Source organism: Sebastes fasciatus, chromosome 7, assembly GCF_043250625.1.
Source record: "Sebastes fasciatus isolate fSebFas1 chromosome 7, fSebFas1.pri, whole genome shotgun sequence".
In the NCBI taxonomy this organism is placed as follows: Eukaryota; Metazoa; Chordata; class Actinopteri; order Perciformes; family Sebastidae; genus Sebastes; species Sebastes fasciatus.
The window spans coordinates 5092882-5351533 of record NC_133801.1 but is presented as its reverse complement, the minus strand read 5'-3'; the positions used below and the strand labels follow the sequence as shown (position 1 = coordinate 5351533).

The following is a 258652-nucleotide window of genomic DNA, read 5'->3' as shown; positions in this document are numbered from 1 at the left end:
CAGAGTTTGCGAGTGATTGACAGCCGGCTCTCATAGAGAGCAGCTGGACAGCAGATCCCAGATCAGCTCTTACTGCTTGTTTTCCTCCGGTCTGTGAAATCTTGCAGCGCGAAAGTTAGAGAACACATCGCATTTGGCTGAGAAATTGGTTTTTGGTGGTGATCCAGATTTTTGTAGATGGAGCAGTCAGATAAAGGTCGTAATTCTGCTGCTCCACTGTGTTGTATTCATGTGTTTTTTTCTGTCAGAAACAGATGATAAACAAACGTAAACGATGACAGCAAGGAGGTCACATGTTAAGTGTTAAGCTGAGCACTTTTACCGTACTGTACTTTCACCTTTAATTGTTTGGTGTCACAGTCGTAAATCCGCCGCTCTTTGGGCAGATACTCTGTGTATAAAATAAAGTTTATAAAGTGACATGTCTTTGAAGGATTATTTCCTGGCAAGAGTCTTCTGTTTCTTAATGTGAATGTCTGGAATTAACAGAGGGGAAACAAAATGCAGCACTGATATGAAACCACACCAACTTTAAGGAGGATAAATGGAGTTTGACAAAATCAAATCAGGGCCTGATGTTTACTGATGGATTATCTCGTACTATGGAAGCTGATTTTCATGCTGTACAAGCAGACACTTGCTTCTTCTTGGAGAAATGTTGAGAAGGATATGAACAACATTCAGTTTTTAATATGATTAGACTATTTGTAGGGTGAAAATGATCAATGATCTTGTTTTGATGCATACTGCATATTGAGTACATGTGTAATATCGCCTCTAAGCCGTCGAGCAGATGAGCCACCTCACGCAGGGAGAGAGACAGAGAGACAGTGATCTCCAGGAAAGCATCGTGCTCCATTGAGCTGCGGGGAAATGCTTCAACAGACCTTAATGGTCTTTTTAGTAAACAGTCGGCACAATGAGTCCCCTGTTCCTCCTACAGAATTCCTGCCTTCAACTCCAACAGTTGTAATATTAAAATCAGTAGAATCTGCTTTTCTCTTCTTCTCTATGTCTGCACTCTTTCCCTCATTTCTCCTCCCTCGCTCTCTTTCTACTGTAAAGAGTCAGTTTGTCCTCTTTTTTTCCTTTTATTTCATTGTTCCTTCTCCTTTTCTGTCCATCTCCCTCTTCCCTGCCATTCCTGTTTTTTTGTAATTCGTGCGATTACAATTTTTCAGCTTGTAACTTGCTTCGTTGGCTGCAAAAAGCCATAGTATATAAAAAATAGGGCTGTCAATCGATTTAAATATTTAATCACGATTAATCGCATGATTGTCCATATTTAATGATCATTAATCACATTTTGTTATGTTTTCAAAATGTACCATAAAGGGAGATTTGTCAAGTTATACTCTTATCAACATGGGTGGGTGTTATGCTCAAATCATAACATGGCAACAACAGCTGTCAGTGTGTCAGTGTGCTGACTTGACTATGACTTGCCCCAAACTGCATGTGATTATCATAAAGTGGGCATGTCTGTAAAGGGGAGACTCGTGGGTACCCATAGAACCCATTTACATTCACATATCTTGAGGTCAGAGGTCAAGGGACCCCTTTGAAAATGGCCATGCCAGTTTTCCTCGCCACAATGTATTGTAAGTTTGGAGCGTTATTTAACCTCCTTCCCGACAAGGTAGTGTGACATGATTGGTACCGATGGATTCCTTCTAGTTTCATATGATATGAGTATATTCACTAGCTTTCCTTTTTCCTTCCACTTCTTTAACTTTAAAACTGACCTAAAAATCGCAGGTTGCGTTGAATGCGTTAAAGAAATTGGTGGCGCCAAAACAAATTTGCGTTAACTCGTTATTATCACGTTAACTTTGACAGCCCTAATAAAAAAGCCATAACTGACCAAAAATATATAAAAAGTTCAAATTAATCTATGACTAATGACTTATAAATGCAGAATTTACACGCAATACTGACTTTCTATCTTGTTTTGTTCCTGTATTTTATTGCATCATTTATAATAAGATTATAAGTAAACCATCCTCTCCTCTTCTTCACCTCCTCCATCCCTTGAACTGAACTATTTTTGACGTCTTTGGAAGATAATCTGGGCTTTTTTGCTCCGACCTTGAAGGCAGAAGGATGACTGTGGTTTGCTAAGAGCCTCAGCTTTACTTACCTACTGGTTCCTTTTACCACTCCCCAACCAATCACATCACACACACACACCAGTCGACCCTGATAGATCTCTCTCTCATCCTTCCTCCTCGTTCACCGTCTCCCTCAGAAGTCAGACGGTGGTATGACCTTTAAAAGAATGCGTTCACCCTTGGGTGAAGTTTGGGAGACAAACACACATTTGACTTTTCAACACTGGACACTGTATCATCAGTCTCTCTGAGCAACACGCAGCGCTGAACTCCGATTGGAGTATAACTTGATATTATTCATGGACAGTTTGTTTGGTTGATAAGCGCACAAATGTGAGTAAAGACTAAATCAGACATTTAATTAACAACTTTGGCAATGCCGGTCGGTCCACCCTGAAATATGTCAACAACCGCTGGATAGATTGCCACATAATTTGCTACAGATATCTGTGGTGGTCAGAGGATGAATCCTTAGGACTTAAGTCATCCCATGACTTAGCAGGTCAAAGTTTTCAGTTATCCTGTGAAATATCTCGAATCTAATGGATGGATTAGAAAAATTGTATTAGGAAAGGGAAATTCAAGGACAGGAGATGCGACAAGACCAACTGGAAAGAGAAAAGAGAAGACCAGAGAGTGAACTTTTAAAGGACAGAAAAAAGCGAGCTGAGCATAAAGTAGGAGAGCAGAGGAGGAAGGAGAGGAAGAGGACGAGAGGAGAGGAGGGCAGTAGATGAGAGAAGGATGATGGAGGGAGAGGGAAGGGAGGAGACAGGAGGATAAAATAAGGAGCATCAGAGGAGGCTAAATGTGAAAGAGAGAGCAGTGATGATGTGTAATTGCTCTCCAGAGGAGTTCTGATAAGCAGCACTTAAGAGCCTCTGTGGTTAAGTAATCACTGTGATTAAAGGCCAGGACGGCTACAACGCTAACAGCTAGCCTGACTGGAGACTCGACACCCACTGGTGCACTACATTATCACATTATACAGAAACATAACATAACATAACACAGCATAACATAATATAGTATAGCATAACATAACACTGTTGTCGTGCAAAAACTACAGGCTCTGGTCATTTGAAATGTTCGACAATGTTTGAAAAGAGTTTGACGTCCACCAGGCGCAGTTTGGATGTTATTTCTAAGGATTGAGGGACTGGTAGTGTTTTTGTGTGTTTTTCTGAATTGTTTGACTTCATTGATGTAATATAATATATATAATATATAGATATATAGATATAGCTGGCAGTTGACAGTAGTGTCATCATGTGTGTCTTTATGCAAACTTTGCAACCTCTGTTGTGGTGAACAGTAAAATTACAAATTGTCCTGTCATTTTGTTTCATGCTTCATACAAGCTGCAGTTTATATTTATATACCAAGTGATTTGTTTTGTAATTTAAGGTGCTAAATTCCAAATTCAGAGCATATGTGTGATTGAGTTGCCTCCACATGGCTAGCAGCTAACGGTGCTAACAGCACGCAGAGCAAACAAAGGCAACAGTGGTAACCGTCGTATGAGAGCAGTGCAGAGAGGCGACGATTAGCCAGCCAGTAGGGCACACACACTGGGAGTCATGCATGCGTGGCTGGCTCGTCTACATAAACAAAGCACAGAGAAGCTCGGATTACAACACACACAGAGGGAGAGCGACTTCATTCTCTGCTCAGGTAGACATTACTCCTCTATATCTTTACATAGCAAATAGTTGTTTGTTTGTGGAGTGATTCAGGCACTCGTCTTCTCTGGTTTCTTTTTCTATTTCTTCAGTTTCACTCTTACCTCCCGTTCACACGCACACAGCTGCTAGAAACAGCTGCTGCTGCGCTCTCCCTCTTTCTCTTTACAAGCACGAAAAGAAAGCAGGCTAAGAAACCGCGTTCTATCGATCTTCTCTGCTCCGTTTCAGTACTACGGACAGCGCCACACCGACACACGCACCCTCTACACACAACGAACAGCGCTGTCCGTGGTTCTGAAACAACGTCGATGATGCGTAACAATGCGTGCGATAAATGTCAATTTGCATGCAGCAGTCAGTGGGAGCGGGTGACGGTGACCAATATCGTTTAAATATTATTTTTTTCAATTATTCATTAAAATATTATTACATCAGACTACAAAAAAATACCTGGGCCTTAAAATCGGTCTCTTTAATTGTAAGCCGCTCGACAGTTGCCGATCATATGATGTTCTCATAAAGTACAATCTCCCTAAAACAAAACACACACACACACACATTGGGGGTGATGGATGGTCAAATAGATTATTTTTGTCCAGTTTGGAGTGAGTAACGTCAGCCCGCAGGCTCACGGCTCGCCTAATTGGATAATTGTTCTGGAGACACTGAGAGGTGTCACGATTCTGGTCTCTTAATTAGAGGGATGACTCATAAACAAGTGAAGGTGACAGTGGTTTGAGTCACACCCACCCATCCACACACACACACACACACACACACACACACACACACACACACACACACACACACACACACACATCCAGAACAGTCCGGTGGTGGGTGTAGCTTGCTACACGTTTAATTGGAGGTCTCTGAGCAGAGTGATGTTTTTGTGCCGGTGTGTTTAATCGTGGGCGACTCGGTTTCTGTTTTCGAGCATCGAGAGCTCATTTGCATCAGCAACGATGCCTCACGCCAACCTGTGCTTTGTTCGTCGTCATGACGACAAGACAATTGTATGCCTTCCTGAAAATCAGTTCAACTACGGTTACCTGGTTAACCATGAACTTATGTTTGACTTTGAATCTCTGCTGTGTTTTTACCTCACTGTCCTCATTCTACTGTTAACCACCTGTTCTCTTTTATTCTTGAAAGAGCTTTTTCTGACATCACTGAGGTGACATTTTACTGCTCCATCACTTCATTCATTAAGTGACTCATGATAAGGACATGATTAGCTGCTTCTGATTGGTCAACATGAAAGGATCAAGAACTACAAGTATTAAATTAGCAACATTAGCTAATTAGATTTCCAGGTCAGGAACTAGACTTAATGTAGGTGATTAACAAGCTGTGTGTGTCTCTGAGTGTCAGACTAATTCAGAAATTAATTAAATAAAATGTCATTCATCCAAATATAATCCTTTGTTGCTCTGACTGATCCTCTCTTTTAGCTAATACCTCAAGTTTGAAACTTAGACTCAGTGTCATTGTTGAGGGCATATTATTGGTGAATCTAATCTTGAAGGCCTGGTGAAATAGTCTTTATTTTCCTCTGGTGTCACAAGTGATACCAACTGAAGCTTGTTTCCCTGCTGTGTCCTTTCAGTAACTTAAAAGACGAGCCAGCGTTTCATGTCCAAACCTTTGTCCTATCACAGTTCGATGTGGGTTTTTCAGACCGACTTTGAGAACTTTTGCTGCAACGCAACGTCACCGGCAAGGTGCAGCGATGTCCTATCAAATACATGCAAGCGCACATTCCTGGTCGATTACTTTGTAGCATGAAACGTTAACCCTGCGATCGTCGTGATGAAAGTTGTGCAAAAAATACCGGACTTTTGCCAAGGAGACCGGAGTTCATGCTTTGTGTGAAACCAGAAGTCAACATTGATTTATTTGTCACATAACTGACGTACCTAAGTTACGCCTAAGTTCTGGAGTTATTTTAAGCTGGACCACGATCTTTTCCTAAACCTAACTAAGTAGTTTTGTTGCCTAAACCTAAGGAAGTTGTTTATTTTGAAAAGACTGTATGCATGTAAAAAGCGGAAATTGACACGTGTTGCTGGACTTTATTGTAAGATATCATACGAACCGTTGCATGAAGATACGTTGCGCAGTTTGAAGTAGATCGTGGTTTGTTGGTGCATTTCTTCAAATGGAAAAAGAGATCCTGGCATCAACAAACTTTGAAAGCCTTCCCAGAACACTGCAGTGTGAGACTCTGTAATGTAATGCAACGGAGCACATCTCTGTGTGTTGATGAAATGATACGGCTGATGGCCTGCAGACCCAGAAGGAGAATTAAACAAAAGAGAGGAAAAAAGAAAGTGAGAGGGGGCATACAGTGATCAGGAGGTTGTGTTACTCTCTCTCTCTCTCTCTTTTTCTGTATGTGTGTTTGTGTAACTGCTGACTGTCTGACGCTGCGTCTAAATGCACCCATGATGCGGCCACCACTGTCTGTCTGTAAACACTGTAACACACACACACACACACACAGACAGCAGCAGCACCTGTGGGCAGCATTAGAGCAGTTTCAGATGGTCGATAACATCTCTCTCTCTCTCTCTCTCTCCCTCTCTCTCTGTTTGTCGTCCTTCTGCCATTCCCATAAAACCTCTACCCCTCTATCCACTTTCCTTTTCTTCTATCATTCATTTTTCTATCCCTTTCTTTTCCCCTCTCTCTTTATTTTAAGACTTTCTCCTCTTATTCTTTCTCTTTTCCTCTCCTTTGTGTCTCCCTCTTCCCTCTCGCATTTTCCACCTCTTCTTCTCTTTCATCCTCTCTCTCTTTTTTTTTTGTTGCCTGGATCTAAAATTACCCTCTCTATATCCATTTGGCTCTCCCCGTTTTCCATCTCTCACATTATCTCTTTCCACTATTTCCAGTCTCTTTCACCCCTCCTTGCTTTACTTTCCCTTGATCAATATTTTCCTTCTCATTGCTCCCTCTCTTATTTTTCTCCCTCCCATCTCTCTCAGTTTTTGGTTGCTCACACCGCCCAAATAATCTGCCTCTTGGTTCTGTGTTCAGTACTAAAAGACTTTGAATTTTTGCAGAAGATGATAAACTGGTTGATGCACGTTTCTTTCTCTTTGGTCCAGACTGAATGAGGGCTGTGCTGAGGTCTTTCCATTTTCAGTTTTGTTCTCTTACTTTTTCTCGGTTTGCTGGTTTGAATCCAAAAGCAAGAAGAAACTATAAGAAAAGACAACCCAGCGCCCAATATGATGGTTGCTGGATCAAAGTGACGGCCGTGACAAAGCATCTGTGTTTGACGCCCTGGGAATGAAAACAGACTTCTTCAGCAGAAGTTGAGCCAGGTTCAGCTGTTTTACCGGCGTCCTCAAACACAGATTAATGAAGGAGGGCAGAAAAGAGTACTTTGTCTTCTTAGTGTGCAGGCGTGGAGAGGCTCGAGTGCAAAAGGAGATTAGTGGTCATTAGAAATGTGACTCTTGCTCTTAAAACCACATGCTGACATGAGAACAAAGAGTTTAATTATTTAAGCTACTACATTCATTTACCACTAATTAACTACTACAGTTTAAAGGTGAGAGAATCAGGAGGATTAAGTGAAGGCTTGCTGAGGAAGAGGTTGAAGATGCTCAAAGTGAATCTGGATGACCTGATGATGTCATGATATTTAAAGTGTCGGTTGAAGGAGAAGGAGAAGAGAAGATATCCCTCTCTCTTTATCTCTCTCTATCTCTCCCCGCAGTCTCTCCTCAGGTCTGCACCTATCGACTGTTTTAGTAATGGAGTATTGAACATGATTAGATGGAACTTCAATGATCTCAGAGGAAAAATGGGGCTGCTGCGGCGGCAAGAAGATTTACGACACTTCAAATAAAAACCAGGCCATATCTGTGTGTGTGTGTGTGTGTGTGTGTGTGTGTGTGTGTGTGTGTGTGCATGAGCATGATTGTGTGATACTGAGCAGATTTATGGATGAATAATGTGCAAAAAGTCTTCCATGATTACTGGCATGTGCAAAGAGCAACAAAGTTATTATTATCTGCAGATATTAGTTTAGTTGTTATCAAACAGTTGCCTATTTACTGGTTACTCTGGTTTCGTCTCCACTAACATCTGAGGAAAGTATCTGCAGGTGGTGTTCGGTGGGTTTATCTGAGCTTGTTGCTGAAAACAGCTCCTGTTGTTGCTGACACAAAGTTAATGAGAGCGGTGAGAGTGAACCAGAACGGTATAGTACGGGGCCGGAAAACCAAAATAAACGTGAACACAGAGATTCATCTTCTACTAAAGACGTCATCTACCAAACACCATAACGGACGCGGTTGCCGGAGGGAAACCAGAGCGGCTGTTCTGGTGAAAACCTCATTGGAGTTGAAATTTATATTAAAGTTTAACTCCTGAGGCTGAGTATCCTGCATGCTCGCCTCCAAACAAGACAAGAGAAACTAACCCACACAGACATGTTCAGACACGTTCTGGATAGTAATAAAAAACATCTCAAATGAAGCAGAAGTACTGCAGGGGATCGTTTCTGTTACATCTCATTGTCTTGTTCTCTTTCTCGGAGGAAATGGAGATGAGTAAACGTTGAGGTAAATACTGACATGGGATCCTGAGGAGTAAAACAAAATAATAAAGTGTCCTCCAGACCTATTGTACTTTATCCTACAGTGTGTTGTTGTTGTTGTTGTTGGACCAAAGGAAACATTTTTCAGAAGCAAAGTAAATGTTTTATTTATATTTTTGGTATTATTCCGTATAAGGTTTAACAGATTTAAAGGACCCAAGAGCTGTAAAACTCACTCAACACAAACTTTAAATCGTGTTTTGGTGACAACTGGTCAAGCTTTCAAGAATTTATTATATTGTTGGACTGCCAGACTGATTTGAAGGCAGCGAGACATAGAGACATAGAGACAGCATATTTTTAAGGTTTCAGTTACGCTGCACATTGTATCTGAATAGCATTTAGCATTTTCCGATTTAGACACGTTGGATATACCAGCCAGAGGGTTATTTCAGCCTGTTTGCACGAAAAGGCATGTGAATGCCACGATAATGCGCAAGGTGTTTAACGTGCAATAAGTATTCCTTTCTTGATTACCACGTGTCATTTGTACGCCATGTATCCAAGAAACTCTGGACCTATAACCAGGAGACCCGTGTTCGTGACCGGTGTTTTGTTTTGTAAGTTACATTAGTGACGTTTGTGATGTGCTTTCCATAGTTGAGTTATGTTGTTTCCGTACGTATTTTAGTTTATACTTAGTTTATGTAATTATTTAAGCCCATGGCGTTTTTCCTTAACCTAACTATGGTTTTCTTGTCTTAACCTAACTACAGACGTTTGCGTGGCGAACAAATGACACGAGAAAAAGGCTTAAATGCATACTCGGTTTAATGTCGTGGTATTTATACGCCTTCCCGTGAGACTATGGTTGGTTATTTGATTTATGTCAGATATTTGTGACCCACTTCAGCTGGAGTTTAAAGAGGAAAAGCCCTTTTAACACTTCGACCCTCTGTGCCCTCATGTCACTCGACACGACTAACCAGAATAGAAAAGACCAATCAGACAAGAAGAGACAAAACAGGAAGCAGCCACATCCTGGCAGCAGACCGGTGCTGGCAAACACACCCTCATACACTTATACACACACACACACACACACACACACACACACACAAACACACACACACATAGACACTTTTGTACATGTAAGCTAATGAGGACCGTCATTGACATAAACCTTTCTATGGCCTCTAACTCTAACCTTATCACACTATATATGACTAAACCCAACTGTTACTAATTCTAACCATAACGCCAGAACCACGTCAAAAATGTCCTCACTTACCAGGTCTAACAACTTTACACACAGATAGTGTGAAGATAGTAAGTACAGCAGCACATATATACACTCAGAGATTATCATTAATTACATTAAAATCTAAATTAATCAATAAACCGATTTCTTTAGCATTTCCAGCATCGGCCTGTTTTATCTCTCTTCCTTTTTGTATTAAATGATTAAAGTGATGAGGTCATACGCTGACGCTACCGTTGGTCCTGTGTTTGCATTTAAAAACTTAAAATTGTGCCGAATGCCTCATTTAACTAAGCGGTGTCATCTGTACCCAGTTATTTCAAGCAAATGCGTAACACATCCCACCTGATTCAATCATCTTTGAGTCATATGTATACTTGTGTTTTTATTAAGATTGTCATGGATTATTGTTTTACCAGATCAGATTTGGTTGCTGTTTAGGTTTTGTGTACGTGTTTGTGCATTGTGTGTGTGCATATTGGTGGGTGGACATTAACTGCTGTCTGTCAACGGATATAGCCTGCCATCGTCACCCACTACACACCCACACATCCCCTCGAGTCAACAGAAATTCAGACAATATGCATGCTCCATCTCTTTCCCTCTGATACACACACACAAACACACAAACACACACAAACACAGAGCTCTGGTGGGATTAGTCTGGCAGGCTGCGCCTCAGAAATGAGTGGAGGTTTTCTGCAGCCCGTCATTAAAACTGCTGACACCTCCACATCCAAACCTCCACTGGAATATCATTTGTCTGAGGTGCAGTGAGCAGCCGAGTACAAGCCGCCGTGTCCCACCGACACCGTATCCAACACCTTCTCACTCAATGTATTCTCATGCAACGGTTCGTATGATATCTTACAGGAAAGTTATTCAGTCTTTTCAAAATAATATTCCGTCTTTACAGGAAACAACTGCCTTAGGTTTAGGCAACAAAACTACTTAGTTAGGTTTAGGAAAAGATTGTGGTTTGGCTTAAAATAACTACGAAAGTGGCGTAACTTAGGTATGAAAGTTACGTGACAAATAAATCAATGTTGACTTCTTGTTTCACTCGGGACACGAACGCCAGTCTCCTGGGTGAAAGTCCTGTGTTTGTTTGACCCATCCAAACTCCTCTCCCACCCGACCTACGCAGACTTTCTCGCTCTTTATACTACATCAGGCTCTGACTGTCTAATAATGAAAGCCCGGTGCGTCCCATAAAGACGCTAGAGGGTGCTTCGGTTTGTTGGTATGAGACGTTGAGGACCACTGACCAAGCTGTGGTGCTTGGCGCGTTGGGAGTGAGAACGGGTTGCACGATCAGCTGTGACTTATTGGTGGGAATCAAATGATCAGCTGTTTTTGATAAGATAATGACATTACGTTCCCATAAAACAAAACTGCATGACCAATGTATGCAATTTGAAAAGAAAAAAATGCACACCCCGCACATACCACTGGATCAAAAACAAAACACGAACACAACCATAACAACATATGGTCCGAATTTAGTGGTTGAAGATGGACAGCTCGGGGACATTGAGGCTAAAATGACACAATCCTCTTTTGTTCCATCTGTGGGAAAAAAGTTCAAAGAAAACTTAGTGGTTCAAATTTAATTTGCATTTGTCAATGTGCAATGCAAATGCTTCGCTTCATATGTCAGGGAAAAAGTGCTGACATTAAATATGTGATCAAGTGGACAAAAACCACCATCTGGTCATCCACTTTTCAGGTAGACTACAACAACACAGGTGCTCAGCTAAAAGAACACAGTATCATACATCATGTCCTGTGTATTGGCTGCTGCAGAAAGGAAAGTAGTTAGTCATCCACACACACACACACACACACACACACACACGCTCACAAAGTGCCTCATTCATTTCTCTCCAGACGTACAGTAACAAGCTCTGGTGATCTGATCAGAGCCAAATTAAGATTTGTCCAATAAAGCTCGATGCGGGAAACGTCACAGGAAAATGTGGCACTTTTATTGAAGTCATTAATTTTCCCTGCAGGGCGTCAGGTTGAGCCTACGAGGGCTTTGAAACGTGGACGGCTGCACGACCGCCCGAGCATGAAATGAACAGCCAGGATTAACTACCTGCAGTCTTCCACTCTCCCTTCGATCTCTCTGCCTCGAGCCCTGGACTGCTTTTGTCTTTCCTGTTCAGTTTCTCGGTTTTCTCCGACTCACTTCTTTCCTCCTACATGCTGATGACTAACTCTCTCAGTGTACCAGATGGTCAAGAGTGTCAAGTACAGACAAGCTGCCTGCATTAGGATATTAAGGTGTAGGAAATGAGTCTTTGTAGCTACACCGTCAGCTTTGCCAGAGTTGATATGCACCTCTTTAACAGCTTAAAAACGTGTCGGGGCTGCAGCAGCTACGGTGCCATGTAGAGACATCCCGGTTCATGGTTGGTCTTACCACTAAGTTAGTAAAGATGGTCTATAGAGAAGACAATGTGGACATGTAGAAAGGGTAATCCGGCAAAGTAGAATGTAGCAGGAATGCATTTTCTTGGAGAAGAACGATGAGATAATTATGAAAGTGCAGAAGCAGGTTACAACAATGTCCCGAGAACATCGAGAGCTTTTGTCTTCAACTCCTGTAAATCTCCCACTTAGTGCTGCAATGATTCAACATATCCTTTTACAACGGTTCGTATGATATCTTATGAAAAGTTATTGCTCATTTTACGTGCGTTCCCCTACGAATGTCCAGCAACACGCGTCAATTTCGGCTCGCTACATGCACGTCTTTTCAAAATAAACTTCCGTCTTCACAGGATACAACTTGGTTAGGTTTAGGAAAAAATTGTGATTTGGGTAAAAATAACTCCGGATGTGGCATTGCTTCAAGGCAGAGTTGACGATGTTATCCAGTCTACACTATTTGTTATATTGGTTGAATGGTCTTTACACTCCGACAGTGATCCATTACTGATGAGCTCTGAAAAAGGACCGGAAAAGAGCCGCCATCTGTAGCCGCTGTAATCCTGAAAAAAACGTCTACCAATCACTGCCTCGCGTTCCGCTTTGGAAGAACCAATCAGATGCCTCCCTGCCTCCCTGCTCGTACTCTACCCTTGGCGTGCACCAGCCTGAACTCAAAGCGTGTCGCCGCCGCAAGATTACTGGAGAAAGTAAGAGAAAGTCCGGTGTTTTTAGACCCACCCATCCACCATGACCTCCTCCCTACGTGACTCTTTTTGCTCTTTGTACTTCCTGGTGCCCCATTACGTGGATTACATACAGATTAAGTTCATGGGATATATATATGTATATGTAGGTCGGGTTGACAGTGTGTATGTCTGTTTGTGTTTGTATATGAAAACGATGGACCTACTCTGGGTAGTAAAATAGAGACATTTGATTCCCTCCTTGGGACAACAAATCATCCCGACCAGCCAGCTTTGCATTTGTGATCCACCAACATTTGCATCACATTCCCTCTCTAATAATGAGGGCGTAAACCAAACCAGCATGTGTTTGTCACGTTAGTACCTTAAGCCTTCAGTTTCTGTATTTGCATTATGAAAGCGTGTGGATTCTAGTCTGCCACAGATTTTTGCATTTTAGTTGAAACTTTTGGTTTTGGTTTCTAGTTTTCTCACCTTTGTTATGAAGAGGGAATCAACACAGATAAAAGACAAAAGAAAACATCCTGAAGAATGATGCCGTACTTTACTACTAACCGGAATATATTTCCATTGAAAAGGAAAAGATGTTCTCGTAATGTAGTCAAACGAATTGTTGCCTGATTTATGACACAAAGGATCAAAGCTCCTGTTATTGTGTCCAGTGCACCTTCTATGAATATCCTATTCCTTATCAGGCTCTCTTTGTTTCATTTTATGACTTTGTGTTACTGTAAACAGGCTGCTGGTCAGCACAGCGCTGCTGATTGACTTTAGGCTTCCTGGAGCCTGATATAGAAACAGGAAGTGAGACACATGAAAGAGGGGCTAACCTCTGAGCATGTACTGTACATTGCAGAGCGTTATGAAGTCTGCGGTAAGTTACCCAGTCTGGCACAGCACCTTAAATTCCTAGAATATTTCTCACAGTTATTCATGTGACAAAGCAGGAAGGGACATTTTTATCCTGTGAACAAGGGCCGGTATAAATCTGGAGAGTCACAGAGAAGTTTGGGAAATTCAAATGAGTTCTGAAGTTAGCTCTACAAAGAGAGTTACAGTGAGGAAGGAACTGGACTGGAGTTATGTTTTCATACCTGTCTTTCTTTTCAACTGTTCTGCTGGTGGAAAAGGTCGGGAAGTTCAAAGTCAGCTGTGTTCCTTTTGCTGCAATCTGTTACATCAGCTGCTATCTGGAGAACTGTGTGCCTGTGTGTTAAAGCTCAGCCTCCGACTGATGTCTAAACAGAGCAGGAACTTTTTGCCTGAATGTCCTACAGCTAATGTGTGTTTGTTTGTGTTTGCTGGCATCTTTCCATTCCACTTTCTATCCTCTCTCGCTGCCTCTAAAATCTGCTTTACATTCAGTCCTACCTGTTCCATTCATATTCCTGTTTACAGCAGAGACTGATGAAGACATAACATTATGTTACCATGCTAATGTTTTCCTCAAATATTCAACCTCAAAACTGATCTGTCTGTGCAGCCTGGTCTCCGAAAGATGATGTTCCCATACATGGAAACTGCAGTGGCAATTATGTTGTGAGGGAAAGGTATTTTCTCCAGGATTATGTTTGTTCTTGACATATCATAAATACTTTTCTAATCCCAGTCCGCCTAAGGAGGAGGAGGTTGATGGGTCACTATTTAACTTAAAGGGACTGTTTGTAACTTTTTAAGCGTATAAATGTACCCGGTCGGGACACATGCGCGCTCGACACATGCGCGTTCGCGTGTAGCCGCTGCCTCTCCTCCTCTGCCTGCTTGCCTTCACTCAGAGAGCGCACGCGTTCTCGCTCAGCTCGCTCCACCTCTAGACGTGAACGCGCGCTCACTCCACACGGCAGAAGAGTTAGTTTAGCTCTGAGAATATCTAGTGAATGTACAGTGGACGTTTGGGCAGAAATAAACGCTGCAGCTCCTTCAGACCAACAGAGGTTTCCCGTGTCTTGTGAAGTGACGGGGCTCTGCAACGAGTTACGTTGTTGTCTCGTTACCGACCGGGTGCCGGTGTCTCCCTGCTCTCTCCGGCTGCGGGCGGAGAGAGCAGGAAGTCACGCTGCAGAGCCCCGCTGCCTCAGCCTGCGCTGAGGCAGTAAAAGCCAACACTAGGATCAGATCTAAATCATGTTCATGGAGAGACCTTCGTCTGGTCAGCTAACATTACTGCCAAGAAGCTGAAATATAGAGTGATATTGTAGTTTTAGCTGACTTGTGTCGCCTCACTGTTTTGAGCGATGCTCATTCAGGTATATTTAGAGCGAGCAAGCACGAGCCCAACGCTGACTTTCGTTGACTTAACGGCCATTGGTGTCACTGTTAACAAGCATTTCTGAAAGTTACAAATAGTCCCTTTAAATAACGTAACCAACATATTTATTTTTACGCCAAATCCTAATATTTTACTAAACGTAACTAAGTGATTTTGTTGCCTATGTTAACATAATCAAGTGGTTTAATACTTTATTAACCACGTGTTTAAAACTGAGACCGTAGTCCGAGAGAAAATAAGTTTCCCTCCAAACATAATTGAGAATTTGTTGTTGTTTGGGAACGCACTTTTGTAGGAGAAAGGGTTGTCCTGTGATGGTGCTGCCTTGCTTTACCCTCATTGCTTCATGATGACATATTAATAATAAGTGACGACACAGAAATAGCAAACAATAAAAATTAATTTGTAGAACCGAAAAACGGGCACATATCTATATATATATATTGTAAATAAAAACATTGACTCAACACAGTGGAGTTTCAACAAAGTTGGAGACCCTGAGACAGACGCACTCACCAAATGGCCACACAGGAAGTTTGTTTGTACGTACTTTAGTGCTGAAGAGTCACGCAACAAAGAAAGAGATCGAGAGTCTTTCCATGGGAATATCTTTGGCTTCATTGCTGTATGTGGTGCAAAATACTGTGAAAACTTGTACTCGTAGTTGTTTGAATGTGTTCACAGTGTTGTTAATATCTGGATGTTAGATGTGTTATGTATAGTGTACAGGCTGAATGGTTCAGTCTGTTTGAATGAAGTGGGCATTTGGTTCAGGAGAAACTCTAATATATCTCTTCATCTGTCTCTAACGTCAGCTCTGACTAATTAGATTTTGTTTTCTGTTTTTGGGAAATGTTTTATGTCTCAGTTTTCAGCAGCTTCTTAATGTTCAGGAAACACAAATAGACCCAACTTTGTTTCTTATTTTTTAACTTCTATCTATGTTTCTAAATCTTTGCTTCTGTCTTTCTTGCTTCTTGCTGTTTTTATCTGTTGGAGTGTGTTATTTAATCAATAGACAACACTTCTTTCTCTCTCTATCACACACACACACACACACCGCACGCACACACACACACACACACACACACACACACACACACACACACACACACACACACACACACACACGCACACACACACACACACACACACACAGGTGAGACAGCCACATGATGACAGCGCTCCTCTGGCTTCGGTCTCATGACTCAGCTGAGCAGCTGATGACGGGCTGGAAGCTGTTATCATGCGGCCTCTCTCTCTCTCTCTCTCTCCCTCTCTCTCTCTCTCTCTCTCTCTCTTTCTCTCTCTCCATCTCTTTCTCTCCCTCTCTCTCTCTCTCTCTCTCTTTCTCTCTCTCCATCTCTTTCTCTCCCTCTCTCTCTCTCTCTCTCTCTCTCTCTCTCGTTGTGCTCTGCTGCTCTCAGCAGCACCGTCATCTTGTCGAACATGTGTTGTGGTGACGGACTCCGTGTTCGGGCTGCGCCATAACAGCAACACATCCTGTCCTGATGACTGTTTTCACTGATATTGTAGTCGTGTGACACGACTGCTTACACTATACTAGTTATTAACTTTGTCACTGGTGACCTGTTGTGGAAAAACTGACACTAACACTAAGAGAGTTTCTATTGTTGTTCTTCACAGATTAAGAGCTAAGTGGTAATTTGTTATTATCTCATCTCCAACTTTAACATGAAGCTTTCATGGTGTGATCGCAAAATGAGTTTTCATCTCTATCAGAGCGTATATGGGAAAACCCATCGATTTGTGTAAATGTGTCCGTCACGTTGTTACAAAACAATGTTTCCGTAAAAACCAACAATCAAAACAGGCTCCAACATGTGTGCACACACATAGACAACCTGGTATCATGCCAAAGCATGTAATAGAACCCGCCTGTCCACCAGAGGACAGCGTGTCAGTGTCACCTTTTGACCGCAGAGACGTGAATATTGCACGCCTGTATTAATGTGCAGTACCAGCAGGGGGCAACAAAACCACTCAGGATTGGGCAACAAAAGCACTTAGTTAGGTTAAGAGAAAATATCATGGTCACTGACTTAGGGTTAGGCAAGAAAACCACTTAGTTAGGTTCAGGGAAAACATCATGGTTGGGCTTAAAATAAGTATAAGTAAAACATCTGGACACAACGTAGGGTCAGTATGGAAAACAACAACCGTCACTACAGAACACGTGACAAACGTCATTAACGTAACTCACAAAACAAAACACTGGTCTGAAACACGGGTCTCCCGGTTGAAAGTCGGTTGTTTGTTTGACCCATCCACCTCCCCACTATTAGTGGTCTTTCTCACTTTATATACTACATAACTAGCTCTAAAGTTAGACTTCCGTCACTACACAACTCGTGACAAACGTCACCTGACAACCGTCACTACAAAACACTGCACCTTCATGCAGGCGTGTAATATTCACGTCTCGGCGAAGCAAAACATGAGACTGACACTCTCTCCCCTGGTCAGTGGCCCTACGCTTCAAACTATGACGCTCTAGGTACCCCTCTATAGTGTCAGTTTTGGACGTATCAGGGACAGCGTCATTTGTTACATGCATACATCTCTTTTCAAAATAAACTTCTAACATTGTTTACTTAATTTTTAGGTTTACTTGCGCATCAAAACTACTTGGTTAGGTTTAGGAAAAGATCGTGGTTAGGGTTAAAATAAGTATATTTGAAATGTAAAATAAGTAGCCTATGTTTGTTACGTTGCCTAACTGGTGTTAGTTAAGTAGGTTATATAAGTTATGTAACAAATCTACGGTAAAATAAGTCAACGTTGACACACGGGACACTAACAGTGGTCTCCTGGGTGAAAGTCCTGTGTTTGTTTGACCCATCTGACCAAGCGTCGGTACATGTTGGGAGAGAGAACGTGTTTGTTTATTTTATAAATCAAAGTGGAAAGGACAAACAGGACAGACATGTTCCAGTCTCCTTGCTGGGACTAGTACAGGTCAATATAACACACAGTGTGCAACATTTTCCTGCTGAGCTTTACAAACATGACTCAGGTGAGACTGCAGACAGACATGTTCTGGACTCAGCTGATGACATACACCGGCTGCTGCACTTTGCTGACTCACACTCTGCAGGGACACTGAAGGAGTCAGATGCCGTAGTAGTGCATTTCACTCCGAAGATGTGACAAAGAAACTGATTACTGCGCTGGAGACTGAGCCTTTCTAATAATACAGTCTGGTTGTTTGGTCCAGATATACCCAATCATCTCGACTGTAATCTAATGTGAGGTCAGCGTCTGTTGTGACTCACCTGTAAAAGGATTTAGGCCTTTGATAGATCGCTGTAATAGCTGTGACCGCAGCGCTGGTGACAACTGTCTGTCAGCACTTTAAACAAGGTGCTGGACACATCATGGAAACTGTAGTAAATTACACTGTTGGGCAGTGGCGACACGACAAGTAGTGTTACTAGTTTAAGTACATGCTCGGGCACGCCACACGCCACACGCTACTCAAACAAATCAAAACATGCCGGTGGGCAGCACAGTCCTGCACGGAGCTAACAGCTAACGTTAACGGAGGTTACAATGAGTTACATTATGATGTGTTCAGGCTCTATTCATGAAACATTTGTAAAATGAGACTGATATTTGATGAAAGTAAATTATAAAGTTATTATGATGTGTTCAAATGCAATCTTGTAAAATATAGTTTTTGGCGAGAAACTTGAATAAATGCAGTTGTTCGAAGGAGATGTTTTCACAGAAATATAAAATATACACCAGAGATAGAAATATTTAATTTCCTAACACTAATGTTAGCTCTAAGCAGCTGTTAATACATTATTAAAACTACTTATGCCAAGAATTGTTTTAATCAAAGCAAATGTTTAAATTAAAATACAATAATTTATTTCCTAATAATTTAAATTGTGTGTTTTTATGCAAATAAAAACAATAGATAACAGAGTAAAAGGATAACATTTACAATTTCCGATGGTTTACACTGAGTTCGGGACATTTGAAATTATTTTTCGGGGAGGTGGTGATGTATACCAGCTGCTATAACAACAACAACAACAACAACAACAACAACAACAACAATTGGTATTGGTCGATACACAATGTATTGGTGGCAAAAACGTGATTGGGCATCTCTGATTGTGTTATTTAATTATTATATCATTTATTATCACTATATCATTATATATTTGCATATTTTCATATTAATAGCATTGACTTGGAATGATGTTGGTTTGTTGTAAAAAAAAAAGTAATACTTAATTTAATGTAGATTAACTGTTAGCTTAGCTCACTAAACTTTCCAAGTAGCTTGACCAACACTTGCATATTATATCATCAGCAAACTAAAATAAGATAACTTTATTTAACAATCACAGTGTTACTCAAAATCCTCTAACCCATGACCTCATTTTTAGATTGCATATTCTCATTATGTGCATGGAATGTATGGATCAGTAGGTCGCACACTTGCTCTTATGGTCATATGTACTCATAACAGGACACCTCTAAAACTAAAGAACCTCTAAAACTAGTGACCAGATTCCCATCATCCTCAGCTGGACTAGTAGAAGTAGTAGCAGTAGTATAAGTGGTGTGATTACCATGGTAACAACAGACCGTCCTCACATTTGAACTATCAAACAGCTGCAGCTACTGTGCAGCCTCGACTCTCACACACAGGAAAGGGCCTTTTTTATGTAGTTATAGATACATGTTGTATTTTACTGTACCTTGTGAGAGTACAGTTCACTGTACAGCTGTAGCCTTTAGCATAAATGACATACGGGTAATTTCATTAGAAGCCTGACATGTCTAAATCAGATTTGTGAAATGTTTTTTACGGCTGCTTTAGGACTGCAGACGCTGGTATCGTCAGCGACCCTCCGTAGCTGCAGTCCAGCCACATCCGGTCGTTTGTCTCTGTGTAACATGAGCGCTGCTGGGGTTTCAGCCGGTGGCCTGCTTTCATGTGACACAGCAGATATGTCTGTGCTCGCCACAGATGTTTACACCAGCAAACTTAACGGGCTGACGCTGGGACCATCACAGGGACCATCACAGGGACCATCACAGGGACTATCACAGGGATATCGTTTTTCCAGGCCTCAGGCGAGCTGCCTGTGAAGGGCAACAAACGGCACCCACAAACTCACGGTAGATCTGTTTGGGGAACTGTGATGCATGAAATCTTCTTTGTACAGATTGTTGATGTGTTTGAGTGGAACATGCCACTTTTGATTCAGCTTTATCAGCTGACATAAATAAAGAAGGGAAGACATGTACAGCTTTTTTTCAGCAAACACTTATTTGCATTTTTACAGTTTTGCAACTTAACACCTAATGTAAATTGATGGCTTCCCCTTCAGGGAGCTCTCCTTTGGATATACAGTAGTCATATATTTGTCAAATAACTGGTTTGGCAGGATTCTTCATCTCTGAAATGAGCTGGAACTTAACAAACAGTGTGCAGCAGCATCACTGGAACAGTCAGACAACTTATTTCATATTTGCAATTTGATTAATGTAACAACAAAATAGAGTAACAGCTCCACATTCGGACGGTGTGATTGTAAGGTTTTTGGGAGGAGCGTCTTGACAGGAGCTCAGCTGTGGGTGTTTATTGATGCATTAAGTTTGTGTGTGCTCGGAGGAATTACAGTAAGAACTGTTAAAGCAGTGCAGACTGCCAAGAGCCCCGAAGGATGCAAATAAAATACAAACAACAAGCATCTGCAGGCTGCTGTGCATGAAGCAACAGCTGCTCTTTGACTATGCCGACTGAGGCGCAACTCAACCGGCTGGTCTAATACACCGTTCGTAGCTACGGAAAAGGATGCACTGTAATTTGTGTATATCCCACAAAATTAATTTGTGTGTAATTCACATAATAGTGAACCAGAAATTACAAAGAGCGGTAAATGCAGGAGGTTGGGATGGATAGGTGGGTCCAAAAATACCGGACTTTCGCCCAGGAGTCCGGCGTTCGTGTCCCGTGTGAAACCACAAGTCAACGTTGATTTATTTGTCACGGAACTTCCGTACTTAAGTTACGCATCTTCTGGAGTTGTTTTAAGCCAAACCACGATCTTTTCCTAAACCGAAGTTGTTTCCTGTTTCCTTTATGCATGTAACAACTGAAAATTGGCAGGTGTTGCTGGACATTTGTAGGAAAACAAACGAAAAAGGAGGAATAACATTTGTAAGATATCATACAAACTGTTGTAAGAGGATATGTCAAACTCAACCAATGACACACACACACACACATAGATGTCAGATCAGCCTGACCCAGTCACTGTGTCTGTACTTTCTGTCATCGAGATGATAAGTCAGTCCCCTCCCCTCCTCTCCCCTCCTCTCCCCTCCTCTCCCCTCCTCTCCTCTCCCCTCCCCTCCTCTCCTCTCCTCGCCTCTCCTCTCCTCTCCTCTCCTCTCCTCTCCTCTCCTCGTTTCCTCTCCTGTCCTCCTGCTGTGTTTATCGTTGGTGGGTTCGACAGGATGATGCCGGGGCTTTTCCCACCACACTTATGGGAGCTGACACCGAGCCATCCTCCCTCCTGTTTACAAGTCATTATGACAGTCGGGGGCCCTCGGGGACACCCGGCTCAAACTGGGAGCCATGAGGACAGGAGACGCAGCCCAACTGGCGTCTCTGACGCTGTTGGCATTCATGACTGTTTTACATTATATCGCCTCTGATTTTCTGAAACTCAGTTTTGGTGAAAGGGTGAAAGGAGGAATGAGTGCAATCCTGCAGCATGGCACTTGGTAGAAAAGTGTCCTAAATGATATAAATGGGGTGGACAAAATATTAGAAACACCTCTCAGTATAACACATAGAATTCAACAACACCACAAGCTGCAGCCTCCAAGATGATAAAGTTGAATAAACACAGTTTCAACAAAGACTGAACACTATTCGTGACAGTAGGATTTATTGCAGGATTGTTGTAGTAGACTGCATTAGGTTTACCTAGGTCGACCCGAAAAAACTGGAAATTGAGTGTATAGTAGCAGCAACACGATCTCATGGGAAGGCGTATAAATAGCACAACATTTTAAGGACATTCCACATGTCATGATAATTCATTTTTGCTCGTCTTCCACAATCGTCTTGTCTGTCAACTCTCTCTCGTCCCGTGTGTGAAAGCAGACATTTTCACTTTCAATTTGTAGTGTCCGTTGTTTGATTATGTATTGATAACACGGCGCTGATACGCGAAAATGAACTAAATGGGTTTTATTCCTTTAAAAAAAAAGCAAAATGACGGTAGGGGCGGTGGGTACGTAATGTAATCGGTGTGTGCCCGAACACCGTGCAACACCGGTAACATTGACAGCCGCGGCAAGCCTATCTCGAACACCGGTCTCCTGGTTGAAAGTCCTGTGTTTGTTGGACCCATCCTCCTCACCTCCCACCCACCATAAGCAGCCTCTTTCACTTTTTATTCTACGTCACTACTGAGTGTAGCATATTCACACGGATGCGTTAGCATTGCAGGAATTACAGACTACATGGAGTAGGCTAAACCTGACATGTCAAAAGCAACAAAACTAAATTTAACAAGATTACATTTGAACACATCATAATAACATTATAATTTACCTTTGTCCTCATTTTTACTGAATAGAGTTTAAATGCAATGTAATGTAACTTAATGCAACATTCATACATTTGGCATCGACTTGGTACCGAAGTATCGGTTCTTGTGACATCCCTAATAAATATACTATTTAGTTTTTTTCAGTGATGTATTATAACAGTATTTCTTGCTGTAACTGCTCAGTATTCCCACAGAGATCATAACATTTTATCTAATCTAAAACTTAAACTTTATTATATTTGCCATGTACATAATCTAATCTCATCTCTTATCTTTACAGCTGTAGTGGGCGTAGCCACATGGAAGAGTCTGCTGTAAAGCTGTTAAACTGATGTTTTGTTTTTCATAAAGGCAGTCAGTAAAGGTGAAAAGCTCGTATCGTACAAAGAGACCAGAGCTGCGTTTTACGTGCACCATCATTGATGTGGCTGGTTATAAACATGCAGTCAACCATCCGGATGTTTCCCATAAACTACAGCTAGTGTTGCTGTGTTCTGTTGGTTTTCTGCTCTGCAATTGTTGCATAGATCTCATAACAAACACCATCATGGAGGTCCACTGAGGAACTGACTGTGTGGAGGTAATGGTTAAATATACAGCCACTGGGTGAGACCTACCAGATGTAGATTTTAGGAGTAGTGTACAAAACTATGGTTGAAAGTGTTTTAACCTTTCACCTTCCAAGATAGTTGGTAAACCCCAAAAGTCCTTGACTCCACTTTTTACAGAAAGTATCCTGGCAGATAGCTCCTATTCTCTTTTCAGCCAGTTTGAGATCTTGAGCTCCAGTAAGGAGTTGCTGTAGAGTCCCTCTGGCAACTAAAATGTGTTTAAGAAGTCCTTCATCCCAAGTGCTATCAATTTTAACTCAACAAAGGGACTGAGTAGATCTAAGCCAGAGACTCTGACATGAACTGTTTAAATGTGTAATATGACCTGTATGTTGTTGTTAAAGATGTATCGTATTGTGTTGTATGGAGGATCTGTTGTATGAAGAGTTTGGGCCTTGTTTCGAGGATGATATCCTATTCTTGATGCAGGAATATTGGGCTGAACGATTGGCCAAGGCCCCTCTACGCTGTGAGTTTGGCTCCATGGGAAAGTTGACCGTTGTGGTGAAGTCTTCATTGATTTACCGTGGTGGTCCCAGACAGTACCGTGAGATACGTCCATGAACAGCTCATTTAGAGCTTTGGAAGTCAAAGAAATTGTGACAGGGTCAGACATTTAGGACCAAAGCCTCTCATTGTGACTACAACTGTCTACATACGTACCAAACAAGGGCAATATGGCACGAATACTGGCTGACGCAGCATTGTAAGCAACATTTTTGTTAAAGTAAAAAAAAGAAAACTGCTGTTGCTGATGGATGTCTCTGATGATGATGTGTCTCTGCCTGCATGTTTGTGTTTTTTAATTTACACTGTAGCGTGGCAACATCTGACATGCTTCCTATTGAACATCGTGACACAGATTGTGATCACGTTTTTCAGTGGCATGCAACAAACCTGCAACATCACAGTGTTTCACTCCGGTGTGCAGGAGGCTTTGTGACACAGGGCAGAACATCACAAGATGCAGTGTGCTGGCAAGTACACACGCTTGTTTAAAAGTCACATATGTTTTCCTTCAGGTAGAATCTCACTCTCTATTTCCCCCGTCAAAAAAAAAAGCATTGGCACAATTTGATCTTCTTGAGAAGGGAACATTGTTTAAAAACGTGTGAGGGAAAGAAAGAAAGAGAGAGCTACATAACTTAAAGTGTAAAAGCAAGACTAGATGTAAACATCAATCATTCCTTATTTAATTGAGTTTATTTACTCGAGTAAAAATAGCAGCAGATAAAACTGAGCAACACTAGTTACTGGGGACAGTCATGGCTCAAATTTCAGTCGGTAAGATAACCTCTTGCAAATTTCATATCAGATATGGACAGGGCCAACTCCGTGTCTGTGCTTTCTTTGTAACCAAAGCACTCAACAGCACTTCGATGCATTTTTATAATTGTTCGGCTGTAGTCACGTGTGTATAAAGCAAAAGTAGAGCATGATTACATCTGAAGCTGCTTCGTCGTTGTATCTGATTCATGGCTGGAAAGCCTCCGGTGTAGACAGGGTGTTACTTCAGATGTGCACATAGCAAAACACAGTCTATTCAATGCTATTTCGGTACAAACAGTATGAGCGTAAACAGATCCTATTCAAAGGCTGAACTATATCGGTGAGATGACATGTTGGCCCACTAAACATCAACCAATATTTTTTTTTCATTCTATGTATACAATACATGTAGCTGTAGTGGAAATGATTATCATCCAGCTTGAGCCATGATAAACAGAGAACAAACATTTTAACCAGTCGTGCTTTCAGTGAGAACTGTGGAGGCGGATGCATCCGTCTGTAGCTGTCAGTAGCTGCTGCTGAGGCTAACATCCACATCCACCCCTTTCCTCCATCAGCCAAACCATCCCTGTTGTTCTGCCAACGAATCTATGGACCGTGAGGAACAGAACAACACATTATCTCCTCAAAAGTTAATTTAATATCAGCCTCTGCACAATATCAGTTTTCTTCTCTGAGAAGCTTCTCTGGTCAAACTGCCCCAAACGGCTCAGTTTCATTACAAGATTGTCAGAACGGAACGCTCTGGTTTTACAAGCAGATAAACTAGTGATGTGACGGTGAACATGACCCTTTGATTTATGCAAAACAAACCCTGTATGTTCAAGCATACAATCATGCACACTGAAAAATAGATCAGGAGAATGCATTTCTGTACAGAGGAATACATTTTACGCAGATGTACCATAACAGAGATTAGATGTTTAGCTTCTACTAATTTACACACAATTATAAGTTTACATGAGTCATAAGGCAGTGAAGGATCAGGTTTGTTTCAGGTTTTCAGTTTCATTACCAAGAACTGCAGCCCAGTCGCCAGGAAAAAATGCATTCGATCAGATCAAGTGACATGACAGTACAATGAGCGACCATTGTTGAAAGTTACGTAGTATAACAAGTATAACAAGTGAGAAACCTGTTCGTGTCCTGTGTGTCACCAAAAGCAAATGTTGACTTTAACATTGCTTTACATAATGTTGTTGTACGTAACGTTGTTGTACGTAATGTTGTTGTACGTAATGTTGTTGTACGTAATGTTGTTGTACGTAATGTTGTTGTATGTAACGTTTTACGTAACGTCGTTTTACGTAACGTCGTTTTACTTAACGTCATTTTACGTAACGTCATTTTACGTAACGTCGTTTTACTTAACGCCGTTTTACGTAACGCTATGTAAGAGAATCCGCCAAAGGCGCTTGTTGTATATTTACAGTAGTTCTGTTATAACATTATTATTTCAACAGAAACCATAATCTTTTTAATAACCTTATCAACCAATCATTTCACAACGTTAACCACGTGGCATTGTGCATTTCTGCAAACGTGATACGAGGCTGATATGAAACGTATTTATGAAACTTCTTTTGGTTAACGTCGACATTCAGCGTATCCTGTGGTTTGCAGAAACGTACAATACCAACATTTTTTCAGGCGACTGGGTTGAGGATTGGGGTAATTGGCTATTTTTTAAAAAAGGGTAGTACATGGATTTTTTTTCAATAATTGCCTAATAATTATATCACAGCACATTTTGGTCATGGTACATACATTTACTTTACCTTATGCTACAAATGATAAGGGTACAACAGTTAACTTGCACAAAAGGGAACCATAATGTGTTGTATAGGGTTCTTCTCATGTGACAAGAGGTCAAAACTTTGTTGGTACACTTTTATCCAAAGTGCTTTATATTTGACCTCATTCACACTCACACACCGATGGCAGCAATCATTTATGCAGACACGATTATTTTAGAAATGTTAGACAACTTCTCTTTTCTTTTAGATGCTCCCTTCGATGATATCATGGACTGAGCATATGATAGATGAGGGTGAGAGCAGACCGGACTGTATTTATTGTCACTGTCAGTGGACACCACTAAATATGCCAATTTTATGGAAAGATGTGTCTCCTCTGGATGCAGGTTGTGACTCAGATGTGAAATACGGTTGCATAAAAAGGAATAATCACTGACACCCAGTCAGATGAATGTGACAAGCTGCAGCACTCAGTTTGATTGTAACAGAACAAGCTCGCTTTATAACTGTTTTGTGTACACTGGAAATCACTTTGACTTCTCTGAGATTTTAGACACCACCGTCAGACTAAAGGTTTCTGGGTAGGATGGAAATATGATGCTTTGGGAGCGGCCCTCACCCTGGGGTGTTTGTTTCTGTACTAAACCTTCTCTTAATTTCCTTCCATTATCCCCAGACCTTCAAATTCCTCCTCAAATGTTCCTCCAGTAGATCTGATTATTTTATTTTTTTTTAAAAACGCCTGAGTCTCAGCAGCTTGATCCCAAGGGAAGCATGCTTGTGACTAAACTGACATTTTGAATAGTAGAATATGTGTTTCCTGCCCTCTTAGGAGCACGGCAATCATAGGCAAACAGTTCGAAGAGGTTCTTGGGAGGAACGTACCAGGCCCAACTGGGGATATACAACATAGCACTGAATTATTTCAATAGACAAGATCCAAAACACAATATTAATATAACTGTGTAAAGCATATTTGCATTATTTTCATGTGCAAAACAAACAGCGCAGCAGATTTTTTCCCGCTCACTCAGATTTACATTCAGTTTGCTTATACTGTACATGGGGAGGATCATGTGTGGCATCCAGATTGTATTGAAACGTGGGGATGTAGTGGAAATATATTTAATCCAAGACAATATTCTCCTTCGGGTGACGATAAAAGCAACCATGATCCTTGAATCCTGATATTTTAACATTTGAGGTACCTGAATTTGTTGAATGGATGATCAATTTAAACAGAAATACTAAACCTTTTAAAATGACGTGTTAACCGGGACAAATGGGCAGCATTCGTATATTTCTGTAAGTGGCTGGAAGAGGGGAGCCTTGTTGTCATCAATCAATCAATCAATCAATCAAACTTTATTTATATAGCACCTTTCAAACAAGTCAAATGCAATTCAAAGTGCTGTACAGACGATTGACAAAAATGTGTCTTAATGAGTGTTAAAAATGGATTTAGAGACTAACGCACACCAAAACAACCAAGATAAAAGTTCATTGAATAAGAAAGCAATAAAAGATGGGTATTTAAGATAATAAAAGATAAATAAAATACAAGGAAATAAAAATAACAATTCAAATAAATAAAAACAAATTATGAAACTACACATAATAAACAGATTGTATTCAAATAAATTAAATACATTTTAATAAAATAAAATAGAATAAAATAAATAATAATGATCAGCAATGAATTGTTGATCAAATAAAATAGAGTAAAATAAACACTATAATGATGATGATAAATAAAATAAGTATAAACAATAAAAAACAAGACTAAATAGATGGGTTTTTAGTTTACGTTTAAAAATATCAATATTTCCGGTCATGATGACGGACAGAAAACTGCACGCTAACAGTGGTGGGAGTGTAGCAGCGTCTGGGTCTCTGGTGTAAAGTATATGTTTTACAACCTGGTGTAAATCTGATAAACTGGGAAACTAAAAAAAATACTGTGAATTAATTTTTAATTAGTCCCCTGAACAGTTTAAAGCAGTTTCCTTTGGTGCTGACTGAATTAAAGTGCATTCATCTCGGCTATTACAGGGCACTCAAAACCATTATCTCATTGTTTATGGGCAATTACTGTACATCTCACCAATTGGATAAACAGTGGAGTGCTGAAAGGGCGAGGCTTGTTTTTCCAATGAAGCCACTCAGACTCAAATTATTACTCTCAAGATGATGCAGAGTGCTTTGAATTAAAAAGTATTCATAAGATGCACTCAGTCACAGTCAATCTTCACTGTTTACTTCATTCATTTGTTCAGCTGTTCATATGAGAACACTAATACTACCTGTGTCTGCTGGTGCTGGAGATTATTATTGTGTTGAGGTTTGAATGACAGTCTAGTGAGGTTACTGGACTGTGTGTGTGTGTGTGTCCTGGAAGTGACCGAGTTGTAAGAGGTGTGTTGACATGTTTGACAGTGTAGCATTATCGTCTTCCTGCTCCCACTGTTTGACTGTCAACAGGGATGTTTGGCCACTAGCCACGCAGTAACTGCCAAAACACAAAAACACACGGATACTCACACAGGTTGCTCCATTTATACTTTTGATAACCCTCATTGACCAATTTCCCATGCCCTTAACCGTAAGCTTGAACCTTAACCTAATTTTTACTTTAACCCCTAAAACCAAATCTTAAAGAATAATTCCAGTTAATTTTTTAAACTTCTTATTTTACATATGTTTTGGCAATCATTCCTCTTGATAATGGTAACATTACGATCCACAAGTTAACCACTGAGATCTGGAAACATGGCGACATCACTAAAAATCAGTCAGGGGGGGAAGAATAATGTATATAAATAAAGAACAATGTTATCATAAGTGATGGAAATGATGGCCGAAAGGATGAAAAATTAGATCCTAGTTGGAACAGGAATTGCAGCCCCATCAATAAGTGCGGACCTGACCTCACATTCCAAAAATGTCTTCGCTCTCAAGGTCGGAAATTCAGTTTGGACACAAACAAGTACAATGCAGACACACTGACACACAGACACAGAGTCTACTTTTATATCTTACTAACAGGACAAATGACTTCATTACTGACCCTGGTGTTTCCGTTTTCTAAGATTCAGGTCAGGCTCTTGTTTTTTGTCGTCTTCCCTCCTGGCTCCACAATCTGGAGAGTTTCTGCACCGACACTGAACAATGTATAAAACCAAACAGTTAAAGGGACTCTACCAAAAACAAAGCCAGTAACCAGTCTGTGGTAATCAGTTAGTTTATACACTGTATAATGTTTTAAGATTTTAAGATGTTCATGTTCAGTATTGTACCAATTAGATATGCAAATGACAATTACTAAGTGATCTGACTGGCTGTAATCTGTAACATGTGGAACCAGTACTGTTTCTCTAGCTGTTTCAGTAGCAGAGGTGCTGATTCTGAAGACTCCAGACTTGAAATGTTTTGGAAAATGAGTTGTCACAATGCAGGCTGGTCTCATACACCTTTTGTAGCTATACCATGTAATCGTGAACCAGGAAGTATAAAGAGTGACAAATGCTGCGTAGAGAAGAGGTCGGGGTGGGTCAAACAAACACCGGACTTTCACCCAGGGAGACCGGCGTTCATGCCCCGTGCAAAACCAGAAGTCAACGTTGATTTATTTGTCACGTAACTTCCGTACTTAATTTACGCCACTTCCGAAGTTATTTTAAACAAAACTACGTTCTTTTAAAACGCGTTCTCATCCCAACTCGTCACATACTGATGCTTTGTCAGACCCCTCTGCGTCACTCTTTTCAGTCGCAGTAATGCTTAATGTTGTGAAGTAAACAAAAACATGTGCTTAGGTTCAGGCAATAAAACCACTATAGTTAGGTTTAGGAAAGAACTACATGATTGGGCTTAAAACTACTACACTTGTACAGTGAAAATGACACTGAACGTTGTGAACACGGGACACAAACGAACAGCTGATTGTAGAGCTGAAACGAATGCTTCGAAGCTTTGAACACAGACGGCCGTGACAAAGCGTTGGTATTTGACACCCTGGGAATGAGAATGTGCTACTTTTCCTAAACCTAACCAACTACTTTTGTTGCCTAAACCTAACCAAGTTCCTGTGAAGACCGAAGTTTGTTTTGCAAAGACTGCACAATGTCTGCCTCTCCTTCACTGTCAATGGAAGAACTCCATGTGTGGAGTCTGGATGAAACCTCACAAGTTACTGCACCGTCATAACTTAGTGTCACATAACTTCAACTCAACCTTATCAAACCACAAATTCAAAGATTTTGACTTCATATCTTGTGTGTCATATCTCATATTATGTTATTTACTGTTCCTGGTTGCTCTGGGAGTTTTAGTCTGCGCAGGTCGAGTTGTGATAGTCAGAGTTAAGTTACCTAGACCAGGACCATGAGAGCCAAATGCATGAACAACGGGGGGAGTGAAGCAGGGAAGTGAAAGGGAGAGACAGACGGAGAGAGATGTATTGTATGTGTGTGTGTGTGTGTGTGTGGAATTGTGTCCTGTAGCGTGCTACATGTAGAGTAGAGATAGTGTATATGAGAGTGAAAACATCTGTGTTTGTGATATGTTAGAGAGAAAGTGTGTTTGTGTGTGTGTACACTGTATATATGTGTGTGTGTGTGTGCTGACAACCAGCATGACGTCTGCATGGCTGCCTTGACCTAATCTCCTCTGGCAGCAGATCAGACGCTGCTGTGTTGCACCGGACGGTACGAACAGAACAGGTTGATATAGGCCTCCATTGTACACGCGCACACACACACACACACACACACAAACAAACACACACACACACACACACATCCCTAATTCTCAATCCCTAATAAACCTCTTGAACCGCTTTCCAGCTGTGAACTGTGGCCTCAAACCTTCAGTTACACTACGTCCCTGCACAACTGCACTTTAATAAAAAACATTCTCTAATTTTTTCCCAGAGAAATACAGAACAGTTTGGCAAATAATCTCGTTAAAACATGCAAGACTGCACAGGCAGAGTGATGGAAAGAAATGATGGCAAGAAAGCAGAAATGCTGCCTGAAGAACAGCCGTCAATATTTCGAAGAGCGAGCGACAGTATAGTTTGTAAAAATGTCTTAAAGGAACAGTGTGTAACAATAAGGGGGATCTATTTGCAATATTGATAAGTATGTTTTATTTAGTGTATCATCACCTGAAAATAGGAATTGTTGTGTTTTATGTTATCTTAGAATGAACTGTCTACATAGGGAGCGAGTCCTCTCCATGGAGTCCGCCATGTTTCAACAGCAAACCAAACTCTGTTAACTTTTCCTGTTTGAGTTGATAACGTTACTCGTTGCCGTCGCCGCTGCTCTCTCTCTCTCTTGCTTCACCACTCACTTCCCATGTACACACACACTCTACACACCGGCTCTGCTCCAGATGACCTGCGCTACTCTTACAACAAATGGCTCTAGAGAGTGCAAATTAGCGTTTTTGCATCGGGTCTCTTAGGAGAGACACAAGAAACACAACACCAACAGAGGGTTGCGTGCATGTTGCCATCGCATGCAAACGCTACGTGATAAACATCTGTAATTGACAGAACAAACCACATTTCTGGTAACAGGATGGACAAAGATAACACAAGTGATGTTTGCTACACGCTGGGGAACAAACCCATGTCACTCTGTGTTAGTCATATTGCTTAGGTAAATGAGGACTGACTACGTGCCCTTGACGAGACATGACACCCCAAACTTCCCCCCTGTAGCTGATGGACAGAGTGTAGTTATACTGTAGTCTGAGCTAACTGATAGATTGATGTGAGCACAAAGCCAGAAACACACACTGAGAGCAGTGATAAGCAGTGATTGGCAGTGGTTTTGTCACTGGCATGTGGCCCCGCTGTTTTATCTAACGAGGAAGTGATGTCGCTCTGTGGTGCTCAGCTCAGTGGTGACAGATGTGATCGCTATATCTCTGATAGTGGAGCGCTGTGACTGCAGGGTGAAGCAGAGAGATAATACATTTTGTTTGTCTTTACTTCACACTTTGACTTGTGTTTTATGCTCTAAATGTTCATTCTCAGAAAGTTACTCTGGTTAAAAACATCAAATTGAAGGTAAAAAGTATCTTAGTACATTTACTCAAGTACTATACTTAAATCTAAAGGTACTGTACTGATATACTTCATCCACTGGTTATAATGAAACTTAAACCTCAAATTGACAGACACTGGCAGGAATATACCTCACTACACTGAAAATTATTTTTCTTAGGAAATTCAATTCAAATGTCAGTAATGATGCATTTTGAAATGAAAATTGTATTTCTTGATTATATCCTGATTGTCATACATCATGCACACACAAATACAAACTGAAATGTCAACTGGATGAATTTGTTTAGATGCCAAATGCAGAAGTGGCCACTGCAATACCTGAATGTGAAACATTTAAAGTAAAGACAATAAACCAAATAAACCTCTTAACAGTCAAATATCTCTGTACCTTGGTGCTGATGTGTGTGATAACAGATTACACCAGAGATGTGACTAGGGCTGTACAGAATAGTTTGAAGCTTTGAAGCTATTCATTCTGTTTAAACCTAGTATTTCTGCACAGTTGCTAAATGAAGATTAGGCTACACTAATCAGTGTTTCACCTACAGTATATCCATTCTACAGCGGCGCACCGCAGAATTATGAGCGCCAATGCTAAAATTTCACACAATCATATCCTCTGCTCTCACTGAGCCTCTCCACAGACACTCAATGTAATCATTTCCAAAATCCACAACATGTTTTTACCAACAAAATATTCTGCTTCAATCCATATTTGTTGGCATTTAGCCTTTCAAACACAACATTTTCACTGCAGTCAAAAAACGGTTTTCTCTCCTGATTGACACAGACAAAGGGAGGCAAGCGCTGACGAGTTACATTCATTAAAGAAAGTTGATATAATAAAAAAAAAAGACTTTCTTATTTAATTTGGTGAATCACCTTATTCAAATTGAGGACTTTGTTTGAGGATTTTATTTTATTTTTTTAGGGTGATGACGTTATAAAATGTGACGACAGACATTCGAAAACCTCAATAGAAGCTTTGAATGTTAAAAAAAGACGTTGGATACAGCCCGAGTGGTGACCCAGTTGTGGTTCAGCTTATCAACGTGGGTGTTTCCCCAACAAAGAGTTATTTGACAAGGTCAGTGTAGAAATGACCTAACTTATCCCTCACATGTGTGTGTGTGTGTGTGTGTTTGCGTATGTTTGTCTTTAAGACTATGGCACTGGGTCAGCTCTGTCCAAAGTCACTGTTCCACACCAGTGACTGTCACGTTATCACAGGCTGAAGCTGTTTCCTCCACAGATCTTTAAACTCTTTTGATGTGTGGTGACAGACATCTCTGAGGCCTTTTGCTGAGACTTTTAGCCAGGAAGTGAACACTGACTCAGTGTGCCTGCCTTTTTCTTTGGAAATAGTCTAGCTTGCTGCATAGTGGGAGCTACCCAGTACACATCATGTACTGCACATTAAGACCCTTGAGGGGGTTGAGCTATTTGGGATGCTATGGCTTAGTCTGATCCCAGCCAATGTTGACAGCCTGATTGCCATGCATTTTTCTGTGTATATTCATGGCTCCCAAAGGATGATTTCTAATGTTTTTGGTAACCTGCCTGACCTTTCCTCTGGCGCCACCATTCGGTCACAAAATCAAGATTTTTTCATTTAATTGATTAAGCACATTCATGGTCCCATGGATGGACCCTTTCCATTTTGGACACTGCATGAACTTTTGTTATGCACCAACCTCAGATCTAATTGTCAGCTTTGTACTCAAGGAATCATATGGCTGCATTGCCATGACATTTATGATGTGCATTCATGGTCCTCAGAGAGAGTTCACACTGTAGGCACGGCAACATATGAGCAAAATGAACACTTGCCTCCAGTTCACTTCCATTCTATGCGAGCAAAGGTCCCAAAAAACATTCACTTCCAATGGCGAAGCAAAAACATCTTCGCATTCGCGTAGAGTTCAACTTTAGTGAACTTTCAGATTAATATTTCCTCGGCAGGCGATGGTGATTTGCCTGCATTCGCGCATGTGTGACCGTGCCTTATTGCCACCATCAGATTTTCATTTGTCAATGAAATTTACTTAACACTTTTATGTTCCCCCAGAGGATAGCCGTCCATATCTGTGATTACATAACCTTTCATTAATGCCACATTTAGGTCAAATTATATACTAAATAGATACTGGCCATATTGTCATGAAACTTTCTGTGGATATTCATGGTCCACAGAGGATGAACTTTGGTGATCTTGTGGAATTTTCCACCCCTACACCACATTTCTGATTCCATGAACTAGTGTTTAATGCTAAAGATGATGAAAAACACAGCGTCTGGTGGATGCTAGCAGGACTGAGTTGATGTGTTTATATTTCTTAATTCATGCTTTTCTGTGATAAATATTTCACTGAAATGTGTCAAAGCTGCGACATCCTGTTGGCTCTTCAGGCTGAAAAACCGCCATAGTTGTTTCACTAGAGCCGAGGAATGAAAAGAAGCTAAAACATACATAAACTCTGGATGAAAGCGGTTCACAGGGCTTAAGAGAAAGCACATGTGGACTCATATCAGCCATATGCAAAAATATCAAGGCGGTCCAAGATGTATAAACAGAAGCTGAGCTCAGGGTGAAAAGTGAGAAGATGAGGAGTCAAACAGAAACTGAGCTGCTCTCTCGCTCTCTCTCTCTCTCTCTCTCTCTATTATACATGAATATTCAGGTCATGTTTATATGAAGGCTTACATAATGCTTATCATATGTCCTGGAATCTCTGTTTGCACTCTATGTAAGGTCTGTTAGTGCCTGTACGACATGTCACCATGTTCTGTGTTATCATACCAGATGTTAGAAAGTCTACAAATAAATCCATAAATCCAGATAATCTTCTGCTGCTTCACTGTAATCGTTGCATAAAGTCTTCCTCTCTGTGCATCTTTCTTCTATTTCTACTGTATCTCAGTCCATCGGGGCAGAATTCAATATATTAAAAGAAAAGGGTTTGACTGTATGTGTTGAGGGTGTGTTCATTCCAGGCAGTTTTGAGGGGTTTGTTTTCACGGCAAGAGGGAGTCCATTCACTTCAAATAACCAAACCAAATACCTAAAAAACTGCAGGTCTGAGTCTTGTGACAAGAAACCGTAGTGCATTCACAGTATGTGTAGACTGAATGTAGAGCACGGCAAATAAAGACAGGAAATGAGCCTGCAACACAACGTTTAGTGGTTGAGGTGTAAAGACATCTGACAAAGACAAGCAGGCAAAAAGAAGGACAAACTGCAGTCTTGATAGATTTCCTGTTTCTATGTCTTCATTCCTGACCGGTATGAGCACCGGAGAATGTAAATTACTGCACAAAAGAGCATTGTTAAAGTTGTAACTGCAGTCATTACAAACTCATGCTGTTCAGCCACACGTTGCTCAAACTTATCATTTAAATTCCACTTTCCAAAGATACACAAAACTGTGTAGGAAGTGATGCACAAGACGTCTACGATATTATAGTTCAATTTGATGGAACAGTCTTTGGTATGAATAATTCAGCTTTGATATGGAGCTGAGACCAGCTCATACGGATATATGATACTGTCAGACAAGAGGAAGACACAATAGCAAAGGGTTGCATTTATAGATTAAATAGCTAGGATTGTCCCTTATTATCTGTTTTAATTAGGGCGGAGTATTGGCAAGAAACTGGTGATATGATACGTATCATGATACTGGGGTAAAAGTTGAATATATTGCGATACTGTAAGCGATAAATTGCGATTTAAATTTAATTTTAGGAAAACTGTTATAGTATAAAGAACACACCAGAAATACACCATTTTAGAATAGGCAAAAATAACACATTTATACTGCATGCAAAAAACTGCCCCAAATTGCATGTGATTATCATAAAGTGGGCATGTCTGTAAAGGGGAGACTCATTGGTACACATAGAACCCATTTTCATTCATATATCTTGAGGTCAGAGGTCAAGGGACCCCTTTTCGAAAATGGCCATGCCAGTTTTTCCTCACCAAAATTTAGCGTAACTTTGGTGCGTTATTTAACATTCACAACAAACCAGTATGACATAGTTGGTACCAATGGGTTCCTTTTCTACCTTCACACTAGCTTTAAAACTGAGCGGCCAAAATAGCGGCCAAGAGTGACGGCGGGCGGGATTTTTAAGAGGTTAAAAAAAATCAATACAGCTTTTGGAGAATCAATACAGTATTTAACAACATAATCGCAATACTCATGTGTGTCAATGTCTTCTTACACTCCTAGTCTTAATCTGTCCTATTTATCTCAATGATGTCACTGTTTTATTAGTTTTATTATTTTAGGTCATGATCATAAATTAAATCAATCAATCATTTTTCCACTGAAACAAATACAAAATGTTGTTTTCTTTTTGTTTTGTTTTGAAGGACGTTTAATTATAAAGCATTATAATTCAGCAGCCTCTCTTTCTCTCTCTCTCTCTTGCAGATACTAAGCAGAGTAAACGGACGGCCTCTCGGCTCCAGACTGGTGAAGCTCTGTAAAGTCATTCCTGTGTTTTAGTGCGAGCATCCCTGAGGAGATTTGTGTGTCATCAGGACCTTGAGACACACACACACACATACACACACACACACACTCCGATGCCCAGCCTCTCCTTATTACAGTAGACCTGGCAGACCTCTAATCTCTAAAAGATTGATGAGGTCCTGTTCAGGCGCAGGAGGCCTGGCACAGCGTCGATAAGGCAGCTTTCATTTCACCACATTTTATCCCTCGCTCCTTCCTTTCTGCTCCTCTCTTCCTCCCTGCTGAGGGATGCGGGGGGGCTGGCTTTGAAGCGTGAGAGAGGATTACGCCACGCCCAGGTTCCTGGGCCAGAAGGACAGTGTTTTAAGGAACAGGAGCCATGAAATGCCGGGGAAATGACAGTTCTGTTTTCTTCTGTCACTCCGCGTCGGACAGCCGCGTGGTAGCCGAGCGGGACGCCAGAGTCGGCATGAAACTGTCAAACTGCTGGAGCTGGAATATAGTGAAACTACAGAGGGACACTCAGAGCTGAGAGTAGCTGAACACGCATCACACACCTGCACACACACACACACACACACAAAAACACCCTCAGAGTGTTCCACACAGGACAATGTGCAACATCTCGTTCTGTGATGTGGACAGTAAGGTGGACCAGTTCTTCCAGCCCACGCTTTACATCATCGTCATCGTTCTGGGGCTGCCCACCAACTGCATGGCCCTGTGGGCTGCCTACATGCAGGTGAGGAGGACACACACACACACACACACACACACACACACACACACACACACAAGCAACGTGTTACTCTAATATCGTGGTGTGGTTTTAAACCTAGTTGGGTTGGGTCCTGATAGCCAGTTTCTAGGGCTGCAATTAATCAAATTTCAATTTCAATTACGATTTTGACTTCCATCGATTATGAAAACAAGATAATCGACATAAAATGATTATTGTGCCGCATTCCGCTTCACAACAATGCTCTTGTTTTGTCTTGTGTTGTAAATCCAGCGCACCCCTTACCTTTACAGCGTTGCACTTCCGTCCTGCTCAGCGGGTCAGAGACGGCTGCTCGGTGTGTGAGAATCCCCTCACAGCATAAAACATTTCCAGCTTTTCCCGCAGACTGTCACCTCTCCCCGGCCGTATTTCCTCCGTAGTGGTGCGCCGCAACCAGCTCTATGGGTCGGCTCGGAAAGGCCCGGGGTGAAGGTGGCGCTTTACAGCACCCCTCACCCGGACCTGTGCCCTCTCTCCCTGCAGGGAGGGACGGGGCTGACAGGTCGAACAGTCTTTTTTGCTTCTGAAGGTTCCTAACTGAGTGAAATGACCCGGAAGTATCTAAGTGGCAGCCATGATAAGCTCTGGTTGAATTCTCTAAATGCTAAGGAAAGGTGCTTAAATGCTTCATTTATTATCTCCTTTAGCATAGGATACACTGGATCATCCTTTATGAAAGGAAAGGAGATAATGCCGCCCCAGAATTCTTTGCAGCCGCAACATTTAAATCGATGCACCATTCGGCCATTCATGAAAACAAACAACCCTATCTTGCATAGATTTAACAATTATTTTCATACAGTCATATACTAATTAGGATTCATCTTTACAAATATGAGTCGACAGTAACAACCACTTAGTTTTACTTTATTACTTTATTTCGAACATGTAACAAATAAGTAAAAAAACAAAAAAACAAGAACAACAAACAGGCTATGTGTTATTCTTGTTTAAAAAATGAACAGTAAACATAAAGCAAACTGTCAGTAAACAAATAATCAACATAAGCCTTAGTAAATATTAACGAAAGGATCAGAAAGAAGTAGCCTATAGGTACACTTAAGTGGTTCTACCCTTCTCTATAACTCAAACAATGAACTCAATATTTATCACATAAACCTTTGTGACTGGTAGCTTATATTCTTTTTTTTATTTAAATTCCAGCCTCGGTAATGATTCAACATGTAGTCCACATTTAAGATCAAATAATCTTCTATGTTGAGTGTGACAGCAGCAGGAAGGAAGGACCTGCGGTGTCTCTCCTTCACACTGAAGCAGCTGTTTCTACAGCCTGCATGAATAAACTATGTAAGAATGCACGGGGAGAAGATGCACTATTTTGTAGTCCATCTTCGGAATATTGTAGTTTCAACAAAGCAGTCCCTCGTCAATAACATCCGCCGCCGTCGCATCATAATTATGGAGCCTAATGTACTGTACAAATGCAGTCGGATTCTCTGAGCACCGCAGTTGTCTTTTCCTAAGTCGTCATGAATTCTCCTTCACATCTTTCCTTGACCTCGTGACGTTTTCCATTCTGTTCGGTTCGGAAAAGACATTAGGATGTATGTTTTTGACTTTTCGATGCATCAAGATGCACCACTGTCCTGACGCCCCGATACTGACAGTCAAGACAGTCAACACACAAACCACATAGTGAACTGGATGAAATTATTAAAATCAGTAAAGTGATTCATAATTTCTATTTTTTGTGTGTGAAGTGGGGTTAACACTTACAGTAGCAGCTTCAATGTGTGGGTTAGCTGCTCTTTAAACAACAATGTTTTGTTTTCTGTAAATTACAGATGAGTCATGTAATGAGTAACTCACTACTGTTACTATAAAGTAATGGGTAACATGAGTTTCACAGATTTTCCAAGCAACGTGTCTGACATTGCTTGCTTACTTCATACAGTCAGCAGAGCACTGGGGCTGGTTTCCCATACAGTATAAAACATTTCCAGCATTTCCCACAGACTGTCGGTTTACTTTGGCAGCAGCCGACAGAATTGTTATTGACTTTTCATTCAAGCGAGTTCACTAACTCATAAAAATGAGCGACGTTTCAACATATTGTTTTGCTTCCATCTTAGCGTTAAAGTCAACTTTGAAACTCCAACTTCCTACATTCAGTTTGAGCCCTGGACCAACCACAGCGCGACTTGGAGGAGCACAGGTGCGCTGTGTCATAGGTGCATTATGGGCATTGTAGTTCCCAAACACCGCTCAGTGCTCGGCAGCATTAACTGCATTGCAGAGAGGCACCAGCGCCGTTAATGACAACACCTGAACTGAATCCAAAACATGAACATACTTGGCGTGCTGTTTATTTACCAGGGCAGTTCTGCCTAAATATTAACATTGTAATATCAATACTGCATGGGAAACAGAGCGGTCTCCTCGTAGCTGGATTCCAATCCAAGTACTGACAAATGTAATTAGAAAAGCTTAATGGAAGCCACACAGTGGACAAGTTGAACTGCTCTCCCCGAAACATCTGTCCACATCTCTCTCTCTCTCTCATGTGTTGTGGTTGTACGTCCCTGAGTTGCAGTATATTACCAAGTTCACTTTTTTGTTTTTTAAGGCCTGGAATATATTCATCTGTATGAGACACTAACCAACAATAATACATTCAGACCTAATCAATCAGACTTTGCATTTCTTCCATGTTTTGACATTCAGAAAGCCAAATTATTTGCAGCTGATGGTAATACACTCATCATTTGCATTTTATTTTCTGTCACATTTTAAAAGTTTGCATAAAAGGCAAACACAGAAACTGTTTGCCTCATTATCTCTTCAAAAGTACAGAAGTTGAACACTCTTAACCCTCTATGATTGCACATGTTGTTTCTGTTTTCATCCACTTTCTCCTTTAAATTTTAAATCTCCATCCCATCACTCACTCCTGCCTCCCTTCATCACATTCCTCCCTCCAGGTACGGCAACGCAACGAGCTGGGCATCTACCTGATCAACCTGTCAGTGGCCGACCTCCTCTACATCACCACTCTTCCTCTGTGGATCGACTACTTCCTACAGCACGATGACTGGATCCACGGTCAGGAGAGCTGCAAGCTATTCGGCTTCATCTTCTACACCAACATCTACGTCAGCATCGCCTTCCTCTGCTGTATATCGCTGGACAGGTACCTGGCCGTGGCCTATCCTCTGCGCTTCGCCAAGGTTCGACGAATCAAAACAGGTATGTTGGCTTAAGGATGGTCTTTTCTTCTTAAATAATATATCCACCCTAAAAGTAATTATGTCATTACTACTTCTGATGGATGAATCTAAAATAGAACATGTATTGGGAGGAAAAGCAACTAACTTTCAGTCAGTACTTTCAAATCTGACATACGGGTACTGCATCTCATCCTGTTTTTTGATGTATAAAGATATTGCATTTGACTATTAGTTCCCCAAACTGTGCTGCTGCTGAGCCCAAAGAGGATGTGCGTCTTCAAATCTGCCATTCCCTGACATAAAGGAAATTCAGTTTGTGTAGCGATAAGATCACTTTCATGTCAAGAACTTTTTATGAATAACTAATTAAACAAGGTTTTCTTCTAGAGTCATTACTTTTAATGTAATGATACACATCTTAAGCCCAGTTCACAAACGTGGCCCTAGACTAAACTTTTCTAGACATACGAAATGATGAAATTTAGAAAATATTTTAATTAATATAATTGGAATGGAAACTCATTTCATAAAGTACTGTATCCTCATGGATAATATTTTTGTCCTTTCAGGCCTACTGTTTGGTGAAATGAACGATTATTTAGGTTGGTACATGGTGTCACTCGTCAATTGGAAGTTGAGGACTTTCCATTAGCTGTAGTTATGCGTCGTATTCCAAGTGCACCCTATTTTCTTTCAATACAGTACAGTATTCACCCGGGCTACAGGAGTGGAAGTTACTGCAAAGTCGAATACTTCTCACTGCTCTTCTTTCCTCTCCTCTCCTGAACTTCCTGCAGCGGTCCTGGTCAGCGCCATGGTTTGGATTATTGAGATCGTGGCCAACTCTGCTCCTCTCTTCCACGACGAGCTCTTCCAGGATCGCTTCAACCACACCTTCTGCTTTGAGAAGTATCCCATGCAGGACTGGGTGGCAGGCATGAACCTCTACAGGACATTTCTGGGCTTCCTCGCTCCATGGACAGCCATGCTCGTGGCCTACCGGGGGATCCTGGCAGCGGTGCGCTGCAACGTCTCTACAGAGCGTCAGGAAAAGGCCAAAATTCAGCGCCTGGCGTTGAGTCTGATCCTGATCGTTTTGCTCTGCTTTGGACCGTACCACATCCTCCTCCTGGTGCGGAGCGTCATGTTTCTAAGGAAGCCATGTGACTGCAGCTCAGAGGAGAGCTTGTTTGCAGCGTACCATGTATCGTTGGCGCTGACCAGCCTCAACTGCGTCGCCGACCCCATTTTGTACTGTTTCGTCAACGAGGGGGCAAGGCACGACGTTGGCCGAGCTCTCTCGGCTCTACTCTCTGCAGCTTGCAACAAGGGCTCCTCTTCCTCACCATCGCATGGCGACATGCTCAACGCTGGTTCAGTGACTGTGGAAACGCCGCTGGCAACAAAGAAGCAGCCTTGTGTGTACGCTGATGGAGCCAAGACAAGCAGCTACAAGACAGAACTGGTGGCTCTGAAGGAGGAGTGTCTACAGATGACCATCCTCAGTGTCAGGAAGTGACTTCAACCTGGAGCATACTGTAAGAGGTCCAAACTGCTTAGCTCAGTGGATGGAAGAAGCTCCCAACACTGACAAGGTCTGATGGCTTCTGGTCTGAAATAAGATGCATTTATGAGGCTGTAGATGTTTGGGGTAAAAGCCTCCACAAATGGCACATTAACAAGCCAGAATGGGAATGAGATTTATGAAATAGACGAGACATATTGTCTGTAGCCACGGTAGCAGTCCCTGTGAGAAATGCTTACACTCCAGAAAACAAAATTGTTGGGTGAACGAAAAACGTAGAGACTACTTGGTTATTGTTAGATCCTTACCACCAGTGGGGCAAAAAAAATGTGGCCAGAGGGTGGCACTTGAGGACTGGTCATGTTGTGAAAATTAGGGTTTATCATTTGTATGGCGATCATTTTAGCACAGGCTCGGTTCTTTGTTGCTGATTTGGTATAACGTTTGTTACTTCATGCTGTAGTTCCGTCAGCCTCTGCACAGCTGCACTGCATGCATACTGTTAGCACGTCAACATGCTGTATCCCAGACAATGATTCAGTCATCTGCTTTAGAGGTATCCTCAGTGTGTTGGACCACAGGAAATTTTGACCTGCTGGTGGCGCTATATGAAAAGTCAGGGGATCACCAAAGTCCTCAGGATTCAGCCTCAGTGGACCACAGATGTCTGTACCAATTGTCATCCCAATCCATCCGGTAGATGCTGAGATATTTCAGTCTGGACCACAGTGTCGGACCAACAGACCAGCTGACATCCCTACAGTCATCTCACTGGTGCGGCTAATAAGGATGCTATCAAACACCATGTGGACAACTACCCACTGTGCCAGGAGTAATTTACACTTTCTAGGAAGATGTTCTTGAATATTTAAGTAGAATTATTTAAACACACCACGTTCTGCATGGCTGAGTATTGTTAGTGGTCTGAGAGGAATTCAGACTGCATGGAGATTGGGGTTCAAAGGCACCACTTTGGAATATGGAAGAAGAGCAGAAGGGTAATAAAAAAGATTGTAGATTACTGGTCAATAAAACATTTTTAATGCTTGTTGGAAACCGTTTTATTAGTATTTTGAAGGAAATAATGAAGCCTTATGAAGTACCTCAGCTCGTAAAATGTGATAGCAGGAAGGCTTAGAGTAGAAGTGTCTCTGATGTTATGTGAGCAATGTTTTCTCTCTTTAATTTTTACCACAGGCAGCAAAATAATCAGAACTCAGTCCACTAAGATGACAGAGAAAACCCTAAACCAAAGCGTGCATTCAGCTAAAGTCAAATCTATCAGTTATTTCAACATTATGTTGAAAGCACTGTAGTAAAAACAGCCTTTACTGAAATAGTGTAGCTAGACAACATCTCTCAACCACCATGAATTCAAACTACATGCTTGGGCGTTGTTGACCCAATACTGTTTACATTCCTTTTTCAGAAAGACGCCTTCTAACCACTTGCACAAAAGTTTCCAGATCTTTGTTTTCCCTAAAGGTAGGATTTGTACATTCATTCTTGATTCAAGCGAAACTCCTGACAGCTAACAGTTTGTCATATTAGGGAAACGAACCAAGAGACATTTCTCAGTAATGTCAAAAATGTGATGAGGAAATTAAGAAATACTTTACTGAATATTCAATTAAAACCATCTCCAGTAGTCATCAGGGGATGTGGCAGCCTTCAAAACAGCAGTGTAACACTCAGTGTTCTAGTGGAGGGTTTACACAGGTATATGGGGTCAATGTATTCTCATACAACAGTTTGTATGATATCTCACAAAAAAGTTATTCCTCCTTTTTCGTTCGTTTTCCTACGAATGTCCAGCAACACGTGTCAATTTCCGCTCGTTACATGCATAGAGTCTATTTAAAATAAACTTCCGTCTTCACAGGAAACAACTTAGTTAGGTTTAGGACAGAAAGCTACTTAGTTGACTTAGGAAACGATTGTGGTTTGGCTTTAAATAACTCTGGAAGTGGTTTTACTTAAATACAAGTCTGGTCTGGTGTTTTTTGACCCACCCATACATCCCGACCTCCTTTCTACACGTTTGACGCTGATTATATTTCCTAGTTCATGATCACGTGAATTACACATAAATTAATCTCGTGGGATATACACTAATTACAAGGCATTACTTTTCATAGGTATAGCTATGAACGCTGTATGAGACCAGCCTGACGGGTTATAACCTCCTCTTTTTCTGGCGGTATACGGAATACCAATATCAGCCAAAAAGCCATTGGAATGGATATAGAGCAGAGTATACCCACTTCCTCCTCGGGAACTATCAACAACCACTACAATACTGTTAACACAGATTTTTTTTTTAAATCATTTCCAGTGGATTAGCTGCCATATTTTGCCATATATTGACTCCTTTCTGAAGTCCTCATGTTAAGTGAGAGCTGTCAGGGCCGCGAAACAAAGAAATCTTTGAAAAAACGTCCACATGCTGCCGCGCATATTTACCATGATTTGACATTAAACTGACATGAGAGATCTTCCTTTTCCTAGTTGGCAGCTTATTTTTTTACAGTAAATCCAACACAAAATGACCAAACAGCTTTCTGTGGCATTCATAACAAATGGGATCCCAAAGCTTAATGGCTGCTTTTACAACAGAGCGTTGAATACTGAACATAAAGAAAGTAGAGGTGGACACAGCTGTCAGAGCAGAGGCATCTTCAACTTATAAAATCAAGTTTGCAGCAGTCAGCTTGAACTTTAAACCTTCTCTGTTGGCTCTAATGTGCAATTCTTTCTTTCTTTTTTACTGTTTTTTGCAAATTAGTGGTAACAACATTTCAACAAATTGTCTGTTTACATACAGAATGTCCTGCTGTATGTTCAGATATATAACAATGACAATGACCCGTGTGTGGAGTATTACGGCTGAAATAACTCCTTTCCCACGCAATGATTTCATGGTGATAGACAACGAGTGTCCATGTTGCAGTTCCACTGGCCAACAATTACATTTTAAGGGTGAGAAATGTTTTGGAAAGTGTCTACGTGATCCCAGCAACGCTTTTTTGTTCATGTTGTCTTAGCATGAAAGCATCCCTCTACTCAGCGCAATGATGTTACGGCAGGTTTTTTGTCATTTCAGCTCGTCAGTGTTGCCTAAACGCTGCTGTGTACCACTGCTTTTGTTGTGCATCTGCATGTCAGTCTGAGAGAGGAGGTACCAGGCTTCAAAATGTGTATTTGTTCATCAACAATGTCAGTGAGAAATAAATTATGCATATGAAACCTTGCATTCTTCTGTGTTCTTTTGTTTGGCACCTACAAGTTGAAAAAGCTGCATGGAAGCAGCAGCTGGACGGAGGTGCCTTTTTTAATAGAAATGAATTGGAGATGGACAGTTTAACGTCATATTCTGTCTTCTTTTTTTATCTATTGGATTTCCTTTTTTGTTCCCCTCATCATTTCCTTCAGTTATAGCTATAACATTGTACTGTTGCTGAAATGGCTGAGATCTGGGAATGACATCGGTAAAAAGAAGTCAGACAGTCGGATGATCAAAGTTTAGCCAAACTTATAGAGAAAACAAAAGCAAACTGTAAAACTATTAACCAAACTGTGAATATCCATGGCAGTTATAGACTGACGTCCTGGTCGCAACTACTTTGGATGTGTTTAGTTTAAACTTTACCAAAAAAGTGGATAGATTATCTGACTTAACTACTGCAAACAAACTCTATCCAAACAGACAATTCAACAATGACACACACTTCATGCGGCGATTGGTTCAAGTGTATGGAGATGTGAAAGGCAGGGTTTGAAACTCTCTCTTAAGCTCTTCTTTTTTTATTATATTATATTTTATACGGGTTGGACGACACGTTGTTCGACCTAGTTCATTGGAAGCAGATCTTAAACATAACCTACAGAATAGCCTATCAGTGAGTGCTACAAATGACAGATTTTCGACCAAGAACTCTGCATGTTCCTGCAGCACTGCAAGTATCACAGTAGTGGCCAGCAGGGAGAGCAGGTCTGGGATGCTGCCAACACAAAGTCACCTTCTTCACTCTTCACTTCGTCCTGTTCTAGACTTCCAGAGCTGCACAGCTAATGAATGCCATGAAGGACATGCTGTAGGATCTGTGCATGTGAGTCTGTGTGTACGTATCTATTTGCATGTATTTAAATGAGCACACTGTGTGTGATTGTCGTGCGTTTATCTTTGACAATGTGTGTGTGTGTGTGTGTGTGTGTGTGTGTGTGTGTATCCTCTCCATTGTTAGCCCGTACACCAGAGGGAACATTATATTTACGACCTGTCCTCATGGGGGCAGACACATTCACGCTGTGTTATACAGGACAGGACAGGACAGCGTGTTCGTATCGAAGTGTGTGAGAGAAAAAGGAGAAAGAGCAGATCTATAAAGAAAAGGAATGTATTTTTATAACACACAAGAATGAACATATATATAAAAGGTAAACTGTACCTGTGTGTTTTTACAGGTGTGTTACACTGCATGTGTGTGAGAGAAAAAGATGGAGAATAGGGAGTCCTCACACAAGCCTTTATGTTCTTGGGAGGAGAGAAAGGACATAACTCTCTCTCTCTCTGAGAGAGGGAACATTGTCTCCCGCCCTCTATGCTTCACTGGTCACCTCTGCTATAGGTCTATATATAGCAGCTCACCAGAGGCCAAACTGTCATTACCAACAGCTCACCTGATTATTATGAGAGTGATTTATTATCAGGTAGGGATACAGGAACACCTCCGGGGCAGAAAAGATGGTTGTGCTGTTATTTTCATGAGATATTCAGGTTCAGTTCAAAAACAAAAGGTAAAACTGGAGCAGTTTGGCTCCATGAAGCTAATAGTAACTGAATGAGATTTATGCACTTTCCTTCCCTCACTCTATTCTTACTGCTATGGCATACCTATAATTATTCATTCAACTGCTGCTAGTGGATACAACTAGCACAGCCAGAAAAAAAACTGGGTGTGCATCAGAACCCCAGGGACAGACTGGGACTGAAAATCAGCCCAGGACTTTGAGATGGAGAGGTTCTTTATGCGAGCGACCAGAGGCGCGAGCGGAATTGTTTTGGCAGTTTTAACACTAATACAGCCACCCCAGCTGCCACCTCAGTATACTGTATGTATATTATATGTATATTGGAAATTCACAAGAGCAAAACTTTGATGTCCGAGTGCAAGTGATGACAGCCCCGGCCTCAAGACTACTCATGACTTTTTTTCCTGACTCCTAAATGTGTGTGTAGGGTTGCCAAATTCCACTCGTAGAAGTATAGAACGGCGGCAGATGGATAGTGACGGGTTGTTTTGTCTTGTTTAGTAATAGCATCTCGTTTTAGTAAGGCTATAACTCAAAATGTATTCAGATTTTTGGGTGAGCCAGCTGCCTCGGGTGGCACAGGCAAACCCTGGCAGATCTGTGGCTCCGCCAGAGGTGGATCCAACAGCAGAGTTCAATTTAACAGAGTTAATTCAGACCTGTTTCAAAGCTGATCGAGGCTTTCTTACCCAGACCTGCCCTCAGAGCAAAGCATGCTTCTATTTAACCGGCATTAACTGATTTTTTGGCCCCACGAGGGCAGCAGAAGCAATCATCGGGTTAATCAATAATAAAAATGATCTTTAGTTGCAGCCCTCAACAGTCTGTTTATTCTTTACAGAAGCTTTATGAGATTGCACAATAAAAAACAGATCCCTTTCTACAGGTTATAGTTGTACCATCATTGCGTCATTTACAGGAATCTAAGGAATCCTGGTTGTTCCTCTGCTTGGCTAGTTGCACACTATGAAGGTTGAGCGCACAATGGTTTTCTTATCTCTCTGCTTTAGCTTCCCTCCCCTTCGCCGTTAGAAAAATAACTAAAGATTAAGATTTTATGTAACTTTGTTCAATTGCATGAAAATTGCACCCAACTAACCCTAACTGAAATAGTAAAGGAAAGACAACATTTGCTTAGTCAAATCAAATCAAATAATTTCATTTTAAAAGGTACGGGTATAATAGTGACCTGTTTGGGTTTACAATGAAATCTAAAAATATAAGATACACCAACAAGATTTGCTGATTTAAGTTCCACCTTGTACAAAAATATCCTCAGACCTTACATGAATCCTTCATTCCTATGAAATTAACTCTATGTAGCACTCGGTGAGCTGTTTATGCCTCCTACAACTGTGACCAATGTGACCCAGAATCCGTCTTTAAGATGCACGTTATAATCTAATTAGTAACTCATTCAGCTGTATTTCCATCCGTGCAGAGGAAGCAGGTCACCAGCCCCCCCTGAACAGCCCCGACGAATGTAACACAGTAAAAATAGACTCGCGTTGCTTTTGAATGCGAACCATGTATCGTGAACTGTGCAGGAGTCCAGAACAAAAGGCGCTAATTTCTGATTGACAAGCGTGTATGTTTTTAAATGTTATCACATGTTTGGAGAGGCGTTCAGGGTCCTTGTGGGCTTATCAAAGTCTTCTTAGCTGGAAACACCATTGGTTTGTGTGAAATCACCAGTGAGAATCAGATTTAGGTTCATACGGATTTATTGGACAACAAATACAGGATGTTGAGTCATTATACAGAGAGACGAATGGTAAGTTACTTAAATAAATAAGCATAATAGGTCCTCTTTAATGCACTATAAACTCCCTCTTGGCTGCCTACACAGCTCATTATTTATCACTAGCTTTTATTATACTCTGTATTGCATTTATAATAACATCACTTTTATACCCTTTCCCACCAAAATTAGCGTGTATATGCAGGTTTTTTTAAACGTGGGAAAACCTTCTAAAAATAGGCGATAGACTCCTTTCCCATTGCCAGTTCTGTTGTTTTTTGCTGGTGTGCCACGTTCAACGTCAAAACAGGGTTAGTAAAGAGTGAAAATGCGACGGTGGTTACTTCTTTTTATATCTGTAAATTATTCAGTCTCTCTTCAAACTCGGTGCAGACTAATTTGGAAAGATGTTTGAGCGCTGCTCGGACGGAGACGGACGGAGTTTGTGGCTGAGTAGACGAGGAAAGTGCCGGAAAAGGGGCAGAAATTAGCGTGTCCACCCGAGCGTCATGTTTCCATCACTGCTGATCGGAGCCGAAGCCGATGTGACTACTGCAGAGTCATTTGTTTGGGAATGAACGCTGATTGTAACCTTTCCCACTAAAAACAAAAGCCAGATGTTAGTGGGTGTTAGTGGGTTTTTTGCCCAGTGGGAAAGGGGCTTTAATTGTCTTTCTAGTGTTTGTTTTTTTCTAACTTCCACTTGTGGGGGAATAAAGATCTTGAGAGTTGAACTGTTGTGAATCTAGAAAACTAATGTGCCGGAAAGCCAGTGTCACTATAACAACCAGCAACCATGCGGTCATACCACAGCTGTGTCATAATGCATACGTAGAGGGGTTATATGTTGATCAATTTACATATTTAACTCTGTGTTATATGTTTGAAAACATATGTATCTAGACGTTGCCCCATTTTTTTGTTATAAAAAACACCCACTGTCTTGTATTGCAATACCCTTGTTAATAATGTGAGCGGGACTTCCTACTCTGGCTATGACGATGGTAGGAGCCATGAGAGCACATCTGGATCATGTGAGGAGGAGCTGCCTGGACACATCAGTCTCTCCAAAGCTGCTCAATAAATTCCACCATATTTATTCAAATAATCCACAACCTCATTATTCACATCCGGAGCCACGGCTCATTTGAAAAACAAATTCATGGGAGACTGACTCACACAGAGCCTTGAGGTTCATAGTAAGTTAAAAGAGGTCAGAGAGAGAATTGCAAATGAACATCCATAAACCATGTCCTCTGAGACCTGCTGGAGCTCCTCAACTTTTATGTTCCAGGCATTTGTATTATTCTACGGGCGTGTACACCAAACACAATAACATTTGTGTCTTCATTTAGCAGTGAGTTTATTTAACATTTAGCTTGTAATACAGCTATTATAATTACCCTCTTAACTTATTCATTTTAGGTTGTACAAACTTTGGTTCTACTCCTACTTCAATTATTTTACGTCTCCCAGAATGACTCTGAACAAGTTTCAGCTGTCCAAATTTAGTAATCAATAACCGTGATATGGGGGGGCAGTAGCTCAGTCTGTAAGGACATGGCAGCTCAAGTCCGGCATGGACCAGTCGGTACGGAGTGTGGACTGGTAGCTGGAGAGGTGCCAGTTCACCTCCTTGAGCAAGGTGCTTCCTACGCGGCAGCACAGCAGGACAACAATGACAACAATGCATGTCTGGTTCTGTGCGTGCATTTCGGGTCTATATACAATAACAACGGAGTGAACAAATGTTATTACCCCAAGGGGATAATAAAGTAGTTCTTTATCTTCTATATTGCCAACAGCTGGTATTTTAAAGGATGTCAGTTACCAAAATTACAAGCAAGAAAGGACGATAGAAACAACAAAAAAGTCCTGTATCTGCAGGAAGAGAAGAGTTATTTCTAAAGAGTGGCTGCCTCAACAGAAAAGTCCACAGCTTCAATATGTTCCTGCTGATTGCAGCTATAAACAGACCCGTGTCCATGTCAAGGTGAAACTGCTTCAGTGATTTACAGTTTTCCCTCCCAGTATTGAGCGGTGAGTCACCAAGCAGCCACAGTCTTAAAGATTCACAGGAGCTGGTGTCATGTCCTCTATCTCTGTGTGTGTGTGTGTCTGTGTGTGTTTCTTCAATCTTTGTGAGGACCAAGAACATTTTTAGTGGAGGAATGCTCACACTGAGCTGAGCAGTGATCAACCATGACTATTCCAGCTATGCTGGGACTGGGAAGGAATGTGCAAATATGCCTTCAAGACAAAGATGTATCAGCACCGTGGACAAAAACGGTGTCTGTTTGAAATACTGTCCATTACCAAGTGTGTATATGCATTTATAAAACAGGTAGCTCAAATCAAGCAATCTGACTGTGATATAAAACCCACATACCACTGCTGTGACGCGTCTATCCTTTGCACTTTCAGTATGACTCCGCGTCTGAGAATAAAACGTTAGACTCATGGTTGCTTAGCGACAGAGTCACAGGGGATAACTTCCGCCAACACGAAACAGGTTGCAGATACAAAGCAGCAGAGTTAGCTGCTGAAACCTGCTACAAAAACATGAACTTCTACGGAGGAGTGGACTGAGCCGTGCCTGTCTCCAGAATAAAATCCATCTGCTAAACGGCATGCGGCGCTACGTAAAGAGGAGGTTCCACAATGTTGCAGAAATACACCAACCACTGCCTCCACATCACCACCATTCAGAAACTATCTGATGCGGGTCTGAACAGAGAGATTTTGGCCGAAAGCAGATTGGCAACCAAAACTCTGGGACCAGAGAAACATCCTCGCCACGCCAAGCAACACACCTCCACCTAACAAAAAAAAGGCAAGCCGCCTAGTACAAGCAGTTATCAAAGTCATCTTACTGATGCTGGACAGTTTTCTCAGTGGTTGCACAATAAATGCCAACATAAAATAATGTAAATAAAGAGACAAATAGTGAAATCAATATAACGCTAGCCTGTGATGAAAAAAGAAATATGCTAGCTGCTATAGTGTATGTTCTATAGCAACCATCGTTCTTACAACTGTCTTGGTATGTGCAGGCAGGAGGGCCTATTGTATTCTATATATATATTATATTATATTCTATTGTGAACATCATTGTTTTATTATAAAAAAAACTATTTAAATTGTAATGTGTCTATAACTTTATATTGCCACACATGATGACCTTTTGATGACCTTCCCTTTGCGTTGGGCCGAACCCCCAGCTTACCCACGGCCTGCCCTGAGCTAATGCTTAAGTAGTAGAATGTGTGAAGCCTATTTCTTTGTGTGGAAACATGTACCCATGTGCAGGCTCACATGTAGCCTATGGGTCTGTGCTGGTTATCGTGTGACATGTTGTTATTTGATAAGAAGATAAGAGGTGAAGGGAAATGAAACAATGGCTGTTTCTGCTTTAGCTTCATGAAGTCATAATGTTCTGAAGTCTGACTCACGTCTGGCGTTGAACCTCCGTCATCGTCTCCTCCACCGTCTCACCGCCTCCGTAACAATCAACCTGTTAGAGAGAGAGAGAAGTCAAGGTATTATGCACTTGTGTACAGCCTGGCTCAGATATATAACGTTTAAACTGGAATACACAAAACACTTCTTTATGATGAATTGGGAATTATTTTTAAATGAAACTGAAACAAAGGTGATGTTATTTTTTTATACTCTGAAACTGCAGTTTAAATTGTGTTCTCAGTGATTTAAAAACAGGGGTTAAAATGTTTGATATTACCTAATACGTGACACCTGCAAGCCAAAAAAATACTAATTTCCAAGTATTTATTGTGACCATGGTATAAGATTATCACATAGCCCTCTAAATCAAACATTTCTAAATATCGTGGACATCCTATAAAATGCTTTAATTCCCTTAAAGAGTTTTAATTCCAGAGTAATTGTGTTTTTAAATGACTTAAATAACAATAAAGAGACAATTCAAATTAAAACCTCTAAATAGAACCTCAGAGTTTCTTATTGTGCCTCAGATTTCTGGTGAAAGAGAAGAGGAAAAAAACACAACCCTATATACGGGAGTAAGAATGAATTCATTGTTTCTTAATGTTTGGTTTCTCGTGACATTGTTGTGTCATTATCTCATGACCATGTGACCTGGAAAACATATTTAACATCACATGACTGTCTCGCTGTTCAATGTGTTCAATGTCTCTGTTCATAAAGAAGGATGTATGTCAAGAAACCAGCAATGTTGGTGATGTAAAAGAATATTACTGCACATATATTATATGTGTCACATTTATTAGAAGGGTACATTGCAAACTATACCAAATAAACAATGCATTCCACTGATCTACATTCAATCAAATGGTGGGAAGCAACATTAACCAGCAACGGTTTGAATCAGACACTTTTAGAGTTGAAGTCTGAGCCACTAGCTGGAAGAAACGTTTAGTTTAGTTAGTCTTCCTGGGGTCTGACACAGAAATCCAAAACAATTTCATACATTTTATACATTAAAACATTGCATAGAAAAATCCCTGTACTCGTATTACCTTGTATAAAAATGATGCCTCCAAATTCCATGCAGTGAGGTATACATAATTAAAACCTTAAGACACCACATACAAATAAAAACAAATAATTTAAATATCAGCATGCCAGAAAAATCCTCAACTGTTCGTTCATGCAGTTAATTACATTAGATACTCTTTTAATGCTTTCTTGAAAGTGTCTCTGGTATTTGTTTTGGTGACTTGATTTGGTAAAGAGTTCCATCATGTTATAGCTCTGTAAATAACAGTATAGCTTTGAGGAGATTTGATCGCGGTCTCAGTGGTAAAAGATATCCTGAACTCGAGCGTTGCATTGAATTCCCTTTAATGTTTATATCTCATAAGTACCTCCTTCATATGGTTCTTTAAACAACTTAAACTTTACAGCAGAGGAGGAAGTGAAGAGCTAGTCCAACACGAGACCTCCTATATTTAAGAATGAATTTAGAAAAGACTGATGGTACAAAACGGAGGTAGTAGGTTTAATGATGTTGAAACATTTATAGATAGTCTATTATTTATTTGAAACCTTTATTTATTCACACAGTAAGCAGGTATTGGGGTAATGTGGGGCGTACCACTTTTTTTTATTTCTTTTGTGGAGATACTTGTCCTAGCTTGGCAAACACCCTTTCAAAGGGCACAGATGAGGCAAAAAGCCGACAGCAAGCTTGTACAGACGAGGGTCGATTAACTTCTGTCTCTCCCGGTATTGAAGTGGGTCCTCCAATCGTCTGATATTCAGTTCAGACACAAACCGCTGGACGCCCACAGTAGCGTCAGCTGTCACATTCTGTCTTCTCCTTAACTGCAACACACTGTTGTCCAGATGACGCCACAGTTTGTTACCTGAGTTACAGACATTGTTTGAGAGTGTAAGTCATCCAAAAATAAAGATGACCTGGGCTTTAAGTTCAGCTTCCTGTGATGTTGATGGTGGTTCTGATGGTGATTGGAGGGTTTGAGAAGAACTAATCATGGCGGCAAATTCAGATTTTAGCCTTTTTATTGCTTCATTGGCTTTTGTAGGATTGAAAAGTCCTCTGGCTTTGAACCTAGGGTCAAGTAGTGTTGCAAGTGACCTGATGCTCATGGACTGCAGTGTGTGTAACCTCTCTCTCAGCTGCCTTATGAGATGTTCTCCCATTTCCCTGCAGCTGCCATGTTTGCCATTTCTTCCTGTAAAAGCAATGCTTCTTCTCGTCTGACAGCTCCACTGTGGCATCGTTAAAGGAAGACAGCAGAGAAAGGTACCCACTAACACTGGTGTATTCATCAGATGTCAGTGTGTAGACCGGATAAAGCTGCTCCCCCGCTGGCTCTCTGAGCTCCACCAGACAGTGCTGCATGTGGAAGGTGCTGTTCCAGCAGGTCTCTACCTATTGAAGCAGGGCGTCCCTTGCTGTTTTACCTGTGCAGGCTTCTCCCTTAAAATACAGAATATAATTGAACTGTCACAGCAGCAGTAACACAAACACAATATAGCATTATCAAAAACTGTAATAAAGTAAAATAACATACTTTAGCAGTAGTGCTGCTTCTAAAATATCCCACCAGCTTTTTCTCCTTGGCCCAAATGTCAGAGAGCACAGAGGTCACATGTCAAGAACCTTTTTCACAATCCGGTTCAGTGTAGGTGCCTCACTCCCCTGCCACATCAGATTAGCAGCACCATCTGTAGCCACGCATGTAACCTTATTAGTTATTCCCCATTCCTCCATGAGGGAGGCTTCCACACACTGTGGGCCCGGGGGAATTTTAGTCCTCCTAATACAATTGAATTCAGGTTACTGCCAGGTAGGCATCCATGCTGGTGTATGTCCACATGTCGGAGGTAAGGCTCACTGAAGCCACCTTCTGCACTTCAGCTTTGGCCTTCTCCTTTTATTTGTTATATTCGGCCTCCACCTCCTTTGTAGTGATATACTGTGTTTCCACAACTCTGCAATGAATGTGATTATAATGTTATTATTATTGAAAGAAATGATGGATATAACAAACAAGAGTTTACTTTTTCAACAACGCTCTTCTCATTCGCTAAAACCCCGCTCCTGAAAATCCCAAAACTGCTTTGCTGCTTTTTGGTTAAATATTGCAATTTGCTTTATTATTTCACACCTCATCTAGTAGAATAAAACTAAACTATTTTAGGTTAAATGAGAGATCCTTTGTGACAGCTTTAGCCTGATTTATTTTCACTTTAAACTGTGTTTATTTCCCAGATTTCCTCATCCATCTTTTGACTCGGCACAGTGATCAGTCACAGTGGCAACGCATAAACAACGGGGTCAAATGTCAATACTACAACAACAACGCATTCACTTTTGTTTATGTAATATAAACCAACGCAATTTAGTAACTACTTAAGAATTTAGACAGCTCAGAGATCAGTCATTTTTTATGAAGAGTTGTGCAAGTGTCCCTCTTCTGTCGGCGGGTCAGACCATTAGCAGTCGTGACCCGGTATAGCTTCAGTTATCTCGCGTTTACTTAAAATGTGTCCGACGCCCTCGCTAACCCCCGCAGATGTTTCCCGACAGGCCGCTGAGCTGGTGGTCTGTTCCCGAGCGGGAATCCTATTCTGATTGAAGAGGAAATAAGAAATTGAGCCCTGAAGCGTAACGACAGCCCACTTCCTGTTAACAGATAGTCCCCGTGGTGGTGACAGAGTCCAGCGTCAGTCCAGCTGCGTCAGCACAGAGTCTGTGAATCTGGGGCTGGGATTAGAGACCGGGAACAGAACGAGCACTGACGACTGGTCGGAGGTCTGGGGACTGACACTTGCTTTAGGAAAGGAGCTCTTTGTGGCCTGTATGGACAAAAAGGACAATTGAAGTGACCAGTAAAGCTTTCAATGTATATATGAGCATCAGAGTATTGTGTTCAGACACACACTCACACCACAGGAGAGCATGGGTGTGTCACTTTTCAAGGTCACATAACACCTCGTAAATGGAAACACCCATATTATTGTTGGGAACCACTGCTGAGACACAGCTCTGTTACACATAATCTGATTGAGGGATTTATTTAAAGATGATTATACATATTTTTGTTGGGTGAAAAAGTTCTAACTGCAGTATTCATGTGAAGCATCTCACTGTTCTGTGAGCTGTCCTTTTTCAAAAGCAGTATACAGCTCTGTATGTTTTTTATGTAAGGGATAATGTACAGCGAGCCGGTCATTGTTGTGAAAGAAACCCCTTCAGTGTAATGAGAGACCTCTCCGCGGTGCGGCATCGCCCTGTCAGGGTTTCTTTTACAACAATGACTTGCTATACATTATCCCTTACATAACAGCTCTAAAACTAACTAATTCACACAACATATCTTTGTTTGTTTAAACTGATAGTTCTAATCAGACCGTCAGATCTAAACCTGAGGATATACAAGATTCAGGGGTGCTTTTCATTACGCTGATGTGTGTCCTCGATTTCTCTCCTTGGCTCCTCTCCTCGCGTCTAGTCCTGCCACGGGAGATGCGATCGGAGGAGGCGAGGAAGAGATGCGTGGAGAGAGAAGTCGAGGCAACAGGCATTTAATTACTGAGACATCCTCTGAGCCGTCATTTTAAAGCGACGTCAATTAAATATGACGTGTGTCACAGCTGCATCAGCTGTCCTCTGTTACTCCTCATCTCCTCGAGGTACATTTAAGGGATTGGAAGATCCTCAATGATGGCGAAGGGGGGAACTATTTCCAGGTCACGGGAGGAGAGAGGATGCAAGGAAGCATAAGTTAACATAATGAAAAGCAACCCCGGTCTCACTTACTATCTTCTGCTATCTTTCTGCTGTTGGGATTTGAACCTATAATAGTTCCAGGCAGCAGTGGCGGGAACCTCCAGGATGTTTTATATCCGCGGAGCTGCGACCTTTGTTTATGAGCGGATGGTTCAGCAGGAATGTCTCCAGACTGGACCAGTGTAAACCAGTAGGAGAATGTCCAAAGTAAACAGCGTTAGCTCCAGAAAACAAACAGCCTTAATCATCTGCAGCTGAGACGGGCAATAAAATCTCATCCCCATTCACTGTTTACTAACTAAATGTCCCTTCAGATGGAGCTCTGGCTATTCTCTGATCAGTGACTCAGCTGTGGTTTATTTTCTATTCAGAATTATCTAATCACTACGCCAATAACCAGGCTTATTTTCAACAAGTGATAGGATGATATTATTGTTGTAGTTCAGTCTGCACTTCCTGTAAGTATTTTGCATTTTCAACCTTCGTAGTTTGTAGGGTGGGAAATTTGGCTTTTTTTCCTCTTTCCAAATTCCTAAACTGTGATTTGTGAAGTGAAAATAGTACCACACTTATATCTTATATTTGCAGATACTAATTTGACCTCAGTAGAAATAAAATCATTGCTTATTCAAATATACGTAAAACAAAGATAGCTATGCAAAAATGCCAAGAGGAGCGTCTTTATTATTGGAAAAAAACACAACTTCATATTCCAATATATGTAATTTATAAATTAAGGCATGCAACTTATCCATCAAATAACTTAAAAACATACTCTTGATGGTAACGTCCTCTGTGAGCGCAGATTCTCTGCTCCATAAGAGACAAGTGTCTCATATGGAACAAACTTTCTCACGGTACCCAGACTGGACCGATGCTGAACAAACAATCTGGTGCGGTAAAAGAATATCATCTACGTGACCGCCGTGTTTACCTTCCGTCAAGCTGCATCACTTGTTGACATGAAGAGCATTCATGTAAGGGCATTAGACTATAATCAGATTACACTTTTGATTGAACAAAATGTTCCCCTTCACTGAGGGAGAAAAGTATCATCAGATAATTTACAAATATGCAACGTGAACCGTGTGAATCCGGCTGTAGATGTTGATATTAACTCAAATTACAGTTGGTTTATCAAATTTGTATTTAACCTCTTAAGCCCTCGGACGCTGGAAGGTGTGGTTCTCCTAGACAGACATACCCAGAATAAATCAAGAATAGCTCCACAACTACCAGGTCTATATGCATGATCTTGGTCTCTATGGATCGGTAAGACCTCAGAGAATTCATCCCCAGTGTCAGTAACATTGTGACTGTTACTATGCCTGAGTAAATTGTGATGAACTAAAGGAAAAATGTACGTTTTTGAATTCATTCAGCAACTCCTCTACAAAGGTTTTAGTAAGGATAGGACCAGGCGGACCCTCCATTTGGCCACTTGGATAAGTGTGCCAAATGTAAAAGGGAATCTGGCTATAAAATACTACTGATAGTCACTACAGGAGGCGATGTGCACACAATGGAGCCTTTGGCCATGACATTTCCCCCTTGCATCATCACATTCTACCATTGTGCACAGTATAAAATTAATAAAAAACAAATACATATTTAAAGTTATAATTATAAGTATAATTGTGACTCCAAATAGAGTAGTTTTATTATAATAATGAAATATGATCAAGTAAAATGTAGATAACAAATAAGATCAATAACAATTTAAATTAGATAACAAAATATATCAATAGAAATAAATAATTATAAAGTAAAAATACAAAGCACGTTGATTTTGTAACTAAAATATTAAAATCATTGCCAAACAAACATTGTTTGGGAAAAAAACACTTGAGTGTTGTTTTAGTAACGTTAAGGCCTCGTTTTTTAGAAACAATTCGGAAAAAAGACCACCACAGCATTTTATGGAGTTTTTAAAGGCAGTGTTTTAACACACAGCTAAACTGAACCCGGTACCGGGTCCGTCAGGTAAAAGAGGTTAATATGAAACTGTTGAAAAACGTATCCTCTAAATAACTACATGTTACATTCCTAACAGTGTTGCAGTGTTGTTCGAAGTGAGATATACTATATATACACTCTGGCTGAGGGAGTTTTACACTGTATTAACACAAACAATAGCCATTATTATAGTAGTTACATCCTGTGCTTTTGTTTCTCATCTCTGCTCCTGTATGATCTTTCTGCAGCACTCTAACTCTCACATGCAGTATAGGCTATAATCTACTGTATCAGAACAAGAAAATAAATGGTATTTATCAAGGACAAGGTAATATGTTCTATTATAAGTCAATATTAAAACAAGTTCAGTCTCTCTAATACTAATGGAATAAACCACCAGCATCTTTATCTGCAGTGCTGCACTCAGTTGTTCAGTTTGGATACATGAAGTGCTGAAACTTGGACAAGAGCACCATCCAGTGTCTGCAGAGCACAATGACCACTTCATGTTAATCACCATCTAACTTTATGTTCAGTCAGTTTGGATTCAGTTTCATAAGAAACTCAGGATACACAGCTGTAGTAGTAAAAGTAATTGAGGTAGTCGTGGTTGTAGAATCAGCAACTGTATTGCAGTGATACTATATTAGTGTCATTAGTGAGCAGTACTAGTAGATGTCTTTTGCTGTATATAGTAATATAGTAGTTTCTATTGCAATGACAATAATGGTCCAGTCAGGGTTCTACAACTACAGTATGCATCACAATCCTGTACAACTCAATCACATACAGTATCAGTAGGCCTGCCACAATAATTACATTATCCACTTAGGGTACGATATATGGACATGACCTTGATCATCTTTGCTGACGTCGATATTGCCCGTTGTGTTTACATGCATGTTTGTTTACATAAGAATGTCACCAACATTTTAGCCAACATGGTAACAGAACCGGACGGTCTATTTAATTTATATAATTTATATTTTAACATGGCGGCCGACTCCGTGAAGACGCCCCGCTCCCTATGTAGATATAAACGTCTCATTTTAAGGTAGCGAAAAACACAACGATATGTAATTTATATATAATACACACTAAAAAAAACATACTTATTAATATTATATTCCATTTCTGCCAATAGATCCCCCTTAATGCTACACACTGGTCCTTTAAGTGCAGCTCAGCTTCTATAGTAGTAAGATTTGACTAGTATTGATAAGTGGATATCGTGTACATAGCAGCAGACCGCATCATGCACAAGTAGTGGCTGTATTTACGGGCAGGAGTTACTGTGCAAAATGATCCTGCTGACTGCAAACACAAAACCAACTCAGTTCAGCCTGCTGCTCTCATCTCCACACTGGGAACTTGTGTCTTTTTCAGATACATCCTTTGCGAACCTCTTTGCTATATAAAAGACATTTATGTTTCCGTCCATAGACAATCCCTAATGGATTTCCAAGATGCTGCACAGCTGTGGTTGCTGAGAGATGTGGGATGTAACTATAAAGCTTCTATCCTAAAAGTCGCTCTAATATCACCGACTACAATGCAACAGCCGTAATTTCAGCGTCCCTGAACAAAGAGAATAATATGAAACACACAGAAACACTGTTGACCATAATGAGCGTCAGTCTGCTGCAGCAGAACAGTTACTGTGCTGGCAGCCGGCCAGACACATGAGCTCCCCCCTCTTCATCAACGGCTCTCAGGAGCGAGCCATATATTTAATATGGAAATGTGTCCTATTCTTTCCAATGTCATTGTGGAATAATGGCTGCTTTACCTGTCTCTTGGCTTCCTATGCTATAATGAATCAAGTGAAACAACCCGAATCCTTGGTTGTCACAGTTCACCGCATGCTCATCCACATGAGGAGAAAGAGATTTGTATTTTGGGGGTTGAAACCCAAATGATTTAGAAGCAGGACGTTATTTATCCTTCTTTCCTCCCCATTTATTATCTCTCTCATTTATCATCTCTCTCTTTCTCTCCCACACTCACTCACATACACTTAAACACTACAATTATGCTTTAGACAACTAGCTGACGCCAGAGGGGCCAAATTACAGCAAGCTTCAATAAGTCAGTGATCATTAAAGCATTACATTAACAGTTTAAGAGATCAGGGCAGATTTGGGGAATGCCAAGAATGATCATGAACGGTAGAGAAACACAAAGGGGAGGAAAAACCTCGCTCATACATGTGCAGAGACACAGTGTGGAGAGAACAGTGTGGATTTATGCAAAAGCTCATAAAACTCCACCCAGACGTGGTGGAATGATGGGTTTTCACTTAGCCACCCCACCATCTGTCTAAAATTACCATAACACACACACTTATATACACATTGCATCAGCGATTTGTCTTTCCAGTGTTAAGTGTTGTGTATTATCCGGAGTTACCGGACCACACTGTTTGCTGAGTGTAGATTTTTAGTACCACACAGTGAAATCCATTCATCTCTATTGTACTGATACGGCAGCAACAGACAGTTCAGATCTAGGGACCCACATTAAACCCCCCGAGACTCATGATCCAGACCAACTTTACTGACTTTCAGAGGCTGTAGCATGTTCAGTTTTAGAGCTAGAGTGAAGGTACTGATATCATATGAAACTAGAATGACACTCGGAGAGCGCAGACCTCCGCCAAGGTGCCCGAGTACGATTGCCCCCCCTCTCTGTTCAGCTTGCCCCATCATCCACATGTATTTTTGTTTATGTTGAGATCAGCTGTACGTAGCGGAGCAGCATAAAACACTTCATTCAAACTGGACAGAAACAAAATAAAACTCACCTAAACCGTCGTCGTTACTCTTTCCAACAATCACCAAGTGTGCTTTGGTCGAACTCAACCGTAATTTCACCAAGTTTAATGTGAAAAAACGCCGAATCTACAGTTCCTGAATCCCTATCATGGTCCGGATCGCCACCAAAATCTAATGGATTGTGCATTGTGCCACACCCCAACCCTCCAAAAAAATTTATTCAAATCCATCGCAGACTTTTGGAGTAATCCTTATAACAGACAAACAAACCAACAAACCAAAGCCGGTGAAAACATAACCTCCTTCCTAGGCCTTCAGCCTTGGCGGGATAACTAGAAAGCCAAATTAATCCATTGGTACCAACCTGAGCTGCATTTCAATTAATCTTCAGGTTCCCAGCTTTCAGATGATGTACATCACTTCTTTGTGACATCTACTGTTGACCCGCTATCTCCCCCTAAAGATCGCCTGTCCTCCCTAAAACAAATAAAAAAACGGGTCTATTGTGGGTGTCAGAGGGTTAACCTAAGGGTGAGTGAGAAATGTTCTTTTAATTCATTATAATTTGTGTAATGTGACCATTTACGATTATAGGTTGGGACGTCTTTCAACTCTGAATCATTTGCACTTTTGAGATATTGAATGATGAAGATTGTAATCATAGCTGCCCCTCCTCTGGAGTAGAATGAGGAAAGCTTTCTTCTAACAACAGCTGGCACTCTGCTTCGGTACAGTAGTTTCTAAAAATACACACGCACTGATTTGGAATAGTAATTAATTCTTAAATAACATACAGTTATAATCCAGTTTCCTCGGTAGCAGTCGGGTTGTGTCGGTTTTAGTCATAAATCTTAGATGGCGACGAAGCAGGAAGACTTCACATCTGTCTCCTTCCAATCTCACAGAGTGGTCGAGTCTCCTCTTCTGCATCGACTCTTCTATTGATTTCTGGGACGTATAACTGAATGAGTGCCGGTGGGAGGACAATTATGCAAAGGGGGGGACGTGGGAGGGGACAGACTGGACTGTGGAGAAAAGTCCTTCACTTCCACTGTTGGCAAAACCTGAACAATGAGCTTCAAGTTATGTAGAACGTTTTGGAAATGAATGCTTCAATGAGGTGATTATTATAATAATGCCAACCGATACGGGATTTTTGAGGCCCGGGCGGATATTGACATTTTAGAGGGAACATTTTTGACATAAATCAGATCCTCACCATACTGGCCCTGCAGTGATCCCTTTGTAATATGATACTAATGAGATGTGAACTTATCCTTTAAATTATCACAAATACATTAAAATGTATTTACAAAAATTATTAAACTTAAGTTTTGTAAAAAGTACTTAAATTGCCGCCTATAAAACATTAGCGTACTGCATTTTTTTATGGACATCTGAAAACATACAGCATGCCAAAACCAGTATATCAACTGTTAATAGGGAAATTATGCCAGTCACTGTGTAGCGTACTGTGGTTTATCCAAAATACCCAAAATAAGAGATGTGTGCCAGACAGGAGAATAATCATGATCCTCATCCGGTCACTTTAAAATGATTGATATATGGAGAGAGAGAATATTTACGTATTTAAACCAAAATAATAATCAAATAAACTGGTTAATAATCAAACACAAAAGTCTCATTCACAAAATGTCCTTTAAATCTAATCAGTTTGTATGTCCTTTTTAAATCAGAATGAATGCAGTTCAGTTTGGAGAGGGTGTGTGTGTGTTTAAAGGACACATATCATACTCACTTCCAGGTTCATACTTGTATTTTGGGTTTCTAATAGAACATGTTAACATGCTTTAATGTTCAAAAACACAATGTTTCTTATACTGTCTGTAGCCCTGTTCAGGCTTAGCATTAACATGCGTCTTGTGATCCGATCACAAGTGGACAGCTTTAAGTACGTTGGTTCACACCTGGCATTAGAATGCGTCTCCACATGCGTCGAGTGACCACTTGTGATCTCGCTTCCCGGCTCTATATGCAAATAAACACGTAGTAAACACACGGCTAATACAGCAGACGTTGCGATGTAAGATTACAGGAATGTCAGTACTAATATCCTACATATTCGTGAATTTGGGTACATTTTATTAACATCAAAATATAGGGTTATTGTCTGCCGACGGTCCCCGGGGACCTCCGTGCTGCTGACACCGCCGCCACCTTTGCCAGACAACAGCGGGTAAAGAGCTTCAGAGAGCCGGGGATGAGAGAGAGCGAGCAGGCCAGCGGGTGTCAGCTCCGTGCAGAGCACCCGAACAAAAACACAGACACATTACCGAATGCACTTTCCATGCCCAATCCGATAGTCTGTAGATATGTAGCCTATAGATAAGTTCTATTTAGATAAAATACAGTTGTACCGACAGAATACAGTAGAGCACAGGAGCTGTTACCATGCGGCGACGCTTGCATCTGCCAGTCTATTCGCAAGAGGACCGCAGTGACTCCGCGGATCACAGCGGGAGTAGGCGGTCCTTAATGTGGCTCAGGACACATTCGCGTACACACTGCGAAAAGAATGTGGCCTGAGCGCACGATCGGATCTCAATGCGTCCTCAATGCATCTTGAGTGCGTTCACGTCTGTACTTACAGCTGTCCACTTGTGATCTGATCACCCAGGACGCATGTTAAAACCAGGTCTGAACAGGGCCTGTCTGAATATACCTGTATTCACCCTCTGTCTCTTTAAGACCCCCTCCCGAATAAAGCCCAGTCTACTCTGATTGGCTTGATAGAAACATATGGTGCACCTTTGCAAAGTTAGTTCTCAAGCTGTGGGTGATATATTCGAATGAGCCTCTATATGACAAAGGAAGGGGAGCCAGATCTGAATGGTTTGTTGAATTACATAATTTCTGATCTAAGCAGCCCACAAAAACTGACTGGGTTGTCTTATTTCACAGTACTCCAGATCCCCAAATGTATGCAAGCACTGTAAAAAGTGAATTTCACATGATATGTCCCCTTTAATGCCCAAGGAGGGTAGAAGATGAGTAATGCATTAACCTGAACAAGCAGAAAGCAGAAGCCTGGAGAGCTACAGGAGACTTATCTTAACTTTAAAGCTGAGTGGTCCACAGCTGCATCCGAGCAAGGTCAAAGAGATAGTTGACCAAGATTCATCCACACCTGCTCTGGGATCAGCACATTTCCAGAAGCACTTTGTTGACCAGAGAAGTAAATTCAGCCAGTTCTTGGAACAACTCAACTGACACTCAGTCTACTTTTATATTTATGTCACTGTTTTTCTTTATTTAACAAAGATGTCCAGAAACTGGATTAAACGTTTAGTGATTCTCCTTCTTTAGCCACTCTCACTTCTCTTTCTGTTCTCCTCCATGCTTCCTGTTTTTGCCCTCCCTCAGCAGCTCACAGGTGTGTCTCATTTATCTCATCACTTGCCCCTCCTTCCTTTCCTGTCAAGGTTGAAAAGGGCTATTCCGTACTTTTTCTTTCCCCCTTTTCTGCTGCAACTGTCTTATTTGCCCATGTATGAATGATAAGTACCAAAAGATACATAGAAGTCAGTTACACCAGTGAAAATCAAAAGAGGATAAAAACTGAAAAACAGTAACTAGAGTAAATTATTAGTGCTGCTTTCCTAGCAGACTACCAGCAGGAGGCAGCAGAGGCCCAGCAGCAGATTTGACATCCTGAATATCCATTTAGCTGCAGACAGCCTTGACCCAGTGTTAGAGAACACCCAGAATACTGTACGTACAGTACGAAACCCTGCAGGGAAAACAGGTGTGAGCAGGTCACACCTGCTGAGGATGACCTTGTTCTGAGAGAAAACTCATTTCGCAAGACTTCACTTGAATTATCGGAGGAGAAATTAATAGTGACAAATGCTGATATAATGACCTGAAATGTTTGCTTGAATGTTTATCTCATTTTGTGTGCCAGGTGGAAGCTTCTCTGAGATTTGACGCTCCAGCTGGCTCGTGTCTGTGCTCTTCTTCTCTTTTTGCTTTTGAGTTTTTCTTTGTCACATAACTGGGAATTCCAGACTTTGGTTCCAAACTGAAAAATCCATCACTGGAAAATCACCTCTTCCTAACTGGTTCCATAAGAGTAAAACATTTGCTGTTGGCCGAACTGAAGCTTTTGCATTCAGATTATGACATAGTGGGAAAAACTGAGTTATGCTGCAACTGTGCTTCTTCCAAGTTGCATGTGGTGTTAGGAAGGATAACTTGTGGCAACTCTGAAAGCTGCTTTAGGGTCTCTGTCCAAAGCCCAACATTAGTTTGCAGAACCAAAAACCATCTCACCAACATCTGCTCATAGCCCCAGCCTAATAAAAGCTGAAGAATGCTGCTAGTCTGTGTGCTTTACTGCTTATGGGGCTACTTCACTTTTTCCATATGCTGCAGCAGCAGCTTGGACGGTCTGGACCTTCACCGCTCAGCCTCCAACTGATTTTGTCTCTGCTCCAAATGCATAAATGCATGTGTCCAGCTGAAACCGCGCTTCACTGTGTGCAGAGTGGCTCATACAATTAGGTGCCGGCGTCCAGGCCTTTTGTCCCTCTGAGCAGCGCCGGCTATTTGCGGTGCACAATCTGTTTCAGACTGCAGCCTGGGATCCATCTGCCTCACATTTGCCACGTATTTCCAGAGCAGGAGACTGGCTCACCGGTGCATTTCTCATGGCGATGTGAAATAGTGTGAGGAAGCTGCTCTGTGCGATTCTCTCTCGGTGTGTGTATGTGTGTGTGCCTGTGTATGTGCTTGTGTGTGAGTGCGTGTGCACACAGGCAGCACAATGTCACCTTGACTACAATCTACAGGAGGCAATGAGGGCGCACCGCATCTGTACGGCACTGGACAGAGGAGGAGAGAGGGAGTAGAAGGTATTTGCGTGTCTCTCGGAGCGTGTGTGAGAATATGCCAAATGTGTGAGTGTGTATGTGTGTGTGTGTGTGTGTGAGAGAGAGAGAGAGAGAAAGACTGAGGCGGGTATAGCTCTCTCAGACAGCTCACAGTGCTGGAGGATCCCTCTTCACATCCAGGCAGAGCGACGCAGAGATGTCAGGCGCAGCACACACAGGTGGGTCACACAGCAGCTGAGGGGACAGGTGAGACAGGCCGGGTGCTCAGCTTTCATGCTTCCTCGTAGGGGCTGTTTTCAGAGTCAGAAGTGCATTATGGTCATGCAAAACTACCAAACATGTCAGATTTTAAAAAATTTGTTTTTTTGTGGTGCAGGTATAGAGGCTGAACCGGCCTGCAGGTCTGGCCTAAAGGTCATCAGTGTTGGATCAGTGTTGGTCAGGTGCTTTGGAAACAAAACTGTAATTTTTTCATTGTGGGGGAATCACAAACAACCACACATATAAACAAAAAAAATAGATTCTTTTAAAAAAATAATGCTATTTTTTCCACTTTTATAAAAACAATCTTTAAACTATCACCACTTTAATTCACTTGCTGATTTCTATTTAAATTGAAGCCAGAGAAGGTGTGTGCGAGCTCTCCTCCTGCAGCTCCTCCAGGTGAGTGTGAGGCTCTCTCGGCCTGCTCTCAGCCTGCTACAGACCTCCACACAGCCGCAGAGGGACCTCCAGGCTCCTCTGGTTCAACCATGATTGCATTGTGCTGCGGTTGAAGCGGCTGAAGCGGAGTGAAGAGCCGCTTCAGCCGCATCCTCTCCTCTCCATCATGTGACTCCACCACCGGGCGAATATATCTGTGTCCTTTTCGTTTTGACGGAGAAATGCAGCCTCTGCCAATCGAGTCTCGACTGAGGCGTCTCTCTCCCTCTCATGTCCTCGCTTTCTCTCTCGTGATGCCTTCACGTGCCGTCGAAAATTTGTTTATGTTTGAGTTGAGCTCAAGAGATGATGTGCTTATTTGATGTAGACTTGGTTATTTGTTTTATTGTGTGCTGGAGGCCATGACATGGTTAAAGATCATTGATGTGTTGTAGTTAATCTAATTAAATGACTACTATATAGCTATTCCTAGTAAATAAAAAGAAACATGCCCAAATAGACAACACTATTCCAGGAGCAACTTTTTATTAAGTCATTTCAGGCTTTATTTCCTTTATTTCCTGTGTGCTGGAGGCCACGACATGGTTAAAGATCATTGATGTGATGTAGTTTAATCTGATTAAATGACTACAACATAGCTATTCCTTGTAAATAAAAAGAAACATGGCCCAAATAGACAACACAGTTCCATGAGCAACTTTTTATTAAGTCAGGCTTTTTATTCAACTTGTTATTTGTTTTGTTGTGTGCTGGAGCCACAAGGTGGTTAAAGACCACTGACGTGATGTAGTTTAATCTAATTAAATTACTACAATATAGCTATATACAGTTTGGTTCGCATTTGAGCAGGTTTTTATGTTTGAGTTGAGCTCAAGTGTGAAGTGTTTATTTGATGTAGACTTTGCAAGACTCGTTATTTGTTTTATTGTGTGCTGGGGCCCCAATAGATGTGATGTAGTTTAATCTAATTAAATGACTACAACATAGCTATTCCTTGTAAACAAAAAAGAAACATGTCCAAATAGACAACACAATTCCAGGAGCAACTTTTTATTATTTCAGGCTTTATTTCCTGACAAAAAAACACAGACGTCTCACTTTTACATAAACGTTTTGTGAAATATGACTTTATGGGATGCACCTGAAGGCATCTTAAGGCCCTGTGACGTCAGCCGCTCCCCTGCGCTCCCTCCAGCAGCCAGTGAGAGGAGGATGCTCTGATGCTCTGATGCTCTGAACGCAAGACTGCAGCATCTTCACCGAGAGAACGAGCTGGAAGGAAAAAAAAACATCTCTTTCTCTGAGTGTGATCCTCCGGAGCCTCTTCAGCCGACCCATCACCTCTCTGGGTGTCTTCATGATCCCAGCCAGGACAGGATAAGAAGAAAGAAATCAGAATAGCCTACAAATCGGATTTTTCTTTTTTTGTATTATTATTATTGCTTCAGCGACCTGTTCTTTCTTTCTTTCTTTGGTTGATTTGGCCTCTTTGTCTTTTTGTTTTTGTTGTTTTATTTCTTGTTGTGTGTCAGAGGAGCGCCTCCATCCTGCACCGCCTGACATGCTCTTTTATTATCTGGTTGCAGCGGAATGACACACATAATATCCTAGACCCGCATATCACAAAGCTTGATGGAAGAGTGACGCTCCGTTTGCACGTTTTGTTCAGTAGCCTAGATCATTCTCCATCTGCAGAGGGTTTCGGGTTTGTTTTCCCTCCTCTGACTCGATCATCCACCGCTCCGCTCCAGCGTTTCTTTCTTTCTTTCTGTTTCTGCGCAGCATCTCTTTACGCACCACGGACAAACGCGCAGCTATCCTAAGAAACAGGCGTATTTTTTTCCAATTCCCCAAATCGCTTTCGCCTTTTTCTCCAAGGACTCATCTTGTATACGGCTATACGCTGCGTAAAAAAAGAAAGGGGGGATTTAAAACGCAAAACGACAGCCCAAGCATCTCAATCTCAAGAGCAAGCTCGAGAAAATGATGGCCGGCGGAGCAGTACAGCAAAACGGGATTTTTTCAAATCCTCACCATCACAATCAACAACCACACATGGAGTCCGATCCACCGGACTCACGGAAAAGACCCCTGGAGACTCCGACGGAGGCCAGCAGCACCAAACGCACAAACACAGGAGGTAAGAGAAGAGAGCACCGACTCCGACTGGAGATGATGAAGCCTGTTCTTGTGCGTGTTTTTCGGTGAATGTCGTTGCTTCGTCTCTGAAGGCAGAAAAAGGAGAAAGAGCAGGTTGATCTGATTCTTGACGTGCAGATTCAGAGATGTGTGTTTCAGTTACGCAGTGATAGAAATACAGAGAGGTCATTTTTTTTATCCGATTTAGAATGTGAGCGACAGTCGTTTTAGAATTTAGAATTTAGAATTAGAATTTAGAATTTAGAATTTAGAATTAGAATAATGATGGGCTGCAGCTTTTGGTGGAAAGGAAACAATGAGAGGGAGTGAGCTGAAGGGGGATTTGGCTGCACATCCTGGCTGTTCTTTCCTCCTTAGATCAGCCAAATAGGAGTGTTTTTTTCTTATTGCGTCTTTAAGATTTACGCGCAGCCACAGCGGCCATGCTTGAGCCAAATATAAGGATGTAAACAAGTGAGAGCCAGATCGAGCTGGTGCATGATAACAGGCTCTAACATCCTGCACGACGGATGACCTTGTGATTAATCTCACACATCAGCCACCATCGCTTCGCTTTGTGTACAATTACACCAAGCGGATAAACAACAGCATTAACTAACAGCAGGCCTGTGGCTAGCCAGAGAGACAAAAAGTATTAGCATCAAAATATACTTAAAGTACCAAAAATAAAAGTACTCATTATGCAGAATGGCTCCTTTCACAGTGTTATATTATTATTATAGAATATTATATTATATTACTGTTTTTATCAATAATTAATGAAAAATGAACACATAACAGCCAATTTTAGATACTGTGTGTACTACTGGGTGGATTAGTAGTATTAGTACTTTTATGTAAAATGTAACTAATAAAATCTAGATCTGAAGAGTAACTCCAGCTGTCAGATGAAAGTAGTGGAGTAAAAATTACAATATTTACCTCTTAGATGTAGTGAAGTAGAAGTATAATGTAGTCGAAAATGGAAATACTCAAGTAAAGTACAAGTACCTCAAAAGTGTACTTAAGTACAGTACTTGAGTAAATGTACTTAGTTACTTTCCACCACTGCTTATTTCCAGCTGATGTTCTGTAGCCTTGGATGTCCTCACATCCGGAAGCATTTTGACCACTTGATATTCACATTTCCATGTCAAATATGCTATTTTATGGTAAAAGAATAAATTCTTTATGAGCTTTTTCTCCAAATAAACGTAGTCTTGCACTGTTAAGAATTTCCCAGTAAAATAACAGTAAAGAACTGGCAGCAGGGTTGCCTTTATGTTACTGTAAAATTAACATTATTATACTGTCGCTGAAATTTACAGCTTTATACTGTTAATGAAAAATACAGTTTGAAATGTTTTTTTTTATTAATTTCACAGTATTTTACAGTTAATTTACTGTTTAAAGATACATTATATAGCTGTTTTTCACCTTTCTTTTACATTATCTTACTGATTTGTTTTAATGCACTATTTAGGTTTTACATACATTTTAATAAACATTATTTTTTGCCTAGATGAATAGACTTAGCAGGTTACAGACATAAGAATAGTCACACTAAATACAATTAAAGGCACTTGTTAGGAAAAAGGCTATAATAGACTTGTTGACACTTTTCCCAAAATGTCTGTCTCTAGCTGGCTACAAGCACAGAATGCAAACCATAACAACATGTGAGTGAAGAACAATAAAGCTAATTCACTGATTTTACAATCATGTACAATGTACAAGCCTCACATGAGCAGATCAAATCCCAGAATTAAAAAAATACTGCATGAAACTGTTACTGATGATACTTTAGACAGCTGATCAGCAGTAAAGTGCTGTGTTTTTTAAGAATGCATTAGAGTTCAGTTAAAAAACGGCCTATGAGCGTAATGTTACAGGTTTTCTTCTGTATTAACAGTAAAGCACTGTTTTTAGCAATAACAGGTTAATACTGTTGAAATCCTGCTGTAAATTAACAGCAATTGTTTACAGTGTACGTTTATTTGGAGAAAAAGCTCATAAAGAATGTATTCTTTTACTGTAAAATAGCATATTTGACATGGAAATGTGTATATCAAGTGGTCAAAATGCTTACGGATGTGAGGACATCCAAGGCTACTGAACATCAGCTGAAAATAAGCAGTGGTGGAAAGTAACTAAGTACATTTACTCAAGTAATGTACTTAAGTACAATTTTGAGATACTTGTACTTTACTTTAGTATTTCCATTTTTCGACTACATTATACTTCTATACTTCACTACATCTCAGAGGTAAATATTGTAATTTTTACTTCACTACCTTCATCTGACAGCTGGAGTTAGTTTACTCTTCAGATCTAAATTGTATTAGTTTCTTTTCACATAAAAATACTAATACTACTAATCTACCCAGTAGTACACACAGTATCTAAAATTGGCTTTAATGTATTCATTTTTCATTCATTATTGATAAAAACACAGTAATATAATATTCTATAATAAAATTACACTGTGAAAGGAGCCATTCTGCATAATGAGTACTTTTATTTTTGGTACTTTATATATTTTGATGCTAATGCTACACAGCAGGCCTGTGGCGAGCCAGAGAGAACAAGGGGAACCCAGAGCAGCTCAGAGTGCGACAGTGTCTCGGTGTTATTATTGCAGCATGTCAGTGCAGCCTGTGGATTTTGCATCATGCTTTGCTGTCCTGATTTTTTTAATAACCTGCTGCTGGAAGGAAATTATTTATTTTTTTCCTCTAAATTGTCCAATCATGTTTCTTCATGTATTCTCTGGCTGGATGAGATATGGACATGTCACCATGGTAATCACCATATTTGGTTTTTGTTTACATGCTGTCATGCGCCAAGCATTCCCATCACTCAGCATTACAACCATCAGTAGCCTATCCTGGCCATGCACCCCATCATAAACATTTGGACATGCACTACACCTTTAAATGTGTTATTTACACAACAACCAAGGGCCGCCTGCACTCACTGAAGAGCTGGGGAGATGTTTTATACAGCAGCTCAAGATTTTGAGTGCACAAGACTCCCTTATAAATACAATTTGTAGATTTTAGGCGCCCTAACCGTTTAGTGCAGACTGTCAATGTGAACATAATATTATGGACGTCTGTTCCTTTAAGAGTCAAAGAGAGATATGTTATTGGTAAGATGAGACAAATAGCCCAGTATAAAGTGGGAGAGGAGTTATAGGTGTGGATAAGAAGGTCATCAAGATTCTTAAAAACAACGTATATTTTTAAAGGTGACCTGCACCTTTAATGCTAAGATTAGACTGGTATTAGTAATATTCTATGAATGAAGCTTCCGGCAGCTTCTATGTTATGCGTTTAAATTTGACTATTTTCATGTAAAACAATTTTAAAATCCTGTCAGGGCAGAAAAGTCTCTAAAACAGTGTTGAGACCTTAACAGGACGTTAAAACTCTCCACTGAAACACAGATTAATTAGTTTAGTGTATCCTTAAAAGTCGAATGACAAATGCCTGCTGAATTATCTGAGATTCATTAAAAAAAAAAGAATATAAAATATGCAAAGAAAATGTGATTTTACAGCAGTTTTTTTCTGATCAGAGAAGAACCCTCCATCAAAGGTTTGTCAACATGGATGACATCTGATATTTACTCTACTGAGGTGTCATTATTGGCCTGATTTATCAGTCTCACATTGAAAATTGCCACAAGATTTCCCTCACGATGCTCTACGTGTTGGGTGATCTACTCATTCAGTTCAAGTGATGGTTACTGTAGTGCTTTAAGGACAGTGGCCTGTCCCTTTAAGTGCACAATGACAGGTGGCACAATTTCAGTGTGACCCATAGAGAGTCCTAAAGATCAATATGTTTTTATCTTTTTGTAGATTTTTGGCCCTTTTCAGTAATGACAGAAACGACCAGGACAGTTATTTTTCACCATTTCAGAAAACATGACAGCCGTCCTCAGGAGTAATAATTAGCCAGAGAGAGAGCGTGCGGCTGCGAGCGTTGTTTAACTGCAGATCGATGCACTCGGAGCACTAAAGGCTCCTCCTCGCTGTATGTAAAAAGCCAAGGCTCCCCCTCAGGGGACCATCCTCCTGCCTGCATAACAGTCCGACACAAATGAAAAGGTTGAGATGATGATGATGATGAGCATGGCCGGCCAGGCTTTTACTCAGGCCGCGGTGCCGTCAGGTCAACACTCCCTCAGCATCAGGCTGATGAACAAGTCTCTCCCACACACAAACACACACACACACACACACACACACACACACTCCACTACAGCCCCTAAAGATAATCAGCAAAGAGGAATAACAGCTTGGTCGCAGGTCTTTTGTGAACATTTTTTGCACTGACCTTTAATTCAGTTCTGTTTTAAAAGATGTCTCTTTGTTCTAATTACAAAGAAGTTGGTCTCTATTATGACTGATATTGACAGCTTGAATCAATCAGATGAGATTAGCCTAAATTATTCTGTTATTCTATGAATAATAAGATGCAGAGAATAGCTGTATATTTTCACTGAGAGTATGGGTTTTTTTGTATTTATATTTTTAAGCTGCACTTAGGCTGCAGTTTTAAAGTTGAAGCTGATAAGAGATCATAACAATGGTTGTTTCTCTGTATGATTAGCTTACGCCACGCACCCCCCCACCCCTGTGCTTCCTCTCTCTGTAGTGGCCTTCCTGCAGCCCCTATTTGAAACTGAAGGCATTGTATTCCCTCACCAAGAAACTGAGACTCATGGTAAGAGAGACTTTGCTTTTGATCTTCTACCTTGTTTTTTTTTTTTATCTTTACTGTAACCTTCTTCGATGCAGGACTGATTCAGCAGCGACAACACAAACATGTTGTGGTCCATTAATACAGAGTGAAATCTAAATATTAGGGCTTTTCAACGACGAGGTCTGACATTTAAATAGGATTTAAAGTAACATGTATCACCCTCATATTCTACTCACGATCCAGGATAATGCATGCTGATATTGTTTATATTGTATGTGATCAGTTCCATGACATCCATTTTCATGCTTTTTTATACAAACTCAATGTTTCTTTTGTCATTATATTCAACATTACTGCACAGATGAGTTCTGATGACCTTTGACCTCATGCTAGCCATATCATCAAAGCACTTGGGTTTATCACCGCTGATGTTCAAATGTTCATTCACTGATTGTGTTCAGAGTGTGATATGGGATGGCTACGGTACGCACCGAGCAGCTGCTGTAGTTTTAACCTTTTTTCCCTTTTTCACAGGTAGATTGAAGCGTAATGTGTAGAGAGCTCTAACGGAGAGACGGACGCTTTGAAATCTGAAATATTTCTCTTCAGCAAAGCAGCATTTTTCAGATCTGTGATGTCAGTAGATATCTAGAAAAGATGGACTTTTTTTGCACTGAGCTTCTGGCAGGTTTGTGTCCAGGGTTTGTCCAAATGTGTGTTTGTGTGTGTGTGTGTGTGTGTGTGTGTGTGTGTGTGTGTGTGTGTGTGTGTGTGTGTGTGTGTGAGGAAGCGACATTAGAGAGAAAGAGCTGGTCAGCGGTCAGACAGTAGAGGTACATTACGACGCACAACCACTGAGATCATAAATCACAGCTACGTCTCATAAAAGCTGAAGGTCTTAAAGATGAGAAGATCAATGAGGAGCTGCAGTAGCTGCCTCCCCCCCCCCACCCTCTCTAATCCACCAACCCAAACCCGTTCTTATCTCTGCGCCTCCGCTGCCCCTCAACCCGACCCAGCAGGGCCCCCCCCCCTCCACATTAAAGCAATTCTGATGTCCCTCTGATCACACACACATATATGATCAGAGACGTTTAATGAGCTCATTGTTAATATTTGATTTAGTTTCAGAGGTTTAAACTTGGAGCATTTTCAAAGCCAGATTTGATCGTTGATTGGCTAAATGAGTCAAAATCCTCCAGTCAGTATCTGCTGCTGTCGGCCAATCAGGGTTCAGCGTTTTATAGACTTTTAAAATTTTAACCAAGACTACGTTTATTTGGAGTAAAAGCTCATAAAGAATGTATTCTTTTCCCGTAAAATAGCATATTTGACATGGAAATGTGAATATCAAGTAGTCAAAATGCTTCTGGATGTGAGGACATCCAAGGCTACTGAACATCAGCTGGAAATAAGCAGTGGTGGAAAGTAACTAAGTACATTTACTCAAGTACTGAAAAAATATCTAATTGTGATTATTTTAAATGATATTGCATTTGCCATATGATTTGCAATATTAGAGGGATTCTAATTTTCATTGAAAAACATATTGAAATGATTATGGAGTGATTTTTGTGGGGTCTGTAGAATATGATGTGTAGGCCAGGACATCTCTGCAGCACCACAATATTTAATTTAAAACCCTTTAACAAATATGGTGTCATATTGCGATTTCGATCAAATTTCGATTAGTTGTGCAGCCCTATTTTAATCACAGATTTGAGTCTCTTCTTGGTGGAAAACCATCTGTATGAGGCTAAAACACTGACCCTACAAACTGATATTTGTTCATGGTATAGTGTACATAACCAAACCGATAATCCAATATGTCACAGCAGCCTCTCAGTCTAATAGAAAGGACTCAGTCCATTAAAAACAAATGCAGCGTTTCAGGGTAAACTGCTTGTATAAGCCATTAAGAAGTCTTATGTAAGCACAAACAAAATATATTGGATGTTTTCTTTTTCTTTTTTTTTTCGATTTTCACGTAGGTGGTCAGAATATGAACATGTGAGTGGGGACGCCTCCAGGTTTAACAGTCAGGGGAAAGTTTGCTGACCTGGACGCAGACCTTTCAGTCCTTTCATCACTTTATATCATCGTCTCTTCTCCTCTCTGCTGTCTGTAAGATATAATATGTTCATTTAGTAAATGGATGGACTGGCAAGCCGGTGTAGGGACGGAGGAGGGGTGGAGGGGGTGGGGGGTTGAAATGCCCTTGCCAAGTGACATCAGGGGACTAGCAGTACGCAGGAAGGTTTCTCTCTGTGTGTGTGTGTGTGTGTGTGATGACTTTGTGGTCTCTGCCCGACTTAAGTTGTAAAAAGCAGAGATGCTGTCTAATGAGGGAGATGAAGGGGTGTGTACATGATGTATGGCGCTGCAGATGGACGCACACACACATGCATGCTGTGTAGTGAGCCATGGCAGTGTGAGACGGGGCCTTTGATGCTATTGATCAGAGTGTTTTCTGTTGCTCCTGGAGCTGAGCGGAGCATCTTTTCTTTTTTTTCGGGGACGTCCATACAAAGGAGAGCTGCCATCCTCGCATTGATTTGGCTGTCCGGGCCGAGGAGGAAGAAGCTCCGTTTGGCTTTGAACGCTGGCTGAGGGGGTTGAGTCCTAAATACGACGAAGCCCGCGACAGTGTGAGCCAGAATACACCGAAATAAGGAGATTTCTTTTAAAGGAAATAATAAGTTTTTGACAGAATTGTATTTTTCAGATATTTAATGTCAAGCATTATTTTTATAAAATGCAAAGAGAGCGGTACGGCTCCCACTCGTGCTTTATCCTCGGTATCTTGCAGAACACGGCGTTCTCATCTGCGACACGCCTGTTTGTTCACTCGCGAGCCTCTCTTCCTTTTCCATTCTCTCATTCTTCCTCTCCTCCTCATCCATACTAATCATGCTCTACTTCAGACCATCACGACTGCACCCTCCTCCTCCTCCTCCTGTCCTCCTTCACCCTCGTCCTCCCATCATTTCGTCCTCCGTCCACCCCCTTCATCAATCGCAGGCTGCCATTGACGACGCTCGCTCGGCAACCGTTTCCGAGGCTGTCGATCGATTCGCGGCCGCCGTCGGCAGGAGTGTGGTAGCTGCGACGCTCCTTCTCCTCCTCCACCCTCTCCTCTTCCTCCTGTTTTTTTTTTTTTTTTCAAGCCACTGCGTCAAAGTAAAAAAAAAAAAAGAAGCCATTGTACAGGGTGGGGTGAAGGCGCTGAGAGGTGGGAATATTCCCACAAAGGGAGGCGTGCGATTGGTGGAGCGAGACGCCGGTCACAGCTAGCCGGTCGCTGATAGGTGAGGAGAGCGGGGCGGCGATGAATATGGATAAGGGAGCGATGAAAGGGCCGATGCAGCGAGGACGACTGGAAGGGCCCCCTCCTCTGAAATAGCCTTGGTCCATGAACAATACACACCGGGTTTCACACACACACACACACACTGAAGGGAGAGAAAGGAGGCGGTTGCTTCAGTTATCTTTGTTAGCGTAGCCACCATGTCTGCTTCGATTTCTACGCAGACGCCCTGATGATGGGGATCGTTTCAGTACGGAGGCATGTGATTGGTTCTCCTCTAACCTCTATTCACACTGTAGCAGGATGTTGTTCTTCTATCCCATTACTGTCGGGTTTCTATTTATGATAAATAGACGGAGGTATTACCCCGTCTGTCACTAACAGGATCATTTTTCTGTTCTAATCTATTCCACATGTCTCGAATCGTTAGGTGACCCGGTCTATAAATCAATTTTGTTTTAGCTATCATGTTTTATAAATTCCATAATTTATTCAGATTTTTGCTGCAGAATGTTTTCAAATAACAGGAGCCACTTATATTTTTTTCTTTAAAAAGAGTTGTGCGTCATTTTCAAATTGAAATGCCCTCCATTTTAAAAACAGCCTCTCTGAGAAAATGATTGCTGGCATGAAAACAAAACCCAGTAATATATGCTTCTGCTGCTGTTCTGAGTCATCTCGATACCTTTAAGAGAGAAAAAGCTCTGTTTTAAAGAGCACATGTTTGTGATTTGGTGATACTGGTTTCAAAATGTAGATACATTTAGGAATGAAATCCCTCATCAGTTACTCCGAGCACATCACCTGTATCTATGAATTCACAGTAAGAAGCTCCTTTTCTCATTTCTTCTCCAAATATTTGATTATTCAAAGGGCTTCATGGCGACTGCTGGTAGCTTCTGAATCTAGTGATTAAAAAATGTGAGATCCTTCTGCGCGCTGAAAGTCACCGCCTAAAATGTCAAATGTAAAATTGAATAAACGAGGTGGGAAAAGTGAAACGTTCACGCTGCAGAAGCAGAGGAGAGACCTGATAGAGACAGAGAGATTTCCTCCAGCTCTCTCTGTGTTTATGAGTGACGACGGCCATCTTTCAGATCGAAGACAGCTGGTCAAAGCCTCACTGCTGGAGAGCTTTACATGTGTGTGTGTGTGTGTGTGTGTGTGTGTGTGTGTGTGAATGCTACCTCCCAACAAAAGAGCAGAGGACTGGAGGGGGTGTGTTAGACAAAGCCTCCCCCCCCCCCCTTAACTCTCCCTGCTTAGGGGAGATGAATATTTTCCAAGTCCCCAGAGCTCCGAGCCTCCATACCAGAGCCCCCGTTCATCAGCCAGGCTGTGTTCACACTGATACACCCACCCCCCCTCCTAATGTGGAATTCACATCTGACGTTTCTACACAAAACTGCACAAGATTCTGGCCTGGACCGCTTGACCCATTTTAGTTTGTAAAGACAGATTGTGATACTCTTGGAATTAAACTGCTGATCGTCCATATTTAGAGCTGATTTCTGATACATATAACATCCTATTTCAGGGGTTTCCTCAGATTTATAGTCTCGTCAAGGTGGAAACATCTCAAAAAAGAACATTCATGAAACACTGAAATACCAGCATTTCATTATTGTGCAGCTTGTGTGAATTCTAAATGAATTCTACAAAACCAACATTGTATTTACAATTTTTTATAAAAATTGCAACACGTCCAGTTCATCAGATGTGTGATAACAAGTTGTTATCTGATGTTAATACCAAACACTAGTGGTTCCTCAGTATGTTATTTACATATAACTAGTACTAAACATTCACATTTGGAAGCTGCCATTTACATCAGTGACAGAGAGATATATATATATGTATTCCTCTCAAAGAGATAGTAATATTAGTCTGGATGATGGTGGCACAGGGAGATATCAACAATTAAAACATAAACATACAAAGTAATGACACGCACTATTAAATGTGAAACAAATACAATTTAAGTTTTAGCTTTAACAAATGTGTAACTGTGAATCAGCACCATTCAGTCCACGCTCTCTATCTGCAGATATCTTTTCAGATTACGACTTCAAACCAATTAACTTTAACCCTTTAAAATCTCAGCGTACTGAGAGCCTCTATTTCTGCTATGACGAGGTGACTTTAGGTATGTTGGTCAGAGTGAAGCGTGTGAGGAAAAGTAACAGAACATGAGAAAGGATTTGTGATCTTCAGCCCCCACCGTGCCCCCCGCCCGCCCCTGCAGGCCCGTGGACACCAGATCCCAGGATTTGAGCCTCCAATCCCACAGCATGGAGAGCCTATTCTGGGCCTGGCGGGTCCGCAGGGGCCTTAGCAACAGATTGGACTGTTTACTCATCCAGTTATGTCGTTGCAGAGGACCATTTATTATTTATTGTCAACGACCTCTAAGTCTCCAAAAAAAACCCGTCCCCTGATCCCAAAACCCTCAATCTTGACCCACAGAGACACGAACGTGAACACACACACACACACACAGACGGTTTGATGAACTTATGATCATAACATACACAGCCGGGTGGAAAGTGCTTACTCTCTGACCTTGTCGCTTGTGCTGCTAGTTCATAACAAACTTTCTGGGCGAGGTGGTCGGCCACATTTTAAAAGGAGAGGCAGGAAAAGAGTTTCTTTTGTCAAATCCTTTTGACGTGTAAAAGGAAATGTGTGTACTTCCTGTTGTAACTGCAGGGATTTGTGTGTGTGTGTGTTGCTTAGAGTAGTGAAAACATAGACCCTCATCATGGTATACTGTAGCTACACAGCTGCAGACACACCTTACCTGCTCTGCACTCTAGTCGCTGGTTTGAAGTTAATCCCTCCATTTTCTAACCCAGATGTTTCATTTCTTTCTTTTTGAACCGTGTCTCAGTGTGTTTGTTTTTGTGTTGAGGTTCGATAAGACCACTGGGAAGTTGCCAGTTCAGTCAGCTGGGAAAACTACGGGAAGAAAAGTATAGGTTTTCCCTCCATTAGCATTGTCTTTGCTTTAAATAATTATTGATGAAAGATAAATAGAGTACAATATACTTGAAATGAATGTGACCTTATAGAGTGCTGCAGGGATGATGTATTTTTCCAAACAAGGAAGTTGGCATCGCCCTGGTTCCCTCCACAAAAAGACAATAGGACTTTTCCATTGGCTTTTTGCAGAAAATAAACTCTGTGGCAAACAAACGTTCATGATGCTGACATGTTTTGTTCAGCAAGATGATCTTCACAAATGAACACCACTTTGATTTTTAAAGTGTAAATGCAATTGGCAGAAGTAAAAAACTAACGTTAGGCTATAAACAAACTACACCACAGTCGTATGACTTCACGTCACCACTACTAAGCTAAAGGTGGACTGATGTTCGGCGTGATGACATTTAGTAGTCCAATTTAGCCACTTGTTAGCAACCTGCCTTTTTTAAGAAACCTAAAAGCTTCAAAATTCACGAGTGTGATATTTACTGATGTATTTTTTATCGTAGAAAAAAACGTTATAATCTCTTCAGCTTGTGTTAACCACAGACCTTATTTCAGACATCTAACTAAAAACCCATTGACTTCCAGCCAAGTGTTGAAATGTTAACTCATGTCTGGGTTTTAGGACTCATTCCTGCACCACTCTACTGTATTAACATCTATTTGAAGGTAGCTTTGAGTTAGGCAACAGTTGTGGACAGTATATGAATGTAAACGGAGCCCACACAGGGGGTTTCATCTAGAGCAACATTCAGACAGGATGGCAGAAAGAAACTACTGTAAGATACCTACTATTGACTACAATTACAATTGATATTAAAAAAAGAGAAAGTAAAACATGCTACCGTGAGAGAAAAGTTCAAACCCTCCTAAAATTAACGCTTCTGCATAAATAATTCCTGCATGACGTGACTGTTTGATTGTCTTTTTTTAGAAAGTTACAAAAATTGTCGGACACACCCTCGGGTGATTCCAGAGGCGTGAATATTACAAGCGTGTATGAAGGTGCAGTACCAGCCGGGGGTAACAAAACCACTTAGTTAGGTTTAGGAAAAATGTCACGATTGGCCTTAAAATAAGGACGTAAACTAAGTACAATGGAAACAACGCTATACAAGTACGGAAAACACATCACAAACGTCACTAATGTCACTAACAAAACACCGGTCTCCTGGTTGAAAGTCGTCCACCTCCCCGCCCGCTATAAGCAGTCTTTCTCCCTTTTAAATTCTACATAACTAGCTCTGAGCGTAGTATATTTATGCGGATGCATTGACATTGCAGTCAGTACAGACTACGCCAAAGGCAAGGAAGGCATTCGTATTGCACGCTTTTGCAATATCGTGTCATTCATACGCCTTTTCATGCGACCGGGCTGGACATTAATGTCGTTGTTGTAACCTAAAGCATCCTTTTATGAACCGCACAAAAACCTCCCTCCACGCTTTATGACAGCTCAAACATTAAGAAGTAATCAGTAACAATCACCACATCTGTAATTGCGGTGTTTTTCTTGTTCTTACTTGGAATGAAAGTTTACATGCTCATTATGCTGTCAGCGTGAAAGAGTCGCTGCACACGGGAGGCTGAGACGCTGGAATCTTTGATGATGCTTCATATCAACAAGTGCAGAAAATAGTAGCAGAGAACAATGAGTCTGACATCATGCTGAGACAGCAGCTTCTCTCAACACACTGACGCTAGCCAGCAATGTGCTATTACTCTTATTTTAACAGCCCAAGCAGCCATGGACCTCAGTGGGTTTGACTTTCATGCTTTTTAAAATTATTGTTTTTAATATTGAGCATTTGTTTACTGGATTCTTGTAAAACAGAATTATATTTTGACCAGAAGTTTTTCTGTTCATCTTTTTTTTTTTTTCAAAGAATAATTTATTTCAAGACGTTGTTGCTGAAACACCCACGAGTGGAGAAGTTTTTCTCCATCACTTTTTAATTTGCTGAGCTGTGAGAGGGAATATGGCGTGGGTGACCTCCTATCGGATTTAGAGGTTTGAGTGTCGACACCGATGGGTCAGACGTGGCGAGCAGAGCCTCCGGCTGCTTATTATGCTCGGTTAGATTGGCATGTATGAGTATCACCTGCACCTCTGGGACGAGGGATGACACAGTGACGAGAGCATGGGGTATAATTACACATAATTAGAATTTGTAACTGTGACAGGTAGATGAATGAGACTTGGCTTTTCCGAAACTGTGTTAAAAAATGTAACCAAACTGTGCTCTTTGTGGGCGGAGGGGGGGATGACACCAACGACACGAGTGGCAGGATCATTTCACTACATTATGGATTTCCCTTTGTGTTCTCCACACTGCAGTAGATGAGATTACAAATGGGAACAAGATGTCTCAAATAAGACAGCAGCTTCTCTCCAGAATACAACTCTAATGTTAAAGAACTTTCATCAGTTAGGGTACAAAAACATCCACTCTGTTTAATTCATCAACTTGTATATTCTATCATGTAAAGGCCTGATCTGACAGAGCGCGTTCGCAGGTGGAAAACACGCAACAAAGCCTTTTTGTTGCCCGATCAGACAGAGCGGTTTTAGCATTTTGCTGCGTTCTCTTTTTCTAATTGTTGCTAGGCAACCACTGAATGAGTGCTATCATTACCTTAAAGCTGCAGTGGGTAGAAATGGAGCAAATATGATTAAAAAGAGTTATTTTTATAAAACGGTCGCTATATGGTGACAGTAGTGCACGAGACAGGTAATCTGAAAAATAATCATGTGCCTCTGTGTCCTCCGGTGCTCCTAACAGCATCTGCAAGATTTCACAGACCGGAGGAAAAACAACCAATCAGAGCTGATCTGAGGTCTGCTGACCAGCTGCCGTCTATGAGAGCCACAAGTCAATCACTCGCAAACTCCGATCAAACGGTCAAGCTAGGCAGCGCTGATCAAATATGAATCAATATTATGCTACTGTAATGCCTATTTCTCCTCTCCTCAAATGTTTTCAGAAACATCTTGTAGTTTACTGTTTAGCTGTAAAATGAAAAAGTTTGTGACCCAGCAGCCATGTTGAGAACAGTTGAGGAAGTACAAAGCCGGAGCACAGCCAATAGGAACGCTCTCGCAATGAATATGAAAGAGCTGTGATTGGTCATAGTCTTCTGTCACGGGCTAGATGTTTTAAAGCCTGAAAACAGAGCCATGAGGAGGTGCAGAAGTCTAGTTATCTCTCAGAACACTTGAATTACAATATTCTGAAAGGTTATTATGGAATTTTAGCCCAATGATGACAAAAACGTGTTGCCTGCTGAAGCTTTAATACAAACAATGAACTGTACACTACCTAATAGTTAATAGTACAGTTTTAATGAATGAACGACTTACCTGAAATCTCAAGTACCGCAATAATTTCCCTCCTATTTTTTTCTGCTCAGATCGTGGTGACTACGGTTGGTAAAGTTAGACAGCTCCAGGTATCCAGCAAAAGTCACCACGATGAGAAAAAAACGCTAATCACGCCGGCCGCTTTTTTTTTGATTCATGTTATCATGCATTTATGTTGTGCTTTTATTTAAAGTCTATTTAGACTGTGACATTTGGTGGAAAATCAAGATCAGATAAATTCATGAAGCGTTTCTAGCCTTACCAGCTTTGTAACAAACTGCTTTATAAAGTGCACGCAGAGTCAAAGCATCACCTCCTTAAGAGTCTGCTAATGTGTCTTAGATGTGCAAGCCGCTCTTTAAGGTTGCACGCTATGAAACCAGCAGCATCTTTAAAAAGAGCTCAACAGAGCGATGCTGGGGCTGTTACATGTCAGAGGCTTTTAAGAGGAGCAGATAAAGCTGATAAAAGTGGTGGAATGTTGATAAAACTTCTCTGTAAACGGTATCATTCAGCGTGGTGCAGTGTGGGAGGAAGAGGCAGATAGTGCAGCGCTGTTTTTTTTTAAAGTTCATATTTATGAAAATTGAGTCATGGCAGTTATCAAACCTGCTAAAAGCTTATTTCCAAAGTGTAATTCAATCTGTGTTACATAACCCCGTTAACAAACTCCACACTGGAGATCTGCAGCGCTGTTTCTCGTGGTACGCAGGAGTTTAACGATGTATTTTTACGCCCTCCTAGTGTGGGAAACTGCCGTTTTAGAGCACGCAAATGTTCCCAAAATATTTTCTGTATGACAAATAATCAATGAAACAGGATCCAAAACGTCAGGTGTTGTTCCGCAGCGTGCACAGGTTCACAGGATTTAATGATCTTTTAAAAAATAAAACCTTTTTATTGTGTAATTTGAATTGTGGATATCTTGCTCTGCGTATATAAATACATTTTTTAATGTTTGCCATGGCAACACGTACAAGTGTTACAGACAACAGATACAAGTGATGAACATGAGTCACTCATTGCATCCTCTTATATAGATGATGAGTCATGATGCCATGTTGGTGTGTAGGCTTGTTTATGAGACGTCGGAAACAGTGTTTGTGAAGGGAGTGTTAAATGTGCGCTATCTGTTTTGTGTGCGCAAGCATACATGTGTGTGTGTGTGTGTGTGTGTGTGTGTGTGTGTGTGTGTTTCGTATTTACCAATTCCCCTGCCTTATTAATACAGGCTGGTTATAATTAGCTAGCCTCTATCTAAAGCAGGTCAGTCCAAGGCTCCGTACTCAAAGTGGGTCACTGCAGCACACTGAGGAGAGGAGAGGGAAGATGAGGAGAGGGAAGATGAGGAGAGGGGAGGAGAGGAGAGGAGAGGAGAGAAGATGAGGAGAGGGGAGGAGAGGAGAGGAGAGAAGATGAGGAGAGGGGAGGAGAGGAGAGGAGGTTACTAGGATTGAGAGGAAAGGCGACAAGATGAGAGGGAACAAGAGGAGGAAAAGAAAGGAAAGGAGGGGAGATGAAAGAAAAGAGGAGGAGAGAAAGGTAATGAGGAGAAGACAGACAGTTTTAGGCCACAACCATGTGACACGTCTTCAAGCTTCAAAACAAAGTGCTGCTGTGAGCGTTGTTAATATCAGAGAGAGCAAGAACTTGATGAACGTCACACTACTGTTGTCACTGTGTGCAGCTCATTAGCCGGCTAGACTAAAATGAAAATGTAAAGACGGACAATAGAAAGTTACTCGCCATGCTCGCACGTGAAAAGGCGAGGATGAGGAGCCAAATAAAGTTTGTGACGTGCCACAGTGCAGCTGAAGCTCCAGGGCCGGGCCCCAAAATATGCCACGAACATTTAAAACACAAGGTTTACAGGAGAAGCATGTCAGCTGCAAACAAACTGCTGAAAAACAACAGATGAAGCACATTCAACAAGTAAGGGATAATGTACAGCGAGCCGGTCATTGTTGTGAAATAAACCCCGACACGTTGACGCCCCAACGCAAAGCGGAGGAGTGGACCCCGACACCTGAAGAGGTTTATTTCACAACAATGACCCGCTTACTGTACATTATCCCGCTTATTACACAGCTACTTACTGAAGAAATCAATAATTTGACACAAAAACGGACCTCCAGAGTCCGACATCAGACTGCAACGGTCTATTATACACAGCTGCTATAAAGAAATAACGCAGTGATTGACCAATCAGAATCGAGTATTCAACAAAGCCGTGTAATAAACTGATATATAACTTTCTTCAACTGAGATCCAGTGTAGAAAGCAAGAGGTTGTAGAGAAGACTAATATTATGAAGCTCAGTAATCTTGCCTCCAGCTAAAGTTACAGCTTGTTAGATGAGTATGTTAGTGTACAGTAGCTGCACTGCTCTGCTATGTTTTGTTATTTTGATCAGCCCTACATCTCTGTAAGGTTGGCTTCTGCACGCTTCACATCATTTATACGTCTCAAGTGGCTCTGACGGCTTCTGAGAAATATTTCCAGTACTAAAACTGCAAGGAGAAAAGGAGCATGCAGATAGAAGGATGAATAGATAGTAGGATGGTTGGACCTAAAGAGAAGGAAGAAGAAGAGGAGAAGACGATCATTATCATGTAGGTGTTTTTATTTTGGAAACTTCCATATGGAGATCTGGTTAGTAACAAGTCTGAAGGGAAGAGAATTTAATTTGAACTGAAAACACCTAGCTCATTAATGCACATCAGGGAGTTCTGATTAACACAAGATCTTAACAAAGGAGGCTAAACTTTATTTGACAAATAAAAAGAAGTGAGTTTTGTTCTCTCTCCTCTGTACATACATCCACGTCTGAGCTGCCTGCAGTTTGTACTTCATCACTAGCAGGGCTGAGGAAGGGCAGGGGAGTGTCAGGTTTCCTGTATGTGTGCTCATGCTTTGACTTGGCTGAACACTCCAAGATGAGAACAGAGCCCACCCAGTATTTAACACTCTGAACATTGTTCCACTACAATCCCCTCACACACAGCACACACGTTCGGCAGAGGATCTGAAAGAAACAACATCTACTGTGTCTCTTGAGAAACAATTAGTTGCACAACATCAAGACAAGTGTTCCAATGTCAAATACTAGTTGTCAAAGTATACTTTTTTGGAGTTAGTGTACAAGATATTAGTGTACTTTATATGTCTTTTGTATCTTCGTTGAGCTGTCTCACCATCATCCACAATTTATTATTTTGCGACTTTCCCAGTGTGAACACATCACGAAACCTGAATTACAGTGTAATATGGAATTAGGTCACAGCTGTAATTATTCCTAATTATGCCGCATTCATGTAACATCGAGTTACAGTAATTACAAGCTTCCGACTTGTAAGTGACGTTCAACATACAAATCATAATTACACCTGGGAAACTTGGATTTTTCTGAAAAACCTCCGATGTTTCCAATTTGGCACGTACTGTATAGTCGACTCACGAGTCAGTGAGTCACTCGCAGAGAATGAGGACGATCTCCCTGCTTTTGTTGCTAAAACTGGGTGGAAACAATTATAGAATAGAAAATAGCAGAACCAATCCAAAGTATTTAGGGTGGTCCTTCATATTGGGTCGGTGACATGCAGAAGCTGTGTGCGTGCAAACACTGTCGTAGCAGAAACACATGTACAGAACTGCTGTTGCTACAGATGCTCTGCTAACGTGCTAACAGACACACAGACTCACTCACTGTTGCTGCTGTTCAAAGTTTGAAAAATAAAAATAATCTCGGCGCACTCCTCCTGCCAGTAAATGTAACTCACGGTCGCTGGTTTTGTCCAGAATCTCTGGCGCTCTCTCCCAGAGCTGCGTCCTAGATGACGTCGACCAATAACAGTTAAACGTTATCCCCATGTGGCACCCACGTATGTCCCCACGCATCTAGGTAAACGGTTGTGATTGGCCTGTCCGAATCCAGGACACGTAAGTGCCGTAGGTTTGTAAGCGGCCGTTTGCTTCCGTTTGAAAAACAACTTTGCATTTACAAATTCCCAGACATTCGTTACGATTGTCTGCATCATGAGAGACACATAGTAACACAAAAGCGCCTGAAAATGTCAGTCATGCAATGTAGTTAAACAAACTTTGTGTTATAATATTGATTCAGAGTGTTTTTAACCATCACATGACCAACCGCACAATCATTCAACAGTCTTGAGTTGAGGATCTTTTCCGTTATGATTCAAACCTCCAGCATCTCTTCACCAAATGATTATCAACCTGCAGAATAACTGAAAGCACGTGTGTGGGTGTGCAGGGTCTTTTACTAATTAAATGTATTTATAGTGAGGTGTCACAAACACCTCTGTTCCACTCTTGTTTTGCTGCAACGTAAGTGTTAAAGGGATTTAATGGGAGTTATAGCTATTAAAAGGCATTTAATAATTGGATCATTGGATCTTCCATCTGGTTATACCGAGTCTGTCCACCTCACTATCAAAGCAGGAGATTCTGATATTTTGCATTCATACAGTTCAGTGTCTCCTCCTGTCTAGCAGACGGAGAACAGCGGTGTTACAAGGTGCCTCGGCCTTGTGAGAAAGTGTGCCCCTGTAATAATAATCCTATTTTAATCTGCCTCCTGAGGTTCTGTGTCCTGGATTATCAAATATGAAGAATGCTGCTGGGGAGGGAAGCTGAGAAACACTCAATCAGTGACAGTTAAAAGAGACATAACACTGCAAAACCATGTTAGAAACTATCTGTTGCAACCTCGAAAAGTAGATTGTGAGGAGAAATATACAAAAGAATAAAATCTACTATTATTCTATATTATTGCTGACATGAAAGCGACAGATTATGGAGTTATGAATCCTCATAAACTCTTTAAAACAGTCAAATCTATTAATGTGATTTTAAATACTGACTGATTAAGGCGGCATTTTTTCCTAGAAAAGCTCCATAGTCATAAATAATAATAATAATGAATAATAATGAAACAAATTATGATTTTGTTCAAGATTTAAGGCTTTAAAGGGCCAATTCAATGGAATGACACAAAAGAAAAAATTTCTGACTGATAGCGGTATCTGATAGTTTTGGTTTGATTTGCCGAGGTTTTGAGATATTAAAATTAAATTAAGATGCTAAACTTTACAATGCAGGTGAATGGAATTAACAATATTTGTTTATTTGCGTCTCTCTGCAATTTGGGTGGATTGAACCGTTAATATTTATATGTTATATTAGACAATATATGCTGGGGTGGGAGAGAAATATAACCATGCAAAACATGCTCTTAATCTCTTTTTTTGCAAGATGAACCACAGCATAATGGCATTTTCTTTAGAGCGATTTTACATCTAACTGTGTTTATTTATATCAGCTTTTGGGCGACTGACTGTTTTTCAGTCTGTTAGATTCAAAAGCAGCGGAGGTCTTTAGGTGAAACAGCCCTTTAAAGGAGAAGGAATGAGGTGCTATTCTTTATTTGACCTACAGCTTGTTGATATCATCGCCATGGTAACAAAGGCACGTCTGCTTCAGGAGGGATTTGTTCTTATTTACCTAGTGCCGCACACACACACAAATCTCTGACACATCGCCTCCATATCTGTTATTGTATGTGATTCTGTACCGACGGGCCGGTCAGAGGTTCTTCCTGAAAGAGACAGTGGGAGGAAGAGATCTGCTGAGGTTCAGTCAGTTCTCTCTCTCTCTCTCTCTCTCTCTCTCTCTCTCTCTCTCTCTCTGTCGTTGCATTGTCAAAGAAGCAGCAGGCTACAACCAAAAGGTTGCAGGTTCTTGCTTCAGGTCAACGTGTCACTGAGTGAAGTCACTGAAAGTGTAGTCGCTCTGACTGAACCCGCAAGATGATTCAAATGTGCTTTGACCTTTCGGTTTATCTCCCTTTTAGCTTCAGTGCGTAATTTTTCACAAAAGCAGTGAAGCTGTTTGTTCTCCGTTCTAGTGAGAGTCTGGCAAATTACAAAAAAGACAAACATCAACTTGAGAATATCAGATGTTATTAAGTCAGTCGACACACTTGTAATTGAGTTTGTTTTCAGTTCAGATGCAAATACAACAGAGAGCCACTGGAGGTTTTTAGCTAAAGCTTTTCATTTTGGTGTCTCCAACTGACATCAAGATTCATCGAGGCTAAATCGTTTTACTTCAGTAAACTGCACAGAACACGCTCAGGTTAACTCACCTGGATGGTTTGCACAGTATGAGCTGCAGTTGCTGTTTTGACTACTGATGCTCACAATCCAACGAATTCTAATACAACGGTTCGTATGATATGTTACGAAAAAGTTATCCCTCCTTTTTCATGCGTTTTCCTATGAATGTCCAGCAACATGTGTCAATTTCCGCTCGTTACATACATACAGTCTTTTCAAAATAAACTTCACAGGAAAAACAACTTCCTTAGGTTTAGGAAAAGATTGTGGTTTGGCTTAAAATAACTCTGGAAGTCACGTTACTTTAGTATGTAAGTTACGTGACAAATAAATCTTATTTCTGGTTTCACACGGGACACAAACACCAGTCTCCAGGGCGAAAGTCTGGTGTTTTTTAACCCATCAATCCACCCCTACCTCTTCCCTACGCGGCATTCGCCACTCTTTATATTTCCTGGTTGACAACTACGTGGATTACAGATATATACGGATTACAGCGCATTACTTTTCGTAGGTATAGCTATGAACAGTGTATGAGACCAGCCTGCACAATCCAGTTATTTCTTTGAGAGTCCGTAATGACCATCAAAAACTAGAAATCAACTCATAAGGTGCAGCAAGCTGTGAATATGTGGTTTTCCTGTAGTGCTGATGATGCAGGATGACATCGCCAAAACTGCCTTGATGCACCTCTTTTTAATTAGTCAGATGAAACAAGTGTGAAAGTGACCTATGTTTCGTATCTGATATTTCTTGGAGAGGAAGAAATAGAGAAAGAGAGAAGAGAACGGTGAACTTTTTGTCTGTAAAATTGTATTTGGTCAAAGTTGAATGAAATTCTGGCACTTTTTTAAAGGAAGAACGGCTGCTGTCTTCTGTTTATCCTCCATCAAGCTGATTAGACAAAACTGACTGCAGCTTCAGCTTGTGAAGACACTCGAAGACATCTTTATCCCATCAGGGCAAATATCTGAGCTCAGTGCTGAAAACAGTCAACACAAGTCCACATGAATCAGACGACATCTTCCTTTCATATCCAGAGTTTACACTCGATGCAGGTGCAGCTCCGTGTTAGCAGGACGCAAATATCTGAATCTGCTTTGTGTTTGTTTGTATGGGCTGATCCGCACATGTTAATAAGTGCATGTGTGTGTGTGCGTCGTGGCGGGCATGTGGTGTTATGCCTTCGCGAGGCGTCGCATCCACAAGCGTTGAATCTGATTAGCTTTAATAACAAAAGTGACGAGCAGCGTGCTCCTCAGCCCCCTCCCCCTCACGCCGAGGCGGTGACGAGGACCAGATTCCTCGGGCCCGACGCTGAAATTAGATCAGACCAATCTGGAGAGAGTGTTTAGAGGCTCGCACAAATGGACGCGCAGAGAAAGGGGAGAGATAACGGAATCATCAGATTATGGAAATAATTAGTTGTCATGGATATCAGTCATCGTTTGATGTGATTGGATGGATTTATGCAGCTTGAGGAAGCTTTGGATGGTCGGTGGAGAGGGAGCAGAGGCGGGGGGAGACGGATAGGAAGACAAATGATTGTGCTTTGGCGTAGTGATGCGGCACCGGCTCGCATCTGTTCTGTCAGACTGTGATTACTGACAAACACTTTGCTTCTGCTTCACAGTTTCCACTTATCCAAACAAGATGATCCCTGTGTTGGATGACAGATTGTTTTTTCTGCATTTTACTTTTACTCCAACAAAATTGTCATAAATGCAAGAAAATATAGAAATAAACGGCCGGCATGAGGGCAAAGGTTCAAACAGACTAATGATGCATTCATTGTTCTTTTCCAGCTGTATTTGAAGTAAAACCTACATGAAGTGCTGTAGCTCTCTCTGACTTCCTGTTTCCTGTTTTCTGCTACAGAGGAAGGCGAGTACTTCCTGAAGGTTTTGATTCCCAGCTATGCGGCGGGTTCTATCATCGGTAAGGGAGGTCAGACCATCGTCCAGCTGCAGAAAGAGACCGGAGCCACCATCAAACTGTCCAAATCCAAAGACTTCTACCCAGGTAAGACACCACCACCACCACTGCTGCTGCTTTAATGGATGGATGGATAGATGGATGGATGATAGGTGATGGGAAAGTAAAGGAAAACTTCATCTTTAGATACTTTAACACTGTTAATTTACAGGTTTTCAGTTGTTTAGGCATGCTTTCTAATGCATATAACATCATTTATAAGATTCAGACCAATGCAATTATGTTTTTTTTGCACCTAGTTTTCCTCAACATGATGAACATTTTGTCATTTTCATTTGTCCAGTTACACACACAAATAACAAAATGTGCCATCAAATATCAAGATGCATCACCAATACCTTTTCTAACAGTGTTGAATGTTATAAGGTGGAGTTTTGCTTCATCAGCAGAACAATAAATATAGATTTGCACAGTGACAGATGGATGAATGGGTCATTGATGGATGGATGGATGGATGGATGGATAGAGAGGTATGCAGAATATCTATCTATCCATTTCTCTGCCTGACCTTGTAAAGGAAGTGCATGATGGAGGGAGTGCATCAGGATGAATAGATGGATCAGTGCAAAGTGTTTTGACACATTAAGGAAACATTTCATTATCTCAGTCTTCATCCATCAGTTTGTCATCATGTTAAAACACACATACGCTCAGATATATAAACACACACACATAGATAGACACACAGTAACGCGCTGTCAGAGAGTTTTACTGCTGAGTGGCTTCTCTGCTTGTTATTATGCACTGACATTGAGAATTACAGCCTCATTTCAACACTGTGGGATAGATTTATGGATTTATAATAGCTATGTTGTCCCTGTGTGTGTGTGCTTGTACTGTACAGCTATATTTGTGAGGACCGATTTGAGTCTCAGACCTTCAGAGTGAGGACATTTTTAGAAAGAGAGCACATTTGGGTCGGTCCTCACTTCGTCAAAAGACCTGTTTGAGGGTTCAGACTTGGTTTTAAAGAGGACATGTCATGCTTCAGGCTCATACTTGTAATTTGGGTTTCTACTAGAACATGTTTACATGCCTTAATATGCCTTAATTTTCTCACAAAGTCCAGTCTGCTTTGATTGGCTTGAGAGAAAAATATGGTGCACCTTGGTAATGGTATTTCTCAAGCTGTGTGCGATATATTCTGATAAAACTGTATGTGATAAAGGAAGGGGAGCCAGATCTGAATGGCTTGTTAAATCACATGTTTTCTGCACATGCAGCCCACAAAAAACTGACTGGGTCATCTTATTTCACAGTTTGTGGGTTGGTAAGCACTCCAGATACCCAAATGGATGTGACCAAGCACTGAAAAAGGGAGGTTTTCATGATATGTCCCCTTTAAGGTTCAGGTTAGAATTAGGTTTAGGCTTAGATTAGGGTAAGGGTTAAGGTGTTAGGCATTTATATGTGATGGTTAAGGTTAGTGTAAGGGGCTAGGGAATGTATTATGTCAATGAGTGTCCTCACAAAGATAGAAGTACAGGGATATGTGTGTATGTGTGTGTGTGTGTGTGTGTGTGTGTGTGTGTGTGTGTGTGTGTGTGTGTGTGTGTGTGTGTGTGTGTGTGTGGCCCTAAGTTTGTGTTGACAGAGGTTGTGAGTCCTCAGGGACGGAGGGGCCTTGACTGGGCTCACGTTGCACCCCACACCAACACACACACCAACACACACACACACAGTCCAACAGATCAGGATTACAGGATCAGAGGTGAAATTGTATTTGTCTAAACTCTTAATTCTGCCCTGGTTTGACATGTGACTGGAGCAGTGGGGAGGGGGAGGCTGTGATTTGTGTGCGTGTGTGTGTGTGTGTGTGTGTGTGTCATCCTGCTCATACTGTCCTGCTGTGCGTCAAAGGTTTGGGTTGTTTGTTTGAGCCGTTGAAGACACGAAATAGAAAGCACCAGCATGTTGTTTTTAACTTAATATGTGGAAGTGCAGCGAATGCAACTGTGTGTTGCAGAGAGGCGGTTGGGATGGATTAGGGTTCGGCTCTTGGGCAGGTTAGAGAAAGATGGCGGTTTGGTTAAACACTGAAAAAGCCAACGCGTCCTGTCTTATGCTTCAAATCAGCGTCAACACTTAACCAAGACCACAAGCTTTCCCTAACCTCAACCAAGTGCTTAGAGTTGCCTAAACACAACCATAAAAACATTACTCATGCTGTATTTGCCAGGAGCGGATGTTGTTGTAAAAATAAATGGAATACACAGAGAGGGAGGGTTTTGCAGGTTGGCAAGTTTTTACCGCAACTTGTAAAGGCTCAAAATCATCCAGACAAACTGCATTTCCACAACTGAGAACTGAGAAATATCACAGCGTCTCTCTGTGGTTTGACTCCTTCTCTGCCTCCACTTTGTAGAACCTCAAACCACATGGAAAAACAATCGTTGCGTCAAGATTTTAGTGGCTTCATATGCATCCAGTTCAGCTGTGTGTGCTCAGTGGCAGGTGGCAGAATGATTCAATGTGGTGAAACATATTTATGTGACCTAAATCTAGTACTACGATGCATACTTTTCTCTTTGGAATAATATTTTTCAACCTCCAGGGATCCTGTTAGATGTAAAATAACCTCCGGAGGTCACATGCTTATTCTGAAACAAGGCGTCAGCAGGCGTATACGTAACAATCCCACCTCCAGTTAAACTAGAGACTTCCCAGTGTTGCCGTAGCGCCTGCAGAGTCTCTGATGTAATCGCTGCCCTCCAGCCAATCACAGCATGACGTTTCTCCAGCTCTGCTAGAGACTTGTTGGACACACAGTGTGCCGCTCTTAAATACGTCTCAGAGCTTCAGCCTGGGATTCATGTCGCAAATTAATGTTGGTTTCCGTGTGCAGAGGGACACGCAGCTGAGACAGGAGACAAAGAAAGTCTTTTTTACAATCACATAATTCCCATGTTTATGACACCAGTCCAAAATGTGTTGGGTTATGTGACATAATGTGCCGCAGTTTTGGCTTTCTGGAGATAATCCTGGTGAAATAAAGTTCAAAAATACAAATGTTAAGCTTCACTTTAGGCTTGCACAGATTAAAATGTCACTTTTTTTGGAGCTGTAAAATAATTTTTGATGTGCAACTTTTGATTTAGTTTTGGTGCCTTGTCTTCGCTTTGAATTAGATGAAACATACTAAGGTTTTGGCGGTCAGAAACATGAATTCCAGTACGATGCATTTTGGAAACAATCGCTCAACGTTGTGAATCATTTTCCCGTAAAGCTTCATTTCACACCATCCTGTCTTCTGTTCAGCCCGGCTGCATTCACACTCTTTTTCCCTTCTACTTTGAACTCCATCGTGATCTTCAAGTATTTATTTGGTTTGAAATTCAGCTCTCATTCTTGTTGTCTTGGTGTGTGTGTGTGTGTGTGTGTGTGTGTGTGTGTGTGTGTGTGTGTGTGCGTGTGTGTGTGTGTTTGAGAGTGTGTGAATGTGTGTATCAGTTCAGTGTTGGGGTCTGCAAACAAGCCGCCGTTGTTTGACACCGGCACACAGACTCCTGGAAGCTCTGCCAGCTAGAACAGATGCAAGGTGCAAGAGCCTCCAAGATGCGCGCACACACACACACACATGCATGCATACACATGTAAAGGAACAAAACGATAGATTCACAGACATAAATGCAAATATATACGGTAAAAAAACTTGCATTTGCATGAGCACATAAATCCATAGAAAGTTTTTACATTTCCACAGAGGAAGTGCATATAAATCTACAAAAATATTCATGCACACACACACACACGCACACACAGACACACACACACACACACAGAGACGTGGTTTCCAATCTCCTGGGGTTTGTTCGCCAAAATCACTGCAAAGCCGAGAAGAACTGAAAAGAAAGAGGGGAGGAAGGGAGACAAGTGAAAGACAGAGAGAAAGAAAAAAGAAAGAGAGGGTTGTATGGGCCTCAGTCTAGAGGGGAGGACTGAAGACGCTGTGTGTGTGTGCGTGTGTGTGTGTGTGTGTGCGTGTGTGTGTGTGTGCACCCTTCCTAAGCGCTGAAGGGGGCATCTGTATGCAAATGAGACACGGTTCTTCCTGGGTGACAAATCAAAAGGCCCACCTGCTGCAAGGGCCCGACTGTGTGTGTGTGTGTGTGTGTGTGTGTGCTGAGAATAACAGGGCCAGTCTAACGAGAGTAGAGAGTTACTGCTGTGTCTTGGCCAAAGCGTCTCATTCCTCTCCTCTCGCTCCTCGGAAGACATTAGTCGCCCTCCGTTCCTCCCCCTTCCTCCCCCTCTGCTTCCCCACATGCACACACACACACACACACACACACACCGCCACCCCAGCTGTCATGGAAAACCTGGCAGAGGTCATTGAAGTTTTGGGAATTTTATCTAAACGTCACTGGAAACATTAAATAAACTAAGAAAAAGTGTCGATTCGTCGTTGCAGGTTCCACATTTTGCCCCAATTTGAACACTTTCGTCTTCTCTCTTTTCACAATAAAAGCTGCTCGTCGGTTTGGTTGATGCAATCCTGTGTAAGCTGAGCTCGACTGCAGACTTTAAAGGAATAATAATAGTAACCCAGTTAAAATGATGTCGAGAATTTTGCCAAAGTCCCACAGAGCGAGAGTTTACATCGAGCCAAAACAAGATGCGATCCAGAATCAGAGGAAATCTAATATTTCAACACAGATGCGCCGAACACAGAAATGTGAGTTACTCTCCAAAATGAGATCATCGTTTAAAATAAAAGCACCTCTGGCTCTTCCACGCTGGTTCTTTATCGCTAAACTCTGACAGCGTTTGGCAGCGCTTTAAGCTCAGAAAGTTGGCGAAATCTCAAGCTGGATCCTGCAGATTAGAACGGTTGATGATTAGAATGATGATAAAAACAAAATCCCCTCATTTGGATTTTTACGGTAAATGCGTGAATATATAACATTATTTATTTTTTTTCAAATTAACTCTAATTATCCCCAGGAGGGGGAATTTAGTTCCTGCAGCAGCGAAGTTAATGTGACGAGAGAGGACGCTGCGTGGAGAAACAAAGACAAAAACACAACATGAGGCTAAAAATAGAAAACCCAATGAGCAGTGGAGACAATGGAAACCAAGGTAACAGGATGTAAACAGCTGTGAGGTTGAAACGAGCCATCAGATGCAGGGGATTAAATTAATAGATAGCACTGCAGGGAAAGATAACATGATTTATTATGTATTGCCAGACCAACCAGATGCTACAAACTACAGAATCTCGATGGAAAAATCATGAAAACAAATGTGTGAAACTCACATGACCTCTCCTTTCTCAGCCTACATTCCTCCACTCATATAACATCGCTCTGTTCTCCCTCCATCCCTCTTTTCCTCCGTCTCCTCTTCCTCTGACGTCCTTTTTAATTCATGCATCCTTCGATCCAGCTCCGTCTCACCCATCAGTCATTTCTGCCTCCCTCTCCCCGTTGCATTATTCCTTCGCCTCCTCCCTCCCGTTGCTTCCTCTCTCTCTCCTTCCTTCCTTCCTTCCTTCCTTCCTCTCCCCCTCTCCTTCCCTCCATCCCATCTATCTGGAGAATAGTGCAGCAGCAGCACTTAAGCCGACGACCAATTACAGTAGCGAGGAGCAGCAGTACGGGGGGGGGGGCGAGACAGGCCACCATTCATCCTCACACACACACACACACAGCGCTGTACGACCCACCATTCACTATTATGGCACAACAGATTTATTACATACCCATACAGTACAAGGCAGTGCCGCTTCCAAATATAGCTTCTCTCTCTCTCTCTCTCTCTCTCTCTCTCGCTCTCTCTCTCTCTCTGGACTAACTGGATACGAAAGGACGTAACAGAATTTTATGACAACGCTGCATCTGCAGAGCTGCTATCAGCGTTCCAGAGACGGTAAAAAAACAAACAAAAAAAGCCTTTTCCATTTAGAGAGAGAGATTTGGAGAGAGAACGACGCTGCCGCCAAACAAAGCAATAAGTCATTATTATCATTCTTTGTGACAGCGAGACGATAAGATGGATGTCCGTCTCACGTTTAGATGGATTCAAGACGTGTTTCCCAAAACTATTCCTTTAACAGGTTTCGGTGTCTCAGGTGACTCATCAGCTAATTAACTGTAATCGCATTGATTACTTGTTAAAAACACATGCTAGATGTGTGGTTCTGTCCTTTCCAGTGGTGTAGGGGACAGGGACATTTTAGTTAGAAAGCAACTATTGACTATTCTTCACATTTTATTCACAGTTTTGAAATATACAGCATGTAAGTAAATGTTGGTCGTTTTTGTTATTTTCCTTCTACCATACTGTTTTTAGTTATGCCACCTACAGAAACATATTGTTGGAAAGCTTATTTTCTGGCCTTCCAGCTGATGCTAGTGTTAGCTGTCTGAATCTTTGTTGGTAACTAGCACACGAGTCCAAAGTGTGTCTGCTCTCCCCGGGACGGCTGGGACAGTATTATTTATAGTTCCTACCTTGTTACAAATCAACAAAGAGCAGACAAAAACAAGAAGAAGTCTTTTCCTAATCGAATCAGACCCACTGTGAAGTCACTGAGGGAATGTTTTCTCAATTGGCAGCCAGAAAGAAAGAAACCCTTTTTGGCAAAATCCATACCTCAGCAATTTATAAAAATATAATAATTTTACAAGAGTTTTCTTTTTCCTCAAAGAAATGTGTGAACTAGTGACATTGTAGACATAAGGTGCTCAAGTTTGTGATGATATTTTTTCCCAACCAACCCAGGATTTGGGGAAAATTCACTCCTTGTAGCCTGATATTACATTGTGAGTCTTTACTCCACTTTTATTTCCTTCTCCTGAACATTATGTTAGTTCAGAGTGTCTGCGGCTGCTTACAGAGTGTTTTATGTTTAAATATCAGAAGCTGCAGGTGCCCAGCAGTCTTAAATATGAATCACTGTCGCCCTCGAGCATTTCAGACAGTTTCTTAGGTCTTAAAAATGTTTTTTGTTCTCGCTGTACTTTGTGAGAAGTCTCCCCAGAGGCAATCAAGATGTAGTTTTGTGATGGAATTAGTCTTAAAGGGGACATGTTGTGCTCATTTCCAGGTTCATACTTGTATTTTAGTTTTCTACTTGAACATGTTTACATGCTTTAATGTTCAAAAAACACATTTTCTCATACTGTCGGTCTGAAACGCTCTTCCATTTTAGATTCTTCTTTCATTTTGCATTAAATAGGTCTTGAATAGTATGAATTATAACTTTGTTAATATAACTGTGTTTTCAGGTTGTAATTTATTTAAAGGTTAACAGCAGAACCAAATAAAATGACTGTAAACGAATCTTAAACTTTCACTGCTACTGCTAATATATCAAAAACAAGTTCATTTTCATTTCCTAAGTGCATTTGCTCAGCAAGTAGCCGGTAAAGATGAAACTTATGTGACGGCTGAATCTGTTGGTTCATCAGTTTGTGAAGAGAACAAACACAGCCGCTGCCGTTCTACATAAAATATTCATTCACGACACCTGTTTTATAATTAGAATCGACCCGCTTTCCTCCTCTTCTTCTCCTCGCCGCTGAGATATTGACCTCCGGTCGGACGCGGAGGCAAAGCCATAAAGAAAAACTAAAAGCTGGAAATGAATTAGTATCGATGCCGTCAAAGTTTCCCTCTTCTGTCCTGTTGCAGTTTTATGGCTACAGTTGAGTCCCAGAGCCTCGGAGCAGACTGAGTGTTACAGACGCTGACATAACGAGAGTGTCGACCAGAGGTTTTACAAACTGTTACTGATGTCGGAGAGCAGAGATGGAGGCACATTCTGCACTACGTAAGGTTACACTGGAACTGGAATAATGTTCAGTCCAAAACATTCATTTGTACCAATTGTGACTTCTGAACTGCTCAGTCCTTTAGTTTAGTTTATCAGGTGGCACCATTTTACAGTAATTTCACTGGTACACTTGAAACACCAAAAAGCACCATTACGTGGTTAAAAATGAGAAGTTTTCAATTTATTCATATTCATTTTGAATATTACATAATTCAGGGAAATCAGATTTTAAAAAAAATATGAAAATCCAGGTGAAAATTGTACTTTTAAAACTGAAATATTTTCCCATTAAAATCCATAAAAACTCAAATTGATAAGCCTTATAAGTTCAGTTCTTCCTGAACTAAGATAAACTGGAACTAATCCTCCGACCTCACAGGATGACAAGTTCCCAAAACATCCAGTAAAAGTGTCACTTGTCTTTATAAACTTCACTTCCTACTCTGCAACGTGAACCTTAAAGGACCTTAATATGATGCTTTTGTGCTTTTCCCCTTTCCTTTAGTGTGTTATATCGTTTTTTTGTGCATGTAAAAGGTCTGCAAAGTTACAAAGCCCAAAGGGAGTCACGCTCCCCCAAAGAAACGCTGCTCCTGAACTTCCCAAAACGCCTCGCTTGAAGTCCTGCCTTTGCTACCGTAACATGGTGATGTCACCAAGTAACACATTTCCATAGCGGCTAGTTTGGCAGGAGCTCAAACAGAGCGTTACAGAGCGAGGGTGAAAAGAGGTGCTGCAGCACAGCCGGTATGAGAAAAGTAAAGTGTTTTTTGATGTTCTAGTAGAAACCTAAAATACAAGTATGAAGCTGAAAATAAGCATAACAGGTCCTTTTTAATTAAACCAATCACAGAAATGCAACAAACAGGAAAACGTCCACTGAGAGACGTGACGTCATCATTAGTGGACTCTAAACACTCTGTGTGTTTGTTGTCTGTGTGTGTGTGGACAATAATATCAGTATCTATTTGTAGCCCCCCCCCAGAGCAGGACACATTCCTGCAGCAGTGACTTCAGCGCCACATATAACCTCCCTCCAACGAGCCCGATCTAAACTCAATCTGATTGTTAATGAGACGCCCCGAAGGACGACGACCGCATGCTCCCATTTGACTCAACGTTCACACGACTGCAGAGTAGATGGAGCCGATTTAGTTCCTCATTAGCAGCTGAGAAAACACTGAGTCACATGTGAAAATAATAGACACTCAGTTGATTAGTCAGTCACATGGTAGAGTAGCATACTATGTGGCCAAAAGTATGTGGACATCATTCAAATATTAGAATTATAGATGTCCGCAATCTTTTGTTGTGTGTCTCACTCTCTCCCTCCATCCAACCTCTTCTGCTCATTTTCTTCTTCTCTTCTTCTTCATGTCTCTTCTGTCCGTCCTCTGTCTGTCCTCTGTCAGTCCTCTGTCACAGCGTGACACCGTTTCAGAGCTTTGTCTTTAATCCCACACCATGATTGCAGTTTTCAGCATTTAATATCCCATCTGCACACACACACAACCAGCACACATCTGTCGCAAAAGGCCACATGACCTAACATAATAACACACACCTGACACTCACACCCACACACACACACACACACACACACACACACACACACACACACACACACACACGCTGCCCCCAGCCTTTATCAACATCACTGATTCCAGCACTCTAAGCTTCTTATGCGGCTATAAGCTCTCAGACTGAGAGATGGAAAACTGGAATATTACATATCACACACACACACACACACACACACACACACACACACACACACACATATGCAACCATAATGAATTTCCTGTTTGTTAGCCATTTCCCCTCTTCATTAAGTGACTTATTCATTACAAATGTCTGCTGTTTATCAGTCATAACGAGATGATTTCCACTAAATTAGATTCCTATTTTAGTTTCCGTCTGAATTTGTCAAATCATTGCAGTAAATTGACACCAGTTAAAGTGTCTGCAGTCCGTCTGAGCAGGAGCGTCACAGCTGATCAGAGATCAGCCAAAATGTAAACCCCCTCACTGTGTCTGTGGCGTTACTTTATTAACAGTATTTGAGTCAGAAACATTATTTATCTGATTCATGGCATGGAGAACATCTTGCTCTCCAGGATGCCTTCAGCTATTTTTAATTATTTATCATCAGTGTTAGTGATTTGTTTTCTTTGTTTTTAATTTACATTATAATCAGCCTGTTTATAGGCTGCAGATGAAACCTAAATCTGGCACAATTACATCACACTGATGTGAATTAACGTGGACTGTCCCAGATAAATAAATACAAATACATTCTCTTGGTTGCTTTTTTAAATTAATCAATTAACCATTTGGTTTAGAAAATGCCCAAAGAGACAGCAAAATGCAGGTCACAAGTTGCCCTGAGCCCAAGGTGTCATCTTTAAATGCCCATCGCTCAAATATTTTAAGTTTATAATGATGTGAAACAGAGAAAAGCAGCAAATCATCACATTTGAGAATCAGACATGTTTGACATTTTTACTTAATCGTTAATTATTAAAATGTTCAATCAACTAAAAAAACTAATTCAGATCTGTAATAAATGAATAAAAGTATCAGATGGGAGTGATTTTTAATTTGAAAAGGCCACATGGATCGGTTAGCTTACTGCTGAATGCAAAGAATCTAGAAGAAATGAGCTGCGGGTATAGAAACAGTGATGAAACATTGACAACACCAGCAGCCAGGCCTACGGGCTGAGTAATGCCTCAGTACCAGTCGGTGCCACGCAGGCTGACGGACAGACCATCATATCGCAGCACTCAGAGAGAGTCAGACTGCAGCTGCATCACTTCCATCAGCCTCTCAGGCCGCCGTATAAGAGGCACAAATGTCATTGAGGTTTGTACAGGAACAGCTTTTTAAGAGGAGGTTGGACTGTTGATCCATAATAAGATACATATGAGCAGGACTACTGCTGCTTTTCTTTTTTAAATAAAAACATCAGTAGCATGAGAAAAAGTATTTCAAAGTAAAGTAAGCAGTCAGTTGCTGATGTTATCTGGTGCAGAGAACAGGCTGTTCGTCAGTTTCTAATTTAGTTCTGTGATATCATCTTTTATTTGATATAGCAATTATCACTCTGGTGCCAACAGACAATGGACTCAAAAACACAGAGCAGGTAGAATGAAAAGTCTTTGCTTGTAGCAAGAGTTCAGTACACAAGAAAGTGTCTATAAGGTGTAAACACCACGAGGAATACACAAGAGAAAGGGCTGACGTTAGGCTGTGAAATGCTGAGCTCAACTGGCAACAGACAAGAGAGCACAAAGACCGAACACACAGGGGAGGAAGGCTAATGAGGGACAGGTGAAACTAATCAGGGCGGGGCAGGACATCACACACACAGGAAGTGAAGCTCTCTGAAACAAGAGACAAGGTGAGTATTTCAAAATAAAACAGGAAACAGTAAACAAGACTGAATGAATGACACAAGACAAGGAAAAACATAACCTACAGTAGGGGCATGGCAGTTCATGACAGCAAGGAAATATATGAGACGGTGCAGCGTTACCAGATGGGAAACGTTCAACTGTCATACCAGAGGCTTCAAATTATTGTATTTTGAGGAAAATGATCATACGCGAGTCATAACCACGAGAACAACTATTTGCAAATGTGTGAAGAACAAACTACAAATCCTTAAAAGCTAGCTGGGGTATGTGTCCATACATCCATCAGTATGGCATTTTTTGTTGTAGCCTACTATTAAAAAATTCAATTACAAGACGGAAGGGAGAGAGAACGACTCAGGAGTCACGTTCACCTACACCAAGTATGATTGGCTGGAAAAAGGTCACGTGAGAAGAGATGTGTAAACACAGACCCATATTTTGCTATCTGGAAATGAATTCAAATGAGACAGCGCAGACTAAAACTACTAATTCTAAGAGTTACAAAATGGGCAATTTATCGTACATTATGGCATTATTGATCGTACATCGAACAAAGGGCAAATTCATCATACAAATACGATAATTATCGTACATCCGACCACGCTGAGACGATGTACCTCGCTCATTTTATGTGCACATGATACCATTTAATTATACAGAATTGTTTATGGTTGAGAAAAGCTTTGCACAATCAAATCAGACTCTGTTTGCTGCAGGACACCAAGACCTTGAAGCAAACCATATTGGATTATCTGAAATAGTGAATGACAACCTTCACATGATGCTTTCTTTTTTCCTCAAATAGCCTCAGAGTTTGGAGTAGAGGAGCTCTGTAGATGAAAAGGTCAAATTAAGCATGTTGCTTCCCTCTAAAGTGCCTCTCTGAGTGTGTTTCTGTGTTGGGAGGCTCCGCTGGGAGCTGAACTCTGAACCCTGACGGGGTTACTTATCATGTTCTCCTACATGAACTCATGCAGAATGAGAGCCCTCAGCCCGAGCGGGGTTAGAACCACACTGACATACAGCTCTGAGCTATAGAATAAACAAGTAGGCTACTAATAGTATATTATATTATTATAATAGTTTCTAAACGTTTTTGACCCATTTCCATATACACTAGGGCTGTCAAAGTTAACGTGATAAAAACGCGTTAATGCAATTTTCAGGCTGTAGCGGGTTCAGTTTTAAAGCTGAAGATACTGGCATCATAACGCTACAAACTTACGCTAAATTTTATTTTCAAAGGGGTCCCTTGACCTCTGACCTCCAGATATGTGAATGTAAATGGGTTCTCTGGGTACCCACGAGTCTCCCCTTTACAGACATGCCCACTTTATGATAATCACATGCAGTTTGGGGCAAGTCATAGTCAAGTCAGCACACTGACACACTGACAGCTGTTGTTGCCTGCTGGGCTGCAGTTTGCCATGTTATGATTTGAGCATATGTTTTTATGCTAAATGCAGTACCTGTGAGGGTTTCTGGACAATATCTGTCATTGTTTTGTGTTGTTAATTGATTTACAATAATAAATATAAACAAACATTTACATAAAGAAAGCACATTTGTCCACTCCCATGTTGATAAGAATATTAAATACTTGACAAATCTCCCTTTAAGGTACATTTTGAACAGATACAAATGTGTGATTAATTTGTGATTAATCGTGAATAACTATACACAATCATGTGATTAATTATCATTAAATACTTTAATCGATTGACAGCCCTATTACAGTATATACCAAATGTAAAAATATTAGAAACACTTTTCAGTATAATGCAATCCACCACAAACTGCAGCCTCAAAATGACTCTGATACTGTTCATAAAAACTAATCTTGGAGGTCTAATTTCATGCTCATTCAACCTCTGCATGTAACTCAGTAACATACAGATGTCAGACAGGACAGGTGTCGCGTGATGTCAGAAGCAGAGCACTACTGTAGCCCCCCCGTTCCCCGTCCCTCGTCCACATAGGGACTCCCGACCTCTGCAGGTCTCGGGCCACACCAGTCAGTCCCCTGCTGCCTGCAGAGCCAGACAGGCATGGCTAATCAATCCGCACCACATCTGCCACACCAAGGGCTGAGACGGGGCGTCAGGACACGCCCACCTGCCTTAATGAAGCCTGCATTTCCATTTTCTGTAATCTGCGTTCTCACATTTCCTTTCCTTCCTTTACCCCGTCTCTACGGTAGCCTGCAGGATCCAAAACAGCAGAAATGATAATTAGAAATGAAGAAGTTGGTGATCGATACTGTTTTTCCTTCACCTCAGTGCTTCCTCTCTCTCTCTCTCTTTCTCTCTCTCTCTCTCTCTCTATTTGCTGCCTTCATGTTTAGACTTTTAATAAGGGAGTGTTGAGGGTCCCAGCGAGGCCAACCGTAAATAGAACAGCAGGAATATGGCCGGTCTGACCGCAGATCAATGCTGCACCGACTGTGTCTGAGTGTGTGTGTGTGTGTGTGTGTGTGTGTGTGTGTGTGTGTGTGTGCGTGTGTGTGTGTGTGTGTGTGTGTGAGTAAGATTGAGAATGTGTGAGAATGTGTGTGTGTGTCCTTGGGAAGTGGTAGGATAATGCAGTCTGTCTGTGAAATACGACTGTCATAAACCCTCTCAAACACTTTCGCTGCCACTCATCACTCCCACAGGGCGCACGCATGCACACACACACGCATCACCATCGCAGGTCTGAGTGTGCGCGTGTGTGTGTGTGTCTTTTTTAGATGATTCTGGATATTAGACAACCTGAATCTCATTTGTGGTGTTTCCCTCCTGCTGTCGACAGAGGACAAGAGACATGACATCAGCACCGGTAGACGTAAATCCTCATAAAGTCCTTGAACAGTCACCGTATACTTAATATGGCTTTAAAGGACTAATCCACAGCTTTCTAACTCTCTGTAACGCTGCATTGATCAACTCCGCCGTGGAAGCTTTTATGTTAAGAGCTCAAAAAAAATCCTCTGGCAAGCAGCAAATGATGTGTTTTTTATGGTTCCAGTTTATTTGGAATAATAAACAAAAGAAGAACTGAGTAGTTAACGTGAACAGAGATGGCCTCAGTGATTCTACAACGATTCTCTGATCGACAATAAACTCAAATTTAACCAACAGAAAATGTTGGCATGCTGACGTGTGTTACAAGATCAGTTTTTAACATCACATATTTGAAACAAAATCAAAAAGGCTCCTTTTTGTGGTAATTATGGAAACTGAAATTGTGATATGTCTTTAAAAGTGCAGAATTGTTTGTAAACCGTCAAACAGAGCTGCTGTTCTCATTCACTGTTATACCTATAGAAAAACTAATGCACTGTAATTCTTATATAACATATTGAGTATCGCGATGTTTTGTTTTGTGATACTTCTCAAAAATACTGTATTGATTTTTAATTAATAGTTTACATGTAAATATCAACTCAGTCAATACTTTATTTCATTTGCAAAGAGATGCATCCTCTCAAGGTAGTGCTGGGATGTTGGATGTTACAGAGACTGTTAACTTTATTTTAATCAGATTTTATGCATATGGCTGTGTGTTCTTTATACCGCACAGTTTTCTTAAAATTGGATTAAAAGAATCACAATATATTAGCTTGCTTACAGCATTGAAGGGTAACCCCTGTATCATGATACGTATCATATCGCCAGATTCGTGCTAATACACAGCTCTATATACAGTATATATAACCCACGTCATCGTGAGCCAGGACATGCAGGGCTGCCGTTGACGAAGTCAGGTGACGTAGTATAAAGAGGGACAAAGTCCTCGTAGGAGGTCGGGGGGTCTGAGTTATTTCTCCTTAATTTTGTTAAGTAACTTACGTACTTAATTAACACCACGTACGTAAGTTACATAACAAATGTACCCAAACCACTGATTGTTTGTGTTGCTGGACATTCATAGGAGAACGCACAAAAAATAAATCACTTTTTGTTAGATATCATATGAACTGTCGAGGATACTTTGAACAGAAGCATTTCCACTTATTACATGATTTTAGTCTGAACGTTTTTATTATTTTGCCAAAATATATATTATCAGTATATTAAATCTTGTAAATGTATTGGGTCTATTTCTTCTTCTTCTCACTCCATAAATCATTGTGCTGCCCCCCCCAGGCTGAGAGCTGTTGTGATGAATGGGATTCACTTGGATTCACATCTATAAGCCTTAACCTTTAATATTAGATCCACACAGACAGACCAGCAGCTACACTATCTGCAGGGCTCAGCTCACAGCCCAACGGGACAGGTCATCCGTTCTCATGATGACAGAACATACCTGAACAAAATACGAACAAAGCACGTCCTTCACGCCACTAAAATATATATATTTTTCTGTTATTCGGTGAAGGACATTCTCATTTTTGCATCTTGAGCATTTAGCAGCTGCTTGTATACCCAAAGCTACAATAACCTGAATAATTCCCAGATCACCAGTGCTCGGAGTAAAAGCAAAAGCAGCGTTCTTTTCAAAAATTGCGACGACAGCAAATGTCGCCTTGCAGCCATCTCAGTCTGCTCTGAAACAGACAAAAAAAAACGATGATGGCGTACTGAAGAGGGGCCCGCCTAGAATAAGACACAGGGACAGCTTTTTTTGTTGCTTGCGATGAGAGAAGAGACTCTTTTTTTTTTGCTTATGTAAGTGAGAGGAGGGAGAAACGTGTAGCCTCTCTGTGCAGTAAGTGAGAATCCAGCAATATGTGTGTGTGAGTGAGAGAGAAAGAGGGAGTTAAAGAGATTCCACCTGCCACTCACAGCATCATGGCGCCCTGGAGCCACTCAAACTGCAGTGTCATTGTGAAGGCCGGCCATATTCCTGCTGTTCAAACTGCAGCAGCGCCGCCGAGGCCTCCAGCCTGACGGGACACGCGGCTCAGAGGCGGCTCGGCTCCTGTTTGAAGCTGTCAAATCCATTCAGCAGTGATTCACTTGATCCACTTCCAGGTCTGTTTAAGACGTGGAAAAGTAATCTGCACAGTTTGTTTCCACAAGCTCTGTTTCAATATTTCAATTATAACCTGATTTAGTAATACTTTCACCACTGGATATTACATCAAATTGTATCTCAATGAGAGTTGGGGAATAATCAGAGTAAGGATAATCTGATTTCGCAATATGGCCTACTGCTGTTTTTCTCTTAAAATGAGAATAATAATGTAAAAAATGATCATTCACTCTAATATTGCAAATCATATCGCAATTGCAATATCAGTCAAAAAAATCACAATTAGATATTTTTTCTAAATCGTGCAGCCCTAATAAAAATGTGTTAGATAAATGTTATTTTTGTTCAAACTGTGTGGGTCAAAGGTCAGCAGACACATTGACCTGGATGTTACAGACAAAGGAAAAGATTATTAATCTCTAATCAGGGTTTTGGTTGCAAGTAAACATGATGACAACTGGAGTTTCAGTTTCCATTTCTTACACAGTTATACTATATTTTCCCTTTTGTCATTATGTTTATCAGTGGTTTGACGTTTTCTAGCTTTTCTTACTTCCATTATTGTGTCCTGTAACAAGCCAAGTGTCCCACAAAGATCATCAATGATTCATGTGATCTAATCTGATCATCTGACTGAATGACTGCAACATCAATAACAGCATTAGCTTCAATACATGCTGCAAATATGACAGAAGTAACTAAGAAGGTTCAGTAAACAAAGTAAAGCACTGCTGATAATGCAGTAGGATTTGTTCCTGTGTGTGTGTGTGTGTGTGTGTGTGTCTGCACCGGTCCAGCTGTGTCAGACTGAAGAGCCCAGTCAGCACATAGAGAGGACGGGGGAGGAGGAGGAAGGGGGAGGAGGAAAAGGGGAAGGAGCGAGGGAAAGGGAGAGTGAACTAAAGAGGAGAAAGGAGAGGGCAGCAGCAGGAGGAGGAGGAGGAGCAGTTGAATGTGCAGAGGTTTGTATGAGCTCTGAGGGTTTCCAACTGTCACAGACAATAGGTGGAGGCAAGGCGCTCTGTATGACAATAGCCTCTTTGACCCCGGTCAGGCTAGCGTGGGGGGAGGACGGGGGAGAGAGGGTGTCCCCATCTGCCTCAGAGAGAGTGTGTGTACATCTGTACTCTGCAGTCTGTGTGTGAAACTGTGTCATTGTTAGATCCTGCTGTAACCTCTCTTTAAGGTGCACAGAATGAATATTTGCTTTCACTTCTTTCTGCGTATTTCAGTGTTTTTTTTTACAGTCTCTACCTGATTCATTATAAACAGCTGATGCAACAACCACACAGATATTAACTGCAGTTATTTATGAACCTGCTCTGACCATGTGGAGTGTGTTTGTTTGGACTCCCAGCCTCCTGACTGATCTCCAAACTTTCCAACATTGAGCTGCCAATTCTGTCATTTCCCTCCAGTTTCACTCCTCCTCCTCCTCCTTCCTCTCATCTCTGCACGCTTCAGTCCCTCAAGGGACGAATAAAGTAAAGCAAGGCAAGCAAGTTTACAAACACAAATACACACAAATTAAACACAACCTAAAAATACAAATGTGATAATGTAAGAAAAGGGTTGAAATACACCGGGGTTCATGTCAGTGGCCAATCATAACAAACACCACAAAGGCACATGTTCCTTTATCAAACTATACATAACGTAAATTGACCTACGGTTGTTCGGCTGCAGTCTAATGGCTTCTGGAATAAAAACACATTTCTGATGGCAGCTTAAAGTAGTGACAGAAGGCATGCGTGGGGTCATTGATGAGGCCAGGGATTTACATTTTGTTTTGATTTCACATTTCCTCGCCACCTGGAATACTTTGGTAGCCCAAAGTGATTACACAACTACTCAAGTGCAACATTTAGACTATGTCCAGATTGTGAAACACATACCTCCCAATGCTTCTCTTAATTGAATCGGACAGAACCTACAGACACTGTGACAGTGAATCTTCATTTTATTGTATTAAACCTTGAAGATGAATAAAGATGCTTTCTTTAATTAAAAGCAGCACTTAGATTTGAAAGCTACTCTGACTGGGAGATTTAAAGCTAGGGTTGGTAATGTTCTTCAAAAACATTTTTGTATATATATATATATTTGTATAAACCCGTTTCATTCAGGCCCAGGCTACCTGCCTGCGTACCTGATCACACTCTGTCCGTGCACTTATTGCGCGTCCCCGGAGTCTTCCACAAGCTGCTGCTAGCTTGGCAGCTGTGAGTACTAACAATAGCCATGTTTGTTGTTTACACTCATATTGATCATTTGGGGGAGTGGCTTTGGAGGGAGGCCTGAACGGCAACTTGGCGAATGTCTCGGTAGATTTAGTGACTTTTGGAGCTAGTGCTGCTCGCTACTTCCATTGGAGAAGAGTTGGCACCACTGAGCTGAGTTTTCGGTTGCATATTTTTTTTAAATCTAGTTTACTCTTACTAGTTTCTTAAGATTACCAACCTTAGCATTAGTATAGTTTTCATTGCGATCCCTTGACGACCCTTCAAAATCCTCCACAACCCACTGTTGTGTTTGCGACCCAGACTTTTGAAAAACAAAGCCTCAGGCTGAGTCTAAGTCAGCAGACTCTAACTGATGGATGTCTCTCTGCTGTCACCCAGCTACTCGTATCTGTCAGTTCTTATGACAAAGCTCCTCTCTGTGAGGAGCCTGGCTAAGCAACGTGGCTCAGCCCTGTTCATAAAACATCTTTATCATGTACAGAGACGGCACACACACACACACACACACACACACACACACACACACACACACACACACACACACATACAAAAACACACAGTGCAATTTCAGCTAGTTTGGCTGCACAATATTGCCTACTCTCTCTCTTTACCCATAAATAGCAGACATAGCTAGATTTGTCTCTGTGTCACCATGGCGATTTGCTGCTTTCACGACCTGCTATGACGATAGTACCAGGCCTTGCTGTGTGTGTGTGTGTGTGTGTGTGTGTGTGTGTGTTGCAGGTTTGTTGAGGCACAGCACGGCAACTACCACACACACACACACACACACACACTCACCCCCACCCCCACCGGACAAAGCAGAGGATTGTGGGACTGCACACCCGTTGCCTTGGTGATGAAAATCAAAGTGACAGCTCTCCTAGAGGAGGACCCCCCCACCCCCTCCACCCCACCTCCTTCCAGACTCCCTCTCTCCTCCCTAGCAGGTGTAAGAGAGCGACGGAGACAGAGAGATGTCTTTCTTCCCGTCTTGGTCGGCGTCCAGATCCTCTCGCCTTCTGTCCTTGAGAGTTGCTGCGATAAGCAGCGCTGCTAGGAAGTTGAGGCGGTAATTTACGTGTCAGCTTTTAATAACATCCGAAATTTGTGTATGCAGGGTAAAGCTTTTCTGGAAGAGGCTGCTCACAAGGCGTCATTATTCAGGCAAATTACCAGATTACTGCATCAGAGGATCGTACAGTAAAAACACACAATTATGTTAATGTCATAATGTTAAAACTAATCCGTTAGTACACTTGAAGTGAAATCAAATGCAGTGCAGATCAAACACACACACACACAGCGACATATGTGCTCCGTCCTGATTGGCCCTCCACAACAATGACACTTAGCGTTGGTGGTAGTCATGGCAACATCCCTCTAGTTGCACAAAGGGGTCAGATCTAAAAGGTCTAAATCTGCTAATGTCTCTGAGTACCTCTCACACACAGAAACACACACACACACACACACACTCGCTGACACAGATGTGTGTGTGTGTGTGTGTGTGTGTGTGTGTGTGTGTGTGTGTGTGTGTGCTCTTAAAGGAGCAGGTTCCTTCACTATAGAGTCCTGCTTTGTGTAGGAGTGGCATTCCCTTTAAGGAGGAGGAAGGTGAGTGCGGCAAACAAAGAGCCTCATTGATGAGAGAGAGAGAGAGAGAGAGAGCGAGAGAGACATTGAAGAGAGAAAGAGAGAGAACCAGTTGTGAAATTGCATTTTTTTCGTCTTTACAGACCCCCAATCTGTGGCAGGGGGACAAAGGTAGCCCTCTGGGACCCCTTAACCCCTCTGTCTCACACACATACACACAAACACACCCCTCCCTCACAAAAGAGCTGCTTCCACAGCTGCCCCGAGTCCCCCATCCCACCCCACTTCCATTATTTTTAATCCCCCAGTGAAAGCTCCCCCAATTCCCCCCCGCTTTCCCAACACCCACGCTCCCCCATATAGGCCCCGCTCCCCACCCCTCCAACACATACACCCACATATGCACCACCATCATCCCCTTCATCCCCCATGATTAATCCCCCCTCCTCTCCCTCTCTCCCCTAGTCTGAGGTCCCACAAAGCCGTCAGCTGTCGTATCGTCTCTCTGACACACCGGCTGGACTCTCACTTTAATTATGAAGGCCTGAGCCTGATTACTGTGTGTGTGTGTGTGTGTGTGTGTGACACTGTGTGTGTCATTTAGCATGTCATCATACAGTACGTGTGGCCTGGCCGCTGACCACAGTGCATAGTTGCATGTATTGTACAGATGTGATGGTGTGTGTGTGTTTATGGTCTGGGGTCAGACAGGCAGCCAGGATTCAGGATTGGTCACATGGTGGTTTCCCCACAGAGAAAGGTGCTGATTGGTTGATGGGGTTCATGACCTCTGACCCAGCCGTGATGACAGCTTGATACATAGCCTGTCTACCATCTGACGGCTTCTTTCTTTCTTTCTTTTTAGTTTGTTTTATTGCATTTTTAGTTTTAGCTTTTGTTCCATAGTTTCTCTTTTTATTATTTAATTCTTGCTTTCTTCTTTTTTTTCTGTTTCAATCTTTTCTTCAATTTTAAGAGTCTTTATTGGCACAAATATCAATACAGCCCTCATTTCTTATTAATCACAACAAAAGAAAACAGAGTAATAATTAGGCTACAAACTGAGCTTTAGCAAATAATAGCTCATTATTTTTAACACAATAACAGCAAGTGATAATAACAGTGTTGCACTATAATAATCATTCGAGCACTGAAGCATCTTTTTGCACAGTTTTCACCTTAAAGAATGCCGCGTCTTTTCCCGTCTGTTCACAGCCAAAGTGTGTTTTATTACAACAGTCATCCATTCTTTCATGTGTGTTCCCTCATCAATAAACGTTGAGTAAAACTCTGCTTTCATCCTCCTCCAGCCTGCAGCCGACCGCTGTTTGCTACGTCGTGCTGTAAATCATACAATCATGTTCCATATGGTTGTCATTAATAAAGATGAGGTCACACTTCCAGTCAGGCCCTGCCCTCCACGCTCAAATGCACACTCACACACAGACTACATCATGGTGCACACACACACAATCATGAGGACATACATGTGCACAGTGCACACATGCAGACGTGCAGATGCATGCTCACACACACTCGCAGCGGCTCTGATACTTTGTAGAAAACGGGGCATATAGATAGAGAGAGAGAGAGAGAGAGAGAGAGAGAGAGAGAGAGAGAGCTAATTAGTGTTTTAGCTGATTGTTAATTGCCACTTTCTTCCGCCTACTTACACACAACACAGAGAGAGAGAGAGCTTCTTCTACCCCTGTTTTCATCAGAAACTCTTGTCATTTACCTCTAATTACAGACATGTCCATCATGTTTTTATCAAGTCTGCACACACACACACACACGTGTCGGGAGTCTGACCTCCCGTCTCTCCCCTCCTCGTCCTGATGCGACACTCTTAAGCTAAAACATGGATCTGATGACCGACCAGCAGCAGAATGAATCACTTCTCACTGAGATTACTGTTGCACTTTAACAGTTTATAGTCTGTAAATTCAAATATTTTTATGGTCTTCTCAGCTGTCAGAGGGTGCACACAGCGACCTGGCAGCGGTTCTCTGGAGGTTTTGTGTTACAGTTTGTCCGTTCGGCTCCGCTTTACAGAACTCAGAGGAAACAGTTCATATGTTCTCAGACTGAAAAAACGTTATATAAACAGTTGAACATAAATGATGCTTTAACTCATCTGCCACTTTGGTTTAGGAAGAAGGATTGGTACATTTACAGCTGTAAGTCAGTTGCCTACAATAATTAAAATGTACAACGTGGCTCAACTGATAGATTGTCGGTGGAGTGAAAGAATTTTAAACAGTATAAATATGTAGGTTTTCCTATTACATAGACTTGGCAATGATTTGATGTGGATATGTATTGACATTCGGGTGGAATCGTATCATAATAGGATCATATTGTGTCATCGATGGTAAATATTTGCTTCATTTGAGTCTATGTGGTTGTAGAAGGAAGTTAGTGCTTTTATTGTTGTAGTCTGAGTAACGTGACGTCATATCCGTTCCGTATCCGTCACCCAAAACAAACCGCAGCCGGCCGCAAAGAGGAATTACAAAACAGCGTGGATACGACCTGCACCCTCACATGTTAAATCCAGCGTGGTAAACACTACACATCCAGTAAAGTATGGAAACACTTTGGGTTTCACACATTGCAGGTAAAGCAGAGCTAGACATCACGGCTAAAGCTGCATGCTAACTCTGTCATGGACAGGAAACGTTATCGTAATGTGGGAACGTGCGGTCAAACCAGCCGTCACTCTCATCTCTAAATTGGCCGACGTTACGACTGTAGAGCACCCATATACTGACATTTATGTTAAATACAGTCAAACTGCCCCGATGGAGCTGAACATGGATGTATAAAGAGAACGGAGCTGACGGGAGAGCTAGAGACCACCTTGGAGAAGTAAGAGGAAGTAACACGTACGACTAAGTCCAGTTTTCAAAATAAGGTGTTAACAAAGGGAACTGTATATACAAAATACATGGAAATTAGATTGATTAGATTAGATTCATCAGAAGTATAAAACATTACATGTCCCTTATAAACTAAATAGAAAATACCACTAATTTGTGAGGGAAATGTCTTTATTCTTTGATTTTTGGGTTGCTGGAAAAAATTTAATAAATAATTCCTGACAATGATCCTGATATATTTGACTTCAGGACATCTCTGACTACATACAAGCTGAAAATCAAACATTTTAATGCATTAATTTACATATTTTCCAAAGTAAATGTCCCTAGAAATGTATCATTCAACTTTTTCCCATGGTCTAGTGTTGAAAAAGTTAACAAATATTGCAATAAATCGTAATATCGAATCGCAATACTTGTAGAATCGGCACCCAAGTATCGTGGTGTATCGTCCCAGCCCTAATATATATCATGATGTGGCAATGAAACTAAAATAATCCGTGATGTTTTGCATGACACGAGACAAAACACCTCTTACGCTTTTAATAATTAAGTGTGTAAGCTTTTAATTACAGCTGGCTCTGAATAATTAATTTAGACAACAGAAATTTGTAAAATAACATCATGATAAGATCATATTGATATATGAAAAGTGATTTCAACCACATCTCCCTGTGTTGCCTTCATCAGATGGTTTTAATGACCGGACACATCTGTAGCTGGATAATGAAGCTGTGTGCTGTTAACTGATCTGGATTAGAGCAGACCACACTTGTTATTCTTTATTTTAGAGAGAACATTAAACTGAAAATGAAAAGAAGCTTTCAAAATAATTTTGCTCTCGCCAGTCAAAACTATTGTTTGATGTGAGATGACATCGGCTAAAGTCAAGAAACAACTTTCCTCGGCCAACGGTCTCGCTGACGGTCCACACGTTGGCTCCGACTGAAAGGAAACAATCCCACTTCTGCTCTCGTTAATCAGGTTTCTCACAGTGTAAAAGTTGGGTTAGAGTTACAGTACGAGTCCTCTAGTTCAGCCTGTTCTATTTGCTTTCCCAATCTGGATTTATGTCATGTTGGAAGAGAAGTGTGTATTTGGGGGGTGAATTCTCAGGCGGTTTTACTAGCAGTGCGTGAAGGAACGAGCCGGCCGAGTTCAAGTATAGTTGAGGATGTTTCGGTGTGTGAGGCTCTGCACAGTTTTCACTTTCTCAGGCTACGTGTCCTCGCTGTTAGAGCCAAGTCCCAGCTCACACACACACACACACACACACACACATGCATACATGATCTCAGACACACAAAAAAATACTCAGAGACATGCACACACACTCTGCAGTCCCAGCTGTAACAAATGGGGACCAGATTGTGTATGATGAGGACGATGATGTAAAAGACCAGGCATGCTGGTCTCCATGGTTGACGAGCTTTGTTGAGTAAATGTTGGGTGTGCTGGTGTGTGTGTGTGTGTGAGTGTGTGTGCTGGTTTGTGTGTGTGTGAGTGCGTGTGCTGGTGTGTGTGTGTGTATCCAGAGGGGTCAAACCCTGATCCACGTGCCACGAGCTCTTAAACAGCCCTCTTTGGTTCCCTGTAGAATACATCATATGGTGCTGCAGCCAATCACAAACAGCCGTGTGGGGGTGAGAGACTACGTTCCCTTCATTGCACTTTTTCCTCTCTTTCTCTGTCTGTGTGCACATGTTCATTTGTTACAAGGAGATGAATACATAATGCAACTTTAAAAAGATCCGAGTGGTTTTGCACCTTGAGAAACAGCAATATTTCCTGCAGATTTCCAGAGTTTTTTGGGCAAATTTAATCGATTTAAATAAGTTATTAATGTTTTTTGATGCTGTTTAAGGTTTGTTTACATCTCAGCCCTGCCTCCTCAAAATGATGTCTCGATACAACTAAATGCATTCATAACTATGTTTGGAAGGAAACGTATTTTGTTGCGGATTATGTTTGTCTTTGACGTATCACAAATAACTTTGAAAGTCCGCGGACGGCTGCAGCGGGTGACGTAGTACAACGAGCGATGGGCAGAGCAGGTGAGGTAGTATATACACTCACCGGCCACTTTATTAGGTACAAGGTGTTCCTAATAAAGTGGCCGGTGCTAGTACCGGCTGGTCTTCTGCTGCTGTAGCCCATCTGCTTCAAGGTTCGACGTGTTCTGCGTTCAGAGATGGTATTCTGCATACCTTGGTTGTAACGAGTGGTTATTTGAGTTACTGTTGCCTTTCTATCATCTCGAACCACTCTGCCCATTCTCCTCTGACCTCTGACATCAACAAGGCATTTTCGTCCACACAACTGCCGCTCACTGGATATGTTCTCTTTTTGGGACCATTCTCTGTAAACCCTAGAGATGGTTGTGCATGAAAATCCCAGTAGATCAGCAGCTTTTGAAATACTCAGACCAGCCCGTCTGGCAACAACAACCATGCCACGTTCAAAGTCACTTAAATCCCCTTTCTTCCCCATTCTGATGCTCGGTTTGAACTTCAGCAAGTCGTCTTCACCACGTCTAGATGCCTAAATGCATTGAGTTGCTGCCATGTGATTGGCTGATTAGCTATTTGTGTTAACAAGCAATTGAACAGGTGTGCCTAATAAAGTGGCCGGTGAGTGTAGAGTGACCATGAAGGAAAATATGTTAAGTAAAAACGTTATTGAATAATAAGCAAGAAAGTCCACTACTGGCGGGCAGGAGGGGAGGTGGCTGCGTCCAACAAACAGCGGACTTTCCCCAAAGGAGACCGCTGTTTGTGTCCCGTGTGAAACTTAATAATTTCTTGCGTTCTCATTTTGTTTTTAAGTCATTTTATATTTAATATAATGTTTTTTTACTAAACCTAACCAAGTTGTTTTGTTGCCTGAAACTAACTAAGTACTTTTATTGTATTTTCATTTTGTTTTGTTTCCATTTACAAAGTTAATCACGTGTTTAAAACTGTTTAAAACTGCAACCGTAATCCAGGAGGAAATACTTTTCCCTCAAAACGTATTTTAGTTTTGCTGTTTAGTTGTATGGGAATGCAATTTTGCGGGAGACAGGGTTGTACATCTTGTAAAATAGAAGTAAAACAAGCCTGTGTTTATTTATTTTTTTATGTATGTAATTAATTTATGATCACACAAACAACCAACTGTCCATCTTTAAGTCAAACTCTTCAGTTGTGTACAGTATGTACAGAATGTACAGAACAGGCCTTTAACACTTAAGTCACCGCAGGGTTTATGGATGTTGGGTTTGGAAATTAGATGCACTCATCTGTTGCTTCCTTTAGGGGGAAGCCAGACTGTGAAGTTTTTCCTCATTATTATGTGGTTCAGTAAAACTCAATGAGCATAGCAGGGAATGGAGTTAGGACCTCCATTATCCCGCTGCATGGCACATGTGATATCAGAATATGGGTGCTGGGTGTCAGGGGGACAGAGGATTGAACGGAGGGTCGGGTTCAAACAGCCGGAGCTCACAAAGTTGTGAAAATGTGGATAAAGTGAGATTCTCATAAAGCAGCTCAGCGCCACTCTGACGGCTGCATACTGTATCCGTGAGTGTGTGTGTGTGTGTGTGTTTCCGATTAGCATGAGTCAGAAGACAAAGGGTGTGTTCAGCTGGGAGAGATACAGAAAGAGAGAGTGGAAATGAGAGGAAGTGAGAGGAATGTGGAAAGATAGAGCGACGTATAGGAAAAACAGAAAGAGAGAGAGAGATGTGACAGTATTTACTACGATGCATGAAGACGTGCTGCCGTTTCATTTTGTTTTACTGTCGACCTTCAAAGATCATAAAAGAAACTAAATATACATTTACATTGTGTTATATTTTAAACAGTTTTCTTCAAGCTGTTTAACTTTAAATTACTTGAGTGACGTCACTGGGGTATTTAGACTGAGGCTTCTGGGGTTTGTAGATGTGGATGGTTACTAGGGCTGGGTAAGTATTGAAACTTCTCCAGTCAAACGATACCTGCTATCGATCTGTTTTGTGCCCAGATTGACAAAAAAATGACTCTTTGTATGGCCAATCACTGCAAGCGTTCTTCGATTTAATGCAACGTGTGATTGCAGCAGTTACAACCCGTACAGCCGGGTCTGCCTGCCTGCACACGGCTCTGAACACGGAGATGTCTGAGCCGGTGGCTAGCAGCTAACAGTGCTAACAGTGCTGTCAGAGCTAACAGTTTTAACCTTGGGGGGGGACCGGAGGGTGGGTGTTACGCTTCCACAACAGCACGGTCCTGCCTCGGCGTTATCAGCGGTAATCGCCGTATGAGCGCTGTGCATGGCGGCTTAACTATAGCCAGTGGGACACACACACACAGTTTCCATTCACATGATGGGTATCGAATGAAGTACTCCATTAGTATTAGTATCACTTTAAGGGTACTGGTATTGGCACTGGTGGATCATTCTTTAAACGATACCCAGCTAATGGTTACCCAGCAGGCTCTAATGAAATGACACAACACAGATCATATCCATCATGGAGTTTATAGGATCTCTGGGTTTTGGAGCTTGGACCTTATTAGGGGGCTTCATTTTGATCGCTGTTTTTTTAATCTGTCTCATGAAAGTCTCTTGTCTTTATGAGGGTGCGCTACTCTTTTAAGTAAAACTCATTTAGTTGTGTGTAAATCTATTTAAACACACTCTTTGGCTCTTCCCTCGGGGCGTTTATCTCCGACCAATGAGAGGGTCTCTGCCTCCCAAATGTTTATAGGACTAAAACTTCAATCTGTAAATGATCTTCCAACTGAAAGAGAAAATGGTCTCAAGAGGGCAGAGCATGATGAAGGAAAGGTGTGTGTGTGTGTGTGTGTGTGTGTGTGTGTGTGTGTGTGTGTGTGTGTGAGAGAGAGAGAGAGAGAGAGAGGCTGACAGCAGTGTCGGGGCAGCTGACGGGGTAAAGGGGCAGTTGCAGTGCACATGGGAGCAGAGATGGATTTGGGGGGATTTGAGGCTATAAGAGGGTGGGGACAAGGAGGCTTAGACCAGCTGACACTGTCCACATCATACACACAAACACACACACACATACACACACACACACACACAAGTTAAAGATAGACACATACTAATAAGACAAAAATATAAAAATGAACACACAGCTTCAAGCCCTGAAATAACAAATGCACTCATACAAAAGAACAAAACACACGTGCACACACACACATACATGGATACACACACACACACCCACACAGACAGATATTAACTCATGTGGTCACACCTTACACGCACACACGCAGAAACACTAGAGCAGCGGTTGGAGGGGAATGTTTAGATAACTTTTGGGCTTTGGGAAGCAGGGCATCATGGGTAGAAGAGAAGGAGGGGTGTGTGTGTGTGTGTGTGTGTGTGTGTGTCTAGAAGACAGGTGTGGCTCCATCAAGGCAGTTGTGTGACACCAGATACCAACAGGGAAGATAACGTATAAGTACCAGAGCTGCAGTGTGTTTGTGTGTGAGTGTGTGTAACCACGATGCCACAAAAGCCAAACACACACACACACACACACACACACACACATGCTCAGAGCTGTGCAGAAGGCCAGTGTTTGTTATCTGGGGATCTTCCAGGGAATTCCATAGGAACCCGTGAACTTTACCTTCAGTTGTGCAGCAGGAACCTGATTCCAGTCTTGGTTTCTAGACGCAGAAACGCTCCCGAGGTCACGCTATCTGATGGCCCGAGACGTTTAGACTTTACACTACGCGTCGCTGATTGGTCAAACACAAACCTCGAGACTTTGTGTACAGTGTTCATTCATACTCTAGACAGGATTGCTTGTCATGAATGTCAATATTAAGACCCGAAAAGGTATTTCCGAGGACAGTTCTTAAGCTAATTTTCTGAGAAATTAAAGGTGCAGAGTGTAGGATTCGGTGCCATGAAGCAGTGAGGTTGCAGATTGCAACCAACTGAAAATAATAATTATAATAATAATAATAAAGAATTAAATTTATATAGCACACTTTAAATGCAGTGAAATCTCAAGGTGCTTCACATAAAAGGTAAGCAACTATAATCAGGTTAAAAGTAAAACTAAACCAAAACTTAAGTAGCAGGTGGAGAAGCGGCGAACACACAACTCCAGCGTTCTCTCCCCTGTGCCTCCTCAGCATCAATTGATCAAATGAGTTCGACCGCTTGTCAAGCGTGTACAGTAGGAGAACTACGGTGGCCGAAAACGTAAATGTCCCTCTCTAGAGCCAGTGTGTGGTTTGTCGGTTCCGGGCCATGGAGGTGCAACATAGCGGACTTTGTGAAGAGGACCCGTCGCTCCTTATGTAGATATAAATTGCTCGTTCTAAGCTAATTAAATTATTACATATGACACACTAACATACTTATTAACAGTATATTCCATGTATGCCAAGAGATCCCCCTAAATCCTACACACTGTTCCTTTAAACAACTTCATGTGCTAATTCTTTCAACATAGTTATAGCAGAAAAAAACACCAAACAATAACCACACAGCTCTAAATTACAAAGATCAGCACAGTGACTCTGTGGTTTGGTTCTTCCAAGAATGAAATCTCAAACACAATCCATCATCAGGATCATTTGCTTAATCTTCTCGGTTCCTCTGATGCAATGGAAGCACAAACATGAATGTATTAAAGTGAGCTTTAGCTCCTGATTTGGTCTCTGCAGAAGTGGAAGTAGAAGAAAGAGAATGATGAAAAGTGGACAGAAACAGACAGAAGAGCGCGAAAAGAAAGAAAGAAAGAAAAGGGAAATACAGAGACAGATGAGAGTGAAGGAGAGAGGGGCATGGGGTCTGAAAGAGAGAGAGAGGAAAGCAAGAAATTCTCTTTCTGTCACTTCATTACTCAATGACGATCACTAAGTGTGTGTGTGTGTGTGTGTGTGTGTGTGTGTGTGTGTGTGTGAGAGAGAGAGAGCGAGAGAGAGAGAGAGAGAGAGAGAGAGAGGGAGAGGGAGAGGGTGTGAGTAAGATCAGAACAGTGTTGAACTCGTTTGGGTCGACCAGGAATTCACACGAGGTCCAGTTACCACGCAGGCCCTCCGAGGACACAAACGAGCGGTGTGTGTGTGTGTGTGTGTGAGTGTGTGTGTATGTGTGTGTATGTGTGTGTGTGTAGATGACAGATGAGCATGCGGTGATTAGGTGTGTATATATATAGTTGTCTGTGGTTACATAGTGAGATATGTGTAACTTTCTAGAGAGCCGGAGAGCTGAGCTGAGTATGTGTGAGTGTGTCTGCGTTCTTTCCATAAACGTCTTCTTGTGTATAGAGGAGATCCTGCACTGTCGCCATTTAATGACATGAGACAAGTGTGTGTGTTTATCTTTGTGTGTATGTACGTGTGTGTGTGTGTGGTCCATGGGGAAGACCCAGTGGAACACGTTATTACAGCTGTCTATTTCCATCACTGCAGCCACTTCCTGTTTGAACTGCTTGTAGGATTTTGTTCCATACACCTGTAGAGTATTGTTAAGCCGTTCAGCTCTTCCTCCATTACGTTTAAAGTATTCTGAAGTTGGAAAAGAAAACAACGGTTTCATGAAGGAACCAAAGCGAGCCGTGTAAAAGGTGGTCGAGGTTAATGTCTGGTTAAGTCTCCAGGGGATGAATCAAAGCCACTGCAAGAAACAAAATCATGTTTGTTAATTGTTTTTGCGCTCTTGTGTTTCTTGACTAAGGATAATGATATATATATATAACTATGATACTATATTAACAATGGTTTATGGTTTACATTTAAGTAGAAATACTGTCAGAATATAGTTTTTTCTCTGTATAATGTTCAAACTCTCCGTGGGCTTTTGTTGTTTTTCTCTCTGCTTTATTTTATTCTGTTTTCGACTTGTTGCTCAGGGGAGGCTGGCAGCTTTCATATGAATGTGACAGCAGGTACAACGGAGTGATGGAGAGAGAGAGAGAAAGAAAGGAGGAGGAGGACAAAGAGGAAGGAGTAGAGGTGGAAGTCGTGATAAGAGATTACATAAAAAATGTGAGGAGGTCAAAAGGAGGAAAAATAAATGAGGGGAAAATTATGAGGAGTAAAGACGAGAGGCAAAAAGTGGAAATGAGGGAGAGGAGAGGAGAGGAGAGGAGAGGAGAGGAGAGGAGAGGAGAGGAGAGGAGAGGAGAGGAGAGGAGAGGCGGTCATGGCATCCTTTCAGCTGTTTGCTCGGCATGGGTCGGGTCACTTGGGCAACACCAACCCTGCTGCCAAAGAAAGAAAGACAAGAAAAGAGAAGGAGGGAGGGAGAGACGGAGTGGAGGAGGGGGAGGATTATGGGAAACAGGGGAGAGGGGAGAGAAGTGGTGAGAAAAGGCTGTTTCTGTCAATGATCATCCTCTCTTTTATTTAAACTAATCCTGCGTGGCACATATCATCAGGAACTACCGCTAAACAGCAGAAGGTCTTTATACCCAAACTAAACATATAAATATGTTTAAAATAATGCATGGATTTGCAGGAAGTTAAGAGCAAGTGGGGAATGTTTCTTGTAAAGGCAAAGGTCACAGAGTTCACAGTGTGGCTGCTCCTGTTAGCATAACTTTAAAATGCTCCATGTCTCTGTTCGATTCAGTGACATGGATGAATTTATCATTTCACATTGATTGGTTTTAGCATTGTTGTTTCTGAAATGTTTTCCTTCTAAATTGCGATTAATTTCCAGATAGTTTAAGACTTAGTGGTTTGGAGAAGTTGGAGAAGTTGGAGAAGTGAAGGACGTGGAGGTGGAGAGTGGATGGAGGAGCAGCAGGACTCTCCAAGTGAAAAGCATTACATCACAGCGGAGGAATTCCTGCCTTTTCTTCCAGTTTCTTTTGTTATTCTTTAGAGAGAGAGAGAGTAGACTTATTCCTTTCACCGAGTGCTCCGTCACTGCCGGACCTCGGGACAGATAAAGGAGGAGAGGGAGGCGAGGGGGAGGTGAAGGGGGAGAGTGAGTGAGCAGAAACACTGAGGGAGAGACAGAGAGAGAGAGAGAGGGAGGGGAGGGGAGGCTGACAGGAAACCATGTTTTACTGTCCCTGGTGCTGCTTTAAAGAGTGATGTTGAAAAATAACAGGAGGAGAAGAAGAGAGCAGAGGGAACGTAGAGGAGGAAATAGGAAATGACGGATAACGTCACATTGATGTTAAACACAACTCTCTGAGAACTTGTTCCAACAACACACATGTTCTCTGGTGGATTTACAATTCACATAAACATCTGTTTTATTCAGGCTGGTCTCAAACACTGTTTGTAGCTATACCTACAAAAAGTAATGCACTGGAATATAAAAGAGGCGAATGCCACGTTGGGAGGAGGTCAGGGTGGATGGGAGGGTCTAAATATACCAGATTTTCACCCAGGAGACTGGCGTTCGTGTCCCGTGTGAAACCAGAAGACAACGTTGATTTATTTGTCAAGTAACTTACGTACTTAAATAACGGCACCTCCGGAATTATTTTAACCCAAACCCTAATCTTTTACTAAACCTAAGTAGTTTTGCTGCCTAAACCTAACCAAATCGATCTTTTCCTAAACAGTTAAGCTAAGCAGCCTAAGTAGTTTTATTGCCTCTTATGGTACGTGTCCACAGCCTCCGTGCTTTCCACGCTTCCCATTCATTGTCTACGTAAGCAGCCGCGCAATGCATTCTGGTAGCGTGGCGTCGCGATTCGAGAGACTAGGCGTCACGACGCCCGCTCCTCATTTGCATAAAGTTGAGGGCTCGTCTACTTTATGCAAATCACGGGCGTCCGACGCGACTCAACGCCTCTCGAAACTCCCGAGGATCTTTTAAAATAAACGTTGTTGATCCAAAATAAAGACAGATTCATCAACTGCATGGGTTATATCTTGCCTCATATGTTTTCAGAAACACATTTCAGTGAACTATTTACGTGAAATAAGAGAAGAAAGTTTCCAAACGAGCCTCCATACTGGTTCCGGTTTGAAAGCTGGGAGCAGCAGCCAACGGCGGGAAAGTGTTCGTCCAATCAGGAGCCAAGTGCCTTGTTTCTAGGGACAGCACACCAAGCGTCCAATGTTGGGAAGCGTTGCGTCCCCTCGCGATACAAAACGCCCCTGTGGACACGTACCATTATTGTCTTCATAGTTGTTTCCTGTGAAGACAGAAGTTTATTTTGAAAAGACTGTACGTGTTGATGGACATTGGTAGGAAAACGAACAAAAAAGGAGGAATAACTTTTCCGTCAGATATCATAAGAACCGTTGTCTGAGAATAAGTTGTTTTATTACAATAAAAAAATAAGTAAATCTGAATAAAGATGATTTAGATACAGTAATCTTTAAGTGTTAAAGTTTGAAACTAAGAGCCTTTGCACAAATTCAAGATATGGTGGTATTTTGTGATGTGTTGGTGTTTTGGTTTATTGTGGTACTTTTTGAGTACTAGGTAAGTACACCACAAATACTTCCTCTGCTGTTTTTTTGTGATTCTTTGTGCTTCCCCGTTCTAAATGTTTGTGCAGTACTTTTTTGTCTCATTGTGGTTTTTGTGGTACTCTTTGAGGTACTTTTGGAGACGCTGATTCTTTGTGGAATCTTGAGATTGAGAGGTACTTTGTGCATTTTGGTTACTCGTTACCCTTAAACACTGCTGATTACTGTGTTTAAAGTGCTTTTATAGAGCTGTGAAGGACCCATGTGGAGTATGCATGGTTTACAAATGGGTTTTTCTTATCACAAAATAACATTCAGCTTTAGTAGAAGCCGTATTCTGGAAGTATGCAGGGCCTTTTATGTTGAGACAATTTGCACCTCAGGCTGTCGAGCCATCAGGATATACTGTATGTGAGGAAAACTTGTATTCTTCCTGTTGTTTTTAAAGTCAGTAAAGAGCAGTAAAGAGCAGTCAAAGCAGCGCCCCATGCCAGCTGACCACAATAACTCCAGGATTTAATAAGTTTTTCCTAATTGACCATGATTTTGTCTGGTGTAAATGAGGTGGAAGCCATAGGGAGAGTGTGTATTACAGCCCCGTAGCACTCGGGAGGAGACGCGCTGAACTCTCTGCCAGCCCGTTACAAAGCAACCATCACATTTTCATCCACATAAGCTGCAGAGTTGGACCGAGCTCGGATTTCTGTCTTTCTTTCTTTCCTTTCTTGTTCCCTTGCTTCTTTTCTTTCTTTACGTTTTTTTTTGTTTCCCCTCGTCTTTCCTTCCGTCATCCATTAATTTCTTCCTTCCTTCCATCTTACCTCTCTCCCTTCCTGTCCCTCCTATCTTCCTGTCCCGCTGATGAAGACTTGGTCGGCTGCAGCATTGAACAGGTCCAAGTTTCCTTACTGCTCCTGATTACATCAGCACATGCAGTCATGCTCTCTCACTCTCTCTCTCTCTCTGGAATAACAACTCATGACATCACCAACAGCTGCCCAGCTGCATGAAAGAGTGTGTGTTTGGAGGATATTCACAATTGTGTGCGAGTGTGAATGCATGGTTGGGGGGGTGAGACTGTCAGTTGCCAAGGTAACGGAGCAGGATCAGTCAAGGGGAGACTGACCGCCTCCTCCGCTGGTTTACAGTCGCAGGCCAAACTTTACAGCAGTAGTTATGCAACAATCTATCTATCTAGACAAGAAGAAATGACACCTTCTCTCTCTCTCTCTGTCTTCATCCCTCCATCTGTCTGTTCGGTCAACCGGCTCTGCTTTTGTCCCCACAGCTGGGCCCGCTCATTAGGCCATAAAACCTCTTTTAATTAGATACTGAGGTCTGTGCGGTTGTTTCCATTGGCTTATTGGTGTGTCAGTCAATGAATCCATCCATCTCTCACTGACAGAGGCCCATTGGTCGTCGTCAGCACTTTTTCTTTTGCATTACGAGGGGTATTGTGCAGAGAACCTGGGGTTATTTCACTAAAAGCAGGATGAAAAGGACTCTTTATTGTGTGAGGTACATGTAGCATCAATAAAGCATTAGGAAATTTACTTTAAAACATTGCAAGTACAGGTTACAAACAAGAGCAGGAGATTGTCAGCCTCCTCAGACCTCTGTCTTACATTTGTATAGCTATAGAATAGCTTCGTGCTTTGTTTCTTTATGAAACAAAACAGGAAATAAAATCCTTTTACACTGGAATTAACTAGTGTAGTCTCACTGATAACGCTCAGTTGTCCGGAAAACACGTCATTAAACTTCTGCCCCCTTTGTTGTGAAGGAAAATGAATCCTTGTCCGGACCTAATAATGGATAGATATTGGTTTATCTTGGTAATAATATCCTTTGGAGAAGATAATATTGGTTGCTAAAGAATATTAATAATCTTGTCTGCATTTGAATGAGACTTGAAATGTGAAAAAGTCACACATGTCAGTTGAGTTATTATAAAACACTGATTCCAGAAGGTTGATATGAGGACATAATGCCACTTTTGTTAAGTTTATAGTTCTGAGGAAAGTTTGTCTCATTCATTTTTATCATAGACTGTATATATATATATATATATAGATGGACGACATGTCTCCACTTCCTCCCACTGTACAGAAGTGAAGCCAAAATATCCCGGATACAGGAGCTGCCATCTTTAGATTTTGACGTCATTTGGAGCCAGAGTCTGTGCTGAAGTGATCGGGAGGTGGAGCCGCGGTATCGAGGTCATCCGCCCGATTCGATCACAAGCCGAGCGCGGCCGCAGCTTGTCAGCGAGAGAGATTCACAGCTGTCAATCATAACGACTCACCCCCTTTCTATAGCATCAAATAACTAATTCAAACCAAACTTATCAGAAAAATGAAGACTTGAACAAACATCAGCGTGATGAGAACTACCTAAAATGACAGAAACCATATTATTTGACGTGTACTTTGACTTGTACCATCCACTAACATGGAGGAAGCGGAGTTTATGACCTATACTGCAGCCAGCCACCAGGGGGCGATCCAGATGTTTTGGCTTCACTTTTGGGGAGTTGTCATGTCGTCCATCTTTGTATACAGTCTGTGGTTTTTAAACTCAACCTTAAATGAACCTTTTCATGGAGAAGCAGACTGAAAGTGACATGTCACATAGTGGAAACTATTTGAGACTGTGACGAACAGGCACATGATACACAAAGACCAGGATCGCCAAACCTTCATCTCTTTGTCTCCTCTCTCTGTCTCTCCATACACTGTAGTCCTATAAGCCACTTTATATACTCTTTAACCCTCCGGAACAACAAGGTGTTGAGCTGCACCTCTAACAGCCGGCTAATCCAGCAGATCTGATCAAAGGTAGCCAGTTAACCTGAGCTTATCCGCAGCCTAAGGAGATCTGTTTAATGAGCTTACATTAAACCAGCCGCAGCGCCACGTCTCGCTGTGCTTCCAATCAGCAGTCGAGAGGTTACTTTATACTACGAGATGGATTTTATTTGAAATTATCCCTCTCTGTCTGTCTGTTTGTATCCCTCTGCCTGGATTTAATCTTCATCAACATAATGTGTTGTGTATTTCCAGCTATCGCTCCGTCTCTGTCTCTTTATTCTGCATCTGTCTCTCTCAGTTCCGGCTTGTATATCTGTCTATGTAGAGACACAGAATAAATCAACAGAAAGAAAGGAGGAAAAAATGACAAAGAATACATAAATAATAATAAAAAAAACATGTATGTTCGTGAAATATTTTTGCATATATGAGAAACTCCTGCGTCAGATCACTTGTAAAAACACTGTGACTGTAAAAGTTGTGTTTGAATTTTAAATTCAATTTTAAAACTTCTTTAGAGAAATATTTTTATATTTTATATATACAGTATATTGGAGATACAGTACTATATTTTCACCTAAAATAGTAGAATAAAAAGACCTCTAAAAGGTGTCTCATACGTCCCACACTACATGTATCCGTCTGTCTTTCAGGTTTCTACATTTCTGTAAACATGTTGCAGAGTCGCCGTGTCTTTTTGTGTGTCTCTTCCTCTGTGTTTTTCTGACGTTACTTTGTTGTGACAGGTTTCACGACGGTCCCTCTCTGTGCATCCCAGTCTGTCTGTCTCTCTGCTCGTCTCTGTTTGTCTCAGTCCTTCTCTGGTGTCATTCCATTTTGACATTACTACCGCGATTCTGTGCCGATCTGCCTCTCCCTCTCTGAGTTTCTGTCCATTCCTCTGTCTCTCCCTCTCTCTTCCCCTCGCTTGATGTTTTTCGGATGTGACAGAAGTCGTGTGAACCTCTCTATCTGTTTCTATCGGGTTGTCTTTCCCTCTCCTGCTGATGTTATTTCCATCAGGCTGTACACATCTCCGAACAGCAGGGGGATGAACATCATGTACCTGTGAACACAAGACCTCTGGCGATGCTGTCACATCTCATCTCTTCTTTCTGTCCGTTCTGTTGGTCTCTGCTGATATTTCAAATATTAAAAAAGTTTGAGAAACTCACTACTGACAGGGAACTTCAGGGATCTTTTAAAGGACTCTCACGGGGAAATTTGGGATTTCTTTTGCGTGAATTTACCAGAATATATTTGACAACTTGTTTCACACGACAGTCAGCCCGAGTGTACAGAAGAAACCAGACTGTTTATGCCCTTAGTGGACGTCTGAGCTGAAAAACAACATTAATAAACCAAGGAGGAATAAAAACATTTTCAGGTCATAGAAGCTCTCCCACTTTGTTGAGGAAAGACGCAGATTTTTACATCCTGGCCTGTAAATAAATACTCCTCAGTGGCCCAGTTTGATGCTTTTCAACCCTTAAATCTCTTCCTTAACTTCTCTTTTGATTCACTGGATCAGGACACGTGACTCAGCTCATATATAAAAGCTGGAATTATCTTTTATTCATCGGTTGTATTACTCATAAAACACTGAATATATAACATCCTTGCAAAGATCTACATGCAATATAATTTAAAAAAAATATGATTTTCAATTGTAAAACACTATCAGGAAAATATTACGATAAATAAGCTTGACAATATTATGTATTACATAATCTGACAAATAAGTCTCCAAACCCAAGCTGAGAAATCTCCCTGCAGACATTATACCACTGTTTTCACAGGCTGAGCAGTACTTATGAACTTCATGTGTAAAATTGGTTGATTGCTCCTTTAATTTGTGCATTTTGGAGTTTAATTTCTCTGAAATCTACGTTCTGGCCATCATTTGACCTTTCACTAGAAACGGATGTGACTGTTCAGAGCAGCGTTATGTGCCTTTATTGTCAGCTAGCCGGCCCAGTCACTAGGAAAACATGTTGACATTGTATGTTTCTGCAAACCACGGAGACGTTGAATGTAGATGCTTTCGGTCAGAGCAAGTGGCGCAGTATACATAGTAGCGACCGTTATTGAAAGTGACGAGGTATAATAGCGAGTATGACAAGCGAGGAAGTCCATTAAGGGTGGGTTGGTCAAACAAACACGAGACTTTCACCCAGGAGAACGCATGTGTGTGTCTCTAATGTTACGCCTGTTACGTAAGAAAGTCCACTAAGGGCGGTTGTTTTTTATTTATGCTAGTTACGTTGTTACGTTATTATTTGAACACAATCCATGATCTTTTTTTTTAACCTTAACCAAGTAGTTTTGATGCCTAAACCTAACCAATCATCTCACAAAGTTAACCGCGTGTCATTGGGTTTTTCTGCAAGCGTGATACGAGGCTGATATGAACATTGATATTAAATATATCCTGTGGTTTGCAGAAACATACAATGGCAACATATTTTCTGGCGACTGGGTAGTCCGCATGGAGGGAGTTATTCATGACCGAGAGACACCAAGTCATTATTACAGCGAGGTGCCACTGTAACTACATCACTGCAGTGGTCAGTGTAACCTCACACCACTCTCCACATTCACACCAGTATTTACTCCAGAGGACAGTTTGTCATTCTGCTGTAGTTAAATCACTGGCTTGTGTTGCAACAAAAAAAAGTCTGAAAATCAATGTTCAACTTTGCTTTTCTGTCCCTTCTTTGAGATTTTGTTTGTAGCAACGCTCAAACCACATTTACTGGAAACCAAACAAACATTATGTACCTTCCTTCTCTTTTAGCAGCAGAGGGTGAACGTGTCCCGTCCCACAGCAGGATCAAGTTGCTCTGATCTCTGACATGTTTACGTGTGGCGCTCTGCGTTTGATTCTTTAGCGCCGTGGGGACGTTCTCCTGTCGCTCATCCTGGAGCATCTGTATGCATCGTCATACCGAGCGTGCATATGTTGCTGTGTGTTACTGTGAGTCAGAAATCAGAGGAGAAGCAGCTCGCTGTGCCTCCGGTGCCTCTCTGGTCATCGGGGAGAGGAGGAGGAGGAGGAGGAGGAGGTGAAGAGCAGAGGAGGAAGGAGTGAGTCATGCTAGTTAGACTTTAATAAAAACAACTGCCAGGGTCCACAGCCTGGATCATGATGATGATGATGATTGTTCTAGTGTTGAACAAAGTGGTGTTGGGTCACTTGGTCACTGTGGAAATTGCGAAGTGAAGTTCACGTCTGGTATGAATTTCACAGACTCTTGCTTTTCACTTTCAACCCTCATCATCCTCTGATAGAAATAAGAGCTCCAGTAATTGAACCTCTTGTACTTTCTGTCCTGGACGCTGCAGGTTTGTCCAGTGTGTCGCTGCAAACGGCACCAGTAGCTGCGGCCCGTACAGTACGCTGCATTTAAACATTACCGAAACTGTCTAGATGACTGAATAGATTTGATTGATATCTATGACTCGTATGCCATTGTTAGACCCTTAACTGGCGCTGGTGCAGGTGTTTCATCTGAGGAACTTTACCTGGAACTTTGCATTACCTGAATATTTAAAACCTTGTGAGACTTTAGAGCTTATTTCTTTGTATTTGGGTCTTCTTTTGTGGTTTTCTCCACTCTGAATGTTGTGCTGATGTCATTTAGTCCTGCAGTGCATCTCTGATTTTCCCAAACACTCTAATAAACTCTGGTTTGTTTCTTGGCTCCATGTTCTTCCCAAGAATGCCTATCAGGACTTTAATATGGTTGTTTGAAACACAGTCAGTTGTACTGGTCAGCCAAGGTTGTTGCATATGCATAACTTGTTTTGTTTGTTGTAGTAATCCTAGTTGCGATGTAAACACACATTCTCTTGATGAATCAGGATTGACAGCGCTGCTAGCTTCAACTAAAAGAATCAGTCTGACGTCCTCATCAGGGCTGGAATTTAAATAGAAAACAAAGTAAATTACAGTAAATCAAAATCCATGGCAACTTAATGTTTTGGATGTTTTGGAAAAACTGTAAAGATTATATTGTTGTTCAGTTATGTTCTGGGTCTCACGAGCAATATTAAAAGTGTCTCATAAATTCGTTACCGTATGTAAACACAGTCTCAGCGACACTCAACAGATATTTCTTCAGCAGCTGCAGCAAGTCAAGCTCGGGGAAAAAAAAAAATTCCAACAGTTAAAATATCAAATGATGATGAAAAAGTCACATACAAACATGCACATACACAGCGATGTCTTGCACCGGTGGGACCGGTACCGCAGTTACTGCCAGCAGAGCTCACTGTCCATCACTGAGGGATGTAAACTCGGTTGTGTTGGTGCTGGTTTGGCGCGACAGTGAGTCTGTTTGTGTTCACGGCATGAGAAAGAAGACATGCGCAAGCTAAAATACTGCATGAACCTGTAGCGTTACCACGGCAACACCTAGTTTGAGCGTAACACTGCAAAGTTGGTTTAAATACCCATGAATGCATCCGTGATACATAAAACACCTTAGATAAAAGTGTCAGTCATGTTTTGTATTATATGAATATTAACTATGGCTGCACAATTAATACAAATTACACATCATATTTTACAGACTTAAGAAAACAGCTTTGTTTGATACAGATCCCCACAAAAATCACATTTTCAATGAAAATGATAATAATGTAAAATTAATATCGCTGATCATAACGCAATATCAGTAAAAATAATCGCAATTAGATATTTTTTCAAAATCCTTCAGCCCTAATATTAATTGATCTTTAAGTAAATATTTTGTAATGAAATGAAGCCGGTCTCAGTGGCACAGCTGTACAGCTGTTTCAATATGATCTCCACTGACAGAGTGGCCTTTACTGCTACAATCACACACACACACACACACACATACAAATGCGTGCAAACACACAATCATACACTCATGCCAAGACAATGGCCTGCTAATCCTCGCCTGTGATTGGACGAGTCCAGATTACCCAGAGGGCACCAGCTGTCGGGGAGAGTCGAAGCCCAGTTTCCTCAGTATCAGCGCGCACACACACACACACACACACACACACACACACACACACACACACACTGTCACTCACTAATGCTGAACTAACTGCAGAACGAGGCTGAAATGTTCACCAACAAAGCGTTAGCATGTGTGCTAACATCCAGGCTGTGTTATCTGTTAGCTGGACGTGGCGCTCGCTCGGCCAGACTGGAGCGTTCAGCTGCTGTCAACAGAGACTGTTTGTCACTGCTGTCAACGGACTGTAAAAATAGGAATGGGAACTAATATGGTCGTAATGCTAACGGGCGTCCAGCACAGCCAGGTAGCCAAATGTGGCAAATGCCTGGATGTGCTGTGTTTTATTTTTAGCCTCTGTTGTTTCAACTCTTCCACCCTGTTGGTCCGCGCACTCAACTCTTTGTCCGCGGGGGTGGGCAAGAATCCTCTTTAAGGCCATTAAAGTATTAAAGATATCCTAAATTCAGTCATGAGAAAGAACATTTCCTCCATTTCATAGGCTTCTTTGTGCAGAACATGTATTTGATATCCACTAACAATTCATTCTTGCTATCCATGTGTCTTTTTAGTTTCATAAATGTAACATGGCTCAACTGTTTCTGAATGTTATTTACCAAACTGGTCTTAAATTAAATTCACATTCAAGAGGTCTTTAATCTGGCTCCTTGAAGCCGTGACACCGTGATGTATTCATCACTTTCCAACTCCCACATACACACATACTGCACAGCTTTTATCCCTCAATCCCGCTGCTCGCAGTGCAGCCGCAGAGGGCCGAGCCGGGCCAAACCGGGCCGGTCCAACAATGCGGGGAGAGGGGAGGAGACAGGAAGCGCTAACTGACACGCTGCTGAGCCCAGATAAGAGCAGATCCCACTCAATACTGGAGTCAAGGGAGATGGAAGAGGGAGAGGAAGAGGAGGAAATGAGAGGGAGATAAAGAGGGAAGAAGGAAAGGAGAGTGAGGAAGAGAGAGAGAGAGAGCAAAATGGAAAAGAGAAAGGAGAGAGAATAAATGCTAAAAGGGAGGGAGAGAGAGAGCCAAAGAGAGATTTACTTTCAGTGTGTTGTTGAGATTCAGAGGACTGAGAGGCTTTGCATTGGCCTAGATTCTCCTCCCTGTGTCTGTGTGTCTGTCAACACTGACCCTCCTCTCCGGACCAGCCCTGATGTATTTATTCTCTCTCAGTTCTGACCTGCTACATTTTCATAAAAACAGTCAAGTCATAAAGTATGAAGTAGGTGATATGCTTCTCATTGTTTTGGCTTGAAACACCAGGTGAAAGTGCTGATTTCCAGCTGTGAAGGACCATACATACAAGTGGTTACTATATTAGTCACATAATTTACATCACAGCTAATGATTTTGCAAACTGTTCAGTATTTTAGAATTGTGTTTATAGTGTTCCAGGCAACGACTGGTTTCATTCATTATGTAAGGTATGAAAATAAATGAGCTCGGAGCTTGTTGGAGTTGTGTAAACCATCACAGTGAAGAGCATAACTAAAAAAAAAAGTGTTTTTGGAATGAGGCAATGCAGTATAGACTTCAGTTTGTACTTAGCATTACACAATGATGATATAACTCAGAGTAAACTTAATACAGATGTTCACTGTGATGGATTTCGCAAGTGACACAAGTTTTAAGAGTCTGTTCATTAGTTTGGATGGAGCCCAACGGCTGCCTGGAAACGTCAGTGTATCTTTTGGTCATTCGATTTTTCCTTTCACAAACGGGTATTAAAAAACAAAAAAATAGTGGTTATTTGATTTTTGTTTTAAAATATATATATTTTTTTAAAGTTTTCTTTATCAGGGTCAAATTTCAAACGTCATTTTTTCATATTCTGCGATCGGAAGTTGCGTATGAGGATGGTGCTGTGTATGAGAGACAGAAAAAAGTACGGTGCTGCTCTGTAACTGAAGGTGATGGACACGGATCAGTACGTAGTTTTTCGAAACAATAAAAGAGTGTATCTCAGGGAAAAAGACATAACTGCAGAAAAACTAATTTCTGTAAAGTTGGAAAGATATTGACAGATTCTAACTTCCCTGATCAATAAATCATAACCAAAATGTTATTAAAACACCAACGAGGGCTCTTTCTAACCGTAGTAAGGTAGACAACGAGCTACAACCTCATTTAAATCACAACGAGCCTTCAGTCCTCCGAGCTGGACACAAAACATTGGTCTCTATGTGCATCCGGCTGTGAGACGAGTGGTCAGGGACCGTCTACAAAGTGCAACGCTGAAAAGAGATGCTATAAAAATATTCAATTACTTTAGTCTTATACAGTGTAGAACCCTAAAATTACTTCTAATAAACTCCTGATAAAGAAAAACGACTTCTGTTTCAATTTTAATTTTTGTGAAATGAAAATCAAATACCCACTAATTTTTTTGTATTTTAATATCCTTTTCTGAAAGGAAAATCATATGACCCAAAAGATACACTGACCCTGGAACTATTTGACAAAGTGCATATAAACATCTAAACCTCTAAACACCATGGGACTTAATGTGTTTTGGTTAACATGCACATTAAGTGAAGTGTAGCCTTTACATTAATTGTATTAATTGAAGTTGGTGTAGACTCTGTCCCTCTTTTGAGGATGCAAACATCATCCGACTGAAGCCAAAACAACGAAACGTGTCACTGTGCTGCTACAGACTTCACTGTTTATAATTCCATCGCTCAGTTTCCATGTTGTAAACACAGGGTGTCTGGTTACACTGTCCTGGGTAAAATGAGAAACAGGAAATGCATAAGTTATAACATACAGTATATTCATGCACGCATACAAATGAATCGTCTTTGTTCTCTCATATGTTTCTTATATTTCCTGCAAATGATCTGTTGCAGTTTTTCCTGCTGAAGACCTGGAGTGTAAATCCTCTGAGGCTCTTTGATTTGTGTTATATAGAGTTTAGCCAGTATATTTGGAGCTGGTATAAATCTTAAAGATGCAGTTGCAGCTTAAACACATGTTCTGCTCACACTGACCCAAAAGTTTGGAAATGATAGCGACTTGCTTTATTTTTCATGTGACCAGGGAGTTTATTTCCTGACTGGACGAGGTCCTGGAAACAGATACTGAATGTTTCTGAGGAGGAGATCCTTTTTCTCCACTTGGAATTTTTGATTCTTGATTGCCGTTCCTATTTGCTGCTGCGGCAGCATCGTTTCCCAGATCATTGCAGTTTCTTCGTTTCTTTTCTTTTCTCGCAGTTGCTATTTTTTTGAAAAGCAGCATGAGCCCCCGTTGGTTTCTTTTTCATTCATCTGCACATAAAAAAAATGAGGAACATAATAGAAGATTCTGAGTGTTCAAATGTGAATTGGGACAGCGTATCCTGCACAACATCAAACCTTCACCTGTGAGTCTCCACTCACCTGTGGAAACATTTTGAATATAAGAAAACGTGAATGGAACAAATCCCTTTTTGACAAAACTCCTAAAAGTTGGCACATTGATGGAGAAGTAACATTTCTTCTCCGTGTTTTATTTCTGGCAGTGCAGGAGCTTCGGTGGTACCACCTTCCATTACACAGGAAGCACGTTCATATTTGAAGAAGCAATAAAATTCAACTATGTGTCCGAGTTACAAAAGACTTTACAGGCTGATGAAAACGTGCTGGTATTACTTTTTCCTCCTGTTGCTTAAAATAAGCTCTGCGTATCTCCTCCGAGTGTTTGTCATCTGTTTAAACTCATGCACTGACCTCTCTGTCTGTGTGTGTGTGTGTGTGTGCAGGAACGACAGAGCGGGTGTGTCTGATCCAGGGGACGGTGGAGGCGCTGAACGGCGTCCATGACTTCATTGCTGAGAAGGTGAGGGAGATGCCTCAGAGCACCCAGAAGACAGAGCCGGTCAGCATCCTGCAGCCACAGACCACCGTCAACCCTGACCGCGTCAAACAGGTCAGTCTCAATGTCTCTGCTATTCTGTTCCAGGAGCAGCTGAGGTTAACTCTACCATCGTCTGTGTGTGTGTGTTTATCAGCTGTGTGTGTGTGTGTGTGTGTGTGTGTGTGTGTGTGTGTGTGTGTGTGTGTGTGTGTGTGTGTGTGTGTGCCAGCTCTGCTTCGGCTGAAGGGGTGTGTGAGCGAGAGAGGGAGGGAAGTGTTTGCCTTTGGAACCACTGACTGTGTGCTGTCGAGTTGTGATTTTCTGTTTGAGTGAAACTGAATGAGGCAGAAAAAAGAGAGACGACACGCGACCGTACAGACATGTAAACAGATGAGGGAGGGAGAGAGAGAGTGTGTGTGAAAAATAAAGAAAAATAAGTGGAAAGGGAGACAAGAATGGAAAAGAGAGACACAGGGAAAAATAGGAGGCAGGGCAAGACGGGAGAGTGGAGGAAAGAATGAACGATGGAGGGAAGAGAATGAAAGAAAAGAAATAGAGCGATATGATATCCAGTCTGACAGGATGCAGTGTGTGTGTATAAACTGCTTATCTGTCATGAACTGTAGGCTGCCACACACACACACACACACACACACACACACACACACACACACACACACACACACATACACATAGACCAGAAACCTAAACATCCACGCGCCAACTGGAAACGGTTTCCTGCTGAGGGAGGAAGTGTGAGCGAGTGTCCTGATCACTCCGTCTATCGCTCACACACACTCATCACTTTTATGTGAGAAGTGTCTTAATCAAAAACAAGAGCTTCAACTTTCCATCCCACTGACTTCCTGTAGTATTCAGCCTTTTCATTTACTCTCCTCTCTCTCTCTCTCTCTCTCTCTCTCTCTCTCTCTCTCTCTCTCTCTCTCTCTCTCTCTCTCTCTCTCTCTCTCTCTCTCTCTCTCTCTCTCTATATATATATATATATTTGGATCAGTTATTATGACGTACACGGTTGGAGGATGAGTTGTCCCTGATCTACTAAGTTAGGGTCATCACCTCACAGTATAGCCTACATAATGTTTATTAGAGCTTTTGTAGACTTATCAATTAGTTGATTTAATCGACAGATCTTGGAAACTGAGTTTCTCCACAAAGAATCACACAGAAACACCACTTTAAATCTTGTCTTTATCACAGATGTGCCCATAAGTTTCTTGGAAATTCAGCATGAAAAAAGCATAAATACTCGACTAATCGACTAAAGACATGTTAGTCGACTAAGACCAAAACAACTGATTAGTCGACTAATCGACTAAGAGGGGGCAGCCCTAATGTTTATGTAAATATTATATTGCATATTGCATAATATTTAAGCAGGATTACAACTATGCACGTGTTTGTAGCTATCGTCATTGACATACAGCCATTCAACATCTCAGCAGTAAGCTCCTTAAAACCCTCTCTGTTTCTAACCTCACTGTTTGCAGTGACATATTTTGGCTATAAGGTGGAGCTATAAAGTTAAAGTTGTTATGTGATAACATCATCTTTCTAGTTGTTGTGATGGAAATGTGGTCTGATGTTGCCCTCTCATCTCGGTGTCAGGTGTATTAACATAGATGATTGATGTCATAGACACTAGGGGGCACCAAACTGTAAAATCTTCTAATCTTATGATGTCTTTCATTTGCCTTAAAAATATCAACCCATTTCCTGCAAAGTGTTCAAATTTAAAAACTAAAACATTTTTAGTGGCCAATCAGGAGAGAATAACCAGAATGCCGCATGATGTAATAATTCACGTTATAGTGAACTGAAGTCCGTTTCAGCGTTAGCTTCTGTCCCACCGGCTGTCATTACTCAAGTTAATTAGGGACTATTTCATCGACCTCCCTGAAAAGCTGAAACACGATCCTGTGTTTATATTCTCAGATAAATGACTAGCTACACGTGTAAATATTGAAAATTTGACAATTTGACAATATTATTTATATAGATAAAAGATAGAGTCGATACAGGAAACGCACGCGTCATGTTTCAGCAGTTTACAAAGAAACTTTCAGCTGAAACTTTTGATAAATGACTTCAGTGTTTGCTTTGAAACTTTGTTTAACTGCAGTAGTTCACATGAAGCTCATTCCGTTGCTGATTGTACGGTTAAATGTGCGTGTCAATACCAGCTGTGTAATGGAGGACAATTAGTGTGGCCATTGATTATGATCCCAATCTGTTTAAGTGATTATCATCATTCTCTCTTCATGATCGCTCCCTATTGATTAGTCAGGTCTGGCATTGTTTCCATCTATTGACTGTTCGGGCCTGCCAGACGATGCATTCAACCAGGCCTGTGGGCACGCAAACACACTCACACACACTCACGTACAGTAAAAAACACATTAAAGAGAATATAAATAAATATAAGAAGGATTAATTAGGAGAGAAATGAGAAGATGACATCTGCTGCAGAGTGGAAAACTAAATATATATTTTTGAAATGTCCCCAGAACTTCCTGTTTTTCCTCCTCGTGTCGTCGTCTCTGGTGTTGCATGAGTGTTGCGTACGTTCTCCCCCCGCTGTGATTTCTCTGTCATAAGCAGAATTTGGGGGGGATGGGGGGGGAAGGAGCTCTACGCCTTTATAGTAGTGAATAATTATAGTTATCAGACACACACACATTGACACAGTCCTCAGAGATAGAGTCTTTGGAAGAGTACACAATTACAAGGTGCAGTTATGAGGAGAGCTTTATGCATAATTGATAAATACTCTGTGTACACACACACACACACACACATTCTCACCCACACTGAATCCTCCTGCCCACACACACTCTGCAGAGTTGAACTCAAACTGGCTTTTGAAGGCTCGTGCAGATAACAGTATTGAACTGTGTTCGCACAGATGTCTTGTTCATTCGTGTTTGCAAAGTTGACATCTTGTCTCTAAAGGTCATTCTTGTCAGGCGGGGAAGTTATACTATATGGCTGAAAGTATGTGAACACCTGAATGTCACAGCTGGAGGTATCAGCTGTGGGCATCCCGTTCAACCACAAGAGCTTCAGTGAGGTCGATCGCTGGTTGTCGGCCGATAAGGCTGGGCTTGCAGTCAGCGTTGCAGTTTGTCCGTTAAGTGTTGGATGTGGTTGTGGGTCTCTGTGCAGGTCTGTCAAGTTTTTACACACCAAACTCAGGTTGTAGTTGCCAGGCAACCAGTGGAGAGGCCAGGAAGAAAATACTGCAGCACATAACCCCTGTAAAATAGTGAATAGTTGTGAATTGTTGTTTTTACAATTCAGTTTTTGTACAAATTTAACAAATGAGATATAAAGTGTCTATTAGTGAGCTGTAGAAGTGATGGGTGGTAGATTAGCTGTTTTCCTTTCTTATGCGGTGACGCAATTTGCGTACTTCCATACTTACACTAAGTACCACTATACTGTAGTCGGATAGAAACCATTACTGGGTTCATTTATCTGTCTAATTGAATTACTGCCGTTACGGCGTGATGTCCGTGGCTGACCATCACCAGCTGCCTGAAGCTGCCAGAAAAGCGAATACGTGCAGACGTGCTAAAAGAGGCGAACTATCCCTTTAAAAAAAAGTGGCAGCCTGGACATGTGTGATGCTTTTTCTTTCTTCAGTCTGTATCTTCTGCATCCCGAGCGTCTGAGCCCGAGGCTCACTGACAGTTGAGTAATGCTGTTGTGGACGAGGCGAGCAGCCGCGGGGAGACAAGCAGGCTAATAGCTGCTGATATTCAGACACTTCTAATACAGGGCCAATCCCCCTGTTGCTCTTTAGGCTATTTATACCATATCGGAGAGGCGACTAAATGGATTTGGGCTGCATTTAACGACACACACAGATACACACACAGAAAGAAACCCCCATACCAAAATAACCTCCTCAAACAACCGTGCTGGACACACAGATGCCCCGACCTTTAGAGGACACTTCATGCAGCCGAGCATCAAACCCAAAGGACCGGAGGACACATGTATTTGAAGGAAATAGAAAAATGTTTATAAAATGATCCACAACTTTATGAGCATGTTGTATCTTGGGTAATAACACAACCACAACAAGCAGAAATATTTTTGTTCACAAAAATATAAATATAATAATAATATAATTGTGACAGTGTAAAATGTTTCTCTTATGGTGAAATGTAAGGAACCTTATGATTATAAACATATTTACACTACCTTAAAAAGTAACTAGTTACGTCCGAATTAAAAGTATTTTGTTCCAGTATTTTTCTTTTCCTGCTTCAGCAACATGCCAGCAAATGTGTTGACCCTAACCTTAACCCTTTGTTTACTTCAGACAATTTAATAGCATGGAAGTAAGGAAGAAAATATGAAAAAGTAAAAGTAGCCTACCCTTAGTACCAACTATAAGAAGTGGAAATCTAACAGTTTGTAGTGACCAAAGTATAATCAGAGTACTATAATACAGGGATGGGTAATCGAACAAAGTAACACATTACTCCCAGCACACACAGTTATGGCTGGTTCAGATTACACAATATCAGCCTGATTACAGCCCAACACGGCTGTCGTTGGGTGTCGCTCGGATCGGGAACAACAATGAGTGTCGTGTGCGAAAATATATTTTTATCCTGTGTAGTGTGTCATTGAACCGACACCACATCTGGGACGCCTGACGTCGTCACAACAGAAAGTCTAGCATGTTTGAATTTTTTTTTTGGCCTTCCACGACGTGTTTTGTCACGGCCGTGACTTTGATCAATAGGAGCACAGAGCGATCTGCCACGAAGGCGCACACAACTGCAAACAATGGCGAAGCAAAAGAGGAATGATGTTGGTGCTGTGAGGTGGAATTGTGAAATAGAGGAAAGACTTGTAGAGCTATGGCAACAATACCTTGGCCTTTATGATGTTTCCTTGAGGGACTAACACGACAGTGAACAAAGAAAAAAGCTTGCGAGGAATAGCAGAGGAACTTCAGCCCCTCCTCACCAAGCGAGTAAGCTACTGCCATTAGCATCAAGCTTCCTTCCTGATGACATCAGGCACGTCGTGAAAGACGACCAGCGATGATTGATCAGGGAACCGACGTGTGGCCTGTCATGTCTCTCGGCCGAGTCACGACAAGAATTTATGACTCTCAATCTCCTAATGTGACACAGTGACCATCGAAACCGACAAGAAATATGTGTAGTCTGAACCAGGCGTTACACGGAGACATACATCTAAGGTCAGTGGGCTGTTAGTAAGCTGAGAAGTCTTGGTATTTAAAAGCATGGCGGTCATTGTGGAAACACACAAACACAAACTCGCTTTGATCTGATGAATAGACCTCTGACACACACACCATCACACACACGTTGACATACACACCATCACACACACGTTGACATACACACCATCACACACACGTTGACATACACACCATCACACACACGTTGACATACACACCATCACACACACGTTGACATACACACCATCACACACACGCGTGCCCCTGAAAGATGAATTGGTGTCCAGTGTGGTGCAGCCGTTGATTGTCTGCTATTTTGGGTCGTGGATAAAATGTCTTCTTCTTGTCAAGAGGGCGGCTGTTGCAGCATGTGGTGTTGGCCTTACTGGTTAACCCCTGGGACTAGACGAGAGACAGAAGAGAGAGAGGAGAGATGTTTGAAGGATGTCTGGAATGAGAGGCAGGGAGGAAGATGGACAGAGAAGATGACATAAAGACAGACAGACAGACAGACAAAGAGAGGACAAAGTGAGCCAGGAACAAGAGTCTGGCCGTCTGAGTGAGGGACAGAGAGCTGGACGCAGATCTGAACTCTTGTTAGCCGACAGCTGCAGAGAGACGGAGAGCTTCGCTGGAAGAAGCAGCTGCTGATAGAAAGAAAAACAGAAGGACGACACACAGCGTTTCAAGGCCGCATAACAGGACAACAGACCAGCGAAGAAGAAGATTTACGAGCTGAAGAAATTCTTTCACCGGCTCTAATGAGCTCTTATATGACATACAGAAGAAGAGAATTTATTGAGGGATTTTATTACTTTTATTATGATGTCTGCTTTTGTTTTCACCCCCCCACCCCCCACCCCCCAAGTACGCTCTTGTAAAACATCATCACACCAGTGAGCACGCTCTCATGTTACACTTCACATTAGATATTCATAGTTTGGAGAGGGTGATAAATGCTCTCACAGAATCGATCGAGACAATTTGAGTGATGCACAAATTGTTAACAAAAGATTTCCAGGGACTGTTTTTCTCTGTTAAATAATGACAGTTAGGAACGGGACTCATGGTACAGTACTCAATGACTTCAGTGTCTCATAATGCACAGTGCTGTTCACTTAGATTTCAGGTAGTTAGTTTGGTTGCTGTTGTGTTTAATTTTATTGTGATATAGCGACCGATACATATGTATAAGATATTAACTGAAAATACAAATTATCAATATATATTGATATTAAATATCATAGCCTCTATGTATATATCTTAAGCTAATTTGCAGTGTCTGTCCCTAAAATTTGAAGTCAATGTGTAAATATTTTCAGATACAGTTCCTCTAATGGCCACCAGATGCTGACTGTCAAACTAAGTCAAACTAATCTATAGAAATATAGACATATTTACACAAAATAGGGTCTTAATAGCTAATTTCACTTGTTCTAACATGTCTCTGATGCAACTATTGTTCCATTTAGATGAGATTCAGCCTTAAATAAGATAAGATAAACCTTTATTAATCAAATTCATTCATGTCAAAGCAGCAACAGCAATGAGAATGAATCACAGGAGAGGTACTGATGAGAGTAAGAGTACAGAACCAAACCAAGATAATGAAAATAAAATCAAGAAAATAAAACTATGTTACTTTTATAGACAGTAGTTAAATAGTTTCCCTTTGCAATTAAGGCAATATGTTTTTGCCTTCACTAACAAGTCTTGCAGCCTTCAAACAACGGACAAGTTGGGGGCTTCTAACGCGTGCAGCGTATCCTCATACAACTGTTTGTATGATGTGATTTGTACAAAAAGTTTTTCCTTAATTTTTCGTGACGCACATGTCAATGTCCACTTCAGTCTTTTCAAAATAAGTTTCCATCTTCACAGGAAAAAACTTGGTTAGGTTTAGGCAACAAAACTATTTAGTGAGGTTCAGGAAAAGATCGTGGTTTGGGTTAAAATAACTCCAGAAGTGACGTTACTTAAGTTCGGACTTAAGTTATGTGACCAATAAATCAACCTTGACTTCTGGTTTCACACGGGGTACAAACACCAGTCTCCTGTGCGGTGTTTTTGGACCCACACATCCACCCTGACCTCCTCCCTAAGAGGAGTTTGTCTCTCTTTATACTGGTTCACAATTACGTGGATTACATACAAATTGATTTTATGGGATATATATGAATTACAGTGCATTCGTTTTTGTAGGTAGGATAGCTACAAACGGTGAATGAGAACAGCCTGACCTGTGGGTGATGTGACAGACACCTGGTCCAGGTTTTAGTCAGCTACTTTGTGTTCATCCCTGTTTACCTGCTGTCGTTTTGATGTACTGCTGTAAATTCAGTCTTTGAAGAGAAGCAGCACACAAACATCAGCGATCGTTACACCTACTTACTGCATCAATATTGTATTCATATTGGCAGTAAAACATTCCCTCTCGTCTGTTATTGTTGCATTACAGTGTTTGGAAGTGAGCTGCAGAGCCGAGGCTGCGTCCCCTGTGAGATCAGCTGTAAATGGCCTGTGGTTTTGTTGTGGTATTATTATTCTGGGGCTATTTTTGGACCCGGGCTGCATGGCCTTTATTCAGACTGAAAACTGCAAGACGTTGTTTCGCCGAATGATGAATACATGAGCGTTTACACTTGTCGACTCTGGTCTGGTTGTTTTCCTGGCCGCTCCCTGCAGCCACTTCCTGCAAGAGAGAGGCGCCATTTCCTGTGAACTTTCACCTCCGGCATGAACACCTGTTTCCTACTTCCTGTTATTGCCTCCCTACACAGGAAGTTTGCCATAAATGTCAGGAAAACGTAGAGTCTGGCTCGCTTTGTGTCCAATGATGAAGAGGTGGGAGTGTAAGACGTAGCTGGTGAGAGGAATAACTCAGCTTCAGCCAAAAAACACACCGACAGTCGGAATAAGTTCTGTGTTGTTTTTAATCAGTGAATGAATAAAAGGATAAGGTCGGGGTTTGATATCAAATCTGAATCCTTTCAAATCCATTTGGGTTCAGCTCTCAACATCTATAAGTAACTAAAGTTATAAATAATAATAATTCATTAGAGTCTTTTCATCACAGAAGACTCACTGCTGTCCGTTGTGTTGAACTACAAAAACATCATGGAGTGTTTAGTCTTCCTCCAACAAGACATGTTCATTGACAATCCGTCTGTTCTTGTATTCCGTTGACTTGCGATCAGGGTTTTACACACCTGAGCAGTCTTCTACAGTACGCTGCTTTCTTCCCTTCTTACGTAACATGTTATCTCCCCGTCAGTCCTGTGATTTGCAGTGTCTGCTTCACTGCTGAGTCAGCAGAATAACACTCTCTCTGTCTGTGTGTCTCTTATCGGCTCCAAACAGCCATGACTGAATGTCTGCATCATATTATCTCTGCTGTGATTTATATTTTACTGCTCTGTATTACACACATGAACTCCAAGTTCAGATGTAACGTCTTGCTTTCTTTCTCACTTCTTGTCGTTCTTTCCTTCCTTTTTTCCCTGTTGCTCTGTTTTAGTTTTGTTGTGTTTAAGACATATCTACGACGGCGTATCAGGCCCTTTGTAGGAAAAATTATAAATTACGTAGCCGGGCGAGGGGGTTAACAATAGAAAAAACTCAGCGGTTAAAGTCGTAAATTTACGGGGGGAAAAACTCACAAATTTAAAAGAAAAAAACTTGAATATTCTCTGAGATTATAAATCATAAATTTGTGAGAAAAAACTCTGAAATTCTCTGAAATTAAAGTCACAAATTTATGGAACAATGGTAAAATTGTGGGGTTTTTTTGTCAAGGAACTACAACACTTCACTTTGTAAAGTTGGATCAACCTCATCACAGGATGTCCTCTGAGCGAGGCAAAGGTCCTAAAAGATACATAACCGTATACGCATTTTCCATCATGTTATTTCTGTGTCATTTTATAAACTGACATCGAATTGCAAATGCAATGCGTTGTACTTTATCCTCATGTTAGACCAGTTGTAAGTTTTATTTTGCCAATGGGTTATCAGATAAATCCTAAAGATGCTGTTTCGGATGTACTCTCTGTCGGACGGCCTCTGAGCGAGGCGATGGTCCTGAAAGACAGATATACGCGTCTTCTTATGTGTTCTTTTATGAACATAAATAAATATTAATATAATATATTTTGCACTCAATGGTGCACGTTACTGCCATGTTAAACGGTGGAGTCTGCGGTGTGATGAGGTTAATCCAGCTTTGCAAAGTGAAGCGATGTGATTCCTTGACAAAAACAAAAAAAGACATCATTCTTCTGAGGGTTTTTTTCTCATAAATTTGTGAGTTTCTCTCAGAAATTTAGCATTTTACCATTTTTTTTCTTGGAATATTAACCCCCTCCCCCAGCTTCGTAATTTATTTATTTAATTATTTTTTTACCTGAGGTCCTAATACGCTGTCGTACATATGTGCAGGGAATACAAAAGAAAAATTAGGAGGAAAAAAATTAGCTGTATGATGTACAAGCAAAAGAGATTTGTGCCACATAGAGAGAGGTTTCAGCAGAAGAGAGGGAGGTATAGGAGGAAAGGAGAGGAGAGGAGAGGAGAGGAGAGGAGAGGAGAGGAGAGGAGAGGAGAGGAGAGGAGAGGAGAGGAGAGGAGAGGAGAGGAGAGGAGAGGAGGTTAACACTAAGGGCACAAAGGGGAGAAGAAAGAAAGGAGACCTTGTATTATCTGCCAGTTCATTACACAAACACATTTTGTGTCTTTTAAAGAGACATCTTAATTTGTACCTGCAGCACGATGTACTCTACAGATGAATCTTTTCATCCTTTTATTTTGACACACAATGTGATGACCTCCGCTCCCTTTACATCCTTTTAAAGAGAAAGCTGTTATTACAGTAATATGCGCTTGTTCCAACACTCCGCTGAAGTTACAATACACGACGTTTACTTCACATTCATGCAAATGGAAATATTCTAGATGTATTATGCATCATATTAAAAGTCTGCACTCATCCTCAGAATTCAGCAGGACATGTTTGGTATCTGTGGAAAGTTTGGGGCCTGTGGGTTCAACAAGTCTTGGCTGCACACCATGCATGTAACGATGGAGCCATGGAACACACACACACACACACACACACACACACAATGTTCAACAGCTTCCAAAAAAGTGATTCATGGTGTGAAGCGGCAACTGGCAGTCGTTCATTAATGCACTCATTTTTATTTACAAATCAGGAGCAGTTTTATATTGAATGATTGAACAACAAAAATATTTAGATTTTGCTGTTGAACTTGACTCACTTCTTTGGCCATTATTACACTTTAACATATTTAGGCAAGAAAATCACATTGTGTGTTTGTGTGAGAGAGAGAGAGAGAGAGAGACGGAGATAGTGAGTTCATCTCCAAGCACATGATGACAAGTTTAATATTCTCAGGAGAGGGGAGTCTGTTCAGGAGATAACTCAAACTGCAACATCACAGGAGGAGAGCCAGCTCTAACCCTCCCCATGTGTGTCTCTGTGTACATATTGAGTGTGTTCATGTCTGTATTGTTTGCATAAGAGGAATAAAATGCACCCAAAATCCCGTTTAAGAAGTCAGAAGACGCTCTTAAGTCGTTGTGTGTGTGTGTACATGTTAGAACATGAGCACTATACAGTATAGTCACAAACTGGGCAAAAGAGGGTGATGCACACATCCAAGATAATTAACTAATTATGTATTCATTTAATTTTGTAAGTGCAATGTTGCATGGTGCAGCAACACAAACCATAACGTCTCAGAGAGGAGAGACGACAACATTATTATCGATTCTTTGGACAACGATACGATATTTGCCGATACCACAAACGATATGATTTCAGTTTCAAGGGAAATTCAGGGGCCTGCGATCGATTTGAGACAATATCATATGCTCATTTAACATTAACATTTATATCAACGCACAAAAAAGCAACTCAAATATGATTTGACAGTTGTATTACTGGGCTCTTCCAGACATTTAAATGAAAATCAATCTATCCTTTTCAATAAAAAGAATAAAGATAAAGTGGGAATTTCAAAATATCAAAGATGACATGTATCGATATTTTCACTTGGCATCACCATGTTACTGATGAGCCTCTGCCACGCCCACGTCCAGCACTTTAAAGTCAAACAAACACCCAAACCAAGTAACAGGCAGACAGGGCGGAGAGCGTCCTCACAGTATATACAAGTGTGTGTGTGCGTGTGTGTGTGTGTGTATACATGAGTGTTCATATCCAAGTTAACACTATGTCCCCTCGCTGTCACTCATTGTACCCCGGCTCTTCTGTCCTGCAGTTATTTTTAACCTGCAGGGGGGGTTTCTGAGCTCCTGGACGGGCCGGAGGATGAAAGGAGAAAGAAAGATGGCGAGGGAGAGAGACGGAAAAAGAGGTGATGAGGGAGAGAGAGAGAGAGAGAGAGAGAGAGAGAGGTAGAGGCAGATAGGGAGAGAGAGAGAGAGAGAGAGGTAGAGGCAGAGAGGGAGAGAGAGAGAGGCGACTAAGCCGATGGATCAGGAGGAGGCAGATTATGCTAAAGTCCCCTGCTTAAGACTTCAAAGTTCAAACTCCTGCAGCCTCAACAGTTGTCCGCTGTCCTCCACTCACTCCGTGTGTGTGTGTGTATGTGTATGTGTGTGTGTATGTGTATGTGTGTTTACATGTGCACGTACATCTCAGAGTGTGTATGGGAGTATTGTTTTGTGTGTGTTTATCTTTGAGTGTGTGGGATTGTATGCACCTTTTTCACACAAGTACAAGTGAAAATGTGAATTCATGTCTTTGCATGTGTGCATCTTTGCTTCTGTGTGCGTGTGTGTGGGTGTGTGTATATGTGTGTGTGTGTGTGTGTGTGTGTGTGTGTGTGTGTGTGTTGGCACCAATGACAACACTGACAGACAACCTTGTGACCTGGATGGAACTCGACACAACGTTTGGACGAGAGAAAGACTCGTCATTACCTCAATGAAAGCTCTGACATAGTGAGAGAGAGAAGAAGAAAGGAAGGGAAGAATAGAGGGAGTGATGAGAGATGAAGAAAGGGGGAGAGAGAAAAAGAGAGAAGTTACAGGAGAGTTTGAACCTTTATATACCCTTAATGTATTAATATGGACCAGTTCACAAATAAGGGATTAAATGAAGGTTGAGTTGCTTTGACCTATCAGAAAAAAGTAGGACTGTCAAAGTTAACGTGATAATAACGCGTTAACGCCAATTCATTTTAACGCCACTAATTTCTTTAACACATTAACGCAACTTGCGATCTTTAGGTTGTAGCGGTTGTCGAGAAGGAGGCTAAATAACGCTCCAAATTTAAGCTAAATTTTGTCAAGGAAAAACTGGCATGTCCATTTCCAAAGGGCTCCGTTGACCTCTGAACTCGAGATATGTGAATGTAAATGGGTTCTATGGGTACCCACGAGTCTCCCCTTTACAGACATGCCCACTTTATGATAATCACATGCAGTTTGGGGCAAGTTATAGTCAAGTCAGCACACTGACACACTGACAGCTGTTGTTGCCTGTTGGGCTGCAGTTTGCCATGTTATGATTTGAGCATATTGTTTTATGCTAAATGCAGTACCTGTGAGGGCTTCTGGTCCACTCCCATGTTGATAAGACTATTAAATACTTGACAAATCTCCCTTTAAGATACATTTTGAATAGATAAAAAATGTGATGCGATTAAATAATTGTGATTAACTATGGACAATAATGCGGTTAATTGCGATTAAATATTATAATCGATTGACAGCCCTAAAAAAAAAGACATTTCAGACGCATATCAGTATGCTAAGATATGTGAAAATAAAAGATGAATACATTTAAATGCCTGAAAGGAGGTGCATAATAATGTGCAGTTTCAGAATCAGAGTCAGATTTATTTGCCAAATACGTGTGCACATACAGGGAATTAGACTCTCTTTGCATCTCTCTCAGTGTACTTATACAGGAATAGAAATAGCAGCTAGGGACGAGAACAACAAAGCTGGACAAATAAAGGTGAAGCATAGACAGGACTGTTATGTACACTATTATGTGAAAAACAGGTGTGTATATATATATATATATATATATAAATATTATATAAACATTTATAAAAAGCACAGATGATCAACAATAAAATAAGAAGTTAAATAAAACGTCCATATAAAAGTCAAGTGTTATGTAAGTTGTAGACAATACAAATAGTGCAAATAAATAAATAGTGAATGGATATAGATGGACTGGATGATTCTGTTCAGTATGTACATGTAAAGATGACTATATACAATATGTACAGCATGTATTATTTATTTTGACATATTAAAAACAATGTGCATTAAAGACTGTGAAATGATATCAGCAGCAGTGGATGCTTGGTGTTATGGTCAGTGTGTGACTGAAGGTTTTAAAGGTTTGCGTGCAGGAAGTTAAATTATGCTTAAAACAATTTAACAAATATTATTTCTCACAATCTAAAAATGTTTTTTTCTCTCTGACATGCAAGCTTCTGTTGCTTTTTAAATATATTCACAGATTGTTTTGTTACCCTTTGGGATGATGCACAAGCAAACGTTTCAAATGAAAACAGCCTGATTTAATCCCCTGAACCGCGTTGCTGTTATTCAGCTCCTGGTGGTCGTATTTGATCTGAAGGTGAAAACGCTTTTAGAGAAAACTCTTCAGAGTGTTTACCAATAACACCGAGCCATTCATCGTGTCGAGCCAGTGCCATTAATTATTCAACAAAATCAAATTTGATTGCTGTTTACCACATAATGTCTTCACCAGTGAAACATTTCCAGCTTTGAGGGAACGGAAAAAAATATTTTCTGTCAGCACTCGGGAGGTTTTATTGCATTTATCTTTTTCTGCTCCGATTTGTGTTTCATAAAATGGGAGCGCAGACAGAAAGGAGAGACGGCAGAGAGGCAGCGGGCTGGAGCTGTGTGTTAATACGTCTGAACGTCAAGGTTAAACCCTGACAAACTACCGCAACATACTGTGTGTGTGTGTGTGTGTGGGAGGGTGTGTGTGTGTAAGTGTGTGTGTGTGTGTGTGCTGTCATGGTTGTTAACAGTTTGCTTGTTTCCTCTTTTGTTAAATGAAACAATGTTCTCTCAGATTTCCATGCTTCGGTGACCTCAACACCCTGTTAGCTTATCACTACTACTACTCTATGCAACACACACACTCTACATTTTTACTGATACACAAAATGACTTACATGCTTCAGTTGATGAAGCAAAACAAACATTTGCTTCCTCTGCCTCGCTGTCTGTCTGCTTAAAGGCAGCAGAGAGACTTTAGGGCAATTTCGTTGGGCAAATATTGCTCTATCTTCTCAATTGCTTGAGGACAATTAAAGGTCACATCAAGTGAGATTTTCATGTCTTTTATAAAGCAGGTTTAAGTGATATATAAATACTGTGAAAGTATCAAAACGCTCAATCCACAGATAAACACACACAGCCCGTAATCAGAAACTGTGCGTTTGAAACAAGCCGTCAGGATTTCTGTACATTTGTGACATCACAAATCTACAATATGTAGACAATTTCACAGTTTGAAATGTAAACATTCTTAATGTATCTCAGTTTATTTCCTGTGGCAGTGTATGTGAATGACATCAGCTGACAGGAAGTAAACATGGACCCAAACTGTTGCCTAGCAACACAATTCTGTTGCCATTCCGTTGAAATGCACTAAAACGGAGCGTTTCTGATAGAGGGTGAATACAGGTATATTCAGACAGACAGTAAGAGAAAAATAATGTGTTGTTTGAACATTAAAGCATATAAACATGTTCTAGTAGAAACCCAAAATACAAGTATGAACCTGAAGATGAGCACGATATGTCCCCTTTAATTTAATTGCAACATTTTTAATATTTTGTCTTCATATTGCCGCCTGCAGTTGCTTCTCAACATGACAGTAAAGAAATAGGTGAGGTGTCAATCAGTACATGACGAAGACATGAGAAGAGGGTTTTTTTCTTTTCGTCACACAATAACTGGCATGACTTGAAGATAATCTGCTTCTAATATGATGTGACTGATTTAGGTTATAACATCAGTTCATGCAGTAAACATGTAGGGTCAGGATAGGATAAAACAAAGATGAAGAAATGGCCGGCAAATATAAGAGTTGTACTAATATATCAGAGAATTATTATCTTGTGATGAAAAATCTTCTTTGCTTATTAGGCTAACTTTAAATTGTTCAATTATGTTGCGTTTCCTGAACAGTCATTATCCATTTATAGTTTCCTACCACTGCTGGTTGGAGAAGGTTTATTTTGTAGGAAACATCCAGTGAGAAGAAATGGAGTTGTTTCGATGATGTGGAAGAAATGATTAATAGTGTGGTATTAAAATGGACAAATAGAGGTCTGCTTTGTTCATTCATCAAAGCTTGAGGTTCATTGGACAAAAAAGACGGCATGAAGGTCTGTGTCTCAGTCTGCTGAGTGCGGAGAGGAAGGTCACAGAAGTAGATGGGGAAAGGATTAAACTTTCTCTAGATGATGATGACAACAAGTAGCTGCTATATTCGAATTTTAATTAAATTTGCTGCAAAGTTCTGACTAGTTTAAGGTTAATTCAAGCTCCTGCAGTCATTTAGATCTGCTCCCACTGACAAACATCCCAAAGCTAAGAAAATGCCAAGTCAGGTGCAACACATTCTCACTCCCAACTCGTCAAATAGCGCTTGATCAGTGCCCCTCGGCATTGGAGACTGACGCACGGGGTACCCCTCTTGTGTTATATTTGGATGTGTTAGGGACGGCGTGTGAATATATGCTCGTTACATGCATAGTGTCCTTTCAAAATAAACTTCTGTTTTCACGGGAAGTTAGGTTTAGGCAACACAACCACTTAGTTAGGCTCAGGAGATGCCATAATTGATATTAACTTCACTGACTAACAACTCAGGTGACTCATGGAGCTGATGATATTAACGAGTCACGTTGCAAAATAAGTCAACGTACAGCAGTTTCCTGGTTGAAAGTCTTGTTTGTTTGTTTTTTTTAATATAAAAACAGTCACATTTAAAGATTGTTGGCTCAAAGCATAAAGTGCTTTGACAGTTTTGGCATTCATAAACCGCCAACAGTCCGACCCTGAACTGGTTCGAAATTGCTCCCGAATCAAATCAGCCCACTTTGCTGTTGACATTGATTTGGACTTATCTGCTAAGCCGCTATACCTGCTGAAGTCAACACTTCCCATCCCTGCTTCTTCACAGTGTTTGCCTGAGTGTATTCATGAACAGGAGATTGGCTTTGACCTTCGACCTCAACCCAGCAGCTGCAGCAACAGGACGTTCTAGTCAGCAGCTGGATGCACGCCAAACCCTCCTCTCCTCTCCTCTGTGGAAAAGTTTCTCCCAACAGATAGAAAGCTCTTCAAGGAGAAAAAAAAGAAAATAAAACAAAAAGGGAGACACCGCCAGAGATGAGAAAATGTTGAAAAAGAACTTCACAAAAAAGCGTTAAACCAGAGCAGCTGAGGCAAAAAAACAAAGATGAAAGAGCCGTCACTGTAGGAGCGATGTGCTGAACGCTGCCAACTGTCACATAATCTTCTTCTTTGTGGCGGCTGTGCAGAAAGGTGCTGGGAGCAGAGGATTGTGGGTAGGTAGGAGGCTGGCTGGCTGAGTCGGCCATTAGAGCGAGCCGAACCAACGGCGTCAGCTAAATAAAACCAGGATGAAGATGATGATTTCACAATAAAACGCCCTTCAGACCGTGTGCGTGTTTGACCTTGTAAAAAGAGGCTTTAAAACCCTCTTTAAATCTGCACAAAACTACAAAATGAGATGGTAGGAAAGAAAAATAACAATATGTGGAAAGAGAAACGTGATTAAAGAAAGCAGAGCTAGCGGAGGAGGAAGAGGAGGCAAACGGAGACGCTCATTAGCAGAGAATCAGTTGGATATAAAGATGGTAGATCATTAGGGCCAGGAGGGATCAGACATCACTGTACGCCACTGTTTATCCTCCCACCAACACTGTGCATGTGTGTGAGAATGTGTCAGTGCAGAGGATGAAAGGGTTCATGGGTAAAATCTTTTTGGCTCTCTCCCTCCCTCCCTCGCTCTCTCGCTGCCTGTCACTTATTTCTTTTATCCCTCATCTCCATTTTTACCCCCCACCGCCCGCTCATCTCCTCACCGCAAAAACATCCTTCATCCAACATTTTCAGACGCAAAATTAGACTTCAGCAGTGACGCACGCCGAGGAGGAGTTCAAAACCTGTGCAAACCTTTTAAAGCCCAAACTGATGTCCTGTTTTTATTTAGGGCATTACACGTCATTTATACATCTTCCCACAGAGTTTCTTTTATTAATTCTTAACATTCTGAGGATTTTTTAAAACTATTTTCCAATTAACTGTATTTTGTTGCAGATGCTGACCAATATACAAACCATGTTCAGTCATTAAAATAAGAAATGTAGAGGAGCTCTGAGTGCTTTTAGGGCTTTTTCAAAGTAATTAACTTCTCTCTAAATTAATGAAATACATTAGTAATGAAAGGTTTTGGTTTACACATTTTAACAGTGATTAATCACACATTACTTATTTGTTCAAAATGTACCTTAAAGTGAGATTTGTCAAGTATTTAATACTCTTATCAACATGGGAGTGGGCAAATATGCTGCTTTATGTAAATTTATGTATATATTTATTATTGCAAATCAATTAACAACACAAAACAATGACAGATATTGCCCAGAAACCCTCACAGGTACTGCATTTAGCATAAAACAATATGCTCAAATCATAACATGGCAAACTGCAGCCCAACAGGCAACAACAGCTGTCAGTGTGTCAGTGTGCTGACTTGACTATGACTTGCCCCAAACTGCATGTGATTATCATAAAGTGGGCATGTCTGTAAAGGGGAGACTCGTGGGTACCCATAGAACCCATTTACATTCACATATCTTGAGGTCAGAGATCAAGGGACTCCTTTGAAAATAGCCATGCCAGTTTTTCCTCGCCAAAATTAAGCGTAAATTTGGAGCGTTATTTAGCCTCCTTTGTGACAAGCTAGTATGACATGATTGGTACCGATGGATTCTTTAGGTTTTTTAGTTTCATGTGATGCCAGTATCTTCACTCTAGCTTTTTAAAACTGAGGCCGCTACAACCTCGTAAATTGCGCTAATGTGTTAAAGAAATTAGTGGCGTTAAAACAAATTTGCATTAACGTGTTATTGTTGTGTTATCTTTGACAGCCCTAGTTTGAACATCAATTGGACTATTTTCCATGTGATTTGGAGTACATTTGGCGTACAGTATGTGCTGAGTGATTTCTAGTATAAAAGGTGACTGGATGTTGGAGCCAACAGAAAATGGAGTGGCTCAGCCTCAGCAGTGTTCACACTTAGTTAGCACTTTGCTCTTCTCATTAATCTACACAGGACAGCTGATAGTAGCGAGTCTCTGATAGCAGCAGGACGTAAACAGACGTGTTGAAGGAGCCTCGCTGCGTACGTGCCTCTCAGCAGCAACACTAATCAATAGAAACGGACTACAAACTCGTTCTGCGAGAGAAAAGATGAATGAACAAAAGGAAAAACAATCCCACCTGTTAATCCCACAGAGCGCCGGCACACCGACGCCTCGCAAACAAACACTCACAGGGGAAAGATAATTCTCTAATATTCAACTGAAAGCAGCGAGAAGTGAATATTTGACTGCGTGCCAGTTTGAAGTCGCTTGTATTATCGGCTCCCTCCTGCATGCTTCTTACTAATTTTCTATTTCTATGTAAATTCATCTTCCGCCTCGCGGTGCAAAGTGTGGAATGTGGCGTGGCAACAAACCGCTGCATCGAGGCTGCTGCCACGCAGATGTAGTTTGGCTTAAAACTGCAGCAATCAGAGGGAGGAGGGATGAAGGAGAGGGTGAGGCAGCGAGGTAATTGGAATGGCCTTCGCATTTTTCTATTGTAAGTTGAATTGATCCCTGTCTCTTTGGATTTATTCTTCTCCTCTGTTATTTCTCTCTGCATGGAAAAACAGAAAACAAAAAAATAGTGTTCTCGTCCTCGTTTTTCTTCAAGTTCATTGAATCAATCACCCCCTCCCTTCCCTCCCTTCCCTCCCCCTCTCCGTCTCTTTCATTTTATCGTCTTCTTTTCTTTATCAAGGCCAGGTCTTTTTATCTCTTCAGCCCTCCCTCCTCCGGTTCCTCCAGCCCACACTCTCCCATTCTGCTCTCAATATGAATATTCGACGTTCAGACAGACAGACAGACAGATAGCAGCAGTGCTAGTGTGCTCTGCGGAGAGCGGGATCAATGCTAAGAGGAGAAAGCGCGCCACTCGTGCACACACACACACACACATTTATTTGCGAGGCGGTTAATGTGCTGCAGAAGTCAATAGAACATCTGCAGGTGTCCTTGTTTGTGAAAAACGACTTCTATCATTTAGTTTGCAGTGAAGAGCAAAGTAACACAAGTTGCAGCAGAAGTTTTTTTTTTTTTTTGGTCTCACACTTTCCTCTTGTGTGTTTTTCATTCAGCAAAGTGATGCTTTCATTGTGCGTGGAGCTCAGTGCTGCAGCAGAGGGATGCGTCACTCACTGCTTACGTCAACGGAGCAACAGTGAACCCCTCACACACACCAGCCTCATTCAGACCTCACATCTGTGCTTCTACCTGATCTGAAATATACAGCGCGTTCCCATCCCAACTCGTCACATACTGATGCTTTGTCACGCCCCCGGCGTCACTCCTTTCAGCCACCGTAAACACATGCGTAATATTACACGCTTAAACAAAAACGCTTGCTTAGGTTCAGGCAATAAAGCACTATAGTAAGGTTTAGGAAAAAACAACATGGTTGGGGTTAAAACTACGACGTTTGTAGGGTGAAAATGACCGTGAATGAACGATGTAAACGAACAGCTGATTGTAACATGATGCACGGGACACCAACAGCGGTCTCCTGGATGACAACCTGGTGTTTGTTGACTTGTCTTCACTCAAAATGATGTCAAATCATTATTTAAAATTGGGAAAATGGTGAAAAACTAAGCGTTGTAATGCAATCCACAGAAACGGTGTACGAAAATAATAATAATATAAATGTATTTTATTATGTTTTTTGATTAATTCATTTAGAGAGCTGGTCAAAATTAACATTTAAACACGTCATAAACAATTAATCGATTCATTGATTCATCGTTGTTTTTTTCGTGATGGGCATTTTTCACTATCTTCTGACATTTTGTAGACTAATATTCAATCGATTAATTAAAAAAAATTAGCATATTAATCAATTATTGAAAAAAAACATAATTAGTTGCACTTCAATTGCATGGTGCAGTGGGATCACTTGAAGTTAATGGCCTCCCAGCAGTGTACTATGAATCAATACTCCAATAACTATTAATAAGTGCATCATGTCCATTCATTGACCGATACAGCAATGTTATATAGCCTATTTATGATGAACAATAATACTATAATAACAATAGTACATCAATTGTAAATGCAAATATGTGAAATGAAATATACCACGCTGTGTTTGGACATGGAGAGTGTGTGTACATGTACATGTGTTTTGTGTGTGTGTGTGTGTGTGTGTGTGTGTGTGTCATCGCCTCGCTCCCTTTCACTACCCTTTGAATGCTGGAGCTGTGTTTCCATGGCAACGCTGACCCCTGGGAGTCAATGTTATTTTTTTCACACAAGTAGCCTCTTTAGAATTCCTCCCTCTCTCTCTCTCTATCTCTCTCTCTCTCTCTCATCCATCCTTCCCTCCCACTCTATGTACCTCTCTCTACCTCTTCATCACCTGTTCTCTCACAAACTTGCACTTTATCTCTTTTCTCTTATTTTCTGTCTTGTTATGTACCAAAGAAATGAAAAAAAAAAAAACACTCTTTATTAGTTATGTGTTTAGGTGGTGAAGACACAGTCACTGCATTACTCCATAATGTTGTATATCTATCGCAGATCTTTCTCCTTCAGGACGTCATTACACTGCTCACACACACACTCTCTCTCTGTATTCCAACATGGTTCAGTCTCTCTCCCTCTGCGTCTTTTCTTAAGCTCTTTTTGTCTCCCGTCCTTCTCGAGGACACCTCTGAAAAGCAGTTCCTGACAAAGTCCCTTTCAGCGCTGACCTTGCCTTTAAAGTCTACTCTGGAGCTCAACGACATGTGCACCATTTTATCGTGTTCTGCATGACAAAGGAGAGATTTTTCATCACCAATCCCCATCGCATAATTATTGTTCATTTTCTCATTGCACTGCGTATTTTGGATTCAAGAGCGCTTGTTGTCATGCATGTTTAATCGTAACATCACAGGTGTGACATTGTCTCTTTTTGTCTCTCTCTATTGAACATACGCAGTGTGGGAAACACTAGGAGCAGCTCTGTGTAACACTGACTTTCTGCTCCTTCTTCTACATCTTCCCTTCATTTAGTGGATTTCATTTTCTGGTCGATAAAGGAACACATTCACAATCTCTCACTTGTATTTCTCTGTTCATGTAATATCATGTGATGCACAGGGGCCTGTTTTATACTTTGAACACTAACTGGATTAGAATAAAACATCTGTCAGAAAGCAATCATTTATATTTTTCTTTCCCTCTTTCCCTCTTTCTCTCCGACCTCCCCGCCGCTCCCACCAGGCCAAGCTGATCGTCCCCAACAGCACGGCGGGGCTGATCATCGGTAAAGGTGGAGCTACAGTCAAGGCGGTGATGGAGCAGTCCGGGGCGTGGGTCCAGCTATCCCAAAAGCCCGAGGGCATCAACCTGCAGGAACGCGTGGTCACCATCAGCGGCGAGCCGGAGCAGAACCGCAAAGCCGTGGAGATCATTGTCCAGAAGATCCAGGAGGATCCGCAGAGCTCCTCCTGCCTCAACATCTCCTACTCCAACATCACGGGGCCCGTCGCCAACTCCAACCCCACCGGCTCCCCATACGCCAACTCCACCGAGGTCATGCCATCAGCGGCGGCCGCCGCAGCAGCTACAGCTTCCTCTCTGCTCGGCCAGGCCAGCCTGGCCGGGGTCGGGGCCTTCCCAACCACCATGTCCAGCTTCTCAGGCAACGACCTGCTGGCCATCACCTCCGCCCTCAACACCCTGGCCAGCTACGGCTACAACACCAACTCCCTGGGCCTGGGGCTGAATCCCGCTGCAGCCTCAGGGGTGTTAGCAGCCGTAGCAGCTAATGCTAACCCGGCAGCAGCCGCCGCAGCTAATTTGTTAGCATCCTACGCCAGCGATGCATCCGGAGGTCACCCGGCCACTCTCGGAGGCTTCTCCCTGGGATCCCTGGCTGCCGCTACAGGGGCCACCAATGGCTACTTGAGTGCAGCATCGCCCCTGGTGGCGTCATCTCTACTGGCCACGGAGAAGCTATCAGAAGGAGCAAAGGAAGTGGTCGAGATCGCCGTGCCAGAAAACCTGGTGGGAGCCATCTTGGGGAAAGGAGGGAAGACACTAGTGGAGTACCAGGAGCTGACCGGCGCCAGGATCCAGATCTCCAAGAAAGGCGAGTTCATCCCCGGAACTCGGAACAGGAAGGTGACCATCACGGGTTCCCAGGCCGCCACGCAGGCCGCACAGTACCTGATCAGCCAGCGAATCACCTACGAGCAGGGGGTACGTGCCACCAACCCACAGAAGGTGGGCTAAACCTGACAGCCAATGAGAAACGAGGAGGAAAAGAGGAAAAAAAGAGTGGGGGCTTGGGGGAGGAGTATAAAAAAGGGAGAGTGAGAATGGAAAAAGGAGAGGAGAGCAAGAATGTCAGAAGGAATCGTCCGCGCCGTTTTCTTCTGCGTGTTTTCAGTATTCTCTATTAAAAAAAAAAAGAATTTTTGACGCGAAGCAAAAATGTGCTGAGAAGACGAGGAGGGAGAGGAGCGAGTTATCACGCTGAAAAACCAAGAAAAAAATGTGTAACATGTAAATAAGGTTTTATTACTTAACGTCTTGACCTTTCGGGATTTTTTATTGTTTTGTTTTATTGGTTTTTTTTGTTTTGTTTCGTTTAGTAAATTAAGCTGTCTGTTTGTTCGTTCGTGTATTGTGTGGACAAAGCTGAATGCCATGTAGACAGGCCGACTGCCTGAGAGGCTACAGGACGTAGGGGGAGGGAGGGAAGGGCATGGGCGCGGAGGGGGGGGAGGGTTTGCGTTTACAGGGTACAACCCTCCGCCCCCCCCCCCAAACCCTAAATCCCTTATGGAAACAACCCTTACCCCTCCCTCCCCCTGCAGCCCACACCCGGCACCCTCCCGTAGGGGTTTTGTTTTTCTTCTAGTTTTGATTTGCCCCTCAGCCCCGCGCCCCGCCTCCTCCCAAAGCCTCTCTCACTACTTGCCCACAGCCCTGCCCTCCCACCCCCTCCCCACCTTTTACAAGGGTTTTATAATGAGCAAGACTGCAAACTTAAGCCTGGTGTGTGAGAGAAGAAACATCCTCCAATCCCCCCCAACATCTTTTATTCTCTCCCCCGCCTATGATCTCACCTCCCCCCTCCTGCCCTCTCTCTCTGGGAGATGAAGGAAGGGTGAAGTGAAATTGGGGAGGGGTGTTGAGGGGGGGAGAGAGAATCAGCTGGGCGTTTCTTCATTTGCACACCACCCCCTGTATACCCTGTGATGTATCCCACAAGCAGTGCAGCGCCGCAGGGGTGTTACGGCACGTAGCGCCCCCTCCCCCCCAATACGCAGCTAGTGTTTGAGATAGAATGCCGAGGCGCACGCTGATGACCTCACGTAGTGCGAAACCGACGAGAGTGATACTGTGCAAGCTGCGGCAAACACACAGGATCCATGGCATTTTTTGCAGTCTGCTGTGATAATTCTGTTAATGATATTGTCATGATTATTACGATAGGAATCACCACCATCGTCATTATTTATTAATGAGTTCACCCATAAAAAGCTCAGTTGTTTCTTCTTTTTTTTTTTTTTTTTATCTGTGAATTCAGGTTGACATGAATGTAAATGAGACTATTTTTGATTTTTGTTTTAATTTAAGTGGATTGAAGATGAATAGTAATGTCACATAGTGTAATATATGTCTTATTTAAGTCCAGTAAGCCGCCCCAGGCATTAATATCATTACAGTGAAGGATCACCTTATATATCCAGTCAAAGAGCAGAACAGGGAACGCACACACACACATGCACACACACACACACTGAAACTAAACACTATGATGCCATATTTGGTGCTAGAAAAAAGGAATTCACCATATCTATGATGCAGACTGCAGTGAGACCTCTAGATTAGCAACCACAGGCTGCAGGGCAGCGTCTTAGCAGCTATATTAACCTTAAACTCCTTGTCATCATGCTTGGCTATCCTAGCTCATTCTCCAAAATATCGCCGCTGTTCTAAATCTGTACTAAAATGCCCTGTTTGCCGACAATGTAACCGAACTGAATAATTGAGTTGAACTGAGACTTGTTCTCAGATGAACTGCTACTGCTCAGCCTGTGGTCCTCCAAACCCTTTAGATGAACCCAAACCACAGACTAGATCAAGCAAGAGCACTTAAGACTCAACAACGTACTACTGAGAAATGCAAACATTGAGAAAACGGAAACACTGAAACACGACGAGGGAACATTGTTCGTCGGGGGTCCACTGCTAAATCTGCAAGCCTCACTAGTAGATTTGCTATTTTAAGCCAGCGTGCATATCAGTAAAGGAGATAAATAGCCTCGCTGATCTTTGCCCTTATCAAGCAACCGTCCGACTGCCGATGAGGTAAAGGCCAGACATGAGAGATTTTCAACATACATCCAGGGAATTGAGCTCGTTTCTGCAGGTCTCCCATGGCAACAGGTTTACTGGCCACTGTAGACCCAGGAGGCTGCTGAAGATGCTGTTGTTTCTTTTGTTGTTAATTTTTTTTTGGTTTGTGTCGTGTTATATATATATATTTTTTTTTTTTACAAATCGGAGTACACTGAATTTTTGTCTTAATGCACTGTGAAGCGAGGGAGCGGTTCTCTCTGCCTATGAGGTCAGGGATGTGTGCTGTAGACGGCATTGCGATTGGATGGGTTTTTGTATGGCAGGAAAAAAAAAAAAAAAAAACACATATATGAAATATATGTAGAATGCATATGAAGAACTTCACCAGAAATGTACGTCCTATCTGAATACTGAAAGAGACTAGGTCGATGAAGAGGGTCAATCAATTGAGGTCACGAGTTGAGATCAATTAGATACTACTTCCTGTTGTCTTGGAAAAGTGTTTTGTAATCAGAGGGTGGGATGTTGGGGGAGTGTTAGGTGTCCAGCAGCAGATTAAAGAGACTGGAACAAATTATAAAATTACCTTTTCTATCGCAGCTGTGTCTTTTTCATAAACAGTTGAAATTGATAATGTACTGTTCATCCAACGGGCAAATCCCTGGACACGTATTTAAGTCCAACAGGAGTTGAAGTGTGACGGAATGTAAAATGCCAAAAATGAGGAGGGGGTGCATTTGATTTATTGACCTAAACAGCCTGGTGAGGGGAGGGAACTCCTCTTAAGATTAAAAAAACAAACAAGACTTTTTGATTCTTTTTAAACCAATCCGACCCAAAATCCTCCACTGTGCTATCGAATGTGTCACTCTCTGTTGGAGCGCCAGTGAGGGTTAATCTCCACAGCTTGGTAAGGAGGCTTCTTTACTCCCATCTAACACCATCCACACTCTCCTCACCCTCCCTCCCACCCGTCCTCAGTCCTCCAGTGCACTCCCATCCTGACACCCCCTCTCCTCCTACTACATCGCTCCATGGGTGACTATGTCTGGTGTTACGATCAATGCATGTCTGCTGCTTGCCCTGACAAACACCGCAGATTGAGTCTGTCTTCCCTTTGCCTCCTCGGGCGGCTGAGGCTCGGAGGCGCCCCGATGCAGAAAACGACCACACCTGCAGAGGAAGTCATATAGTTGAGGCTGGCAGGGCGCAGTGCACATACACTCTTATCTGTAGTTTGGATCAGTGCATTTCATTTTATCATCCTTTAGAGAAACATTGTTGATTTGGAATACCTTGCTGCACAAACATAAAACATACACATATCGTGAGGGAATACTTTGTCATTGATGGGGTTTGACTGGATTTATGTTTGATATTTTGTGGCGAAAACCTCATAATACCATAGGAAGATAGTAGTAGTTGTAGTAGTAATAGTAGTAGATAGAGTGCTTTTGTTCCACTGTAGAACTGTACTGTGCTGTAAGCAGTCAGTAACTGATTGTCCAGTTTATTTAGTGCATGTTACGTCAGGATTGAGCATGTCGATTACTGCTTGATTTATCATTTATCAAGCAAAAGTGGCAAACATTTACTGATTACAGCTTTCCAAATGTGAGGATCTGCTGCTTGTATCTGTCTTATATTGTTGTAAATTGAATATATTTGGGTTTCAGACTGTTGGTCAGACAAAACAAGGAATTTGTGGACTGTTCTGGGAACGTCTGGAAGGCATTTTTTCACTACTTTCTGACTGTCAATTCATCTAAATTAAGATTTTGAACTGATTAATGCTTAATTAATTGATTAATTCCGACAAACGTTAAAGAGCAGGTTTAGTTTGTTGTCAAATTTGCCTCATTGCTACATTACTTTGGATGCAGCACAGTGTGTTTACAGTGGAAAAACTGCATTGGAATTTGTGATATAGGTGCCAGTTGAGTTGATTAATGCTGGACGGATTTCTTTTTCATCTCATTAGTTAAACCTTAGAAAGATCTTGTTTGGTTTGTCTTTTAAACAGCGGCCAATCTCTTTAGTTATCTTAATGTTAGGGGATCGAGATAAAATGTGATTGAGTACTGGAAGCAATACACGTAGTGGCATGTCGTCCTGTCCTTTATCCTCTGTCTGCCGTAGGAGCTCTGGATTTAGATGTTGAATAGGTTTACATGAGTTTTTAATTTGTGGAAAATGCTGCTATTTAATAATAACTGATGTACTAAAAATACAAGGTTTAAACATATCGAAATCTGTCCTTTAGCTGGAGAAGGCTAGTCTCAAGTGGCAGTGTAATACAAGCTCTGTTATAAGCTAACGATAAGTTAATAATAGTGTAATTCTAACCTGAACAAGTTAAACCTGTGCCAAAATAGGTCTTTACAGAGTGAAACTGTAAATGTGTTGATTTAAACCACATTAGATAAGAGGAGACATACTTTTATATTAAGAAAATGTGAAAAGTGCCAAATGAACCATATTTATAATTTCCGTAGGAGGGGAGAAGTTCACGTGACAGTTTTTAACAGCTGAGTAGACTAACGGTCAAAGCGCCTCAGTATAGCAGTTTGTTTAAGCCCTCTCTGTTCCTGCCACAAGAGGAGGGACCGCCATGTTAGCAAAGTGTTAGCCAGTCCTCTGGGAACTACAGCTCCCAGAATGCAACAGCACTATGACTCTGGGGCTAGACAAATCAATATAGCGATAGGTTAGCATAATTATGCTAAAACAATGTGACTTGATAGCATTCTTAAATACAGCCTTTTATAGTTACGATGAAAATGTATTTTGTGGAAATAGATGTTATCTTTTTTGCACGTCTATATTGCATGATATCAAAGTGAAGCGTGGACAAAAAAATCACAAAAAAAAATCAAAGAAACAAAAAAGAAGTGGCAAAAAAAAAAAAAAATTAGGCAGTGAGTGTCATTCATTTTTCGGAGACAAATCTGTGCATGCCGATAAGGGTAGAGCATTTTGATATTGTTTTACACGCGTTCAAATGTTTGTTGTTTGAGTCCTGGTCCGCCGGCCAAAGGTGAACAAAATGTTTGATTTTGACGTTACATACAACAGAATGAGTATTTTGTCGATAAGTTGTCGAACCGTCCTCGAAAGGGATACGAATAAAACTCTCGAACAAACCTAAGACTATTTTGCTACTTGCCGAGCGAGCTTGTACTAAAAAGTTCTCAGTTGCTGCCGAACTTTAGACAGAAAAAAAAAATAATCAGGATTTAATTTCAAATTAAGACTGAGATTGTCCATGAATGTACTCACCTCTGCATAAGTTTGCATATCACTCCTCTGACCATTGGCGTGCAGTAGAGGCTTACGTGTGTTTCCGTGTGTTTTTGTACTCTAACATTACTAACCCTCGACGCGCTGTGTCGAGCTCTCAGTAGAACTCTGTCTCTGTCTGTCCTTTTACCCCCCCACGCTCTGAGCTCTGGCTTGTCTTGTCATTGATATGCACCTTATTGACCTCAAATATGACATGGAGCATCTCCAGCCCCGCCCAGTGTATTCCTACGGGGTTGGTAGAAAAGAGTGTGAGAAAGAGAGGTGAAATCTCCCCTCCCTCACCTACAAATCACCTCCCATCCCCAAAACAAACCCCACACAAGTCTGTCTGCTGCTCTCTCGGTCTCCCTCTGGGTGCCTCGATGCAGAATTTGGGACAGATTGTGTTTTCACTCCCTTAATATGCAATCCAAGGCTCTGATCTCAGGGAGAGAAACAACACTGAACATTGCCAGTGTGTTCTCTCCCTCCCTCTCTTTCTCTCTCGATTTTTCCCAGCTCGGTTCAATTAGATGCTTTATTGGCTTCCGTGTCAAACAAAAAAAAAAGAGAAATTTTTGCCAAAGTCTATCCACCTCTCTCACTCTCTCATTCCTTATTATGCAACCAGAGTATTTCCAGTGTGGTCATGTTTTGTATCCCGACAGATGTTGTCATGGGAGATGGCCCGCTTCCTACAAAACTCCCCAAAAAGAAAAAAAAAAAAAAAGAGAAAAATTTCCATTTGTGCTCCTAGCGACATGTTTGCACTAAACTCTCTGCTGTTACTGTGCACGGCAGGCCGAGCTGAGCTGAGGTGGGGTTCAGTGTGCGAGACTACTGTAGATGTGTAGCCTTACTGTAGGTGTTTTATTCAGCAGTGTATTTAGATGTGCATGCTCCTCTCTCTCTCTCTCTCTCCCTCTCTCTCTCTGTCTGCTTTATGCCAGCTCCGTGCTCGTGGTGTCTGTGTTGCGACGTAGCCGGCTAGTCATGTTTTTTCATTTTATCCTTTCTGTTTTTATTGTGATGTGTAGAGGAATGCAAACTTAACTCTCATCTGCTCGCCAGGTGACCTCATTGCTTCTCGGTGGGTGTGGCTCTTCGACATAGTCCTCAGATCTTGTTTTTTTGCCCCTCCCCTCCACCGCCACCTCCACAAATTCAAACCCACTCTCACCCACACCCACCACTGACCCCCTCCACCCCCTCCACCTCTTCAAACACCCTCTAAGACATATTATGGGACCCCCCCCTTTTCCACCTCCCCTTCCTTCCCCAACTCGGGCCCCATCGAAGCACCAGCAACTGTAGACTGCATTTGTCATATCACTGTTTTTCTGTTCCTTCTTCTCTGTTGATTTTTTTTCCTGGTTTTGATTTGTACTGTATGCTCTGTCTAACCTAGACCAGTTTTAACAAAATGCCATTTCTATGTGTAGCCTGTTTACCCCTCCCACACACACACACACATACACACACACACTCAAACACATGCATACACACTCACACACACTCAGACACACGTACACACTTCCATGCCCTCTTTTTTGCACTTTCACTGCCCACTCCTCCTCCTTGCCCAAAACATACACACACTTTCCTCCTCCGCCTCCCACGAGTCTCTTCTCTCGAGTGCCAAAATAGAACAGAGAGGAAAAAAACAAAACAAAAACAAAAAAAAAAGACAACAACAACAACAACAACAACAACTACCATTCCAAGCGTTTCTTTGAGTTGTTCTTGTGTGTCGGACATCCATCCTGGAAGCACCCATGAAGCCAGCATGCTCCGCCCTCATAACATGATGTCGCTCATGACGCCTCAACTGAACAGCACCTTGCCCCCCACCACCACCACTCCTCCTCCTCCTCCTCACCACCCCCCACAGAGCTAAACCCGACAAGGATTAACCCCTCTGCAGGTTGGCTACCTACCTACTGTCCTGCCTCTCAACCTACCTAAAAAAGCCCTACCGCTCATGCCAGCTGCTTTCCTAATTCTGTCATCTCTTCAGCCTGTGGGACTTCATTGATTGTGTGCCATAGTGTTGGGGGCACCTTTCACTCTCCTCACCTCCCCCTCTTTCTACCCCCCCTCACCTTTTCTCTCTCTCTATCCCCCCCTCCCTCCCTCTCTCGCTCTCGCTCCATTTGATTTTTCTCGATGGGAAAGATTCAAAAACTCCATTTTCTAATGATGATTTTTTTTGTTGTTGTTTAACATCCAACCCACGCACGCCGACACACGCACCGCCCCCGCGCGGTGGTGTGGGGAGTGTTTACGCACCGTCAGCTGCGCAGCCATCCTCTGTCTTCTTGAACTTTTTGAACTTTCACCCCCTCATGAACTATATTGACCTTCTTCCTCCTCCTCCTACCCCCCTTCTGTGTTCATCCAACTGTTTGGACGATAACTCTCCATTCCATCCCCAAAAACCTCTCTGAGACTGTGCAATGCTAGCTGATATGATTGGATTTTTTTGTTTGTTTGTTTGTTGCTCATCATTGGGGACAATTCTCTGAGATATAAGTCGAAAAAGAACAAAAAAAAAAACATATGAAAGGAAGAAAAAAAAAAAAACTCCAAAAAAAAGAAATGCAGACAAACAAAAAAAAAAGAAAAAAAACACTAAACAACTGTTTCTCCACAATTTCATTTTTTTCTCTCTCATTGTAAATATTTTTGTCAGATTTTTGCCGAGCTGTAAAGAGAGAAGTGTTGAGCAGAACGGGGCCGGCAGCATAAAGAGGTACTAGTGGACGCGGTAGACGATCATCATCCTCTGTATCCGATAGTTAGGTCTGCCTGTATAATCGGCTATGCTAGTTCTACTGTGTTAACCTGTGCTGTTGTTATTAGTGTTGATTTACCTACTGTATTCGCTGTTTAGCTTCCATGTTGGTTAGCGAACTCTTTAGATACCTGTGCTCATCGAATAATAATACTGACCTTGAGAAGTAGTCCGAGCCATTCTCAACGTAGGCTTGTTTTTGTACATTTGTTGATGTTTTCCTAACAGTGAGTTGTAGTGGCGCTAGTATCTTTTATCATCGAGCCATAGTTATTGAAAATGCTTGGTCGTGTTAGAGACATATCATCGTGGAAAACGGCTCGACTCGGCTCCTCCAGGTTGGAAAAAAATAACCCCAGGGAGGTGGACAGAACAAAATAAATAAAAAAAACAAACTAAGCTCCTCCCGGGCGACTAAACGAGGACGCTGAGCTGCTAACTTTTGTGCAATACAGTCCTAGTTTACATAACATAGAATGATAGATAGATAGAGATGATTAACCTCTGCAGGGGCCACTCAACCATCCTGCCGCCTGCAGAACCAAACTTGTGGCATATCTCCATATTTCGCCTGTGCATCAGAGACATTTTGAAAGTATTAACTGCGTGAGATTAGACTCCATCATTTCATCGCATTGCTCTGAGCTCCACTCTTGATTTATGCTGCCTGCCCCATTGCCCTGAGAACACCACATGAGCTATTTATTTCTCAGACTATTATTATTATTATACTATTAATAAATAACAACGAGAAAAAGGGAACGACTGGAAAAAGGTGAATTAATATTAGTATTGTTTTGTTTTTATTTTTAGTATTTTAGTGGTTGCTTTTAACAACATTCATTAACTGACTTAAAGAGTATTGAATATTTAATGTAATTGTAGCATTGTGTTTGTAAAGAGAAAAAAAAACCTAGTGAGTTGTGTTTCTTGACTTGTGGATTACCAGTGAAGTGGGCAATCTAGTGCTAATATATATGAGGTCTTTTTTTAAGGATTCTTATTTTGCGACAGCAACAGCAGTCATTATAAATGTTCATTTTAGCATCACCTGTCTTCCGTTGTCTTATTCTTCACCTTCCACCACACTCTGCATCATCACAGTAACACATCGCAAGTCTGGGGGCGGGCAAGAGTGTGTGTCTTTGTGTGAGTCGTGGTGTGTGGGCGCAGGTGTGTGTGTTTGTCATGAATGTACGTGTGAGTGTAAGTTAACAAACCTGTGTGTTTATTTGTGTGTGTCTATGCAAAATTTGGTAAATGTGTGTGTGTGTGTGTGTGTGTGTGTGTGTGTGTGTGTGTGTGTGTGTGTGTGTGTGTGTGTGTGTGTGTCCCTTTGTCTGTCTCTAACTTATGTATGAGTGCATGTCTGTTTGTTGTGTGTTTGCTGGATATGTGCGGGCGGGGTTCAGGGTGGGTGTTCTGTCCAGTGTCCACCAAAAGCTAAAACCTGTCAGGCTTCCATACCTCCTGATGGAACCTCCTGACGTTATAGCTGCAAACCCTCATCATGTGATCTGACTCAACTCGACTGTTCATAACCCCCCTCAGTCACCTGACCAACCAAATCAACCAATCACTGTCCACCACTACCGCCTTCCCCTGCGCCATCCTCTGCTGCACACCACGTCAGCCCCATGTGATGTTCTCCATCGATAACATACTACTGTCACAATCTACTGTTACATGCCGACAGGTCTGGGGATAAATACTTGCCTAGAATGGACGTTCAAGTGTTCAAAGTTGAGGTGCGCTTGGTTTTGTTTCACCATTTGTGGTATTTTCACCTTTGAGATTATTATGATCGCAAATGAAACAAAGCAGGCCTTAAATTGCTTTAAAAAAAGCAAGTACACCTCAAGTTGTTGGATTTATAAAGGGCCATTTCACCCCAAATATATTAGGGATGTTTTGTCCAGATTTTGAGATATCTGTCTCTAACATTTCTGCCTCCACTCCAAAACAATGGAGGTGAATGGAAGTTTTTGGTGCTCACAGCATTTAAAATATACATTTAAAGAATCAACAGAAACTGTTCTAAACAGAAACAGTGTCGCTGTTGCTCACCAGTATTTATTGGCTATTTTGTCTGTAGAAATATAGTTCCAATGAAAACTTTTAAATACTGTGTGCACTAAAAAACTAAATAAAATGTTTGGGGGGATGGAGACAGAAATCTCAGAGACAGATATATCAAAACAAAACTGCATAGTTAAATACCACCACTGGAGTTGAGTGAGAAACTATTTAGCAATTTGGATGAACTGGCCCTTTAATCTGCATAATGTGCACTTGTTCCGTTTATTTTCTTCATTTGAATCCATTTTAAAATTCATGTATTTATCTCCAGAGCTGCATATTACATTCTACTGTTCATACTACTGTACGTGCTGCATACTACCTTACCAGGTCAGAATCCACCTTAACCTGTCTCCATGCCAACCACCAAGGAGCCAGTTGCACGGCAACCGGCTTCCGCCACCACCACAACAAACCAACCTACCAACCAACCATCTTTCTCAACCACCGAGGCCACGCCCACCTGACTATGATCGTTCCATAGAAGAAGAGATAGAGGAAGAGAGAGAGGGTAGGAAAGGAAAGGAGGGAGGACAGATGAAAGAGACGTAGTTGTGATTCTCAGGGTGTCTTATATTGATCTACTGTTCAGTCTGTTCTGCAGTCTCTCACTGGTGTCCTGTTGCCCCTAACTGAGCCCAAAGACGATCATGTCCTTCCATGATAAATTCCTTGTACAATTGATTGACTACTGACCAATTCCTCTCGATCAGTTGATTGATAGTATTGATTGACCAATTCTCTTGAGAGACGCTACATAGCCAGCCAGGTGAATGAAGCTAGGCACTGTAACTAATGTTTACAACCCAAATGAGACCAACAACGCTGTTGAAAGAATGTCTAGGACTTAAAAAAAAAAAAGACACAAATCTCTGAAGAGTACTTATTTCTAAATGATGGAACTTTTCGCTTACTTTCTATGTGACATGAGGTAATGTAATTTTTTTCAATCATTGCATGTGACTATTTTGATTTGCAATGAAAACTGTTAGAATGGATGGTACATTTGTGACGTCAGTGCAACGTTGAGACGCCGATGCTAGAAATCAATGTCGGTGTCTTATAACAGTGTTTTCATGTCACCATGAGGAGTGCTTATGGACCAATGAATGCTAAATGTGTGACCATACAAAGCTGTAAAGGTTTTGTTTATTTGTACATGGTTATGGGTAAAATAAACCATTGAAGCAAATTAACATCTTTAGTCTTAAGGAGTAAGCCCTTACACATCCGTTTGTAAAGTCAGTACCATGAACGGCGCTTTGAAAGCTTTGGATAATGCAGTAGATACCCTGTTATGAGGTAAGTTTCAACAGTAAAAGTTGATCCAACATGGCACCTGGTAATGTGCTTCCATTCAGATACTGTGAGTCTTTCTAGGAGGGCTTCATGTAGTCGGGTCAACATGTTAGGGAAGGTCAAAGACAATCAGGGTTTGATCCGCTTTCACACATCACCGTCTTCCCTATTAAGAAGGGGTGGGGTTCAACTCTCTGACATATCCATCTACCCACAATCCTCCTGTGCACCAGAGTCATCCGATCAACAAACACCTGCACCCCCGCATCCACCATGATTCCACAAACCAGCCAATCAGCTCCTGTGACCCTCTGGCCAAATCGTCTCCGCCCTCTCCATGCCATCGGCTAAGCGGCTAGTGGCTTTTTGAGCTGTTGTTGCAAAGCCCCCTGGGATATGGAATCACAATTCACAGCATGGTCCGACCAACCTCTTGTCACTCCTCCCACACACCTTTCTCCATATGCCACTAAAGAAGTTCCTCCGGCTTCCAGCAAGAAGGTCACGGCGTTCTGTGGGGTTTTATAGTTTGTGTGTGTGATCAAGTGCACACTCCTGATAAGTTACTGCAAAACAAGCAAACACACGGGTCTTCCAGGCAGCTAAAAGTAACCTAAATAAAGACAAAACTACATTTTTACAGTCAACTCATGCATACTACATATTTGCAAGGTTGTCACAACAAAATATAAACACCAAGATTTTTAGCTATATCTCATATATCCTGTAACATCGCATCACGGATAAACTACAAATCTGTGCTAGACTGTAGCTGAACCAATATCTGCCTCCAAGAAACATCTCTCTGTCAAACTGTCAACATCTTCTTAGGGGTGTATACGCAAGAAAAACTGAACAATTGTTCCAAAATTGTCCACTGAGATGCACTCGGGTGTTGTGATGAATGTTAATGTGCCTTAGATCAGCTCCCAAAGTTGCTTTAACTCCTGTCAGAACCGCAAAGGCCTCTGAGGATGCGGGAGGTAAGTTGATCAGAGTGGTTTCTAACCTCCAGTCAGAGAGGTGAAATGGTATTTTTTGCCTAAGAACATTACTGCAAAACCTCAAATCCATACACAGCTAGAAACACATGATGTATCCAAGAACTGACAGAAGATGCTGCTGTTTGCATTTTTGTCTGTTACGATGTCCCGTGCATTACGCAGGGAGAGATTAGAGCTTACCTGTGCCTCTGCAAGGACAGTCAATTTAGATTTAAACAGTGCTCTCTGAAAGCAGGTCAGATCATAAACAAACACTGTAGAATAAAGTGAAGGAAAGCAAGAAAGTCCCTCATACCAGCTACATTATAGGAAAACATACAGTTTTTTATGTATTCAATCATGTTCCTGCATTCAAATATCGGCCACAAGCTACATGAGAAACATGTTTTCAGCAGATTAACACAAATTAAAACAGTTTTATGACATTAAATCACATTATTTTAATATGTTTTCTTTCATTAACTACATCATCCATCTTGTGCTACAGATGTTTTTCAACATAATCCTCAGTGTAATTGCAGGTATCTATAAATCTGTAAATCCCCAGAACTGTTTTCAAGGTGTTTCGGTGTCTTTCAGTTCACTGTTGACCTACTTTAGTGCAGTTGGGCTAACGCCTGTATACAGATCCAGCGGCTGTCTGAGCCCCAGAGGAGCCTATATGTGACAGCTACCATGATAAACTAGCGGTGCTCCTGTAGGCCCTCGTACCAACATATAGATCACAGGCTCTGAATCTGGGGCGCTCGGGTGTCGCTCAAGCTATGATGGTTGTCGCTCAGCTGCTGCAATTATTTTAAGTTCCAGAAACACAAAATCTTGAGCTTTCCTGCCACCATAGAGATTAAATTAATAATGAAATCAAACATTATGCCCAAGAAATACCTCTACTTCTTAATTCCTTCTTTAACTCATGCTAGCTAGTGCTATCCGTCTTTGTCAGCGTTGGCGCAGCACCTGCTACCGTTGTCCTCTCCTCTTAGAAGCTGCATATTGATTCCCCTCCCTCCTCATCCGTTCTGCTCACTTCTTTGCATGTTCCCTCGTTCATCTGAACTCTCTGAATAGATCTCAGTAAACCCCAACGGAGACGTTCACAGGAATTCCCAGGTTGCTCCTCTGAAGTAGGAATGAAGATAAATGGGATAGGCTGGCTTCTTGCAGAGCAGCAGTGCTTCCCATGCACATGTAGCCTATATTTCTGTAACCATACTGGGCCTTTATGGGCGTTGTACCGTAGTTTCCAGTTTTCCCATTAGAATATAAAGCTGTGGCCTTGTTTCTGAGGATTAATGTGGACATTTGTGGTGGCACCTTTTGTAAGTAGGCCAACACCAAATGTTTGAGTTGTCCACCTGCAGGTTTAGAAGGTATCTGAACGAAACCAAAGCCTGCAACAAGCAAAGAAAAACAGACAGTAACAGCAACACATTCTCATCCCATCTCGTCACATACCGCCGCTTTGTCACACCCCTTGGCGCCACTTTATTTTCGGCATCAAAACCACTATAGTTACCCCTGGCATCACTTTAGGTTTATGCAACAAAACCACTATAATTAGGTTTAGGAAAGAACTACATGTTTGGGGTTAAATCTACTACGTTTGGAAAGTGAAAATTAAACTGAGCGTTGTGAGCATGTGACACGAACAAACAGCTGATCGTAACATGAAAGTGTAATGTAACGGTGTAGCGGTGTCCACCTTCCTTCCCGCCTGCATTTCATACCGGCCCTAAAGGGTGCCGTGTGCGGCGATAACGCACATCGACGGCCGTGACAAAGCCTCGGTATTTCACGCCCTAGGAATGCTGGTAGCCTACAAACAAACCGCAGTGCACGGTGTTAAAAAAATACTGATGCATTGTAAATCCATACAGGCATAAAGGGACCCTCTGAACCTAGAGAGCATTAGGGCGAATTATTTATGTAGTGGGACCATGAATACTGGATGTGTCTCACTGCCATCACTGTCCCTCTGGGGAAGACCCTGTTTACAGCCGGCAGGCAAGGATTCAGAGGGCACTACAACATTAACAAGTGAAATGTCAGCATCCCCTCTAAACTGTTAACATTTATTGGTAATCGTCGTAAATTTGTCATGTAATGAATCCCTCTGAGTATTCATGAAGAACACAACATTAGTGTTTTTAATAGCACAGTTGAGCGTAGAGAAGGTTTATGGAAGAACATTCTTAATTGTACACTGGAGGGAGGGATGACTGCGTACCCGTGGATTCAGTCAGTCTTTCGATATCCAGTTCATGCTGTTGGATGAATGTGGTTTTATCATGAAGTGGAGATCTCTTCCCACCACTACAGCAATCCAGCAAATGAGCTGAGGCCATGTGATATGCGATCAATAGACTAAATGCCAATCGGTCCGAGCGCTGGAAGGTCAACGTCAGCTATTGCAACATCATGATATTTTAAAGCTAATTCATTATGGGGAAGTCAGTCATACATGTCATATCACAGTGATACATACATCAGAAAGAAGTGATGCCGGTTACTGAATTATGAATCTAATTATTTTGCAAGTCCAGGAATCATATTGATAGAGACAAATCTGTGTCGCATTTTTAAACAGTGGATGAGTCGTTTATCTCATTTGGGGATAAAATTCATCATATCACTCTTTTCCTTCCTAGAGCAGCACTCTCATCTGCTAAATGACACGTTACAAGATTTGTATTCTTTAATCTGTCTATGTACATGCACACTTAACTCCCGCCTGCTATTACAGCTGAAAGTTGCACTGCTAAGGTTATGTTTGTTACCTCCCCTGGGGCCAAACATACTGAACCTATCTGCACTGTGTGATTAAAGAAAACCCCACATCTCAAAATATTTACACTGAAGCAATGATATTCCACCTTACCAAGACGAATCTCCATCATTTAAAGGGGACATATCATGGAAAAACTCACTTTTCAGTGCTTGTGCTCATACAATGGGTATCTGGAGAGACTACCAAACTGTGAAATAACACAACCGTGTCGGTTGTTGGGGGCTGACTAGATCAGAAAACATGTGATTCAACAAGCCATTCAGATTTGGCTCCCCCTTCCTATGTCACCTGCAGGTTCATTAGAATATATCACCCACAGCTTGAGAGCTACCTTTGTAAAGGTGCACCATGTTTAAGCCAATCAGCGGCACTAAACGGAGCGTTTCAGACAGAGGGTGAATACAGGTATATTCAGACAGACAGTAGGAGTAAAATAATGTTTTTTGAACATAAAAGCATGTTCTAATAGAAACCCCAAGTACAAGTATGAACCTGAAGATGAGCATGATACGTCCCCTTTAATGTTCACAGCAATCAACCAAATAATGGCCACCACTTCTGTATTTCTCCATCACCCCGTCTCTCTTCCTCTCCGCCAGCCTGCCTTACATCCCATACTGTAGTGTGAGAGTGAGAGTGGTGGAGCTCGTGCCAGCGTAAACAGCAGATGTTTTGAATCGAAAAGATAAACAATTACTTAATTCTTGGCGATTCCCATGCTGAGCAACGCAGTCTAATTGAATCCACAGTCGAAAATGGAGGTTCGCTTGAAGGGTTTCTTTCCAAAGGGCTTCATTTAAATCTGAAACGTGTGACCTCTATGATATCACCCTAAAGCCCTGCAGGTCTTTTTCAGGACAGAGCAGAGAGAGGTATTAGAATAATGATTCATAATGTGTTGGTGCTCTCAAAATGCATCTTCTCAGTAGACAAATTAAATGTTTTAATTTTTTCTCAGGCCGATACAGTATCACTATAACTTCACTTTGAATCAGTCACGATCAAACATCTTCTCCCTTTTTGAAAAGAGATTACATATTTAATACCAGCAAACATTAATGGATGATTCATTTCAGAAGCAGTTGCAATAAAAGTGAGTATTTAGCATTTTGGAATAAAACCCTTCAAGTACTATAAAGATTTTTGACCTTTTAGAAACGAAGAGCCAAAAAACTCCTTTTGATTAAAAGAAAGCAGTTTTTTAATGCAATATATTTTATATGAAATTTGATTCTCTCAGAGTTTAAAAAGATATTGGCTTTTAAAAAAAATGTATATCATTTGTATGATAATTCAATTTTAAATCAAAAAAGGAATATTTTTGGCAATTAAAAACAATTTGTAGTAGAAGAGAACATGAATTTTAATGTAATTCTGATTGTATGTGTGTCTACAATCTGCTGATTTTAACAGAAATTCACTGTTTGTCACACAAAGTAACTGAGCCAAAAGTGATCTTAAGATGGTTTGTTAAACCGGAATTAAAATATCTGTTATAGCAGATATAGTATAGGTATCATTTCACCTATAACATCTCCCAACAGTGACATATCTTACTGCAATGAAACCTCAAAATATTGACCTCAAATATGAAAATACACACTTGTTGATATACTATATGTAATATAAATAGCTGATCATGGTTGCACTAATTATATTAGAGCAAATGCATCACGGTAGAGACATTTACAAATCTTTCGTCCCACAGAAGCGTTGGATCCTAATATGAATTTATTTTAAATTTCTCATCATCGCCGTTCATCCATAATCCCTCTCTGATTTACAGTCAGCCGAGCTAAAATCATGAACAATGATTGTACCGTTTCTATGCTGTTTGTTCTGCTGTGATAACATTTTCTAACTCAAACTTACATTTATTTGACATTAATCTAGATGTTTCCCAAAAGAAGACATATTTGAGATTTATTGAATGTTTATTGTATGTAAAAAAAAATAATACATAGACCATACGTTCTATTAACTGCATTGCAAAAAGCTGTGATTTTAAAAAGCACTGTAGCGTGTACAGTGATTTCTTTATCAATTTTATGGTACATAATATGTTCTGCAATCTTGCAGCTGTTGTTCTTTTTTTTTATTTGTTTCTGTTTTGGAGCCTATGCTTTAATAAATATATTTTCTACGGTACAAAGGGAAGCCTCCGCTGTGCTTCATGTGTCTAACTGCTGTTGCTGTTGCTGTGAGTGGCGGCACAACCAGAACGCAAATAAGTTCTGCTCCCTTCTTCTTCTTCTGGTGTCTTTTTTTATTTACAAAACAAACATAAAATACTTTCTACATATTCTGTCTGCCTCTTATTTCAGTACGTAAAGCTCTTTTTTTACTCGGATTTCTACCTCGTGTATTCTTGTGATGTTTTCAGGAAAGGAAATGGAGCTTGTTTCACTGAAGGTAAGACACATCTGGATGACAGCTAATGCTTAAAGCTGCTCTAATGAATAGTTTACAATGGATTAAATGACTGCATGTTATATGAAAAGGGTCGCTCGTAGTGACGAACCCACAGAGAATGATCAGTTCCCCTCAGCTCTGCGGAGCATTTTAGCATCTTTTAGCTCATCGTTTTGGTTTTACAGTCTGCAACTTTACTGTTTTGCTTCACTCCCGCTCATCAGCAATGCAGCTGTTTTCAGTGAAAAATGCCTGCAGTAAACAAACAAAATTAGCGACAAGTTGGTTAAGCAAGTGAAGCATCCAGCAGCTAAAGAGACAGATATTATTCTCAGGAGTTGGTGGAGACCAAAGCAGAGCTAAAAGAAGAGTCAGTATTGGACTTACATTCATCAAGTGGACACAAACGAAGCTCCAAATGAATGCTAATGTTGCTTCATTCAACCATATCAACTTCATAAGGTGATAATATGTCAGTTTTGTGTTTGTTTTGTGTGTCGCTGCCCCCTAGAGGCAAAAAACAAATCTAATTAATATAAGTTTAAGGAGAGAAGTTAACTACAACTCCCAAGGAGCGTTTTCGTTGCATCCACTGCTGAACTAAAGTTAAACTAAACTAAAACTAAAGTTTACACTCTGTATAAACCTGATGAATCATTCAGCCATTTCTGTCACTTCACATTTGAAGTCTGGGCCAATTTTGGAGGAATTTGGTATTTATAAAATGTCCACTATGCCAAACTGAAAGAAAAAAACATCAGAAATTAAGTTGAAAAAAATAAATTAAAAAGTTTATACAATTACACAAACATGTAATATCATTAATCTAACACTGAAGTATGAAGTGACTTTTTTAAATGTTCCAACACAGTGACATAAACACTATTTCTCTGGGTCAGACGACTAACTAACTAACCCGCCCTTTCAAAAATGCAGTTTTTAATTTAACTTGGTTGTGAATTAACCAGGATGAACTCCGATTTAATGGGAATAAAATAAATATTGTTGCACCGCCGCTGAAGCAGAGAGCAGGAGCATTCAGAGCTGCTGCGTGGGCTGACGGGGACAGATTAGCATAATGAGGATATAGACATCTTCTATTGGTAATCTTATAAACAGACAGTGAAAACAGTGAATGTGACACACCTTTCCTTCACTATATCCAACCTGAGTGCGGCTACAGTGTTCCTGTTCCAGTAACAGCTCTAACATCAATCTGTTATTTTAGATTCTTTCTTTAATGGAAAAATAATCTCCTAGTAATTATATAGAGCTCATTATGGTTCCCAGTTTATTACTGGTAATACAGCAACGAAATATATGTTCTGTATGAGAAACATTTTTTACTCTAATGTTATTCATGAGTTGGGGAAAGGCTGAGGCTCAACGTAATCTGTAAATTTTAAACATTACAAGAGCTGATTCATCTCCACAAAATTAACTCGATGCTAATGACGCAGTGATTTCCTCACACAAGCCGATCCTCTGCGTGTTTTTACATTTACATATTACTCATTTTGGAGACAGACTTTTCCACAGCGACCTGTCACAGATTTGTTTAAAGCTAAAGAGTGTGAGGGTCGAGATCTGTACCGCAATAGGAAAAAAAATTTACACAATACCACCAGCTGAAAACAACAACAATAAAATCCTATCAAGAACCAGCATGATACTTAAACAATGTAAATATTCTGTGTTTAGTTGTTGTCTTTTTGTAACTTTAAATATGCTTTCCCCATCATGATGATGACCTTAAGGCCTTCTTCATTCACGTTATGGTTAAAGGGCTACTAAAATGTTATAAACAGAAATCCACTTTTCAATTTTAATCCAAAATAAAGCCACTCCCTTACAATACCAACATGAATAAAAATCTGACTCCTCTTAGTCCTTACTAAAATCTACATAAGCCACACTGTTGAATGCCCCAGTTTTAAGCCTCCTCCTCCGAGGTAAACAGCTGTAAATAGTGTGTATTTGTTGGAGACTATTTTCAGCAGTGGATCAATGAGTATTGTGGAGAGTATTTACAGCAGCAGGATGGCGTATGTGGGAGTGAGTCAAGATAAACTACAGTGTGTGTGTTCATGGTAGCCAGTGTTAACAGCGTGGATCATTGCATTAACAGGTAAAGGGTGTAGGCTGCAGTATGTCGGTCGTCTGTTGGTTGCGTCAAAATTCGCTCATCGTTGCATTAAAACGTTGTGTATTTGAAAACACTTTGTGGCTTTAGGAGTCAGTGTGCAGGCAGGTGTTACTTATTTAATCGACGTCAGCTTTGCACCCATGATTTTACATATAATTACATTCTCAACATACTCATACTGTAACAGACATTTTCCAAAGTAAAACACGTTGTTTTTCCTAAATGCACAACAGCTGCCCAAATGTACGATTGTATCACACATCTAAGAAGCAGAGCCGTCAAGATGGTGCTGTGCTCCCTTCCAGACTACTCCAGTATGTATTGTGTGTATATATAAATATATATATATACACTTAGCTCCTTATAGAATCTTATCTGACATGAAGCACAGTCTTATTCTAGCTTGACTAGAAACACGGTTTATAATTGTAGCCGTTGTTCTATTTTTACAGCTTTACCTCCTGGCCCTGCAGATCACACAAACCCAACAGGACACATTAGACTTTCCACAGTTTATGAGGAACCAGCGGCCCTCCTCCCTCACATCCTGCACTCTGAAAACACCACGGTTCTTCAGAGGTCCTAAAAGGTGCTTTGGTTCTTACTTACAGTATGTTTGACAAACTATAAATAGTTTCATGTGCTACCATGGTGATCTGATGGCTCTTAACTCCCAATGTTACTGTAAGTCACTAATATACTGTCTCCACATTAAAATATATTCTCTCCATGTATGTGGTGGGAAAAACCTTAAAGTAAGCAAGATTATATACATCAGGTTACTTTTTTTAATCCTGTTTTGTTGTTTGTTAGTTAGCAGAAAGATTTAAAACAAATTCATGTTGGTGGAAAATTGGGCCACAGTTGAAAAGTTACAAGCGACTTGGATTCATACTTTTTTTTAAGCATAAAATTGCAAACAGGGTGTTTTTAAACATTTTTGTTATTTTCTTAGGACTTACTAAACTAACTTGATTAATAAATATCACTATTTGTATTTTGCTCCAGCTCCTTAAATTCCTAGATCCTCTATTATAAAATTAAAATCACTGTGTGTAATATTAGAAAATGTCCAATAAAATCCTGGGTCACTGAAAACAAAGAGCTAAAAGCAATGCTGAGATTGTTCTACAAACAAAACTATAATTCATGAGCTGTTATCACATGATTATGATCTACATACATGGTGGCGTAAACAAATGAAGAGTATTGTGCAGCCTTGGTAGAGCTATGGGCTCTCTGAGTTTCAACCATGTTAAGTAAAGACTAGTTTTCTAGCACATTTAATATGATGCATAGATGTTTTATGTATTAGGAGAATTAGACATGCAAACCTAACCCTAACCACTGAGCCTGTCATTCCCCTGATAATAACACGAGGGAATTTATTTTCCTACTTGGGATATTTTTATGACCAAAGGCTTCCTATGTGGAAACCAGAGGAACCGCTCGCAGGTAGCTTACGGAGTCATTTTTAATCACAGTGTTGCAGCCTCTCGACACGTCGGGCTCTGCCCGGCGGGGCGGACTATCCACCTGTCTCTGAGACCCCCAAAACATCACGCCAACCCTGTCGGGAGACATTAGACTTTGTGTGATGTATGGAAGTCAGCCAGAGAACAGAGAAACCACAGCAGAGCGTCCCGACTGCCTCAGGCTGCTACACATCACAGTCACAGTGGAACGACTAAACACACACAAGTCAGTTCTTCCTCTCACGGATACTTTTTGATCATTTGTTTGTCCATCTGCCATTCATGGACAAACAACATCCAACGCTGATGGACCCAAGTGGGGAGCTCTTGTGTGTTTTTACCTCTCCATGTTTCTCAGACATTGCTGATCAAATTTTGTCCAAACCTTGGGGAAGCATCCATCTCACTATTGCATTCTGGCATTTTCTGCTATTGGTTGTTTGCCACACGCATATCTGAAGCATTTGAGACTTAACCTCTTAAGCCCTCGGGTGCTGGAAGGTGTGGTTCTCCTCGACAGACATACCCAAAATAAATCAAGAATACCTCCACAACTACCAGGTCTATATGCATGATCTTGGTCTCTATGGATAGGTAAGACCTCAGAGAATTCATCCCCAGTGTGAGTAACATTGTGACTGTTACTATGCCTGAGTAAATTGTGATGAACCAAAGAAAAGATTTATATTTTTATCCTCGCCTAAAATGTTTTCTAGATTAGACAGTGGATAACACCATTATAGTAATGATACCACGCACAGAGATGCCACTGAATTCATTCAGCAACTCCTTGACTACAACTCCTTGACTACAATCCCACCTTTCATACGTGCAGTTTCACCCAGAAATCTTATAAAAATGTTCAATGTGATATTCTGTCAAATCTCATCTCGCAGTTTTTTTCCCTATAATGCAAGAGACATTTTCTTTTGAAATGACATTAGTCAGATGCTTGACTTACGTCAAGGAGTTGACCATTTTTAGCAAATGGTTACACCGTAAGATTTGCCAGCAACACCTCCATACAAATCCCCTCTTAACAAACACCTACATGAACATAAAAATGCCAGTTAAGAGTCCTTATATAGTCCTCATTTGCTATGCCGAAGAGCAAAGCACATCAGGAGGTTGGTACAGCAGCAAACAGTGTTGTATGAGCACATCAGAAGAGCAACAGTGAGAAGAGTCAGGTTATAAAAAGTATTTCTGTTGCTTTCCTCCCTTCCTCTCCGTCAGTCTTTTCCTTCCTTCTTGTCCCGTCTTCTCTTATACATTTCTCCCTTCTTCTCTCCTTCCTTCATTGTAACAATGGACAATGGAAGACAACATAAGACGGAGAATAAACGTCAGAACTAAGTGGGATTCAAGACAGATTTAGTGATTTGGTGACCTTGAAGTAACCTTGAATCTCTGCATTCCTCCGCTCTGCTTTTAAGTTATTACGATCCCGGGTCATTTAATAACTGAATGATAATCTGATCGGGCTAAGTGCTTGGAAATAAAGAGGATGAAACGCAGCTTTCTTTATTCCTCTGAGCCAGACAGACGATTTAGGGGTTTCAATCCAAAACGCAATGAAGCAAATTTCATTGGGAAACATTCATCGCTCATTAGATTGAGAGATAAAAATAAATATCTGCAGGAATAGAAGGCAAGGTCTTATACTAGCTTACTATTTAAATAGTCTATAGACTCTATACCAAAGGAGCGAGTCGGCAACAGTGGCAAAAATCAGGGGGGCCTAACCGGTCTTAGACCAATCAGCTACTTAATAGATTCTGAAACGCATATGTTACAACTATACTGGCCCGAATGCTCCACAATTTACTCATACAAGCCTTATACATCATCATCAGAGGTAATGTTACAGGCTTCAACAAGACAAACATTAACAGCATCACATAGCCTGGCACGGCGGCCACATTACAGCATCACATAGCCTGGCACGGCGGCCACATTACAGCATCACATAGCCTGGCACGGCGGCCACATAAACCACATGCACCACATTGTACACCCAACAAAAACTATCCAATAAGGGCTGTAACGGTATGAGATTTTCTACTTTAATCATTATTTTTTTATCTTATGCTACATTAAAAGCAGCTAGCAGAAAACAGGCTTCTGTTCTTCTGTGCGATGCGCCGGTGTTTCGGTTTAACGAGTGACCGTGTCATCTGGTGACTTTCAGCCGAATGCATCCGCCTGCTCCTGTTATGTTGGCTTTCTGTTCATGTTTTCAACAGCTGCCGTCACTACGAGCAACCATTCTGAGAGACACCAGTGAACACGGTCACTTGTTGAAGGGAAACACCGGCTGTACACTGAGCTAAAGAGGAGAGGCTGCTCGCTATATGGCATCTGCAAAATGCACTGCCACTAAAAACATGTGACCTATCAGGAAGTCTAAACAAAGAGCAAGAATTGTTTTAGTTGTATTGGTCATAGTCAGATAGTTGAAACTGCTTCATTGACTGCTATTCACTGGATGATACAGCAAAAAATGAAGCCCTCTACTCGGCTGGTTGGCAACCAGTTTTTGAGTGTGTCCCTTCTTTAACAGTGGATGACAAACTGTTCAAACAGAGGCTGAACTGCTCCTTTAATTGGAAAACACCTCCGGGATTAAAAATTATTGTATCAGATCAGACGGTTTGGGAAATACCACTCATGTCTGTTACTTTGCGCTAAATATGAAGCTAAATTGGTTATCTTAGTTTAGCATAAAGACTGGAAACAAGGGGGGAAACTGCTAGCCTGTCTCTGTCCAACACAATCCATCTAACAGGACCTCTAGAGCTCAACTGTCACAGCTGCAGGTAACAGGGATGGGACCCAAATGAAGACAATGCACACTGACTGGTAGAGTACAATGAGTTATTACAGCAAAGACAACATATATAGGCTTACATTGTGAGGCAGCCAAGGGTCAACACCAGGAAGGCAGTCCAAACAAGTCCAAACAGGTCAGATAGAAATGGCTGGAACTCAAAGGCAGGAGGCTCATTGTAACTTTGACCAACTGGTAAGGAGAGTCTTCTTCTTTCTTTCTTCTTTCTTCTTTTGTGTTTAATGGCAGCTTGCATCCGTGACGTTGCATTACCGCCACCTTTTGGAGTTTACTCCTACACTATCCAGCTTTCATATTCTTTTCATCAATCTTGATTTTATGGAGAAAACTGACCAGACACTTTCTGGCTAGTCCACTTTCCCCACAGTTAAGTTTCTCTTACCCCTTAATCTCTCCATCATGTCTCTTCTCTCTGGTGTATATTTCCTGCAGTTCATAAGTATATGTTCCGCTGTTTCTTCTTCAAGTTTCACAAAGTCCAGTCGGATGTTTTCCTATAATCCTTTTGGCAAGTAGTGTGTGGAAAAGGGCCGGTTAGAAACTGCAGGACTAACGAGGTGAAGTGGAAACAGGTGTGTAGATGGGTGGGGCAGTCAGGTGATGGGGAGAGGAGGGAAAGTCCGAGGGCATCTGGTGGATGGATGGAAAATGGCAATGAGTGGGCCTGAGGAACGGAGAGTGTGACTGGAGAGGAGGGATAGAGAGACGGACTGTGACACCGACACGTTATATATTGTTTCTTTTATTTGTACAAAACCTAAAGCATGTGAATGACAAACAAAGCAAAACAAAGCACATAATACTGATAATAACAGCAACAGGTGACAGGTTGTATAGAACATTTGCTACATCTTTGACTCAATGATTATTGATAGTGAAGTAAACAGTAATTATGCTATTAAACTTGCTTAAATGTGCATTTAATTGGCCGACAGTTTGTTGCATTGAGTTGTTCCCGGTTCGACATTTGCCAGACGACCCTGCGTTATTTTACCACAGCCCTCTGCGTCAGGACCCCCATTGTGACCACGCAGTAGTCTCGTTAAAACCCAGTGATTAACTTCAACAACTGAAGCCAACACAATGCATGTTTTGGTTGTAAACCCTTGTTGTGAACTCAGCAGCGTCTTCACCACGTTGTTCAGTGTCTGGTTACAGCCCACTTCTTTAATCGCAAAGCTTCCTCTGCCTCCTTTTGTCCTGTTTAGGGCCCCTGCCTGTGTAAAAGGCCCGTGCCGAGTCCTGGAACACGGACAGCTGGCTGGGCAGCTCTCGAGAAAAATCATGTCAGTTCAGATGGAGCCACTTGTTGTCAAGGTCAGGGGTCGAGTGAATGTATTTTGCTCCGTGAAAACGAAAGGCTGGAGGAGCGCTGGAGTTTTATGGATGGACAGTTGGAATACAAAGGGACTATTTATGCAACATACTCAGCGTCGGCTTATCCCCCTTTACATAAGTCAGCTTATGGAGCAACAGACCTTCTGAAAACAGGAGAGGTTCAGCCGACAAAATACAACTGGAATACACTGTCGTTATTACAGAGAGAGGGAGAGAAGAGCAAAGTGCACTGCCTTTCCTCTGGCGACAGATTCTGCAGGTAAATAACATTAAATTAATTTTATTCTACCGCCACATTATATTTATAAAATTGTCTCATATTATCCATCTGTTATACAAACAATTATGTAACCCTGTTGAAAGTCTGTTGAAATAAAAGGGAAGGGAAGATAACACTTACTGTATGAAAGGGAGCAACACTATTACTGTTATTCTGACCCATTTCTGCGAGTTACGTAACATATAGAGCACAGTCCCTTTTTGGATTACTGCGAACAGCACAGGGTTTTGTTTTTTTATAAATGTGTAAAGATAGATGGAGGTCAGGGAATGTAGAAAAAAAGTACTGCAAATCTTACACATGTTATCATCTAATTCTTTCTTCTTTATTTTGATATTAAAAAATATATATTTGATGCAAAGATGAGACTTTATCTTAACATATAAATTATACAAATGTTTACTTTTTATTTCAATAACTCTATCATCAGTGAATGCTGGTAAACACTAGGTTTGAAAATTACATAGAATTTATAATAGTGTTTGGGTGGTCTCATATTTACTATGACGTTTATATTAAATGTACTCTGCAGGATTGTACAGTGTAGTCTGTGGTTCCTTTGACGTCAGAAACTGGAGGCAATGCAGGAATACAGAGTTGAATATAAAGAGATAACAGGTGGGATCCTGACCTGCTGAGGTGGAATCCATCCCTGCTAAACAGATCCGGATGTCCCAGAAACGCAGAGAAGTTATGTTCAAAGGGCAAACCGAAGGAGAAGCTGTATTCTTTCAGCCAAGTGTGCAGTTGTCTGATCCGATGGAAGGCAGGTACCAGACCAGAAATGATGCAGTGCCGACCAGAGTCCCGGGTAGTTTCAATCTATGTCATGAAATTGTAACCTTTCTGATATCTGAGCAGCAGTGACATTTGATCCAACATGTAAAATAACATTAGAGGTACAGGAATGTATGTCCAGTACTCGTGCACCAGGACTGCAGATGGTTTGTGAGTTTGTCAGAGAGATGTGACGAACAGAGCCCACCGTGAGAACGGAGGACTTACTGCTGCAAGAGGAAAAAGCAGGTGATTGGTGGATCCAGGTAATTGGGCCGGCACGGTGTGATAGTCTCTCCGCTGTTCCAGAGCAGCTGCCACAACATGATCCTGGAGAACAGATGAAATTCCGCTCAATGCCAATCCAAGATACTGGAATCCAATACCTGGAATCTGTTCCAGTTTGATGGTGTCAGGGGGGGTTGGATGAGAGGGAGTCATCCATCTACAGTCCCCAGTGGGGCCTTCTGTGGGCGGTTGAGGAGAGATCCTGTTTTCCACCTGTGACGAAGTTTCCAGGGCCGAGACGTCAGCGGTGTAGAACAGGCCGGGTTCTTAGGTTTGGCACCCAACTGCAGCCAGGGATCAAAATCATCACAATTATCGGTAGCCGCAGCATCATCAGTTTCTTTTCTTCATTGATTTGGGGGAAGATTACAATTATCCCTCCAGGTCAGCGATCTCCTGAGTAAAGCTGGTGCAACTCGGGCAACCAGTGAATGGAGTCGGTGTGATTCAGTGCGTTTAGGGGTGTGGTATCTCCGAGAGGGATGGAGAACAAAAACTTAAACTCAAACCAAGACTTTGAAAAGGCTATGACTATGTGTCATAAGTCAGAGTTTTTATTCACAGACTTTAAGATTTTGCAAAGACTAAAGCCAACTCTAAAAACTTTACGATAATATTAAACATATTTGATTTTATCAGAAGAAGTAGAAGAAGAAAAAAACTGACCTATGACAGCTCGGATTGAGTTTTATGACCACCTTACACCAACCGATCGAGATCATGGGAGTGCGGCACAACTCACTTTTTTTTGTTCCGATGTTGGAAATTTGCCTGTGACAGTGATAATTCTTGAAAGGTTATTTGGTGTAAAGCCGGCTTGAGCTAAATCCGATGGCAAAATGAACCGCTTATACAAAACTCAATATATGTAAAAACTAGAACTAGCTCTACTATAGTTGAGCAGCTGAGCAACAGCTGAGCAGGTATAAACCACAATAGTCCCGCCAGCTGCAAATTCACGTAATATTTACGTCTGTTTTTAGCAACTTGCACCACATTCGCATAACAGGCGACCTACCCTTTGGTCACGAAAGAATGTGCTCAATGCTCCGCAACGTTCTCCAGCTAGTCGCTAACCTTGTCTCTCTGCTGTGTGGAGCTATGCAGGTAGTGTACAGCCGTTTTATCAGAGCTCGTTGGCTGAAAACAGCTGCCTCCTGCAGCTGGAAATGGGGTTGATGAGAGCAAAGTTTGTGGGCCAGAAAAAACACAAAACAACAAGCTAAAAGAGGCTTCAAAGCTTCAAAGAGTCAGGTGATAATTCTCTGTGGGTTTGTCACTACAACCAAAACCTTTACACATGGTCATCTGATCCACTGTTAACATAAAGATATTGATTGGTGCAGCCTCGATCAAAGTGATCAAGTGCAGTTGGAACTGTAATGGACTGATAAAGGATTACTTTACTTTAAAGTACTTCATCATGAATTTTTAATCCTAACGTGATGGAGGAAGGTGACTAACGCAGTGAGCTCACATCTGGTTTCCACAACAGGAGAGCCATTGACAGACAGGAATTGTGTTGTCAGTGCTTCATCAATACGTTTCTGGAGAAATGTTTATTTTGGGTTCTTCACTTTAACTTGCCCGGGATCACATTCAACACAGCAGCTAAAATGGCTGTGAGCAACGATTTCTCTCAACAGAAGCTAATTGCTGAAGCACGTCCTGGGGAGGGGAAAGTGTTATTAATCCACTTTTTGCCTGCCATAACTGTTTCCAATGAACAATCCCACTCAGCCAAACCCCCAGTCTGGAGAACTCTGGGCAGAAGGGCTCGTCTGCCTCAACCCGCAGGCAGATGGCGGCCCAGCAGGACTTCAGGGCGAGCGACAGCCCTCCTCCGACGGCCAATTCATCTTTGGTCCAGCAGCCTGAACTCTGACCCGAGTCTGAATGAGCTTTCGCACACACAAGGCACTCTGGGAAGGCGGCCCTGCGAGTCATCGGGAGATGAGAGGATAGTCCGGAAATGGAAACATGGTATATATAGTCCAGTGAGGTGTTAGGAAAGGAAACTGTCTGGAAGACCTGACAATGAGAATAATCCTGGTCTGGATGTGGAAACACCTCTTCATCTCTACATGTAAAGATGCAGAAAGAGGGTGCACGTTTAGTTATGTTCAGTATAACAAATACAATGGCCACAGAGCTTTGTTCTGATGAAAACAGCCATAAAAGATGATTAAAACTTGAGCTCATGAGCTAAAAACACACTTTAATGAACTGATACAGATTCATTTAATAAAAGTTCTGCAGTTATTTCATGCTGACTTGATTGCACAAAATAGTTATTACCCCATGATGTTACATGACTTTTAAAAGTGAAGAATGTAACCTTGATATTGTCAGGTTGATTCAGGACATAGGGTCTGCTGATTTGACGACTTTATAGGGAGGACAAACTCAATGACAAAGTTATAGAATTTATGTTACTATAAAAAATCCACAGTGATGACGTCTGTGCAAAAGTGTTGAAACTTTCTCCATTCTGCCAATTGTGTGATTTTTGTGGACAGAATCTCTCAGCTCAGACAGGCGATGGAAAGTGGAAAGTGGAAAGTGGAAAGTGGAAAGTGTCCGGTTTGGTGGCCTCAGGATCACATCTCTGCTTTTTGACGATGACGCAGTTCTGCTTAACTTGGGATGGTTTGTAGCTGAGTGAGAACCTGAGGGGATGAAAGTCAGCATCTCCAAGTCTGAGGCCATGCTACTCAAGTGGAAAATGATGGAAAGGTCACTCTGAGCTGGGAGTGAGTGGCTGTTATAAGTGAAGGAGTTCACGTATCTTTGAGGTCTTGAACCTCTCAGTCTGCGATCTAATCCTCACCTGTGATCATGAGCTCTGGGTTGTGATGGAAAGAATGAGATGATGGATACAAGTGGCTGAAAAGGGCTACCTTTTAGAAACAGGATGAGGAGCTCAGACTAGAACGGTTGCTTGAATTGATGTGGAGGTGTTGAAGGTGCAAAAAACAAAAGCAAGTAATGAAGGATAGATGTGAGCTGTAGGAAGGAAGAAAGTGAGCACATGGACCAGCTTTGAAAGCCTGGAAGGCCCAGGTGAACTGGATTCTTTGTATTGCATATCAATAAAAATGTTAATGAATGAATGAATTATATCATTATATATATATATATTTTATATTTTAGCTTGATTGCTACACTTCCAATTCATCATTTCCATTCATTTCTAATGTAACCCGTGTAGACTTTTCTTTTAGTCAGAGCACAGCAGGTATAAGCTGAACAAGCAGAGATGTTTCATTTTGTCTACAGGCAGCAAACAAGGAGAATAAAGACGTGAATATTTACTAGAGTTTAAATGTATTTTCTTTCAAAGAAATCTGTCTTTTCCCAATATTTACAACCAAATTACATAGTTATATCCAGGAAACTGTCAAAGGAATTAATGGGAAATGATTTGGAGTGAAGAGAAACACAGCATTACCAAAAAGGCTTACACCTCACCATGACATCGTGTCATTGTGTGTGTAAAACCGCTGCTCACATTGAATAGGAGCACTTTATCATAACTTACTGTAATGAATTAAGCTCAGAATTATTGACCAAGGGATTTCACATATTAACCACACTCAAATTTAAATGCGGAGCAGCTTATAACTATAAAACATCAGCAGTTCAGACATGGCGTGTTGTAAGTGTTTGAAATTAAAATGTGTCAAATCACAGGGGAAAGTGGGCTTTTCTGGTACCAGGTGCTCATTCTGAAGAAGATTTAAGGATTAAAAGTACTTTGTCTACTTAAAAAAAAGGAAAGATTTATATAACCTAATAAAAAATAGAGAAATCTATTTCATCTTTTATTTTATTTAATCTCTTGTTTTTCCATAAATCTGTGGTAACAGAGACTCAGTCCATGTCTTCATTCAGTACGAAGGTCAAGTGAAGGACGTCTTCCTTTGTTGCCGCCTCAAATAGAAACTGAACTTGCTCAAACACACACACACACACACACACAGGCATGCATCCTTGAGTATGTGCACACAGAGTATGCAGCAACAAACTCAGATACTCACCTGCACACACACACATACAGAAATACATATGCATTCAAAATACACACACATAAATGCTGAATATACGTATGCACACACCAACATACTGCGCACAACATTGTCGATGGTCTTCCAGGCTTTAATAAACCAGGACTCTGAAAAAAGCTTTCGGGATATCGAGCGGTCCAAACAATGGGGGGAAATGGCATTGGGGTTTCCATGGCAACTGCTGCAAGCTGCTAAGAGGGCTGCTTTGAAAACATATGTCAGACTTGACTGGTCTGTTCACAGTGAGCCTAGCAACAGATTCTGTGTGCAGCCTATCACACTGTCTCGCACAGCGTTCACTGTTCTAACGTTTGACTTGCTGTCTGTCAGCGGTCTGAAGCGATTCAGGCAAAGAAAACCTAAAAAAAAGAAGGAGAAGAAGACGAAAACTTTGGGTGTCATGACCGTGAAAGGCAGAGATGTTTGCTGAAAATATCATGTTTTCCTTTTTTATCAACTCCTTCATTTAAAGATTTTACTGCAGCAAAAAGACAGACAGAAAGAGCGTTGGAGCTGCAAATCCTAAAATCCATAACGGCTAATCTCGGCCTCAGAAAAGCAACCGTTCAACATTCGCTGAGCACCGAAATATCATCTCCGACTTCCTTATATTGAGTAACAAACGTCTCACTTCCTGCAAGGCTTAAAGAATCCATCTCTCACCTGTCTGCTCCCCCCTCTTTCTTTCATAACTACAGAGGATTTAACAGGTGTGAGTCAGAGAGCTTTCACCTGGATTCAGCTGCACAAGCACTGATCCCCAATGCAATATATAGAGCAGAAACGATTAGCGGATTAATTGGTCAGTAGAGCAACGGACAATTAACAATTCAACAAGTCAGTTCTCAAGTTAAGCTGCCAGACAATCACCTGTTCCAGCTTCCCCAATGTGATGATTTTCTGTTTTATATATATATATATTTATACTTTTGGGTTTATATCGAAAAATAACAGCATTGTTTTTTCACTTAAAATAAAATCAATGTTTTTAATTTCCTTACACACAACCTCTTGTGTCCTACCCAGTTGTATGGTTGAGCATCTGAATTTGACACTGGACACCCAGCACATTCTCGTCCCAACTCGTCACATACTGACGCTTTTTCAGACCCCTTGGCGTCACTTTTCGGTCGCAGTAAACATGTGATTAATGTTGTGAATTAAACAAAAACACTTGCTTAGGTTTAGGAAAAAAACAACATGGTTGGGCTCAAAACTACTACATTTTTACAGTGAAAATGTGAGTTCACGATGTGAACACGGGACACGAACAAACAGCTGATTATAACGTGAAAGTGAAACTTAACGTACGGGACACGAGCAGCGGACTCCTGGATGAAAGCCCTGTGTTTGTTGGACCCATCACTTCCCCTCCCACCTGCCCAGTGTGTGTCTTTTTGCTCTTTAAACTATGTCACCACATTTCCAGCACACTTTCCTTGAGCGTTTATGGCTGCCGCAGATGGGTTTACATTGTAGTTAACGGAACTTGGGGACATCAGAAACAAGCTGTAAACATCACACTGACATAATAGTTGATATGGCGAATGTGTTGGCAAACAATTGCCAATTTTCGCATTCAGCAGATCACTGAACAACATTATAATTAATTTGGAGTTGTGTTTCATCCCCCCGATGAATGCAACCCCAATAACTCTGTTTTGGTCTCCACCAGCTCTTGAGGGAAACATCTGGCACTTTAGCAGTTTAATGCACCACTACATTCACCAGCTAATGGCTAATTGCCTGCCATTTGATGCGGGTCAGGCATCATACAGCCGGTTTAAAGAGCTGAAAACACCTGCCTGCTGTGAACAGACACTCTCAGAATGAACCAAAACAGCTCATTAGTGGGCCAGCAAGCCAAAACAATGCGCTGAAAGATGCTAAAATGACAGAACAAGACCTTAATGATATTCAGGTGACGGATCAGAAAATGCTCCAATTAATTTTTGTATCAAGCATTTTTATTTTGGAAGCATTGCCGAACAATGTGGTCCTGATAATATGGGACAAATTGCCAGTTTTGTTATTTTATATACAAAATGAATTGATTGATCAGGAAAATAATAAATACTGCATTCTTAGTTTTTAATAATATAAAAGTTAGTTCAGATCAGCCTGTAAAATTCACAAATCCTGCTCTGTTTGCCACCTGTATAACAGCCTCTTTTTCTTCCTTCATGTCCCATGTGGTTGAATTTGTGTTTGTCGTTGCAGAGGTGGTGGGTGGGTTGTTCCAGCAGCAGCTCAGTGCCATATCACTGCCACACAATGTGAAGAGCAAGGTGGGAGGCAGGGTAAGAAGAAAGACAGAGAGAGACATATGAAAATAGATTGGAGGGGGAGGGAGAGAGGGGAGATATGGGAGGAGGGAGGAGAAAAAATTGGGAAACCGGGAGGGAGGTTGATTAGGGGGGAGGAAGAGAAGAGAGAGATGCGTCATACCAAAACATTAGTATGCAATCAAGTTGCTGGTGCGGTAAGGATTGTCGTTGTCTGTCGACAGCTGCCGCAGCCTTTCAAATCTGCACTGCAATGTCACACACACACACACGCACACACACACACACACACACTCACCCAGTGACACTACACAAACATCTACTCCCTCCATTGTCTGAGAGAAAATGAAGGAAAAGAAAAGAATTGCCATTGTCATGTCAGTTTGTGCAGCAGAGATTCATATATCCAGTTATTGATCCATGTCACACTTTCAGTTTCAGCAGAGGGGCTTATTAGAGAGGCTGGAGCTGGAAATGAGCCAGGGCTGCACGCACACACACACACACACACACACACACACACACACACACACACAGACGTACAGTTAAGAGCAGTGGATACTGTAAGGTCTCCATGTTCTCTTACAATAGAACGATTTCATTGGAAAAGGGAGGGAGAGATAGAAACAGATGGTCATGTAAAGGAATGAAGAATAGATAGATGGATAGATAGATAGATAGATAGATAGATAGATAGATAGATAGATAGATAGATAGATAGATAGATAGATAGATAGATAGATAGATAGATGTTGATTTATTCATTTCCTTTTCAAAATAAAAGCACATCTGTGTAAAACTCTTTAATGTGGCTCAGTAGAAGGAGAGTACGAGGGATGGGAGGGAGTTTATTTATTCCGTTCTCCCATTAGCGCCGGCAAAAAACAGAAGCTGTTGAGGTGTTTGTTGTTTAAGAGAAGTAAAGTAAAAATGTAAAAATGTGCAGAGGAGGAAACTGAGGCGCTACGACGGAGTTTCAGTTTCTCTGCAGCACATTTTAGGCTCGAGCCCTTTGTGATGTTTGTTCTTTCAACAGCATGCCTGAACAGTGTGTGTGTGTGTGTGTGTGTGTGTGTGTGTTTGGATGGGGGATGGGAGGGGAGGGGGACTCTAAGACATTGATGAGCTGCACCCCTCCTCTCTTTCTCTCTCTCTCTCTCTCTTTCTCTCCATCGCCATGGTCCTTGGCAGGTCCACGTTGCCATGGCAACGCTCACATTGCCGCAGGCTGGCTGGAGCGAGGCGCGCTGGTTGAAAAAGAAAGCAAGAGATGGAAGAGAGTGAGAGAGCGAGAGAGAGAGAGAGAGAGAGAGAGAGAGATCACTGCAGAGGGAGGGGAGGGCAGGCGAGAATTGGTTCTCCAATTCATTACCACTACAACACCCAACCGACCGACCCCCCACCCCCCAACAAACCCTCCCCCACACCAGCACACCCTCCACCCCATCTCCCTCCCCCCCCAAATCTGATCATTGGCATTGGCTCGGCTGGGCCAAGGAAAGGCCTCTGCTCTGCTCAGTAGTCTGAACACGTTGGATCCAAACTTCAGACTGCATTTATTATTCATCCTCCTCCTCGGCAGACAGCACCGCAGCCTAACTCCAATGCAGCTACACACACACACACACACACACACACACAGAACCTGCACTGAGACCAGACAGCGAGAAGCTAATACACACACAGTATTACACAGAGCGCTATATTGCATCATTCTATTACCTTTGGATAGTCTAATGCATTACAGAGGAGACGCAGGCAGGTGTAAGATTACTGTCTGATGGAGGTTACGGTGACTAACAGGAACTGAAGACGCCTCACTGCCTTAACTCATATTTGACCTCTGTGACCTTCCAGTTGAGCCTCTGTATACTGGATAACTGACGAGTACAGAGGGGATGAAGTTTTTGGTAAAATATTGTTCGTCTCGAAAGTCCCACAGAGTTTTTTGTCTTCAAAGCAGAAGCAATCTTTTTCTTAATCTATGAATTTTGGCTGATTTTCCCTGAAATTATTTTTTTCCGATTTCCACCCAATTGTTATATTCCCTCGCATTCAAAAGTTGTTGTGTTCCCTGCTGAAAAAAGACACTTCATTTTAAAGCAAAGGAGTTCCTTTGGTTGATGAGAGCTCTGAATATTTATAACGCAATACCAAGGAAAGAGAAAAAGAGGAAAAACACAAAAAGGCTGCTGATTCTGTGCAGTTCCTCACAGTAATGAAAACAATAAAACTACAGTAAATTATGTTTTATAATCAGATTTCCCCCATAACATAGCACTGTTGATGTTCCTCTTCAAATTAGGGACTGATTCCCCCTTTTTTTAATGAAAGCAGAAAAATACTGCTCCATCTCAGCCCAGCTGCAGCACCACTCTCCAGCTCCTTCAGTCAAATTTCACTCTGCGCTCCTCAAACATGAACCTGCCTCGCTGCCTGAGCCGAGCTTTGACCTCTTGACTCCTCAGCTGCTACACTGAGCAGTGACAGTGGTGCATTCAAGGAGACTGACACACTCAGACGGGGTTGCTAAGATACAGTATGGCTGATCGGGTCTGGAGCTGAATCCCACCATGAACCCTCCTACCTGCTACTATTCTATTTCTCTTACTGACTCAATTAACAAATCAAGAGATACATTAAAAACCTTTCTATTAAAAAAGGTAAAAGCTGTTGCTGCTTGAGGCTGCTCATTTTAGATATATGCGTATTTTCACAGCTGTACAGTGATCAGAGCAATGGATCAGTGATGAGCCTCCCCTGAGCAAAGCAGCACCACTGCACCTGTAGTACTACATTACTGTGTCCTCCTGTGGTTCTCCACAAAGGATGCATCCAGAATAAAGATGCCATTACTGCAACAGGGGCAGACTGGAGCATTTCATAATTCACTTTATGATTCACAAAGGCATATATTGTAATTTAAAGGGTTAGAAACATTACAATGTTTGCTATAAGTGTCAATCCTAAAGGAGCAAAATAGACGGTTCTGTCTTAAAAATTAAAAGCAGGTGAACAACATCAGATGTATGCTTTGCCATATTGAAGGATATCCCACATGTTTTCATCTGATTTGAGGGGCTGAGAAGTGAAGTCAATGCTGAAGTGCCTTAAATGTGCATTCTTTCTAACAGCCAGCAGGGAGCGACTCCTCTGGTTGCTAAAAGAAGTCTGATTGTATAGAAGTCTATGAGAAAATGAGCCTACTTCTCATTTGATTTATTACCTCAGTAAACATTGTAAACATGAGTTTATGGTCTCAATCTCTAGTTTCAAGTCTTCTTCAATACAGCATGATGTTCATTTAGTAAATTCTGGTCCCATTTAGAGTCAAATAGACCATAAAGCAGGGGGTGCTTTAGGGCAGGGCTATATATGGCATATAGCATGTGCATGTTGTTTTGAGTATAAAACAACTCAACAGATGGGTGATAAAAGTATCTGTTGGCGTCCATGGTGACGTCTGCTCTTCCTCTTTACGTTGGAAAGTTTACCTGTCTGTCTGTTTACACGCTTCACATAAAGCCAGAGCATCCTCCACAGCCACAGGTGTGACTCCATGTGAAGTGACACTGCAGTGAGGTGACTCACCTTACATAATCAGGCTGATATGATTAGATGTTTCCCTCCCCCCCCCCTCTACTGCTGATCTCAGGGTCTAATTCGTTGGATTTTTCAGACTGGTGAGGCAGAAACAGAGGGACTGAAACTGCGATCACGACCCTTTAAACTTCATTTATGAGAGGAAATGGGAGTGAGCAGACTTGTGTTTTACATCAACATGATTTCTCCTATTTCATACAAACAGGTGAACGTATTCACACCTGCAGGCTGCGCAGGATGGCTGCATTCTTCTGGAGGAATCTGGGTTAAGTGCCTTGCTCCAGGGCACGTCAGCAGACATTGTTAAAGGAGCAGAGACCATTACTCATTCACTTCCTCTCCCCACTCATAATTTTCTCTGCAGGTGTGTGAATTTGAACGTACTGGTCACCAACTTGCTTCTCTAAAAAGGAACCTAAGTATTATTTTGTTCCTTCTGAAACTAATGTAGTGAAGAGGTGTAAATGACGACCCAGTCAGAGCCTGTGTGTCTGTGTGCAGCAAAGAGAGACAAACACGCCAATAAGAGCAGTAAAGGCTGTGAGAGCGGATATACTGAGGGAGATTTCAATTCTGACTCCAATCTCCTGCGTATTTCAGATTAAATTTGGCTGATAGTGAATTTTAGATGTGACGGAAATGAGATGAAAATCTGACACATCATCTTGACCACACTGCTGCACACACACACACACACACACACACAATCAGACTACTGATGCAACCTCAATGAAAGATTCACAAAATGGCAGAAACTGCATAACAAGATGCAGAAGTGTTAATCTGCTACAGACCTGGCCAACCCACACAGAGTTCTACAGGAGCAGTAAGTGAGGGTTTTACTGCCCTACATACTGTATAATGACCATCATATAGTCCACAGGGGGTTGATGGGGTTGTTCAGTGATTACTTCAAGGTCTTATTGATAACATTTTTATGTAGACAAATATAAAAAAAAAAGATCCATCCACAGAGTCTTTAGAAATGTGCTTAATAAAAGAATAAAGAAAAAAATATTATGATTGTGAATTAATCATTTAAACAAAATTGGCGGGTCCAAAATGTATGTTTTGTTTATCTCTGTGGAAGATATCTGACGTTTGGTTCCCACTTCTAACAAGGCTTGTGAGCCAATAGTAAAACAACGTGGTATTGCTGGGTCGTCAGTTAGTGTGGAAAAAAAGGATAAATGGCTGAGATTGACGGTAAGGGCCTGGCAATAACTTGTAGTAAAGTAAATACAATGGAACGGGGGAGAGAGAATGAGACATCTAGTGGCTGAATGATATTAAAGTTATTAATAGCACCTTTAAACAGGTTTTGAGATTTCCAGTTTTCAAAAAGAATCACTTTCTGGCCTATCTACTGTACTTCATTTCAGAACGTAGACGAAGGGTTATTTGGGAAGTTGATTTCCACAAAATATTTCTGCTATTAAAGCCTTGAGGCTCTCATTGTCGAGACTAAAACCAAATGACAACATGAGCCTTTTACTAGACAGTTTAGCTGAATCTCTGCTCTGATTGGCTAATCTACTCATTTCTATTGTGAAACAGTGCGTCTATAATTTAGCTAAAACGCAGAGACAGAGGTGTGTTGAAGTTTTGTTGAGGTGTGCCAAAACTTTCACTTATCCAGAGGCATTATGACTCTTATTCATTACACATACAGAGGCCAGTAAAAAGGGAGAGACATATGGAGGAAAATAACAGAAGAACTGGAGTCAGCATCTTGCATCCATAAACGTATAGTGTAACAGGTAAACATATAGGCCTATATATTGTTATTAACAGGGAAGGGTCTGGGTAAAATTACATTTTATATGGAAAAAATGACTGATGATTATTGTCCATTTGTTTAATTTAAGCTGCATGCTGCTATTACACATCTGTTCTAGGTTTAGGCTATATTGGTTGTTGGCTGAGCTTAAGTAACTCAACTGTGTGCAGACGATGTTTTTGATTATGGATCCGGTTGGGACTGATTTAGAGATAGGCTAGAGTAGTTGTGTGTAAATCTGGAACAGATCTTTGCGGGGGCAAGGTGGGTACAGGTTTGCAAGACAGGACCATTCAGAATTTCAAAACTCCGAATAAACCTCACTGCACTGAGATCAGTGGAAAGTGTTGGTAATTGTTAGGATTAAGGTCCAATTAAGGAGGTAATAGATTTTGTCACACTGGTGTCTCACGCATTGCATCTCAGCTCCAGCCTTTTGCTTAAATTAGGAATATCTGAATCCAATCTCATACAGATTATTGGACATAACACGCAGAATTGGATAATTCAAAAGTGTAAACCAACGATAAATCACACGGAGAGAAGAATTCTACTCAATAGTTCAACAAATGTGATACTTGTTTTTATGTGTTCTTACTGGTTTAACATGACGTGACCAGCACAGACATCATTTTCGAAGTAGGAAATGTTATGTTAAAAAAGAAAAATACATATTTTTGTGTTTAAAGGAAGGGAGTAAAAATCATTTTTTCATTTCACTGACTTTAATATCAGGCAGCTGCACACACACACACACTCTTTCAGTTACCCATGCACTGCAGCCTACAGACTGTGGCTCTGAAGCACAGACGGTCACACACACATTCAACATACCTGTGAGGATACACAGAAATCTGGCATTAGATGTGACTCACGGGGAGACGCTTGATCCAACATCTGACATCTGTGGCTCTCTGCTTTAATGGCTGACTGCTAAACCCAAAAAACTAGACGTCAGGATGGTGAGTCCAATTCAGTGAGTAGAAAACTACTTTAAAAATTATCTGTGGTATGTTATGGTTACATTTTTATTTACTCCAACATGGTTTTGTTAATTTTGTGGCCCCTTAGAATTAGTGAAGCTCGTAAAAACGTGAATGCACACATGAGGCTGGATCAATAAAGCCCTGCAGCATGTGCAGAGGGTTACTACAGATGGTGAGAGTGTGATAGCGCCAGAGGTGCCTGAGCTCATTAACAAGCAGGACCATACTCCGGTGCAGAGCAGGGAGAGGGGAGCAGTGAGGGGAGGAGGGAGGGAGGAGAGGAGGAAGGAGAGGAGGATGCAGAGCCTGGACTGAGATTTTTCACCTGAGTGTCACTGAGATCTGATGATTTGCTGCTGTCGGAAAAAGGGAAAATTATAAATCCTGCCTTTGTGTGTGTCTGGACGGCAACAGAAGATCTGCGTTAGTGGAAATAAACGGTCGCATGTAAATAATAAACTGAGAGGTTGTTCAGAGGCTGCAGGCTGCTTCACACAGGAAACACGCTGGAGTGTGGCGCCATCTCCCTGTCACCGCTGCTTATGTCTCTGTTGCATTTAATTGAAAGGAATTTCTGCTGGCAATGCACATGCAATTTTATAGACTTAAGATCAACCAATATAGGTTTGGATGCCAATATTTTGTGCCGACATGCAGTAATTGTTTAAGTATGACTTTTAGCCGGCCAACAGATTATAGCCATGAAGAGTTTCCTTCATAGTTATAGGTTATGGCAGAGTTTAAGAAGCCACTGAAAAGTTGATAAAGATCATCGTGAAACTCAGCACTGGACATATTTAATGAGGCCAAAATACAAAACACTTACAGTGATTTTAATGTGCAAAGACAGTACAATTATATCTGATTCAATGCGGTGTCAGGGAGACACCATGGCGACCATCTGATATTTACTAAAAGGCCAATTTTGTTCCATCAGCAACTTCATTTCAAAATATACTACTATATACTACTGTTCATTCGTAAAATCATTTTGTTAAACTGAAATGTCTGTCCGTTGAACAAACTATTAGTTTCATAAATGCACGACTCGCACCAAAAACTTCAGATCATTAGAAAACAACAAATCTGTAAATTGGGCACTTTCTTATTGTTGCACAATTCATTGGGTCAGAGATAGTCAGAGTTACAACACAAGTTCGAGCATCATTCCTCCTGGATGAAATCACTGCTCTATCGAGGCATTGGCGGGAAAGTGTTGGAAGACTTGCAGGACAAAAACACAAACATGTTTTTTTCATTTAATGTCCTTTAATCACTTTTGGAGTTTATTTTGAAACATGTGTTCTCCAATACATGTGATTCAGATCCTTAAAAAAAAATAACATGACGTGACAGTGAATGATTAATCTGTCGTTATACCATCTCAGGTTTTCTGAACCTGCAGCCAAACCAGCGACGTTACCAGCCCGGTCGTGTGAGTATGTACACGAACACAGTGTGTAAGCATAATCCCATCAAATCTACCACAACTTGACAGACACTGGCAGAAAAACTCACAAGTTCCCCCTCTAAGTTCTCATCGATGCTGCGGCTGCACACATTCTTTGTGTGTAAAACCGTCACTTTCAGAGCTCAAAACGAGAGGAACATTGGCCTTAAAGACGTTCGGGTGAATCCACTTTATAATTCGTGTCACTGTTCAATTGATTCAGGATGTGTTCCTTGTTCTGAATGTGATGTCCTGCCAAAGCAGGCCTCGCATTATGCAATCAATCAATACGCTGGAGTAAATTAGTAGTAAAATGGCTCCCAGGCGGGTTCAGAAGGTCAAAACTAGAAAGTAAACATCAACAACAAAATGACGACAGACTAGTCGTCATCAGTTTTACTTTTCTTCTTCTTTTTCTTCTTCTTTCCCGATCCCTCCGCTACGTCACCATACGAAGAGTCTATTGGTTCACATTTCACCTCTTCCACCTTCACCGTCACACTGGGCTCCACGCCCTCCTCCACCTCCTCTCGCTCCCTGTCCTTCTTCTTCTTCTTCTTTTTCCTCTTCTCCTGTGGAACGTCGCCCTCCTGGAAGGGGAGCTCCGTCATCACTTCGTCCTGAATTTCAGCTACAGGTTCCACTTTCACCTCCGCCTCCTCCTCTACACGCTCTGTCTTTATTCGCTTATCTTTCTTTTTCTTCTTCTTCTTTTTCCTCCCTTCCTCTTCCTCCTCCTCCTCCTCCTCTTCTTTCTGCTGCCATGTTTCTTCTACGAATCGTTTGACTACCAGGGGACGGAGAGTTGCAGACGAGGGCCCGAAGGCGGCTCCGTCCGCCTCGCTCTCTGCCACGCAGGTCAACGTGGGCGTCTTACTGCCGAACGGGTGGAACCTCTGTTTCAGCCCCGGCGGTATGGATGGTGCTGGAGCTGCGGGGATGACCTGAGGGGCCTGGTTGGCGCTGCTGTCTCCATAGCTCTCACACACATTTAGCAGGCCTGAAAACGAGGGGCCAAAAACCACGCCGTCTGACGACTGCTTGTTGCTGGTGAGCAGGCGGAGCTCTGAGGTACCGTGGGTGGACCCCAGGATGCTGTAGATCTGCATGCCACTCCCGGTCTTGGCTCCACCAGCAGCGGTAGGAACCTTCAGGGTCTGGAGACCTGAGAGGGGCACCTTGATGCCACTGAAACTGGATGGATGGAGGGAGGAGAGACGAGGTTAGGCAGCATTCACACAAAGCATGCCGGGAAAAATTAATCAACTTAACAAATTTACACAAAACTACATCATTTTCTCAGACTGCTACTGAATTGTGGGAGATCTCTGAAGCTTCAATAAAGTAAACATGGTGAAGCTTCCTTTAGCTTTTGCTATTTTGTTTTATTGTTTTTATTCTGTGTGCTTTTGATTGTTTGTTCAATAGTTTCTATTGTTTGACTTTGTGTGCTTTCGCTTGCTTTTATTGTTTCTTGTGTTATCTGAAAAGAACTTTGGGCTGCCTTTGGGTATGATATGTGCTATATACCATAAATAAATGATCCTTGCCTTCAGCATGGAGCCCATCTCCAGCTCCACCTGCTGGCCCCAAACAGACACAAACTGCCCCACTGTCAGCTACTACATGTGAAGTCTGACTTACCTCTGATGCTTCCACATAGATTGCTGCAGATTGTTTAAAGTGAATTCATAAGCAATGAGATGCACCAACATTCACTCAAAACACTCAGGAACTTTGCTAATACAACCTTACTTGGTCTGTTATGACCAGTAGCTCATGATGGTTAGTTAACATTAGCAAACTTTAAATAGATATCGCAGTGTAATGGACATTACTCTACATTATTCTGTCATTGTAACTTGTGGCCACAGTTGTCACTATTCAGTAAACGCTACATAGGCTAACATTAATTTATTGGCATGATTTATGCAGCCTCAAACTGGGAGAACAAAAGCAGTGATCCACTGTAGGTAAAGTGTGATTTATTTTTTCAGATTTTGCAATGTGAATCTTTGCTATGACACAAAAACAGGTTTATTAATCTGCTTGAGAGATTATTTGGAAGCAGTAAAGTATTTAGTAGATTGAAATGTATGCAAAGTGTAAGATCAATTGCCCAATAAATGTATAGACTTCAGACAGAAACTGCCCGTAGGAAAATACATCTCTGCAGATGAAAAGGGGGAAAGATGGTACGCACCATTTTGGGTTAAAGCTGGCAGGAGCTTTAATGAGCCACAACTCATTCTTGTTGTTCTTCAGACTCTGGGTGAGAGTGCTGCTGCAGGGCTTATGGCTGAAAGACACAAAGTCAGCAGGACACTGGTACCTGGTGATCTTCTTCTCTGTGGAAACCAAACAGCATGCCTTCATCATTTCATCAATAATATAACACAGAGCATAAGAAATACAGAGAGGAGCCCAGAGAAAGAACACCAGAATAAAAGTTGGATTCAGCATCCATATCACCTTACTTGTATGTATACTGCCTCTATGAAATATTTTATATGGTGCCAAATTGGTAAGATTTTAATGTTATCCCTCATTGGCTTAAATATTGGAAGACACATGGCCATGACTTTGACAAATGCAGAGCATCACTTTGAGTCAGAACTACACTGTAACACATGTTTACTTAAATCATTTTACATTTTTAAATTCAATTCAAACTTTAATTCAAACTGTATTGCAGACTCAAGGTCCAGATAAGAAAAAAGAAAAAACAACAATAATACATTACAATACAGACAACATTTGTTCTGTTTTAATGAGTCAAAGAGTAAAAATAGGTGTTAACCCAACAATCTGGGGCTCAGCCAGTAACACTGTACTGTACTTTGAATTTACATTGTATTTCTTAGTGAAACTGCCATTATAAAGCTTATCTAACCAAACAACACCAGCTTTATGCAAACAATTAAATACAATAAAAGTTGGATTCACTTTCAGCATCAGCATCACCTTACTTGTGTGTGTATACTGCCTCTATGAAATATTTTCTATGGTGCCAAATTGGTAAGATTTTAATGTTATTGGCTTAAATATTGGAAGACACATGGCTTTGACAAATGCAGAGCATCACTTTGAGTCAGAACTAAACAGTAACACATGTTTACTTAAATCATTTTTTAAATATAAGACATTTTTTCTGTTTTTATGAGTAAAAAAGTAAAAATAGAGATGTTAACCCAACAATCTGGGGCTCTGCCAGTAACACTTTACTATACTTTGTATTCACTTGCTTACATTTCTTAGTGAAACTGCCATTATGAAGCTGATCTAACCGAACAACAATAGCTTTATGCAAACAATTCATATCAACTTAGGCAAGGCAAGTTTATTTATACATCACATTTCATACACAAAGGCAATTCAAAGTGCTTTACATATATAAAAGCAAGATAGAAGAGCACAAAGTGCAAACTTACCGGTTTCTTTTTGCATTACAGGTGATCCTGTAGTATTAGTGTCCTCTTCATCTTCACTCGATGAAGATGATATGTCTCTGGGCATTTTTTAAAGTTCACAAATAACCACAAACTGCTAAAAAAAATAAGTTTTCTACCTCAAAAAACGCATGGCTATACGACGGACGCACATGTGTTGACACCAAAATGAACTATGACCTTTTAAATGACATCACTTCCGTTCCAGTTTGGGGTTGTAGTTCCAAACACAAACCAGGTGGATTAGTTTGCATTGATAAATCCAGGTGATAAAACTCCAACACCCATAATGCACCTCCGCGAGGTTGCGTAATGTGCTAAGCGTCCGTTGAAGGGAAGCAGTTGACAGCAGTGAAGAAGAGCAGGCCGAAGTGGGTAAACAAAACAAGTATATGAAGAAAAACAGCAACAATAACCACAAAGTGTGATCTTCTTTTACATCTTTATGATGTGCAACGTTTTTATAAGGAGGTTAGAAGCCAGTTAAAGTAGAAACACGCTAGTAAAAGAGGAAGTAAACGGTAAAGAGGTTACCGAGCTAACGTGGAGCTAGCTGCTATGTCGTCGCCCTCCTCCTCCAGGCGCCAGTGGTGCTACCTGTGCGACCTGCCGAAGATGCCGTGGACGGTGGTGTGGGACTTCAGCGAGGTGGTGTGTCGTGGCTGTGTGAACTACGAAGGAGCTAATCAGATAGAGTTCCTCATAGCGAGCGCCAGACAGCTGAAACGGACTCACGGGATGCAGGACGGCAGCGTCAGGTCACCTGGACCATCACCACATAAACACTCAACATCTGGAAGAGGGGATGCTGCAAGTGCTGATGGAGGCAGGCCGCACATGGACCGCTTCGACAGAGGAGGAGGAAGAGGAGAGAGCTCCGTGTCTGCTATCCGTGTGCCTCCTAATGGGCTGCACCGTGACGGACAGCCAACTCAAGAGGTTGGTTTGTTTGTTTATTAAGATCCCCATTAGCTTTTGCATAGCAGCAGCTTCCTTCCTTCCTGGGGTCCACATAGTTTACATGGTGACAATACAAAAATACACATTCACACTACTCATCATACACTAACATAACTAGGGATCGACCGATATGTTTTTTTCAATACCGATACCGATTATTAGTAAACAAGGAGACCGATAACCGATATTTTGAACCGATATACATGAAGTAAAAATTAAAATCTTGTTGTCAAAAATGGGAATAATGCAAAACTTCATTGAAATGCATTAAAGCATATGTTTAATTAAAAGAAACTTTTCAACATTATCTTAAATTTTAATAAATACATTTTTAATAAATAAATAAACAAAGTTTTATAAAGTGTAAAAATAAATGAAACGAGCAAAACTTAAATTTGTGCTTAAGTTTGAGTCTCAATTCAGCAGCAGCAGACTGTGGTGCAGAAGGCAGAGTTGCTCAACCTTTTCTCCAGTCAGACGGCCAAAGTAGCGCATTTATAAGTTAATTAATTTGATCGGTTATCGGTTAAAAAAAATTACGTTACCAATAATCGGCAAAATGCCGAATATCGGCCGATAATATCGGCCAGGCCGATAATCGGTCGATCCCTGTCTTAATTACAAATAAACTGTTTCCCATTTTACATAATAGGTGCACCGCCAGAGCCCTAGCGGCAGCCGGAGACCCATGCTAAGCGCTGCCATCCCTCCTAGTCTAGTGACTCAAAGCATCGCAGGGATCCCCCATGGGCTACTTGCGGGCATGCCAGCGGGTCTGACCGCCAGGACAGCCCCCATGAGCAGCCCCATGATCTTCCCTGCCCCAGTGTTGGCCGAGATGAGCCGCAGACAGCTGGGGATAGGGATGGGGATAGCCCCTTTTATCACTCCGGAGCTGGAGCGAGAGCTCAGCTCGTCCCAGAACCAGCCCAAGATACAGACGCAGATCCACACAGCTGGCAGCAGCAGCAGCAGCAGCAAGAGTTCAGGCCTCCCTTCTTCATCCTCGACCCTGGCTGGAGGTGTGAGCCAGACCAGTCCAAAGCCTGCCTCGTCTCCAGCCAGGCAGCCACGGCCCCTAACCTCGAGGTCCGGAGGGGAGCCCCTGGGATCCAGCACCTCAGCAGAGGCGGCCACCACAGCTGCAGCGTTACCCCACAGTGGTGCCTCTGAGCTGGGATCAGCAGCTTCCAGCAGCACCCATTCTACTGGAAACACTCTGTCCTGCACGTTGTGTCACGAGAGGCTAGAAGACACACACTTTGTTCAGTGTCCGTCAGTGCCAGGGCACAGGTTGGTTTTGTTTGCTTTTTGTCTTGTCTTTTTAAGGTTGTATAGTGAATAGCCTGAAACCATTTGTTGATTTATGTTTCCATGAATATAATGCTTTGTTTTGAGGCTTTTAGTCAGAACAAGTAAACAATTTAAGACCTCAATGGTCATTTGTATTCATTTTATAGACATAATTAGGTACTTAAACAAATAATTGGTTATTACTGAAATAATCATTAGTTGTTCTGTCTCATTGGTATTTGTAATAACCTCCTCTCTACCTCTACCAAATTTAGGTTCTGCTTCCCGTGCACCAGAGTGTACATCCAGAGCCGGCGGGGCGATGGTGAGGTGTACTGCCCCAGCGGAGAGCGCTGTCCGTTGGACATCTCTCCCAACAGTCCCCCCTGGGCCTTCATGCAGGGAGAGGTCTCCACCATACTGGGCACTGCCGGAGCAGGAGCCGCTTCAGCTGCTGCACCTGGAGCCGGGAACGGGCCCGGACCCGGCCCCGGGTCTGGAGCTCCAGCCGCGTCCGGGGCCGGGAGCGGAGCAGCCGGTGGAGACGTCACCGTTAAGAAAGAGAGAGAGACGTGATGATGATTTTCATGGAAACCAAACCAGGACCCAACACAGCAACAGGCAGGTCCACAGACATCTGAGCAGTCGTAGTCTGAAGTCTGACAGCAGCTTAGTTTACTCCATCTTCAAGTAATGTATTTGCCTTATTTTTCTCATTCCTCTCTGACAACAGCTTCAGGTTCTGAATTCTGGATGTTTGTAAATACTTGTGTTAAATACATAGATTATTTTAATTTCAATTCAGCAGCCATTTTTATTATTTTTTTGTCAATAATTTTGTCCCAAATTATCGATTCTCCAAATTGATATCATCCAGGCTCTTCGGGATATTGGAATAACAAATGTGAAGAAACAAATCGGTCAATATTAGGTAGATGGATGAGATTTAGAGAGGCAGGAGGGATACAATAATTATACAAAACGACTTATCAATCTCCTTGATAAGAGGCAGTGAGAATATTATACAAGTGGTTGTAGCTGTATTTGTTTACGTCCCACTAGACCAATCTAGACCAAACAGCTTTGATGTGGTGGGATGTTACTCTGTGTAATCTCATGTTGTATATTTTCTTTTTGTCCCTCCAGAGTCGTATCACTTACCAGAAGGACACGTCTGCAATGGAGCTCTGAGAGATCCAGAAGAGAAGCAACACAGCGACCCACAGTTCAGAAAGCCTCCATTGCACAGGTCTCGACTCCCGACTACTCACACCACCCAATTTAAATCAAAATTATCAGACCTAAAATTGCCTTTATGATGTACTATGAGAATCAGATATTCAGGGCCAATCAAACAGCTGAACATTGGCTACTTTTTGTAGAGTTAGTAGTAGTTGTGCCAGTTGAAATGCCCACATTAGCACTGCCAGCTAGCTACTGTTAGCAGCTGGAAATAAACGGACTGAAGCAACACATAGACTACGCCAGTTTTCAACAAGATTATCATTCTTTTTCTACAAACAATAACATATACCACCGTTATAATTTGGAAGATGCTGTAATCGCAAAAAAAAAAATTCACACCTTAACTTGAATATGCACCTTAACAAGCAACCAGTGCCAACAGGACTACTGAATTGTCTATTTCTCCACCAGTGTATTACTATATCATTGTCATTGGTGTTATGGTAGCTAGCAAAGTTACTAATCGTGGCTTGTTAGCAGACCTAATATAGAGATGGTTATTGATTAAAATGACCCATCTGAAACTCACAGAAAGTAGCCATGGTCCAGTGTTTATTGCACACTCAGTATTGTGTTTGCAAGGGAAAGCACAAAAGCTTGTTTTGACAAATCCAATGCAAATGTTGAAATACTAAAAAACAGCAGCCTCGGTTGTTCCGTATCTTTCTTGTCGATGAACAAACTGTTGGCCGGCAGCGTGCAGCAGGAGGTCAGATATCAGACTGTTGGCAGAAAAGTACAGGCTGTTCTGAGTCGAAACGAGCTGGAACTTGCCATGCCATTCCCTCTGCCAGTGCTCGGTCTAAATACAATATTTGTGCTTCTACAAATGCATTTCACATTAACAACTGACATGAAATTGACATTTATTATGACAAAAGTGTACCTTAAATTTGAAATACTGATTTTTAATTTTTTTTTATTGTTTCATGAATGAATCTGTGTCCGAATATTTTTTTCAAACGAACACTTAAACACGCAAACGGATATGAGATGTGGCCAGAATGCCAGTAGTGACATTTCTCTGTGCGTCTGTGCATTTTGTTTTTAAATGAAGCTGACTTTGACTCAGTGAGTAGAAACAACCACCTAGGCATCGACCAGCCACAGAGACTCAGTGTGTTTAACTGTATTTAAATGTTGCTTTCATACCAGATCCAGCCCAGCCTACGCTTTACCCCGAATGTATATGAAAAGATATCTATTGATAGGCCTAGGACTATATTTTATACTAGAATGTTAAATGTTATATACTGTATAGATCTATAATAGTATGTGCAATCCCTAGTCATAGTATATGCAACGGTTTGGAATATGTCATTAAAATCGATTGTGTATCATTTCTTAAACCTTTAGTTTTTTAAAGTGAGAATCCACCTAAAAGCAGAAATGTTTATTATTACCTCCGCCGAGGCCGAAGGCCTAGGAAGGAGGTTATGTTTTCACCGGCGTTGGTTTGATGGTTTGTCTGTTAGCAGGATTACTCCAAAAGTCCGAAAATTGGTTTTGAATTACATTTTTTGGAGGGGTGGGGTGTGGCACAATGAACAATCCATCAGATTTTGGTGGCGATCCGGACCATGATCCGGATTCAGGAAATTTTTTTAAGGATACCGATCAGCCAGAACAACTGTAGATTTGGCGTTTTTTCACATTAAACTCTGTGACATTACAGTTGAGTTCGACCAAAGCACACTTGGTGATTGTTGGAAAGAGTAACGACGGTGGTTTAGGTGAGTTTTATTTTGTTTCTGTCCAGTTTTTGAATGAAGTGTTTTACGATGCTCCGCTACATACAGCTGATCTCAACATAAACAAAAATACAAGTGGATGATGGAGCAAGCTGCACGGAGAGGGGGGGGCAATCATACTCGGGCAGCTTGGCGGAGGTCTGCGCTCTCAGTGTGCCATTCTAGTTGTTTATGAATTAGTTTCTTCCAAAAATAGATGAGACTTCTTATCATCTGACACTTTTATGGAGTGGAAACATGTATTGTAAAGTATATTTTCAGTGTTGCAGACGGTGAATTAAACAAACAACCTCACAGTCTGTTGAATTTGCTTGATATTAATGTGGATGACCGTACACACTGTACTTCTAATCCAGGCTTTATTTGCTAGTTACAAAAGAATTTGCGGGGATTTAATGTTCCTAAATTGAACAATCCAACATTAGTGACACATTAGTTTTTGGTGGATTCTCTCTTTATGTGCAGCATGTACTCGTCAGTACAGAAGCACAGACAAACCAAAGGTAACTTTATGCCCAAATTGATGTTTCTGGATGTAAATGTTTTATGGAAAGATATATATATATTGCTACATTTCTTGGCCAGGTCTCAACCGGCTTCCTACATCAAGCCGTTACAGTTTACAGGCCCATGTGGTCTACTGTACTGATGGGGATTTTATATATATATATATATATATATAGTAAAGTCTATAGTATGCAGCAAATACTTCTATAGGCCTTCTATATTGAGAGAATATCCCACAGATCAGGTCTGTTGTAGAGAAATGTCTTTTGAAGAAGTGGAATTTAAGTTGAATATGCACTGATACATCATGCAATCCCTTGTTAAGTGCCTTTTTAAAATGTTTACCGTCTGTTTGTGTGTCTGGGAACCTCAGGGGAAGTAGGAGTGCAATGGCTTTTTTATTATTGTCTAGTCGATGATTAACCTGAATCTGTGTCTCCTTCAATCGCCATCAGACGGCATTTGCTTTCATCCGAAGCCTTTGTAAAGTCGGCCAGCCATTCATTGTCCTGATATGGTCCCTCCTCCCTCCCCGCATCTCTTCTGTTCATCTATGTGTCATCTTTAGATATGTCGGTTTTATTGCAGCTTCGTGTACAAAATAGAAACCAGGAATAAATGGGATGGAAACCTTTACTTCTTTTACTGTTTCTTGTGTTTCACAACGGAGATTGAATCATGTTAAATCCTGTTGTTTATGAGGAAAACGTCATCAGATGTAACTAATCAAGACCCTTCGTTAGAACTCAAAAATGTGTCATGTGTCAACGATGATTATACAGACTTTTCTAGACCCCGTTCTCTGACTGTTGCTTCATTATTCCAGGGTACCAGCTTGTATTTGACCTGGTACAGGACCATAGCTATGATTGTTTTTTGGACACTGATGTTTTAATGACCTGAAGAGTTCACATCCTACAGTGACACATAAATAACAAATTAGGGGGCTGATTCAGACATTTTTTAGGGTCAATAGAAATGTGACTGTTTTTTAACCATACATTCATAAACACTACAGCGCACAAAGAAAACTCCACACTGTTAGGCTCCAAATAAATTTCTTTCTTTTTTCTCAAAAAAAAAGGCAGCATTTTGATCTGTAAAATCTGTGAAAAAGTAAAACCAGGTATTTCTTATAGAGGCAGTGATCAACTCAAATCCTTATTACCTGCTGGTCAGCAAACAGCAGAGAAACAGAACACCACAAGATGGAGCTCACAGTCCTCAAGAACACAGAAACACCAGCAAATCCCCCAACAAATAGAGATAATACAATGTTAAATATGACAGAACCTGAAAACACATGGTGGTCATTTGATAAGAAGGTAGTAAAATAAATGACAAGTGTCTAGTTATTAATAAATTATTGGGGTGTGATATAGTCCCACCTCCAAATGCAATCTGTTTAGATAAGTCATTGATATGGTGTGTGTAGATATGTATTCTCTCCCACACAGACCATTTTCTCATGATGTACAGAGACCATTGTAGGTGGGAGTTTTAGTTTTTTGCCTGCCCGTTTACATTTGTATTTAAGTCTTTGTGGCATCTGTCTGTAGATGTATTGATAACTCGACACTTTTTTACATTTTTTACTACCTTCATAGCAAATGATCATGCGTTTCCAGGTTCTGTTATATTTAACATTATGCTATGTATATTTTTTTTCTGGATTTCCTAGTGTTTCTGTGTTCTGGAGGACTGTGAGCTCCATCTTGTGGTGTTCTGTTTCTCTGCTGTTTGCTGACCAGCAGGTGATGATGATTTGAGTTGATTACTGCCTCTATAAGAAATACCTGTTTTTCTCTTTCACACTCGCCTGAGGAAGATCTTACAGATCGAAACGTTGCCTTAAAAAGACAAACCGTGTTCAGATCTCCTTTGTGCTCTGCAGGTAAGAGTTGTTGTTTTTTGTACCTGAGTATCTTTACCTGGATGTGTGCACACTTGGTTCCTCTTCTGATACAAACACACACACAGTGCATTCATAAAGAGCTCTGACCCCTTTGCTTTTATCACATGTTTGTTATGTTGCAGCCTTACACTAAATTAATGTAAATTCATTGTTTCCCCTCATCGATCTACACTCTATACCCCATAATGACAAAGCAAAAACAGGCTAATTTATTAAGAAGAATAAAGTGAAATATGACATTGACATGAATATTCAGACACTTGAAATTGAGCTCAGCTGCCTTACATTTCTCTTGATTGTTTCACCTTGATTGGAGTCCACCTGCTGTAAATTCAACTGATTGGACATGGAAAGGCACCCACACCTGTCTACATCAGGTCTCACAGCTCACAATGCATATTGCTGTATGTACCCCCAACCAAGTATATGCAATTTATAATAATGATAATGCAAGAACTTTTCATTTCTGCCGGCATATCTGGTTCTGTAACATTTTATTTACGTACAGGTATTTATTGTATTGGGTATGAAAAGTGTGAATTATTCAACAGAATATTTACCTTTTAGTACCCGTATGTGCTATTTTTGAAAACCAGAATGATAAGAACACAGTTTATATATGAGGTTAACCTTCAAGTCTTGATCATGATCCAGCTGCAGTTTAGCAGCTTTGAGTTTAGTGACAGCAGCTGCATCATGTTAATTTGGCATCCAGGTCAATTCAACCTAAGAAATGAAAAATCCAGGCTCATGTCAGACATTCACATCAAGTTAACTCCATGCACTGTAAGAGCATGCAGTGTCTGTGAGAGGAGTTGCATTTAATTTATTTCTGTTCAGTTTGATTTAGTATCACTAACAAGAAAAAAAACTACTTTCAAGACGTTTAAGGACCAAACAAACCTTCCATAGAAACTCCTCTTCTCTTCTTCTCTGCAAGTCTTTTCTCTAGTGGCCACAAGGTGGTGCTCTTATGCTTCTGATCTCAGTCTGTCTGAAAGAACCACAGGAAAGAACTGAGGCTGCTTAGAGCCATCTCAAGTAAAGTGATAAACGTCTCTTCAGCTTCAGTGATGAAGCTGCTCATTTATATTGTGAAGAAGAGAGAGAGAGAGAGAGAGAGAGAGAGGAAGGTAGGCCGATCTGTCGTTTCCTCCATTAGTGTGAGCTATTGTTAAACCAATTATAGAAGTGTTAATGGACGATGGAGGAGCTATTCTAATGAGGAACGGCCCGCAGAGAGAGGATGTGGCTAAATGTGTGTTGGGGAAGAAATGGGACCTTAAAGGAGCATTACACCAATCAGAGAGGCTTATTAAGCTCCATGGCCGAAATACAGAGGAAAGAAACCAGATTCAAAGAGCATCCAACACAGGATTTGATGATCATATAACAGGCAATGTAACCATGCATTCTCTATAATATAGAGTTTATATCATAAGTGTAGTAGGCTTAAATAGCACACAGCAGAGCTGAAATAGAAAAGTTCATCCAGAACAGTTTGAATTTAGGGTTTCTTTTTCCAGAGCGACCTGAATGTGATGCTGTGTTGGAAATTCAAGGTCTCGCTTTTCCCACAGGCACCTGAAGGCAACAAAAAAAAGAGAAGTTACTATTGGAACAAAAATATCCTACATATGAATCACCACCCAAATCTATAGCCAATAATCTGATCCCTGATTTAAAAGTATCTTTTCATGCATCCTCTATTATTGAATTGTATTTATCTGCAGGTCTGAAACTTTCTGAAGGAGTGTTTATTTGACAAAAAAACATTTGGTTCCTTGTCATGTTGCTGATGTAGGTATTTAGGCTATTCTGCTGCTAGACAGGAGAAACAAGTACAGCTTTAAACCAGAATAAAATGAATGTACTGAATGAGATGCAGTCCTCTACCTTTTATTCACATGTTTATTCACAATATTTGGTTGTATTGCTCCTTTTTTTGTTAATTATGATGACAAGCTGCAGGTCAGTCTACTAATCTTTTTATCTACATGTATATCTACCGTGCAGATGGAAAAAGCTCATCTGTGTCAGGCTTAATTGCATCATTACAGACACTGAGGTGTTAGCTCATTCCACGTGTTAATCGATCTGACAGCGTTTTGCAAACAGGTGATAATCGCTGAGTCTTTACAGGTGATGGCCTGCAGAGAGTCTCATTGACAATATATATGTTACTATCGCACAGAGCTGCAATATGACGACTGGCTGGTAAATATTAAGAAAACCATCTTGTGATTGATTATTAAAGTAATAAAAACCATCAGTGCAAGGTTCAGTGAATGCAACACAGCCATCAGGTTCAGGTGGACGTCAGAGATCCATCAAATATGTTTCTTATAAAACTTATCTTTAACATTTCTGCGTATTTTTGGTGCATCTGCTCGCTCCTGCACTTTCCTGTTATTTCTTCTTTCCTCTGGATCTGTTCTCACAGTCTAATCCCGTCGACCTCCTGCCTGCGCATCAATTACATCTCCATTGACTGGCCATTAGGCAGAGGCATTGACATTCACAGGCCTCCGTCTGCACCGAGGCAGATGTGTATTCCACAACACAGGAGTAAAGCCCTATGCATTACACCAGGATTACATTATGCATTGTACTTCTCTTTGGAGAAAAGAAGTTCTCATGGAAGGAGGTCTCTCTCAGTCGACCGAGACACTTTTACGCACAGATTACGCACACGAGCATCCAAGAAAATTCAAGCGTCTGTTGGCTAACTTCAAGTTTGGATGCTGAGTTTACTTTACCTGGTGACCTGAATGTGATGTTGAAAATTCAAGGTCTCAGTTTTCCTACAGGCACCTGAAGGCAACACAATTATTCAAACAGATTCAAAGAGCATCCATCTGAACACAGGCTTTATGATTATCATATAATCAGGCAATGAAACAACATATTCTCTATATCATTGAAAATAAGTGTAGTAGGCCTGAAAAACATATTCATCCAAAACAGTTTGAGTTTGGGGTTTCTTTTTCCAGAGGGACTTGAATGTGATGCTGGGTTGGAAATTCAAGGTCTCACTTTTCCAACAGGCACCTGAAGGCAACAAAATGATATAGATAAAAATAAGCAAAGTCACTATTGGAACAAAAATATCCTACATATGAATCACCATCCAAATCTATAGCCAATAATCTGATCCCTGATTTTAAAGTATCTTCTCCTGTATCCTCTTTTATTTTATTGTATTTATCTGCAGGTCTGAAACTTTCTGAAGGAGTATAGTTTGTAATAAAAACCATTTGGTTCCTTGTAATGTTGCTGATGTAGGGATTTAGTCTATTCTGCTGTTAGACAGGATAAAAAAGACTAGCTTTAAAGAGCTTGTAGAGCACATTTCAGCAACAGGGCAATTCAAAGTGCTTTACATAAACATTCAAGAACATTGCGACAAAGTGCAAAAGATCATTAAGACATCATTAAAACAGTTATAAAAACATTAAAGATTAGAAAATAAAAACAAGCTAAAAATAAAAGCTATAGGATAGAAGCTAAAATTGAGTATAACACACAAGAGTAAAAGTTCTAGTGCAGTATAAGATCATTATCTGGTTTGATAAAAGGCAGCAGCAGCAAACAGGAACGTTTTAAGCTTTGATTTAAAAGAACTCAGAGTTGGAGGTCCTGCAGGTTCCTGGGAGCTTGTTCCAAATATTTGGTGCATAAAAACTGAATACTGCTTCTGACTCTAAGCAGACCTGATCCAGATGACCTGAGAGGTCTGGATGGTTCAGAACATGGCAGAAGATCAGAAATGTATTGGCCCTAAACCATTTAGTGCTTTGTAAACCAGCAGCAGTATTTTGAAATCAATTCTCTGAGAGACAGGGAGCCAGTGTAGAGACCTCAGAAACCTTTACGCACAGATTGCGCACAAGAGCATCCAATAAAATCGAAGCGTCTATTTGGTACCTTAAGTTTGGATGCTGAGTTTACTTTACCTGTTGTTTTCTGGTGTTGCAGTAACGTGCATGTGGTTAGGATCATCAGTGTTTTGGTCCAGGAGGTGGGAACTTGGGTGTTCTCTAATGTTCCTGATAAGGATCTCTGATGTTCTGATATTTTTTCTTTTGATAGTCAAATATTTTCCTGACAATCGTGATTTTTACACGACTATCAGGAAAATATCAGGAAAATATTTGACTATCAGGTGAATATTTGACTACCAAAAAAAATCTGAAAAAAGTTTGGCGGTTACCACAATTAAACCCTCAAAGAATGTGTTAAAAGCTTCAGTTAAAAGGCCCCAGAGAAGTGGTAGCCGAGGGAATTAACGACTTTCACGCCCCTGGTCACACTCACACACTCACTCACACGTCACATACGGACTCCACACCCTAATAAACGTAGCTCAATATAGCTTAGTTGTTTTGTTTTTTGCAATATCAAAATTCAATATTCTCAAGTGATATAATTTTACTTTTTCAATCGCAATTTACCTCCAAAAACTGCAGATAAATATGACTTTATTAAAGAAAAAAAAATGGGTGTTGAAAGGAAGCGACATGATTTAAACTTTATTTAAGTATTATAATATTATTGTACTTTATTATTATTTTATTAATCTAGTTTTTTTTCCACACCGTTTTAACTACTATTGCTGTTATTTTGTTTTTATGTTCAAATTTTGGCACAAAAAGTACAGTGAAGCAGTACAACTGTAAAGAAATTATGTTTTGCATGTTTGAAACAGTGTTATCCTAGACCCGTATATCCTAACTCCCCTGTTCCTCTTTGTAGTGATGGAGCTAATGTGGTACACATGGAATTACATTGAATAATCCCAGAGAAGGTAAAACAAAAAGGAAATAAATTCATAAATAGATGGATAAAATAGATAACAATAATAATAGTGAATAGATCAAAACGGAGTATATACGCCTATTGCTGTTATTGTAGCTTTTAATTCTATTTTATTAAATTTTTTTTATCATTTTATTTTCTCTTATTGTCTTTTCTGTTGTTTTCACGGTCCACACTTATCCTATCTTTATTTTCATTTTATCATCATTTGTGAAGCACTTTGAACTGCACGAGTTGCTATAGCTACAAATAATGTTTGATTGATTGATGGTTGCATTTTGGGGCCACATTTTTTCATCTATTTGTAGAACAGACGCATTATTTCATAACACCTCGCCATTATGAAGTTCACTTATAGGCCTATATATTTCTATATATATTCTGTTAAAGGTCCCATATTATAAAAAAAGTGAGATTTTCATGTTTTTTTTATTATAAAGCAGGTTTAAGTCCTATATAAATACTGTGAAAGTATCGAAACACTCAATCCCCAGGGAAATACACACAGCCCGTATTCAGAAACTCTGCATTTGAAACAAGCTGTTAGGATTTCTGCCCATTAGTGATGTCACAAATATACAATATTTAGACCCTTTATACAGATTTAAATGTAAACATTCTAAATGTGTCCGAGTTTATTCCTGGTTGCAGTGTATGTGAATGACCATCAGCTGACAGGAAGTACACATGGACCAAAACTGTTGCCTAGCAACGCAATTCCAAATTGAAAACGGAGCGTTTCAGACAGAGGGTTAATACAGGTATATTCAGGCAGACAGTATATGAGGAAAATAAAGTTTTTTTTTAAACATTACAGCATGTAAACATGTTAGGCCTAGCAGTGAACTCCATAATGGCGAGGTGTTTTAAAATCTGTTTATATCATGTTTATTTTTGTTTATAGCTTATTTATATATTGTAGGCTATATTGGAAGAAATTCCATTTTTTTATTCTTATTTTATTCTAACGTTTGTATCTATTCTTTTGTTATTATACTGTTTGACTTGCACCAACAAAACCAAAGAAAATTCCTAGTGTATACCTCTTACACCTGGCAATAAACACCATTCTGATTCTGAAATAATGCGTCTGTTCAACAAAAAGATGAAAAAATGTGCCCCCAAAGTGCAACCATCAATCAATCAAACATTATTTAGCACCTAGTGCAGTACAAAGTGCTTCACAAATGATAAGATGAAAATAAGATAGAACAAGTGTGGACTGTGAAAACAACAGAAAATAAAATGATGGATTTAACAGAAAATATATGAATATATAGGCCTAGTAGTGAACTTCATAATGGCGAGGTGTTATAAAATAATGCGTCTGTTCAACACAAAAAGTTGAAAAAATGTGTCCCCAACAACAGAATATATATATATATATGTATGTATGTGTGTGTATATATTTCTATATATATATTCTATATATTCTATATATATATATATATTCTATATATTCTATATATATATATATATATATATATATATATATATATATATATATATATAGAAATATATGTTCTGTTAAATGCACTCAGCTCTGTCACTGGAGGATCCTGGGACAGTGTTTCGTCCGGGTGGCCCCGTTGCAGCCGCCGGCCAATATACAGCACGCCAGGGGGCCACATCGGCCTTGTTGCGAGGCCCTTCCTGCTATTCAAATGTCCGGAGAGAGGAGGGACCAGCCGGCAGCTTATAAGAGCAGGACGCGCGTCTCTCTCTGCTGGATTTACGCGCTTCACCTCCAGCTGCCACACCTGGACAGAAAGAAACCAGGAGAAGTCAACATCTACAAGAACACGGTTATGAAACAATGGATGACTGACAAATAAGAAATATTGACTTTACTATATTCCCAGGAGCTCAGCTCAAAGAGCATCACTCTTTCATTTTTTTTTTTTACTCTAGATCTTTTCTGTCTCTTTTTTTCTTGGCAAAAAGGAGACAACTTTTTTTTTTTTTCAACAAAAACTTCAAACTCTGATCAGGATTTTATATTTATTTTTTTGATATTTTTAAACAACCAGTCATAGATAGAAGTGTTTCTCCAAAAAGACTTGTGTTTGGGGATGTTGAGCTCTGTGAAGATGGAAGCACATGATCTACCAGAGTGGAATACTTTCTACAGCGAGGCCAGTGAGGTAAACACACCTTCACATTCATTACAACAAAAAGAACAGTAAATTAATCATTTATTTATGTTTATTTCCTCGTGTAGTTTTTCTTGGCAGTGACAGAGAGAGGACACTATTTCATTTGCGCACATTCTCAGGAGGAAAAACGAAACGAAAAGCAGCTGTAATCATATGATAAATTATAAAAGAATATTATTTAAATTATAATATTATTATTTCTCTGGAAATATTGTAGGAGTAGGCTATAGCATAATATTTAAAATAACAGAGTGAGTATCGAGGCGCACATTGCATTTTGACAGGGGTGTAAGAATTTAACATCAGCAGAAAAATGCTATAAAAGTACCAAAAATAATTCATATTATTATACGATACAACTTTATTGTCAGTTTGTACTGAAATTAATTTTGCATCCATATAGGCAGCTCAGTTTGAGAAAAAGTACACATACAATAGACATACTGTTAACCATAGATAGACAGACAAAAAAACACATAATTATTCATACATAACAAAATTACCATCTGTCCTCTGGATTAACTTTAGCAGCACATTATTATTCTTCTGTAAAGATCATTATACAAATATTATTGAAAAAGAAAAAAAAATTATTTTCACAAGCCTCTAAAATATTACCTCAGTTTTAATTGAATTATTGATAATCTAAATATCATATTAAATACTCAGGGTCTAAATTGCTACACTAAGTGACATTTTTTTATAAAGTTATTTGCTCATCAATAGAAGTTCTTCCTTTGTGTTCCCGCAAGTGTTGCAACAATTCATGTGTAAATGTAACTTATTTTCTCACTAATTCAATTAGTTAATTCCATCAGCAGCTTCAGTTTGTCACCTCGACTCGAGCTGATGAAATTACTGAGAAGAAAAGACATAATATTCAAGCAGCAGGCCGAGAGTCCTTCTGTCAAAAGCTTTGAGATTTCACCTAAAAAAATACACCTTTTACCAATTATTCATCTTTAACAAACACGATAAAATAAGAACAGATAATTCCAGTTGAGCTTAAATAGGTAACATTTGGTTAACTAGAGGAGGAGGCCGTCTGAACCGAGAAGCACCATGACGCGCTTTTTACGCATTTTCAGGTTAACATCTCTGTGTGAAATCCATGTCGTCTCTCTGCGCACTGAGAGCTTCATTGTGCATTGATAAGGAGTCAAACCGCTTTACTTTCACATTTAAACATTCACTTTCATGCACTCTTTTAAATTAATACTAAAGAACATTTGTTTTCTAAATGTTCAAAATTAAAGGTCAAGATTAGTTTTTTATAATTTATTATTTAATTCAAGAGTTTTATTTTCCATTTGCACATATAATTAGTAAATTGGAATTCTGAGCAGTTCTTTTAAGAAAAGAAAAAAAGGTAGAAAAAGGCACAAGGTAATTACAGTACAAAATAAGTAGCACATTCAACTCAACACAATAAATAAATACATTATTAAAATATAAAACAGTGTGGTCAATAAATAAACTAAACTAGCTCTCATAAAAATATTTAAAAAAATAAATAATTAATGTATTTCAGACAATTCCACAGTGGAAGGCAGCATATTGCACAGCATTACAGTCCATTCAGTTCAGGTTTGTCAGTAATGGTATGGAGGTGAGGTGTGAGGTATTTGTGTCCCTCTTTAACGTCCTTTGCCACCAGTCTTATTGTAGTTGAAGAAGCTGTTGTGAAAGCAGAGGTGCTCTGTGAGTGGAGATGCTCTCTGGCCTGTGGTGCCTCAGGTTGTGTCCTGTTGTTGTGTTTTCTTGTGAATAATGTTGTTTTGTTCCTCTTCTCCTCCAGATGTATTCCTCGCCCAGCACCATGAACTCTGGTCTGTGCTCCATGGGCTCCATGGGCACCATCAACAGCTACATCAACTTGAACCCGGCCACCGCCTCCCCTGCAGGCATGAACGCCATGTACCCGAGCTCCAGCCTCAGCAGCTCCCCGCTGGCCTCCATGGGCGGCGGGCCCGGCCACATGTCCCTGTCCCCGGTGACCTCGTCCCTAGCTTCGGGCCCTCTAAGCCAGCTGGGCTCTTCTGCTCCAGGCTCCCTGGGCTCCTTGTCCCACTACCAGAACATGGGCCAGTCCATGAGCCAGCTGGGCTACTCCTCCCCTGCGACCCTTAGCCGGGCCGGGCCCAAGGAGATTCCCCCGAAGCCTTACCGACGATCCTTGACCCACGCCAAGCCGCCGTACTCCTACATCTCCCTCATCACCATGGCAATCCAGCAGAGCGGCAGCAAGATGCTCACCCTGAACGAGATCTACCAGTGGATCATGGAGCTGTTCCCCTACTACCGTGAGAACCAGCAGCGCTGGCAGAACTCCATCCGCCACTCGCTCTCCTTCAACGACTGCTTCGTGAAGGTGGCTCGCTCGCCGGACAAGCCGGGCAAAGGCTCCTACTGGACTCTGCACCCGCAGTCGGGCAACATGTTCGAGAACGGCTGCTACCTGAGGCGCCAGAAACGATTCAAGATCGAGGAGAAGTTGGCGAAGAAAGCAGGCAAGAACCAGGAGGGCGGCTCAGGGAAAGGAGGCCACGGTGGAGATCACCTGGCGGAGGATCACAGTCCCACAGGAGGATCAGAGGGAGCTGACTCTGCCCACTCAGATAACTCCCACCCAGGCTCCTCAGACGACCAGCCGCATCCCAGAAACTCCCTGGGTCCACTGGACTGCCCTCCGCTGACCTCCTCACACCTCCACAGCCCGCCGGTCTCCCTGCCTCCCTCCTCCTCCTCCTCCTTGTCCCTCTCAGCCACCAGCGCCTCCAACTCGCTCCTCCACTCCCAGTCTTTAGTGGGTAGCGCCCACCTCCTGCCCAGCGCCATGCATCAGCACATGGACCTACAGAGTGATGCCCTCAAGTCCCTGGACCCCCACTACAACTTCAACCACCCCTTCTCCATCACCAACCTCATGTCCAACGAGCAGAAGATGGACCTCAAGTCCTACCAGGACCAGGTGATGGCCTACAACAGCTACACCACCGGCTCTCCTGTGGGAGCCAAGCAGATCTACGACAGCCAAGGGCCGGCCGCTATGGACACAGGCGCCTACTACCAAACTCTGTACAGCCGCTCGGTGCTCAACGCCTCCTAATGTGGACACACACACACACACACACCTGTCTCTAGAGGTGAGCCAAGATGGAGACTTCTCTTTCTCTCTGCCTTTTCTAAAATGGACACCCTAGCTCCTCTTTATCTTCCTCTTTCCGTCCCTCTCCCTCGCTGGCTCACGTCCAGTGGCCTCGCTAGAGACTCACATCTAAAATGGCTGCCGTGTTTGAGAGAGACCAAAGAACAGTTTGCTTTTTCTTTTCTTTCACCAACTCTGACGAACACGGAGACCGGTTGGTTACATGGAGGACAGAAAAGTCTTAACTGATGATGAAGACATTTGACTGGTCCGTGTGTAAAGTCAATACAGAAGCCTGTCTTTGCCTGTCGCACGAGCACCGCACGTGGTGAAATTGGCTTTGTACAAAATGTAAATAGAGGTAATGTGGGGGGAAAAGGATATTTGCATTTATTTATGAAGGGAATAAAATTTAATATATCTTGTATAGCGCTCTGTTGACCAGTTACAACCCAAATGTGAGGTATTTTGTAATCCGAAGACTGCTTCAGGCAGGTGTTACTGCAGTGGGAGACCGTTTTATCTTTTTGTGTTACAGCATTTCAAACTACGTCCATCATTTCTGTCAGATCAGACATTCGTCGATGTAAATGTACTGTAGCTGATGAAGTCTGTACTTTCAAAAAATGTTATTTTGGTTGACATGAAGTAAAAAAAAAAAATCCATTTTGTCCTCGCTGGAGCACAGAGGAATCAGAAGCTAAAACTATCTTCTGCAGCCGGAAGGATCGAGGCAAAGCAACTGTGGTAAAAACTAAAAACACATGTTCATGTTTCTGTTTTTGTTACCCATACGAGAGCGTTAAAACCAGATGCTTCTCGACAGACTGTAACATTTTGAATAGCAGATAGCTGGTGAGCTGCATGGGGGAGTTCAGTCGGTTACTAAAACAGAGGAGGGGAGGAGAGATGCACTATGGGAGAATTTACATACAGTACTTTGCACTATGGAGCTCCCAGTGGCCAGGTGGGCTGATAGTGTGTTTGTGTGTGTTACAACAATACTTAAGAGCTCCCCCTTACAATGTCAATGCATCAGCTCAATGGGATCAACGTCAGAAGGGCGTCAAATAACCCTCGCTGTCCAAAAAGTGCCTTTTCTTCAAATGACTACTGATCTGATAAGAGATCAATGTATCGACGATCTATTGAAGGATTATTCAGATTAACAGCAGAGGACGCTTCAGGTCACACGATGTCCTCTGTGGAGCAAATTTTAAGTTTGTCTTTTATTTAAGCTATGTTGCTTTTCAAACTTTGAAAGTGTGCTGATATAATATATTGTTTTTGTTGTTGTTGTTTCTGTTGGTTTTAAATGTGATTGAAATGATTCATGTTTCATTTTTCTTATTAAAAAGGCAAAAAATGTGGGGCGAAATGACGCGTTTGGTTTTTCTTTTCCATTAGTGATACGTGTTTGCTTTCAGCGAGGACACAAAGACAATCAGAGAGCTGCTTCACCGTACATCCAGTGTTAAAGTACTTTATTGAAACGCATCACAAAATCATCAAATCAAAAAGAGACCACCTCTTTCAGGATTTTAGGCTTTAAGAATATTAAAATCAGAATGATGTCATCCAACTGGACCAGATTTCACTGAATGCAGGTTTCGTCATTTTCCAAACATATTTTGGAACAAATTATTCTTCACCTCTGCACAACATTTTTAGAAGTAAAAAAAAAACTAAATGATTTCTAGGTCTCGTAGCGTTGCTGACAGGACCTCGATGACTGGTCCGGGTCAATCACTCAATCCCAACTCTTTTTTTTTTCACCTGTCTGGCGCGGCGCTGCTGCAGGAATAGCAGCGTCTTGTTGAAACAGCTCCTGACCAAATGACTGTGGTGTGTGACATGTAGGACTGCTAGACTAAACACGGCTGGATCACACTGAGAGCCTCAAAGCAGACCTCCGCACAGGCCATCGGCCCCGGCGGCACTCACACAGCGAGACCCGGACCACTCCGACAAACGACTGACTGACCTGCCTCTGACCCGGCACTAGAAAAACTACCAGCATCAACAAAACAAAAACAGGGAGAACGTAGAAGCAGAATCTTTTGCTGTTGATAGCCAATTGAATAAAGGCTTTTTATTTATTTACTCCCGCATTTTTTTAACCTTCGTGTACCCACCAAAGAGCACCTTCATCACACTGATTTGAGCTTCCGAGCACTCTGGACTTTTTCCCTTTTTTGCAGAATCTTTTGCTCTTTAATCTTCCCTGTCTGCTCGCCCTCGACCGATCACATCCTTCTCTGTTTATCCCAAACAAACTGGAAACAAATCACTTCCTGTACACATCACAGGAGTTTTCTAAGCAGCAACTAGAGTAGGTAAACCTGCTGAATCACTACTGTATAATATCAAGAAACTAAGAGTATTGATGCATATGAAAGTGTAGCAAAATGACTTTAAAGGTGATCAAAATGCCGTGCAGCTCACGTACGTAACTTCTAAAGTGACATGCTGATGGCTCCTTCTCTTTTCATCTGCAGGAAAATAAAAAGTTGATTTATTGATCTTGGTTCCCTCCCTGGCCTCCTGCTCCCCAGCCCTGTCGCCAGGCCTCCCGTCTAACCGTCTACCCGTCTATCCGCCTACCTGTCTGTCTGCATGTCTGTCTCTCCGCTGGGTTGAGCAAGCTGTGTTGTCAGAGTTGTCACGTATTGGTCGCTGCCTTTTCTTCTCTGTCACGTCAAGCCCAGCAACCGTGAGCCCCAAGGCTTAAAAAGTATAGACTGCTGTAACACACGCACACACACACACAACCACACACACACACACACACATACAACCACACACACACACACACACACACGTACTAAACATGTTAGTTTCACCGTTTTACTTCAGTTTCGATCAGTGAGTCATGATGCTAAAGAACACATAACGGTACCTGTTGCTGCAGAAACTCGAGCATTTTTCGGATACTTTCACCCTTTTTTTACGAAACAACATCAATATGTGGTTCTGTAAATGAACACAACACACACACACACACACACACACACACACACACACACACACACACACACCTTAGAGAAATGGTCACTGGTATATAGTCTGAGTGGGAATCTAAGGGAGTTCGTCACCTTGCATGCACAATAGTCCCTTCAGAGCAGTTGGCTTGATAAGATATGGCGAGCACCCGCCTGATATGGTCTCCACAGCTACACACACACACACACGCACACACACACACACACACACACACACACACACACACACACACACACACACACAGCAGGCTGCTCCAGGTATGACTAACCTGGCTGACTCTAAAATGTCACTCTGATACGTCCCCTCGCAGTAATCAGGTGACCGCGCTGATAGTGGTCTCATTCAGTCCGGGCTTCTCATGAAGGGAAACAGATTAGAGTCTATCCACAGATAACGTGCTGTGGCTGGAGGTTCTGAAGGAGCAACAATGCAGCAGTTAAGAGTGGAACAATTTCAGCAACAAAAGGGGGAGAAAAAAAAACTTTAGTGTGACCCTTACATTTGTAACCTTACGGTTGTAATCTGTGACCCTCAGCTGACCCAGTTTCCAAACGCGAGACTCTTAGAAAATAGATAGCGGCTGCTGATAACAGTCTGGATGTCACAAATGGCCATAACCACCTCAGCTGAAGATTTAGTTTAGAGTTTCTGGGATTTGTGTCTTATCCACACATTGTTGGGAATGTTTTGTGCAGGAATCACTTGTGTTTTTTTTATAAATGTAAAGTCATAAATCCTAAAGTCAACATGTTGTAGAAGATGTAACTTAGTCTTTGCCAGTGTGGGAAGAAAAATGCAGACACTTTTGGGAAAACACAGCATAAGGATGCTGCTTTCAGTATCACTTTACCACACACAGGAAGCTGGTCTGAAGCAGGGGTAGGCCAACCTTAGGCAGTGTGAGAGTGACATTGGATAAGTTACCGTGTGCCTTAACCAACAGCACACTAGCAATAAGTGTGCCGGAGAGTTTTTTGGAAATGTTGAAGTGCCCTTTCATCCATGGCCTCCTGCTATTTACGGTACATTGATTGATTTTTTCCCCCGACATTTTCCCCATTCCGCAAAGACCCGCCCTTCTCTGCTTCTGATTGGCTGGTACTTGTTGCCTTCCTCGCAGAATTCGTTAAAGGTCCCATTTTGTAAAAAGGGAGATTTTCATGTCTTATTATAAAGATAGATATATTATATATAGATATATCATAAAGCAGGTTTAAGTGATATATAAATACTGTGAAAGCATCAAAACGCTCAATCCACAGATAAATACACACAGCCCGTATTCAGAAACTGTGCGTTTGAAACAAGCCGTCAGGATTTCTGTACAATTGTGGTGTCACAAATCTACAATATTTAGACAATTTCACAGTTTTAGATGTAAACTTTCTAAATGTGTCCCAGTTTGTTTCCTGTTGCAGTGTATGTGAATGACATCAGCTGACAGGAAGTAAACATGGACCCAAGCTGTTTCCTAGCAACGCAATTCCGTTGCCATTCCGTTGCCATTCCGTTGAAATGCACTAAAACGGAGCGTTTCTGATAGAGGGTGAATACAGGTATATTCAGACAGACAATATGAGAAAAATAATGTGTTGTTTGCACATTAAAGCATATAAACATGTTCTAGTAAAAACCCCAAATACAAGTATGAACCTGAGCATGAGCATGATATGTCCCTTTACTGCTGATGAACAACAGTGGTGGAAGGTTGGCAGGGTTAATGATTTCAGCCTTCTTGTACAGTGTTCTCATATATAATTACAATGTCCTGATTATGGGAGAAAAAAATGCTTTTTAAAATGCTGCTATGCACATCACCTTTATGGAAGAAGAATAACAGATCTGTTAGAGGTTTTAATTTTGATGTGGTGTCATAATTAAACTTAATGTTAACCTTAATGTTGATATGGCACATATCAAAAAGGTCCCGACGCCCTGGTCTTATGTAACCCTAAAGGTGTAAAATGCTTGTGTTCAGTTCAGAGGAACACATAATAGAGAAATGTTGCTTTAGTTATGGGACAAAAGTATAATTTGGCTTTGATAATTTATAAATGTACATTCACTAGAGAACATCAGCAAGTGGCTCATATTAAGGGAGAAAATCCTTAAACACCAACAACCTGCTTGAAATCAGTCCAGATGTTTAATTTTATTGCTCTCGAACTTGGTCATGACACTTTTTTTGGGCCTGTGTGGCCAAAACTAAAATAGTTTTCTGAGCTGACAACGCTTCAGTTAAGGTTTGGTTAGGTTTGGGCACAAAAATAACTTGATTAGTGTTAGGGAAAGTAAATGTTGATGGATTGTGAGGTGTCGTCCAAAATGGATGTAATTCCTACTGGGCTGCAGTACTAGCTTGGTTCAGTAATCTGTATTCAATTACTCATGTACTCCTCCCCATTTGAGTTGATTCAGCTTTTCTAAAGAACACACAAAGTTTTTCCTAATTTTGTAATGAGTTCAAACAAAGCCCTCATTTCTATGGAGATGTTTTTTCCAGCCAGCTCACTGGATGACAGATGAAGGTGTGACACTATAAACAGTTTTTATGGGAAAGCCTTCCCATTGATAAGATCTTATCAAAGACAGTTTGTGTCACGTTTTGCATAATTAGTAGCTGCATGTGGAGGTCTGAAAGACGCTTTAGAGAGAGTCAACGTGGAGATCAGAGCCGTGTCGCTGTTGTCATCTTCACTATAATGGATATTTGTCTCCTGAGGTGCAACAGTCTCTCAGTCGGCGCTGTTGAACACTTGATGACAGCTGCCCTCAGGCTCTACTGCCGGTGACAGCGAAGCCAGCGTGGAGCCTGCGAGCATGAACACCTGCACAAAGAGCGTCTGTGCTCAAATGAGAGAGTTTCAAAAAATAAGATGTATTTTCTGCTTCTGCTGCTCTAGTTTATGTCCAACCTTCATTTCATCATATTACAGACACTCTGTGATACTGTGAGATGCTGCACGCTCCGTATGCCAAAAAAAAAATCTAACTGTGTTTTAGCAAACAAATATTACAGACTTTTATTAAACAAGATAGTCCTAATTGACATAGTGACATTCACATGTTTCACTGTGAGGCAGAGTAGGGAGGATTCCTCCATTTAGCAGGTGTTTGATTGAGAAACTGATACAAGCATGAAAGAAAGAAAGAAAAAGAGAGGAGAGAAAAAGGGTGGTGCATGTTTTCAAGATGTTCCATGCAAATGAGGCCGTGCATCCTGGATCCTGTTAGGTAGAAGCACTGTTTACACTTGTTATTGCCTGAGGAGAGGGAGGGAATGAAGGGAGAGGGAGAGGAAGAGCCAGACAGGGAGAGAAGAGAGCACTTACAGTTCAGCCCTCAGGCTGTACTCTCCCTTTTCTTGACAGGCAGATCAGTTAGTTAGGCAGTAAGTCAGTCGAGATCTGAGCAGCAAATTTGCATTTCGAACAAAAAAAGTCTGTTATTCATATGCGACTTCTCTAAGGATACTGGAGCACCTGTAACATGTCATAGTTAGCTCAAAAGGTCTTAAGAAGTGACATAAACTAATTGTTAAAAAAAGTCAAATGGAGCTGTAGCTAATAAATGGAGAGGTTGGGAGACAGTTTGGTGGTTAACCGGACAGACGGAAGTTCATTAAGACAGAAAGACATTTAGACTAAAGTTGCAGCTAGTAAAGAAGACAAAGAAGAGACAGACAGTTCATAAGTCAGTCAGAGAGCCTGATCTCACAACACATTTATACTTATACGTCCAAAATGGTGTGGGAAGTTTTCAAATATGCACGATTTAAAAGTGAAGACAAATAGTTTCAATCATTTTTCAAACATAAATTTGCAGTTTTCATTAACATGATGCATAAAAAGTCATCAGCTTGAGCTCTGAGAATGATTTTGATGGGCTCTTTTTCACATTACTTTTTCATTTTGTAGGAAAAACAACTAATCGAGAAAATAATCGTCAGATTAATCAAATGAAAATAATTACTAGTTGCACCTCTAAACATCCCACTTGTAATCATAATGATGATTATTTGTATCTCGCCTATAACGGGGGTAAAATGCAGCATTATAGCACTTCCGGTTCCCCCTTTTTTGAACGGGTTTTTAGTTAGATTACTGAAATAAGGTCTGTGGTTAACACAAGATATCATAAATTTTGAAGCGTTTATGTGTCTAAAAAAGGTTGCTAACAAGTGGCGACTAAACGTCATCACGCCAACTCGTCCTCCTTTACAGCCTCATTGTGTATACTCGCACTCATGCGATCGTGGTGTAGTTCGGTTGTTGCCTAACGTTAGCTTTTTACTTCTGCTAATTACATTCACACTTCGAAAATCAGAAAAGTGGTGTTCATTTGTGAAGATTATCTCATTGAACAAAACGTGTAAGTATCATAAACGTGTGTTTGCCACAGAGATTATTTTCTGCAATAATCCAAAATTGGCTTTTTGTCGAGGGAACCAGGGCGATGCTAACTTCGTGGTTGGCCTACAAAAATACAACATCCCTGCATCACTCTATTATACATTACTGTATATAAAAAACAATTACAAAAACAGTAAAATAAAAACAAAATAAAATGTAAAATGCGGTAATTCAGTGAGTGAGACAGTCAGAGAGAGTCTGTAGAGCAGCTAATACAGATGGAGGCAGACGGTAGAGCAGCAGCTAGTTAAGAAGACAGAGAGACATTCAGACAAGTAGAACAGCAGCTACTTAAGAAGACAGAGAGACTGTCAGTTAGTATGTCATTCAGACAGACAGACAGACAGACAGACAGACAGACAGACTGAGCGCCGCTGGCCAGCAGAGGCAGATAAGCTGTTGGACTTTGCTCCGTCGGCCGTGGGTGTTGCAAAGAGGCCCGAGATAAACCGCTGGCCTGAGAGACGAACACAGAGGAGGAGGCTGATTACATTTAACCTGATGGTGTGTGTGTGTGTGTGTGTGTGTGTGGGACGGACAGGGAGTACTGTATCGATCAAAACAGGTCCATCGACTCAGGGACGATCATGGCAGAAAGACAGGCAGACAGACAGGCAGCCTCTGTGCAGGTCAAAGGTCAGCTTTCTAAAAAGGTTGCTGGTTCTGATCCCTGACTCGCTGGCTCAGATGATGCTCTTTCCTTGTTCCATAAAGTCCTGATCCAGCCTCAAATAATAAAGTGATGTTTATACTGTATGATCCCTCCATTTGCTAATTTCTATTTGTATTTTATTTCCTGCTCTGTTTCTTCTTCCTGTTATATTTTGGTTAATTAATGAATGATTCATTTCTTGGCTGCATCCTGTGATCTGTTTGCATTGACCGGGTTCCCCTCCAAGTGTCATTAAAGTTTCCCCTTATCTTATCTTAATTTCCGTGAGTAACATTGTCTCTGTTATGATTACACACAGAGCACCTGCTGGCTTTGTCAAGTCCACAGTGTAACGTGATCCACTGTGGATTTCAAAATAAAAGTCACATTGTTTAGTGGTGGTGGTGTCTGCTTATAATAAGCCTCCGGTGGATCCGACAGTGATAAGAATCAGTCATATCACAGGTTAATATACTGGCTGTGTTTCAGGACGACTCCTGTTTCTCCGCTATAGTTTCAGGATGTTTGGATATGCAGTGGGGGGGGGTGTGAAGAACAATATCCTCAGGACTTTGTACTGCTCTCTGCTTCTTCTTGTGTGTCTGCAGAGAGCAGACAGTCAGGTTGGATTTTATGATGTCGGGTGCTGAGCTTGGCGAGCGGCGACGCAGGGGGAAACCCCCCGCACCGATTGTTTGTATCACTTAAATAAACCTTGATCCACAAAATCACCTCCACTTCCTAGACCTGTGGGATATCACACTGCTGATATATCCACCCCAATATGCAAACTTACTCTAATCGCTGTGTCACCTCAGGCGGTTCTAATACTGTTGGAAACCTCTTGGAACTGGCAGCCTGCCCGTAACATCAGTAGGCCTATACAAGTACACTCGAATTACACTGCTGATGAGCAAGGCACTTCAACTCAAACTGCTCTGTAATCAATGTGAAGCAGGACTGTTTGATTGACTTTACCAAGATTAGTAAAGGTTTAAATCCGATTGTTGAGCATCTTAAACAGAGTTATGATAACAAACATTCATATGATTTTAAGATGTTCAGAAATTGCCAAACTACAGGGTTGCAAGTGTTGAGTATCTATCATCTGGTAATCGAAGAGCAGCGGGTCGTGCAGATGCTGTGGTGTGATCTCTACCTTTGTGTTCGGACAGAACACGAGGCGAATTTAAGAGTACACACAGTTACGTACATTCAAAGTCTTTGGAAAGACGCAATTAGATGCAACTCCGCCCTGGGCGTCCGCACAAAGCAAACAAGTCAGACTTATCCCAGGGCTTTATGAATCTGTTTCAAACGTACAAGAGGAGAAAGCAAAGAGACCAGAGGGAAATGAAGGAAGGCTGAGTTTCTATTGAGTTCTGAATTCAGTAAGAGGAGGATGAGTTAAACACATACACACACACGATCGTTGCGTCCGTTCGTTGCTTGCTAGCTCACCCAATATGCTAAATAAAGTCCACAAAAATAGTGACGTTTATGAAGTCATTTGAGATAAGTGGATGAGAAAGGATCTGTATTCACAGTAGATCTGTCAAAGTGAAAAAACTTTGACAGCAATATTTCAAATTCTGCAATTCCCTGCCTAGAAGTGGCAGCTCTCGAGACGAAAAAGATAAATTCGCTCCTTCGTACACGCCCCTTTGCAAATTTCTTTTTTTTTATTTGGTCCTTTTTAATTTGTGCACCGTGAAACTGTACTGAACTAAATAGAAAAATTACCGAAAGTATCAATTTCACTCTGATTGGGACCAACCAAACGGACTGTGTACTCAGAGCTGTCCTCTTGTGATAAGATCCAAGATGTATGTTAATGCCAGGTCTGAACGGGGCCATAGGGGCCTTTGTGACAGTTGTCAGCAGTTGGGAGTGTTTGATTACTCCCAAAATGTTACATCCAGCCGCAGATCTGTGTTTCAGTCCTGAAGCAGAGTGGACGCTCCGTCTCTTCATAGCCGCTTTCAGTTTGAACAAACCCAAGAACTGGACTGTGACAGTGTCAGGACGGTGTGAGGAGACATAAAATGTCCACAAGTGTGATGAGACCTTCAGGAATGTTCACCAACATCTGGAGAGCATGTGTCGGGTCAAACACACTGTTAGAGTGCATGTGTGTGTGTGTGTGTGTGTGTGTGTGTGTGTGTGTGAGAGAGAGATAGAGAGAGAGAGAGCTACTGGCTAGACTTTAAGACAACACTACTTGAATTGACATGACAGCCACTACTGTCCGCTGCCTTGTAAATCACAGGCATTGAGACATACACACAAATGTCTGCACACACACACATAAAGACACACAGAGCATGTCACAGGCTGTGTTTGTCTCCATCTCAAAGATGGATGAAGACAGGGTGTCCATCCTCTGCCAAATGACAGGATGTGATGGAGCGATGTGTCAGACTGCTCTGTTGAATCTGGCTCCGCTCCGGCCTCCTAACCGGACTTTACAATGGAGGTTTGGGGCTGACCGGTTGAGAACCGAGCCTTTGATTCTCAGCTTGAAACCAATTTGGCCGAGTCGGACTCGAATTTCCCCCTCGAGTCAGATTTCACTTTATTTGTTCAGTTTTCATGTTTGTTTTTTCGTCCCTGTATCGGAGCACATGGAGCTCTAAGTTGTGTAAAAATTGCATTTCTTCCGTACGACGTCCTGCCAGCTTTTCCTGACATTTAGGAGCCTGCCAGTTTGCCCTGGTTTATACAAACGGATTCAGATGAAGAGAAGAAGAAACAAGCATCAGGAGGGCAAGTCTAAGCTTTGGAACAACTTCAACAGCTTTTTGCCATTTTGCTTATTTTAAAGGGCCAGTGTGTAGGATGTCTGGAGATCTATTAGCAGAAATGGAATATAAAATTCATAACTATGTTTTCATTAGTGTATAATCACCTGAAACTAAGAATCGTTGTGTTTCCGTTTTCTTAGAATGAGTCCATATCTACATAGAGAGCGGGTCACCTTTACAGAGTCCGCCATGTTTCTACAGTAGCCCAGAACGGACAAACAAAACACTGACTCTAGAGAGAGCGCTTTGAGTTTTTACGTTACCTGAAGGTCGGCGTAGTTCTCTGACACGCTTAGAAAGGGAGGAGTGAGCCGCCAGTATTCTGTTGGTTGCAATCTGCAACGTCACCACTAGATGCCACTAAATCCTACAAACTGCTCCTTTAAATAAGGGTTCAAGTAAACGGTAGTCAGACAGACCATGGCAACCATTCATAGTGATTTGTTTTCATGGCAACATGTGACATTTATAAATTATCATTAATATCAATGAGATAATAGGCTTATTCACGCTTTTAGGCCGATGTTGAGCTGATTTGCAGATAAAAAAAATTAGCTAAAATATACACAAAAAAGATTTTCCTTTGTTCAAATGTATAATTTATTATTAGTTTTTCCAGGGCAAAATACAAACAAATTAAATTATATATAATATATTAATTCCATTTTATCCATTGAGCACTCTCATTTGTTTGAATTATTTAATATTTAATTTAATAAATAGCCTAATATTTAATGATATTGTAGAGAGTGTTTTTTCTCGAGATGTCTTTTGAAATTATTTAGCATCATTGCCGAATGACAGTTTTTCCCAACCACAAAAAGGTGTACAGTAAGGTACCATGCATGTGTTTTTAAGGTGGTGGTATTGATCTTTTATTTGTATATTTTTATAAATTTGAAAACATTTTATAAAATTGTAGTTACTGCAAATGTTACTTTTCTTTATGATGTGGTAAAACATCATTAAAAATGTACAGTAGCTACAGGAGCAGCTTAATGGATTAGGCACAGAACAATAACTTCCTCATGTTGCAAGTAAACAGGAACTGCATTCACTACATTTCTTGTTAGTCAATACTAAAATGAAGTATTCTTCAAATCTGTCAAATCTCTGTTAAATACAGCAATGTACAGAACATACAGAGTATTTTATGAATAAAAAAAGAATAACACAGTTAAATATATTCAAGGTTTTTGTGTCCATAAGCAGCTCAGGTGCTCCTCTGAAGTGGCTTTAGGGCATCAATTAAACCCTAATTACTCTCAAAATTGCCACACAGCATTTACAGAGACAGACATTTATCTACTCAAGTAAATCATATATAAATAAAACTTGTCTCAGTCTTGAGCTGTGTGTGAGGAAGCAGCAGAATGGCGAAGAGGAGGACAGCCATGACTTGGCAAATATCCTCATGACACTGATTATTTGCTGCAAATATTTGCAGCGAATCTGAGAATTAATCTTTGTTTACAGCACAGACAATCTCTGATTGTTTAATATTCTACCAGCTGAAAACCATATTTGCTCTGAGTGACTTTTTTTTTATCTGTGTATCATACAGTGGAGGAGCGATGGAACTGATGGCCCCGAGACTGCAGCACAGTTTGTCTTCACAGACGGGAACTTTTCTGCTACATATACACACACACACACACACACACACACACACACACACACACACAGGTAAAACACACTTGTATATTTTACAGTATACAGGTGCATGACAGGGTACACACACACACACACGAATATAACAACACACACACACACACACACACACACACACACACAGGTAAAACACACTTGTATATTTTACAGTATACAGGTGCATGACAGGGTACACACACACACACACGAATATGACAACACACACACATTATGTCCTGTACTTATCTTATCAGTCATCACAGGTGTGCATGTTAAAGGGACCCCACCCATTACCGGTTTCCTGCTAGGAGTGGATGCTTACATGCACGTGTGTGTGTGTGTGTGTGTGTGTGTGTGTGTGAGTGTGCACATGTGTGTTTGTGTGTTAATGCATATGTGCATGTATATTGTGTGTATATAATTCTTTCTATAATTTGTTTATCTACTGTGTGTTTGTCTGTTGTTTATCTGCTGTGTATTAGGCAGCGGATGGACTGATGTTAAGCACTATTTGCAGTCTCAGAACAGCACGGAAAATTACAGGAGACAAGTTTAAAAAAAAAAGAAAAAAATACATTTCTGAAAAAAGGCGAAAACAGCGATCAGTAAATCCAACCAAAACCAAATCAAAAAGTGACCAAATTGATTAAACATGCATTAAATCTACCTTTTTTATGTGATAATAGTGGGTCAATTTACCCCAAAATGATGTTAACACCCAGAGAGGTTGAAGTCCCTGTTAGACCACCAATGAAACAAACAGCTATAGAATAGGAATAACAAAAATACAAATGGACTAATTTGTCTGCGTAAAAAGTTCATCAATTACAGATACAGAGCTGATAGAAATCTATTATATTTTACCATTTTTCACAGCTACAACCTACAGCTAAACAGAAGATGCATCATTTCTGTCATCAGTTCACAGGTATCAAGCTGTTAAAACAGTGTTAACTATGTTGTTTGACCTGTTGAAGAAGGCCCGAAGAGAAAGGGTTACTGTAAATCTATACCAGGAGCTAACTGGTGTATATCAAATTAAATTAAATCAGCTTAAATTAGTTATATGACTCAACAAAGTGGAGTTTCGTTCTCTAACAATCAAATGATTTACCCCGAGAGAGAGCACATTAACTACATATAATAGAAGTTCCACTTTGGCTTTTGGTCCGGTTACTCAGATAATTAATGTTAATTGGCTGCAGCTGATATAATCCAGTGTTGTCATTTCAACTAGTTAAAGCGAAGATCAGCTGCAGTTAAAAATGAGAAGCCGGCTCCATGAAGGTTTAACACATTGCTTTTTGCTAATAACTTAAAAACAGATCTGAAATGGAAGCGGCTGCCGTGCACTTTCTAATTTCTTTGAATCAGTTCCCTCACGATCGCTGCTTCAGACCTGAATGAACTCAAATCAGGCTGTTTTGTGGCCTTTAACTGAAGGCACTGAGACAGTCGCACCACCGTGACAACTGCCGCCAGGCACTTAGAGTTCATTAGCTGTGTGTGTGTACAGCTGGACACACACACACACACACACACACACATGCATGTAAGTGGGGACAATATAACAGCTGGGGCCATGGCCTTTAGTGCTGTGAAGGCAAAAAGTAGCCGAGAAGTTATAGGGATGCAGGTTTGAATCCACACACCAGCTGAGAAGATGTGGGGGAAAGGGAATGATTGCCGTTGAAAACAACCAACACGTTCTCATCCCCACTCGTCACAAAAAGTAGTGAGTTAAATGTAAAGTGGTGTGCAGGACCTTTGCACCTGTCTGCAGGAGGACACAGGTGGACAGGTAATGTGGGGTCAGAGCTCCTCTCAAGGCTGTTTGAGCGTGAGCAGACGACGTTTGATTGGCAGCCGATGCTTTTACCTGTCGGGGCGGGACGGCTCACAGCTGTAGGACTCTTTGGAGACGATACAGTTGGATGTCAGGAAGACATTTACTGCAACGCTTTGTCAACATCAAACTGAGAATGAGCCAAAATAAATAGAAACACCTCGGTGGTTGGATCAGGCCGAAGACGGGAGCTTCATGGTTTTCTAAATGAAAACTGACTTTTCAAGAAAGAAGATGTTTTTTGTTTTTTTTAGGTGACAAGAGAAATTGTTAACACTTTTGTTTATAGAAAGTTTGTTTTGTTTAGATTTAGTTCAATTCATAAACACTTTTCAATTTTCGGATATACTTCCTTGAAAGACCCTGTTCCATTTAAACCCAAGTAAATATTCATTCATTAATCATGTATTTTTGGAGACTTTTATTCTTTATAAGTTGATTTTATAATAATATTGAAATAATATAATATTGTATTATATTGTATTTTATTGTATTGTTACCTTTTAATGTCTTTTTACTGTTTTTATTGCTATTATGCTGCTATATAAAGGGGCCTAAACAAAAGAATTGTACTCTCTTAAACCTGTATATTAAGAAGTAACAGTAAAAGGAATCTTGAATCTTGAATTGTACGCTTGTCTGTAGACAAATTTCACATATTTCTTTCCAGGGCAACAACGGACCTGTAAAGTGTTACAGATCAATATGTATATATTTAAAAAACTGCATTGATCTGTGTGTTTGAAGACATTTTAAAAAGGCATTCATGGTGAGTATGTCCAGATGAGGGATGACTGACGGCTTCACACTGACCCCCCCTCCAGCTCTCCTCCACTCACTGACATGTTACAGAGGAATCTGAAGGACCCTCTCACTTTCACCGACCTGTTACTGCAGCTCATTTGTTTTTCCACCGCCTCCAATCAGAGGCCCCCCGGCCAGGACCAATTAACAGCTACACACACATCCAGTGAGAGATACTGCAGCACCCAGCTGGGCCAGATTAGTGGCCCTGCAGCCACCTCCATGATCAGGGGGTTAAAGTTAACACCCACACATGACAGACGGGAGAAGAATAACCCCTTTTACAGTGTCTGTTGTCTCTGTGGAGGAGCCCTTGTGTTACCTGAACTGGCTCCTGACCTGGTTTAACACACTGGGAACGTACTGTAGTAACTACATGTAGAGTACTGTAGGGTTAATATGGGTTTAATACAAACCTGCGAGTATTGAAGTGATCGCTTTTAATGGAATGTGAATACGGACGGACATAATTCAACGTATCCTCTTGCAAAAACATTATTCCTCCTTTTTCGTTCGTTTTCCCACAAATGTCCAGCAAGGATAAGGCAACAAAACTACTAAGTTAGGTTTAGGAAAAGTGGCTTAAAATAACTCAGGAAGTGGCGTTACTTAAAGGTACTATATGTAACTTTCAGAAAATCCTTGTTATTAATGACACCGGTGGCCGTTAAAGGTACTACATGTAACAATTTACATGTATTAATCGCTTTGTATTTCCAACGTGTGAACAGATTGTAATGTAACTTAGAAACTGAGATCTTCCCATACTTTATTGGTTGCCTATAATACCCTGTTGACTGATTGAAGGACTCGGGACGATTTTGCTTCGTAACGTTAGCTGATGAAGTAATTTGCAAATGGCAAGCTATTTGGTATCATGGAGATTACAGATTGTAATGGTTATATATGATTGTAATGTAGTCACATCTAATGCCGACTGCAGTTCACTTAACGTCCACCAGCGTCAATAATAACAAGGATTTTCTGAAAGTTACATATAGTAACTTTAAGTACGTAACTTATGTGACAAATAAATCAACGTTGACTTCTGGTTTGATATGGGAGACGAACGCCGGTCTCGTGGGCGAAAAGTCCGGTGTTTTATGACCATCCACCCCGACCTCCTCCCTATGCAGCGTTCACCTCTATTTATATTTGCAGGTTCACGATTACGTGATTTACACATGAATTGATTTTGTGGGATATACATGACTTACATTGCATTACTTTTCATAGGTATAGCTACGAACGGTGCATGAGACGAGCATAAGTCGGTAGTTTAGCAGTGAACCACAGCTGACGACCACAAAGTATCTGTCTCAGTGCCAAACTTTGTAATGATTCGATCTCTGCAGGGATATTCTTGTTTTATTTTCTAAACTTCCTCAGGGAGGTCAGAGGTCAGTGAACACCACTGCTGGAGCTGGAGGGGATTCAGAGTCTTGCTCAAGTTTGAACCAGTCCCCTCAAGATCCAGAGAGATGATGCCCTGAATCACCAAATACATTTTGTCTTCAGTACTGTTGTGTGTTTGCAGCAGTGTGTCCTTTCCACTGAAAACCGAGGAAAACAAGGCGGGCCTGACTGTGGAGACGGATCGCCCGCCGCTGGACACAGGCTAATATGGTTTGGCGCATGCTGGTGCCTTTAATGGGCCAAGTTGTGTTATGGATGTGTCCATCCTGTCTGTTCATCCGTCAGACTGTTTTTCTACCTTCCCAAACCCCAAAATGGACGTGGTCTGAGGAGGGGGATGATGAAGAGGAGGAGGAGGAGGGTGGAGGGACGAAAAAAGCAGGGGGAAGGATTGAAGGCCAGTGGTGGGAAAGGGAGGGGATGGGGGGGGGGGGGCGGCCGCTGCCAGAGGATGAATGAGTGCTACTATGTCTGCTGGCTCCGGACTCTGTGCGCGTGTGCACATGTGTGTGTGTTTGAGTGTGTGTGCGGCTGAACGGGGCTCCTTGAGGAGAGCCTGACAGCCTCTCACGCTCAGGTAGACAAGCTCCACTTATTTCCACAGCGCAGGCTGAAAACACGCAGCCACCGCTGCAGACGCCGTAGAAATGAATCCGAGCTGTGATGGTGATTTTTTAATAAGTGATCGATGGTCACCGACAAAGATTAACAGCTGCAATAAACATTAGAAATTAAGTTTTCAGCTCAGCAGTTAGCGTATTTAAGAGACTTACGGCCTGAAAATTGAACTTTTTTTCATTTACTACATTGGTAGTCCACATGTAGAAGTGGTAAAACATGCTGAATCACTGCCAATGAAATGTAAAAGTATTCCTGTAATGTGTCTAATATCGCCCCGTCACTTTCACTAATCTTACAAACTACATAACAATGAGCACAAATTCTGATTCTGCACACTTATGAACCATCATCATTTTGTGTCATTACTGTAGAATGGAAAACACAGTGACATAACCACTGCACTGCGGGATTATAAACTAAATGTAGTGTACAATTCAACATGCTGATCTCAAATCTGAAACTGGACCTTAAAGACCCTGAAAACATGCTTTAACTCATCAGCTTGTTACACCGACTTCACACCAGATAGCGGCGAAGTGCGGTTCACTGCAATAATTACATTATTCTGCGGCCGGTAGGTGTGTTCATGTGTTTCAGGTGGGAAGAAATTCTTTGCATTATAGGTCAACATGTAAAAGGAGTCATAAGATCTGTTCACTGTCTGGCTGCGGGATTCAATTTGATTGTTGCTCATTTTGTCATGAATAGTTATGGAAAAAAGTTTTGGCAAATGGGGAGTGATTTTGGACACAGTTCTAATTTCTTGAAGAAAGTGTTTTCTACGTTTCAACCCCAATAAATAAATAAAGAGGGGACACAAACTTACACTGGTTCCACAACGCAGAAGGCTTCATCAACAGTCCCAAATTTCCGTTGTTCTAACACTGTGAGCTGAGGCTGCTGTCACTGTCACTCACTTTTAGCTATTTATCTATTACTATTAGCATAAAGCTGCACAGTCTGCAGGAGGCTCATTCCCAGCTAAACACTGTTATGACGATCAATTCAAATTTTGATCGCCACCCCGACAGCAAACCAAAGTCAAACTAACCTGAGCAGCTCTCAGAGCACTACAAAGCTACAATAATCTTTCTCATCCAACACGTTCTAAATGAGGCAAGTTCACTTCTGCTCATCATCAGAATTCCTAACTTCTTGCCAATAAGAACGCAATTTGATTGACACTAAATTTGACACTAAAGTTTGGCGCAGACACTGAGCAGCATCTTTACAAATTTCAACCCCTCTGAACAGCCCGTTCTCATTCCCAGGACGTCTAATACCGACGCTTTGTCAGCGTTAGATACCAGTATACAGTAAAAAACAGTAAAGGTACAGGAAAAGTGCTGTGGTGAAGTAGTTTAAAGAGTGAAAGAGACACACCGGTCAGGCGGGATGGGAGCTGGATGGGTCCAACTAACACAAGGCTTTCATCCAGGAGAACGCTGTTTGTGTTAAGTTTCACTTTAACGTTACAATCAGCTGTTCGTTCGTGTCCTGTGTTCGTCAAGTCACATTTTAACTGTACAAATGTAGTTATTTTAAGCTCAACAATGTTGTTTTTAAACCTAACTAAATGGTTTTGTTTCCTAAACCTTAGCAAGTGTTTTTGTCTAATTCATAACATTAAGAACGTGTTTACTGCGACCACAGCATGACGCTGAGGGGTCTGACAGAGCGTCAGTATGTGACGAGTTGGGATGAGAACGTGTTCATCTGAACCGATGAAGGCGGTACAATGAAAAGTCACAAATTCACAATTTAAACAGCCATAAGTAACGCACAACTGCTCAAAAGGTGCCTGCATCATTTTTGATGAACAAAATGTACATGTTGCATCAGAACTGTCAACATCTTAAAATATATATGCCCTGAAGTGACATGACGATCCGCTCACTAAATACCTGAAAATCCACTTTTAAAAAAAAAACAACTGCTAAGTTAATAAGCGGCAGCAGGCTGGTGTACTCATGCAGCGGCGTCCTTGACAGCGAGCAGGATCAGTTAGCCCTCGGGCCGTCTTACAGTGTATTTGAATAGTCACCGTGGCCTGGAGCCATCTTTATTGTCCCCTCTCCCCTCCACCCCACCCATAAGTCATTGAGTGAGACACAGAGTAAACTATCTGACTCAGAATACATGCTCCGCATCCCTCCGGGTCAAAATATATTTGCATTGAAATCCCCCCTAAAGAAAAAAAGAGAGAAAGTGGCTGTGAAACATGGCTGGGGCTTTCTTTACAAACTCTACTGGAACTTTGTTTTTGGATGTGAAGGAATGTCCGAGCCTGAAATACTTCTAACTTCTCCTCTCCGTCTCTTTTTCTCTCATCTCTCCATTTCTGTCTCCCTCTGTCTCCCCTCCCTCCTCCCCCGGCTCCCCTCCACTCTCGCTCCCTCCTGTCAAAATAAACACATTGAGAGCTGCCCTTCTTTTCATTCAGACGCTCCGAGCCGACGGCCTCATTGAGGGCCCGCTGTCCTCCTGAGTGTGTGTCCCCTCAATGTGTGTGTGTGTGTTTCTCTGAAGTATTTATAACACACATTGAACAGCACCTTTTTTTTTACACCTCATCCCTCCCCCTCGTTCTCCACCTCCTCCCCGGCGTGGTATCTGACATAACCGGCCCTGGGTTTCTCTCCGCGGCCCTGCGTTCCTGGCAGATAGAGGGGCCGCCGACCGCCGCTGGGGGAACTTTCCTGGCTCGGGGAAGCTGTGGGACAATCACACCTTTCATGGGCCGGAGAGAACGCCGCCCGTCCAGCGGCTCCTAGGCCACGGCACGGGGAATTTCTCTCCCTCCCTGGACCCTCTCTCTCACCTTTTCTCTTACGGTCTCTAACTTGTGTGCCACTTGTTCATTTCTGCCTCCAGCATGCTCTGCTATCCAGACTCAACTTGGTTGGTCTTTTTTAGCCTTTAACTGAGCATGGGGTGACAAGAAATATAGATCCTTTTACAGATTCAAACCAGGGACAGTGCAGGTATATGTTATGCATTTTAATCTTATGCAGAAAATAAAGGTAGTGGCCTTATCATGCAGACAAAACATCCAGATGAAGACGTCATAGATTGGTACTTCCGGTTGTGAATATTTACACTGAAGGATTTTTTTTCTCAAAAGTCCGTAAATTGTTGAGACACGTGAAAAGGTTTCCTCCGTACCTTCTCTCATACCAAGCTTCCCTACAATTCATGAAGCAATCAGCTGTCATCAGGCTTAGTCAGGCCACCTGTGCCCAATTAATTGGTTTATTTCAAATATAATCACTAAGATGTATGAAAGGAAATGGTGTTTCTTGACCATGTTTAAGTGCTGATCTGAGCAGTGTGTTTTCACCTTGGTAATGTTCACTGTAATTGTGCTTTTCCCTTTTTAGTAGTGTCAATCTGGGCTGAAGAAGTACGGGAGGGCTCAGTAGTCTCTTACTCCTTCTGCATGACCAGACACTGTTGACTAATTAAGGGTAATAAATAATAATAATTCATCCAAGGAGGGAAGAGTTGCTCTCCTTGAAATAGTTGTATGTTTGATATGTTACAAATTCTGGTTTTAAAACCGGTTTCAGTGTGAATTTCTGGTTTTCCTATAAACCCTGTGCATTGGTTCAGTTCAATTAAGGTGGGGCCAGGACGGGGTATATAAAGCCATGCAGGCATTAACTGTGGGATACATGCTGTTGGAGATAGCTTACAGTGGAGTTGTGTTATTTAAAACGTTTTCTGGGACTTGTTGTTGTTCTCATTTGTTTATTTGGGATTTTTAGTTGATAAAACTTTACTGCCTTTGTTGCACCAACTTCTGCATCCTGAGCCATTCCTCAATCCAATTTCTACTCACTCCCAGTAATGCTACAAGACATAAATCTCTTTTATTATGTGTGTTTGACATAACGTTTATTCTTTATTTATTCTATTTTACCTATTTATTCTTAAGCCAAAAGCCTCCACATTGGGATGCATAAGAGTTGAAACGGACGTGGTTGATGCTAACCTCACTATTCACGTGACTAACAACTGATGTGACAAATTACTTTTAGTTTTACGCGCCACACAAGAACCGGTCTCCTGGTTCAAAATCTTGCAATTGTTTGACCCATCCAGCACACCTCCTGCCAGCCCACCTTGAGCTGACCCTGGCGTGATGAATGTCGCTTCTTCGCCGCGCAATATTTGTGTTCCGTGTGAAAGTACTCATGACAAAAGCATTCATTCGAAAAATATTGACATGCAAATTATTGACATGAAAAAAAAATATCCCCGGTGTGTAAAGGCGTAAATACGTGCTTCGTATAGGATTAAAATCTCTGTCCAGCATAGGTAAGGTAGCATTTTATTGAATCTGATTCCGATAGTGAATCTGAATCCTTCCAAATCCCCAATTCATGTGAAAATGTGGGTTCATTCAAAGTGGTTTTTAACTTCAATAACTTCACTGATATTTATCTTATTGATCCTGTTTAGCTCTCTCTTTGTCAGGTTCCCCTCTTCATTGTAAAGTTGGAGAGGTCATGCAGTGTTAGCACTTAATAACTAAATAAAAAGATCATGCTCGTACAGAGTAAACTCTAAACTGTTTTTGTATCAAGAAAAAAGGTTCTGTCAAAATCATTAAATAACGATCAAATGTGTCACGTCCTCTTCAGCCTGCTGTACCTTCTAACACTCCTTCTCCACCCTGTTTTTCTTCCTCAACTTTCCTCCCCCTCCTCCCCCTCCATCTCTCTCTCTCTCCTCTGAAGCCACCTTGGGGTTACAAAGCTACCTTTTTGCTGGTTTAAATTTAGACTCACCTTCTTTTGGGCCAGGGCTGCTGCTGGAGGTTGTCCTGAGGAGTAGGAGAGGTAAGGGAGGGGGTGGAGGAGATAGAGAGAGAGAGAGACTTTCTAAACTCGTCCCTGTAAACTGGCAGGTTTTGTGAAAACCAATTTGGAAAGGCTCAGTTTGGAAGCATGAGGGAGCCGGTTGTGATGTTGCGCTGTGCGCTTCCCGTAAACGCGCTGAGTAGCTTTATTCAAAGAGCTGCGGTAAAAAGGCCAAATAAAGATCAAATCAACATGGAGGAAGCTCGCGGGGAGGGTAGAGTTTCTGTGCAGCGGTGGGGGCAACCTGGGACATGGAAAACGCTATAAAATATAAACATAATCATAAAAGTTCCCAGTGTTAATGAAGACATTAATAAATGCAGTGAGATATTGAGCCATCATCAGAAACACAAGTCACTTTGTAAAAAGAATCCCAGATGAATGTAATGTGGTTACAGAATAAATAAACCCAACCAGGATAAATAACAGCATGAATCATTCATTAAAATGTGTGTGATGCTGAGGTCCAACAGGGAAGATGGTCACAGTTCAGCCATCTTATCTAAAGCGCTGGCACAGTGAGCACAATGGAAAAGGGTTTTTCTAATCCCTCATTGTGGAGAACAGGACTAAAAGTCTACAGCCATGCTAGCAGCTCTGTGGGGTTGTAATATGCTCAGCGGTGCTTTGAGCTAAACGTCTACAAGCTAAAAAGTCCCTGCCGGCGCTTCGACTGCGCGTCAAATGGGTCTGTCCATGGATGTATTAAGAGAACTGGATACAGCGTAGGATGCGGGGCTCCGTTCATTCCTATGAGAGTTGCTCAGTGGCGCATGAAGACAAAATGGCTCGACTTCCGACTAGAAATGTACTCGGATCTTCCGGCGATCTTCCTCATCCATCGGGCCCACGGAGCAGGCGCAGTAGCGTCCGCTCGGTCACATGGCTCAATCGCGATGTCACAGCCGCCGCGATGTCACAGCTGTCACGCTGTCGTCACGGCTTGCTAACTCCGCCTCCCAGCCCTCACTCCAGCCTCGGTCTGGGTCTCATTCACATGAACGGAGGAAAGGAAATAACTCTGGATTGAGCTATTAGTGCGTTTTACAACTTTTAGGAATGATTTAAATAAGGGCTATTCAAGTGTTCGTACTATGAAGTTGATTCACCAAAAAAAAAGTCCTTTTGGGCCCAATGGCATCATGTGACGGACACGGAAGTTGTAGTACCGTCGTTTGGCCACAAGGGATTAATGACCGGCACTCTTCCTGGGGGCTTGGTCTGTCCGCGTTTTTTTTTTTCATACAACGGTTTGTATGATATCTTATGAAAAGTTATCCCTCATTGTTTGTGTGTTTTCCTACGAATGTCCAGCGTCAATTTCCGCTCCAGTCTTTCCAAAATAAACTTCTGTCTTCACAGGAAACAACTGGTTTAGGCAACAAAACTACTTAGTTCGGTTTAGGATAAGATTGTGGTTAAGTTACGCCACACCGAACACGGTTACGCCAAACCAGCAGTGGTTTAACTTAAGTTCGGAAGTTCCGTGACAAAAACGACTTAGTTAGCTTCAGGAAAATATTGTGGTTTGGGTTAAAATAACACCGGAAGTGGCGTTACTTAAGTACGGAAGTTATGAGATAAATAAATCAACGTTGACTTTTGCTTTCACACGAAACACGAAAACCCGGTCTCCTGGGCGAAAGTCTGGTGTTTTTGGAGCCACCCATCCACCCCGACCTCCTCCCAACGAAGCGTTTGTCACTGTTTATACTATATATATGATTTGACTTGTGGCAAATTACAGTGCATTTACTTTTCGTACGTGTAGCTACGAACTGTGTCTGAGAACAGCCTGCCGTTGCGGATGGGTCGCTGCCGGAGGCCCCGCTGGAGTCTGAGCTGAAGGAGTTTCCTGCAAGATTTCATGTGAAATCCGACCCAGTGGCACCGATGACGAGCATTAAGAATATAGAAATAGATAATCTTCTCACTGACGGTCTCATTTACTTATGTAGGATATATAGAGGCATCAGTATTAAATTGAAAATGTTTCATAATCAGTTAAATGTTCCTCACAGTAACTTTAAATGACAATCTTCCAGATGATTACTTTAAAGGTGGAGTCAGCGATCCTGGAGAAAGATTACCCTCCTCCAGAGAAACCGTCCCGCTCACTCCCACTGCCACTGATTAGAATCTCTAACTGCACCTTTAAAGGATTTGACTTCTTCTAGCACTGCTCTAATGTGCGGGCTTTGTTTCAGGTGGAGCTTAGCCATGAAAAAGTTTTCCCGAGCCACAGACACACACCCTGACATGGATCAGCAGAGGGGTGGGATCAGCCCTGCAGAGCAGTCTTGCATCCTGGTGTCACGTCAGCCGTTTTAATTCCTTCCAGGAACCTGTGAGGATTTTCACCGTGCTAACAATGTGTACTCATGCATGACTCACGCACACACACACACACACACACACACACACACACACACACTCGCAGCACATCACTCTTTCTCCCCATTCCCCTCTCTTTTCTCTTACACAGACCTCTGTGTGTGGTTGTGTGCTTGCTTTTGTGTGGAATTGCGCGCTTGCACAAGTGTGTATGTGCCCGAGCGAGTGTCCGTGCACACGGATGCAAGACTTCATCTTACACCCACATCTCTTTAACGCGGTCTGTTGCTTTTCAGTCTCCTCACACACTTAATCCAAACTGAGCTGCAGTGACTCCGCTCTCTGTCCAAGCTCCATCATCTCAGGCAATCAAGTGCAGTCAATGTTTCTTTCATAAAAGGCTGCATTGCGCCTCATCGTAATTTCTCCTCAACCTCAGTTTAGCCAGAAGCCCCGGTATCTATAGGCTCATTCAGGACAGGGCACGCAGTCGCTGAGCGTATCACTGTCGCCACACTAAGACCAGGCATCTGCAGAGAATGTGAGCTTTTCAGGGATGAAGAAAGAATGCTGTTCCACTCATGGATGTAGATGTATGTTTTTATATCGCACATACCAATACCTACATACCAATTCTATGCAATATATACTAATCTTTAAACTGTTTTTACAGTTAATCAAAAAGAAATCAACATGAGTTTCATATTAACAGGAAACTATACAATATATGCACTGATGCTTGTTAATAAAACCAAAACCTTTATAGAGATACTTCCGATTCAACAAAGAGAAAGCAAAATGTATAGTTATAGTTTTGTTTCTGAGGCTTTACCAACATGCTCCTTTATTTCCTTTGTGCATTTCATTGTGGGAGAATCGTGTCCATCAACAGCTCACACGGTTTGTTTTAGTATGCTTACTGCTTTGAATATACTGACTTCTATCACTTTTCCGGTACGAGCACACTCAAATGCATTAACATGGATTTGGGATATAATCTGAGAGTTTTTAGAAGCTGGTTGGCATGAAAACATCCACCGCATGACTCAAGTGATGAAAGACAGAGGAGCAATTAACCAAAGTTAAATGTATAAAAACCAGATCGTGAACATCCATCCATACAGACCTTGTAGAAAGGAGGTTTGAAACGATGGCGGTTCACAATCTGTGACCCCTGTGTGGTTTAGATTTAGCCAACAAATTCTCTTTGGTTAAGGTTAGGGAAAGCTTGTGGATTTGGGTAGATATTGAGAAAGTAAACACGTGGTGTCTTGTGTCACTGTTGACTTTTGCTACATTTAACCAAGACAACAATCTTTCCAAAGTTTACTTTGAGTTAAAACATGAATCATGGTTTCGTTGCTACAAGCCGACATTGTAGTGAAAACAAATGAAATACGCTGTCAGATACGTTCACTTTAAACATGTTACGCTTTATAGGTTTAATTAAAAATGTCCTAATTACGTTAATAGAATAAAAATGTAATCTAGGCTGCATTAAGTTTCTTTCAAAAAGTCTTTGCAGTAGCAAATTAAGTATAGAAATATCATTTTTCAACCTGGTAGGAAGGAAGGATTATATATAGCACGACATTACAAGAAAATTCTACGTGTCATGAAGACGCATTTAAGGCTTTTCAAGTGTCATACGTACACCACGCAACAAAACTATGGTAACGTCTGCAGTTGTGTTTAGGCAAAAAAGCCATTCACTTAGGTTTAGGAAAAACATCATGGTTGGGCTTAGAATAAGTACGTAAACTAAGTAAAATACATACGGAAACAACGTAACAGGAGCACGGAAAGCACGTCACTAAGAAACACGTCACTAACGTAACTTAGAAAACAAAACGCCGGTCTTGAACACCGGTCTCCTGGTTAGAAGTTGTGTGTTTGTTGGACCCCTCCACCTCCCTTCCCGTCCACCATAACAGACTTTCTCACTTTTTATTACACGGCTTTGTTGAATACTCCATTCTGATTGGTCAATCACGGCGTTCTACGGTCTGTTATTTCTTTATAACAGATCGCTGCTATGGGTGCAGTTCTGATGTCGGACTCTGGAGGACAGTTTTTGTGTCAAATTTTTTATTTCCTAAGTAAGTAGCCGTGTAATAAGCGGGATAATGTACAGCTAGCAGGTCATTGTTGTGAAATAAACCCCTTCAGGGCGACGCCGCACAGCGGAGGGGTGGACCCCATCGGGGTTTATTTCCCAACAATGACCGGCTTGCTGTACATTATCCCTTACTTATTCTACACCACTAGCTCTGAGAGTGGCTTATTTACGAGAATGCATGTACATTGCGGCGTTCTTATTGCACGCTAAATGCCTTGCGCATTATCGGGTCATTCATATTCATATCCTTTTCGTTTGAACGGGCTGCATTTTTAGTGTTTAACAAATATATTCCTATTTGATTAAATTATGAATGTGACTTGAATCTCATATCTGGAAGCATCAAACATCGATCCAGCTTCACATTTACAGCGTCTTAAATTAAAGATAAGCTGAAGTGACAGAAAGTGAATGTTGAAAGGTTGAATGAAGGCGGTTGTCTAACAGAGTCGTGCCGAGCAGAGAACGAGATGCTGGTTGAGAGCAAACAGAGCTGCGCTGGGATAGAACTGGTCCGACAGGTTTTTTGTAGACTCTCGTGAAGGTTGAGGGAAAATTAGGAGCCCTTCCCATTGATCAAAAATTTTTCCATCCAAGTGTTTTTTTGTTTTTTTCCTTCCTCTGGTATCAAATTATGGAGGCGGAGGCAGGTGATATATTCATAGAAATCAACACTCAAGAGGATGAAAAGCTTTCAAATGATCGGAAATATTAAGTTTGATTACAGTGAAAAGATATTTTTTTAACAGATGGTGAATATATTCGCTTATACAATAACACATAGTTGTTGTTTGGGGGGTTTTGTTTTCGCTAAAGCTTAACAGGGAATATGTGCTATGATGTAGCACTCACATACGTTTCATACTCAGCTGACACCTGAAAGAAAAATATGTTAAGAAATGATTTTAGACATTCATTCATTGGCCTGTGTTGGAGGCACTGAGAGAGTGAACTATGTAATCATCATCCTCTGCCCTTCACATGAAAAGACAACACAAAAAAAGATGAAGAGCGTTTTTGTAAATGACCTTTTGAAATGAACCATTTATCACCTGACAAGCACCTGCCTTCCTTCTCCTCCATCTGGGCTTTGTTTGAAGTTGAATGAGGCGAACAGAAACCAAATAAAACGCCTCGGGGCTTGTTTGCTTGTAAAGACATTTAATTAAAACTTGTCGTCCATTTAAAATAATTACATGACTTATGAGGAGGTGGAGAGACACGTTAAATGAACACGCAGGCAGCAGGATGTTAAAACGGCGGGATGAGATTTTTAAATGGTGACATGGCAGTTGGATATGATATCATATATATATTAATACAGTATATACACATGCACATGCACTGGATGTTTTAGAAAGTAATAGGTATAAAATAATGTATCATGTTTGATGACCCTGTTTTTGAACACCTGTTAATGTAGTTATACCTGCTAAGTAATGTTGGGGTCTATCTAAACAGCCCATTCTCATTCCCAGGGCGTCAAATACCGAGGCTTTGTCGCAACCATCGGCGTCCGGCACCGCCGCTCATGGCACCGCCGCTCATGGCACCGCCGCTCATGGCACCCCTTAGCGCCGGTATGAAACGCACTGGGCGTCCCATTAATGTAAACCCATCCACATCCCATCCAAAGAGCGAAAAGTGACACACCAGGTGGGAGGGGCGGTGGACGGATCCAACAAACACAAGGCTTTCATCCAGGAGGCCGCTGTTGGTGTCCTGTGTGTTACGTAACAATCAGCTGTGTGTTCGTGTCCCGTGTTCACAACATTCAGTGTCATTTTCTCTGTACAAACGTAGCAGTTTTAAGCCCTACCATGTAGTTCTTTCCTAAACCTAAACTAAGGTTTTGTTGCCTAAACCTAAAGTGATGCCAAAGGTAACTATAGTGGATTTGCCGAAAACAAAGCGCCAAGGGGCGTGACGTGAAGGGGCGTGACATAGCTGCGTGCGGTATGTGATGAGTGATGAAGGATGCGAACGTGTTGATCTAAATGGGTCAACGTGCATCATCTCCTTCATGTCCCTCCTCTCACCAGGGTTGGACGCAGGTCGGAGGCTTTGGTGAACTCGCGTTGCTACCGGAGAGCCGAATAAAAATCACACCCAAATGGAGAGGTAGTGTGCATAGAGGTAGAAACAGAGACATAGAGGTGAAACTGAAATTCAACTTTATTAAATTAGAGTTAAAGCAGTTTCATATGAATGGGTCACACTGGTCGAGTAGACACGCATGTCTGAAAGAGGTATAACACATGTCCACAGTTTAGCATATTTCCTGTGCTTCATGCTACTCAGATCAGAGCTATACAGTGCAGCTTTATTCTGTCACCAAAGGGCCAAATATGAGACAACTCTGGCTCTTATAGTAGACGCCAGATTGTTTTCGTCAGAAGTTTTTTGGGGTGTGAACTGATTTGGACTCTCCTACTCTGCCTCACCTGAAATAAAAAGTACCTCTGCTAACGTCAAAAGAAATTATTACATTTTTATGAAATATAATATTAGGCTATTAAGCAACCGTTTAGACGGTCATCTAGTAATACATTGAAAATGACATGTGGTCACAAAATGTATACCATCATATCGCCACATTATAATCAAATGGCACAAAGATGATTAAAACTAGCAGTGTTTCATTTGTTTTCCTGCAGAGTATATCCTGTTCTCGGGTCACCAGTGGTACTTTGACAGCTTTATTACTTCCATGTTGCTCACAGGGCTGGCAGATGGCTGCAATTAATATCACAATATTAGTAGGAATATTTTTCTCATGTGGCTAATGTATGCAAAATCGGATCTAATAGATGTTCAACTGTTGTCGTTCACATACAAAACATCATAAAACTTAACAACTTATTTACTTTTGTAAATCTGCCTTTGACTTGCCAGCAGCACTGTAGAAACGCTATGATTTATAGAAGCAATGTAGTTACTTCGCACGTCCTACTTAACTTTTTCTCTTGCTCACAGGCAACTGTAGGTTTATTAGGATATCTTGAATCAGTGTGTAACGTGTTTATCTGTTAATGAAGCAATCTAAATCTATATAACTGCTAATAGTAACAGCAGCCGTGAGTCTTTTCCACTGTGCATTTTAGTTCATATTTAAATAATTCAATGCGGCTCTGCAGACCTCTGAGCCAATCAAAAGGTTAAAGTTAAAGAAAGAATTGACTCGTCTCATTTCTGTCAATCAAAACGGAGACGTGGGAGATGAAAACGTTTAGCTTTTCTGAGCTGCATGTTTGTCATTTTACCGTTCAGCAGCTCTGAGAACGGAGATTTTACACGTGGCTGCTGAAATTCTGCTTCACACACACACACACACATGCACACAACCTCTCTCACATACATACCATATATAGATAATACACATATATACACACACATGCACACAGGCTCATTCTGTTGCAGGCGGCGGCGGCGGCGGAGAGGACGGAATTAGTGATACGGCGGGTGATTTTTCTCTGCTAAAGGTGCAGTCCGCCAAACCAAATAAATAACACCACCATTCATTCCCTTTTCCCTCCACGACCAGTTTCCCTTCTACTGGTTTACGCTGAGAAAACACAAACAAGTGAAGATGTAGACTCATGCAAACAGCAATAGGCTGACAACACAGAGGCACGAGAACAAATGCACGCCAGAAACATACTGTAGATGTACGTGTAGACACACACAGGCTGCACATGCACTACACATACAAACACACGCACACAAACACACACACACAGTGAAAACACACTCTCCTTCCCCACTTTTGGACATAAATAGCAGAATAAATAGAAAGGCGAGAGTCCGTTTTAAAAGGACCTGGTTGAAGTGAAAAAAGGTCAGACCAGTTCTCAGACGCTTGAGAAGAAACACACACCTCAACTGACCCAAAGTAGACGCCATATATTCTACTGTCTTAACACTGTTGCTAACGTTTTCAATTAACAGCAAGCAGGTTCACTTTTTTTTTAAACAGTTTGTTTTTTCTCTTTTAAAACATGGTTATAAGACAAGACATAATTTACACAACCTTACATCAAAAGTATATATAACAGAGGCAAAGATAAGACCAGACAGAAAATTTAAATACAAATATAAATTAATAAAAATGTGAACAGAAGCAGCCTTATCCTATAAAGTGTACATAGTCACAACAGTTTAAGAGGTACTTATTTATTTATTTATTTATTTATTTATTTTTTATTTTTTATTTTTTATTTTTTATTTTTATTTTTTTATTATTATTTTTTTTATTTTATTTTTTATTTATTTCCATCACGTTATAAAAACAGACATCTGTGCCGTATCTGGCGAAGAGCGAACCAGAGATGACAGTGAGCAGGTTCAATAGATTTACGTTTCAGGATTGCCAACATAATAAACAACAAATTGATTGCAAGACTAAATGATAAGTTTCTCAAAATAATATTATCACCTACTTGGACCTCCACATTTAATTTATTTTTCTTTATAACATTTACACACTGCATCATTAAGTCTTATATTGTGTGTGTTCATGCCATTGCTTCATTGAATCGAGCCAATTTGCAGGATCAGGCCCGATCGCATTTTGTGATGAATCCGAATCAGTTATATAAAACCTGATCAATTTTATCTGCTGTCAAAATACTCTATTTAAAGGACTCCCAATGCACAGCGTTGTAACGTAGCAACCTCCTCACCTTATACATAAACACTCAAAGCTGTGAGGATAATTTTATTCGCTGTAACTGAGTAAAGGCATCTCCTATATTGTGGAGTAAAAGTAGAAGCTTTCCAAAAATGTGCACAGAAAGTACAAACTGAATGAAAAATAAAAATAACAGGCAATACATTTTGCCACCAAAGAGACTCACAGTCTGATTAATCCTCCTGTGTTTTTGGTTATATTTAAAATGACATAAAAATTAAAGCTATTGTCAACAAGTAGAAAAGTAAATTAGAGGTAATGATGTGTGGGATTCAGACTGGCAGAGTGGAAAGGAAAGATCATTTCTTCTTCACCACTGGGGAGACAGAGGAGTCATGTTTTTCCTTGTTCTCTCTTTCTAAATAAATACTAAACAGAAAAACAGGAATTAGAGTAAACATGAAGTACGTGAATGCAAATCTTCTTCTATTTATGACGTGAGTTGTTTTAACGTCTGTCTTTCCCCCCCGAGGCTGCTGGTTATAAGGAAGGGTCGGCTGAAATATTTGAACGATATTTATGATTAAATCCTGTTACTGTAATACCTCAAATCAGACTCATACAAAAGCAGTGTTATCTATGTTTTTTGTTTGTTTTAAGGGTTAAAAAATTACCATAGGGGAAAGACTGAGTCACGTAATCATGAACCAGGAAGTATAAAGAGTGACAAACACCTCATAGGGTGGATGTGCGTCTGAAAAAAAAACCCAGGAGGCCGTTGTTCGTTCCACATCAGAAACCATGGATGTATAAAGAGAACTGGATACAGCGTTGTAGGCGGGCTCCCGTTCATTCCTATGAGAGTTGCTCAGTGGCGCATGAAGCCAAATGGCTCGACTGCCGAGTGATAAAGTACCCGGATCATCCGCCGATCTTCCGCATTCACTGGGTCCGTAGAGCAGGCGCAGTAGCGTTTCCTTTAACTCCGCCTCCCAGCCCGCGGTCCAGCCTCGGTCTGGATCTCATTCACATGAACGGAGGAAGTAAAATAACTCTGGATTCAGCTATTCGTACATTTTACAACTGTTAGGACCTAATGATTTAATTAAGGTCTATTAGAGTGTTCGTACCGGGAAGTTGATTTACTTCAGAAAACATTATCCGCTGAGTTATAGACGTCTCTTTCCCAATGTAAGTCTATGGGGAAAAGTCTTTTTGCGCCCAATGGCATCATGTGACGGACAAGGAAGTTGTAGTACCGTCGTTTGGCCGCTACAAAAAAATATGCATCTAAGCCCTCCGTACTTCCTGGGGGCTTGTGTGAAACCATGAAGTCAACGTTGAGTTTTTTGTCACGTAACTTCCGTACTTAAGTTATATCACTTCCAGTTTTATTTTAACCTAAACCACGATCTTTTCCTAAACCTCATAAGTAGTTTTATTTTTAAATATTAATATTATATATATTTAAATACGTGAAAATGTACACGTGCATCACGTGTTGCTGGACCTTCGTAGGAAAACGCACGTACAACGAGGAATAACTTTTCGTAAGAACTCATATGAATGTTTGAGGACACGCTGCACAAATTGAGTCAGTGCTCGATGCTCATTAGGACACACTGGACTTCATGAGTCTTCAGATGAAATTGGCTCACAGCTTGTTTCGGGTTTAGTTTAACAAACTGTTGACATGCTAACATACCCAGGGTGGTGACTGACATTTAAATCCATTAATGATATTTCTGTTATGCTGAGACGAGAGCTGGCAGTCTGGAGGTAATGAGTGGGACATTTTGGAAGTCCGCTCACTGTTGCTCTGCCAGTGAGGTTTGCGTGGAGACAGAGGGAAATGAACTGTATCAATGGAGAATGTGTCCTGCTCCAGGTACAGGTGAGGTTCCAGTCAAAGCTAAACAGAACAGGTCCAGTTCATTTCCACAGTAAAAACAGAGAGCCAGAGGGTACAGTTAGTGCAGCTACATCCTCAGTCTGTTTCCTTCAAAACATCCGCTCCATGAATTAGACATCTTATTTACCGAGTGGCCCCCTCCTCCGTCCGTATACCTCCATCCCATTCCCCTCCTCCTCTGGCCGAGCACCATCATCCCACCCGCCTCACCGCCTCACCCCCTCTCCTCCGTGTCTCCTCCCCGTCTCCTCTCAAACGCCCAGAAAAAGGAAGGTTCTTTAAAGGTCTTTGGTTACCACGGTGGTTCGCTATAAAACCGCGATGACTCAAAGAGCCCTCTGACTTCTTAACAGGGAAAAAAACTACAGATCAGAATAAATAAGCAACTGTGGCTCTTACAGTTATTTTTGGTCCACTCACTCAGAACATTTCGCTTGTTCTTAAAGGACTTACATGGATCACTTTAACATAGATAAACACTTAATATATTCATCACCTGACTACTATTATTATATTTACTGTGAGCTAAAAACATTACCTTCAACGTAATGTTTATGTGGTTTACATAAAGATAATGAATGCCATTATAACATTTATTTCTGTGCTAAAAATACCTCATTAATGCTATTGGTATTAAAGGTAACCACTAGTAGTGCTGTAGAGCAACGCATCCTCATACAACGGTTCGTATGATTTCTTACGAAAAGTCATTCCTCATCCCCAGTCTTTTCAAAATAAAACTATAGGTTTAGGAAAAGATTGACTTGGTTAGGTTTAGGCAACAAAACTACTTAGTTAGGATTAGGAAAAGATCGTGGTTCGGGTTAAAATAACACCGGAAGTGGCGTTACTTAAGTACGGAAGTTACGTGACAAATAAATCGTTGACTCCTGGTTTCACACGGGGTACGAACACCGGTCTCCTGGGTGAAAGTCCGGTGTTTTTTGACCCACCCATCCTTCCCTGGCCACCTCCCTACGCAGTGTTTGTCACACTTATACTTCCAGATTACATACGAATTGATTTAATGGTGTATATATACTAATTACAGAGCATTACTTTTCATACGAACAGTGTATGAGAACAGACTGTATAGAGCCGTGTTTTTAGGAGTGGGTACCCGTTTAGTTTGTTCCATATGTGGGTGACGCAGAACACATTCCTGCCAATAGTTTCACATTATTCCACTGATCATCAGGCGGCTGTGATTTGCCACAAAACACAACAATGCACCAACAGAAGGCAGGTATGAAGGAGATTTCTAACATGGATGTAGACAATGCAAGTTTTAAAAACAGCTTTGCAAATGTTTTATGAAGAAGGAAATAAATTCAACATGTGTGTTAGACCTCAAGAATACACACATTGCGTTTGATGAGTAACACTGAATGTGAAGATAACCTCTGTGTACAAGAAAACTACTAATAACTTAATGTAAATTCATTGATTGAATTGCATCAAAAACTGTGTTTGATGTCAATTCTTTATAGATTATAACTTTAAATTGAAGTATATTGATTACTGAAGCATTGACAAAGTGGTGATACAGAATCAGAAATGATGATAAAATATTTTGTCATTAATTAAAACAGATATCAATTAGCAGCTTAAAAGTTTGACAGAACTGCTGTGAACAAAAAAGACAACCTGAAAGCCTGAAAAGTTTGCAGGAAACCTTTACTTTATGGCACAAAAAGAGAGAATGCAGTCTTATTAATGTTCAAAAAGCATTAAAACAAACAACATGTGTTTTCTAGAACACTGTCACATTAACTATTCCTGATTTCATGTCCTGCAGACGGCCGTACTGTGGCCCTCGGGGGTTTCTGATTAGCTGAAATATCGTCTTGATGATTTCTCTCATTTAACAGTAACAAGTCGTTGACATTAAATCGCGGCCTATAAATATAATTTCCTCTCCGTAAATCCTCCTCACCTCTCACACATACCGGCGCAAAAGCTGCAATTAAAGTGCATTTAATTTTAGTCTCATCTGGCATGTTATAGCCGTACAAAGGTACCAGTGTTAGCTGGAGGCCAGAGAGAGAGAGAGAGGGAACACACGGAGGTATTTATAGTGAAGAAAGTAGAGAGCAAAGATGGAGGGAGAAGTCTGCATCTGAGAGAGAAATAAAAGTGACAAAGAGGTGAAGCTGAGGGGGAATATTTGTTTTCATTATTCTAACTGTGGTACAATGACACTGTTGAGGCTGGAGAGAGAAAAGATGATGGGAGATTAGAGTTGTCAGAGAAAGTTAAAAAAAACATATTCATATGTCTTAGAGAGTCAAGAAGATGCAATTTATTATTTAATATCTTAAAACCAGGTATACGTATCTACAGCTTCTGATGACTTAACTTATTTTTTAGTTCTCTCGAGCAGGAAAAAATCCGGTGTGTTAGTGGTGGAAGCAGAAAGCATCTTGTGTCTCGTCGTTAAACTTCTGAAACGAAAATGATTTGCATATTCATAGATTTTGGATTGTTTTGATGAGGAAGAAGGAGTGGAGATAATTATATATCAAGCAGAGTATTTTTATGTGTCTTAAAAACAACCCAGTCTCACGTGAAGGCTTTTGAATAGCACGACATTATATTATATTTTTGCTTTTCATTTGTACGCTACGCTACAAAACTACGGTAACGTTCTTAGTCTTTAGTCTTAGGTTTTGGAAATATGTCATGGTTGGCCTTTAAATAAGCACATACGTACGGAAGTTTCCAAAACATATGTACGGAAAACACATCACAAACGTCACTAAGTAACGTAACTCACAAAACAAAACAGTCTCGAACACCGGTCTCTTGGATAAAGATTGTGTGTTTGTTGGACCGATGCAGCTCCCCTTACGACCACCATAAGCAGCATTTCTCGCTTTTTATTCTACATCACCAGCTCTGAACATAGCATATTAATGAGAATGCATTTACATTGGACTCTGACTACATGGCGTACAAATAAAAACAAGAAAGGCGATCTTAGCGCACGTTCAATGCTTTGCACATTAACGTGTCATCATGCAAACGGGCTGCTTAAAACAAGTCTGAAGGGGATCTTTGAAACAGAATTAATAGATTTGTTGGCCACTTGGAAGGCAGTGGAAACAAGTTTTGAACACAACATTTTAAATTGATTTGGCAAACTAGTTATCAACCAGTTGCTTATTTAAACATCCAGCAGCAACATTATCATTTGGAGTCTTGTTTCTGATAACCTGATTGAATGTGAGTCCAATATTCTCTCTCTTTTAGCTCTGTTTTTGGTCTCCACCACCCCCCTGAAAGAAATATCAGTTTCTTTAGCTGCTAAATGCTCCACTGTGTTCACCAGCTAGTCTCTGACTGTGTGTGTCTGTGTGTTTGCCGCTGAGCAGGTAGTGTACGGTGGGTTTTTAG

General features: G+C 41.3%; 5 protein-coding genes and 1 long non-coding RNA gene across 10 annotated transcripts; 4 read left to right on the top strand and 2 right to left on the bottom strand.

The window, feature by feature from the left end:
* Positions 1–36782: 36782 nt before the first annotated feature.
* On the top strand, positions 36783–245575 carry gpr4 (G protein-coupled receptor 4). Its single transcript, XM_074641203.1, has 4 exons — positions 36783–37597; positions 40579–40843; positions 41622–44103; positions 245536–245575. The coding sequence occupies exons 1-3, from the start codon at positions 37469–37471 to the stop codon at positions 42341–42343; spliced, it is 1116 nt and encodes a 371-aa protein (XP_074497304.1). The 5' UTR covers positions 36783–37468; the 3' UTR covers positions 42344–44103; positions 245536–245575.
* On the bottom strand, positions 55559–65258 carry LOC141771203 (uncharacterized). Its single transcript, XR_012594693.1, has 3 exons — positions 64918–65258; positions 62257–62369; positions 55559–56228 (listed from the first exon to the last, which is right to left on the bottom strand). It is a non-coding gene; the product is annotated as an uncharacterized LOC141771203 (long non-coding RNA).
* On the top strand, positions 66629–169088 carry nova2 (NOVA alternative splicing regulator 2). Of its 5 annotated transcripts, none has more exons than XM_074641167.1 (5): positions 66629–66963; positions 74212–74280; positions 91931–92074; positions 136880–137046; positions 158870–169088. In XM_074641167.1, the coding sequence occupies exons 1-5, from the start codon at positions 66942–66944 to the stop codon at positions 159881–159883; spliced, it is 1416 nt and encodes a 471-aa protein (XP_074497268.1). In that variant the 5' UTR covers positions 66629–66941; the 3' UTR covers positions 159884–169088. The 5 variants fall into 5 exon arrangements, with proteins under 5 accessions (XP_074497268.1, XP_074497269.1, XP_074497265.1 ...); XM_074641164.1 differs by lacking the exon at positions 66629–66963 and adding an exon at positions 68528–69548; XM_074641165.1 differs by lacking the exon at positions 66629–66963 and adding an exon at positions 70475–72348.
* On the bottom strand, positions 200225–204617 carry polr1g (RNA polymerase I subunit G). The gene is made up of 3 exons (XM_074641163.1): positions 204378–204617; positions 203150–203294; positions 200225–202140 (listed from the first exon to the last, which is right to left on the bottom strand). Exons 1-3 carry the CDS (start codon positions 204460–204462, stop codon positions 201327–201329), a joined length of 1044 nt encoding a protein of 347 aa, XP_074497264.1. The 5' UTR covers positions 204463–204617; the 3' UTR covers positions 200225–201326.
* irf2bp1 (interferon regulatory factor 2 binding protein 1) lies at positions 204709–210787 on the top strand. The gene is made up of 4 exons (XM_074641162.1): positions 204709–205334; positions 206008–206648; positions 206924–207269; positions 207795–210787. Exons 1-3 carry the CDS (start codon positions 204954–204956, stop codon positions 207222–207224), a joined length of 1323 nt encoding a protein of 440 aa, XP_074497263.1. The 5' UTR covers positions 204709–204953; the 3' UTR covers positions 207225–207269; positions 207795–210787.
* foxa3 (forkhead box A3) lies at positions 211895–223566 on the top strand. Its single transcript, XM_074641160.1, has 3 exons — positions 211895–212045; positions 218426–219028; positions 220839–223566. The coding sequence occupies exons 2-3, from the start codon at positions 218957–218959 to the stop codon at positions 222147–222149; spliced, it is 1383 nt and encodes a 460-aa protein (XP_074497261.1). The 5' UTR covers positions 211895–212045; positions 218426–218956; the 3' UTR covers positions 222150–223566.
* Positions 245576–258652: the final 13077 nt, after the last annotated feature.

Bases quoted from the DNA above. Each gene is read 5' to 3' on its own strand.
- gpr4 (XM_074641203.1), top strand. From the start codon at position 37,469: ATGTGCAACATCTCGTTCTGTGATGTGGACAGTAAGGTGGACCAGTTC. The intron at 37,598-40,578 runs GTGAGGAGGACA...TCCTCCCTCCAG, and splicing joins TGTGGGCTGCCTACATGCAG to GTACGGCAACGCAACGAGCT. The intron at 40,844-41,621 runs GTATGTTGGCTT...AACTTCCTGCAG, and splicing joins GGTTCGACGAATCAAAACAG to CGGTCCTGGTCAGCGCCATG.
- nova2 (XM_074641164.1), top strand. From the start codon at position 69,392: ATGATGGCCGGCGGAGCAGTACAGCAAAACGGGATTTTTTCAAATCCT. The intron at 69,549-74,211 runs GTAAGAGAAGAG...CTCTCTCTGTAG, and splicing joins CAAACGCACAAACACAGGAG to TGGCCTTCCTGCAGCCCCTA. The intron at 92,075-136,879 runs GTAAGACACCAC...GTGTGTGTGCAG, and splicing joins ATCCAAAGACTTCTACCCAG to GAACGACAGAGCGGGTGTGT.
- polr1g (XM_074641163.1), bottom strand. From the start codon at position 204,462: ATGCCCAGAGACATATCATCTTCATCGAGTGAAGATGAAGAGGACACT. The intron at 203,295-204,377 runs GTAAGTTTGCAC...TGGTTTCCACAG, and splicing joins TGTAATGCAAAAAGAAACCG to AGAAGAAGATCACCAGGTAC. The intron at 202,141-203,149 runs GTGCGTACCATC...CCATCCATCCAG, and splicing joins GCCAGCTTTAACCCAAAATG to TTTCAGTGGCATCAAGGTGC.
- irf2bp1 (XM_074641162.1), top strand. From the start codon at position 204,954: ATGTCGTCGCCCTCCTCCTCCAGGCGCCAGTGGTGCTACCTGTGCGAC. The intron at 205,335-206,007 runs GTTGGTTTGTTT...TTTACATAATAG, and splicing joins ACGGACAGCCAACTCAAGAG to GTGCACCGCCAGAGCCCTAG. The intron at 206,649-206,923 runs GTTGGTTTTGTT...TACCAAATTTAG, and splicing joins CCGTCAGTGCCAGGGCACAG to GTTCTGCTTCCCGTGCACCA.
- foxa3 (XM_074641160.1), top strand. From the start codon at position 218,957: ATGTTGAGCTCTGTGAAGATGGAAGCACATGATCTACCAGAGTGGAAT. The intron at 219,029-220,838 runs GTAAACACACCT...CTTCTCCTCCAG, and splicing joins TCTACAGCGAGGCCAGTGAG to ATGTATTCCTCGCCCAGCAC.